General features: G+C 42.4%; 2 protein-coding genes across 2 annotated transcripts; both read right to left on the bottom strand.

Annotated features, from left to right (window-relative positions):
* Nucleotides 1–17,395: 17,395 nt before the first annotated feature.
* LOC126204580 (uncharacterized) lies at nt 17,396–64,093 on the bottom strand. The gene is made up of 5 exons (XM_049938866.1): nt 64,062–64,093; nt 64,002–64,023; nt 45,066–45,416; nt 25,689–25,847; nt 17,396–17,521 (listed from the first exon to the last, which is right to left on the bottom strand). Exons 1-5 carry the CDS (start codon nt 64,091–64,093, stop codon nt 17,396–17,398), a joined length of 690 nt encoding a protein of 229 aa, XP_049794823.1.
* Nucleotides 64,094–83,915: 19,822 nt separating this feature from the next.
* LOC126204440 (dynein axonemal intermediate chain 3-like) lies at nt 83,916–246,757 on the bottom strand (the record flags this gene model as incomplete). Its single annotated transcript, XM_049938862.1, has 7 exons — nt 246,707–246,757; nt 240,806–242,031; nt 177,783–177,885; nt 157,558–157,776; nt 117,144–117,308; nt 96,252–96,516; nt 83,916–84,127 (listed from the first exon to the last, which is right to left on the bottom strand). Coding segments are annotated over exons 1-7 (2,241 nt in total), but the record flags the coding sequence as incomplete, so codon positions are not given.
* Between the last annotated feature and the right edge of the window lie 41,601 nt (nt 246,758–288,358).

Here is a 288,358-nt window from a genome sequence, read left to right as displayed (position 1 = left end):
GTATTATAAAGGTGTCGCAAACGAAGGGTGACATGCAACCAAGTCAGAGTTCATGCAAGTTCTTCACACAGTTTGTGGATTAGCAATACTGAATTCGTTTCACTCTCTCCTAGGTCATGCTATGCTCCACAAATATGTTCCACTAATGTCCGTTAACATCTGTATACAGAGCTGATCGGAGCACTAATGTCCGGCCAAGGTTGGCAGGAGTGGCACTTATATTCACTTCTTGCAAATGTCGCTCCTGTTGAGGCATGGTCTGAATCAGTGTACCAATGGCCAACATCATTGTAGTTACACCAGAGCACTGTTCATGTAGTTCTGTAAGAGATGTTGGCTGATGACTTGCTTGATTCACTTCTCATCCTATCATATCCCACACATTCTTGATGATCAGAACATCTTCTATCCCCCAGGTGGCATATACCATCATCAAATCAAAATCGACTTTGTCTTTCCTGATGTACTAATTTTTCTTTCTGGCCATGTATAAGTTGTGGAGTACCGAGTATTTTTCAGATGATTCTTGTGATACCTTAAAAGTGAATTTCAGTTCATTGTTTAATACACAGTGAATAACAAAGCTGAAATTTCTGAATAAATTGTTATCCAATTTTGTTTCAGGGTGAGCATTCTTTGGTCACTATGCAGTTGATTTTATCCCTCAGATTTACTTGTTGGTTTATAATGAACTTACCTTCTCTTGCATGACTGCACTTTATTATGTTAAATTAATGGTGTAACATATGACTTTAAACACAATGTCTTACAAAACAAGGGTTCCACCATGTTGGGTATGCTTTGCAGTAAGGGGATGCCAGAGAGGCATTCCTGTTCTCTTATTGGTTGCTGTTGGAGGTGGTCAAATATGAAGCTGAAATGTAATGGAGTTGGCTGAATTTTGTTCCACACATCATGATTCAGATTCATTCTAAACATGTTTTGATCCATTCTTGAAAATTGAGAAGATTAATTAAGATTCAAATTAAAAAGTACCACTGAAATCACTTAAAATCTAAATTTGGTAAATGGAGCTCCTCAAGTAAGTAACTAACTGATTAATGTACATACCTTTTCAGAGCTTGGTTTCCAGATTAAGAAGTGCATTAATTTGGTGTCCTGTAACAAATTTTTCAGTTTAAAGTCTGTGTACGAACTGTGGACAGTTATTTTAGCCCACACTCGTATGTGGTAAAAGCGGATGTGGACCTACTACAACACATTTGTGTCTTTTTTTGTCATTGGGTAACACTAACAAGTTGTACAGTAACAATTTGTAGTCATTTCAAAGGCACTATGAATGTCCAGTCCAACATAGAACAGTTTCTGGTATCTTATCCAGATAAATTATAAGTCAACATCTCACACATTCATTTGGCTGATATATAAATAACTGCCACTTGATAAGGAGACAAAACAAGTCCCAGTCCTAAATATGCCATTCAGAACATACAGATATAATTGCTTGTTGCCACTCACCATGTAGCGGAGATACTGAGTTGCAGATAGGCACAACAAAAATACTCTTACAATTAAAGCTTTTGGCCATTAAGGCCTTCGTCAGTCAACAATAGATACACACACACACACACACACACACACACACACACACACACACACACATGCAAACGCAACTCGCACACACAACTCTCAGTGTGAGATGCACTTGCATGAGTGAGTGTGTGTGTGTGTGTGTGTGTGTGTCTATTGTTGACGAAGGCCTTAACAGCCGAAAGCTTTAATTGTAAGAGTCTAAATGATTAATGGAAAATCTCATATAAAGATGTGGAACAAATACTAACAAAGAGATAGAGGGGCTGGCCAGTAGTTACCTCAGCTCAGTACAGCTGATACATGCACAAAACAGAACAGAAAATTTACGTTCCTAGCTTTCGGAACTTTGTTCCTTCGTCAGGGAGGAGAGAAGGGAAAAAAGGGAAGAAGGGAAAGCAGATTCAGTTACTCACAACCCAGGTGAGTAACTGAATCCACTTTTCCTTCTTCCCTTTTTTCCCTTCTCTCCTCCCTGACGAAGGAACAAAGTTCCAAAAGCTAGGAATGTAAATTTTCTGTTCTGTTTTGTGCATGTATCAGCTGTACTGAGCTGAGGTAAGTACTGGCCAGTCCCTCTATCTCTTTGTTAGTAATTGTAAGAGTCTTTTTGTTGTGTCTATTTGCAACTCAGCATCTCTGCTATATGGTGAGTGGCAACTTCCCTTTTCATAATATTGTTACATTCCATCCAGGATTTCCCAATGTTTGAGATATAATTGCTTGCTGTTTGGAGTCACAAGTGTGCCTATCACTTTTAAAGAGCAATTTGTTCAAGATATTCTCCAATGTTCCATCTACCTTGATGGTGATATTATTGTACTACACCATGTGAAAGCAGCATTTGTTCAATGTTATTCAAGTGGTTCCAAAGCAACAGCTTATACTGCATGCTGGTGTAAATGCAAGTTCTGTGAGACAAGTACAAATACCTAGGCCACACACAAACTAAAGAAGGGCTTAGGCCCACATCTGAGAATCTAGAACCAATAGACACTTGGACCCTTCTTCTTCATTGCCGCTATTAACGATTTACCTAAAAATATAGCTCACCCTGTTGTGTGTTATGCTGACGATACAACACTACTTACCACACATCAGAACATTTCAGATCTGAATAACCTAACAAAAGAAACACTAGATAAGGCCCTGGACTGGTTTGCAGCCAATAAGCTCCTATGCAACCCTGACAAAACACAACAACTTTTAATGGGAACATCAAATGAAGTAGGCAATAAGTCAGTAAAACTCTTAGGTATTCACATTGACTCAAAACTATATTGGGAGGAACATGTCAATCATGTATGTGAAAAAATATCTCGGGTGGCATATCTTCTCTTGAAACTAAGGGAGGTAGTGAGCTTGGAGTACCTCAGGGTGACATACTTTGGGCTATTCCAGTCACATATTTCATATGGTCTTATTATATGGGGGCACTCCCCTCACATCAAAAACGTATTGAAATTACAAAAAAAAAGTCATACGTATAATATGTAAAAGAGGTCATAGGGAGCACTGTCGCCCTCTGTTCTCCAGACTCAGAATACTTACAATTATAAATTTATACATCTATGTGTCTTCAGAATTTATTGCCAGAAAGGAAATACACGAACACAACACCAGGGCGAATGGTAATTTAGACATACCGCGCCACAGATTAGCGAGAACAGGAAATTCCCACAAAGTTAACCCACTCAAAATGTTCAATAAACTGCCAATTCATGTTCAGTCTATGGATACAAATTCTTTTAAAATTAAGTGGTACAGCTGGCTGTCAGATCATCCATTCTATGACATCAAAGAATTCTTTGAGATGCCTGAGGAGTATATAAGCATTTAAAAGTTGTCTGTAGTTAAACATATTATTTTGTGCTGTGGTTAATAGTGTGTAATTACAAAGTTTATACTATAAACAATAAAATACCTTATTATATTAGATTATAAGATAGCTTGTTGCGTTAGCTTTTAAAAGCTATCCTTTGTAATTTGGTACACTGCCATGCTTCAAATGTATTTATAGTGTATTGACAGAAGTTTATTTTGTTATTCTGTATGTACCAGTACATCTTGTATGACGAAGCCAATATCATTGTAAAATGATCTATGGTGAATAAAATTCTTGAAATTCTTGAAATTCTTGAAAATACTAGTACCAGGGTTCAAAAACTTAAAATGTAGCTCTTCTTGTCAAGGTTAATTGTTATAGCAAATTTATGAGACATACCTTTTAATTCTTTACGAACAACCACTAGAAGGTGCTACTGGTGACATTACTAATTTCACATATGCTGTTGTTAAAAAGAATGGCACCTCAGGAATTGTGTGAATAATTTGTTTACAGTGATTGTTTAAAGTAACAATGTTATAAAAAAATGGAATACTCATGTGAATGTTTTTTCTGGATGTTTTTTATGATTTTCATATAGGCCTAATATGACAATATGCCTAAAATTGCTTTATTCAACAGTTAGTAATCAATATGTCAGGGAAAGAGTGTTTGCAGCTGGTTTGCAGAGTTTGTCATGGTCGTACTTTCAACAAGGTGAATTTTGTGAATGTCAACCAAAATTGGTAGCTGCTCCAGAAAAAGTTAATTCGAAAGGATTGGAATGTAACTTACCAAGAGACAGAAGTATATTTATGCATACCAAAGAATGCAGCACATTCAATTCTGCATGAACATTTAGCTATTAAAAAGATCTATTTCTGAAGGGTTCCACATAATTTGACGCAGGGTCAGAAATAGGCTTGTCTAAATTGGTGTAAGAAAATGCTCCTAAAATTCAATCAAGGAAGCTCAAAATCCTTTTACAACATGTTAAAAGGAGATTAAAGTTGCATACATTCATTAGAGTGGGAAACTAAGCAGCAACCAACTGTTTGGGTATTCTGAAATGGATAAAAACCACCAGAAGTGGTTTCTTTGCAAAGCACTTCCAAGAAAATTATTACCTGTTTTTTTGGTTACAGAATTCATTACCATTTTTAGAGACCAAAAAACATTTTATTCTGCTATAGAGCAATTTGATTGACACAATCATCAATGAGGTCTGACAAAACCTAAAAATGTTGTATCATTCGTCATCAGGACATGTCATCTGTCATATAGCAATTCAACCAGTTGATTGTTAGACAGAAAAAACAAAAAAGATAATGTTTCCTTGTCCACATTCACCTGATTCATCAGCAAATTACTTGCTTTTCTTTTCTTATGTCAAATAAGAAATTTGTGGACAGTGATTCTCATTACCTCAAGAAGATGTCTAATCCTTCAAAAACTATGTTTCTGATTTACTAACATCAGAGGAGAAAAAAAGAGGTGGTTTCTAGAATTGGTTTGAAAGCATACAATGTGTAAAAATTTAGAAGTCAAATATTTTGGCAAACAGTACAATGGTTCATATGAAAAACCTGTTGTCTTTCATTGTTTCCTAAATATTTAAAAGTAATCCTCACATTACTATGATGAAATGAAATGAAATGATGATGCAGAACAGTCAGTCAGTTAAAGCATCTCAGGAAGACAGGCCTCAGATTTCAATTTCAAATACTAGCCTACCATCCCACATGGCATGGATGCTGATTGGCGATGTAGAAATTCCAATGGCACAGATCAGCCAATCACTGTTACACCAGCAACATTGTCAATGGTCGAATTTAATTACCCCCCAAAAAGGAGGCATTAATGATAATATATGGGGATAAGGTGTTTCAGGTACATCTGTTTGGAACAAGATTTCACCAACTCACAGATCAAAGCCACTTATGTCCCTCTTCAATCCATGGTCTAAAATTTCTGGAAAATCCAGTGTAATGATGGCCATTAAGTTTATGTCCCAAACAATTACCAGTATGACATCTATTTAAACTCTTTGGAAGATTAAAAATGTTCTGGACCAAGGCTCAAACTTGGGACCATAGCCTTTCATGGGCAAGTGCTCTATCAGCTGAGCTACCCAAGAATGACACATGACCATGTCCTCACAGCTTTACTTCCAACAGTACCTCACTTCCCTCTTTCAAACTTTGAAGAAGCTATCCTTGAAAACTTGCAAGACTAGCACTCCTGAAAGGAAGGATATTGTGGAGATACAGCTTAGCCACAACCTAGGGAATGTCTCCAGAATGAGATTTTCACCCTGAAGTGGAATGTGTGCTGATATGAAACTTCCTGGCAGATTAAAACTGTGCACCAGACCAAGACTCAATGTCAGACCTTTGCCTTTTGCGGAAAGTGCTCTACAAGTTGAGCACCCAAGCATGACTCATGACCCATCCTCACAGCTTTACTTTTGCCAGTATCTCTTCTCTTACCTTCCAAACTTCACCGTAGTTCTCCTATGAACTTTTCAATAATGATCCACCTGGAAGAATGAATATTGTAGAGATGTAGCATAGTACAAACCTGAGGGATGTTTTCAGAATAAGATTTTCACTGTGCAGTGGGGTGTGCACTGATATGAAACTTCCTGGCAAATTAAAAGATGGTGCTGGATTGAGTCCCAAACTCAAGGACCCTTGATTTTCGTGGGCAAGTGGTCTACCAACTGAACTATCCAAGCAGAACTTACAACTCATCCTCACAACATTGCTTCTGACAGTACCTCATCTCCTACCCTCCAAAGTTCACAGAAGCTCCCATGTGAACCTCACAAGACTAGCACTTCTGAGAGAAAGGCTATCACAGAGACACGTTTTAGTCACAGTTCATGGGATATTTCTAGAATGAGATTTTCACTCTGCAGTGAAGTGTGCACTGATATGGAACTGCAGAGGGAAAATCTCATTCTGGAAACATTCCCCAGGCTTAGCTATGCTATGTCTCTGCAATGTCCTTTCTTCCAGGAGTACTAGTCTTGTAAGATTCTTGGGAGAGCTTCTGTGAGGTTTTGAAGGTAGGAGATGAGTTGCTGACAGAAATAAAGCTGTGAGAATGGATTGTGAGTCATACTTTGGAGCTCAGCTGGTAGAACATTTTTCCCTGAAAAGCTGAGATTCTGAGTTTGAGTCTCAGTCTGGCAGATGGTTTAATCTGCCAGGAAGTTTCATATCAGTGCACACTCCCCCATGGAGTGAAAATTTCATTCTGTAGAAGTCCCCCAGGCTGTGGTTAAGCCTCGTCTCCACACTACCCTTTCTTGCTGGTGTGCTGAACTTGCAAGGTTCACAGGACTGCTTCTGTGAAGTTTGGAAGGCAGGAGATGAGATACTGGCAGAAGTGAAGTTGTGAGTCATGTTGCATGACATGTATTACATTTCTACCTCTCAATAAGGCAATGCAGATGTCCTCTCCTGCTGCCTATTGGGCCATCAGGAAGTTTGACAGCTAACGAAGCAATCTGCCTTCAGACAACAAGAAATGACGTACTCCAGAATATTTCCATATTAATGCCTGCAAAGTAGCCCAGTTCATGGAACAAGGCCCATTACCTTGCAGAGTACCATTTGTTAAGCACAAAGTTCGGATGATATCTGTGCATTCACACTGAAACAAACTTTTAGGAGCTGTACTCTCTTTTCCAGAAATGTATATATCTGAGAGGTGTCTCTTCTGTTGGACATGTCCTACCTGTCCATTCCCTTTGCTTTCCTTTATTTCATCTTTCCATTATATGTAATGTCATGTTGTGGAACATGTCATATGCCATCAGGTTATGTTTAATGGTTGGTTGGTTGGTTAGTAGGATTGAAGGGGCCAGACTACAAGGGCCATCGGTCCCTCACGTTTAATGCTTATAAATTGTAAGATGTGGGAGTACCAACATGCTTCATCTAAGAGAGTTCACTGCACTGGGGCAACAGGCAAATATGCCAAGATGTTTTGACTTAAATGTGTCTGAAGCTGCCAGATAAGTTGAAAAGCTAGTTTCCCTCTTTTGTATCCCTAATTTTGCCCAGGACATATTTGCCTTCTTTTGTGCTATTGTAGAAGCATTTTGTCATTCTTGTTTCCAACTTTCTCGCATTATTCTGAAAGAACAGACACAATGCAGAATCTGCAATTGAGAAACATTGCATGTACATTGAAGAGGATCACTGGTGCCAGCTGCAGCAGGACACTACACAGAATCAGAGGCAACAAGTGAAAATGTGTACTCCATCATAATTCAAAGCCTGGATCTCCTGCTTACTATTAATTGATACACCTAGCTGGGCAATGGATCCATCTTCTTCAGTGTGGATGCACAAATATGTCTGATCTCCTGTGTGAATCTCAGAGTAGTGAACATGGAGTCAATGGCCAGGGACTGCGAACAGGTGGTGCTTGGTGGGAGTGTGGATCAGTTATGAGATGTGCAGAAATAGTCCACGCAGTTGTGATAATGCTATGTCCTGGATGGTGAAGTGGTTAATGCACTTGCCTAGTAAGTAGGAAATCCCAGGTTTGAATCCCGGTCCAGCACACATTTTCACTCATTATGACTGATTCCATGTAATGCCCCACTGCAGCTGACAGCAGTGCTCGCCTTCAATTTACATGTTTCTGCCATTAGACAGCCCTAGCTTAGCAACCAATGTAGATTTTTATTGACTCGGGTGACAACTGATCTGGTATAGGTTTTTCTGTTGTCTTTTGAATCAAGTTACTTATATTGTGGTAACAGATGTGGCTTTCAGAAAACAACAGAACAACTATTAATTATATTTATTTATCTACCTTCTTACAAAATTGGAACTGTTTCACACAAGTCTGAAACACAGAAGTGACACTCAAAAAACTCATAAAAATGTGTTTTTTACATGTAAACTCAGATGAAACTAGATTTTTGAAAGTGAGTTTTCAATTTCATATTAGTGCATTTTTTTATTTATTTCATTCACTTTTAAACCATTTCTGCATATTCAGTTCATGTAAGAACAAATTTTACATGCTCCACTTGGCTCATCTTTAAACCATAAGACCTCAAAAATGGATAAAGATTATTGGGAAAAAAACATATTGACTTTATCCATTTATCTACCTTCATGCAAAGTTTGAACCTATTTGTACAAATTCAAAATATACAAGTGGAAGGCTTCAAAAACCACATGTAAATAGTGGCACTTGTAAAAAACTCACAAAAACATGTTTTTTGCGTGTAAAAACTGAATGAAGCTAGATTTTTGAAAGTGAGTTTCATATGAGTGAATCTTTTTAAGTGATTCACTTTCAACCATTTCAACACATTGAATTCACATAAGAACAAATATTACATGCTACATTTAGCAAAAACAGATAAAGATTACCAGATAAAAAAATCCATTTGTATAGCTCCGTGCAAAGTTTCAACTGATTTATACATGTTTTAAGTATAGAAGTGGTGCACTTAAAACATATTCTATAAAAACATGTTTTTTGCTAGGTTTTGCATGTAAAATCTAAACATCATGTATACAAGTGGTGCCATTAGCTGAGGGTTAATTTCAGCCAAAATAAAATATTTTGCAAAAGGAATTAATCGATTCGCAAAATTTTCCTGGGCACCAGCAGTGGTTCATCATTCTAACCTTGCTTAATATATTGTAATGTAGCTACAGTAAGACAGATGTTCGAATGACTATACAAATGATCAATTGTCTAGACTAAACAAAAAACTTTTTACCCCTGTGTTCCTAGTTCAAACAGGGACCGAGCACCAAGACCTCCCCAAACCATGAGTCTGCCCGTGACCTTTTCAGTGATATTTGTTACAGTATTTCCATGCTGTAGTGATAATATCTTTATTTAAAAATTGTTTACACAAAAATAAATATATTGCAGTCATGTGACATGCCACACATGAATGACATGCAATCTCTGATGTCACATTCATTTCCATTTCCACATCTTACATACATGGAGAAGGAAGCAGAGATATAAAAGCCTTGGCCAACTTATGCTGAAGTGTTTGCAGTTTCAACGTCAGATGGAAAAAATTATTCTTTTTGTTGGAACTTGTGCACCAGCAGGAAAAGAATACAGACTAGTTAGGACTCACAGATAACTTAAAGAAATGTACAGATATGTCTTTTGCTTGCCATTGTATTTACATAAAGATGTGATTGATTCCATTGTTTTGTTTAAACAGGAAATATTCTACATCTCTAACTACAAACTATAACTGTAAAAGTAATTGTAATTATAGCTGCAACTGATACCATTACTTTTGGTGTATAGTTACTGTACCTGAAAGCAAGTTACTTTTCCTGGTAAGTAACTTTAGCTTAGTTACTTTCAAAAAGTAACTTTCCCAGCTCTGCTGATTTCCTACAGTGCAGACTTAGCCTTCAAGTAATGTTGAACAGATTTACATAACACCATGAAGGTGGTTGAATTTGACAACCCACAGCTGAAACATTATCAGCTTTTCTCACAGAAAGTTTGTATCACAGAAACTTGAAAATGAAGCACAACTCAGGCGTCACCATCTACGTCTACATGCATTGTGGAGATATGCCATGTATTTTATAATGATTTATGTCAGTTAGCTATCACCAATGTACTAGTGCTGCTCCTACAACTTGTGAAATAAAATGACAAACATATGGGTCATGTTACTTGTTAGATGTTATTTCCATCATGCAGAGATTACAATACTTTGGTACGAGTTCTTCACTGATTTTTGACCAGAATAAATTTGTAATTCATAAAATAGGTCCTTTGATATTTCACACAGACCACTTTGGACTTTTTGGGTATCTAATTTCTTCACCAAACATTCATTAAAAGTCATTATTCAGAGGCTCTGTAGAAGTTTTGATTACTCCAGCAGTTACCTTATACTGCACAAAATGCACAACTGCTTTCAAGTTTGTAATAGCTCAGGTATTCCACACAAAAACCAAAACCCACTCTGACACATCATAAGAAATATTTAACTGTATTTTATAAATACAGTTGCTCAACATGGAAAAAAAACCAGCAGACTGAACAAAAATATGCAGATACAAGGTGTATTCATCAGTAATCACAGAAAGATTTTTTTCTTCATCAGTCTTCTGACTAGTTTGATGTGACGTACCAGGAATTCCTCTCCTGTGACAGTCTCTTCATCTCAGAGTAACACTTGCATCCCATTTCCTGAATTTCCTGTTGTTTATATTCCAATCTCTGTCTTCCCCTACAGTTTTTACCCTCTACAGTTCCCTCAAGAACCCTGAAAGTTATTCCTTAATGTCTTAAGATGTGTCCTATTGTCATGTCCCATCTTCTTGTCAGTCATTTTTACATGTTCCTCTCCTCATTGATTCTGCAGAGAACCACCTCATGTCATATTATATCTGATCACATAATTTTTAACATCCTTCTATAGCACCACATCTCAGACACTTTGATTCTCTTCTTTTCTGGTTTACCCATGGCCCATGATTCACTTCCATACAATTCTATGCTCAAGATGTATAAACTTAGCAATTTATTGCTCAAATTAAGGCTGATGCTAGATACTAGTGGATTTGTTTTGATGGGGAATGTCCACTTTCTATTTTTTAAGTCCCCTTGCCTCAATAATCATGTAGTTTTTGCTTGCAAGATAGCAGAATTCGAACTTCATGTTCTTCATGGTCCCCAATTTTGATGTTAAGTTTATCAATAATATTATTTCTAATGGTCCTCATTATTTTCACCTTTCTTTGGTTTATTACCAGTCCATAGTGTGTGCTCTCTGGACATCATTCTGTCCAACAGGTCCTGTAATTCTTCCTCACTTTCACTGAGGATAACAATGTCATCAGTGAATCTTATACTTGATATCATTTGATCCAGTATTTTCATCCCAGTTCTGAACTATCCTTTTATTTCTGTCCTAGCTTCTTTGATGAATAAACTGAACAGTAGGGATGAAAGACTACACCCCTGTCACGTACCCTTTCTAATTTGAGCACTTGCACTTGGTCTTCCATTCTTATTTTTCCTTCTTGGTTCTTGTACATATTGTATGTTATCCATCTTCCCCTAAAGCTAACACCTATTTTCCTGAGAATTTGAATATCCTATACTATTTTTCAGTGTCAGATAGTTTTTCCATGGTAACAAATTCTATGAACTTGCCTTGATTTTTCTTAAGTTTTGCTTATGTTATTCAAGTGCACCCTTAGAACTACCATTCTGGTGCCTTTACTTTTTCTAAAGCTGAACTCATTGTCATCAAACAGATCTTTAATTTTCTTTTTGATTCTTCTGTATATTAGTCGTGCCTGTATCTGGGATGTATGAGATGTTAAGCTGATGGCACTATAATTCTCACACTTACCTTTCCACACAATCTTTGGGATTGTGTGGGTGACATTCATCTGAAAAGCTGATGCATGCCTCCAGTAGGATAGGCTCTACACATCAGCTTGAATAGTTACTTGCTAGACAGTTCCCCAAATGGTTTTAGAAAATCTAAAGAAATGTTAAGTATGCCTTCTGCCATGTTTAATTGTAAGTCTTCTGACTTTAATCCTGGCTCTCTATGTCACCTATACAGACTCCCATTTCTGCTTCTATGACTTCCTCAGTTCCTCCATGTCATAGAGGTGTTAAGCATACTGTTTTCTATGCTGAATCAGTCCTGATAACCATTTCTTCTTCGATTTCTTCACATTTTTCCTGCAGCCTTTTCACATTAGCTTCCCTGCACTTCATATTTTATTTCATTCATTTTTCCCACAGTTTTTTAAGCTCAAGTGCTATATTGTGAAGATCACCTGTGCAATGCGTGCAAATAGATGACCAAGTTCTTTCAAGCAGGGTAGTGGCTAGAGTCAGCATTAAAATACCTTACTGCGTGTGCTGGCTTCCAATGTACTCTGTGCTCTAGTGTGCCATCCAATGTCCTACATACTTGCACTCAGTGCAGAACAATTCAGTAATCCATTTGCTGACCATTTGCATCCAGTTCTTAAGTGAGTTCAAGGCTGTGAACAATATTCTTGGCCAATGGCTACAATCCCAAATTGATAAGCACGGGCATGGCAATGAATACGACAGACAGGACATTGTGCATTTTGTGTCCACCCCATTATCTACAACAACCACAAGATCCAGGATACGTTAGGCTCCACCAAGAGCAAGATAGATTCTCTGCAAGGCATGTACAAGATGGACTGTGGAGAAGTCTACAGCAACAAAACTGGCAGGTAAGAATGAACACACATCTGGGAGCATGAGTGGTACATTCAACTTGGGCACCAAAATGAATTTTCAGTGCTCAAACATCAAAACGACAGTGAGTAGAAAATAAAATTCAATGAAACTTTTATATTTACCAAGTAGCCAGGGATGGTGAAAGGCAGTAGCAGAGAGGTCATGGAAATATTGAAACACTATAACAGTATGAATAGAGAGGGTGGCCTTAGGCTACACCAACTTGGCTACCAGTCATCATAGCCAAACAGGCCATACAATCAACTTGAGATACGAGCATTACTGTCAAGTAACTGCTGCCGTATGACCCACGTCCCACATGAGGAAAACATTACATCTCATTCACCAATGACTACCAGTCATGGCACACACAGAAAAGGAACTAAGCAGTAGCAGACATCCACTGTGACAAGCACAGCAAACCAATTGCAATAATGTTTCTCACTTCTTCCACAACAGGAGACTAACAACATCCAAATTTTTAAAATTACAATATAATTTCATGCTCAGTCATGGTGAAATATAAGGCAAACTGGACAACAAAATACAACAGTAGATCCAGAATGCCATAATAACATTGGCTGAAACATTTGTTTTATCAGCTGACAGTTGTTTTACAGTATAACATGGCACCGTATGCAGAAAACTTTTACATCACTGACCCTGGCTGCTGAAGCCTATGCTATCATATAGATAGTTTATTTCCTAATCATCAAAAACAGTTGTTTGAAAAATACATTCATCTTGTGGTAGACAAAATAGATCAAAAAGAAAATGTAGGTTGAAACTTCATTAGCTCTTCACTTAATTCTACAGCCTACAGAAGTTGTGGCAGCCTTAGAATAAGCAGGCATGTTCTTGCAATTATCATACACTAATTGTTTAATAAACCCAATGTCACTACTTAACTGACAATTTTTTAGTTGGTTGTTTTGGGGGAAGGAGACCAGACAGCGAGGTCATCGGTCTCATCGGATTAGGGAAGGACGGGGAAGGAAGTCGGCCATGCCCTTTGAAAGGAACCATCCCGGCATTTGCCTGTAGAGATTTAGGGAAATCACGGAAAACCTAAATCAGGATGGCCGGACGCGGGATTGAACCGTCGTCGTCCTGAATGTGAGTCCAGTGTCTAACCACTGCGCCACCTCGCTCGGTCGACAATTTTTTAGCTGTTACCTTTAATGACCACCTAAAATCCCTTGCACAGCTAAACTAATTTCCTAGTTTGTGTAATTTTTTAATTTTTTTATTTATTAAATATTCCATTAATCCATATTGTGATAAATCACAAGGATGTGGAATGAGTCATGATTACATAACACAGGTATAATACATGTATATAAAATGACAAAATGCACCATAAAATGATGAGTAAGCTTGACAGTTAAAAACAAATCAAAGGTATAGCTCAAGTAACATAAAACAATCACAGAAAAAGAAAATATAGAACATTGTCCAACTTAAACAGTTAAGATGAGTTATAGCAAAACACATCAAAACAAAGTTTTAAGAGTATAAATACCAATGGAAAATAATAATAATAATAATAATAATAATAATAATAATAATAATAATAATGTGAACTTTAATATGTGCAGGAAGAAAGCTGAAAATTTTTGTGGCAGATTAATGAACACCTTTTAGAACAAGACTTAAATGTTTCAGATTCCCGTGTAAATCATTTTTTGACCTAGTATCATGATGATGACATTCAACACAGACTGGTTATTAGAAATAAAAATCATCAAAGAAAATATGTATTGAGAGGTTACTGTTAATATTTGTAACTTACAGAACAGATTTCTGCAAGAATATCTTGGATGAACACCACTCATGATTCTCACAGCTCTCTTCTGTGCAGTAAATATTTTTTGGCTAAACGCTGGTTACTCCAAAATATTATGCCATAGGACATGATAGAATAAAAATAAGCAAAGGAGGCAGCTTTGACAGAGTCCACGTCACCAGTGGGGGTGATTATATGCAGAGCATAAGTTGCCACACTGAGCGTTCTATGTAGGTCTAGTAATTGCACAGACCAGTTCAACTTGCCATCAATTAGAATACCCAAGAACTTAGATGATTTACAGCATGCTATATTTAGTTTACCACAGTTTAAGTGGTGTACTTCATTTTCTTGCTGAGATGTATGAAATTGCATAAACTGAGATTTTTCAATATTTAGAGTTAGTCCATTGCACTTAAACCGTTATAGGATGTCAACAAGTACAGCATTGTATTTATTTTCTAGGTCATTGTTGGTCCAACTTTCAAGCAGAATAGTGGTATCATCAGCAAAAAGAGTAAATTTACACTCGGTGTCTGTACAAAATGGGAGATCTTAGATGAAGATTAGAAAAAGCACCCTTGAGGAATCCACACTTTAATGTGCCTCAATCAGATGAGACGGGGCTATCATCGGCACCATTAATTATCACCTTCTGTTTTCTGTTTTGTAGATATCATTCAATCCACCTACCAATGCTACCTTTCAAGCCATAAGAATCAACATTCTGTAAGAGAATGTTGTGGTCTACACATATCTCATTGCTTATAGCGAAATCTGGAAAACCACATACCATCACAGAAAAGTTAATCACTGTTGAAGGGGTTTTAAAAACTATTCTGCACAGATCGCCATTTGATGTACTCAAAAGAATTCCTTTAAGTACAACACTGTAGAAAGATGTATTGGTGAAATGAGCTCTGATATTGAAAGTTTCTAGGGGAATTATCTGCAAACCACTCATTTTTGTATTCAACTGGACGAGTCCACTTTACCTGATAATGAAGCATTATTATTGGCATATGTTTGATTTGTTATGGATGAAGAAATCCATGAAGATCTGCTATTCATGAAAACTTTGAAAACAGACACTAAAGGCGAATCAATATTTAATGTGCTGAGTGATTTTTTAAAGAAAAAATTGATTCCATTTACAAACATTATTTCAGTGGCAGTAGATGGAGAGCCTGCCATGTTTGTGCGATATCATGAGTTTATAAGCCATCTTACAAGAATGATACCAGGACTAACTGAAATTCACTGTGTCATCCACCGACAACACCTTGTAGCAAAAAAATTGAGTGATAAATTGCACCAATCACTTCAATTTGTGATTAACGCAGTTAACAAAGTAAGAAGCTATGTGTTGAATACCGGTTTATTTGCACTATTATGCGATGAAAATGATGAAGATTTCTGATTGCTCTTACATACTAAAGTGGGCTGGTTGTCAAAAGGTGCATGTTTATCAAGATTTTTACTCACTTTTCGAATCAGTTATACAATTTCTGGAAACTAAAGATCCAAATTTAAAAGAAAATCTGATCAGACTTAAAGCATACATTGTGTACTTGACAGATTCATTCAACAAATTTAATGATGTTAACTTGCAGTTACAAGGTGACAGCTTAAATTTAATAAAAACAAAGGGTGTAATTTCGGCTTTTCTTGGTAAATTGAAATTTATGAAGCAAAATATTAGTAGGTGCAAATTCGCCCAGTTTCCAAACTTGTCACGGCAGAATGTCTTGATGAGGATATTCAGACATATGCTCAGCATTTAATTACCCTGCATGATGACTTCAGAAACAGATTTGAAGATATTCTGATGATGGAAATACCACCATGGATCATAAATACATTTGATGAAACGGAAGTGACGAATGTGGTATTACAAGAGGAGCTGTTGAGCTTAGCACCAATGAGGAGCTGAAGGTGAAATTTAAAAAAGGCTATCAAACATTTTGGCTGCAGGCAGAAACACTCAAAAAATATCCTGGGATGTGGGAAATTGCGAGAAAATTTTTGATAGTGTTCCCTCATAATATGTAAAAAAGTTTTAGTGTCGCTACCAGCCTATTAACAAAAAAAGGGAGCAGACTGAACATCAGAGAACAGGGAGATTTGAGGTTATTCCTTACAAAACTGAAGCCAAATATTGATAATTTGTTGTCAATTCATCAAATCTCATTAAAATTATAACTATTTTTTTAAAATTGTTTATTTGCATTTTAGAGATGATTGTTGATGTTTTGTCGATTGTTGATTAGTACACTTTCAATGTTTATTTTTAATCATATTAAGTATATAATCATAAGTATTATTTTAATAAATAGGACACAAGAAAATGTGCTATTTTTATTTTTATTTTTTACCACTACAAATTTAGGGTTGCTCACCCCTGACATTTTTTAGGAGAATTGGGAATATGGTTGTCTACCGAAAACAGTAAAACTTTGAAAGTGGTCTAAGAGAGAAAAAAGGTTGGGAACCTCTGATCTACACAATAATTACTTGAATTGAAAAATGATTTTACTGTCTATATAAATTACACCACCACCTTTCTCTTTAATTGTTCTGCAATAATGAGTATCTAGATCATACCCATCAAGCTGCAGCCCATCAATTCCAACTGTCATGTGTTGCTCAGTAAGACATAAAACATGAGGATGATCAATAATGTTCATATCCCCTTGATTTACAGATAAAAAATCTAACTTACCATGTCCATTAACACATTTCATATTATGCACAAACAAGTAAAATAATGAATGTAAACAATATTTTTGCTATAACTATAGCATATTATGTATTTATGAGCATATTATATATTTAGTCTGTTAAGGTCCCAGTTTGTGCCCTGAGTTATCATTAGCATCAACCTTTGCTCAAACCACAATTCCCTATCAGACATCTTAACATCAGCCTTCTTCTGTTATTTTATTGTTTTTATTTTCATCACCTGCTGTTTACTGGTCTGCTTCAGGTAAATCAGGTTCTTCAGATTCTTCAGGTTCTTTTTGTTCTTTACTTGATAATTTTTCTTCTATAGTTTCCATAGCTTCAGGTGGAGCTGTTCTCCTACCAACAAGTACCTGCACATGAAATATTGATGCTGACAAACTGAAAGTTTCTTAATACAACACAAAATTATTGATACAAATAGAATGATAATGAAGTGTGATTAGCAGCTTAATTTTGTATGGTATGGTTCTCAATATCTATCCAAAAAGAAACCAAACATTATTTTATTTAACTTGAGTGCAAACTTATAAAGCAGTTTGTTACACTGCTACGAGATTTACTTGTGTCTCTTCTGTACATGGAGTTCAGGGAAGAGTTGGCAGCAAATCTCCCATAATCTTTTCCGATGTTTCGAAATGATCTTTTGTAATGGTAAATTTCATCTTCAGAAAGAATAAGTCTAAATCATATGAACACTGCAATGAGTTTGTGGTACAGTTTGCAGTCAATTTTTCTTAATCTCTGTAGAAATTTCAATATAGTCTCTTGTAATGGTAATTTTCATTCTCAGAAGGAAAGGCAAAGAGACCCAGGATTCTAAATCATGCATTATTACTTCCACTTCACAACTACATTGCTGTGTACCATCTATTGCTTTAATATGCTTAAAGAATGTCTCATTAAAATTTGAATGAACAGGAAAATGTTAACTGAAACATGTTTTTCTGCTTGCTCTTCTCTCATAACTAACATAGTTATGAGGGATTATTTTGTGTGTTTTGAATTTCCATCTGACAGCATTTCACAAATCCTCTACATTAGTCTTACATCTTATGGTTCTTCATGCATCGTCAATATTTTTCTTTTCCATCCTCTTTGGAGGACATATACTGTTAAGATCAAGAGATACTTAGCCAGTGAAGTCATCTTTTACCTTTGATAGATCCTGTGCTTATTTTGAATTAGATCTTACTTTAGGAAAATTAGCAGCTTTTGCATATTCTTACTTCAAGTTTGTTATATGTAATTCACATGGTCTAAAAATTCTGCCACTGAATAGAAGCAGTGTTCTAATAAGAAAGGCCTTAGGGATTTATAAAATAGTGAAAAATGAGGAAATAACTTTCATGTGGCATATCATTGTACATTTATATAGCACTATTTGTAGTGGAGGTTTCAAAGACTGATATTCTTACTGACTGGACATGGAGTTTATCTTTTTGCCTGGTATCATGTTCATGTATATTTAAATTTTTATTTATATAATAGAGGGAAACATTCCACGTGGGAAAAATATATCTATAAACAAAAATGATGTGACTTACCAAACAAAAGCGCTGGCAGGTTGATAGACACACAAACAAACACAAACATACACACAAAATTCAAGCTTTCACAACCAACGGTTGCTTCATCAGGAAAGAGGGAAGGAGAGAGAAAGACGAAAGGATGTGGGTTTTAAGGGAGAGGGTAAGCAGTCATTCCAATCCCGGGAGCAGAAAGACTTACCTTAGGGGGAAAAAAGGACAGGTATACACTCGCACACACACACATATCTATCCGCACATACACAGACACAAGCAGACAAAATGTCTGTTTGTTTGTGTGTTTATCAACCTGCCAGTGCTTTCGTTTGGTAAGTCACATCATCTAATTTTTTATTTATTTCTTTTAAATTCTTTCTCACATATTTACATGTTTCTAGAATTAAAATGGAGGAGAGTGGAAGGATAAAGACTGTAGAAAGAGGGGTCTGCAGGAATCTGACAGTCGTACATGGTGCGTAGCTCTTACAGCTCTTTTTGTGCCAACAAGTTGAGTGTGCACATAAACATAGGCTGTAGCATACTTTCTTCAGTGTCACAATTGTTTTTGTTATGTGTAGCTGTCATTTAAAATCATGTTGAAGCCATATGCTTAAAATTTTATTTCTGGTGTAATTCCTCTAGAGTTTATGGCCAGAGAGGTGTTGGAAGCTTCCACCTTAAAACAGAAGTTTAAAATAGTTGTTTCAGATGTACATATTTATTATTAGCGTATTTCCTTCAAACTGGTCATTTTGCCAGTCTGTAGTTTTACTTATGTTTGCATGTAGTGTTCTTTGGGTTTTCCCTGTAGAAAGGAATTTAGTGCAATATGAAAAGAAGATACTTATTCATGATTCAGTGCATAGATCTATGTCATTTATGTAAAGAAGGAAATAAATAGGCCCAAGAACAGATCTTTGAGAGACTACACTTTTTATTATTCCAGCAGCTGACAAATATGTTCTAGTGCTATCATTTAGTTCGTACTTCATTACTACTTTCTGTTTACAATTTGTTAAGTATGAGGGGAACCATTTTAATGTAGTGCCTCTTAAGTTGGAGCTTTTCCAACAGGATATTGTGTTCCAAGATTTCAAAAGCTTTGCTTAGATTTGACAAAATACCAGCAGCATTTTCTTTTCTGTCCATTGTTTCTAGTGTGTTTTGTAAAAAATTATGGATGACACTAGTCATAGATTCATTTTTCTGGAAAACATGCTGGGTATCAGTGAGGATTTTGTTCTTGTCCAGGAATTTCAGTGATCTGTTAAAAATGTCCACTGTTATGCCTTTCTTTCTGACAAACATTATACAGCTTCAAAATTTAGTGTTTAGCAAGCATGCAAATTTTTTTTCTTCCTATATTTATATATATTTTATACATATTTTTTATCCAGTTTTGAACTCAGTTAAGTACTCGTAGTTCTAAGCAAAAAGCTATAAAACTGAAATCTTCTGTATTCATGGAATGGTGGTAGTGATGGATCCTTTTTCTAGGAGCCTCCAACACTTGGAATTAGTTGACCTACCACCATCTATGTGTGGAGCTGAAGTGTTTGTTTTTGTAAATGCTGGAGTTGTGCACATGGCAGAACAAGGTGTTACTATCAAAGTTTTGATAAAAATTATCTCTTCCAGACAATCAAACCCTCAAGCTTCTCTTGACCATTAATTAGAATTCAGTAGGTTGTTTTGATAGTTGCTCATTGTCCAATTATAGGACATGATTGAGTCATTTTTATGAGCACTGTTTGATTTTTTCTAGTTGCTGTTGTTGTGGTCTTCAGTCTGAAGGCTGGTTTTATGCAGCTTTGTATGTTACTCTATCTTGTGCAAGCCTCTTCATCTTCAAATAATTACTCCAACCTACATTCTTCTGAATCTGCTTACAGTATCCATCTCTACGTCTCTCTCTCTCTATGATTTTTACACTCCACACCACCCTCCAATACTAAATTGATGATCCCTTGATATCTCAGACTTTGTCCTATTAACTGATCCTTTCTTCTAGTCAGGTTGTGCCACAAATTTCTTTTCTCTCCAATTCTACTCAGTGCCTCCATTATGTGATCATCCCACCTAATCTTCGACATTCTTCTGTAGCATCACATTTCAAAATCTTCTGTTCTCCTCTTGTCTAAACTATTAATCATCCATGTTTCACTTCCACAAATGGCTACACCCCAAATAAACAATTTCAGAAAAGATTTCCTAGTGTGTGTGTTGTGTGTGTTGTCTGCGTGTATTGAACGGGGGAGCTAGAAATGATGGAGAGGCTTCGTCCCCGCTACAGCCCTCAGTGGTTCACAACCCCACAACAGGAGATGAGTGTTACCCCAAATGTTTGCATGGTAGAGTAATTATGGTGTACACATATGTGGAGACAGTGTTTGCACAGCAATTGCTGACACAGTGTAACTGAGGCGGAATAAGGGAACCAGCCCGCATTTGCTGAGGCAGATGGAAAACCACCTTAAAAACCATCCACAGGCTGGCCAGCACACTGGACCTCAACACTAATACGCCGGGCAGATTCATGCCAGGGACCAGCATGCCTTCCTGCTCAGGAAGCAGTGTGTTAGACCACGTGGCTATCCGGGCAGGCTAGACTTCCTACTACTTAAATTTATGTTCAGTGTTAGCATATTTCTCTTCTTCAGAAATGCTTTTCTTGCGAGTGCCAATCTACATTTTATATCCTCTCTGCTTTGGCCATCATCTATTATTCTGCAGCCCAGATAGTGAAACTAATCTATTACTTTAAGCATCTCATTTCCTAATATAATTCTGTCACCATCAACTTATTTAATTCAACTATATTCCATTATCCTTGTTTTGCTTTTGTTGATGTTCATCTTATATCCTTCTTTCAGCACATTGTCCCCTCTGTTCAACTGCTTGTCTATGTCCTTTACTCTGTCTAACAGAATTTCAGTGTCATCAGCAAACCTCAAAGTTTTTGTTTCTTCCTACTCCAAATTTTTCTTTGGTTTCCTTTACTGCTCGCTCAGTGAACGGACTGAATAACGTTGGGAACAGGCTATAATCAGTCCCTTCTCAATCACTGCTTTCCTTTCATGCTCCTCGACTCTTACAATTCCCATGTGGTTTCTGGGCAAGTTGTAAATAGCCTTCTTCTCCCTGTATTTTCCCCTGCTACCTTCAGAACTTCAAAGACCATACTCCAGTCAACATTTTCAAAGGTTTTCTCAAAGTCTACAAATGCTATAAATGTAGGTCTGCCTTTCCTTAGGTTGCCTTAGGTTTGCCTTTCCTTCTAAGATAAGTCATAGGGTCAGTATTGATTCACATGTTCCTATATTTATCTGAAATTCAAACTGATTTCTATGAGGTCAGCTTCTATCAGTTTTTACATTCTTCTGCAAAGAATGTGTGTCAGTATTTTGCAACCATGACTTATTCAGCTGATTGTTCAGTTTTCACATCTGTCAGTTTATAGTTTGGAGAGAAATTCAGTGCTCTTTTGATGTCATAATTAAGGATGTACCTCTGTCTCTTATAACAACTGATCTCCCTCAGAACCTTCATTATTGTGACTTGAATTTGTTTCAGGAAAGTTCAGTCACAGTTACAGAGAAATGTAGGTACATCTGAGGCAATACTGACCCCATGAGTCTATTAGACTGAAGAAAGATAAATCTATGTTTATAGCATTTTTACATTTGGAGAAAGCTTTCAGCAATGGAATACACTCTTTGAAATTCTGAAGTCAGCAGGGATAAGATACAGTGGGCAAGAAGTTACCTACAATATGTACAAAAACCAGACTGTAGTTATAAGAATTGAGGGACCTGAAATGTAGGCAGTAAGTCAGGATTGTAGCCAGTTCCCCAAATTATTTAGTCTGTGCATTGAGAAAGCAATAAAGAAAATCAAGAAGAAATTCTGAAAGGGAGTTCATGTTCATGGAAAAGAATAAAACGTTGATGTCTGCTGATGAGACTATAATACTATCAGGGAGGGAAAATGACTTTGTAGAGCAGTTGAAGGGAATGGGTAGTTTGTTGATGAGAGGTATAAGATGAAAATTGACAAAAATAAAACAATTATAATGGAATATAGTAAATTAAATCTTCTGGCAATGAGGGAATTAAATTAGGAACTGACACAGTAAAAGCAGTATTGCTATTTGGGGAGCGAAATAATTGGCAATGACCAAACTAGAGAGGATAACACCAGATTGGCAGTAGCACTTAAGATACTTTCAAAAAGGAGACATCTTTTAATATCTAATTTATATTTAAGCATTAGGAAGTTTTTTTCTGAAAGTATTTGCCTGACGTGTAGTCCTGAATGCGACTGAAAAGTGTACTATAAACAGTACACACCAGAAGTACACAGAAAGTTCTGAAATGTGATTGTACAGTAGAAGTCATTGGTTGATAGGATACCTCCTGAGGCATCAAAAGATGGTCAATATGAAAATGGAGGGAAGTTGGGAAGGAGGGAAGAATTTTAGAGGGGAACCGAAGCTTGACTGTAGCAAGCAGGTTCAAGTGGATTGTATGTAGTCTGTAGTAGTAATGCAAAAGTAAAGAGTCTTGCACAGCATAGTCTGCTGTGAAAAGCTGCATCAAAGCATCCTGAGACTGAAGACAACAAGAACTATAACATCTATGTCACAACTATGTCAAGGTCATTAGAAATGAATCACAAACTGTTACAGGGGAAGGATGGAGAAGGAAATCGCACATGTCCTTTTCAAAGAAACCATTCCAGCAATATACTGAATAAATTAACAGAAACCACACAAATCCAAATATGGATCACCAGAAAGGAATCTGAACTGTTGTAATCCCAAATGTAAGTCGTGTGTTTATGATTGGAGCACTCCACTCTGTTGGAAAATGTGGAAAACAATCTGCACCTGTAAAAAGAGGACTTAGAAACTGAGGGACCTGTGCAGATCGCAGTTAACCATCTTTTCAAGCAGCCTGCATAATCCTTTGGTCAGGGCAGAATGGATTGAAACTATTAATGAAATTTGGATTTTTCTCTGTTTTAAATGCAGGAGCAATAATGTCTTCTGACCACTGAGACTGGAATTCCCCTTTTTACTACATGTAGTTGAAATTTTGAGAACATATGTCAAACTTACATTACAGAAAAGTTTCAATAGCTCATTGTGGATTCGTTTGGACTATGGAGATATGTTATGGCAGAGCACTACTGCACGTTGAACTTTCAGTAACTAAATTGAGCAGTTTATGGTTTCATGTGGGGCGCTGTAAGTTTTCTTGTGCTTCAAAATGAAGGACATGTGTGCAGACAATGCTAATTGTTTCTGAGGCAAGAATGGATGTTTGTATATGTTGACCACAGATTACTGTTATGTGGTCTCAGTCTGAAGACAGGTCTGATACAGCTCTCCATATTAGCCAATCCTGTGCAAGTCTCTGTCTCTGTGCAACTACTGCAAAGTACTAAAAAACTAAAAACTAAACTCTACCTGAACAGGCCATGAAAGCTCAATGGTACTGACCAGCTGCTGTGTCATCCTCAGAGAGCTTCAAATGAGTAGCCCAGACGCAAAAGCCGCTAAATGCATTTTTTGACGATTTTGAGTTGAGCACACTACTGTATAGATTTTTTCATTGCCGACATGGTGGAACAGGTTTCAGGGTGCGAAACTACTACAAACCATTGTAATTGGTTGTAAAAACTTGTGTTCGATTGCAAAAGCCACTAACTGCATGTTATCTTCAGGTGCAAAGCCCGCTAAATGTCAAATGTTTGCAAAACCCACCAAGCTCAATAGGCATGGCAGTCAACATGTCATGTCCAGATGCAAGGAATGCTAAACGACATCAGACTTACCAATCTAGACATTCAAAACTACCTTTCACTGTGTTTGCAATACAAAGGGATATTTTTCTTATTCAGGACTATGTTGCCGCGCGGGATTAGTCGAGCGGTCTAAGGCGCTGCATTCGTGGACTGTGCAGCTGGTCCCGGCGGAGGTTCAAGTCCTCCCTCAGGCATGGGTGTGTGTGTGTTTGCCCTTAGGATAATTTAGGTTAAGTAGTGTGTAAGCTTAGGGACTGATGACCTTAGCAGTTAAGTCCCATAAGATTTCAAACACATTTGAACATTTTTAGAATTATGTTGGCTGCATTGTCTGTGATGCAGCGTCAAGGGTAACCACAGCCATGGTCTCCGAACTGATAGTCCATGCTGCTGCAAATATTGTCGAACTGTTAGTGCAGATGGTTTTGTCTTGCAAATGTCCCCATCTGTTGACTCAGGGATCGAGACGTGGCTGCACGATCCATTACAGCAATGCGGATAAGATGCGTGTTATCTCGAATGCTAATGATACGAGGCCATTGGGATCCAGCACGGCGTTTCATATTACCCTCCTGAACCCATCGATTCCATATTGTGCTAACAGTCATTGGATTTCTACCAACGCGAGCAGCAATAAACCGCAATCGCGATAACCTACAATCCGACCTTTATCAAAGTTGGAAACGTGATGGTATGCATTTCTCCTCCTTAGACGAGGCATCACAACAACGTTTCACCAGGCAACGCCGGTCAACTGCTGTTTGTGTATGAGAAATTGGTTGTAAACTTTCGTCATGTCAGCACATTGTAGGTGTTGCCACTGGCACCAACCTTGTGTGAATGCTCTGAAAAGCTAATCATTTGCATATCACAGCATCTTCTTCCTGTCGGTTCAGCCATTAATAGCATGTGATTAATTGATTGTTTTACTTATTTTTAGAAAAGAAATGAAATCTTTAACTTTAATATTTTGGATGGGACAAGTTTTTCACAATTATCTGTTTTGCTTAGCGTGCAGTTAGTGGCTTTTGCATCTGGGCTACTCAAATGATACCAGACTGTCACAAAAATAGTAAAATTATGAAATAGTTACAATGTCTGCACATGAAAAAGGTTGAAAATGGAATATACAATCAACAAAGCTCCCTATCATAACCTATCATATACAAATTACCACACTTACATTCATCTCTGAAAACATCATGTTGTCTGTAGTATCAACACCAAATTGTCCACGTAAAATCCTATGCCGCAGTTCACCTTCAGCAAGAAATTTTAACCAGTCGAACTCATATTCAAAGCCATGTTCTGTGATAATATTCAAAGCATCCTCCTCACAGTCCTACGAAAAATATTATATATCAAAAACTTAGTAATGGAATTAGTAGCAAATGTTATAATTACTATTTGGTATGATCATCATTACATCAAGGTAATTGTCAGAATAAAAATTGTTGCATAAATTTGTGCAGCTCTGATGAAAAGGGGTAGTCACATATTGCATACCATAGTTACATTTTTCCATGCTGAATCTGTAACGAAAGCTAACATGGCAATATCAAATTTTCTTCTAATATTAACAGTCACTTTAAACAAGTAAACTTTAATCTATATACACAGTTTGATGCCAATTCCTTGTCTCTCTACTCTACTCTATATGAACGTGTCATGAACACACAAAAATATACACATTTATGCCACAAATTGGAACTGGTATACATAATCATGAGTGCAAACAGAGTAACTTCCTGCCAAAGTGCAAAGTGAACCCTTCAAAGAACTTCTTGTGAACAATACAGCTACATTTATTTCCTTAGTTATTAAACATTGCTATATTCAGTGTTTTTTCATGGAATAGTCAAAATGATGGTTTCTGCAAAAGTTAGAAATAGTAGTAGTGGTAAAATACCTATATGTACAAAAATGTATTGCATGAAATTATTGATTCACATTATACTTTATGTATTTATTCAACTACAATTCACATATTACTGTTTCAAACCAATTCACAGCACAAGTAGTATCATGTTATGCATGAGACTCCCACTTGCAAATCTTGAAATGCATGAAAACATTTTTCTCCAAATAAAAACAGAAGTTAACTTTGTGTTGAAATTGTTCCCTTTGCAAATTCTTTGGGAATGTGGCAGCTTATTAAACCAGATTGAACTATTTATCTATGGGCTTCAATCTGTCAGTTTTAATTTTGTTATTTGTCAAAAATATTATAATTTTGTAGTGATACTATGGTCATATCACATAGAACAGTCATGCTGTTTAATTTGTTAATCAAAAAATGAAGGAATGATAATTTAAAAGGGCATAAAGAATACATTGTTAAATATTTATGCTGTACAGACACCTCATGACAAGATTCCTTATGGTTTGCTCCATGTATAAGTCTCATTGCCATTTTCTGTAACAGTAATATTCTGCACAGCCCTATTACTTAACTCCACAGCGAAGGAAAGGATAAACTGTGCATAGCATACAATTCTGAATGTTTGACTAGAGACTAATTTTGTCATCCGGTTAAGATGAAATGAGCCACAACTTGTTTCATTATATATAAAATTAATATGATTTGCCCACCGAATGTTTTCAACTATGAACATGCCGAGAAATACACAGTTACCAATTTCTCTGACCAGGGCACTTTATTCATTATTTATGTTTATGTGGTTAGGACTGCCTGTTTTAAATGCCAGTGACTGATGTTGTTGTTGCCTGGCATTATTACCTTCCACAAAGTGCTGCACAAGTCTTGACCAAGTACTGAGCACTTCAGTTATGCATTTGGGTGCATTAAACTGTTGTAGAAATGTGCCCCACTTAATCCATTTAATTTATGAGCTATCAGGAGATAATTAAAGAGCAACTGCTCATGGAGGTTCAGTGCGGGCTGTAATTATCATGTGGCAGCAAAACTTGGTAGATATGCTAATGTGTTAATGTGTAACTGATTTAGGCTGGAAAAAAATTATTTCCAGTTTTGGCCAACAGGTGTAAATCTGATGCTCTAGACTATTTGTCTGATGGTACGACATCCACACTGCCATTTCAAATGCCATAACATGAGTGAACAGTGTGGTTATTGAGGAGAGAGATCATGTGCTGTTAGTGATACTGTTTTTATGAACAGCAGAAATTACAGTGCAGCATTGATACGAGTATAAATGAGGAGGTCTGAGGAGAGGCTCACTGCCATTAAATAGTTTAAAGATGATAAAACTCAAAAACACAAGTGAGTTTTCTGTGGCGTCTGGAAGAGGAATGCACTACATACCCTAGTTAGTGCTAGTACTCACGCAGTGTCATGGGAGTAGTCTATCCAATGGTCAAAAGTGTGGGAAGTTTTGTGGTATATTTTACACTGCTACCTGTACAAGATTCAGATGGTGCAGCAACTGAAATGTCATGATCCACAGTAATGTTACGAATTTGTCTTTGGTTTCTGGCATGGATCAGAGTTGATAACATGTGGCCAGGCAATATTTTATGGAGCTGACAAGGCATATTTTACCCTACAGGATGCAGTGAACACACAGAACTATTGAATTTGGGATACTGTTAAACCACACGTTATGCATGAAGAGCCAATGCACTCACTGTATGTGTCTGTGTGGTGTGGATTCACAAGCACAATTACTCTTGGTCTATTATTCTTTGAAGAGAAAACACCCACAGGGCCTATCAAGTGTATCGTGAAACCTGCACATTATTGAGACCTCCTTGTACAACATGTGATTCCTGCTTTGTAACAGTGCAATTGTGTGGGAACCACCATTTTCATGCAAGATGGGGCAACACAACATGTCACCTGCACAGTGAAAGATGTGCTTAACACAACCTTCCATGAACATGTTATCTCCAGAGGTTTTCCATATGTATGACATGTAAGATCACCTGATCTGAATCCATATATAGACTTTTTGCTCTGGCAATATCTAAAAGAACTCATTTACCAGGGACACATTCAGTCTCTACTTGATCTGAGGACCAGTATACAGGAACATTTTGTTTGTTTTACACCAGAACACCTGTAAGCAACTGTTGACCATGTCATTTCATAGATGCAGCATCTCTTCGATGTCTCTGGTGCTCATGTTGAACAAAATATTTGACTGGTGCTTAATAACAAAATCAACATGATAGCATTCTCACTTGTTTGACATTTCCTGCCCACGTCCCATTCTTAATCCATTACATATGGAAACATTTCTATACATCTTTCTTGCACTCACAGTGCCAAATTTGCATCTGGTGGCCAAAATTTGAACTAATTTTTTTTTCACTGTAAATTGGTTTCACATTAACACAGTAGCAATCTGCCAAGTTTTGCTGCCATATGATAATTACAACTCACACTGGACCTCTTGTGGCGTAACAAGACTGCTACGCCACATGAAGTAGCCGAAAGGCACGTGTTACTGACGCAGGCTAGAGATAGGTCTGAAACAGGAGACGTAATGAATGCTATAAAGAAAAGTATGTAGCTGCTATAATACTTAACTTTAATCCATCATTTGTATACAGCATTCTTGATGATACAAGTGAGACTCTATCTTGAAATGGTTAATGGCGCCTTGCTAGGTCATAGCCATGGACTTAGCTGAAGGCTATTCTAACTGTCTCTCGGCAAATGAGAGAAAGGCTTCGTCAGTGTAGTTGCTAGCAATGTCGTCGTACAACTGGGGCGAGTGCTCGTAAGTCTCTCGAGACCTGCCGTGTGGTGGCGCTCGGTCTGCGATCACTGTCAGTGGCGACATGCGGGTCCGACATGTACTAATGGACCGCGGCCGATTTAAAGCTACCACCTAGCACGTGTGGTGTCTGGCGGTGACACCACATTCCTCCCCCGCAAATCGGCGAACGGTCGTGTGATAAGGCTTCCGCCCGCCGTGGGGAGGACCCCATGTTGACGTATGCAATGAGGTGGGGAGCCTAACAACAGGCGAGGCTGTGCCACCCGCACCCGGCCATTCGGTCCGAGGGGAGCTAGGAAACGCCTGAAAACCTAGTCCAGGGTGCACGTCAACATGCGGTGTATGCGCCCGTAATGAGACAGGAGGGGCCGAAGGGTCGACCTCCATTGCGTCGGGGGATCCGACGCGCGATGACGCCATGTGGGCCGAAGCGGGCAAGAGTTCCATGGTGGAGGACAGCTGGTCACGGGAAGCGATCAGCGGTGCTTGACCCAGGGAGGCGCCAGGCGGTTGCAGCGATGCATCCACTGCGGGCGGCGCCGGTGGCAGCGGCGCGTCGCCATGAGGCAAAATGGAAGGCAGCGTCGGTAACACCTGGGGATGAGGCGAGCCAGTAGATGGGTCCCCAGGGTGCTGACTAGACGGCACCGTCGCTGAAAGCAGACGGGGAGCAGCAGAACCCAGGCGACAACAGAGGCGCAGCTGATTGAGATGCCGATGCACCTCACCAGAGGCCCCCAAAACCAAATACATCGCGCGGCCGAGGCAGCGAAGAATGCGCCCTGCGAGCCAACGCCGTGAACCTCGATAGTTGTGATAGAATACAACGTCGCCTGGAGCAAAAACAGGAGTCTGCCGCTGCACAGGAACCTGATGTGGCGGATGCAGCAAAGACATCAAGGTTCGATGAGGACGACCGTGGAGCAACTCAGCCGGCGAGCGACCATCGCGGGGCTGAGAGTGATACGACGACAAAAAGAGCAATAACGCGTCCTCCTGAGAATGCGACTCTTTCAACTTCAACATCTGGGACTTGAAAGTCCAGACCAACCGTTCAGCGGCACTGTTTGACTGAGGCAAAAACGGCTCGGATGTCAGATGTTGAATACCATTGGCCTTGCAGAACGACGGAAATTCTGTGGACATGAATTGTGGGCCATTGTCGGAAACAATAGTCTGCACACGTTCAATAACACCTCGCGATTCTAAATCGTGTAAAGTTCTTGCGACCTCATCACGCAATGCGTGGGGAACATTGCGCGCTCTGAAAAATTTCGGTTGCGCGTTGACTTTCAGTTCCAAATGTGCTTCATAGTTCTTAGCGCAACCAAGGCCCGGTGCAAAAATGTCTGCAAATTCCTCACAAAGATGAGAAACACTGGCGGAAGGCACAGTCTGGTTCACTGATAGGACCTGATTTACTATGGACAAGTTAAACAACTGAAATAAATCTAAACCAAACAAGTTCACTGCAGAAGAAGAACGAAGGATGTAAAATGACACAAGTTTTGTTTGTTCCTTGTACGTTGCAAGAAGAGTGCACTGTCCTAATACAGGGATCTGCTGTCCTGAATAACTAGTGAGCTGAACATTTGCGGCACGCAACGGAGGTTTGCCCAGTTGTTTGTACGTGTCGTGATTGATCAATGAAACTGCAGCTCCGGTATCGAGCTGGAATGGGATCACTTTGCCTTCAAAGTCCAAGTCGACAAAAAGTTTATTGTCCTGCTGATGACAAGAGCGACTTTCACGTGCAATTTGAACTGATACAGGTACAGAAGCACTTGCGACTTTACGGGATTTCCGGCGACGTCGACGCACACTTTGTGTGGGACAAACACAGTCACTGTTTGAGATAGTGGCACTGGACGGGGTGGAATTAACTACATGAATGTCCATGGGCGAAGGTTCACGAGCCTGATTGTCCTTGGTTCGATTCCGGCGCGAAACAAAGGGCCTGGAATGGTTGTGAGTGTCCGGTCGAAGCTTTTTCTGGCAAACACTTTGAACATGTCCTTTCTTATGACAGTAAAAGCAAATAGCTTGGCGTGACGGGCAATTTTCACGCGAATGTCTAGTTGCACACCGCGGGCATGATTTCAGAACTGCATTGGCATGCTTACGCGGCACACGTGTTTGAGAGCTAGGCCGCAGCTGCGCGGACATGCACGAGGGCTGTTTAGCGTTCCGTGCAGCGCGCCCGGCGGGCCGGTTAATGTGACACACGGCTGGCGAAGTTTCAAATGATTCCTGAGCAAAGTCAAGTGTGTCTTGCCTTTCTAATTTGCCTATCACTTGTTGAAGGGAGGGATTAACTAGTTTCAAAATCTGTTCCCTTATACGAACATCTGAAACGTTCTGTGCAATTGCATCACGCACCATTGTATCTGAATAAGGGAGTCCACATTCACACTCAAACGCACAATCCCTTGTAAGGCCTTGCAATGTTGCAACCCACTCCCTATTAGTCTGACCGGCCGTACGTTTTGTACGAAAGAACGTATACCGTTTTGCAACGACATTGACTGTTTCCTTGAAATAGGCATCTAAAGCAGACAAAATTTCTTCATAGGATAGAGTTGCTACGTCGCGTCGGGGAAACAATTTCACTATCACACGGTACGTTTGCACCCCTACACACGCCAATAAATGAGGCTGCGGCTCGTTACCTTGAATTCTGTAGGCGGCGAGATGGAATCCAAATTGGCGTGACCACTCCGTCCAGGTTTCTATGGCTGCATCATACGGTCGAACTGGGGGTGCAACTGCATGTTGTGGCTGCGGTAGCGGTGAAGCGGCGGCGGCCACATCGTGTTGCAGTGCACGTTGACCCTGGACGAGCTGTCCAAGGGCATCCAATAATGCCTGCGTCTGCTGATTCTGCAAGCGATAAAATTCGGACAGTACTTCTGGCGAAGCCATGACACAAGTAAATTAATACAAACTCTATTGTCTCGTCGCCAACTGTTGTGGCGTAACAAGACCGCTACGCCACACGAAGTAGCCGAAAGGCACGTGTTACTGACGCAGGCTAGAGATAGGTCTGAAACAGGAGACGTAATGAATGCTATAAAGAAAAGTACGTAGCTGCTATAATACTTAACTTTAATCCATCATTTGTATACAGCATTCTTGATGATACAAGTGAGACTCTATCTTGAAATGGTTAATGGCGCCTTGCTAGGTCGTAGCCATGGACTTAACTGAAGGCTATTCTAACTGTCTCTCGGCAAATGAGAGAAAGGCTTCATCAGTGTAGTCGCTAGCAACGTCGTCGTACAACTGGGGCGAGTGCTCGTAAGTCTCTCGAGACCTGCCGTGTGGTGGCGCTCGGTCTGCGATCACTGTCAGTGGCGACACGCGGGTCCAACATGTACTAATGGACCGCGGCCGATTTAAAGCTACCACCTAGCACGTGTGGTGTCTGGCGGTGACACCACAGGACCCCTGTCAAGTGCTGCAAATTAATCATAACCACCTGGTGCTTTTTGTGTATGGTCATTTTGTTGACCCTAATAACCTTATCCTCCCACACATCGTGATTAATGTTTCCATTCTTTGCACAAATTTTGAAAACTTCGAGAGGAGTAAAATTACAAAAGAAGAACTTTTTACTTATCTTGATTATCTCATTGTTGTTGTTGTAGGCTCCAAGTCCAGGGGTACATTCTAGCTGCTGAAATTTTTATTTAACAGGTTCCTGCAGGTGAAATAACTTATATGTTCTTTTATTTTATCCCATTCTTCTAAATCACACCAAATTCACAATTTCCACATTCAAAAAACCAATAATTACATTGTTGGTGATACACTTATAAAAACATCTACTTCCCTCAGAGACATGCCCACTAATACTTACATTCTGCAGTACTCACAATTTCCAAAGAGTTTACAAAGCAAAAAGGTTTACAAACCAAAAGATGAATAATCAGTAAAATATATCATTATCTAATAAATTGATCTAGAAATAAATTTAATAATAGTGTTAGATTGTGCAATTAACAATATGAATTTTAAGTATGACACAAATTTTGTAATTTCAATTATTTTTAAAAGAAGAGTAATTTTAACTGTTAGTACATATCAATTGTAAAACATTTATTTCTTTTTTATACATTTTAGCCTGAAATATAATACATTATATACAAAATCATATGAATTCTTTTAGTGAATCATCTGAGATAATTTTAACCTATGTCAGAATTGATAGTATACATGGTATCAGTTATTTCTGTAAAAAAAGGTAATGTTAGAGGAGGGTGATTCATTATAATATCCCTCTCACAATATTTTGTGACAGACTATAAGGTTTGCCAAGCGGCGTTCAAAATGATGCCAAGGATAGCTGATAGATGTATAGCAGTATCTGATACGTAACATATTACAGAGAACATAAGAAAAATATGTACTGTACAAATCATAAACTATACATTTATCAGGATATGGCATTCAGATTTTCATATCTGTGGAACATACCATCACGAGGCAAACAATAGAAGGTCAAAACTACAACATTACACCACTAAACTACAGAAATAATTACAGAGACAATGTAAATTACAAGAAATTATAAATTTGAAGTTAAGATCTATACAATCAAACCTTCAAAATCTTCAAAAAAGAAGATAAAAAATTTCAGAGACTATGTGTACAACGAGTGAGCCAACTCGAAAAACTCTCAATGATGGGTACAGACCAGAAGAATATACTCGATCATGAGTAGCAATTAATCAGCAATATAAACCATAGCATTTACAGACATGTTGACTCATGAAAGAACAAAATAATGGAAAAATATTAGGGCCTAAGTTTACAATGTGGGGATGGACCCATGATTCCAAACGCCACTGGGTACAAACCAGCAAAAATATTTCCACACAACAAAATGAATGAAGGCCATAATCATATCAATGAGTTCAATTATGTGTGTTGTACATTCTCCTTGGGTGCACACACTCTCTCTCTCCCTCCCCCCTCCCCTCTCTCTCTCTCACACACACACAAAAAAACAGTCACGATGACCACACAAAGACGTAGAAAATTCATTTACAATTGATAAAAAAAAGTACACCGTAGCAGTCGCGCGGTTCTGGACTGCGCGCCTAGAACTGCTAGACCACCACGGCCGGCTACTATGGTTATATTTATACTTATAAAATACACTATATTCTGTAGCTGTTGCTTCTTATGTCTATTTAAAGTAACATAATGATTGGAGAGTCAGTCACCCAATAAAACAAAAAACATGCATTTATTCTGAGTAACACTGTCTTTAGCAGCCTTGGTTAACAATTCACAAATATCAGAGACAACACGCATTCTAGCTGACAGATGCTTGAGTACATTATCCGTCATCTATGATTGTTATTTATTTATTTACATTTTCTTTGCGTGGAGCCATCATAATGATGGCTTTTGCAAACATCAGAATTAATACTATGGTTATGGCTCTGAGCACTATGGGACTTAACATCTATGATCATCAGTCCCCTAGAACTTAGAACTACTTAAACCTAACTAACCTAAGGACATCACACACATCCATGCCCGAGGCAGGATTCGAACCTGCGACCGTAGCAGTCGTGCGATTCTGGACTGCGCGCCTAGAACCGCTAGACCACCACGGCCGGCTACTATGGTTATATTTATACTTATAAAATACACTATATTCTGTAGCTGTTGCTTCTTATGTCTATTTTTTACATTTATCACATTACAACTGTAATGCTAATGCCTCATGTTACATTCACTATCTTAAAATTCATTGAAAGAATATAAACATTTTTCTATTAGAAAAGATTTTAATTTTGTTTTAAAAACATTTGCCGTGTACGTTCTTAGAGAGTTTGGTAGCTTGTTATACGAAATCAAACCACTGATATATGGACTTTTATCAGTCTCTTGCAAGATGACTGGTCCAGCAGTGTACAGCCATACAGCAGTGTGGGGAATGGACCCACCAACATCCTCTAGCTTCTTCTTTAGAGTTCTCATCACATACTTCAGCGGATAGGTAACTTCCTGTCTAGCATTCACATAAAATCTTGAAACATTGTTTTGTGTACTAAATATGTTGTTCAATACTTCCTTCACATCACATGAGATATGCTCTCCATCTTCATTTTACATAGTCAGTTATATGGGATTTATGTCAGGTAAAATTAAAAAGTGTTCACATAAGAAACATGAATAAACAAAGTTCAATGCAATGAAAAGAATGGACTAATAAGGTAATACACACAGATATTCTCAGATACTATTTCTAATGTTTACAGTACAAATTATGATTATTGTCCCATTTCAAAACTGTAAAAAGCTCTACTCATTTAGTCTCATGGTATTTATATATTAAATTCTAAAGCATAAATCTATTACAGAACATAATCATAAAGTGTATCATAGATTTTAATCCAGTCAATAGATAAGACAAAACTTTAAAAATCACATCATCTTACATACTAAATTCCAGACAAACAAAACACAGTTATGTAGTCATATGAATCTAAAGGTAGATTTAAACTCAGTCAATGGATAAAATAGAACTCTAGAAATCATATCATCTTATACACTAAATTCATGACAATGGGGAAAAAAAAAAAACGAAGAAAAATGAGATATTTATGGATAATTTCTATCAACACTTTAGATTTCTCTTGGGCTGTCACCAACGTAAGACCTCCTACTTCAAACATAGAAAACCTACCTTTACCATCATGTGTCTGCTTTCTCCTGTACCCTTGATTAGATTAGATTAGATTTACTTTCATTCCAATTGATCCGTAGTGAGGAGGTCCTCCAGGATGTGGAACATGTCAGAAAAACAACAATACATGACAAATATTTACAATTAAAACAAATAAGCTAATGTACCATTCCACAGGTCCCAAGTGGAATGATCGTCATTTTTTAATGAACACTAAGAGTAATTTTACAAATACTAATGCACTGAATTTAAAATAAAAAAGTTTTTTATTTATTTATAAGGTAATACAACTACTGTAATACTTATTTACAATGAACACATTACTGCACTGAAATGGTGCAGAAGTTAGATTATACTAACACACACACACACACACACACACACACACACAAATTTTCAACGAACACATTACTGCACTGAAATTGTGCAGAAGTTATGTTGTACTTATATACAAATCAGTTGGTTTTACTAAGAAATTCATCAATGGAGTAGAAGGAGTTGGCCACCAATAAATCCTTTAGGCTTCTCTTAAACTGAATTTCATTGGTTGTTAAGCTTTTTATGGCTGCTGGCAAGTTATTGAAAATGTGTGTTCCTGAATAATGCACACCTTTTTGTACAAGACTAAGTGACTTTAAATCCTTGTGAAGATTATTCTTATTTCTAGTATTGATTCCATGAATTGAGCTGTTGGTTCGAAAAAGTGATATATTTTTAATGACAAATTTCATTAAGGAATAAATATATTGGGAAGCAGTAGTTAGTATCCCTAGTTCCCTAAACAGGCTTCTGCAGGATGTTCTTGAGTTCACACCACATATAACTCTCACTGCACGTTTTTGTGCCCGAAAAACTTTAGCTTGGCTTGATGAATTACCCCAAAAAATAATCCCATATGACATTATGGAATGAAAGTAAGCATAGTATGCCAGCTTTTTCATTTTTATATCCCCTATGTCTGACAAAATTCGCATTGCAAACAGAGATTTGTTAAGACGCTTCAGCAGTTCTGTGGTGTGCTCCTCCCAGTTGAATTTATTATCAAGCTGTAATCCCAAGAATTTAACACTGTCCACTTCTTCTATCTTCTTGTCATCGTATGTTAGACATATACTCTTGGGACACCCCTTACAAGTTCTGAACTGCATGTAGTGTGTTTTTTCCAAGTTTAGTGACAAAGAATTGGCTAGGAACCAGTGATTAATGTCCACAAATATTTTATTGGCTGATCTTTCTAAGACTACATTTGACTTGCTATTTATTGCAATGTTTGTATCATCGGCAAACAAAACAAACTTGGCATCTGGTAATGTTACTGATGAAAGGTCATTGATATACACAAGAAAAAGTAAGGGCCCCAAAATGGAACCTTGTGGGACCCCACATGTAATTAGTTCCCAGTTGGATGATGCCTGATAGCTTGATACATGCCTCTTTCCTAATAACACCCTTTGTTTCCTGCCAGAGATATAAGATTTGAACCATTTTGCAGCATTTCCTGTTATACTATAATATTCTAGTTTACTTAAAAGGATATTGTGATTTACACAGTCAAATGCCTTTGACAGATCACAAAATATACCAGTTGCCTGCAATTTTTTGTCTAATGAATTAAGCACATTTTCACTGTAAGTGTAGATAGCCTTCTCAATATCAGAACCTTTTAGAAATCCAAACTGTGACTTTGACAGTATGTTATTTGAGATAAGATGGTTATAAAGACGACTGTACATTACTTTTTCGAAAATTTTTGAGAATGCTGGCAACAGTGAAATTGGACGGAAATTTGATGCTATTTCTTTATCTCCCTTCTTAAACAGTGGCTTAACTTCAGCATATTTCAGCCATTCAGGAAATATTCCACTAATAAACGACTGGTTACACAGATAGCTTAATATGTTACTTAGCTCAGAATCACATTCTTTAATTAACTTTGTTGATATTTCATCATACCCACTAGATGTTTTTGATTTTAAAGATTTTATGATGGACATTATTTCTGTTGGGGTAGTGAGGGTCAAATTCATATTAAGGAAGTTACTTGAAATGTCTGGTCTAAGGTAACCCATAGCAGCATCTACCGAACCTGACAACCCCATCTTGTCAGTAACAGTTATAAAATGTTTGTTAAAAAGTTCTGCAACACTATACACATCTGTCACCAATGTATCATTTACTCTTAATGCTATTTGTTCCTCTTCATGCCTGGTTCTACCGGTCTCCTCCTTCACTATATCCCATATTGTCTTTATTTTGTTATCCGATATGACTATCTTTTCCTTGTAATATATTTGCTTTGACATCCGTATTACAGTCTTTAATATTTTGCAGTATTTCTTATAATGTGCTATAGCATCAACATTGGAAATGTTTCGGAGTGACAGATACAGTTTTCTTTTTGTTTTACAAGATACCCCTATTCCTCGAGTAATCCATGGCTTCTTTGTAGACTTTGCTCTAACCTTGGTAAGTTTTGGGGGAAAGCAGTGTTCGAATAAGGTAAGCACTTTATTAGCAAAAATGTTATATTTTTCATTCATGCCATGAACGCTGTAAACATCAGTCCAGTGAATGTCTCTGAGGAGTGTCCTAAAATAATCAATTTTTGGCTTACTGATTACCCTTTTGAGCTCAGATTTAACAGATTTTATATCCTGTTCAGTATTAACATTTAACAGAAGGAACTGCATGTCATGGTCTGAGAGGCCATTGACTATTGGTTTTGTAATATAATTTTGTTCATTGGACTTTTCTATAAAGATATTATCAATGGCTGTTTGTGAGCAAGTGGCTATCCTAGTGGGGAACTTTACTGTGGGAATTAAGTTGAATGATAGTGTTACTAACTCAAACAAGTTCTTATTGGGAAAGTCTTTAAGGAAATCTACATTGAAATCACCAGCAACCACTATTTCTTTGTTTTTGGTTGTTAAATGGGCCAGTACAGCTTCAAGGTGGTTGACAAACAGATTAAAGTTACCTGCAGGTGCTCGATATACACTTAATATTATGAAGGATTTTTTGTGAAATTCTAATTCTGTTGCACATGCTTCCATATGCTGTTCTAGGCAAAATTTATGAATGTCTATGTTCTTAAATTTATGACAGTTCCTGATGAATGTGGCAACTCCTCCTTTCTCCATTTCTGATCTACAAAAGTGAGATGCTAACCTAAACCCTGTAACACTTAAAAGTTCTATACCAGTGGTCACATGATGTTCAGAGAGGCAGATTATGTCAGCTGGGTTTGAAGACTCTAATTCATCTATGCAGATAGTTAATTCATTAATTTTATTTCTCAGTCCTCGAATATTTTGATGCAATAAAGATAGCTGACATTTCTCATTGACTGAGTTAAGATTGGGTGGAGTTAAAATATCTGCTGACAGTTGAAAATTCTTAACCAATGGCTGTTTATGCTGATGTAATAAGCTGGAATTATGTTTTTTGATTTCTTTTTCAAACTGAAGATTTGTCTCAGTTCTAACCTCTCTTAAAATTTGCTTTCTTTCTGTCCTCCCTACCCTAAAAAAGGGTCTTTTCTGAATCCTATAACCACTGGTATTTTACCACTCATGATAGTGCCTCCCCCCTTTAACTTTCCTGCTATTTCCCCAGCCAATTTACCCTTCCCCTTCCTGTTGAGGTGAAGGCCATGCCTAGTATAATCCCACCTACTGAGAGAATCAACAGGAACCACACCAATGTGTGACCCCGCACCCGACATGAGCAGCCGTTCCAGCTCCAAATTAACTCTCTTGACAGAAGAGTTCAAATGAGGTCGGTCATGGCGCCCAAGAACAGATACAAACTCAACACTAGTATGCTTCGATGCTGACACAATCTTCGCCAGGTCACACTCTATACTGTACCCAGGATCTCTGTCAATACTGTTACCTGCCCCACCCACTATAACCACGGTGTCTTCCTTAGTGAAATCTTTGCAAAGTGATCCTAAATCCTCTGTCACCTGCTCCAGACCAGCACTAGGTTTAAAAAAATTGGTGACCTGGTATTCTGATCCTAGTTCATCCTGCAAAAGTTGGCCAACACCTCTTCCATGGGAACTACCTAACAACAACACTTTCTTTCTCTTTACTGATTTCCCTACATTCTTACTTTTCAATTTGCTGCTGAAAGTTTGTTGTGCCCTGTCTACACCTGCAACTGCTTGAGGCTCACCAGCTTCTAACTGAAGCAACAGGTCAAATCTATTTTCCACATTCACCATAAAGCTGTCAGACAAAGTTCTAGGCCTGTTCCTCCTGTTGCCTGTTGCCACTTCCCACCTCTCTTTACCCTTCTCCCTCCTTAACCTGTCAAGATCTCCCCTGGCCTTGTCTAACTCAGCCTGAAGGGCGGCAATTTTCCCCTCCTGTTCTAGTATCTTCCTATCTCTACTACAAATCCCTCCTGTTCTAGTATCTTCCTATCTCTACTACAAATCCTACAAAACCACTGATGAGTCTCATTTACTTCCCCTATTCCCACGCCACTACAGTCACCCACATGGAAAAAACTACAGCACCCATCACACCAAAGCCCCGACCTAACAATTCTACGGCAAGTCAAGCACTTTTCACTCATGATAAACGTAATAGTTTATTAAGAATAAGTCAGTTAAATTACAGATAAACACGAAAATATGGTTACACAAATTTGGCCTATACGCAACTGTTTACGCAACTGTGTGTAAACAAAAACAAAAGTGCAAAGTTTCTGAAACAACAACTTAAACTTTACGCTACTTTCCGGAAATGCTTGTTAAATAATGAAGAGGTACGCTAAGTTAAATTGCTGGAGAGAGCAAGGAACAACTAAACGAAATTCTATAGATTTGCTTCAGCAGAACGTAAACAGAAAATACAACTGTACGGTCTTTTCGTGTTTTCTGCTATATTACGTAAAGAAAAATGAAACCTTTAATGGTAGACTTAAACGGCACACTAATACACTTATTTACCACGTATTCAGTACTAATCTATATGTTTTATAATCTAAAATGACTTATCTTTACGAGAACACCAAAACTCGCGCTAGTCGCCTGGCTGCTGGGCTGTTTTTTCATCATCTTCCTTAGTCAATAGATAAGACACAACTTTAAAAACTACATGATCTTACATACTACATTCAAGGCAAGGAAAACACAATTATATAGTGTTATAAATCTACAGACATAGTGAATATTTTCTTCTAGACTAGTTATCACTATGCATCCATGGTCATATCTCTTGTCCTCTATACTAAACGTTAACAGTACTTGACATTTTACATACTTGCTTTGCTTACCAGTAGCTCCTCTTATCTGTACAAGTGCAATGGACATTTCCACAAAATTATTACTATATTTAATCTTTTCTCTAAATTGTTCAGATATGTAACAAATTGGACTACCTGTATCAGTCAAACAGTTCCCTTCCCACTGATAAATCTTAATCTTAATGTAAGGACATCCAAAATCTGAATTATCATCTTTGTTATTAGAAACTTCATGTAAAAGATCACTTTCAGTTTCATCAAATGCTACATCTACACTGCTTTTGGAGGGTTTTTCAACTTTATTGGTATCATAACATTACTTTGGTTACACATGTTGACAGGTAAACATTAAACAAACTGAATAGGTTTCACAGCACAATTAACATTACTTATTACAGAAGGAACACAAAATACATTATTGTCAAAATTACATTCCCTACTTAGATCTTCTTTCTCTTCATTCCACCAATATGGATATAAGTTTTGACTAACCACAGCTAACTTAATCCAGAATGTAAATTTATCTACATTATCATCAATTTTGTCCCAAACAAATTAAAAAAAAATTCACCTTTATTCTCTAGGCTTACAGATAACTCACCTTCACTGTTTGGATCATTACTTTGCATGACATTAATGAAAAACTGCTTTGACTGGACTGGTATTCCATGACTCTCACTTACATTATGACAAACATCAGTCATGTCAGCTGTATTCGCGAATAACTATGGAACTTCACTATTCTTAAACTCCACAAAACTGATACTCATCATCATCACCATGATTATCATCATACTTCATACTTCTTCAACCGATGAAAATCCCCAACATAGCGTTTGTCCCAAAGAAGAAGACAGTTGGTGTAAATATAACAAAGGATTGCTAACTGGTGAAGTGTACACTCATAAGCATAGTCTGCCTCATGCAATAATGGAGGTGATAAAACCTATTTTCAGAGACTTAGCAGCACCTGAACTGTTGAAAAAGTGTATTCACGGAAAAACTCAGAACCCCAATGAAAGTGTAAATAGTGTTATATGGTCGAGAATCCCCAAGACTGTATTTGTTGGAATAGAAACACTTCACTTTGGTGTGTATGATGCTGTTGCGACTTTCAATGATGGCAACATTGTAAGGTGCAAGGTATTTAGAAATATGGGAGTGAAGATAGGTTCTAACATGGTACGAGCGATGCTTGCTTTAGACAAGGAACGCCTTCGGGCTGCAGACAGGGCTGTAAAGAGTCTAGAAATACAAGCAAGAGTAAACAGGAGGAGGAACAAGAGGAAGCTGGAGGAGGAGTTTGCAGAGGATGAAGATAATCCATCCTATGGACCTGGAATGCACTAAAAAGTTAATCCAATCTTTGTCGCTCGATTCTCAAAACTTTTATTTTCTCATACAAATTACATGTTTTGTAAGGATCTTCCAAACATATTTGTTTCAAACTTTCAGTAAATGTTACACAGTACCTTCTGCATAATTTAACACAGCCTTTTTCCAAAAAAACTGTATATTTTTGAATATATAAATAAAAAATTGCAAAAAATGTTGTGAATTTTCATTACAATTGAAAAAAAATCATCTTTAATAACTGAACTAAAATTTTGTAAAATCCCAGTGTTAAGTTGTAGCCCATATTCCAATAAATAATCTGTAAAAAGTTCAACTTCCTACCTCAAATACTTTGTGAGGAAAGATGTAATTTATAAGCGTTATTTTAACATTGCAAGTATAGGGCGTTCCGGAGCCCCTTAACTCTGAAACTGAAATCTTCTTCAGGAACTTTAACTTGTATGGTGTTCAAGTTTAAAGAACTTTAACTTTAGAGTGTCCCATCAGCATTTGACTTGGCTGTTATTATGCATTATGTATTTACTATTTAGCTTTTTTTCCCCCCCAGAAGCAGTGACTGTCTCATCCAAGCCTTCAGCCATTCTTTCACAATGGAAGATCAGACTGGCATTTCAATATTGTTTCTTCCTTATTGAAGAAGTAATTGTCTTAGCCAAGTGACTAATTCTTATATTGTACTAAACCACAATTCAGAGTAGATGTGTTATCTTTTGTTAAATGAACTTTGTTCTACCAAATCTAAGTGAACAATTTCTTGTCTGCCAAACTAAGCAGACACTACAGGAAACTCACAGTTAATCATGACTGTCAACTGACCAAAGACAAATACCCCTGTGCCTCAACACCTGAATTATCCCTGCTGTGGTTGTTACAGTCAGCTGCAGTAGGGATATTTCAGGTTCTCTGGCCACTGTATCTGGCAGTTAATTGTCCTGAATTCAAATATGCTCTGGTATCCAACACAGTGATTAATTTTGGACATAATTTGCATGCTTTTTTATTTAATTGTGAAATTACAAGCAGACTTAACAGCTGGTCATTGCTTATCTGCAGGGGGATAAATTACAAAAAATGTTAATAGACACATATGAAAGTAGAAAATAATAATATTTAAAATAAAAAGCTTTTCTTTGTCTACCATTATCCTCAGAACAGATAGGTCCCTCTGAACCTATGTTGTGAGCAGTCCACCTCTTCTACTCTAGCTTTTTCCAAACTACACATCTCTCTCTTCTTGGAAAAAGAAACTAACTGCTCCAAAAGATATATGCAGTTTTAAAAAAAAATCTCTTAAATGTGTCTAATGTGTCTATTGGCAGTACTTAAAAATTTCCCTTGTGAAGGTTCTTGTCATAATATTACATTTCTGTCAAGCAAGTTTCGTTTTTGATACAATAAACATTTTGACAACTTTTCTTAAAGGAAAGCAACAATATTTATTAAAGGAAAACAGTATTCATACAGTTCCATACTGTAGTTGCCCTTAAGAAATTAAATTACGTTACAGAGGATGCTGGGTGTAATCAACATTCAGGGATGAAATGATTAGCATAGGATAAATGTAATGTAAAATGATATCAAACTAGTTGAAAGCTTGATTATTTATTTATAAAATGAAAGAGAGAGAGATAATGAAAGCGAAGGTCAACATGTGAATTTTTTCGAATGTCTTGGGACTAGAGGTCACTGACCTGATGGTTTTTTGTCAGTTTGGCAATGCAATACCATTTCTTCAAGTGTGTCATCAAAGAGCTTGGTATTGGTTCCTGCCATATCTGGGGAGAGATTTATAGAATGTCTTTTGACTGAAAAGTACATGCCTGTTAGCTTTTCACAAAGAATGGCTTGAGTTCATCCAACTAAATCTCTTTGTAAGTGGCTTTTTGGACCTTGAATTCAGCTGCCACCATCCTTGGGTACAGATTTTCAGAATGCCTTCAGAATGGAGCTACTGACCTGGTAGTTTCCTTCAAAGAGTTTGTTTAGTTGGTCTGATGATTCAACTGCTTTAGCATGAGGGGTGACTTCTTGATCTCACAGTCAGCCCTGGTCATCTAGGGAAGGAGTCTTATTGGACCGCCTTTGAGGATACTAACCTGGTAGTCTTCAATGAAGACCACATTGTATTCTGCTATTGAATTCAGCTTTTGGCAGACTGACTGCACCTATCTGAGCACTACTTCCCCTTCCTCAGACTCTACTCTGGTTTGATGTTGGTCATTATCATGTTTTGGAAGAGATTGATCAGAATGTCTTATATCTGAAAATTACTCACTGGGTGATCTTCCACAAAGAGCATCTTGAATTCATTCAACAGCCCCTATTTCTGGAAGGCTTGCTGCACCTTGGTCACAATCATAACCACCCTCAGAAGGGAGGACTATTGACCTTGTAGTTTCCTCCAAAGAGCCCATTCATCTGATCTGCAATTCAGCTGTTTTTGCTTTGGGGTGGGTAGGGGGTTTCTGGACCTCATAAGTTGTCCCTGGTACACTTTGGGAGGAGATTTGTTAGAATGCTTCTGAAGGCTACTAACCTGGTAGTCTTCAATGAAGAGCATCTTGAGTTCTTCAATCTGGCGCTCTGACTGCACCTCTTCGAGTACGGCTTCCTCCACCTGGGTCTCCGCCCTGACCATATCTGGGAAGGCAAGTGCGAGTGTGTTGGCCAGTATGTTGGACCTGTCACGTTGCCTGGCCTTCAATCGCTGCCTCTTGAGGCGCTCCTGTTCCCTGAGCTGCTGCAGAGGCTTCTGTGCTTCTGATAGCCCACCACCCTCTCGTGCTGCCCCGCCGCCTACACGGGACAGGTACCTCCGTCTAAACCTGTCTGCACCATGTTGCTCCACCTCTGTGTCACCCACAGCAAAACGTGCAGGTTTTTTGGCCTGAAAAACATACAGTTTTTAAAATGAAATCATGCTTGATCTACAAGTAGTGACCAAAATTTTTGATTAATCATGTAATTTGAAAAAGGACAAAAGAAAAGACTACATTTGTAGTCTGAAAGCCATAGTACAGTGTTGGGAATACTTTGAGTAGCATTTGTTCAGTTCAGGAAAGGTGCATGGGAAGAATGATTATGAGGCGTAGTCACAAGGCTTTGTCACTTATAAAAAAGTGGAGACCTTCAAGTTTGCTGAGTGTATTACTCCTTCTGTACATATTCATCACATTCACCCTTCAATTAACACATTTTTCCCAATGATGGGTGACTTGACAGTGATGTTGGTTGTAATAATCTGTGTTTTCTGTGTTCAGGAAAAATGCCATTTTGAAATTAATCTTGTTGTCATTCTGTAGCTATCTGACATACAATGGAGCCACAGAGTGGAAATGCTTCTTTGGATAGGTTCGTGCAATGTTTCATCTTGACAGGTTCCTGTGACCTCATCAGGTGATTTTGGTAGTACGCTCCTGTGTCAGTTTGCTCCTTGTCAGCACGATCCATTGGCACTACACTTGGAATATGGGAATGATGAACGAGAAAGATAAACTAGAAAATGTGAAGAAGGAAATGAAAAGATATAGTGTCAGTATTTTAGGACTTTGTGATGTGTCATGAGAGAGTACCATGGAATGGAGCAATACTGACTAGTGGGGCAATAGTGATTATTTGGCCTGTAGTTGAACTCTCGTGTAAAACTGCAACAATAATGGAGCCAACGTGCAATGTATTAACAAAGGTAACATTTTTGTTTACTTAGTTGAGTGCCGAGGATTCGCTCAGGTGTCACCTACAATTGGCCAGTAAATGTTGTGAAAAACAGTCTATTGCATGTAGAAAAGTTAACAGTGAAAACTACAGATGAAAAGTTTTACAGGCAGGGAGGAGGATGAGAGTAGTGTTTAATGTCCCACTGACATTGAGGTCATTAGAGATGGAGCACAATCATGGATCAGGGAAGATGGGGAAGGAAGTTGGCCATGTCCTTTCAAAGGAACCATCCCAACATTTGCCTGAAGTGATTTAGGTAAATCACAGAAAACCTAAATCAGGGTGGCCAGAAGTGGGTTTGGAGCATCATCCTCCCAAATGCGAGTCCAGTGTGCTAAGCCACTGTGTCACCTTGCTCGGTTCCAAAGGCTGTACAAATAGAGTAAATTAATACTGTTAACTATTCCTTAGTTGGTTGGGTATCATATGAACATTTACATAAATTTTTAAGTAAAACTATTTTGAAGTTATAGTGCTTTATATGGAAAGTTGTCTTGTTATAGGGTAATAACAACCTTGGTGAAAACATATGTCAAAAAGCTTGGGTCCATTGAAAGGTGCAAATACAGTTCCATTTTCCTGGAAAATGCAGTAAAGGCCATGGTCAAGGGAAAATGAGCATGAGGAGAGCATCAAAAGAGTTTGCTGTACTGTACACAACCTTAAACAATAAGTTATGGAGTAGGTATAAACACAAGGTGGGTGCACCAACAGCTTTAAATAGCAAATAGGAGAAAATGCTTGTTGAGGATCTACTGATGTGTGCCAAGAGTGGTTTTCCACTCCGAAATATGGTTGTACATCACGTCATATAGGGTTACCTTAATCAAGCAGGGAAAATCGAAAAGAAATTTAAAAACAGTTGGCTATGAATGGGATGGGTTCATGCATTTCTAGAAGAAGCTCCATACTGATGGTGAACATTGGAAAGAACAAGGAAAGAGTTACAGCAGCTGTTTCAGGGGAGATTGGAATGATATATTATGATAATCTTAGGGAAACGTTGGGTGGAGTTCTTGAGTTAACTAAATGGAACAATTTTTTCTGATGACAGAGGACAGATGAAGATGCTTGTCAAAAGAGGCATGAAGCATCCCAAAAGAATTTTAGACACATCTAAAACTAGTATCAGTGTTATGATGACAGCATATGAGGATGGAACTTGGTTACCGCCATTTTCTATTTACAAAAGTAAGCACCTGTATGATACTTGGACTGAAGGAGGTGTCAATGGGGCTGTTTACAACAGAAATGTGAATGGGTGGTTCTATCTCAACATGTTTGAATCATAGTTCACGAAAATTTTGTTGCCTTATGCTAAGAAGTTGCAAGAACCTACGAATATGATTGGGGATGACTTATACAGTCATCTCTTGATAAGCGTCATCAAACTTTGTGAGGAATATGACATTAGATATCTCCTCCTGCCCCCAAATTCAACCCACTGTTACCAGCCTCTTGACATGGCATTCTTTTGCAATATGTATTAGATGAGTGGAAGAAAACCAATAGAGGACTGATGCAGAAGTCAGCATATCCTAAACTGTTGAAAGAAACTTTGATGAAAATAGGTATGAATTCTGCAACCAACATATTATCAAGGTTTTAAAAAAAACTGATATTGTGCCTTTCTGTTCTGAAGAAGTGTTGTGTTAGATTTCACAAAATGAGAATGATGTTAGCAGCGATAAACCCTCCTGGACTGCATCCTTTGAAAAAAATCTCCAGCGAGCTCGAGTTGGTGACCCAGATATGAGCAGACCTGTCTGTCTTGCAAAGTGCTTGACTGTACCTCCCAGAAAAGGCATTGTGATTAAGGATTTGGTTGCTGGTGATATGGAGAACAACAAGGAAAATATTGAATCACAAGAAGATGAAAATATGCTGGTAACAAGAAACTCAGGCTCCAAATTGCTAGAATCATGTCACTTCTTCCTCAAAGATACTACTTCAACTTTAGTCAAAACAGAAAAGGAACAGCAGCTGTTGAGTGGTGCTCTTGTTCTTGTCACATTACCAGGGAAGAAAAGAATTTGACATTTCATTGGCCAGATAATAATAAAGACATGTTTGGGGCTCTATGAAGTAACTTCACTCGAAAAAGAAACATTGGAGCCACAACCTCTTTCATATTCCCAGATTCTGCAGACACAATGGACATAGCAAAAGAACAAACTGTCACAGAGCTGAATCTGATGTCTTGCAAATGAGGGAAGTTTACTTTCCCTGACACTGATGTTAGCATTGTGGAATAGGACTGATTGTAATGAAACAAGTGTTTAAATATGAGTATCGAATTATGTCTTAATTTTTAAAATTATTCTTGTTCGTATATTTAAATGTGTAGGCCTATTTCATTATTTTGTAACTACAGTAAAATTTTTATCGTTGTAAGCTATTGAAAAGTGTAACCGCAATAGTCAAGCAAAATAAACCCCTGATCAGAATTACCCCACACCATTGGTAACCCCAACCAGCACTTTCCCATACTCGTGATATGTTCACCTGCTTCAATTTTGTATTATTATCAAATGGACTAGAAAGAGCCACTCACTTTAAATATAAAATAACATAAGTTTAGTTTTAATGGCATGGGAAATATCAGTAAAAACAACCAAAATGGTATTACCCCTTTTTATGGTATACGGTGATGTGCAAGGGAGGAGACTACAAAGAAGGAGAAGTTGACTTATTGTACAATAAGAATCTGAATACAAATATAATCAAGATAATGCCTGTCATTGACAGGGTGATAGTAATGAAGATACTGAGTGACCCTGTAGATACCTTATTTGTTCAAGTGCACATGACTGCCTGCATTGGAATCAGATGAGGAAGAGATGGACAAGATATATATGAACAGAGAGAAGATGTGTTTAAAGAAAATGGAAAAGGTTAAATAAGAAAAGTGATGATGGCAGATTGGAACAGCATGATGGCAAGATGTAGGGATGGAAATGGTGTTGGAGATTATGGACTAGGATGACAAAATTGAGGATAAGATAAACTGGTGGGATTTTGAAGGGTCTTAGCTTTTAGATTGCCAACATCTGGTTCAGGAATCATAAATGAAGACTATTTACATGGAAAACACAGATAATTTAAAATTTAACCAATCAAAGATTTAAAAACATCATCAGACTGTCTAAAACTACCCCTGGGGTAGATACCAATCCAGATCAGAACTTATTTGTAACAGACACAAGAACTAGGCTGGTGCAAATTAAAAAGAAACAACCTGTGAGGAAGTCGAATCTGGCTAAACTAAAAAATGGAGATGGCAAGTCCTTTAAAAATAGTATGGAAGGAAACATGGAAGTCTGATACCAAGTTTGGATATATCAGAGAAACAGTTTATCATCACATATGAAATGCTGGAAATTTTGGAGTAAGAAGTTGGAAAACTGGAGGAATGAACAGGAATAAATCATAAAAAATGTATTATATAAAACTGCTAAGTGGAGACAATGGAAAAATGACTCTTCACAAGAAAGAAAATGACAATATAGATAACTGAATAATGAATTGGGGGGGGGGGGGGGGCTACTGAGAAAGTAGGAGAAGACAGGATGAAAAAACAAAGTGAGGAAAGTGTAGAACAATGAAAGAACCATGAAAAATTAGCATGCAAGAAATGCTACACAAACAGGGAAAAGCAACAATGAATGAAAATTAAGATGTATGGAAAGAGTACATTGAAGATCTATGTGATTCTACTGTTGATCATGAAGGATTAGTCTTAGAACATGACCAAAAATGTGACAAAAATCACTGGGGACTAATAATAGAAAAATGGGAGGTGGAGAAAGTGACCCAGGATCTTAAGGAAAGGAAAGTGGTGGGTTGTGATCAAATGCCATTCAAGGCACTGAAGGCCTTAGGGAATGATACTATAAATAGTTACAAATCTGATCAACAGAATATATGACATAGGTATCTGGCTTGAAGGTCTCCCTAGGATCATAATGCTTTCCTTACCAAAGAAATGCAATGCCAATCATTGTAAAGATTGTGTTACAACTTGTTTTATAAGCCAAGTTACTAAGGCCGTGGCCAGAATAGTGCTGAGAAGAATAGAAAGGAAAATAGAGGAGAATACAGAAGAAGATCAGTTTGCATTTAGAAAAGAAAGATGGGCAAGATATGCAGCTGGGTGTCTGAGGATGATGGAAGAAAGATATTTGGATACGAAAAAAGAAACGTACAGTTGTTTTGTCAACAGGGAAAAAGCATTTGACAGAACTGATTGTTGTATGCTGATGAAGATTTTGAAAGATATTGGTATAGGTTCAATGGATAGGATGTTGATAAAGCAACTCCATATGGGACCGAATGTGGTAGTTTGAGAGTTACTGTATGTTAAAAGCATTTTTCAATATACACGCAGAAAAGCTAATTAATAAAGCTTGGAAAAATCAAAAGGATTTGTAGTGGGAGGAGAAAGAATAAAAGCCATCAAGTATGCTGATGATATGATTGTGCTAGCAAAAATCAGGAAAGAGCCTGTGGCTTCACATCCGTATTCAAGAATTTTCCCCACTTTACCCAGATAATTTTCTGTATAATGATGGTGTTAAGTGTAAATAATTGAAATAATACGTAATTTACTGGTGATTTGTCATCTGTGAAATCCAGTGATATGTGAACTTTATAATCATTAACATTATCACTTGTAAAAAACAAAGATATTAGTGTTAATTAATTACATATATGACATGTCAATGCAAAAAGAACCACTTATTTTGTGTTGCTTGATCAGTGCCTGTTGTTACCAAGTTGTATCATTTTATGTGAGTCTTATTTTTCTGTGTAGGTCAAATACATATTAAAAAGTATTTCTTGCATTATGACCGTGTCATTTAAAAAGCTTTTCATGTCAGAATAAAATTTAATTATTTGCAGTGAAAGTTAAATATTTAAATATGGAAGCATTTTGTTTGGTCCACAATATTTTTAAATGTCATTTTGTATGTAATTACTATTTGATTCTCACATTCATTAGAACCTGGAGTAATTTATTAGCACAAAGTCCAATAACATTTCTGAGTACAATTCTTCCAAAAGGAAACTCGATTTCTTTTCACAGTCATTCAAATTACCAAATTAATTGATTCCAAGCTAACAGTGGGCTGCAGCTATATTTTTCAGTTTTAAAATAATTTACACCAGACTTGCCTGCCTCAGTGATACAGATAGCTGTACCGTAGGTGGAAGCATAATGGAGGGGTTTCTGGTGAGAGGCCAGACAAATATGTGGTTCCTGAAGAGGAGCAACAGCCTTCTCAATAGTTACAGGGGCAACAATCTGGATGATTGACTGATCTGGCCTTGTAACATCAACCAAAATGGCCTTGCTGTGCTGGTACTGCAAACGGCTGAAAGCAAGGGGAAACTACAGTCGTTATTTTTCCCAGGGGCATGCAGCTCTACTGTATTGTTATATGATGATAGCAGCCTCTTGGGTAAAACATTCTGGAGGTAAAATAGTCCCCCATTTGGATATCCGGGCGTGGACTAATCAGGAGGACATCGTTACCAGGAGAAACAAAACTGTCAATCTACAGACTGGAACTTGGAATGTCAGATCCCTTAATCAGACTGGTAGGTTAGAAAACTTAAAAAGGGAAATGGATAGGTTAAAGTTACATATAGTGGGAATCAGTGAAGTTTGGTGGAAGGAGGAACAGGACTTCTGGTCAGGTGAATACAGGGTTATAAATACACAGTCAAATAGGGGTAATGCAGGAGCAGGTTTAATAATGAGTAAAAAATAGGAATGCAGATAAGTTACTATGAACAGCATAGTGAATGTATTATTGTAGCTAAGATAGATACAAAGCCCACACCTGCCACAGCAGTACAAGTTTATATGCCTACTAGCTCTGCACATGAGGAGAAGATTGAGGAAATGCATGATGAGATAAAAGAAATTATTCAGATAGTTAAGGGAGCTGAAAATTTAATAGTCATCGGGAACTGGATTTTGGTAGTAGTAAAGGAAGAGAAGGAAAAATAGTAGATGAATATGGAATAAGGGAAAGGAATGAAAGAGGAAGCTACCTGGTAGAATCTTGCAAAGAGCATAATTTAATCATAGCTAATACTTGTATTCAGAATCATGAGAGAAGGTTATACACATGGAAGAGACCTGGAGACACTAGAAGGTTTCAGATTGCTTATACAATGGTAAGACAGAGATTTAGTAACTAGATTTTAAATTGTAAGACATTTGCAGGGGCAGATGTGGACTTTGATCACAATGTATTGGTTACGAACTGCAGATTAAAACTGAAGAAACTGCAAAAAAGTAGAATTTTGACAAAGTACTGAAAGACTTAAGATGAAACAAGACCCTGGGAGCAGACAACATTCCAAATACCATCAGACTTCAACAAGAATGTAATAATCCCAATTTCAAAGAAAGCAGGTGTTGACAGGTGTGAAAATTACCGAACTATCAGTTTAATAAGTCAATGCTGCAAAATATGAACATGAATTCTTTACAGAAGAATTGAAAAAAATTGGTAGAAGCCATTCTCAAGGAAGATCAGTTTGGATTCCATAGAAATGTAGGAACACATGAGGCAATACTGAACCAATGACTTCTCATAGAAGATAGGTTGAGGAAAGGCAAACCTACATTTATAGCATTTGTAGATTTAGAGAAAACTTTTGACAATGTTGATTGGACCACTGTCTTTCAAATTCTAAAGATAAGAGAGGTAAAATACAGGGACTGAAAGACTATCTACAATTTGTGCAGAAACCAGATGGCAGTTATGAGAGACAAGGGTCATGAAAGGGAAACAGTGGTTGAAAAGGGAGTAGGATGGGGTTGTAGCCCATCCCTGTTGTTATTCAATCTGTACACTGAACAAGCAAGTAAAGAAAGCCAAAGAAAGATTTAGAGTAGGAATTAAATTTCAGGGAAAACAAATCCAAAATTTGAGGTATGCCAATGACACTGTAATTCTCTCAGAGACAGCAAAAGGCCTTGAAGAACAACTGAACAGAATGGACAGTGTCTTGAAAGGAAGATATAAGATGAACATCAACAAAAGCAAAATAAGGACAATGGAATGTATTCAAATTAAATGAGGTGATGCTAAGGGAATTAGATCAGAAAATGGGACACTTGAAGTTGTACATGAGTTTTGCTATTTGAGAAACAAAATAACAGGTCATGGTCAAAGTATGGAGGATATAAAATGTAGACTGGCAATGGCAAGAAAAAAGTTTCTGAAGAAGAAATACACATTTAAGTGTCCGGAAGCCCTTTCTGAAAGTATTTGTATGAAGTGTAGCCATGTATGGCTGTGAAACATGGACGATAAACGGTTCAGACAAGAAGAGAGTAGAAGCTTTTGAAATGTAGTGCTACAGAAGAATACTGAAGATTAGAAGAGTTGAAGACATTACTAATGAGGAGGTACTGAAGAGAGTTGGGGAGAAGTGAAATTTGTGGTACAAGCTGACTAAAAGAAGGAATCAGTTGATAGGACACATTGTGAGGCATCAAGGGATCACTAGTTTAGTACTGGAGGAAGTGTTGGGGGTAAAAATTGTGGAGGGTGACCTAGGGATGAAGACAGTTGGCAGATTCAGAGGTATGTAGGTTGCAGTAGTTACTCAGAGATGAAGAGGCTTGCACAGGATAGAGTAGCATGGAGAGCTGCATAAAACTGGTCTTTGGACTGAAAACCACAACAACAACAACAACAAAGTAAATGAAAGTTAACAGCATTATTAATCAATCCAGTCTTTTACAAAAGCAATTAAAATTGAATCAGAGCTATATGTTGCCCCCCCCCCCCCAGTTTTCTTATAATGCTATAATCAAATTACTTTTAAAGGTCCTTATTGATCACACAAATTTTATGTTTCACTATTATTTTTTGGCTACTTCCATCTTCAGATCAGTTAAAAATAGAAAAACAATGATGTAACCATCCAAGAAAAATAAATATTTACATGGTTAATAGCCATGCGTACCAGTGATACATACCATAAAATATTATGATGTAGGCATCAACGTCAAAATCTATACAGCCAGGTACGTAGTAAGTGATGGTGATGGCCAAGATGTGTCTAGTATTTATACAAATAACTGAGGCTAGCATAGGGCACTACAGCTAGGGTACACGTGTAATCAGAATCATAAATTTAATAGCTAAAATGTAGTATGTATAGTCATTAACTGAAATTAATTCATAGTGCAAAATGTGGGTAAAGTGTTTGGAATGAAGCTGAACATTGGCAAGAGCAAAGTAATGAGAATAAGAAAAGATGATGACACAATTTATACATCACTAGATGGAATAGTATTAGAACAGGTTCATCATTCCATTATTTGGGAAGCTTGATAGCTTCCAGCAGAAGTCATACAGACAAAATGATATGCTGAATCTCCATGGGAAAGAGAGATTTTGGGAGAGCAAAAGGTTTGCTGACAGTTAGAAGCCTCCTTATTACATTAATGGAGAGCCTCAACAAATGTTTTGTGTGAACTGTGGTGTTTTATTGTTAAAAAATGTGGACAGTTAGACAGAAGGAGCAAAAACATTTAGAAAGTTTTGAAATATGATTATGGAGAAGAATGGAGAAAATGAAATGGAGTGACTGTATGAGAACTGAGGTGGTCCTGAGCAGGGTAGGAGAGGAGAGGAACATCACAAGGATGGGAATGATACAGAAGAGGAAAACCTCTTGGATGGGACATATTATGTAGGCATTGTCTACTATAGAGAATCATGGAGGGAAAAGTAGAAGTAGGGGAGGGGTGGGGGATTACTTTATCAGCAGTTCAACTTTTTTGGATGTGTTTATGTGGAGAATCCACACAAAGAAGTCATCTGGATTGGCTTAATACAGCTGCAACATTTCTATTGCTGCCTCAATTCAGTAGGATTTTTGAATGGGTGTGAATAGTCCCAGAACCCACTGGACAATGACCTTTGTCACTTTTGAAACATCATGCAAGATGATACAAAAGTGATTTTCACTTTTTCCAGTATTACCTCAATTGCAGTACAGTGTTGGAGAAGTGGGGTCTCCACTTTTCTTGTGATTCCTGGTTCCTCACAGAGAGACTGTGTGCCACTTTGTTCCTTGTCATTCAGGCTTCTGCTTGGCTTAAACATTGAGTCATATGACTGTTCATTGTTTCCATACAATTCCACCAACTAATCATAGATTGTTGTAATATTGTTCCCCTTTGAACACAGAAAATGATTTAGTGCACAATGCACTTTCTACTTTATCAATGGACTGTGTCATTTTGTTTTGGCTCCTCTAGCAGTGTGCTACAATACCGTGGCATGAGGATTTCAATGTACAAAAAGAAAAAACTGAAATTTCTTGGCAGATTAAAACTGTATGCCAGACCGATACTTGAACTCAGGACCTTCGCCTCTACCGACTGAGCTATTCACGAAGCACGACTCATGGCCCATTCTCACAGTTTTACTTCTGCCAGTACCTCATAACGTACCTTACAGACTACTGGTGGAAGTAAAGCTGTGAGGGCAGGTTGTGAGTCATCCTTGTGTAGCTCAGTTGGTAGAGCACTTGCCCTCTAAAGGCAAAAGCCCCAAGTTTGAGTACAGGTCCAGCACATAATTTTAATCTGCCAGGAAGTTTCATATCAGCACACATTCTGCAGCAGAGTGAAAATTTCATTCTGGATAAAAAATACAATTCCTGGTACATAACTTTTCAAGTTAATAATGAGCACTTTATGATTACACTTCACATTGGTAATCCTCATGGGAGAAGTAAGTCGCTTGACTCTTCTCGGAATGTATGCTCTTTAACAAAAGCTTCCCCGTGATACATAATTGCTTTCTACCACTGGAGTTGGATGAACACTTCAGTAAGAACACATGATGAAATGTACAGTTCTTATTCAAGCCTTTTCTATCTCCTCTATGAATCCTACACAGTACAGGTCCAGGCTAATGAAAATAACTCAAGAATGGACAGAAGGGTGTTTTGTAAGGTAATTGCTTGATGAATGAATTACATTTATTTCAGATCCTTCCATACAATCTCAGTCTTGTAACTACCTTTACTACAACTTGTTTAATGAGTCCTTCTACCTTAGATAGCTCCATATAGATACTCCTACATATTTTATAGTTGTAAATGTTTTCAGTGGTTGCTTGCCAGTGGTGTTATCAAACAGCAATGTGGATTTCCTTCCTCTCTAGGCATGATGTAAATATAACATTTCTTTGAGTTGAGGGTCAATTGCCAGTCTATCAATCTTCTAAAGGTCTTTCTACATTTCAAGAGAATTCCCTTGTGTTTCAGCTTTGTAAATATACATCTGTGTGTACATACATACTGTGTAAACCAATATGAAGGGTACTGTACCAAATATTAGGTTTCTTCCCGTTCCACTCACGTATGGAGTGCGGGAAGAATGACTGCTTAAATGCCTCTGTACAAACTGTAATAAGTCTAATTGTCTTTATGCTCACTGTGCACTTAATTTTGAAACAGTGTTTCACTACAGATAAATACACCACGAGCCAAAGTTCTGAGGATACTATTAATATTGTCTGTCAGCTCATTAATACATAACATCAGCAGCAAGGGGCCCAACACAGCTTTGTAAATATACATCTGTGTGTACATACATACTGTGTAAACCAATATGAAGGGTACTGTACCAAATATTAGGTTTCTTCCCGTTCCACTCACGTATGGAGTGCGGGAAGAATGACTGCTTAAATGCCTCTGTACAAACTGTAATAAGTCTAATTGTCTTTATGCTCACTAAGAGCATCACTGTAGAATATTCCTAGATATCTCAATACTGGTTCTTGAGATGATGTAAGTATGCTTTCTGGGTATAGCTGAAGTTTGTCTTCAAGCATCTGTTAAAAGAGTTCTATTTCATGTTAATCAGCATTTCTGTGATTATCTTCCGATATTGCACCATTAGGAAATCTTGTCAAAGTCAGATTGAATATCTGTGCACTTAATTTTGAAACAGTGTTTCACTACAGATAAATACACCACGAGCAAAAGTTCTGAGGATACTATTAATATTGTCTGTCAGCTCATTAATACATAACATCAGCAGCAAGGGGCCCAACACAGTTATCCAGGGCATGTCTAAAGTTCCTTCTACATCTGTCACTGACTTTCCATTCAAGACAACATGCTGTGTTCACACTATCAAAAAATCCTCAATTCAGTCACAAATTTCATCTGATACACAAATTTCATCTGATACCCCATATGATAGTAATTTCATTATTAATGACTGGTGTGTACTGATTTCAGTTTTTCAAAGTCAAGAAATCCTGCATCTGTCTGATTGCCTTAATCCATGACTTTTGTTGTCTAATATAATAATAATAATAATAATAATAATATTTATTCAACATCAAATAATCAAATAGAACCTGAGTAGCAGACATGCACAACAAAAAGACTGCTATACATTTGGGCTTTTGGCCACAAGGCCTTCATTTAAAGTAGAAAAACACACACACACACACACACACACACACACACACACACACACACACACACACATAAACACACCCATGTGACAATTGTCTCTGGCTACTGAGGCCAGACTACGTATAGCAACTGCACCTGATGGGAAAGCAATATGTGGATGATGGCAATAAGGAGGAGGTGGGACCAAGGAGGCGGAATGATAGCCAGGTAGGGGTGAGGGAAGGTGTAGTGCTACTTGTGAGCTTGTGCATAGATGTGGTGGGCACAGAGTTGGGTTGCGGGTTGCAGTTGGGAGGTTTGAGGGGGAGAGGGGGGGATGGAAAAGGAGAGAAATAAAGGAGGGGAAAAACGATTAGTGAGCACATTTGTTAAATAAGAAGGCTGTGCAGGGCTGGAGTGGCGGCAGTAGGGAAAGGGATAGGTAAGTGAAGGATGGGGACTAGCAAAGGTTGAGGCCATGGGGGTAACAGGAATGTAGGCTATATGGAAGGTACAGTTCCCACCTGTGCAGTACAGAAGGATTCAGATGGCGCAGGCTTGTGAGGCACATTGTGTTGGGCAGTGTGTCCAGCAGCTGGGTAGTGCAGTTGTCTCTTGGTCACAGTTTGTCGCAGGCCATTCACATGGATAGATGGCTTGTTCATTGTCATGGCCACATAGAAAGCAGCACCATGGTTGCAGCTCAGTTTGTAAATCACTTGACTACTTTCACACGCTGGACTAAGTAGTGTCGGGAGGATATATGGGATAGACCTTGCATCTAGGGATATAGCAGAGATATGAACCATGAGGCAAGGGGTTGGGAGAAAGGGTGGAGGAGGGATGAACAAGGATACTGTGTATGTTTTTTAGGGGCAGCAGAATATCACTGGGGGAGGGTGGGAAGGATAGTGGGTAGGATATTTCTCATTTCATGGAATGACAAGAGGTAATTGAAATTTTGGTGGAGAATGTGATTCAGTTGCTCCAGTTCTGTGTAGTACTGATTCATGAGGAGTGTTCCCTTGTGCCCAGGCGGTGGGTGTGTGGGAGATGGTAGGTGACTGGAGAGACGAGGCATGGGAACTCTGTTTCTGCACAAGGTTACATGGATAATTTTGGTCTGTGAAGGCCTCAGTGAGATCCTTCGTATATTTGGAGAGGCACTGCTCATCACTACGGATGTGGCAGCCATGAGTGGCTAGTCTGTATGAAAGGGACTTCTCAGTACGGAATGAGTGGCAGCTGTCAAAGAGGAGGTATTGTAACCACCAGCAAAAGATATCCAATGGACGACAAAGACACTCTGCACAACCACCTGAAGGCTGTAAATCTTCATCCAGACATGGTCCACAATAGAACAAAATGGAGACAGCGAATCTACTCAGCTGACCCTGCCCCCAGATGGAACGAACACTGAAGACAAAGAAGAAGAAAATGGAAAGGAACCCGACTGTCTGCTAGTGCTCATAGTGCAATGTCGGCCCAAGGCAGAACATTTCTTGTTGGCTACGTTCTGTTTACGAATCACGATTGCTGACAATATTAGCGATCTAACAATAGTGCCGCTTAAGTAGTGAGGCAAAGTTTTGTGTTGTGTGCGTCAGTTTAGAAATAAATAACAACGAAACATTGTATCCTGTTTTGTGCAGCATGGCTCTTAAATATCTGGAAATGGTAGAATCCTCCATTTCTTCTGAGGACTGTTTCCTAATGTGAGAGACCCAGTAACAGCTTACTGTTCTTCAGTTCAATTTCCGAAAATTTTTTGGGCTCGTAAGCGTATTCACTGCAGTATTTGTATTAAAGACAACGATATCAATTAGCTTTACTAATAACTGTTAAATACATGTGTATTTTTGCAGAAAATAAGAAATGGTAGTTTCACCAAAATTAGCAACATTTCAGGACGAAATTTTCACTCTGCAGCGCTGCGTGCGCTGATATGAAACTTCTTGGCAGATTGAAACTGTGTGCTGGATGAGGCTCGAACTCTGGACCTTTGCCTTTCGCAGGCAAGTGATCTGGCATCTTTTATTAGTTACAAAAAGAGAAATATTAGTGTGATTGCGTCACCTTGATCTTTGTAGAACAAATATTTTTAGTATAAAAGCCTAGAAATATGAGTGACTAAAATTCGGAAGTGTGTCTTGCATTTGGCTGAAGTTGAAAGCAGTTATGTGAAGTCCTTTGCTCGCTACTCTCGATACGCCATATTAGGTTCATCATATTTCTGTCATTTCTGTACTATAACTTGCATGTTCCGGCATTAAGCCATTTTAAGACAAAGGTGCAATGAAGATTTATCACTCTGGGTGAGATTTGTTATAGTTAAATGTCAATAAATGACAAATTGTCTAAGAAAATTTACTATCAACAGTTTTAAGGCATTAACATTTATGCATATGTGGTGGTCATGTATGTGGTTAGAGACGTAGAGTCGATGGAAGTAGGTTCGCGTTTAGACACATGCCAATATTTTTTTCATTTGTGTTTGTAACATATCCTGGGAGCTTCTTATTAGTGTAACAGAAATATAATCTACAATATTCGATGTTATGGATATAAGAGTGTGCCCTCTCGGTAATAGTTCCTCTCATTTTGTGACTTCAGTCTAATTAGCCGCGCGGGATTAGCCGAGCGGTCTTAGGGCGCTGTAGTCATGTAGTGTGCGGCTGGTCCCGGCGGAGGTTCCAGTACTCACTCGGGCATGGGTGTGAGTGATTGTCCTTAGGATAATTTAGGTTAAGTAGTGTGTAAGCTTAGGGACTGATGACCTTAGCAGTTAAGTCCCAGAAGATTTCACACACATTTGTACATTTTTGAACTTCAGTCTAATTAAAAAATGGAAGATGAAATTGCTGCTAGTAGATACAACCATCAATGACATTTATATTCCTTCTTATCACAAATGTTTGTCCGTTTTTTCCGAATATAACGCGATTTCCAAGAGTACGATTAGGCAGGAATCTATTAAATAGCTACAGCTTAAACTGTTGCGAGTGAACCGAGCAGTGATACATGTTTTCTTGAATGTCACAAATATTTGGCTGTTTATTTTCCAATATTTCGCGACTTCCGATAATGTGGTTGGGTAGTACTCTGAGAGTACAGTTTAAATTACTGCGAGTAAAACGACAGACAATGATTTTTATAGTCTCGCCTGTCACCAGTGGTTTGCTGTTTATTCGGAATACTGTATGTCGCGATTTTCGAGGATGTGCTTGGTAGAAACCTAAGAGCACTACTTAAATACACTCCTGGAAATTGAAATAAGAACACCGTGAATTCATTGTCCCAGGAAGGGGAAACTTTATTGACACATTCCAAGGGTCAGATACATCACATGATCACACTGACAGAACCACAGGCACATAGACACAGGCAACAGAGCATGCACAATGTCGGCACTAGTACAGTGTATATCCACCTTTCGCAGCAATGCAGGCTGCTATTCTCCCATGGAGACGATCGTAGAGATGCTGGATGTAGTCCTGTGGAACGGCTTGCCATGCCATTTCCACCTGGCGCCTCAGTTGGACCAGCGTTCGTGCTGGACGTGTAGACCGCGTGAGACGACGCTTCATCCAGTCCCAAACATGCTCAATGGGGGACAGATCCGGAGATCTTGCTGGCCAGGGTAGTTGACTTACACCTTCTAGAGCACGTTGGATGGCACGGGATACATGCGGACGTGCATTGTCCTGTTGGAACAGCAAGTTCCCTTGCCGGTCTAGGAATGGTAGAACGATGGGTTCGATGACGGTTTGGATGTACTGTGCACTATTCAGTGTCCCCTCGACGATCACCAGTGGTGTACGGCCAGTGTAGGAGATCGCTCCCCACACCATGATGCCGGGTGTTGGCCCTGCGTGCCTCGGTCGTATGCAGTCCTGATTGTGGCGCTCACCTGCACGGCGCCAAACACGCATACGACCATCATTGGCACCAAGGCAGAAGCGACTCTCATCGCTGAAGACGACACGTCTCCATTCGTCCCTCCATTCACGCCTGTCGCGACACCACTGGAGGCGGGCTGCACGATGTTGGGGCGTGAGCGGAAGACGGCCTAACGGTGTGCGGGACCGTAGCCCAGCTTCATGGAGACGGTTGCGAATGGTCCTCGCCGATACCCCAGGAGCAACAGTGTCCCTAATTTGCTGGGAAGTGGCGGTGCGGTCCCCTACGGCACTGCGTAGGATCCTACGGTCTTGGCGTGCATCCGTGCGTCGCTGCGGTCCGGTCCCAGGTCGACGGGCACGTGCACCTTCCGCCGACCACTGGCGACAACATCGATGTACTGTGGAGACCTCACGCCCCACGTGTTGAGCAATTCGGCGGTACGTCCACCCGGCCTCCCGCATGCCCACTATACGCCCTCGCTCAAAGTCCGTCAGCTGCACATACGGTTCACGTCCACGCTGTCGCGGCATGCTACCAGTGTTAAAGACTGCAATGGAGCTCCGTATGCCACGGCAAACTGGCTGACACTGACGGCGGCGGTGCACAAATGCTGCGCAGCTAGCGCCATTCGACGGCCAACACCGCGGTTCCTGGTGTGTCCGCTGTGCCGTGCGTGTGATCATTGCTTGTACAGCCCTCTCGCAGTGTCCGGAGCAAGTATGGTGGGTCTGACACACCGGTGTCAATGTGTTCTTTTTTCCATTTCCAGGAGTGTATTTATAGTCTTGCTTGACACAAATATTTTGCAGCAATCGAATCCTTACCAACGCTTTCGTAAATTTGTCGGTGAAGACAAATATCACACAACATGAACGAGGGACGTCAGTGACCACTGCCAGATTTCACCCGAATGCCAGATGCGCTTCCGATTTTTATGCACTGGTCTAAAAATAAAGAAGCAAGATAATAATCGACTAATCGATAATTAGGATGTAATCATTCGGTTGATTTATCCTTTACTTGTATACTGTCGCGTGACCGGTAGCGTTCGAACATTGTTGAACGTAATAACAAGGCAGGACAAAGGCGCGCTCAGATTCGATAGTTGCAGAGAAGCAACTATGCACAAGATGTACGATTTCCTACGTCATCCTACGTCTGGAAACCCAGAATCTACTCTGTAGGAATCAACATGGATTCCGGAAACAGCCATCGTGTGAGACCCAACTCGCTTTATTTGTTCATGAGACCCAGAAAATATTAGATACAGGCTCCCAGGTAGATGCTATTTACCTTGACTTCCGGAAGGCGTTCGATACAGTTCCGCACTGTCTCCTGATAAACTAAGTAAGAGCCTACGGAATATCAGACCAGCTGTGTGGCTGGATTGAAGAGTTTTTAGCAAACAGAACACAGCATGTTGTTCTCAATGGAGAGACGTCTACAGACAAAGTAACCTCTGGCGTGCCACAGGGGAATGTTATGGGACTATTGCTTTTCACAATATATGTAAATGACCTAGTAGATAGTGTCGGAAGTTCCATGCGGCTTATCGCGGATGATGCTGTAGTATACAGAGAAGTTGCAGCATTAGAAAATTGTAGCGAAATGCAGGAAGATCTGCAGCGGATAGGCACTTGGTGCAGGGAGTGGCAACTGACCCTTAACATAGGCAAATGTAATGTATTGCGAATACATAAAAAGAAGGATCCTTTATTGTATGATTATATGATAGCGGAACAAACACTGGTAGCAGTTACTTCTGTAAAATATCTGGGAGTATGCGTACGGAACGATTTGAAGTGGAATGATCATATAAAATTAATTGTTGGTAAGGAGGGTACCAGGTTGAGATTCATTGGGAGAGTCCTTAGAAAATATAGTCCATCAACAAAGGAGGTGGCTTACAAAACACTCGTTCGACCTACACTTGAGTATTGCCCATCAGTGTGGGATCCGTACCAGATCGGGTTGACGGAGGAGATAGAGAAGAGCCAAAGAAGAGCGACGCGTTTCGTCACAGGGTTAGTTGGTAAGCGTGATAGCGTTACGGAGATGTTTAGCAAACTCAAGTGGCAGACTCTGCGAGAGAGGCGCTCTGCATCGCGGTGTAGCTTGCTGTCCAGGTTTCGAGAGGGTGCGTTTCTGGATGAGGTATCGAATATATTGCTTCCCCCTACTTATACCTCCCGACGACATCACGAATGTAAAATTAGAGAGATTCGAGGGCGCACGGAGGCTTTCCGGCAGTCGTTCTCCCCGCGAACCATACGCGACTGGAACAGGAAAGGGAGGTAATGACAGTGGCATGTAAAGTGCCCTCCGCCACACACCGTTGGGTGGCTTGCGGGGTATAGATGTAGATGTAGATCCTACTATCCTCAGCAGTACCACTTACCAGTCTGCTGCGCACGTGCACCCTACCTTGAGGAGGCGCTGGTACTCCATGTCGAGCCACTTGGCGCGGTCGACACGGCGTGGCATCGCCATCTCCTCCTGGGCGGCCTCTATTTCCCGCCTCTCCTCCTCCTCGCGCTGCGCGCGCTGCGCCGCCTCCAGCAGCGCTTGCGCCGCCACGTACCCCTCCAGCCACTCCGTCACCCACTCCCGCTGCGCTTGCCGCCGGTACTGCTCCCTCTGCAAAGTACGCCACCGTCGAGTAGCCCAGTGACGAAACACACCAGCCGCGACAAGCGAAATTTACACAAGACACACAGGTCCAGTCAAACACACCGGGCCACCAAAAATTAGTCACACTACTCCTCCCCCTTTACACCCCCCCAACCCCCGGCGTCCCCCACAAAAGATCACAGACCCATCTCTAGCCTCAAGTACATCCTTCACACACACTGTAGCTTGAAAGCCTCATTGGATCCTCTATCATTTGAAAAGTGGGGAAGCGCGGGATTAGCCGAGCGGCCTCAGGCGCTGCAGTCATGGACTGTGCGGCTGGTCCCGGCGGAGGTTCGGGTCCTCCCTCGGGCATGGGTGCGTGTGTGTTTGTCCTTAGGACAATTTAGGTTAAGTAGTGCGTAAGCTTAGGGACTGATGACCTTATCAGTTAAGTCCCATAAGATTTCACTCACATTTTAACATTTTTGAAATCAAGAGACACTGTATCTATCTGACTGACTTGAGCTACGACTTTCTGGATGTTATGCGAGAAAGGTGCGAGTTCGGTTTCACACGATCGATATTTTAAAGCATGGAGGAGGTCATTCTTTTCGAGATATCTCAGCATGTTTGAGCTCAGAGCATGTTCTAAAATTGTACAACAAGTGGATGTCAAGGATATCGGAAGGTAATTTTGTCGATCACTACTGCTAGTCTCCCCCCCCCCCCCCCCCCCATGAACCATGGATATTGCCGTTGGTGGGGAGGCTTGCGTGCCTCAACGATACAGATAGCCGTACCGTAGGTGCAACCACAACGGAGGGGCATCTGTTGAGAGGCCAGACAAACGTGTGGTTCCTCAATAGGGGCAGCAGCCTTTTCAGTAGTTGCAGGGGCAACAATGTGGATGATTGACTGATCTGGCCTTGTAACACTAACCATAACGGCCTTGCTGTTGTGGTACTGCGAACGGCTGAAACCAAGGGGAAACTACAGCCGTAATTTTTCCCGTGGGCATGCAGCTTTACTGTATGGTTAAATGATGATGGGGCCCTCTTGGGTAAAATATTCCGGAGGTAAAATAGTCCCCCATTCGGATCTCCGGGCGGGGACTACTCAAGAGGACGTCGTTATCAGGAGAAAGAAAACTGGCATTCTACGGATCGGAGCGTGGAATGTCAGATCCCTTAATCGGGCAGGTAGGTTAGAAAATTTAAAAAGGGAAATGGATAGTTTAAAGCTAGATATAGTGGGAATTAGTGAAGTTCGGTGGCAGGAGGAACAAGACTTTTGGTCAGGTGATTACAGGGTTATAAATACAAAATCAAACAGGGGTAATGCAGGAGTAGGTTTAATAATGAATAAAAAAAATAGGAGTGCGGGTAAGCTACTACAAACAGCATAGTGAACGTATTATAGTGGCCAAGATAGACACGAAGCCCATGCCTACTACAGTAGTACAAGTTTATATGCCAATTAGCTTTGCAGATGACGAAGAAATTGAAGAAATGTATGATGAGATAAAAGAAATTATTCAGGTAGTGAAGGGAGACGAAAATTTAATAGTCATGGGTGACTGGAATTCGACAGTAGGAAAAGGGAGAGAAGGAAACATAGTAGGTGAATATGGATTGGGGCTAAGAAATGAAAGAGGAAGCCGTCTGGTAGAATTTTGCACAGAGCATAACTTAATCATAGCTAACACTTGGGTCAAGAATCATAAAAGAAGGTTGTATACATGGAAGAATCCTGGCGATACTAAAAGGTATCAGATAGATTACATAATGGTAAAACAGAGATTTAGGAACCAGGTTTTAAATTGTAGGACATTTCCAGGGGCAGATGTGGACTCTGACCACAATCTATTGGTTATGAACTGTAGATTAAAACTGAAGAAATTGCAAAAAAGGTGGGAATTTAGGGAGATGGGACCTGGATAAACTGACTAAGCCAGAGGTTTTACAGAGTTTCAGGGACAGCATAAGGGAACAATTGACAGGAATGGGGGAAAGAAATACAGTAGAAGACGAATGGGTAGCTCTGAGGGATGAAGTAGTGAAGGCAGCAGAGGATCAAGTAGGTAAAAGGCGAGGGCTAGTGGAAATCCTTGGGTAACAGAAGAAAAATTGAATTTAATTGATGAAAGGAGAAAATATAAAAATGCAATAAATGAAGCAGGCAAAATGGAATACAAACGTCTCAAAAATGAGATCGACAGGAAGTGCAAAATGGCTAAGCAGGGATGGCTAGAGGACAAATGTAAGGATGTAGAGGCTTATCTCACTAGGGGTAAGATAGATACTGCCTACAGGAAAATTAAGGAGACCTTTGGAGAAAAGAGAGCCACTTGTATGAATATCAAGAGCTCAGATGGAAACCCAGTTCTAAGCAAAGAGGGGAAAGCAGAAAGGTGGAAGGAGTATATAGAGGGTCTATACAAAGGTGATGTACTTGAGGACAATATTATGGAAATGGAAGAGGATGTAGATGAAGATGAAATGGGAGATATGATACTGCGTGAAGAGTTTGACAGAGCACTGAAAGGCCTGAGTCGAAACAAGGCTCCGGGAGTAGACAAAATTCCATTAGAACTACTGACGGCCTTGGGAGAGCCAGTCCTGACAAAACTCTACCATCTGGTGAGCAAGATGTACGAGACAGGCGAAATACCCTCAGACTTCAAGAAGAATATAATAATTCCAATCCCAAAGAAAGCAGGTGTTGACAGATGTGAAAATTACCGAACTATCAGTTTAATAAGTCACAGCTGCAAAATACTAACGCGAATATTTACAGACGAATGGAAAAATTGGTAGAAGCCGACCTCGGGGAAGATCAGTTTGGATTCCGTAGAAATGTTGGAACACGTGAGGCAATACTGACCCTACGACTTACCTTAGAAGCTAGATTAAGGAAGGGCAAACCTACGTTTCTAGCATTTGCAGACTTAGAGAAAGCTTTTGACAATGTTGACTGGAATACTCTCTTTCAAATTCTGAAGGTGGCAGGGGTAAAATACAGGGAGCGAAAGGCTATTTACAATTTGTACAGAAACCAGATGGCAGTTATAAGAGTCGAGGGGCATGAAAGGGAAGCAGTGGTTGGGAAGGGAGTGAGACAGGGTTGTAGCCTCTCCCCGATGTTAGTCAATCTGTATATCGAGCAAGCAGTAAAGGAAACAATAGAAAAATTTGGAGTAGGTATTAAAATCCATGGAGAAGAAATAAAAACTTTTAGGTTCGCTGATAACATTGTAATTCTGTCAGAGAGAGCAAAGGATTTGGAAGAGCAGTTGAACGGAATGGACAGTGTCTTGAAAGGAGGGTATAAGACGAACATCAACAAAAGGAAAACGAGGATAATGGAATGTAGTTGAATTAAGTCGGGTGATGCTGAGGGAATTAGATTAGGAAATGAGACACTTAAAGTAGTAAAGGAGTTTTGCTATTTGGGGAGAAAAATAACTGATGATGGTCGCAGTAGAGAGGATATAAAATGTAGACTGGCAATGGCAAGGAAAGCGTTTCTGAGGAAGAGAAATTTGTTAACATCGAGTATAGATTTAAGTGTCACGAAGTCGTTTCTGAAAGTATTTGTATGGAGTGTAGCCATGTATGGAAGTGAAACATGGACAATAAATAGTTTGGACAAGAAGAAAATAGAAGCTTTCGAAATGTGGTGTTACAGAAGAATGTTGAAGATTAGGTGGGTAGATCACGTAACTAATGAGGAGGTATTGAATAGGATTGGGGAGAAGAGAAGTTTGTGGCACAACTTGACTAGAAGAAGGGATCGGTTGGTAGGACATGTCCTGAGGCATCAAGGGATCACAAATTTAGCATTGGAGGGCAGCGTGGAGGGTAAAAATCGTAGAGGGAGACCAAGAGATGAATACACTAAGCAGATTCAGAAGGATGTAGGTTGCAGTAGGTACTGGGAGATGAAGGAGCTTGCACAGGATAGATTAGCATGGAGAGCTGCATCAAACCAGTCTCAGGACTGAAGACCACAACAACAACAACTATCTTTAAAATTGGGGATAACTTAGCTGGGAGTTCATCGTAGAACCTGGAGTTTCAACCGATTTTAGCGACTTGGGTTGTTTCTCAACACAATTGACAGTAATATCTGTTTCATTCATTTTTGTAATGGTGCAAACAAACAAAAAATTACGTAACTTTGTTATTTAAAGGTGACAAAATCTTATGACAACTGGTCGTTCCCTTACCACATTATTGGACAGAGTCCTGTTGGCGACGGGCACAATCCCACATAGTTTTCGAAGTACTTAGATTTCCCCCATTCTTCGAGCGCTCAGTGCTGCGTTTGTAGAAATATACGTATATTTTACGCCCACGCATTAAGACATTCTTTGTAAACGAAGATTCTTTATGAAAATCACAATAGATTCTTCAATACTGCGAAACTCTTCTCGTTCTGTTGCAGAACATTAGGAAGTTTTATACTCATGGTGAAAGCTTTTGTGTAGCCTGTAAACGACATTATTATTTTTTATTTTTATGTCCTCTGTGCTGAGCCTGATTCATACACATACGAGGACGTGCTGGAAACCAGTTAAAATTACATCATCCGCAAAAAATTCTGTGCGGCGTTAAAAATACACGACCGTTGATGACGAGCGTGTAGATAGATACCGGCAGGGAAGAATTAAAATGAAAAAAAACAAGCAACCAGTTCCTTGTCTATAAATACAAATAACATCCGTTTATCAACATGGCAAGTTCAAATGGTTCAAATGGCTCTGAGCACTATGGGACTCAACTGCTGTGGTCATTAGTCCCCTAGAACTTAGAACTACTTAAACCTAACTAACCTAAGGACATCACAAACATCCATGCCAGAGGCAGGATTCGAACCTGCGACCGTAGCAGTCGCACGGTTCCGGACTGCGCGCCTAGAACCGCGAGGCCATCGCGGCCGGCAACATGGCAAGTGTATCCTACTTAATACTGTTATGTTCTTCCAAGCAGCGACGGAAAGTTCACTTAATATTGATCCTAGTATAATTTGAATTCGTATGACGGATGATCAAACAGGCACTCCATTCATACAATTTTAGTTGGTGTCGACTTCAATCTACACTCGATATCCTGGTGAAAACACATGTTTGTAGTCGATGGTAGGCGTAAAACGTCATCCGAAATCGTACTGAATGACCTCTCAGAAAATTATTTTGATCAACTAGCTCGGGAGCTCACTCAAAGTGTAAATGGTTACGAAAACATTCTTGACCTCTTAGTAACAAATAACCCTGACCAAATAGGAAGCATCGTAACGAATACAGGGATTAGTGACCACATGGTGGTTGTAGCTAGACTGAAAATCGTAACATCCAAACCCACCAAAAATAAACACAAGATATATCTATTTAAAAAAAGCAGATAACATTCGCTTGTCACCTTTCTAAGAGACTGTCTCCAGTCCTTCCAGTATGACTGTGTAATCGTAAACGAGATGTGGTTTAAATTCAAAGAAATAATATTGACGGCAGTTGAGAGATATATACCAAATAAATTAATAGTAGTTGGTACTGATCCACCATGGTATACAAAACAATATCGCAGAAGCAACGAGAAAAGAACGCTAAATTCTAAAGATCTGCAAATTTTTACAGAAGCTCGAAATTTCGCACGAACTTCAATGCGAGGTGCTTTTAACAGTTTCCACAATAAAACTCTGCCTCGAAATATGGCAAAAAACCCAAAGAGATTCCGGTCGTATATAAGGTACACAAGCGGCAAGAGGCAATCAATACCCTCCCTGCGCCATTAACAATGGTCATACTATTGACGACAGTGCCACTACAGCAGAGTTACTAAAAACGGTTTTCCGAAATTCCTTCACAAACGAAGACGAAGTAAATATTCTGGCGTTTTAATCAAGAACAACTAGTAACGTGAGTAACTTAGAAGTAGGTACCCTTGGTGTAGCGAAGCAGCTTAAAAAATTGAGAAAACAGGGGTTCCTGTCCAGTTTGTATACCAGTCACGTTCCTCTCAGAGTATGCTGATAAAATATCTCCATACCTGGTAATCGTATACAACCGCTCGCTCGTAGAAAGATCCGTACACAAGGACTAGAAAGTTGTTAAGTCACGCTAATACCCAAGAAAGAAAATAGTAGTAATCCACTGAATTACAGATCCACATCTCTAACGTCGGTTTGCAGTAGGTTTATGGAACATATACTGTGCTCGAACATTGTGAATCACCTCGATGAAAACGATTTATTGGCAAATAGCCAACACGGATTCAGAACATATCGGTCTTGAAGCACAAGTAGTTCTTTATGCTCAAGAAGTCATTAGTGCTATCGACAGCGGACGTCAGATTGATTCAATATTTTTAGATTTCCAGAAAGCTTTTGACATCGTTTCTCACAAGCGTGCCTATGGAGTATCGTCTCAGTTGTATGACTGGGTTCATGATTTCCTGCCAGAAAGGTCACCGTTGGGAATCATTGACGGAAAGTGATTGAGTAAAACAAAAGTAATATCTGACATTACAGAAGAAAGTGTTACGGGCCCTCAGCTGTTCCTGATCTGCATAAACGATTTAGGAGACAATATGAGCATCAATCGTAGATTATTTGCAGATGATGCTTTCATTTACCGTCATGTAAAATCATGAGACGATCGTCTGACCCCGGTAGCTCAGTGGCCAGCGCGACAGAATGTCAATCCTAAGGGCCCGGGTTCGATTCCCGGGTGGGTAGGAGATTTTCTCCGCTCAGGGACTGTGTGTTATGTTGTCCTAATCATGATCATTTCATCCCCATCGACGCGCAAGTCGCCGAAGTGGCGTCAGATCGAAATAGTTGCACCTGGCGAACGGTCTACCCGACGGGAGGCTCTAGTCACACGACATCTCTCATCTCATCAGACGATCAAAACGAATCACTTGTATAGTGATAAATATGGTAATTGACTTTAAATCATGAAAAGTGTGAAGTCACTGAAAATAATCCACTAAATTCCAGTTAGACGATAAATCACACAAATCTAAATGCTGTAAACTGAATGAAATACCTAGGAATTACAGTTACAAATCAAATGGCTCAAAGCACTATGGGACTTAACATCTGAGGTTAGCAGTCCCCTAGACTTAGAACTTCTTAAACCTAACTAACCTAAGGACATCACACATATCCATGCCCGAGGCAGGATTCGAACCTGCGACCGTAGCAGCAGCGCAGTTACAATTACGAACAACTTAAACTGGAACAGTCACATAGATAACGTTATACGTTTGACGGCTTTTGGAGCAATACTGTGTTGTGTTGGATCTGCATCAGACAGGACTGACGGAGGATATCGAAAAAGTTCAAAGAAGTGCAGCTCCTTTTGTATTTTCGCGGTACAGGGGAGAGAGTGCCACGGATATGATACACGAATAGGGAGTGGCAGTCATAAAAACAAAGGCATGTTTCGCTGCGGTAGGACCTTCTCACGAAATTTCAATCGTCAACTTTCTCCTCGGAGTGTGCAAATATTTTGTTGGCGCTCGCACATAGGCAGAAATAATGATCATAATAAAATAAGAAAAATCAGAGCTCGCACGGAAAGGTTTAAGTGTTCGTTTTTCCCTCGCGCTTATCGAGAGTGGAACGATAGAGAAGTAGCTCAAAGGTAGTTCGAAGAACCCTCTGTCAGGCACTTAATTGTGAATTGCAGAGTAACCACGTAGATGCAGATGCAGATCAAAGTACATTTAAATCGAAGCAGGAGATTGGGGTGTGGGTGGGGGGAGGGGCGTACTAGGCAGGCGGTCACAGCTTTTAACTGTCGTTTGTTTATTTGTGCTGTATGTGACAGATCAAGCGACATGTAGCCTCGCTCCGCTACCGATGAGCATGGCTCGCAATCAGAAGTGTGGCGCTGGCAGACATCGGTGCCACTAGCGGGACGTGCCCCGAGCATCGGCCAATAAACTGCAAGCAGCTGCTGAATGTCAATAAGTGCCCGCTACCTATCTGACATCGACCTGCTCCAGCCTGCGGAGTACGGACTCACATTTGGGAAGTATTATTCTGCTTCACAATGTCGCGTTCCTACCTTTTATTTTCTGTGTGGGCTCGTATTGTGAATTATCTCAATTCCCCCCTGTTGACGACTAATTACGTCTAATGCATGGGTTCTACTCTGTGAGGATTTCTCGCACACAGTACTTGTCGTGCTTGAGAGTTACACACAAGCTCGACGTGAGAGGGCGGGGGAGGGGAGGGCTAAATCCTTGGAGTCCAAGACTGTTGGGGGCCCAAGTCCCTCAAAGGCGCTCAATTGGTAGACATCAGGCTGCTACTGTAAAATAAATTATGTATCGTATAACAAACAAAAGAACATTATACCAGCTGCTGAAACTCACAGTAAGTTAAATTTGCCAGCTGAAACACTTCCTATGGCCCGGCCTGTTTTGCATTATGTGAGATTTTCAACTGCTTAATCATGACAAACGTTTGGCTAAAGTTGTTGGTACTACTGACTACAGAAACAAATTATTAAAAGCTCACAATACTACCATAGACGCTGACGTAAACATTTTGAGACTTTATTATGTGATTTAAAATATCTTCGCGAAAATTGGGACACTATTTTCCCTGAATGTAAGTTGTTGCCAGTGCAATTAATATCGATTCTGAATTTCCTGAGGTGTGCACTAAGAAGCGGAAATCATTGAGGTGTGCACTAAGAAGCGGAAATCATTTCATGTTGACACCAGGAAAGATGCGACAGACTGAATTCAGAAGATTTATTCAAAGTAAATATTTTTATGTCGTTGTTGACAATTTACTGACTAACTTGAATAACCAATATAAAACAGCAAAGATTTCAGTTGAAACATCCGAATTTTTATGGAAATACACAAAGATATATTGAAAGGTTTCAGATAGATTATATAAAGGTAAGAGAGAGATTTAGGAACCAGGTTTTAAATTGTAAGACTTTTCCAGGGGCAGATGTGGACTCAGACCACAATCTTTTGGTTATGAACTGTAGATTAAAACTAAAGAAACTGCAAAAAGGTGGGAATTTAAGGAGATGGGACCTGGATAAACTGACAGAAACAGAGGTTGTAGAGAGTTTCAGGGAGAGCATTAAGGAATGATTGACAGGAATGGGGGAAAGAAATACAGTAGAAGAAGAATGGGTAGCTTTGAGAGATGAAATAGTGAAGGCAGGAGAGGATCAAGTAGGTAAAAAGACGAGGGATAATAGAAATCCTTGGGTAACAGAAGAGATATTGAATTTAATTGATGAAAGGAGAAAATACAAAAATGCAGTAAATGAAGCAGGCAAAAAGGAATACAAACGTCTCAAAAATGAGATCGACAGGAAGTGCAAAATGGCTAAGCAGGAATGGCTAGGGGACAAATGTAAGGATGTAGAGGCGTATATCACTAGGGGTGAGATAGATACTGCCTACAGGAAAGTTAAAGAGACCTTTGGAGAAAAGGGAACCACTTGCATGAATATCAAGAGCTCAGATGGAAACTCAGTGCTAAGCAAAGAAGGGAAAGCAGAAAGGTGGAAGGAGTCTATAGAGGGTCTATACAAGGGCGATGCTCTTGAGGGCAATATTATGAAAACGGAAGAGGATGTAGATGAAGATGAAATGGGATATATGATACTGCGTGAAGAGATTGACAGAGCACTGAAAGCCTTAAGTCAAAACAGTGCCCCGGGAGTAAACAACAATCCATTAGAACTACTGATAGCCTTGGGAGAGCCAGCCCTGACAAAATTCGAGTGATGCTGAGGGAATTAGATTAGGAAATGAGACTCTTAAAGTAGTAAATGAGTATTGCTATTTGGGGAGCAAAATAACTGATGATGGTGGAAACAGAGAAGATATGAAATGTAGACTGGCAATGGCAAGTAAAGCGTTTCTGAAGAAGAGAAATTTGTTAACATCGAGTATAGAAAATTATCTCAGATAACTGTGCAGTAACAGCGCGTCACAGATCTGAGGACCTCGGCAACTGAATGTAATTCGGCAACGCAACAACACTTTGATACTGTGATTCAAACATCTGCTGAATGAAAGGGTCGCAAAGCGCCATTGATAGTGTTAGGACAAATAGGTTATATGTTACCCGTTGCACGATTCGTTGCGGTTTGCATGCAATGGTACTGATGTCAGTTTACTGACATTTGTGGGCACTGGCACCATACGTTTCTTCAATGTACAAATCAGTATAATATTTAGCGTTTTTTAGAAAGTGAAGTGAAAATAAATGCACCAGTTTAAAAAATAAAAGTAAATTACACTTACTTATATTTTACACTAATGAATTATTGAGTAGCATCCGAAGTCGAACTTGTAACTTCATTAGTCTTATCAGTTTGCTCTCTTGCCGTATGAGCCCTGTCGAACTATCATCCAGTTCCATAGCTGTGGTGGTCTTGCGTCCATAACTATTATCTTCATCATTACTTATCAAACTAATATTTACTGCTCTACTTTCAGTCTCCTTCTCCACGAAAGCGTTATGGTACTGGTAGTCTTTCTCGGTGTGTGAGGCTCGGCCAGTAAGTAGTTTACCTAGTTTACTTTCCCGGAAAATAAACTGTGCTCGTGACATGCGAGGGCTGGCCAGCTCGACTGGTTATGTGTTGACAACGCTGACACTGGCTTACGATGCATACCGGAGCATCTTGCCAGTGTGCTGCCAGTAACCATGGAGTTACCACTACAAAGTGTGTCCGCTTGTGAGCTGCGCTCTGTCATTCATTTTTTCACAAAACAAATATCCGCTGTCGATATGCATAGAGTGTTAATCTCTTCCTATGGGGAAGGCTGTATGATCATTTAACTGATTCGACGTTGACGCGTACCGTATGTGGAAGGTCGGGGAGATGAGCAAGACGAACAGCGCAGAGGGAGCTCCACTACAACGACACGTAATGACGTCATTATTGCAATTCGCAGTATTGTGAAGGAATATCGTTGTGTTACCACTGACATCCTAATGCGGCTACCTCCTGGGGCTGCAATTGGACACTCATCCATCGCAAAGATCCTGGCAGACCATCTTCACTACCGAAAAGTCTGTGCATGACGGATGCCATGTTTGCTGAGTGATGTCCACAAGTAGCAACGGTTGGACTCAAGAGGGGGTTGTCACTGGGGATGAGACCTGGGTCCATCACTCGAATTCCGAGACAAAACGTAGTAAAATGGAACACCTACCGCCGTTCTTGCGAAGTTATTTATTAGATGGGTACCAGTTTCGGTGCTTCAGTGCATCACCTTCAGACCTTAACTGATGCTGAGGAGTTTAAGTCCATCTGTATAACGGTTCATCATTGGCTAACATCTATGAACTGGTTTTCGCAGACTACCTGTAAAAACGACGTTGTGTCTCCAACCGTGGAGTTAACATCCTCAGCGTCAGTTAAGGCCTGAAGATGGTGCACTGAAACACCGAAACTGGAAGCTGTATAATAATAACACCGTGAGGACGCCTATAGTTTTTCCATTTTATTACATAAGTGAACGGCCAAAGTCCCTCAAACCTCCAGTCACAAGGTCGGACATACAAAACCTGCTGCTAAACGTCAGCGCATTGTGTGGAAGAAACCTGGGAAAAGTGCCCCAAATTGGCAAAGCTCACACATTCGGCAGGGAAACTTATGGCATCCGAATTTTGAAACAGTCAGGGGATTTTGCTCGTTTACTATCTATCGCGCAACATCACAATGAGCGCAGAGAGGTACTATATTTTCTTAAGTATCTCCATGTTGCCATCAAAAGAAAGCGTCCTGGACTTTCGTCTCGCCAAGTTCTCTTCCTTCATGTGAATGCTCGGTTTTAAACAGCTCTAAAGACCCCACATGGAGCTCGGAATATTCAATAGGGAAGTGTTCCCGCATCTTCCATATTGATCAGCTCTTGCCCCAAGTGATTTTCATGTGTTCACCCAACTCAAAGGTCAACTAGGACCTAAGCATTCCAATACCGACGACAAAGTCACATCAACAGTGAGCAGCTGGTTAGGAGCACAGCATTCGATCTGGTACAACACTGTCCGCAGCTCGTGGTCGTGCGGTAGCGTTCTCGCTTCCCACGCCCGGGTTCCCGGGTTCGATTCCCGGCGGGGTCAGGGATTTTCTCTGCCTCGTGATGACTGGGTGTTGTGTGATGTCCTTAGGTTAGTTAGGTTTAAGTAGTTCTAAGTTCTAGGGGACTGATGACCATAGATGTTAAGTCCCATAGTGCTCAGAGCCATTTGAACCATTTGGTACAACACTGGTTTGGAAAACTTGTGTCATGTTACCAACACAGCTTGGAAAAACATGGCGACTATATAGAAAAGTGGCAGAAGCATTGCAGAATGTCAGTGAAATTATTTCAACATGATAATTCGTGTGTAATTTTTTTAATATACAAAACATGGAAACTTACTTATTGGACGCCCCTTATATTTAACCTTTGAACATTCATTCATGATTCATCCAACAGTGTGTTAGTTCTTTCAGAACCACAATGGGGAAACTAGAGATATGGTTTAGGGCTATTTTTTGTTTTACTACATTCCAAATTATGTTGATTGTGATAGAACATTTTACAAGGTGTATCATAGATATTTCTATTTTTCTGAACTAACAGAGGGCATTGGATTTAACTTTGTTCTTAATAAAGCAATGTCCGGTAATACGTCGTTTTGAAATAGTACAGGGATGAAGGAAACTGCATATTGTAATAAAAGTGCTGGAAGGACTTCATTGAAAAGCGAGTGCGAAATTTAGAACACGATCTTAGCTATCGTGCATCACACACTACAAACTCTTTTCTTTCAATGAAATTATTTCAATTTAATGTTATCAAAATTGCAGATATATTTAGAAATGGTATTTAAATCTGTAATTACCGCATTTTGCTCCAATTTTGCTATAAAATTTGCGCGGAAAAGTGAAATGTGAATGCAGATCAAAATGCCCTGAAAAAAAATTACTTACTGGAGACAGGGTATTTAACTTTAGGTGTCAGTTCTGTAATTAGGAAGCCTGTCTTTCCGCACTTACGTGGGAAAACAATGTCACGTGTTTTAATACCGGAAACTAAGTAAACAAATTTCAAGAAGGTATTCTGTGACTTATAATAAGAAACTAACTTCAGTAGTTCGTTGTTTCCACTGTAAGAACAAGAGCTGAAACAACAGCACCTAAACTCTGAGAGATGAGCATTCAATTTTGTATAGAAAATGAAGCATTTGCAGACATTGTATTATTGATAAGTAATGTTTATGTTCGTCTTCTGCGGCAGGAACAGCTACTCTGATACAACTGTATACAGGGTGAGTCATAAATGAGGAAAAATATGCCGAGGACCGCATGCTGCTATGCGTAACACGTGACGCACCGTTGTTAATTTCGTTCACCTAGGTGTACTGTGTACGTAAAACAAAAACACTTGTTAACCATTGAACGAGATACCGACGAGCCTCATGATCACGACATGTCATTCACCAACAGATACAAAACATGACACTCCAATGAGCTGATGAGTATCTGCCAGCGTTTGAAAGATCCGAGAAAGAACAAATCCCATGATAATGTATGTGAAATTGTATCCGAACTTGTGAATCACACGTTGCCGGCGGTAACGGAGTGTACAGTGCCATATTAGGGAATGTGTGTCCTGTAAGCGGAAAGAGTGGTCAACGGCAGAAGTAAAACCGCGGCGTGCATGACGTGTTTACAACGCCTCTGCGCTGCTCACTCTGCCCGATACTCGCCGTGTCGACAGCTGCTAACGGCCGCGTCGCACTGTTTCTACAGTACCATGGCAAGTTTCACAAACGAGGAATACGCCGACATCCACCTCATCTACGGGCTTGCAGATGTAAGAGTTGACGATGCAAGGCAACTGTATCACGAGAGGTTTCGTAGCCGGCACCTTCGATCTGCAAAAACGTTTTACTCTCTGGACAGGCGCTTGAGGGAGTATGGTGCATGTGTAGCACCTCCAGGATTTAGTGGTCGTGGCTGACCGTCGACATACAGTGCGGATGACGAAGAAAAAGTGTTACAAACTGTTGCGGAGCACCGAACAACAAGCACCAGGTCTCTTGCCACTGCGGTCGGAATGTCACAATCTACTGTTATGCGAGTACTCCATAGAAACCATTACCATCCCTTTCGCATGCAGAAGGTACAGGCATTATTGCCGGAAGACTACCAGAGGAGGCTGGACTTCTGCAACTTTATCCTACGGCGTCAGACACAAGACCAGCATTTTTCACGAACAATACTGTTCACCGACGAAGCCTATTTCACGAAGGAGTGTATAGTGAATTCGCATAATTGGCACCAGTGGGTCGAAGAAAACCCCCACAGCACAGTGATACGAGGGTACCAACAACGATGCGGTGTCAATGTCTGGTGTGGTATTATTGATCACCATCTCATAGTGCCACATGTGCTACCACAAAGGCTTACAGGAGAGCGGTATCTGCGTTTCCTGGATGCTACTTTACCGGAATTGTTCGAAGACGTTAGTTTGGCTTCTCGTATGAACCTGTGGTACATGCATGATGGTACCCCCGCTCACTTCAGCGGCACAGTGCGACGCCACCTGGACAATGCCTTCCCTTCGAAATGGATCGGTCGTGGAGGCCCTGTAGCATGGCCAGCAAGATCGCCACACCTGAATCCACTGGATTTCTCTTTGTGGGGCCATCTGAAATCTGTGATTTATGAAAGAGAGGTTGTTGATGTGAACACCCTTCAACGCAGAATACAATATGTCTATGATATTACGCAAAGAGATATAGACATTGTAAGTAGGCTGTATGTAAGTAGGCTGTTTAGGTTTTTATATTGGTAACGCCACGTAGCGCTCTGTCTGAAAATCACTGGCTGTGCTGTGTGCAGTCTGTGGCTGGTTTGCATTGTTGTAATACTCGCCATTGTAGCGTTGGGCAGTTGGCTGTTAAAAGCGCGTAGCGTTGCGCAGTTGGAGGTGAGCCGCCAGCAGTGGTGGATGTGGGGAGAGAGATGGCGGAGTTTTGAAATTTGTAATACTGGATATCATGAACTGCTATGTACACTCCTGGAAATTGAAATAAGAACACCGTGAATTCATTGTCCCAGGAAGGGGAAACTTTATTGACACATTCCTGGGGTCAGATACATCACATGATCACACTGACAGAACCACAGGCACATAGACACAGGCAACAGAGCATGCACAATGTCGGCACTAGTACAGTGTATATCCACCTTTCGCAGCAATGCAGGCTGCTATTCTCCCATGGAGACGATCGTAGAGATGCTGGATGTAGTCCTGTGGAACGGCTTGCCATGCCATTTCCACCTGGCGCCTCAGTTGGACCAACGTTCGTGCCGGACGTGCAGACCGCGTGAGACGACGCTTCATCCAGTCCCAAACATGCTCAATGGGGGACAGATCCGGAGATCTTGCTGGCCAGGGTAGTTTACTTACACCTTCTAGAGCACGTTGGGTGGCACGGGATACATGCGGACGTGCATTGTCCTGTTGGAACAGCAAGTTCCCTTGCCGGTCTAGGAATGGTAGAACGATGGGTTCGATGACGGTTTGGATGTACCGTGCACTATTCAGTGTCCCCTCGACGATCACCAGTGGTGTACGGCCAGTGTAGGAGATCGCTCCCCACACCATGATGCCGGGTGTTGGCCCTGTGTGCCTCGGTCGTATGCAGTCCTGATTGTGGCGCTCACCTGCACGGCGCCAAACACGCATACGACCATCATTGGCACCAAGGCAGAAGCGACTCTCATCGCTGAAGACGACACGTCTGCATTCGTCCCTCCATTCACGCCTGTCGCGACACCACTGGAGGCGGGCTGCACGATGTTGGGGCGTGAGCGGAAGACGGCCTAACGGTGTGCGGGACCGTAGCCCAGCTTCATGGAGACGGTTGCGAATGGTCCTCGCCGATACCCCAGGAGCAACAGTGTCCCTAATTTGCTGGGAAGTGGCGGTGCGGTCCCCTACGGCACTGCGTAGGATCCTACGGTCTTGGCGTGCATCCGTGCGTCGCTGCGGTCCGGTCCCAGGTCGACGGGCACGTGCACCTTCCGCCGACCACTGGCGACAACATCGATGTACTGTGGAGACCTCACGCCCCACGTGTTGAGCAATTCGGCGGTACGTCCACCCGGCCTCCCGCATGCCCACTATACGCCCTCGCTCAAAGTCCGTCAACTGCACATACGGTTCACGTCCACGCTGTCGCGACATGCTACCAGTGTTAAAGACTGCGATGGAGCTCCGTATGCCACGGCAAACTGGCTGACACTGACGGCGGCGGTGCACAAATGCTGCGCAGCTAGCGCCATTCGACGGCCAACACCGCGGTTCCTGGTGTGTCCGCTGTGCCGTGCGTGTGATCATTGCTTATACAGCCCTCTCGCAGTGTCCGGAGCAAGTATGGTGGGTCTGACACACCGGTGTCAATGTGTTCTTTTTTCCATTTCCAGGAGTGTATATTATGATTTTTCAACACTATTAAGGTAAATACATTGTTTGTTCCCTATCAAAATCTTTCATTTGCTAACTATGCCTCTCAGTAGTTAGTGCCTTCAGTAGTTTGAATCTTTTATTTAGCTGGCAGTAGTGGCGCTCGCTGTATTGCAGTAGTTCGAGTAACGAAGATTTTTGTGAGGTAAGTGATATATGAAAAGTATAGGTTATTGTTAGTCAGGGCCATTCTTTTGTAGGGATTTTTCAAAGTTGCGCTAAAAATATTGTGTGTCAGTTTAAGCACAGTCATGTATAATTTTTCTAAGGGGACGTTACAACATGTTGGATCGTGTTCAGCAATCCTTCCTGTGAAGAGTTCATCTTTGCCACACACATCGTGGCCGTCATTTCGAACAGTATTTATAAGCCGCCACTGCAGCTTCTGGTCATTGTTTCTATGTTAGTTTCGATTTGTACAGCTGTAGTGTGTTCGTCTGTATTAACTGCCACATACCTGTGTAGTTGTATTTTCTACTCTGCATCTATGTACTCGTTTCTTAAAACTAAGTCTGGGACACAAAAACCAAATTATAAAACATGCATGTACAGTAGTGCAGCCGCTCCTCACGTTCCTTTCCCTATGCCAACCAGCCACGATACACAATACCGGCCAGCGTAACCGGTACGATATGGATGTGGGCGCTGTCACTGCCTACAGTGTCACGCAGACCGCCGCTTGACGTCACATCCCTCGCCTTCTCGTGAGCGGGTAGACTACATACAACACCCGCATGTTGTGCCCTGTTGCCGATCTGTCCCCTTGGCCAACGTCGGTGCACAGTAACACCCAGAAGTCCATATTTCCAGATTTTTACCATTCAATTGCATTGTCATTTATTGACATAGGAACATGCGGAAAACGAATTTGTGTTTGTAGCTCAGTGTGTGACAATTTGCACGACATATTTTTCCTCATTTATGGCTCACCCTGTATAAATCTTCTGCTCTGCACCATTTCTTCAGGGGCATCTGCGTCCTAAATAAAGTGCAATAACGCGCCCCAGTCCGAATAATTTCCTCGAACGTTCGCTGGCTGTACATTACAGGTTAACTCTGCATCCAACATGCACCCAAGCTTAACGCTGTTCATAGAGGCTCGCTGCAACACGATTCAACTTTTTGCACCATGAACAACAGTTAATTCGCTCGAATTCCGCTGGCAGTATCTCGTGCAACGTATTATACCTTAGTGCAAATTGCATTTGTGAATATCTATTTATTATTTAATAAGAAATTATAATTATTCTATATTTCATCCCAGTGAGTATTACGAGTATTATTCTGAAAGTAAGGAACGATCGATCGCGAAATGGAAACCACAGTGAAAATCAAAACTGTTTTATTTGAAACAGTTAGGTACATCATCCAGCTACTTCACTACTTAGTCACTGCTCCGACTTCGACATCTGTCGTAGCGTTGTACCAACATTCCAATACCCTCGTAATAGAAGGCAGCCTCCTGTGTTTTTCGACGACTTTCTATGCTGCTCTTTGTCAGTGCCAAAATGCTGTCTCCGTAGACAGCGGTTCACCTCAGCAGAGATTACAATCAGAGGGAGCCGAGTCCAGGCAGTATAACGGGTGATCCCTTCCCAGCGAAATGGTGCAGTAGCGCCTTCATTGCCAATGCAGTGTGCAGGCGAGAACTGTCATGAAGAAGGAAGTGCATGACAGTTACGTTATGTGGGGTTGCATGAAATCAGGCGGAGTCTCTCGGCAGGCACACATACTTGGCGGGACACACTATTTATGTAGGCTTCTTTACGTGTTCACTGTGCGCTCAAAACAGAATAGCGACCTGCCGCTATCTACGGACATACTAGAAACACCACCCAACGTATCTGTGGAAAACTTCATCGGATTTTCGCTGTGGTTTTCATTTCGTGACTTAGCGTTCCTTACTTTCCAAATAGCTGTCGTATTTTTATGTCTCCAGTTTTTCGGTTGTTTGCAGATGACGCTGTCGTTTATCGACTAATAAAGTCATCAGAAGATCAAAACAAACTGCAAAATGATTTAGAAAAAATATCTGAATGGTAGGAAAAGTGGCAGTTGACCCTAAATAACGAAAAGTGAAAGGTCATCCATATGAGTGCTAAAAAGAACTCGTTAAACTACAGTTACACGATAAATCAGTCTAATCTAAAAGCCGTAAATTGAACTAAATACCTAGGTATTACAATTACGAACAACTTATACTGGAAAGAACAGATAGAAAATGTTGTGGAGAAGGCTAACCAAAGGCTGCAGGACACTTAGAAAATGTAACAGACCTACTAAGGAGACTGCCTAGACTACACTTGTCTGTCCTCTTTTAGAATACTGCAGCGCCGTGTGGGATCCTTTCCAGAGAGGACTCACGGAGTACATCGAAAAAGTTCAAAGAAAGGCAGCACGTTTTGTATTATCGCGAAATATGGGAGAGAGTGTCACAGAAATGATACAGGATTTGGGCTGGAAATCATTAAAAGAAAGGCGTTTTTCTTTGCGACGAAATCTTCTCACGAAATTCCAATCACCCACTTTCTCCTCCGAATGCGAAAATATTTTGTTGACACCGACCTACATAGGGAGGAACGATCACCACGATAAAATAAGGGAAATCCGAGCTCGTACGGAAAGATATAGGTCTTCATTCTTTCCGCGCGGTATTCAAGATTGGAATAATAGAGAATTCTGAAGGTGGTTCGATGAACCCTCTGCCAGGCACTTGAATGTGATTTGCAGAGTATCCATGTAGATGTAAATGTAGATGTTTAAGTCACGTCAAACCTTCTGCAAAATAACAATAACACAGGGTTGCTGTGTTTGTACACGGGGCTCAATCACACATTCTGTCTCCAGGCCCAGTCCTGGCTCTCAGCAGCTTTGGTTATACACTAAATGAAGTGTAGTTTTTGATAACCACAACACTCTGCATGTGAGCCGCACCCTTCAAGTAAATGAATTACGGTTGCCTCATCTAAATTTGTGACCGACAGCCTCTTTGAAATACACGACGAGAAAGTGGTGGAAGTTCAGAACTGTGGAGCGCTCACTGTGACAAATTCTCGCAGCTTGAGGCGCTCCTTCTCGACATTGCCGTGCGAGACGTCGGAGGCGAAGCCGGGTGGCAGGATGAAGACGCGCAGCGAACCGTTGTAGTCCGCGACGGCGACCACGTCCCTGGCCAGGGGCAGGTGGTGCGGGCAGACCGTGTTGAGCACGCGGCCGGAGATGTTCTGCGCCAGCGCCGGCGCGCTCGTGCTGTCGCGCAGGTGCCAGGCCTGCAGCGAGCCGTCCGCCAGCGCCACCAGCAGCAGCGACGGCCGGTGCACGGACCACGCGCACCACGACACCGGCGCCGTGTTGCACCGCCACAGCAGCGGCTGCCCGCCCGGCTCTGCGCAGCCCATCGTACAGCCGTACTACACAAGGTATTACCCATCAGACCACTGTCGTGTTTATGAACGTGAAACAGGGGGGAAGAGGTATTCATTGGACAAATATGTTATATTAGAACTGACATTACATTTTCATGCAATTTGGGTGCATAGATCCTGAGAAATCAGTACCCAGAACAACCACCTCTGGCCGTAATAACGGCCCTGATACGCCTGGGCATTGAGTCAAACAGAGCTTGGATGGCGTGTACAGGTACAGCTCTGCAACATGCGGTCGTGCATTATCCTGCTGAAATGTAGGGTTTCGCAGGGATCGAATGAAGGGTAGAGCCATGGGTCGTAACACATCTGAAATGTAACGTCCACTGTTCAAAGCGCCGTCAATGCGAACAAGAGGTGACCGCGACGTGTAACCCATGGCACCCCATACCATCACGCTGGGTGATACGCCAGTATGGCGATGACGAATACACATTTCCAATGTGCGTTCACCGCGATGTCGCCAAACACGGATGCGACCATCATGATGCTGTAAAAAGAACCTGGATTCAGCCGAAAAAATGACGTTTTGCCATTCGTGCACCCAGGTTCGTCGTTGAGTACACCATCGCAGGCGCTCCTGTCTGTGATGCAGCGTCAAGGGTAACCGCAGCCATGGTCTCCGAGCTGATAGTCCATGCTGCTGCAAACGTCGTCGAACTGTTCGTGCAGATGGTTGTTGTCTTGCAAACTTCCCCATCTGTTGACTCAGGGATCGAGACGTGGCTGCACGGACCGTTACAACCATGCGGATAAGATGCCTGTCATCTCGACTGCTAGTGATACGAGGCCGTTGGGATCCAGAACGGCGTTCCGTATTACCCTCCTGAACTCACCGATTCCATATTCTGCTAACACTCATTGGATCTCGACCAACTGCGAGCAGCAATGTCGATACACGATAAACCGCAATCCGACCTTTATCAAAGTCGGATACGTGATGGTACGCATATTTCCTCCTTACACGAGGCATCAGAACAACGTTTCACCAGGCAACGCCGGTCAACTGCCGTTTGTGAATGAGAAATCGGTTGGAAACTTTCCTCATGTCAGCACGTTGTAGGAGTTGCCATCGGCACCAACCTTGTGTGACTGCTCTGAAAAGCTAATCATTTGCACATCACAGCATCTTCTTCCTGTCTGTTAAACTTCACGTCTGTAGCACGTCATCTGCGTGGTGTAGCAATTTTAATGGCCAGTAGTTTAATAAAGACACCACAGGCGATCCGATTTGGCGGGACGGGTATAAGCTTGTCGTTCGACAGACTGATTGTCGGGTGTTGTGGCCGCCCATTCGGCGGCCCAGTCTGCTGACCAGATCTGGCCGTCTGTGGCGCTGTCGTGCTGTGAGTTTTCAAGCGTGAACGTCGTGAGCAGGCGCTGAACAATCGTGTCATTGTAGAGGACGTGACTGTGGAGTTCTTGGAACTCTAGAAAGATGTTTCATATTTGTTGGACAGCCCAGACAAGCAGAATACTGTAAGGATACAAGGAATCAAGCACTTGACAAACTAGCTTAAGAAATGAAGGCTACTAAACCTGATAGTAATGCAGCAACAGTAGAAATTAGAAAACACGAGCGCTGCATACGAGAGGTTTTTTTTTTTGCCCCGTCGGGCAAGTCATTCGACGTGTGCCGGTCTTTCAATTTGACGCCACTACGGCGACCTGCAGTCGATGAGGATGATATGATGATGATGAGCGCCCCAGCCGGGAATCGAACCCGGGCCCAGAGGATTGACAATCCGTCATGTTGACCATTCAGCTACCGGAGGCGGACTACGAGAGAGAGAGAGAGAGAGAGAGAGAGAATAAACATATATGAAGGTATACAAAATCAGCATTCGGTAACGTTTGTGTTTATTAGCGGAAATAATATTTACAAGAGTCAGGACTCATTTCTGAAAGTATCTGCGGAGAAATTGCAATGCTACATTTAAGAAATGCCCAGTGGGGGATGGTGGCAAGGAGGGATACTTGCCTTGTCCCCCTTTTTCCCTCCTTTCCATGAAATCAGGAAACCTGCTTTATTTCCTAACTCACTGGAGACTGTCGGATACATGCCAGATATAGACTAATTTGTAATTTAATGTAATTTCAGATCACACCTAGAATGATTTTAATAATACTAAAATGTGTGCTTTGAAGATAACTGTGGTGTCGTGCACAGAATGAAGTCACATGCAAAAGTTGGTACCTCACGACGGTACCACAGGTAAAGACAATAGCTGTAAAACACAGCAACGAATCGGAGACAACGGCTCAGACATGCTCCAAAGCGTTTCCTTCCGCTGCCGCAGGCAGGAAGTTATTTATGTCCGAGTGCACTGCTGTTCAGCGTCTAGTCCCTACGTTAACGCCCAGTCTCTATGTAATCAGCGACCACTTGTAATCGTAGCTAACGACGACAGTATCGTCTTAGCACAGATCCGGCTGCGTGCGAATAGAACTTTATATCACGTTACTCAATTCAATGATCAAGTGATAAATGTTATACGTGTCAGCGATCGTATTAGATACATGTCATCTGTGTGGACACTAACTGCTTCCAAAGTTCAGTATTTACCATGTTCAAGTTTTAATAAATTCCTAATAATTAGCGTGTCTGGTGTAGTATCTGTTCGACCTCCTCTTGAAGTGATCTACTTGCTACAATACACCACAATAACCACGTAATCGTGCTTACCTTTTAAGTATCAAAGTAATGTACCGATAACAAATACTGAGTGGATAACCATCAATTATTTGCGTATAATAAGCTTTTAGTGTCACTTACAGAATTCAGTTCGTGTGACATGACACGATTCGCAACTGTCCAGCTCACTTATCTCAAAAATGGCAATTTTAGTCTTGTCATCCCTCTCCCCTGGGCAAACTTCCGCGGGCACCCATTGTTTTGCATTAGCCTTTGCAGTAGCCAAGAGCCATAAAGAAACAACCTGACTTTCATCGGCAGTAACGGGTTCTTTTGTAAACGGTTCTGCTTCACAATCAGTGGAGTCACGAAAAACGGCAATCTAATGAAACTTTAGTAGTCTGCTATCAGATAATGCAAATATCTTCATCATTCTGTTGTTTCAATAACGTCAGATAACTAAACAGGTTTCGTTTCAATAAGCATTTTCTTATCCAAAATCTTTCCGTTTTTACTTAGGGCGCGTCTAACTGCGTTATCAGTGCATCGCTGATACTCTTTTCTTTTGGGCCCGAGCCGCGACTGTTATCCACAGCAAGCAGGAGCACACAGAAAATCAGGTGCTACATCTGCCGACTGGGTGTCGTGTCAGCTTCACTGGGCCGACCATGTCAGACTGTTTTACAGGGCAACAAAGTATATTCACAGTGTAATCAGTAATACCTACGTTTTATCTGAAGAAACCACTCCTTCTAAAAATCAGACAGAATAATTGTTCTCAGTTTACTTGCTAGAATTACTGTCCAGTTCCGTGCAACAAAAGCTATGAAGTTTTCGCAAACCTGCTGTTTCTTTATATTTTTCGTAATATCATAGAAAATTCTACAGAATAAATTATTTTCCACATATTCAATGGTGTGTTTCCCTTGTGCACTTTGCTTTCAGATACAAGAATCCCACTCCGCTGGGCACCGTTCCCTCGTGCTGTAATCTGGGCCGTTTAACTTAATCTATTATGCTTCTACGAATCTCCTTTTCTCATCATCTACAAATTTAATGACGCTAAAAGCAAGCCGTCGCAGCTGCCTTCGAAGGCATTTTCCACTAACACTCTCCATGCTTGTACTGAGAAGTAAGAAAACGCACTGCTTTGAATTAAGAAAAGGCAAAATCATATGGTATGGTTCACTGGGAGACCCTCACGCGCAGTCTTTACATGTTCTTCGCCCACACTGACACCTTTCTTTTGAGAAGTGTGTCAGTTGTATGTTTAGTGCATCCGATTCGCGCAGGTGACTGTAATAAGTGTGTGTGTGTGTGTGTGTGTGTGTGTGTGTGTGTGTGTATGTGTGTGTGTGTGTGTGTGTGTGTGTGTGTAGTGTGGTGTCGTGTTTACGTTGTTTGATGAGCAGAGATGAGAGAGTGAAACCTGGTGCCGGTACATAGCCCATTCCTCTCGAATATCAGCGAGGGGGCGGAAATATCATCATCAAAACACTCCTTGAGACAGGGCACAGAGATCTGGAGTTTAATCTAGGACAGTGGCGCAAAATCTGGGGATCAGGAACTTTGCGCCACCACCCTCCTCTCCTTTGGCCGAAAGGCAAAGGGAAAACTGCCAACAGCACGTAGTGTACCAAGGCTGTTACCCATCCAGGTATCGGCCACGCCCGACGTTCCTTAACTTGGATGGTCTGACTGGAAACGGTGTATTCAACGAGGCAAGGCGGTTGGCTCATCTGAACTAAAACGTTGCTATACCTAGCAAAGTGAACAGGCTAGTTTCAGCTACAGCTAGGTTCGCGGTTCGCTTTGTCGGGTAACACGAGGGCTGTTTGGAAAGTAAGGTCCGATCGGGTGCGAAACTGAAACCACAATGAAAATCCGATGAAGCTTTACACAGATGTGTTGGGCAGCGTCTCTAGTACGCCCGTCGATCGCGTCACGTCAGTTTTTTTAGTTCTGAGCGCACAGTGAGCACGTAAATATGGCTTGAAAATAGCCTCTCCCGCCAAGTACGAGGGCCTGGTGAGAGATCTCGCCTGATGTCATGCAGCCCACAAAAAATAACTGTCTTGGGGATCCTTCTTCATGACAATTCTCGGTCGCACTCTGCAGGGCAATGAAGATGCTCCTGCAGCGTTTTAGATGGGACGTGCTTGATTACCCAGAACACAGTCCGTAATTGGCTCCCCTTGCGTTTCATCTCTGCTCACATGAACCACTGGTTATGAGGACCAACATTTTGGCACAAACAATGAGCTGTAGACCAGCGTAGAAAACTGGTGGAAAGCACAGTCGGCTGCGTTCTATGATGAGTTATTGGAAAATGTCTAAGTTGCAGCGGCGATTATGTACAGAAGTAGCCGGAAACTGTAGCTAACAGTTGCAAATGAAACATTGTTGATTTTCACAGTGGTTTCCTTTTCGCTACCGAACGGACCTTACTTTCCAAATAGCCCTCGTATTAAGCTATGTGGCTTTTCGTATTTGTCACCTGTCACTTTACGCAGCCCACGTTGACGTAGATGTTACATAACCAGAGCAAGGCTGAGAATGACGAAATTCCAACGAGTAACTGGAATAGGTACGAAATGGCACTTCGACGAGGTACGGTGTTTGAATAGCCATTCCTCATTTTTAGTTTCCAAACAGTGGAGTTAAAAATTTTTTTAAAAAAGAGTAGATTAAATTACATGGTACGACCATAAGTGATATGTTCCTTAAAGAGCTAGCAGAAGAAGAAGAACTTAAGTTACTTCTAATGACTGAGAAATAGGACTAGATGATGCAAGGTTTTATATTTTGTCAGCTGCAATTTTGTTGGAGAAATTCACACGTTCCTGATAGTAACTTAACAGATACTTACTGATCTTAAAACATTTCATGTGCACAACCAGAGCCCACAATCTAAACGCACAACGGAACCAACATCATCGAAGTGCCAGAGAGAGGCCAAATCATCGTCGATAATCCGTCCATAAGCATTGTTGTCCTGGCATCCATGGAATAAGCTCAGGCCCCGGAGGCACGGCAGTTTATATGTGGCAGAGAAACTCTAACGCTTCCTCCTGGTGCTACCCGTGGTAGAAGAACAGTGAGGTGCCCTTGGTGGAGCACTTGACTGACCATTAAATATGTTGCGAGTCGTGATATAACACATGTAAAAATTACACACTACTACATTTGAACCCAAACTACGGGCAAGAGCGCTATATCGCTACAGTAGACCCAGGAGAGCAGTCTTTGGTTCAAATGGCTCTGAGCACTATGGGACTTAACATCTATGGTCATCAGTCCCCTAGAACTTAGAACTACTTAAACCTAACTAACCTAAGGACATCACACAACACCCAGCCATCACGAGGCAGAGAAAATCCCTGACCCCGCCGGGAATCGAACCCGGGAACCCGGGCGTGGGAAGCGAGAACGCTACCGCACGACCACGAGATGCGAGCAGTCTTTGCTCTCTGGTTGAGCACTTGGGATTGCGACCAGGTTAACTGCCTCATTTCGTCATAAGACAGGAGAGGAACAAACTGGCGTATTCGAGTATGCAGGAGATCATTCCTTTAGAAAATGTGGATACAGAAGTAAGGGGAAGATTGAGAAACGAATGTGGAGGTTGTGGAGAGGAGGGGGGGGGGGCGCAGCGGTACAATGTACAAAGCATTATTGCAACTTACTTTTGCTGAATGCTATTTGGATCAATCAGAACAATGGAAAGTATTACTACGTTCCCACAGTAAGTCCAGAAGAAAGCTCTTTGGGGTGAAGTCTCCAATGTTTAGTGAACTGTGTGTGCATATCTCGAAGCGTATGTAGCGGGAAGAGCTAATAAATAGTGGTTGGTGGAGCTGTTCACTTAGATTTTCTTGAAAAAACTTCCATCAAGTATTTTATGCAGTTAGTAATATTATCATTCAACTTACTTCCTCACGTGAAATTTCCAACTAGGGTAGCTAACCAATTGAAACCGGATATTGCTGACATCTTAACAGACAGTTTTATCGAACAAAAACATATTGCAAAACTAATAATCAAAAGGTTCTCAGACCACAGTATGCAGTTTCTTATGCTAAACGTTAACGATGATCAGGATATAAAATCTATTAAACCGATGTCAAGCGGACCAAAAAATTGGTTACCGGTATTTTAGGAAAAGTTGTAGAGAAGGAGTGACACAAAAACACCAGGCTCAGGAGTCCACGGAAACGAATATGATTTACTAACTTCAACGAAAACCTCGTCAAGTCCGCTTCATTCACCATACGCCAGCCTCCAGCTACCTACTTGCCTCCACAACCTAATTTGGAGTCTGTACACTCGCTAAATACAGGGTGTCCAGCGAAAGAGTTCCTGATTTCACAATTAAATATATCGAAAACTAAGATCGATAGACGAATGCAACAAAAGGTATGTTTATTGTGAAAGCTGTAAGAATTTTACACATAAGTTTCGAAATAGTTCTACTAACAAATGACGCTGTATTCCAATACTAGTGCCTATAAATAGCGCGCTGCGGATCAGAGCTATCAATACCGCCGTTGAAAAGTAAAAGTAGGTTAGCGCAGTGAAGGAAGAGGTTGAAATCGCGTGTTCCATTGCACAACGTGTTTTTCTGGTACTGGAATACCGCAACAAGGTGCAGTTTTCAAACACCATTTAATGTTGCAAAAGAACCCGATGCGAAAACCATTCGCAAGCTCTTCGCCAAACTCCAACATCTAAAAATGTCGCCAGGGTTTCTGGAATTATTCAGCAACAGGCAAGGAAACCCGTCAGAAGAACTGCAACAGAGACTGATTCGAAGCGTTCCAGCACACAGAAAGTACTGAGACAGGGCCCTCACACCTTTCCATACAAAATCCAAAAGCCACGAGGCCATACGTGTACGAGCTGCGCTACAGAGGGCTGATATTGGGAACCAGATTTTCACAGTGATTTATAATGAAGGATTCGATGCTGGATGCATTTGGTTCAGGAGAGGCACACTTGCACCTGAACGGAGTCAAGTGAAACCACTGTATCTCCTAGGTATGCAGCTGAGGCATTATCGACCCTTTTTTCATGCGAGAAGCGATCGTTAATGTACATTACGTTGGAACAGTTTGTCGCCGCAATGGAGGAAGGACCAAGCACCGATTGGTTCGTGAAAAATGGGGGCAAACCACATTGTGTTGCATTATTACAAATTACCTGGCGCAGGGATGGACTGGCTTCCATATTCGTTCGATCTGACTCCTTGTGACCACTTTTTGTGGGGCACATTGAAAGATAGTGTCTGTCGGAACCATTCCACCTCTCTGAGCGAGCTTGAATCGGCGATCTGTGTGCCGTCGGAATCAATTGCAGTTGAGGCACAACAGGATGCAATGGAAAATTTTGTTGTTCGTTTGTGCCATGTCTCTACTTCGAGTGATGAATATTTTGAAAAGGTTCTGATGCGATTGCAAAGACCTACTTGCAGAGGACGAATTTAATTATGCACGCTAACACTGTATGTGCTCCACAGCGTACTGTGTCATCTATTAGCAAGTTTTCGAACTATTTCGAAACTTCTGTATAAAATTCTTATAACTTTTACAGTGAATATGTTTTTTGTTGTAATTGTCTATCGATCTTAGTTTTTGAGATCAGGGCTGTTTCGCTGGACACCGTGGAGCAAAATTCGCCTAGAAAAAACTGGAATCTTTCAGCCCGAAATCCACGCGTCCGCACGAGCACACGAGAGCTGTTGGTCAAATCCTCAGTTCTGTGAGCTCCTAAACTGCTCCACGAAATTATTTAACATATAAGCCTTTCAGCCAACGAGAGCGGACTGTACGCCTTCTCATTGGCCATTTCCTGCTGCTCCTAATAGAGGCACTGCTTCATGGCAGGGCTTATGTTTCACTGCCGCAGATGGCAAACCAGTCAGCTACGACCACCAACTATTTAGGAGGATTACAGAAAAAGTAGCTCATCATCTACTGTACGAAAACCTCCTTCCTCTTGCAGCTGGAAACTGGTACAAGATCGGACAGGGCTAGCACGTACGGTTGGCTAGGAAACCATGGACCACGTTATACAGCCCCAAATTTTCGACAGCTGATGGAATCATTCTTCAACGATAATCAGACTACTTAAATCGAAACGTTTACGTGTTAGGTTGGTGCATAAGTTCACAGCGTTTTTCCATAAGTTTAATAAACACAATACGTACACATAACAAAGACTTTAGTCATCAATAATATATTCCCTATCACTATGTGCAACAGTCTACCAACGCTGGGGTAATGGATGTGATGGATGGAGAGGATTTTAAGGGCGCACGACGGCAAGGTCTTCAGCGCCCGCTCAGTAACAGATCGAGAACGGTGTCAAGAAAAGACTCAGAACAATAGTATAAAACAGAACGTAAGACACAGGAAACCGCCGGGGTAACATTCCGCGACTGTAGAAATCAGTGGTTTTGAGATGAAGAACTCGTCGAGTCACGTTCTGAGCGCATTTTCATCTGGAAAGGATGTCTCTTGAAACTTGTTGGATAGAGAGCGTAAAAGGTGAAAGTCTGAGGGCGCAATATCAGGTGAATAAGATGGATGCGGCCAGACTTTCCAACGCAACTCCTAGTGTTCTTAGTCAGGTGGTATGATGCGGGCGGGTGTTATTGTGGAGTAGCACCACTCCACACAGTCTTTTCCGCAGTTATTCGTGGATTGCCTCTGCAAGGCGTCTCAGTAGTTGACAATAAATGTTAGCAGTGCTAAATCTCTGGGAAACAATTCATAATACACTGCACCGTCGCTGTTTTGTGGATACATTCAGTCCTTTTTATGGGGAGTTGCTGCTTTGTTTGCGCTCAATCATTCCTTTCTTTTCTTTATTTTAGCATAATGACAACATTTCTCATCATCAGTAACGATGTAGGATAAGAATGGTCGGTGCATTCACGGGGCAATTGATGATGAGCAATCGCAAATGCACATATGACCACCCGAAGATTTTTATGATTTTGGCTTAAAGCATGTGGTACCCATACACCCGATTTGGGACTCTTCCCCGTTGCGTGAAAATGTCGCACGATGGTGGAATGATCACCATTCATCACATCTGACATTTCTCAAGCACACTGACGTGGATCATTGTGGACAAATCCCTTTCAACGATTTCCATCTAACCATGAAGGTCTTCCTGAACTTCGAGAGTCACTAATGTCAAAACGATCCTCCTCGAAACGAGAAAATCATTTTCTTGCTGTACTCTGTGCGATGAAACTATTACCAAACACAACGGAAATGTTTCTGGTAGCCTCCGCTGCTATCACCCCACTATTGATCTCAAACAGAAGAATATGTCGGATATGTTCCCATTTCTCCACTAGGGACTCCATTTTCTATGGTCCACAGCTCCACTCGCTATCTCCAAATGACAATATGTAAACTGAAATAGCAACAGTGAACTACACATAAAAATGCACTCGATAAATAAACTCACAGCAATTGTAATACCAAAATGCAAATAAAAACGCTACAGAATTATGCATCAACCTATTAATATGATGGAGCAATGGCAAGCTGATTACTCTTTCGACTATTATTTGAAAACAAAAACTTGTCACACATTCCTGATTTACATTACTGAGCCATTCAAATTCGATAACTTCATTATATAATTTATAGGCACAAAAAATTAACAGTCAATCAGTGCAAGGTAGAGCAGTGCTACTACGTTATTGCTCCTTTCATCGAAAACATAATTAACGAGTTAATTAAAATGAAAAAGTATTTATATGGCTACATGTCAGATCTATTTGCGGTTTTTTTCTCTATAAATGACTAATTATTTTTATTCGAGAATTCTTGTATGGTATAAGAGGAGTTGTTAAGGGGAAGCAGCTTTAATCTACTTTTAAAGCACTATTGGTATCTTTCAAGTGATGAAAACCGCAACAGTTGCGTCAGAATGATTTATTAATCACGTCTAGTTTCATGATTTCATAGTCACATATTCAAGTAACAAATTGTTGACCTAAAGAAGATTCAATAACCTTAAGTAGAATTACCTTAAAATAAAACAGCAAAGTGATAAAATTTACCTTTGTGGAGTCTTCCTAGGATGCAGATGCTCATTATTTAGATGTGACACTAGTAAAGACACACTGCTTGAGAAGACGTGCCGCGTATGTCCGGTAGGCTTGTTTTGGGTTAAGGATTGCTTCCGCGTTTCGGATGCCTGTTCTTATTCAAAAATCCTTGTTTCTGGGCTGTGTGTTGCTCCGGTTACTTTATTTATTACGGCTGCGTACTCTCTGACGACAATTTCGTGTGGAAGGTAGAGAACTATTATTTACCGATATGGAGTTTTAAGGACATTATTTTTTGAAAGGTCCATATATCTCACATGTCCCTCAGAATTTTATCAATTAGACATTTTATTAGGATTACAGTCACTGCAGCTTCTTTAGGTCAAAGTTTTGTTGCCTGAGGATGTGATTGCAACGTCGCGAAGCTGTTGTTGTTGTTGTTGTTGTGGTCTTCAGTCCTGAGACTGGTTTGATGCAGCTCTCCATGCTACTCTAATCTGTGGAAGCTTGTTCATCTCCCAGTACTTACTGCAACCTACATCCTTCTGAATCTGCTTAGTGTATTCATCTCTTGGTCTCCGTCTACGATTTTTACCCTCCACGCTGCCCTCCAATGCTAAATTTGTGATCCCATGATGCCTCAGAACATGTCCTACCAACTGGTCCCTTCTTCTTGTCAAGGCCTCTTCTCCCCAATCCTATTCAATACTTCCTCATTAGTTATGTGATCTACCCATCTAATCTTCAGCAGTATTCTGTAACACCACTTTTGGAAAGCATCTATTCTCTTCTTGTCCAAACTATTTATCGTCCACGTTTCACTTCCGTACATGGCTACACTCCATACAAATACTTTCAGAAACGACTTCCTGACACTTAAATCAATACTCGATGTTAACAAATTTCCCTTCTTCAGTAACGTTTTCCTTGGCATTGCCAGTCTACATTTTATATCCTCTCTACTTCGACCACCATCAGTTTTTTGCTCCACAAATAGCAAAACTCCATTACTACTTTAAGTGTCACATTTCTTAATCTAATTCCCTCAGCATCACCCGACTTAATTCGACTGTCACTAGTCTTAATTAATAAATCATTTTGACGCAGCTATTGCGGTTTACATCAATTGAAACTTATCCTCACAGCTGTGGTTGTCCCTCATGCCAAGTGATTTGTAACTTGTAGTCTCTCTGAGACATTACATTTCCACGAATAGATTGTCGAAGAGTTTTATAGTAGCATATTACCCCCCTTTCTGTTTCGCGTTAGACTCTTCCCCCTTCTCGTGTTGTAATTGCGAGTGCCTCTGTCGCTCTCGGCAGAGACGGATTGTGTTTTCAGCGACACGCTGCCTACCGCCGAGTGCCGGCAGCGCCCTCACCGTACGTGTCGCTCCAGAGCGCCCAGACGTGGCCGCCGGCGCTGGCGAGCACCTCGTTGCAGAAGGGGTTGCGCGCGATGCAGGAGACGGGCCCGTCGTGCAGCGTGGCGTGCCACAGGTAGGTGCCCGCCTGCGAGTCGACGGGCGCGCCCGAGCGCGTCTCGATGCCGTCCCAGGCGAGGCGCAGCACGGCGCCCGTGGCGGTGCCCATCCCCAGCTGCTGGCGCGGCTCTGCGCCCTCGCCCTCCGGCAGCTCGCACCGGCCCTGGTAGCGGTCGCGCCGCGCCGCGTCCGTCGCCACGCCGCCGCCCGCCGCCAGCGCCACCGACGGGTCGCAGTCTGCGCGTGCCTGCAGCTCGTACCTGCCGCCGGCACGGCTACTCTCAACCTTTTTTTTTCTTTATTGAATTCGATTCTCCCCGAAGGGGGCGGGCTAGCAGCAGCGTAGTATGCCGCTCTTCAGCCTACAGACTTTGTTAAAAAGACGAAGAGAATAAATAATAAAATCAGGCGTTAAAATCGGAGACTTAAATGGGAACATGGCGAAAAAAAATCGTGGAACTTAAAACATAGAACAAAGGGATGATGATGCTAATAAAATACAAACGAAGCAGACAGGTAAAATAATAGACAGACAATTCAAAAACAGGGTGACAGTCTGGTGTCTGTTCGCAAAAGACATAAAATTCACACCCAGCAACAGCACGGTTTCTGTTCGCAACACTAGAAGGACGAACAACACTGAACAATCACTGGAATATTTCACTAGAAAGTTGGCAAATGTGACATACCACAGCCGAGAGCAGGTGGGGGGAAACTGGACAGATGATGGGAAAATAAAAAAAGGGGGGAAGGAAAGGAAAAGTGAAGGGGGGAGGGGGGAAAGGAGCCGATGGCGGATGAGGACCCATAAGAGGGGTGGCGGGTGCTGGGCAGACGCGACAGCGAGTGGGGAAGGCAGAGGAGGGGAATACAAAAGGACTCGGGGGGGGGGGGAGAAGGGAGGTAGGGAGAAGTTTGGTGGGGAGAAAACAGTATGGAAAGGGGGCAAGAGGGAGCCCAGGTAAAGGACGGAGGAAAGGAGGGGGGGTGGGGATCAGAGTTGATAGGAGGGATAGATGGAGGGAAAGAGGACGTCATCCAGGAGGGGGAGTTGATGGAAGCAGCCTTGGGAAAGGAGATGCAGGGTGTAGAGATGGAAGGTAGGGGAGACACAACAGTGAAGGCGTGGCAGAGGGTAGCGATGGGAGAGGAGAGGAGCAACCAGTGGGTGAGGGGGATCAAGGCGGCGGGAGGTGTAGAGTATGCGGGTATGTTCGAGGAATGAGGTCATCGAGGATCCGCGTGGGAGACGGGAGGCGTATACGGAAGGCAAGGCGGAGTGCATGACGCTCAAGGATCTGGAGGGACTTATAGAATTTGGGGGGGGGGGGCAGATATCCAGGCGGGACTGGCATAACAGAGGATGGAGCGGATTAAGGATTTGTAGATGTGGAGGATGGAAGAGGGGTGCAACCCCCATGTCCAGCCAGAGAGGAGTTTGAGGAGTCAGAGGCGGTTGTGGGCTTTGGATTGGATGGAGCGGAGATGAGGGATCCAGGTGAGATGACGGTCAATGGTGACGCCAAGGTAGGTGAGGGTGGGGGTCTCTTAACCTTTCGAGCCAGTAGCTTTTATTAATTTTGTTTCCAAGTCCCGGAGCCATTAGCAGCAAACCACTGCTGTCGTTGCAAGACAGAGATATCTAGTGGTACACTTAGGTACTTCTACGAATGTAGTGCATAGTAGCCGTCACTTAGGCCGTGTCCTACGTGAGTGACAGAAGCGAGCTACAGCTTCAAGGGACAAAACACAACCGCATGTGTAGTTACGAAAGTGTCCTACGTGAGCGACATCTCTGTCGCTGCCTGTCTCCCGCTGCAACTGGCGACGTCTGAATTCAAACGTGTTTCAATCTTTTTGCTGCAGCACGCGCTACACAGACTGACAGTTACGTGTCTTCTCGGCAAAGCAGTGGAGCGGACGCGACGGCAGCTATGAATTACTTAACTTCCGATTTTAAAAAACTATTCGATCAAAAAATTTGATTCTTTCGCAACGTATAGCTTGATATCCCTAAACCATAAAGGTCAGAATTTATTTTCGTTATTCGTCATAGTTACTGTGCTCCACGAAATTGAGTACATGGCTGCACGAAATTTTTAAGAATTTGCAGAGGTAAAATCACATTGTGTAGACTTTCCGTACAGTTCATTTGAGGCCATACATTATTGCGTATGAAATGTAACCAATATATCTAAATTCTATTTAAAATTGAGACCGGAATGATCTCTCTTTTAGCCGGCCGTTGTGGCCGAGCGGTTCTAGGCGCTACAGTCTGGAACCGCGCGACCGCTACGGTCGCAGGTTCTAATCCTGCCTCGGGCATGGATGTGTGTGATGTGCTTAGGTTAGTTAGGTTTAAGTAGTTCTAAGTTCTAGGGGACTGATGACCTCAGATGTTAAGTCTCGCCGGCCGCGGTGGTCTCGCGGTTCTAGGCGCGCAGTCCGGAACCGTGGGACTGCTACGGTCGCAGGTTCGAATCCTGCCTCGGGCATGGATGTGTGTGATGTCCTTAGGTTAGTTAGGTTTAAGTAGTTCTAAGTTCTAGGGGACTGATAACCACAGCAGTTGAGTCCCATAGTGCTCAGAGCCATTTGAACCATTTGTTAAGTCTCATAGTGCTCAGACCCATTTGAACTATTTTTTTTATCTCTCTTTTCATTCTTGATATATTGGTTGTTACATCCGCGGACGAGTCGCTCGCGGTGCGTCCCAAACTTTCCTGCGCTTCGGGAGTCAAGTGGTCGTAAAAATCGTCGTATCTCATAAAGGTTCAAGATATCGAAACGACGAATTTTGGAAATGACAGCACGCAGGAAGGACTATTTTATCATATGATTAACACTCGATACGCTTTTGTAAACGCGTGAGCAGAGCGAAAACAAGACTCCCATGAGGTTTTGTCCAAATTTTCATATCCAAACAAAGGGAGAGAAACAGGTAAACGGGGTATCAAAGTGACCAGCATGAGATCTAGTTTGGCATGAAAATATTTAACTGCTTGAAAGTAATCAGGGTAATCTATGAAAACTTAATTCATAAGCTGAGGAAAAATTGAAATATTTCACGAAACGCTGCTGTAAATGTCAAAAAGGCTTCCTTCGAATCAAGTACGTCAGGAGGGCAAACAAGGTGTCAGTAAGATAATGCTTTCTGAATAAAACTTGAAATTCAAAAATGGAAGAAATCAGTCAAATATTTTATGAAATGATTTGTGTAAAAGAAATAAGTAGATCAGAGAAACGTTCTACATACCTTTGAATGATGCTCGAAATCATAAACAAAAAATGAGGTTCACCAAAAGTTTCCCTAATATTTTTTATTTCATACTTTTAGACAAATCATTACACAAAACGTTGGCCTTAACACTGACTGCTGATGAATTACGTTCGCAAAATCAAATATCTATAAAATTTCATGGTTCATTGTAATTTATTAGGTATTAAATGTGCGTGATATACTGGGATAGGTGCGAAGATCAAGTTCTTTGGCAAGACCTTAAAAATATACTTAGCGATACTGCGTAAACAGTATACATAAAACTTAGTATACAGAATCGTAACTGAGCCAGTAGAAATATAAGGACGGAGGGGAACTGAACCCAGGACATTTTGCTATCACACATTTTTGAACTGTATTCGCTACCGCTACACCACACCTACATATTCTTCTCTGTTGTAAAACTGTGTTCTTACGGAGACGTTTAGCGTAGTTAGTCATGTCACAGTCATTCCTCCGCATTTATTGGCTGGTAAAAGTTCTTGATCATGTAAAAAAAACATCGTATTTAATTTATTGATGAGATAATCGAATGCTCCTCTGCTTATTCACGTATATTCGACGAACTTGTCTGGTGATCTTCGTAGTTGACGATATTTATGAAGTTCTCCATCGAGATTCCTCCCTTTGTAAATTTCATGCACGGCATTCCTTTTCGCTTTATTTTCTTAAGTAAACCTAATTCTGTAGCCTTGCTCTTCAGCTACAGTATCCTACAGGTCAAGGACGCCGTTTTATAGAAACAGCTGGTTGGCTCTAAGCAGCCATCTTGTAGCGCGACATGGTCGCTCGCACGCAAAACACCGGAGCTTTTCGCCCGATGCTGCTGCTTGTCGCTGGAGTGTCACGTATCCAGAAGTCGCTCGCTGTCGCTCGCTTCTGCCGCTCAAGTAGGATACGGCCTTACAGTGTTCAAAGCAACAGTCGGCGCGGAGTTGTGCGATCATTGACAGTGAAAGTTAAGTACAGACAGACCCTGTTATACACTGCCGTCTGTTAATAGTACGCAGTAGCAGTAATGCGTTAGCGCATCTCAAAGTAAATCATCAGTAAACCTATGGCATTCCACCTTACAGAGTCTGTATTTGCACTGAAGCGCCAAAGAAACTGGAATAGGCAAGCGTATTCAAATACAGAGATACGTAAACAGGCAGAATACGCCGCTGCGGTCGGCAACGCCTATGTAAGACAACAAGGGTCTAGCACAGTTGTCATATCGCTTACTGCTACTGCAATGGTAGGTTATCAAGGTTTAAGTGAGCCTGAACGTAGTGTTTAGTCGGCACACGAGCGAAGGGACACAGCACCTCTGAGGTAGCGATGAAGCGGGGATTTTCCCTGTAACGTGAATATCAGGAATCTGGTAAAACATCAAATCTCCGATCTCGCTGCCGCCAGAAGAAGATCCTGCAAGAACGGGACCAACGACGACTGAAGAGAAACGTTCAACATGACAGAAGTGCAGCCCTTCCGCAAATTGCTGCACATTTCAGTGCTGGGCCACCAATAAGTGTCAGCGTGCGAACCATTCAACGAAACGTGATAGATATGGCGTTTCGGAGCCGAAGGCCCACTCGTTTACCCTTGATGACTGCACCACACAAAGCTTTACGCCTCGGCCAGCCGGAGTGGCCGAGTGGTCCTGGGCGCTACAGTATGGAACCGTGCGACCGCTACGGTCGAAGGCTCGAATCCTGCCTCGGGCATGGATGTGTGTGATGTCCTAAGGTTAGTTAGGTTTAAGTAGTTATAAGTTCTAGGGGACTGATGACCTCAGAAGTTATGACCCATAGTGCTCAGAGCCATTTGAACCATTTTTACGCCTCGCCTGGGTCCGTCAACACCGACATTGGACTGTTGATGACTGGACACATGTTGCCTGGTCAGAAGACTCTCGTTTCAAATTGTATCGAGCGGATGGACGTTTACAGAACTGGAGACAACCTCATGAACACATGGACCCTGCATGTCATCAGGGGACTGTTCAAGCTTGTGGAGGCTCTGTAATGGTGTTGGGCGTGTGCAGTTGGAGTGATATGGGCCCCCCGATGCATCTACATACGACTGTGACAGGTGATACGTACGTAAGCATCCTGTCTGATCACCTGCCTCCATTCATGTTCATTGTGCATTCTGATGGAACTGGGGCAATTCCAGCAGGACAGTGCGACGCCCCACGCGTCCAGAATTGCTGCAGAGTGGGTTCAGGATCATTCTTCTGAGGTTAAACACTTCCGTTGGCCACCAAACTCCCCAGACATGAACATTATTGAGCATATCTGGGATGCCTTGCAACGTGCTATTCAGAAGACATCTCCACCGCTCGTACTGTTACGGATTTATGGACAGCCCTACAGGATTCATAGTGTCAGTTCCCTCCAGTACTACTTCAGACATTAGTGGAGCCTATACCACACCGTGTCGCGGCACTTCTGTGTGGTCGCGGAGGCCCTACACGATATTAGGCAGGTGTACAGTTTCCTTGGCTCTTCAGTGTAAAAGGTCTGGTAAGAGGTAAGAAAACGGGTCTGTCGAGGAAAAGAAGCGTGTACAAATTGAGAGGTTTTGGATCGCTATGAAGAAAGTCGGCGTATCGTTGATATTCAGCATGCTTTGGGACTTAGTTAATCAGTGATATCAGTGTTGCAGTGAGAGAAATTGCAGACATGACACGGAGAGTTGGATTCACTGATTTCGACGAAGAGAATGTGTGTGACGTCCTAAACTCTCACTCCGAATATATGAGCTACGAAAATTTGATAGTTTCCAGTGAAAACAGTAATAAACAAGAAACAAAAACTGAAGAAGTTCAGCCTGCTAGAAAAATGACAGTGAGGGAAATGGCTGAGGCCTTCAGAATGATCGACGCTGCAGTGTCAGTTTCTGAAGAACATGATACGGAAGAAGTAAGGAGTGCAATAATGAAGAGAGAAGTTGAACAGTCTCTTAAACGTGACATTATTTATTTATTTATCATATGGTTTCATAAGTACACAAAAGTATCTGCAGTCAAATGGAAATGTCCAAATGTGACAACCAGTCGACAGCACTTTGAGTCATTTGATGTCAATTCCTCAGGTCACCGTCAAATGCTCGAAGCTGGCACTCGTTAACTGTGTGATGTATTGTTTGCTCCTCCGCTCCACAGTCGCATTAGGCAGATGGACGGAAACCCCACTTCATCATGATGTAACCACATCTTCCTTGGCCAGTCCTAATGCGGTTCATCCTCGACCAGTTTTGGTATGTAATTCGAATCCTTCTACCTTCTTTGTTGGATCTTGAATCAGTGTGCGTTGTTGGGTGGATCTTCGTTCCAGCATTGTCGCCATTTAGAGGTCACATCAAATAGAACTGATAGTTTCTAATTAACCCAGGGTGGTTTCCGTCATTTCAGACGAGATGTTGGTGTTACAAAGAGTTGTATAATCAACTGGCAAAGAAGGCTACACAACCAACAATTGTACATTTCTTTGGAAAACAGTCTAGCACTTCAAATGAATGTCAGGCGCCTAGCGAGAACACTTCAGCTGCAGAGGATTTGCATTTAAGAAAATCCGTCACGGGAACTGAACCATCAAATTCTTCCGATGTTGATGATTGACGATAATGGTTGATTTTGGTAAAATTCTAAGAAACTCTCCTATTTTAAACTTATTATATGAGTAAGGAAAACATAACCCATATTTTACATTTAAAGTGACTGTCGATTTACACTAATTCGGTAGGAGCGGCGATGCCGCGGAACGTTAATTATGGCGTATAACGAGATATAACTGAATATATAAAGTTATTGTAACATACATTCGATTTTCACTACTGCTTTTATGAGCTGTTTCGAAATGAAACCATTGGGGCAGTATGTAGTATGCCTCGTGATGACTGGGTGTTGTGTGCTGTCGTTAGGTTAGTTAGGTTTAAGTAGTTCTAAGTTCTAGGGGACTGATGACCATAGCTGTTAAGCCCCATAGTGCTCAGAGCCATTTTGCAGTATGTAATAGTAATTTATTAAGATTTATGGCATCTTCCTTGTTATTTAGGACTATAATTTGTTTTACGTATTATGAGTAGATGGAAGTTTCGGGATAGGGGATTTTGTCTAGGAAATATGCGAATTTTCTTTCAGATGTTGAAACGCGTATGTACTCGGTAGCAGCGATGGCGAGGCATTGCAGAGTCTCTGACCAGAGAGCTATTTGTCGTTCCTAGTCTGCGCTTGACTGCGTGAGAGTTCAGTGCAGTCGCGGTGCAGTTGCGGTCGAGTCGCAGTAGTGGCAGTTGCGGTCTAGTTGTGAGAGAGTTCAGTTGCATGTAGGGAATCGGCAGTTGTGTGTGAGGAGTCGGCGGGCGTCGACATGGCACTCTGGTCAAGATTCAGGACGAGGTATATTTTTTAATAAGGTAATGAAGCAGCATTGCGCACATCTGATAATGTAATGTAAATTAACTGTAACTAATTTATTCAAGAATCGCCCCAATAATAATTTTTGTTTTCAAACCAAGCACTTTAACAAAACAAACATTTTATTGAAAGAATATTTGCCTTCCATTTCCTTTAAAGAAAAATTTACTTAAGTTCAAACAACGTTTGCGATGCATTTCCTCTAAGCTATGGCGAAAAATAAGAGCAGATGCAGTTTTACGGAGGTAAGAATTTGAGTTTAATTATTGCACAGGGCTTAAGATCGACATTTTGGTCTATTTGCGTTTTCATTATCATTGAATTGTGTTACATTTTTTGTGGGCAGCTTACATTTGGGTCAGATTGCTATTCATTTAATTGTCATTGTCTTTAAATTTAATTGCTGGGAGGTTACACTTAGCGCTATGTCTATTCACATTTAAAAGATTATCATAAATTTTTGTGGGGAGGTTACAATGTATCACATGAAATGCTGGGTGGTTGAAAACAGTATGTCCTAGTGGCTACAAAGTAAAACTACTACCTTAAAGCAATTGATTGCTTTCTTTTTGCCAGTTTCTTCTTGTTTCGTTGCTTACCATAGTGATAAAGATTAATTTTGTGAAAACTTTTAAAATTATATTGTGTTTAATATTTTCGGGGCTCAAAGGGTAAGCCGTCGTCACACGGGAGGATGCAGCAGATGGACAGATGGAATATCCAACCTCACGAAACAGCATTTCCGGCACACGGGACGAGCTAAATCCGGCGAACAGGGGTCATGCGTCGAGGTAGGTCATCTTCGCGATGCTAAAAACTGGTGAACATTGAGAGAAGTGCGCGCAGGAGCATTTTTATAATTCAGGACATCTCATTGCAATGCCACAAAGCCGGACGTTTTCACGCTAAACGTATGCACACCCTTTTCATAACAGCCAAATAAATTTGTTGGTTTACTTTCTGCTTTTGCAGGACGAATTCTGAAGTAAGTACGGTTTCACCTGACGAGTTTTTTCTCGATAAGGCGATCATGTTGACCTCAAATTTCTTGAATATTTTCTGTTTTATAGGTTGTAGCCATAGCACCATGGCTCATAGTCTGTGATGAATTTATTGAAAATTTAGAATTGTCTTGGAACACGTTCTTGATTTCTCAATGGCTTAACCGTACTTATATCTTTGACCCCCAGTAAGAAGTCAGGGTACAAACTTTGCTCCCACTCTTTGCATACGCAAATCAATGTACAGACTTATGATTTGTGCTCCAGGACAACCAAAATAAGTCTTTGATTTTTTCGACTGTTCCACGTCGATTTTCACTGATGAGATTACATATTTTACTGATGTCTTCCTCGGTTGAAGCAGCTGTAGACCCGAGGTAAGCTTCACTTGACATTTCCACCCTTTCAAAACGAGAAAACCATTAGTAACCTTCAGTTTTACTAGGAGCATGTTCTTTGACGCTGTTTGCCTGATCATAACAGTTTCCGCCGAGCTGTTGCCTTGTAAAAAAATAAAACTTCACAGCCGCTCGTATTTCGTGAGACTCAGCCACTTTTTCGTGTCACGACTGCACTACAGGCGCACGTAAAGATCTGTCTCTGAAACCACACTCGTAGTTGTCATATGACGCCGCTTGGCAAACTGATTCAAAGGAGGTCCCACAACAGCTGCCTAGCTGTGCAACCTCGTAGTACAGGTAAATGATGCAGAGCATTATGATTGCAGTTACTTTTTAGTCCTCCTCCTATATAACATGTAAGTGCGACAAATCAGAAGGGAAGAAATAAACGAATGCGTCTGTAGATAAGCAAGAACATTACTTTTTACTTACCTCGTGTACTCTGTGGCTCGAGTAGTGTGCATGGTGCTATTGTAGAACGACATTAACGTACCAAGTATCTGTTCTGTGACATCAGTCCTTGCAGGTAGAAGTACAGTAGATCTTTGTGCATTTGTGCATGTTCTTTGTCTGCTCATTTTGCTTAATTTAATATGGAAAAATAATAATGTAAGTCAGATTTGTGGCGATAATTTTTGCGTTAGATTTTGTAAGCTCTCTACTAGTAAACAGTTATCATAATTTAATTAATTTTCTGCAGTTGTACTGTTTATTTAGTAGTAGAGCTTGCATATGGTGACTGGAATCATTTTAAACCATGGCCATGTGCCCTAACCAGTAAAATTACAACTAATGATTTTGTTACAAATATGTACTGTTAAAAACTGGGAAACTACTTAATGATAACAGTTCAAGTTTCATGACACTTTTGGAATTCGTTATCAAGTATTAGTTAGTATGATTCCTAGCTTTTACAATCATATTGTTGAAATCACATTTCTAACTTTTGTACATTAAGGCTGTTACCAGCAGCAGTTCTTCCAGTTGTATGTATTCTAGTGAAGGTCGAACCGCTGCTGAAATGATTCAAAGAGCTACACCATTCTACAGATAAGTAATCAGTGACTCAGAGAAAGAGAAACGACATCTCTTCAGTGACGCCAGTGAGCGAAACTAACGATGTAGGGGAGGCTGCTATAGCAAGAGTGTACCACAGATGATGCTGCGTTAGTCACTATGGCATACGCTATAGATGATGTGTATGTCTCTGTTTACATGCATTGTTCCTGTGAACAGCTTTTGCCAGCCCTGAAAAGAACAGGACGCAAGGAAAGATCAGTTCTTAGAACACTGTATCAGTGCAGAAACCACTTTCTTGCCTCTTATTTCCACTCTTGATTAGAAAATACTGCCTGTAAGGTGCTGTTGTGTGGCCTCCTCAACACTTCACTGCAAGAGATGTTGCTCCACAAAGCCAAAGCGCTGGGAAAGTCACTTGGAAGTGAGTGACCTGTAAGGAACTGACTCACCACTCCTGACTCAGGAGTCACTATGCTTTGTGCTCTTGTTTCACTCACTCATTCAGTTCCCAGCAGCTGCTCACCACTCTCTGCTCTCCAACTGTTCACAGTTCACCACTCTGTTACCCATTCAGTGCTCCCCTGCCACTCACTGTTCAGCACTCCACTAGCCACTTACCCGCGTATCGTCCCTTCCTTAAGTGGTTCCAACATACAGTTGTTCGCAACTACATGGGCTTTTATATACTCCAAGTGTTGGTAAGGGGTGCAGTGCCTCTTTTGCCGTTCTTAAATATTTCATCATCTTCTCGGTGGGTCTAAAGATCGTTTCGACCCCATTCTTGGCCAAAACTTTTCCGATGCGATCCGTAATTTTATTAATGAATGGGAGAAAATCTTTTGCAGATGGCAGCTGTTCTTGCTCAGTACCTCAGACTTCTTCTCGTCTTTCATGAAGTGCTCGATCAATCTCCTTACTATCATAAGCATTTTTCTTGAAGGCCGATTGTAAGTGATTTAATACATCCTGCAAATACACCGGCTTGCAGATTTTGTTGGCTATGTTCATCAAGATTATAATGACATCTCTGTTTTGTCTAGGATGGTTTGATTCCTTGTGGAGGTATTGATTAGTGTGTGTGTATCCTTCCCTTACGTATATCTTAAGACGAAAAAAAAAAGAAATGATCATATGGCATTGTTGACGGGGAGGCACCATTCAGGTTCGGCCGACCGCCCGGGTTGGCCAGGCGGTTCTAGGCGCTTCAGTCTGGAACCGCGCGACCGCTACGGTCGCAGGTTCGATTCCTGCCGCGGGCATGGATGTGTGTGATGTCCTTAGGTTAGTTAGGTTTAAGTAGTTGTAAGTTCTAGGGGACTGATGACTTCAGAAGTTAAGTCCCATAGCGTTCAGAGCCATTTGAATCATTTTTTTAAGCTCAGAATCCGAAAATAAGCTGCACTCATCCTTGTGAAATATGCTATAATGGCGCCCTAAACCAAACATCCGCTGACCAGCAGGTATGCGACCACATATTAAGATTCTGAATTTTCATTATTCTGCACAAAGAAAACCTGATACTTCCATTCCTATTTAAACGACGCCAAGTCTCCACTTCTCCGCTTCTTTGACTGGCAAAGCATTTCTGTTGCTCGTGATGTAACAAACACTGTCTAGTGATCGCTTTTCATCAACTTCTGCAGCTAAGGCCGGGTACCACAACCATAGATACCGACGTGCCTCGAGGCCAGCCCCAGTGCAGCGGCGTACGCTCACGAGCTGTGCCCAACGTTTGCCTGCCCCTGTCTAGAGATATTCCCCAGCCACTCAACGTATCACTGCTACAGAGCCCGTGAAGTCAAAATTGGAATAATTACAGCACTCGCACAAGCGATGAAGCAGTCATCCTTGCTACTATCCATATTCGATTGAAACAGGGAGAAACCCTGAGATGCGGTACAATGCTAAGCACCCTCTGTCATGCATTCACAGTAGTTGCAGAGTACAGATGTAGATGTAGACAGCTCGTACCTTGGACAAAAGCCTCTATATTCGGAACGTGTTAAGGCCGGTGAGTGTGCCATACCTTCGAGATCTCCATGGCGTTATCTTTCGACAAGATAACGGGAGCCTGCGTGTTATCTGTGCTGTCCAGACCTTCCTCAACATAAGAGAGTGGTCTACTGTTGCTCCTGGCAGCAAGTTCCCCGGATCTCTCATCCACTGAAAAAACCTGGCATGGATTACTGATAAGACTGTCACGTGACCTCTCATTACCCGCTATGGGCAATGAACTCTGGCAGTCAATTGAAGCAACATGGACTGTGTACCCGTATCTATCATCCAAGCTCGGATCAGCTCGATGCCCAGTCAGCTTAGAGCCAGTATTGTTACCAGAGATGGCAGCTCTAGATACTAATTTCCATACCATGTTTCCCCTAAAATTAGCTACAAATTTAATCATATGTTGTTCCTAGCACACTGTATACGCCCAGTGTCCCATTAGTATTCGTCGAGATTCATGTCACGGGATCTGGGTGGCCAAATAATTCGCTCGAACTGTCCAGAATAGTCTTCAAACCAGTCGCGAACAACTGTGCCCGGTGACATGGCGCTCTGTCATCCATAAGAATTGCAGCATTGTTTGGGAACATGAAGTCTATGAATGGCTGCAGATGGTCTTCAGGTGGCCGAATATAACCATTTCCTATCAATTATCGCTTCAGTTGGACCAGAGGGCCCAGTTCATTCCATGCAAACACAGCGCACACCATTATGGAGCTACCACAGGCTTCGTGGGGTCTGCGCCACATTCGAACCTTACCATCAGTTCTTACCGACTGAAATCGAGACTCATCTGGCCAGGCCAAGGTTTTCCAGTCGTCCAGCGTCTCACCGATACGGTGACAAGCCCAGGAGAGGCGCTGCAGGCGATGTCGTGCTGCTGGCAAAGGCACTCGCGTCGGTCGTCTGATACCATGACCCGTTAACGCCAGATTTCGTCGCGCAGCTCTAACGGATACGTTCGTCCTAAATCCCACACTGATTTCTGTGGTTACTTCACGCAACGTTGCTCGTGTGTTCGCACTGACAACTCTACGCAAACGCTCCTGCTCTCGGCCGTCATGTGAAGACTGTCAGGCACTGCGTTGTTAGGGATGGGAGTTAACATCTGAAATTTTATATTCTCGGCACGCTCTTGGCACTCTGGATCTCCGAATGAAACTTCCTAGCAGATTAAAACTGTGTACCGCACCGAGACTCGAACTCGGGACCTTTGCCTTTCGTGGGCAAGTGCTCTAACCAACCGAGCTACCCAAGCACGACTCACGACCCGTCCCCACAGCTTTACTTCTGCCAGTACCTCGTCTCCTGCCTCCCCGACTTTACAGAAACTCTCCTGCGAAAAGCAAACGTACTGTGTTCGAGTCTCGGTCCGGCACACAGTTTTAATCTGTCAGGAAATTTCATATCAGCGGACACTCCGCCGCAGAGTGAAAATCCCATTCTTGGATCTCGGAATATGGAATTCCCTAATGATCTCCGAAATGCGAGGCCCCATGCGTCTATCTCCTCTGCGCTCGAAGTCTGTTAATTCACGTCGTGCGGCCATAACCACGTCGGAAAACTTCTCATATGAATCAGCTGAGTACAAAATAATAACAGCTCCGCTAATGAACTGCCCTTTTATACCATCTGTGCCCGACACCACCGCCATTTTTATATGTGCACCTCGCTATCAAATGACGTTTTTCACTTCAACATAATGCCGATGCTGTAATAACGAGTGGCGCAGATATAAGTACCCCATGTAAGTATAAAGGAAATGCTGCGAAATTACAAAACGAAGAGGTTAAATGCGCTTAACCTTTATTGACAATTAGAAGTCAAAAGCACATTTATAGAAGATGTTGAAAGCGATGCCATGCAACATCAGTACAAAGCAGTGCATGTCCAAGCATATTTAGATACACCCGTCGTACAGTTCGGACATGGATGGCGGCAACTTCACTGCTGACGTTCTCTTTCAGTTCCAGTACTGTGTGTCGACTTGTTCCATAAACTTTGCTCTTCAATTGTCCCCACAGGAAGAAATCAGGTGTAAGATCCGGCGAATGTGTTAGCCATAAATGTTTGCTGACTGTTCGTTCCACAGGGAATACATCATGGACTCTTTCCAAGGATATCTTAGCCGTGTGGTGTAACGGAAAGGGCCTAACAAACCATCGTTGATGTTATTCAAAAACCACGTACAGTAATCTGTTTCTCATTGTCATCCTCCCGTAACTGCTGCAGAACCATCACTCCATATGGCTTCAAATTAATGCTTTTCAATATCCTCTGGCAACTCCTCCTACTTATATCGGCCTGTTGGGCTAATCTACGTGCTGGCTCGATAGCTGAGTGGTGCCGGCACGGTAGCTCAGCGTGTTCGGTCAGAGGGTTAGCTGCCCTTTGCAATAAACTGAGTGAACGGATCAACGATGAACTTGAATCGATGTCATGTGATGTCCACCCCGAACAAATGCAACGAGCCATAATGAACAAAGTAAGTGGTCAGCGCGACGGAATGCCATGCAAAGGAGCCCGGTTCGATTCTCGGCTGGGTCGGAGATTTTCTCCGCCCAGGGACTGGGTGTTGTGTTGTCTTGATCATCCCCATAGACACGCAAGTAGCCGATGTGGTGAGGTGTAGCGCCGTATAACGATCCTGCCTTGGAGGCGGTTAAGTGGAAGATGTGTCTCAGAGCTGGATAGTGACAGATGGTGACGCGAGACTGGACGCGCACGTAGTTTGTTTCAGCCGATAGAGGACAATATTGCATAGAGGGACTGTGATTTTAGTTTCGATGATGCCCACTAGAGTGCACTAAAGTAATAGAATGTTTTTCATAAACAGTTCTAGTATTTTCATAAAGTGTTATTATTTATTTTTGTGTATGTAAAATGTTATAAATGTGTTTTAGCAGTATGAATGATGCGTGAGTGTGGTTTAAGGTTAATATGAAGATAATTGTTTAACGAGTTATGTAGTAGGATCTAGTGTGGGAACATTTCGACCAAGTATGGATATGGACAAAGGGGATTTTTGTAGAACAGATTTGTAAAGTAAGTTTATGGTAAAGGGAAAGTTAATTCAGGTATATGGACAAAGGGGATTTTTGTAGAATAGATTTGTAAAGTAAGTTTATGGTAAAGGGAAAGTTAATTCAGGTATAAATAACAATAGTAAATAACTTTATGCATAAGCAAAACTTCAGCATATTAATTACGTCAGTAAAAAGTGCAGTCGTTAGGTTTACTATTTTGCGATTGGTTATTGATGAAAACCGCGGATTGACGCGGGTGAACGTTGTTTTGCTATTGGCTGTTGAGTAAACTGACCGATGGTAAAGCAATATTCTTCGCGCGCACCTTTCTCTGCTGGTAGAGAAGACTTAGAGTATTCTAGAGAAGAGTCGGAGCCTAGCCATGAAACAGTTCGGAAGTGTGTAGTAGTAGTTCCGATGGAAACGATAAGTTGCCCTATCTAGCAGTGTTTCATACATCAAAAGTCTGGCAAAGTGACGGCATACTTATTCCAATGGGCGTGTAGAAATTGCGGAATTTTTAAGTGAATTTTGTGACGAGAAAAGACATAAATTCCGCGTGGCGTATTGAGCAGGTCCGTGGCTAAAAACTGTGACTGCATTTGGTACCGACAGACTTAATATTTGGCGAGCATTCTCAATAAAAAACAATCAGTATTTTTGTAGCTATTACGTTTTCGGGAAATGCAACACCATAAACTTGCTAACGTGACTCAAAGAGATTGTGAGTGACTGTGTTAAGACTAGCACGGGCTTGGCAGAGATACTTGTTCACCCAAGTTTCAGAATATATTAATTGAGGACAAAATTTCCTATCTTTCCATTTGTGTGAAAACTTTCTCCCGAAACGTAGATTAGTGACTTCAATTGCAGCCTGGGTCACGTCGAAGTACAGTAGGTTTCACTCGGCTTTCCTACTGATGATCTGCTAAGACAATGTTTACAGATAGGTGCAGGTACGTCGTAAAGGGACGGAAAGAACCGCGCCGCCGCAGTGGCGTCAACTCAAAAGACTTGCACTGGGCGACCGGTCTACACGACGGGAGGCCCTAGCCACACGACATTTCATTTTTTTTTACGTGCAGGCTTCTTTGGGCTCAGAATAATTCTTTGGCGAATGTCTGCAATAACTTCTGGGGTGCGAACTGAAGGAATTCTTTATCGTTTCACATTTTGCACAAATTCGTAGGTGAGCCAATTTTTATATAGACTTCGTATTGCTCTCTTTGCTGGCTGTCACCTATCCGGGTACTTGACACCGAAAATTTCGTGAGTTTCCTTAATCGAACCTGATTTCACATATTCTTCCACAATTTCAATTCTTTCTTGAATCGATCAAATCATGTTGCGGACCGCTAAGAGAAAGGTCTAACATTACTGCTGAACAAACTGAAATGCTGACAGAAGAATGCTAACGATCGATTATTACATAAAGCTGTCCATTGTTGTAGCTGTTTACTGTATATAAAAATCTGAAACACTGCATTCGCATTCAGAAGGGAGATGGGCTACTTTTAACTGCGGCACCCTTTATTTATAGTAGCAGAGTGCACCCCTCCACCTGGCTAGGGGCGAGCGTGCGCTGCCTGGCCGGCGGGCGGCCGGAGAATAAGGCCGCAGCGGTGGGGTATCGGGCGCGCCGTTCGCATCTCTGTGTGGGCATTCTGGCATCTCTGGGTGGGCATTCTGGCCAAGGTGCTGGCGGCGCTCTCGTCGTGCTGCCGCTGATGCGGGTTTCATGCCGCACTTGGCTGGTACCCTCCGTCTCTGTTGGCCAGCCTCTCGTGAATCTTTATTCCACTGGATTCCCTTATGACACCGAGCGAGCTGGCGCAGTGGTTAGCACACTGGACTCGCATTCGGGAGGACGACGGTTCAATCTTGCGTCCGGCCACCCTGATTTAGGTTTTCCGTGATTTCCCTAAATTGCTCCACGAAAATGCCGGGATGGCTCGATTAAAGAGTTTTTAGCAAACAGAACACAGCATGTTGTTATCAATGGAGAGACGTCTGCAGACGTTAAAGTAACCTCTGGCGTGCCACAGGGGAATGTTATGGGACCATTGCTTTTCACAATATACATAAATGACCTAGTAGATAGAGTCGGAAGTTCCATGCGGCTTTTCGCGGATGATGCTGTAGTATACAGAGAAGTTGCAGCATTAGAAAATTGTAGCGAAATGCAGGAAGATCTGCAGCGGATAGGCACTTGGTGCAGGGAGTGGCAACTGACCCTTAACATAGACAGATGTAATGTATTGCGAATGCATAGAAAGAAGGATCCTTTATTGTATGATTATATGATAGCGGAACAAACACTGGTAGCAGTTACTTCTGTAAAATATCTGAGAGTATGCGTGCGGAACGATTTGAAGTGGAATGATAATATAAAATTAATTGTTGGTAAGGCGGGTACCAGGTTGAGATTCATTGGGAGAGTCCTTAGAAAATGTAGTCCATCAACAAAGAAGGTGGATTACAAAACACTCGTTCGACCTATACTTGAGTATTGCTCAACAGTGTGGGATCCGTACCAGATCGGGTTGACGGAGGAGACAGAGAAGATCCAAAGAAGAGCGGCGCGTTTCGTCACAGGGTTATTTGGTAACCGTGATAGCGTTACGGAGTTGTTTAGCAAACTCAAGTGGCAGACTCTGCAAGAGAGGCGCTCTGCATCGCGGTGTAGCTTGCTGTCCAGGTTTCGATAGGGTGCGTTTCTGGATGAGGTATCGAATATATTGCTTCCCCCTACTTATACCTCCCGAGGAGATCACGAATGTAAAATTAGAGAGATTCGAGCGAGCACGGAGGCTTTCAGACAGTCGTTCTTCCCGCGAACCATACGCGACTGGAACAGAAAAGGGAGGTAATGACAGTGGCACGTAAAGTGCCCTCCGCCACACACCGTTCGGTGGCTTGCGGAGTATAAATGTAGATGTAGATGTAGATGTAGATGGTTCCTTTGAGAGGGCACGGCCGACTTCCTTCCATAATCCGATGAGACCGATGACCTCGCTATTTGGTCTCCTCCCCCAAACAACACTCCAACGCCCAACCGTTATGACGCTGTCCCATAGCCGGTTGCTCGTCAAAGGACTTTCGTTTTCTGAAAGTCAATGATGTGGTCTTCCTTGATGCTATGCTCTGTTATCGGTGATTTCTCTGTCTGTCACAGTCGGACATGCCTGAGTTGTTCCTCGCAGCGTTTCGAAATACTGTGTTGCGTTTACCCAATGTGCTGTTGGCCACATTCGCAAGCAGTGCTCTATGTTCTAGGTACGTATGTTTTTATTGGATTTTTCGCAGAGCCAAGCCACTCTTCCGCCTTCAGCGGTAGTCGGAAGACGGTTTCTGCGTCGCATTTTTTAAGTTGTCTCGCAAGTTTGGCTAAGAGTGGTCCGAAGTACAAAAGTGCTGTATTTCGAAATGCTGAAAGGCGCACATCAGGCATGTTCGGCTGGGATAGACAGAGAAATCAGCGATGACAGAGCATAGCATCAAAGAAGACCACACCTTGGCGCTTCGCCTAGCAAGAGGCTATTGGGACACCGTCTTGAAGGAATCCTTTGGAATATAAGTTCACGAGAATCTGGTCAACAGAGACGAAGGATACCAACTACACTACTGGCCATTAAAACTGCTACACCAAGAAGAAATGCAGATGATAAACGGGTATTCATTGGACAAATATATTATACTGGAACTGACATGTGATTACATTTTACGCAAATGGGTGCATAGATCCTGAGAAATCAGTACCCAGAACAACCACCTCTGGCCGTAATAACGGCCTTGATACGCCTGGGCATTGAGTCAAACGAAGCTTGGGTGGCGTGTACAAGCACAGCTGCCCATGCAGCTTCAACACGACACCACAGTTCATCAAGAGTAGTGACTGGCGTATTGTGACGAGTAAGTTGCTCGGCCACCATTGACCAGACTTTTCAGTTGCTGAGAGATCTGGAGAATGTGCTGGCCACGGCAGCAGTCGAATATTTTTTGTATCCAGAAAGGCCCGTACAGGACCTGCAACAAGAGGTCGTACATTATCCTGCTGAAATGTTGGGTTTCGCAGGGATCGAACGAAGGGTAGAGCCACCGGTCGTAATACATCTGAAAAGGAACGTCCACTGTTCAAAGAGCCGTCAATGCGAACAAGAGGTGACCGAGACGTGTAACGAATGGCACCTCATACCATCACGCCGGGTGATACTCCAGTATGGCGATGACGAATACACGCTTCCAATGTGCGTTCAACGCGATGTCGCCAAACACGGATGCGACCATCATGATGCTGTAAACAGAACCTGGATTCATCCGAAAGAATGACGTTCTGCCATTCGTGTACCCAGGTTCGTCGTTGAGTACACCATCGCAGGCGCTCCTATCTGTGATGCAGCGTCAAAGGTAACCGCAGCCATGATCTCCGAGCTGATAGTCCATGGTGCTGCAAACGTTGTCGAACTGTTCGTGCAGATGGTTGTTGTCTTGCAAACTTCCCCATCTGTTGACTAAGGGATCGAGACGTGGCTGCACGATCCGTTACAGCCACGCGGATAAGATGCCTTTCATCTCGACTGTTAGTGATACGAGGCCGTTGGGATGCAGAACGGCGTTCCGTATTACCCTCCTGAACCCACCAATTCCATATTCTGCTAACAGTCATTATCTCGATCAACGCGAGCAGAAATGTCGCGATTAGATAAACCGCAATCGGGATAGGCTAAAATGCGACCTTTATCAAAGTCGGAAACGTGATGGTACGCATTTCTCCTCCTTACACGAGGCATCACAACAACTTTTCACCTGGCAACGCCGGTCAACTGCTGTTTGTGTATGAGAAATCGGTTGGAAACTTTCCTCATGTCAGCACGTTGTAGGTGTCGCCACCGGCGCCAACCTTGTGTGAATGCTCTGAAAAGCTAATCATTTGCATATCACAGGATCTTCTTCCTGTCGGTTAAATTTCGCGTCTGTAGCACGTGGCCTTCGTGGTGTAGCAATTTTAATGGCCAGTAGTGCAAGTGCGGCATGTAATATGGCGTCAGCGGCAGTGTGACGGGAGCGCGGTCGGCACCGTTCAACTTGCCAGATGCTGTCTGAATGCCCACACGGAGACGAGAATGGCGCACCCGCTACCCCTACTACCGCAGCGTCACCACTCTCCCGGCCGCCAGCCCAACAGTACACGACTGCCCGTAGCCAGGTTGAGAGGGGCACTCTGCTAGTACACTTATTACAGCATCTGCATATCTCGACACTTCACCAGATGATTATGACTATCGTCGAAACGTCTCGGTATATTAACACTGCCGCCCGGCTGGAAGCCCGAGAGATTTCACAAACAGTTGTCGCGCGGGAGGGCCTACACATACATAAAATTTTATTATCTGCTGTTCATCCTGGTGTTACTGTTTTAAAGATCAGCAGTATAATTGCAGTGTATTTTCATTGGCAGGCTTCGACACTATTTCGAGGTAGTTTTGTGCAGTGGGAGTAACCTGACGAACGGCGGGTCGAACGCTATGCAGGAGACGGGCGTCGGGCTGGCGTCGTCCGGCGCCTGGTTGATGACGCTGAACTGCGGCCTGAGCACGAGGTGCAGCGGCCGGTAGCGCGGGGCGCCCGCGTCCAGCGCGGCGGGGCGCATGCGCGCCTTGCGGCCGCCGCGCGCCTTGGGCTGCACCAGCGCCGTCTCGACGGTCGGCTGGCGGGCCTCCAGGTCCCACAGCGCCACCGTGCCGTCCTCGCAGCCCGTCAGCAGCGCCAGGGACGGCGAAGCGTCCTCAACCACAGACGCCAGCTTGCCGCGGTTCGTCACCTGTGGTACGATGCCAGCTTTAAATGATCGCGCTGGCAGTACTGTAGCACCTTCTATGTACGGGGTCTGAACACTGCTTGACGGCTGCTAACGAACAGAGACGTTGTTGGACAGGAATAATCACAGGCAATGATGAACGACGTGAAACACAGTACGTGTGTAATAGAGGTGGAGTGGTGTATTTATAACGAAAAAGCCTACAGATTTCACAACATGGGAAAGCAGGATAACAGGCATAAATGACGTTCGTGTCAAATTCCCAACATAGAAGTCGATATCGGACTCTCAGTAATGAATACGCCCTCCTTGAACACTAATGCACGTTTCGTGCCTTTATTCGTGCTGGCTACCAAAGTATCGAGGAGTCCTTGGGGAATATTTTCCACACCTCTTTCAAGGGGGTTTTCAGTTCTTACAAGGCTCTGGCAGAGCATGTTCGTTGAAAAACACGTCTGCCAAGAGCATCTCAGGCACACGCTACGAGGTTGAGGTCCGCGGAGTACTCTGGTCATTCTATACGTTCAATATCTTCACTTGCAGTGTGTCCGGCATCGCAGCGGTCCTGTGTGTGTGTGTGGGGGGGGGGGGGGGGGCATCGTCGTCCACAAACAGGAAATCGGGATTTACCGCATCCCCAAACAGATAGACGTGATCCAGAACAAGCTTCTTGTAACATCTTCGTGGTGCAATGGCACCTCGCTCAAAGGTACGCTGCTGTGTTTGACCATTTTGCACAATGCCTGCCCACACCATACAGCCTAGGCGATACCGATGACATGAAATGTACACGCAGTTGCGAGTATGAACCACTTCTAGCTATGCAATCGAATGAAGACAATGAAAATTTGTGTCGAACCGCGACTCGAACCTGAATTTCCCGCTTTACGCTAGTTGTAGCCTTAATCGTATCAGCTATCCGAGCGCGACATATGGTCAGACTCAGACTTCCATATGTCGTAGTCCATGTGTCATACCTGTACTCGTACATCCATTTAATGTCATTCCCGTAAAGAGGAGAAATTTTATTTATATTCCCAGGGACTTAACTGCTAAGGTCATCAGCGCCTAAGCTTACACACTACTTAGCCTAAATTATCCTAAGGACAAACACACACACCCATGCCCGAGGGAGGACTCGAACCTCCGCCGGGACCAGCCGCACAGTCCATGACTGCAGCGCCCCAGACCGCTCGGCTAATCCCGCGCGGCACTTTCGCTGACCCCATTCAACATACTCCTACACCGACGAACTCTTTCCCGAAGATGGCGTAATTGAAATGGGATGCACAGGCTTCGGAGCATACAAAACAGCCCGATTAATCGCCGCGAAATTATTCTTGCAGTGACACGCCTACCAGTAGCGGTTGTAAGGTCTGCATGGGTCTGTCTAGGAATGAGATGTCTGTTCCTTTTAGTCACAAGAGCTACGTATGAATCCTTTTGGCTTGTAGTTGCCGCGCGGGATTAGCCGAGCGGGCTAAGGCGCTGCAGTCATAGACTGTGCGGCTGGTTCCGGCGGAGGTTCGAGTCCTCCCTCGTGCATGGGTGTGTGTGTTTGTCCTTAGGATAATTTAGGTTAAGTAGTGTGTATGCTTAGGGACTGATGACCTTAGCAGTTAAGTCCAATAAGATTTCACACACACATGCAAGGTTTGTAGTGATCCGTCTACGACCACGGGATGCTTTCGCATAGCTTTTCCGCCTTCAGCGGCCTCTTTTTAATCGCGAGATGACGTTTTTGGACACATCCATTACTGTGTCCACAGTAGTGACAATAGGACCGGCTTCCCGTCCAAGTGCTCGTCCCCGATCATTAGCACTCAAATGATGTCTGGTAGATATGTTGCCGTACCACACGGAATGTTTCACTAATTGGTTCCATAATATCCTTCGTCAAACATCGTACTGCATGAACAGTCGAATGCATACAAAGCGTCAGTGCGCAGGCTTCACTGCCACTGAAACGTCCTGTCCCTCACTCCTGTCAGTTGTTCGGTGTCCCAAAGTAATTTTCGATTGTTTCGTAGCAATCGTAATTTTATTTTGTGTAATTTCGCCTTTGTTATTCTAATTGGCAGGAAAAAGAAGTCTTAACAGACGAGCAGACAAACAGTCGTATAACAAACGACAAAAAAATTTTTTTTATATGTTATAATTACAAATTCACTATTTTTGGTTTTTTTTCCTTACTTATATTGTGAAACTTTTTTTTTCTCCCCAAATTTCTTGATTTTATGTCAACGGGAAGTAACCTATAGGTTGTACTGAATGAGTTTGCGAGTATCAAAATATGAGACATAAATGGCCTTATTTTTCGGTTGCATTGACTAAGAAGCTTATATTTTTTACACAACCAAGAGACAATAGACCTTAACATGTGACATAAATATCAACTTGGTACGTCAACCCGTTCCTGAGAGAAAGGGTTCTTAACAGTCAGTCAGACAGACAACAAATTCTATAAGGGTTCTATATTCACCGATTGAGGTACAGAACCCTAAAAATCTTTATTTTGAAAGTAATTTCAGAAAAGGAAGCCTTCAAATATTTTAAACAAAAACAGAATATATGTAACAAATATAAAATGTGCTCCAAGGTTTGTGAACACAGTTTAAGAAAAAGAACTGTGTGTATGTGGTACAGTAAAGGTGAAACCTTGCTCCATTATTGAAGAAGTGTTATGAACTGTATTTTGAGTGTACAGTGGAGGGCAAAACAATGACGCAGGCCCCATGTATCTGTTGTTTATGATGTTATACGCTTTGCTTATGGTGTTCTATGCATTTCATTTCATGGAAGAAGTAGTAGGGTAGTGGCAGCATGAGGACACTTTTGATATCAAATTGACATGCAAACTAATTAAATTGATCAATTAATTCCCCCTGACCACGACCACGCCCACCCCTGATCACACCCACCTCCAATTCCGGATGACATCACATGTCTTTCTCAGCCTACACATGGGCCTCAGCCCCCTCACACTCTCCACCCTCGCTCTCCCCTCCCCCACGTATCCTGTTGGCCATAATTTCGAATTTTGGCGGGAATTTCGAATTTTGGTGGGAATTTAGATGGCGGGAATTTAGAAAATTGTTATGAGTTTCTTTGTCCCCGGGCTGTGCTGACATTCCTTCCAGGAATTGTCGAGAAATTAAAATTGGCAGTTCCCTTTCCGAGACTCGAACCCTGGCCCTTCTGGACAGAAAACTCAAGTGCACCCCCCAACATATGGAAACTATCCACATGCAGGAGAGAAAGGTAATTAATTGTAGAGATCAGGCCTAATCACAAAACTATATGCATAGCGCTACACAAAGATGGCCTAAGATCGCAATACAACTCAAAAACTGACGTTACGATGCAACTGATGTTACCCTGCTGGCAAAAAATTTCTCAATACGACTCAAAACTAGTGAGAGACACACTCAAACTTTACCTTTCACCTACAAGCTGCCAAGAAAAAGGCAGAGGTATAAGGTACTATCTTTACTCTTTTTGGCTAGAAATATGTTCAACTGAAAAGATGCTGTTGCTGGACAGAGAGGAGTTTAAAAAGTAAAGTATACAGCTGCGGACAGTATCTATCGTTGTTTGCCACCAGAAGTCCCTACAGACAGCTGCTGAAAAACCACCCTGCAGCCCCGGTAACGTAAGCCAATACATGCTGTCACAAATGATGGAAAAATGCATCCCATTTCTAATTACACTTCAAAATTGTCATGAAAAAGCCAGCACTCATAATTAACAGGTCATAATGCAACACATGTACTGCGGAAAATCGTCGTCCCAAAAGACTGCAAAGAGGGCAATAGTTTAAAACGCGTTTTCCTCGAGAAGCGTCCACAAACTGCTATAAATCTGAGGCCCTCTTACCTTCCCTCCCTCCCACCAACCATACACCTATGGGGAGGACACAGACTTTTTCAAACAGCCAGTGCTCCACTGTTCTTTGTGTTCTACCACCCTTCTGTCTTCACCAACCCCGCTAACTGCCTTCAGGCTAAGCTCCTTTGCCAACACAATAGCATGTATAGTCAATTAAACAATAGGAGATAAAAGGATAGCCACCCAAGTGTAACTTGTTCATCTAAAATATAGTGATGCAGCCCCCACACACCGTCTCCCTGGTCAGGAGGCAACCACCCACAGACTAAGCATGATCCAAATGCACTTTGCTGTTTTTCTGTGGCCCCACTGCCACTGGTCTCACCAGGCCTCCCACTATCCTCCGCAGTCCCTTGTGGTACGCGGCCTGCCTTGAGGCGACAGCTTTTTGCCATCACAAAAGGGAAATTTAGTAGCAGCACCCTGCTCCTAGTCAGAGCGCGCAAGTGTCCAGCAACCGCCACAGTAAACTCGCCACCTGCGCCCGTCATTCTGCGATTGAGAACAATAGTATTTGATGTTGACGCATCTCCAATAATCAATTATTTATTAAAAAAGCAAAACGCAATTGTCACAATAATAAATAACCCCTTTCCACGAAAATAGGCACAGTCCATTTTCTTTTAGTTTTATGAGCAAAATCGGTATAGTTTTTACGTTCAATTGCAGGATACAATTCACATCTCATTATTTTGCGACATCCAGTGAAGTGTACCATGGCCTATTACAGATGATCAGCAAAGACATGTCCACCCTGCGTAAAATCAGGAAAAAAACCTCGACTATTTTTCTGCGAAAACCACAGAATGTCCTCGTTATTTCGAAACCGTCATCAAAGTAAAGAAAAAGCGAGAATCTAAACTCCAAAGAAAAAACATCTATATTAAGCAATTTCTTTTAGCTTGATGGACAAATTACACGACCAGAGAGCGTTTCTTGCATACAGTGGCTGTAAATAAACTGTTATGCACGTGTGTATTACAAATATTTCAGGCACGTGAAATAACGATAGAGAATACTATCTTTCATGCCACTGGCTCACATGTTAGATAAAACACAATCAGTTTACATTAGACAACAAGGAGCTATAATTCAAGAGGACGTAGCTGTTCTGTAGAGTATGGCAGGTCCCCTTTTACCAAAGCGATGTTATATCATACTAGCATTTAAGAAACAAATCAAGAGAGCTTATCTCGCCCTGTGTAGGTGGGAGACTCAAATTTCGTTAAAAGACATCTGTCAAGAATCTCTTCCACCCACCAAGCGGCATGTCATTGTTACCAAACTGATAGGCTAATTAACGAAATTGATCGTGAGAGTTACGTTGTATGGCGATGAATTTCTTTTCAGCAGTCCAATCAGTGTAGACCGCCATACACTTTGTTTTTTCTACCATGACTTAGAGATCCATGTCAGCTGCTGCTAAACTGACATTAACACGTTTCGATCCGTTGGCTCTCACAGAATGGTCAACATCGCATGGTGTAAACTATACAGAAACCACAACACACAGGTTGATAGAAATAATACACAGAGGCAATATATCTCAAGGACAAAAATGCGGAAGACATCACAACATATGGAAACTGGAGGAGTTTGTGGGACTGTAGAGCGCTTCCAACAGCTATTCTCATCTTCCACAGAGACAGGGTAGTGGATAACTCGGTGTTCCATTTCAAAGAGCATTGCTCTCTCATTTTGCAATCATGTACAGTCGTGCTCAAAAGTATCCGAACGACCTGAATTGAATTTCGCCTGATTCGCAAGCACCCCACATAACGCAGCTGTCTAGAAGGTGCTCTAATCGCTCCTCGGTACAGTCGTTTGACTATTGAAAATGGCTCCAACAAGTCACCACTAGAAAACACTGCTCTGTATCGCAATAACTCAGGATGATAATACCACGATACTAAAAATATCAAGGAACACCTTATACAGATAAGACTGTCCTTAAGGCTTGAAAGCTCACACTTATTACAATAAATGACATACCTGAAATGTTACCACTCTCATTATTACGTCAGACAGGTAATGCACATAGTAAGTTCGTCGTATTCATCATTTCCTCTTCAAAGTAACATACCGTACTTGTTATTTAACACAAAATGACACTAAAAATTTAAGTTATTCATGAGCAGCTGGTTGAGAATACGTATGAACTTCAAATGACACGACGAACCGTCTCGTTCTGCATATGGATTCAAAGCCAGGTCATACAGACTAAGCAAAGATTTCGTGACTGACGGAAAATAATAGTCATTCCTGACCAGGCATACAGAGAGTGATACACCTCGATTTTAGACTGTATCAGTTAGCAAATATCAACTTTAGATTACATAACGTAAACATTTTTAAAGGACACAAATTCCTACCCAGCATCTATTGTCGCTGTTAACGAACTACGAGAGATGTTAAATATTACTTCTTCACAAGTAACTTACTTGAAATGGCGTGAGTAAAGCTTTGTGTTGGACAGGGATTCGAACCCACAACCTAATCGGATTGTTATCGAAGCACAATCAACTGTGACATATCGGATTTTGTCGGCAGTAGGTAGAATTTTCAACTGAAATGACGAGACGAAACATTAATGTTTTCCTTCCCAGGACTCCAACCGGCACCTATCGCTGTTATATTCTAGAGAAAACGAACGTTAAATATGGGTTTGTTACACCAGCACCGACATGTTAGCATGTTTGAACTAGAAATAATACGACAAAGATTTCAGTGCTGACTGAGAATCGAACCCCACACATATCGTTGTTGACTACAAACAAAGAGACGTCAGCTACCGAATTTATCTCCACCAACAGCTCAGAATAACATCCTTGTACTTACAGTGATCTCGCAAATAGTCCTGTGTCTCTCTGGGAGTCAAAAACGTCAGATATCGTTAGTGTTGACAACGAATGAAAATACATTGAAAATCAACATTATTATCCACCAGCAAATAGGTGTTCTCATGCTAGAGCTTGATAATACATAATGAAAACTTTAGTGCCGGGCCAGGGTTCGAACCCATTCACGCACAATATGTGGAGATGTTGAGGAATCTGCAGTTTTGAACAAACATCAAGTTGTCGTCGAGCTGTATTGTCACGAAGGGATCAAATTCCGCGTTAATGGCGGTCTGAGTTGCATTCCCAGTTCAGAACCAATTTTATCGACATACAGAAGCTCAAATAAAAGATGGAATAAGTGTCCTGTGACCCTACACAGGGTTTGTTTCGTCACTAGAAATAAATAACTAGTATAAGAAAGGTTACTGGTGATAGAGTTTCTACATGTCGCCACTCCTTACTTTATTGTGGTTCCACCTAACGTCTACTTGGAAGAGAAGGAATATCATGTTTAATGTGATTTTCAGACCACAATGCCATTATACGTTCTTCACTTGGCGTAGCCAGAAGAGAATAGAATCTGCCTCTCCCTATCAAAAAGCATTGGCAGAAGTTGGAATCGAACACAGTCCATCATCATATGAAACTATCATCAGTCCAACAGACTACCAAACCCTCTTCTCTACCACTCATTTCTCTGTCGTAACACCGTTGCGGCACACAAGATGAGAATTCTGACACACAGGCTCCCTGTAGTGGTTTGCAGGATGTTCAGTACATTCATTTACTTGATTGACCAAATCGCCATGAACCAGCTGCCTTGGCTACCCAGTGCATACATTCGACTCTATTTTGTAATTACCGAAATAAAATAACGTAACTGCCACCTACACTGAGCTGCCAACTGTGTAGGATGCATAAATTTAAATAGGAAGTGTTCCTTTCCACTTGAGCTACTCTATTGCGTTATCTGTTTGTTGAAAACGTCGTTCAGTGCAAAAGAAAAGCTGTAACTGTCTGTCTCTCAGAAGTCTAGATCCGGCCATATGCACTATCTCACAGCACTGTGGAATGCGGAAGCTCTGGAGGAACTGTTGTTGACTTCTGGAGCTGCTGTAGCTACGTGTTAGCTAGTAGCGTAACGGTAAGTGTCGCGAGTTCGAGTACGTTTACTGCTACTTTTTTTTAACGTAATTCTCCTGTCTGCTGAAGTTATCGATCTAATGGAACTTTGAACATAATTCCCTTCACTTCTCAACCCAATACAGTCACATGTGGGAAAAGGGCTAACTTCTGCGATATTTTGTTCTTTTCAGGTTTAATAGATGGCCAGGCAGCAGGTGCATCTCGAAACTTTTCTATTACGTTTGGGGAGAGCGCATCGTGCCAAAATACGCCAGAAAAGTATTTTCGACATTAGCTGTCGTGTGTTGGTGGCATTTTATTCTTCTTCAAACCTTGATTGACAGCTTTAACTCAGAACAAGTTTTCTACATGCATGTAATCAATAAACTGCATATGCATTGTCAGACTGTTATAGATAACATGAGAGAATTCGCATATATCGTTGATGATTAATTTCTCTCTCATGTTTACTATTGTTTTAACAACACTAAAAGACACCTTACGAAAATTGTGCACTGTATTATAAGAAATGAAATAAAACTACCCACGATAACCTTACAACGAAAGTCTGTTTTAATAAAACTGAGTATCTATACACAAGCGTGCCTTTATCGGCACGAATTAGTAAATACTACCCAGATTTCGATTGGGTCTGTGTTTAATTGGTATGCTGTGTCATACTCAAGAGGTATGCAAATGTGGCATTTCATAAATAAAGTTATGTATTCGTAGAAACGCAAAATTTGTTTGTAAGCAGTGGGAAGAGGCGTTACCTGTTGTGCAGCATTGTAAGTTTTTCACCATTGCACTATGAGCGGAAAGTATTTTCTTGAGATTTCCTTGTCGATGTTTGATCTGACTGCTTGTAGCTCTTTCACAGAAGGGATAAGAACGTTACAGTCAGCGAGACTGGAACCACGAAACGTAACAGACGCTTTTTCACAGGTCAGCTGGTTACCACAGAGGTATGTGTCTTCGCTTCCTCTTACGAGGCCAATAGTGGCTAGAACTCGTAAACCGCTGTTTAAAGGACGAGATGAGATACGATTTCCACGTGCAACGACTTTCCTGGGCTGAAAACCGTGAATTTACAATCTCTTGTTACACGTCAAGCGATAACAACTCAGATTATTCAGTGGAAACGACAGGAAAAATCAAGTGAACTTTTCGTCGATCACAGAGTTGCCAAACATACCTTGCCTTGTTGCCAAATCTCAGTTACAGTACCAGCAGGAAGAACACGAACCAATGTGTTCCTACAGAGGGCTGGGAAGTGACCATAGCTGGCATCTCAAAGACACAGCTGGCACGGCCTGTAATACGTAATGCGTCTGATTCATATTTCTGTAAGTAGGGTTAGGGACTGGACCGTAGTTACTAATAATACTCAGAACTGACTGCAAACTAAGCATCATAAATCAGTAACACTCATCGTTGTTTTTATATTTCTTTCGTGAGTGTACTCAAAACTAAGAAACTCATTCAGAGACGTTTTCGTGCCTTGCCGATAGTCGAGCACAAAAAACAAAAATAAAAAAAGAATGTGTGTGTGTGTGTGTGTGTGTGTGTGAGAGAGAGAGAGAGTGAGAGAGAGAGAGAGAGAGAGAAATAAAAATAAAAAAGAATGAGAGAGAGAGAGTGAAAAATTGTTGTAAAGAAACTGAATCATGGTATGTAAAGAAATCTTTCATTAAAATGACACATTCCACATCATTACAAAATGTCATATCCATGATCTATGGAGCAAGTATTAATCTATTCAAATCTAATCATATCATATTGCTGACAAACCATCAAGAGTCATGAATTACCGAATTTTCGCCAATATCGGTAACCAAATCTAAACTTGAAAATAAAAGACGACAGTTTTTGTAGTAAACCGGGACTCACATCAAGACCCTTTTGTCCCTGTTAACTAACTACGAAAGATGTCTGACATACCTCCATTCAGAAGTACAAAGTGTGCATGCATTTAAAGATGAAGTGCATGATGTGAAGTTCTGTGACAGAGATACGAACCCAACGCGTAATCGGATTGTTAACTAAGTAAAATCAAATGTTATGTATCGGTTATTCTTACCAGCTGTTAGGTGTTTGAATCTAATATAAGGATACAAAGTTTTGTGCCTGAACGACAATCGAACCGCACACCTACCGTCCTCCTTTATCATCCACGAATATAGCTTAAGTATCAATTGCTTGCTCACCAACAGTAAGAAGTGTGCGTGTTTGACCAGAAATAATGACACCTGTTTCGATTGTTGGCAACACATGAACAGACATTAAAAATGCATGTTAATTTTCACTAGCAGGCCAGTGTGGACGTGATAGGGCTTGAAATGAAATTATAAATAATTTTGTACTGGATCAGGATTTGGACCCACATACTTACCTTTGGAGGAGACATAGAGAAGATTGCAGTCTTGGGAAAAGGAACGAAATGATTGAACTATACTGTTCTGAAGATTCAGATCCTCGAAAGAGGAAATACGAATTCGAATCACAGTCCAGCACCAAATTTTTCAACGTCTCTATTTCAATCAAGTACAAGTAAAATAAGAGCCCTGTTCCTTTAAATGGCTATCGGTTCATCAAATAAAATAAAATTTTCTAATGTAAGTCAGTTTACTGGCGACAGTATTTCTTTTTATCATAACTTCCGCCTATGTCATTTCTCAACGTAAACCGGCTTACACAGTTGGTAATGAAGGAACGTGATGTTCAATGCGGATTCTGGATTATGAAGACTTTCTGTTGAGGTTACCAGAGTAAAATAAATCTTTTTGTGCCTCTTAAAAAGTAAATGCCTGAACCCACGCATTGCACCTGTGATGGTTCGTTCCACCAGACCTTTGTGGCCACATTTCCCAGCCCCTGGAGTGTGCTGTAACGGATGATGTGCTTAGATTACAAAATTAGTCACGGTGGAAAAAATGCGAGTCTAATAAATGGTTAAGTAGAAGCAAACTTCTGACATGGAGATTATGCTACTCTCATGTCAGCAGGATCTAAAGACTCTTCTAGGCATCATAGCCTCGATGTGAAGCAATTTTGAAAGTTTCACTAATTAAGGAAATTTCTTAGTTCGAGAAAATCCACTGTGAAGTGTGAAGTTACCGGATAATTCGATTATTACCGTCATTATTACTATCACTTTCTTCATACCGTTGCTGGAACACATATGCTTGAAGATCATTTAATGCCTTTTGGTCATTATAGAAGTATTTTCCCAAGAACAGGTTCTTTCCCTGTCTACAAAATCCTCTTCATGTTAATATCGAACATCAGCAATTACTCGTAGATTACAATAAAGCTAGAGTAATTGATGAAGACCTTACTTGATAACAAAAACGCGCTGCCTTTCTTCACTTACTTGCGCCTAGAAATGGCTGCCGAATACTGCCAAACCAAAAGCCAAGGGACCTTACTGCCTTCCGATATATGTCGCTGTCAGTTCTTCCATATGATTAGGTCGACGTGACCTGTTTCAAGTTGTGTATGACAGAGAATGTTTTAGAAAATCAATTGTTGTCCTTTGCAATAAACAGGAAGGTTTTCATTCTAAGCTATCCAAGTTCAAAATTATTCGCAATATTAGTTCAAATTTAATATTCGCTTCTATAATGTTGGAAAGTATTTCACAGTAGCAAAACCCGCATCCGACTCACTGTCCTTACACTTAGTCGCTGGCCATAAATTGTAGCTCTGAGTGACATCAGTTTTAAGTAACCTAATGTAGCGAAGACTGTTTGCCAGTGCTCTTACTCACCGGAAAAAAAGCATTCACTCACTGAGCTCCATAAGTACACTGTAACAGTAATCTGAAACTTCCTGGCAGATTAAAACTGTGTGCCGGACTGAGACTCGAACGCGGGACCTTTGCCTTTCGCGGGCAAGTGCTCGACCAACTGAGCTACCCAAGCACGACTCACGCCCCGTCCTCACAGCTTTACTTCTGCCAGTACCTCGCCTCCTACCTTCCAAATTTTACAGAAGCTCTCCTGCGAAACCGTGCAGAACTAGCACTCCTGAAAGAAAGGAGACTGTGTGTATGCAATGCATACGAATTGTAGAACTTAGTGGTGTTCTCTCTTCCACTTCTGTGTACAATACGCCTGACCTAAACGGGCCCTTTATCACTACAGGCCCTGGGCAGTGCAACATCATACTGACAACAGTAATGTGCTTATACTAACAACCTCACTGTTCGTTTTACCTGATGTTATAATCATTTAAATAAAACAACATGACCTTCCAGTGGGAGACATTGCGTGCCCCTTTTCCTTCTGTGAAATTTGTCAGTAAGATTTTTACCTTCCAACCAGCGAAATGAAGCACAGTACAAGTTGCAGCATTGAGAAATGTTTCCAAACAACTGTAAGAATATGATGACCTCTACATTTAACCCCCTGCTTCACGGCGACACGCAGCAGATATCCAGAATTCCGCCAAGGCTCCCACTCAACCGAGTGGTGTCAGTCAATCATTATGCGTTAATCAACAACGTATCCAGTGGATGGATGGGATGGGAAAGACACCACTGATATAGGACGATGTACTGCAATACAAACCACAGTTGATAGCGAGATCAATTTTAGCAATATTATCTGTTCTGTAATTTCAGTGCCATTCAGTGACACGGCGGAACGCTTCCCAATTTCTGCATCATCGCTAAATACCCCTCCACTACTTTACAAGTACCATATACCAGACTGCGAAAGTATATCCATTCGACCATGTACACCAAAACGAATCAGACAACGTCCTATACTGATGCAAACAGATTAGCTACATATTTACAGCGCGTCGATCATAGTGCAGAATTTACGATTACGACTGGCCATCTTTCCCTGTGTGGATGGGCACCACAGAGTATTGTCGCGTTGATAGTATAGAGTCGAAGATTGACAGATTCCTCCTACATTGTCCTTGATCAAACCTTCCTGCAACACTAATCTTATTCACTGCACCCATCCAAAAGCACAAGATGTCCCCAGATGCGTGCACGTCGAGGAGGATTGCACCTCTTATCGATATATAGTAGAAAAGAAAGTGTTGCATTGCTATAGCAGACGGTTGAGATGAAACTTGTGGTTTACACGTGGTGGAGGTCCAGATGTATGGAGTTTGAAACATTTCACGTAAATCATCCGTGCAATCAATTCTGAAGCATTATTCCACTGTCTGGAGTCAGAACGAAGAAGGTACCGACATGAGAGAAATGATCATAGAGCATAAACACACACTCCAATAATTACATGGTTCTGCACCTAAAAATGCTGTACTGTTATAGCCATATGGTTTCCGAAGTATTAGTCGTACGGAAAGCACCGTTCTTAATTAATGGAGGATATACGAGGTATGTCCACAAAGTAAGTTCCGTTTGGTTAAATAAAACAAACGTGTACAGATACAGAACAAATATTTATTATACAAAAATCTGCAACTCTTAAACTACTTTTCTACATAGCTTCCGAAATTTTGTAGGTACTCGTCATAGCGTGGCACAAGTTTTGGTATGCCTTCTTCATAAAAGGTTGCCGCCTTTGTATTCAACCATGTGGAAACATGTTCTTTCAGCTCGTCATCGTCGCTGAAGTGTTGACCACCATGGACAGATTTTAGGTGTAAGAAGAGATGAAAGTCGCAAGGAGCGAGGTCCGGGCTGTACGGAGGGTGATCAAACGCGTCCCAGTGAAATTCCCATAAGAGTTGTTTGGTCGGGCATTAATGTGGAAAAAAACACCTTTTGGCAGTAATGCTCGGCGCTTGTTCTTGTATTGCGTGGCGCAATTTCTTAATGGTCTCCCAGTAACCTTGTGCATTGATTGTTTGGCCTCGTGGTAAGAAATCAATCAGCAAAATGCCTTTTCTGTCCCAAAAAACGGTGAACATTACTTTTCGAGGTGTCAAGATTTGCTTAGGCTTAACCTTCGTTGGGGTTGTACGATACTCAAGTTTCATCCCCCGTGACTATCCGAGAAGGAAAAGCATCGCCTTCTTCATTGTTGCGTGTCAAAAACTGAAGTGCACTGTCCATCCGTTGTTTTTTGTGTTGTTCAGTAAGAACAATGGCGTACATGTCCTCTCCTTGAGTCAGAGTAACTGCCGCGCATGCTCGGAACTGCGATCGTAGCGCTGCCGCGAATAGAAATAGAAATGTAAGTTACTTTGCGGACGAGCCTCGTATTTGTCCAACGTCGGACTACAACCACCTCGCAAGTATGTTACCGCGTTCACTATAGTGACAAATTTTGAAATGATAAAACTACTTCCTTCTACACTACTCCGGTACCCTAGGAAAACTTAGTCACTGTGTATCCACAATCTGAGCTGCTTATAAACCAACTTGAACGACGTCTGGAAACTGTTGTTATGTCTCTTAGGAAATTTATGGATTTTATACATATTTTTAATTCGGAAACGTACGTACCCTCAATCACACTTCAGTCGTTCATAGCATCAGTAATAGCAGTAGTATCGGTTTTGATGGATGCCGCTGTCTCACACTAGGAAATAGAGTGAAGAAAGATCGACTTGAATATTCTTGATAGCTGATACATACTGCTGCAGGAAAATGCACACGAAGAAGCAGCAACTTCTGATGAGGGAGTAAGCACCACGATCAGTAAGTAGACAAAGGGGGATGTAACAGTCTTACTGCTGTTCACAGTAGCATCACCACAACTCTGGTAGCATTCCTCATGCACAGTGAAGTCCTGGTCTCATGTTAGATAGTTTTGACCATGTATAAGGATAATATAGCAATTTCATCCTAAAATTATTACCAGATGGGTCTCAACAGAACTAACGTACTGTTTATTCTTTTCTTGTCTGCCGAAGGACAAACACCTCTACCGATGTGGGGACGTGCGTTATCATGAAGCAGCAGACATGCTGCCCTTTACATATTCGTCATTCTTCTGTGGATGTCTCCCGGCGTTTGTCCTTCGGCATCCAAGAAAAGAATAACAGTAAGTTGGTCCTATTTAGAAGCATTTGGTAATAATGTCGCCATAGATCATGCTTCCGCATTTACCGCACCTACGTCTTAAAGACAGGAATGCCACACTAATCCCTTTCCTTCGTGTCGGCGCTTACGTACCCGCATCGGAGTCGCGCCACGTTGCATATACGCTGCAGCTACGTCCTCAGTTGGAAACTTTTTGGTCACCCCTTATGCAACACAGGGAAGTAAAAGAAAAATGTCGTGCATAATACATTTAAAGGTAAATATAACTAATTTTATTAATCAGTTAATCATCTGGTCACACAGTCAACACAACACCACTTCGTCAGATCTTTGGGGTCACTGAGGGTAGCAACAATCTGAAACAGAGAGCAGTCGACATTAAGTGTTCTTACTGGTGCCGAATTTTAACGATCTGTAGTTGACAGCTGGCGGCTGACTTATCGCGCCCTTACTGTAGCTAGTATTTCGGGGCTCATAACACACTAATTTATGTAAGTTATCAATAATTAATAAGATCTGTACTTATGCGGCGCTAGGCGCTGTCCCACGACGTCAGTGTTGGCTCTTGTGCAAAGAAGTTTGACGCCCACTGCTCTAGCATAACACTATCTAACCGCAGTAATTTAAAAAAAAATGATAACTATAGCAAGGTAACATTTAAGCTTAATCAAACACATTCCGTGTAGAGGAGACAGTCATAAATGCGCGTGCAGAATATAATTGCGACAGGTTTTTTCAATGTGATTACGGGATATAATTAAGAATAAACCGCTTCTACGTGTGAAAGTAGTTAATTCAGCTCGTGTACTGTGATTGATGACCATAATTCCTTTTAGTTTTTTATATCCTCTTGAGCTATAAACTTGACTATGACATCATAAGTACTCTGGTTGTATCTTCAAGAACTGTGATAGTACAGAGTGGTGGGCAGTGACCAAGTCTCGAGAGCTCCTCAAAAATTTGACTCTGCCAACCCCACAAGGCTTGCACTGAAATATAATGTGACCGATATCACAAATTTTGACGTCATCACATTGACTGCGGGGTGTCTCCGATACGCCCATCCTGTGTAAATAGGTGGGGCCATAATTGAGACGCATTTCCTTGCAGGTTTGGACTTTACAAACCATGACTTCCTTGATATTACTGGCTGCATACCTGCGTAGCTGTTACCGGTTGTTGTTGATGTTTTTTTTTTTTTCAATTGATCCATTCTTCCTGCCACAAAAGAACTGCTTGTCGTTTATGTACAAAAGGCCGTCTGTGTACGGAAGTCTTATGACCGTAGGTCCTTCGCTGCTAATCGCATCTCTTGCTAGTAGTTGACCTGCTTTATCATTATATTCAATCCCACAACGCGATTTAATTCAAACCAATTCTACAATGTGACCAGTCTTGTTGTTGATCTAGTAGGTCACTGACCTACTAGATAAAGAGACTATTCACATGTTTTTTTTTGTTCCAGTTCTGGTAGATAATAGATTTAAGAATGCTTTGCGAGTCAGTGATTATTGCTGCTTTGTGGATTTGGAGAGAGCTTGCGTATTGTACTATCTGCAGAAAACCGAATCTTTCACAGAGGAATATGGAACCATCGCCTAGTAGTTGAAACTTGGGCAATTTGTCGGCAGAAGAAAGCGAATACCGTATAGGGTTCTACATCAATATTTGAGCCATCGGTATAAGTTTGAACATAGCCTGCCAACTTCTCCGCCAGGTACGACGTATCTGAAAACTACCTATATCCTTTTCTGTTGACGGTACAGTCAACATATCTTGCAGGAATAAATTGAGACGAGCAGTGATAAAAAAATAGGAACACTGCAAGGAATTCAGTTCTGTGAATTTTAGTTTTCACTTATTTCCAGTGTTCGTGTTGTTCATGGAGAAGAAACTATTTTCCTCGGATGCTTATTGTTGTCCCCTGTGTGACAGTGTGTTTCACGCTTTGTGATCAGAGGATAGAAAGCTGCCATTCATAAAACATAACGATCACACAGCACTGTACTGTGAAGATTCAAAGGCATTTCTATAGCTTCTAAAAGAAGGGCATTAGCAGCGAAGGAAAGCATAGCTCCGAGGCAGATGTGCCGACTTTTTGACTGTAGTTTGTCCAGCAACGGGACGTACTACTTTGCAGCATTGCGATAAACCACGCATTCGTAATCGTTACGGGAACGTATACACACGCGGTATAAAATAAGCAGAATGTTGGTGTGAGCTCCCCACCATACTCCCGTCACCGATCTGTTAAGGTCCAACGCAGTTTCTCGTGTACTAAAGACGGTTTGAATACGAGACCTTCAACTCATTCTAGAATCAAAAAGAACGCTAAGAACTCTAGCCTGAGATTTTATTGGCAGTTTATGTGCGGAGAGTAGAACACATTGCAAACAACCTGGTACAGCGTGTTTCGTGAAAAGCAAAATTACCGTTTTTCTTTTTTTTTCGGAGATATCTGGGACCCACGACTGTGGAATGTTTGATCCAGTACGCCTATCGTCTTTGACAGCTCACACACTGCCTGGTCCAGACTGCTGATCGGCACATAAAATACAAACACTGTCTGCATACTGGATACGGGATAATTCTCTCCAGCTCGGTCGTATAGCTTGCGAAGAGCACGGGGCCGAGGGTTGCTCATTGTGTGAAATCTGTTGTCAGAAAACATGGTGCAGTTAATTTACTGTAGAAGCGAACCCATATGCGTCTTTCAGCGGCAGAAGTGCTAATTCTATACATCAAGTGTGACGGGATTCCAGCGGTTTCCAGCTTCCGGAGCAACACAGGTGTGTGAATATTACCATACGCACCAACAACATCAAGGGAGACAGCTGTAACATTCTCTTTCCTAGTGGCTGGGTCATAGATGACATAGGTTTCAATATTTAAATTATCAGTTGCTCCCTTGCCTTGTCTGGTCCGATTCCAACCACTATTCCAAGCTATTTCTAACAAGGTGCTCTAATGTTTTGCCGATCTCTTCATCTTTATGTGACTTCAGTATCGGTATCACAACCTGAGTTGCCTACTCTTCTATTAGTGCGTCGTTAATACAGATTTGGCAAAAAAAAAAAAATTGTAACAGTTTTATGAATGCTACCTCAGGGAGATTTGCTGTCATCTGGAAGTGGGTAATGCCCTTACCGGATGAGGAATTTGTTGCCGTTTTTAATCCTCATCATTAGTTCTTCATACGATGGCTGACGATCAGTCGAGTTCCGTTTTTAAAAGAACTTTAGGTTTTTCCATACATCGGCGAGACTAGCATTATTAATTGCGGATTCACAAGAAATTTTTCAGCTGTTGTTATTAAAGTCTTTTAACTCCGATAGTTCGAAGACACTCTCGAAGACATTTTCTGATATGCAGTAAAGTTTTCTACGGTTCATTGTTTCCGGAAATTACTGTAAGGAAGTTTTCGCTGTGCTATAACTTATTAAAAATGGTTCAAATGGTTCTGAGCCCTATGGGACTTAACATCTGCGGTCATCAGTCCCCTAGAACTTAGAACTACTTAAACCTAACTAACCTAAGGACATCACACACATCCATGCCCGAGGCAGGATTCGAACCTGCGACCGTAGCAGTCGCGCGGTTCCGGACTGCGCGCCTAGAACCGCTAGACCACCGCGGCCGGCTGTGCTATAACTCTAGAGCACTCTAGCGTCCACCAGACAGAAGCCGCTGCTTCAAAACGATGATTTACTTTTTTATTGGAATGGATATCGTTGCAGCATCTTCAATGATTGATATGTTGACGGGCAGTTTTCGGACTTAACAAGATGTTAAAAGATTGAAACATCTCCTGGACTGTAGCAGTGAACTTTGGTCAATCAGCCTTCGTGATACGCCAGCTGCTATTTGAATATATAATATTAACAGCATTTCTCGAGGAATCAATCCAGATTTACAGGCGAGAAAATCCGTGACAAGAGAGTCACGTTTGACTGTTCACTCTATTACACGATGAAAGTCAGCACGGCACAACGTCAGATCAATAACCGACAGTCTTCTGTATAGATTTTGTAGTGGATAGTTATAATTAAAAGTGTCCGCCCCGGTAGCTGAGTGGTCAGCGCGATGGAATGTCATGCCAAGGGGCGGGGGTTCGACTCCCCGGCTGGGTCGGAGATTTTCTCCGTTCAGGGACTGGCTGTTGCGTTGTCATCATCATCACCACCTCATCCCCATCGACACACGAGTCACCGAAATGGCGTCAACCCAAAAGACTTGCAACAGGCGAACGGTCTACGTGACAGGAGGCCCTAGCCACGAGACATTTCAATTTTTATGATTACAAGTGCAGCTACTAACACAGATCCAGTGTTGAATGTAAGTATCGTATGGAAGTGTAACTTGGTAGATATTCTAATCTGTCAATACGGAACCGTTATACGCTGCAAAAAGCTAGTTCCAGTTTTGGCCATCAGGTGCAAATCTGGCGCTGTGAACGCAAGAAAGATGTGTAGAAATGTTTCCGTATGTAATGGATTAAGAACGAGATGTGGGAAGAAAGGTCAAACAAGTGAGAAAGATATAATGTCGATATTATTATTAACCACTGCTTTCACAATTTGTTCAACATGAGCACCGGAGACATCGCCACATTTGCACTTGGTGACCAAAATTAGAACCATTTCTTTCCAGCGTAAATTAGTTCCACATTAACGCATTAGGATATCTACCAAGTTTCGCTGCAACGTGCTAGCTACAGCCCACACTGGACCTCCGTGAATAGTTGCACTTTAATTACGATCACCCAGTATCAGAGGAGGAGAGCCAACGTTTAGACGTACTAAACTGAAATTTTCGTTATGTGTAAGAAAATCTCTGCCATCCACGTCCTCTGTTTCACAACCCCATACAGAGTGCTTCACGTTGAAGGCTGACTTCGGTCATGCAGCTTGAGGCTGTTGCCAGTGGGCACCACTCTGGAGGGCAGGATGTGTGGCTCCGAGGGACGTCCAGCACATCACGTGTGTGCCCTGATCGGTTCACTACTGTGGCCGCCCCGGTTAGTGCCCGCACTGAGGTTGATCCCTCACCCGTGGTCGAGTGGAAGGTCATTCCAAAGTGTAGAAGATAGCGTAAGACTCTCCGAGGGGCCAATCAGAGAGCCTCCCCAATTCATCTGACGAATAGCTTTGGAGTGTCATCTATGGCCGACGAAGTCCCTGAGCTCGCCTTTTCCAGAGGAATCCTCTCGGCCTGAAAAGTCTGGGCATTCACAGAGGGTAGTATTACTGGAAGCTGGGTGCTCCAACGATAGGCGCGTAATGGAGCCCCTTAGGAATATGGCTGCGAAGGAGGGGAAGGAATCCAGTGTGCAGTCTGTGTGCATACCGAGAGGAGTTATTCCAGTCGTGGAGCGGGTGCATCCGGATGCCATGAAGAACATAAGATGCAGCTAACTGCAGGTGGTGGCTCATGTTGGTACTAACGATGTGTGTCGCTTTGGACTGGAAGAGATTCTCTCTGGTTTCGGGTGGCTAGGTGAAGTACTAAAAACTGTCGGCCTTGATTGCGAGATGAAGGCAGAGCTCTGTAGCATCATCGACATTACTGGCTGTGGTGTTTTGGTACAGAGCCGAGTGGAGGGTCTGAATCAGAGGCTCAGACGGTTCTGCGACTGCATAGGTTGCAGATTCCTCGACTTTGCCATAGGATGGTGAGTTTCCGCGTTGCGCTAAATAGGTCTTTTCGACTCTTTAAGTGCAGAACAGGGAATCAGTGATCATAAGGCCGTTGCAGCATCCCTGAATATGGAAGTTAATAGGAATATAAAAAAAGGGAGGAAGGCTTATCTGTTTAGCAAGAGTAATAGAAGGCAGATTTCACACTACCTAACAGATCAAAACGAAAATTTCTGTTCCGACACTGACAATGTTGAGTGTTTATGGAAAAAGTTCAAGGCAATCGTAAAATGCGTTTTAGACAGGTACGTGCCGAGTAAAACTGTGAAGGACGGGAAAAACCCACCGTAGTTCAACAACAAAGTTAGGAAACTACTGCGAAAGCAAAGAGAGCTTCACTCCAAGTTTAAACGCAGCCAAAACCTCTCAGACAAACAGAAGCTACACGATGTCAAAGTTAGCGTAAGGAGGGCTATGCGTGAAGCGTTCAGTGAATTCGAAAGTAAAATTCTATGTACCGACTTGACAGAAAATCCTAGGAAGTTCTGGTCTTACGTTAAATCAGTAAGTGGCTCGAAACAGCATATCCAGACACTCCGGGATGGCGATGGCATTGAAACAGAAGATGACACGCGTAAAGCTGAAATACTAAACACCTTTTTCCAAAGCTGTTTCACAGAGGAAGACCGCACTGCAGTTCCTTCTCTAAATCCTCGCACAAACGAAAAAATGGCTGACATCGAAATAAGTGTCCAAGGAATAGAAAAGCAACTGGAATCACTCAACAGAGGAAAGTACACTGGACCTGACGGGATACCAATTCGATTCTACACAGAGTACGCGAAAGAACTTGCTCCCCTTCTAACAGCCGTGTACCGCAAGTCTCTAGGGGAACGGAAGGTTCCAAATGACTGGAAAAGAGCACAGGTAGTCCCAGTCTTCAAGAAGGGTCATCGAGCAGGTGCGCAAAACTATAGACCTATATCTCTGATGTCGATCTGTTGTAGAATTTTAGAACATGTTTTTTGCTCGAGTATCATGTCGTTTTTGGAAACCCAGAATCTACTCTGTAGGAAACAACATGGATTCCGGAAACAGCCATCGTGTGAGACCCAACTCGCTTTATTTGTTCATGAGACCCAGAAAATATTAGATACAGGCTCCCAGGTAGATGCTATTTTCCTTGACTTCCGGAAGGCGTTCGAATCAGTTCCTCACTGTAGCCTGATAAACAAAGTAAGAGCCTACGGAATATCAGACCAGCTGTGTGCATGGATTGAAGAGTTTTTAGCAAAAACAGAACACAGAATGTTGTTATCAATGGAGAGACGCTACAGACGTTAAAGTAGCCTCTGGCGTGCCACAGGAGAGTGTTATGGGACCATTGCTTTTCACAATATATATAAATGACCTAGTAGATAGAGTCGGAAGTTCCATGCGGCTTTTCGCGGATGATGCTGTAGTATACAGAGAAGTTGCAGCATTAGAAAATTGCAGCGAAATGCGGGAAGATCTGCAGCGGATAGGCACTTGGTGCAGGGAGTGGCAACTGACCCTTAACATATACAAAAGTAATGTATTGCGAATACATAGAAAGAAGGATCCTTTATTGTATGATTATATGACAGCGGAACAAACACTGGTAGCAGTTACTTCTGTAAACTATCTGGGAGTATGCGTGCGGAACGATTTGAAGATGAATGATCATATAAAATTAATTGTTGGTAAGGCGGGTACCAGGTTGAGATACATTGGGAGAGTCCTTATAAAACGTAGTCCATCAACAAAGGAGGTGGCTTACAAAACACTCGTTCGACCTATACTTGAGTATTGCTCATCAGTGTGGGATCCGTACCAGATCGGGTTGACGGAGGAGATAGAGAAGATCCAAAGAAGAGCGGCGCGTTTCGTCAGTGTTATTTGGTAACTGTGGTAGCGTTACGGAGATGTTTAGCAAACTCAAGTGGCAGACTCTGCAAGAGAGGCGCTCTGCATCGCGGTGTAGCTTGCTCGCCAGGTTTCGAGAGGGTGCATTTCTGGATGAGGTATCGAATATATTGCTTCCCCCTACTTATACCTCCCGAGGAGATCACGAATGTAAAATTAGAGAGATTCGAGCGCGCACGGAGGCTTTCAGACAGTCGTTCTTCCCACGAACCATACGCGACTGGAACAGAAAAGGGAGGTAATGACAGTGGCACGTAAAGTGCCCTCCGCCACACACCGTTGGGTGGCTTGCGGAGTATAAATGTAGATGTAGATGTAGATGTAGATGTAGGTCTGGAGTCCACTAGAAACAGGATGTGGCTACACGGCTAGCGGTGTGTGTGTGGAGGGGATTCGGCGGTTTTTAGGTTAGAGGGTCTCGGGAAAATGCTGAAAGGGCTTCAGTTTCAAAGAGTGCAGGTCAAACACACTAAGATAGTAGATATGGTAACAATCAATATTGTAGTTGCAAATTGTCGTAGCTGTGTTGGGAAAGAAACAGATCTTCAAGCGCTAATAGAAAACTCCTAATCTCAAATCTTGATAGGTATGGAAAGCTGGCTGAAGTCGGAAATAAGTACAGCCAAACGTTTTACAAAGGACCTCCTCATGTTCAGAAAGAGTATATTAAATGCAATGCAAAACAAGTAGCTTACCTCGTAGTGAAATTGAAGCAGATAATTCCTGTGAGTTAGTATGGGTAGAAGTTATACTTGGCAACCGGAATGAAATGATAATTCGTTCATCTTACCGACCCCCAACTCAGATGATACGTTTCTGAGGAATTAAGAGAAAACTTGAGTCTCATTTGGGATAGGTACACCACTCATACAATTATAGTTAACGATGACATCAATCTACCCTTGATATGTTGGCGAAAATACATGTTTAAAGTCGGTGGTAGGCACAAAACGTTGTCCGAAATCGTACTGAATGCCTTCTCAGAAAATTATTTTGAACAGTTAGTCCAGAAGCCTACAGGAAGTGTAAATGGTTGCGAAGACGTACTTGATCTCTCAGCAACAAATAATCCTGATCCAAGAGGAAGCATCACGATAGATACAAGGATTAGTGACCACAAGGTTGTTGTAACTAGACTGAATAATCAAACTCACCAAAAATAAAAGCAGAATACATCTATTTAAAAAATCAGATAAAAATTCGCTTGACGTCTTCGTAAGAGACAGTCTCCAGTCCTTCCAATATGACTATGTAAACGTAGATCACATGTGGTTTTAATTCAGAGAATTAGTATAGGTGGAAATTGAGAGGCATACGCCAAATAGATTAATAAGAGATGGTACTGATCCCCCATGGTACATAAACAGGTCAGAATACTATAATAGAAGCAACGAAAAAAGCATGCCAAATTTAAAAGAACACCAAATCCCCAAGATTAGCGAAGTTTTACAGAACCTCGAAATTTAGCACGAGGTTCAATGTGAGACGGTTCCAATAGTTTCCACAACGAAATTATGTCTCGAAATCTAGCAGAAAACCCAAAGAGATTGTAATCGCAATCAATACATTCAATCCGCGATAACAATGACGATGTTACTGATAACAGTGCCACTAAAGCAGAACTGCTAAACACGGTTTTCTGAAATTCCTTCACAAAAGAGGACTAAGTAAATATTCCAGAATTCGAATCAAGAAGAATTGCCACCATGAGTAATTAGAAGCAGGTATCCTCACTAGAGCGATGCTGCGTAAGACACTGAAGAAAGGCAAGGGACTGTATACCAGTCAGGTCCCTTTCGGAGTATGCTGATACAAGAGCTCCATACTAAGCAATCATATACAACCGCTAGCTTGTAGAAAGATCCGTGCCCGAAGACTGGAAAGTTGCACAAGTCATGCTAATACCCAAGAAGTGAAATAGTAGTAATTCGCTGAATTACGGACTCCCATCACTAACGTAGATATGCAGTAGTATTTTGAAACATATACTGTGCCCAAGAATTATGAATCACCTCTACGGAAACGATTTATTGACAAACAGCTAACACGGATTCAGAAAATACGTTCTTGTGAAACACAACTAATTCTTTATTCTCACGAAGTAATGACTGCTATCGACAGGGACGTCAAACTGATCCCATATTTTTAGATTTCTAAGGCTTTGACACCGTTCGTCACAAGCGACATCAAATTATAAATTGCGTGCCTATCAGTATCGCCTCGGATGTGTGACTAATTTGTGATTTCCTGTCATAAAGGTCAGAGTTCGTAATAACTGACGGAACGTCATCGAGTAAAACAGTAGTTAAATCTGGCGTCGTCCAAGAAAGGTTTATAGGCCCTCTGTTGTTCCTGATCTAAATAAAAGATGTAGGGACAATCTGAGCAGCCCTCTTAGATTGTTTGCAGGTGATGCTATCATTTACAGTCATGTACATCTACATCTATACTCCGCGAGCCACCTTACGGTGTATGGCGGAGGGTACTTATTGTACCACTATCTGATCCCCCCTTCCCTGTTCCATTCACGAATTGTGCGTGGGAAGAACGACTGCTTGTAAGTCTCCGTATTTGCTCTAATTTCTCGGATCTTTTCGTTGTGATCATTACGCGAGATATATGTGGGCGGTAGTAATATGTTGCCCATCTCTTCCCGGAATGTGCTCTCTCATCAGATGAGTAAAACTAATTGCAAAATGATTTATACAAGATATATATATGGTTTCCAGAATGAGATTTTCACCCTGCAGCGGAGTGTGCGCTGATATGAAACTTCCTGGCAGAGTGAAAATCTCATTCTGGAAACATCCCCAAGGCTGTGGCTAAGCCATGTCTCCGCAATATCCTTTCTTTCAGGAGTGCTAGTTCTGCAAGGTTCGCAGGAGAGCTTCTGTAAAGTTTGGAAGGTAGGAGACGAGGTACTGGCAGAAGTGAAGCTGTGAGGACGAAGCGTGAGTCGTGCTTGGGTAGCTCAGATGGTAGAGCACTTGCCCGCGTAAGGCAAAGGTCACGAGTTCGAGTCTCGGTCCGGCACACAGTTTTAATCTGCCAGGAAGTTTCATATATATATGGTGCAAAAAGCAGCAGTTGACTCTAGATCATGAAAAGTGTGAAGTCAACCACATGAGCACTAAAAAGAATCCCTAAATTTCAGCTATACGATAAATTACACAAATCTAAAGACTGTAAACTCAACTGCAAACTTAGGGATTACAAATACGAGTGACTTAAATTGGAACGATCATGCAGATAATATTGTGAGGAAAGCAAACCAAAGATTGCGATTTGTTGCCGAACACTCAGAAAACGTAACAGGTCTACTAAACAGACTGTTTGCTCTACGCTTGTCCGCGCTCTTCTGACGTATTGCTGTGGGGTGTGAGATCCGCATCAGACGGGATTGATGGAGGACATCGAAAAATTTCAAAGTAGAGCAGATCGTTTTGTATTACAGAGAAATAGATGAGAGAATGCCACGGATATGATACACGAATTGGGGTGGCAGTCGTTAAAATAAAGGCGTTTTTCGCTGAGGCAAGACCCTGTCATAAAATTTCAATCACCACCTTTCTCCTCAGAGTGTGAAAATATTTTGTTGGTGCTAACCTACAAAGGGGGAAATAATCCTGATAATAAAATAAAATAAATCAGAGCTCTCGCGGAAAAATTTAAGTGTTCGTTTTTCCCGCTCGTTGTTCGAGAGTGGAACGGTAGAGAAGTAGCTTCAAGGGGTTCGATGAAACTTCTGCCAGGTACTTTATTGGGTATTGCACAATAATAAAGTAGACGTAGATGTAATTGTAGATAGAAGAAGTGGCGTTTGAAGCTGGCCAATAATTTGACCCAGAACAAAGTTTAGTAATTTACACTTAGGTGGTTTGTAAATGGTGACAATGGCAAATGCACCATTAAAATAATAAATCACAGCGGCCCCTGCATGCATTCTGTCGACCTAAGTTTGACGTCAGTCTTTCTAAACTGAACTGTATCCCTAAGTAAAATGACAACGCCTAATTTTCCTGCGTAGACTTTGTATTGAATTCGGTGGTATGGCTGAAACCCAGTTTCGCAAATACAGGCCACCTATATTTGGTTGCTGCTAAGTTCCCTATAAAAACCTTCTCTCATCGAAATAGCCGATCGTGCATTCCACGTGAGCTCTCCGCTGTTTAAGCAATGCGAAGGCTCATGGACTCCCGTGTATTTGGTTCAACGAGCAGTTCTACGACACTGTGTACTTAAATTAATACTTCTAGCATAATTATGACAAAGCAAAACTGACTGCATGTACGGTTCAGCTGGGCATCGCACAGTGTACAAATATACATACTGAGAAAGTTGTTGAGATTTAAATGTTACGATGCATTTAGGTGTAGGAAGGAATTTCACCTCTCCATCTTCAACTACTTTCTTTGGGAGCCTTCTCACGTCGGAGACTAAAAATGCAGACTTCTGCAAGGATATCTTCGAAGGTTAAGCCAGTATCAATATCTTGAATAACGCCCCACCTCTTTGTGAGAAAATTAGGGATGTAAGCGTCCATAACTTTCTGCCAGAAGACATCAAGCAACATTAACTTGTTTGCTGACTGCTCTGTTTTGGTTTCAATTTTATGCTTGTTTCTGCCAATAGCTGAAATATTAAGAATTTCACATGTTAAATTGTTACATTCTTTAAACAACATTCTTCCCAGGACCATCAGATGTAACTTTCCCACATTGTCATTTTCGCTTTCTACAAAGATAACACATGGAGCCATGTCTGTTGTTTCATTCTGTCTGGATCCCAAATTAATGTGCTACCTCAGATCAATTTTCTGCAGATCGGTGACATATAGAGACCTCCACCCACGCCTAAAGAAATATTCGACATGTTAGCTAAATTTCATATGCAGCAACATATTATATAATGCACACCAAACGCAAAATGACAGCGAGGACTGTTTTTCATTGCAAACTTTTCCGAATTTTGCGTACCATGTTACTTCCATGCAAATATCACAATAACTATGACCGTTAACGTAATGATGGGTACGTCATCATGAAGCTGACACAAAAGGCTATAATAATAACAAAAACTACTTTTTTGCCAAATAATTTCTGTAAGATAGTCTGAGAAAGATTGCAGGGCGTGCGCCTGGATTCTGTCATCGCCAACCGGCCGAAAGGTGGCAGACAGTATCGGCCCCCCTTCCGAACAAACGAATGAACTAGCCTCAGCACTTTAGACGAAAATTGGTCAACGCGCATCGACTACGGTATCCTTTGCGGACCCTACCTAACTGACGCTGGTCTGTAATTTGCACCGCTTCACGAAGACTGCGCCACGACTAGCTCGATGGTATGCCACAGACGATCCCTGGTCGGTATCAGCTGAGGTCACGTCATTAGTTTCAATTTTAATTATAGCAATCTCCCAGCATCTTACGGCAAACACTTGTTATGGATGATTTGTTAGCTACAAGAATGAACACGTAACCAATACACGTAACGACTACTGATGCACCAGGAGAAGTATACTGCCGTGCACTAAGCTCAATGCGGTGTTGAAACTTCCAGACCTCAGTGATAAATGTTCAGTTTTTTCCTTGTCGATTACTTACGAACAACTTTTGCTCTATCTTCGAACCCACAGATCGACTTTCGTTATGGTGTCTGCTACGGTAGTCTATCTGCTGAAGTTCTTTGGCACTTGAGTGACCTAGCCAATTAGATGCCTAGGCACGAGTGTCCTATTGACTTGGCTGCATTGCTGTGTGTATGCGTGTGTGTGTGTGTGTGTGTGTGTGTGTGTGTGTGTGTGTGTGTGTATGAAAGCAGCAATGGTTTGTATGTGAGAGGTATTTTATTAAAATAAAGATCCTGTCACACGACGACTGTGGACATTTCTGCATTACTAACTGCTAGACAAGTCATTTTAGCTCGTCGAGATTTATGTAGCTCAAATACCGAATGTTGTAGCAAGATGGCGCTTGTGAATACAGTTTAGTGAGGTAGTTTCCATGCTGTTTATGAATTCCATTTATCTTGCAATCAGGTTTAGTAACTCGGTATTTCATTCATCAAAACAGGATGTATGCCTTACATGATTTTCCAATGTACAATGGCGAGCTTGTCTTTGTATGGGTGTGTTGTGTGTGTGTGTGTGTGTGTGTGTGTGTGTGTGTGTGTGTGTGGTTTGAGGTTTTCGGGCGCTAAACAGCGTGGTCATCAGCGCCCAAACGCATAGAAACAGGAACACATGCGGTGAAGGGACGAAGACGGATAGCGAACAAGGAGAACGGCTAAAAGACACAGGCCTGACGCAGTTCCAAATCCTCACATACAGAGGCAAAACAAGAGGAAAAGAAACGCACTAAAAAAGGAAAGGAAACACAAGGAAAAGAGATCAGAAATCGAAGTGAAACAAGTAGGTAATCGTGACTGGCGGACCTCTTACCTAAAACCTGGGTGAGCCAGTCACTCACCCAGCAGCACATTAAAATCCTCTCCCTAAAATCCGAGACAACAAATTGGACAGGACACAAAACCGTAAGACCTTAACCACAGTCGTTGCGTCGTCTTGCAAAATAGAGGGCAAATCCGGTGGCAAGGAAACCATCGCCCTCTGGTCAGAGAATAATGGACAGTCAAGTAAAATGTGGCGGACAGTAATCTGGACGCCACAAGCACTGCAGATTGGGGAGTCCTCCCGCCGGAGTAAAAAACCATGCGTTAAGGGACTGTGCCCGATGCGGAGGCGAGTGAGGAGAACCTCATCCCGCCTGCATGACTGGTAGGACGTACGCCATGGCCGCGTGGTGGCCTTGACCAAACGCAGCTTATTTTCACCGACTGCCAGCCACTCCTCTTCCCATTGACGCATAACACGAAAACGCAAAGAGGAGGTAACAGCATGGAGGGGGACGGCACATTCAACAACGTGAGGGAGGGAACATGCATCTTTGGCAGCCACATCCGCCAGTTCGTTTCCCCTAATACCCACGTGCCCCGGCACCCAGCAGAAAGAAATCTCCTTCCCCTGCCGTTGCAGGTGGAGTAGGGCATCATGGATGTTCTGGACGACCGTATCCGCTGGGTACAAGTGTTGCATGGTCTGAAGGGCACTCAGGGAGTCAGAACAGACGAGAAACTTAAGACTGGGAACACATCTCATCTGCTCCAATGCCCGCAAGATCGCAAACAATTCGGCATCAAAGATGGTAAACGCCGCAGGAAGCCGTAACTTGACGACTCGATCAGGGAAAACAACAGCACAACCAACAGAGTCCCCCTGTTTAGAGCCATCCGTAAATACTGGTACATGGTCGGGATGCTGGTTTAAAATATCGTAAAATAAGGAGGTAAAAACAAACGCAGGAGTGCAGCTCCTCCGGTACTACGACAAGTGTAAAAGGACGCTGGGCCTCTGGAGCAACCAGGGAGGCAGGCGGGTAAAACCTTGGAGTTGGGGGCCACACGCTCCACACCAAGGGACTCAAGCAAATGCTTGGCACGAATCCCAAATGGTCTCGTTGCCCTGGGACGACTGGAAAAGAGACGTTCCACAGGCGGTCGGGCAACGGTAGGGTACGTAGGGGAGGTAGGAGAGGCAAGGAATTGACACACCCGTCGCACCATGAGGAGTTTCCGCCGGATGGCGAGCGGCGGTTCCCCTGCCTCAGCACACAGGCTGGGGATGGGACTGGTACGGAAGGCACCAGTGGCCAGCCTGATACCCTCATGGTGTACTGCGTCAAGAATCTTCAGATACGTAGGCCTCGCTGACCCATACACGGTGCATCCATAGTCAAGACGCGACCGGACGAAAGCCCTATAAAACTGCAGCAGACGCGCCCGATCTGCTCCCCAGGACCGATGGCTCAGACACTTCAAAATATTCAGTGCCTTCAGGGCCCGCACCTTAAGGTCTTTAAGGTGCGGCAACCACGACAACTTGGAATCAAAAGTGAGGCCCAGGAACCTCACAATGTCTCTAAAAGGAAGAACGGTGTCCCTCAGGCGCAATTCAGGGGAGGTAAAAGCTCGTCGAGGACGATTGAAATGAACACACACACATTTGTCTGCAGAAAAGGTAAAACCCGTCTCCGCAGTCCATGCCTCTAATCGCTTTATCGTAAGCTGCAGCTGCCGACTAGCAGTGACAAGACTGGAGGAAGAACAGAAAACAGAAAAATCGTCCACAAACAAGGAGCACTGGGTCGGACTCCTGATAGTGGACGTGATACTGTTGATGGCGATGACAAAGAGAGTGACACTTAAAACGCTTCCCTGAGGAACACCATTCTCCTGCACGTACAAATCAGATAGCACATTACCAACACGATATCGAAAGAGGCGTCGGGAAAGAAAGGACCGAATGAAGATGGGGAGACGGCCACGAAAGCCCCACTGATGGAGTTGATTGAGGATAAGGCGGCTCCAAGTAGTGTCATACGCCTTATTAATGTCAAAGAATACACCTAGACAATGCTGGTTACGTAAATCATATTAAAACAATTCAGGAGAACTTCCTTGGATGGCAACAACAAGTGCTGCAGCATGCTGTACAGGATTTGATCATCGCCTGGCGTAGTATCATGAGCCACAGACAGCGCCGAATCAGTTCCCACATTGTGAAGGGGCAGTTGTAGGGTTCAGAATTTGGAGACCGGAAGTCCAAGTGATCCCTCTCGATGGCAGTGCGGTAACGGCAGAAATCTGGATCACAGTTAACAGTGGCAGTAGATTCCGCAAAATGCATGGCCAATGTCTGGGCAATGTCTCTCGGCCGCGTGAGGAGACATCCCTGATGCAGCAATGCCGTGACAGGTAGTTGGCTGCGTTTCCCGGAAATCCTCCTGATGGCTTCCCATAATTTCGTAGAACTAGTGGAGCGGGAGGCGGGAGATGGAGTTCAAGAACGAATGCCATGACCGTCGTTTGCTCTCTTTAATCACTCGCCGCGCCTTGGCCCTTGCCACCCGAAAGGCCGCAAGATTGTCAGCTGAGGGACGGCACTTGAAGCGGCGTAGAGCTGCACGGCGGGCTCGGATGGCTGAGTGGCACTCAGTGGTCCACCAAGGGACAGGACGCCTCTTGGGATGACTTGAGGACCGTGGGATCGACAATTCAGCGCCGGCCGCGGTGGTCTAGCGGTTCTAGGCGCTCAGTCAGGAACCGCGCGACTGCTACGGTCGCAGGTTCGAATCCTGCCTCGGGCATGGATGTGTGTGACGTCGTTAGGTTAGTTAGGTTTAAGTAGTTCTAAGTTCTAGGGGACTTATGACCACAGATGTTGAGTCCCATAGCGCTCACAGCCATTTGAACCATTTGACAATTCAGCAGCATGGGAGATCACGGCTGTAACATGGTCGACCCATTCGTGGACGCTGGCACGGTGTTCCAAAACAGCCAGATGGCTGAAAAGTGTCCAGTCAGCTCTGCAGAGATGCCACCTGGGCGGCACTGGTAATGCCACATCCTCATCCAGGAGGCGAATCCAAATGGGGAAGTGGTCACTAGAATGGAGGTCAGTGGCAAGCTCCCACAGAGCAGAATCCGCGAGTGCTGGAGAGCAAAAGGAAAGGTCAATAGCTGACGACGACCCAGAAGCAGTACAGAAATGAGTGGGAGCACCAGAGTTGAGGATGCACAGTTCTTTGGACGCCATGAGGCTTTCCAGAATGCGACCCCTGGGGCAAGTAGTCGTAGAGCCCCATAAGACATTATGAGCATTGAAGTCCCCTAGAAGGAGAAAGGGGCGGGGGAGTTGGCTAATAAGGTCTGTGAGAGCCTCAGAGTCTATTGCATCCTGAGGCGGTAAGTAAACGGAACAGATTGTGAGCCTCCGCCCCACAAGAAGGTCAACTGCAACTGCTTGCAAGTCCGTAACGAGAGGGAGCTCAGATGAGTGGTGCACGTCACGGACAAAAACCGCAACACCACCCTTTGCCCTTTCCCCCATTAGATCATCTTTTCGATACACGGTATAGCCCCGTAAAGAAGGAGCATCAGTGGCCCGAAAATGTGTCTCTTGGAGACATAAGTACAAGGGGCGCTCTCGTACAAGGTGTTGTAATTCGGCCACATGCGTCCTGAACCCATTCAGGTTCCACTGTAATATGGGAGCCAGTGATCAGGGTGTCTGAATTTTCACCCTGCCTCTGTGCTTTGGAGGAGAGCCCGTACTGACCGGAGATTTATCCCTGGGGCGAGAATATTGCCCCCGGTCGACATCAATGTCCATCAGCTCCGATGGCGACCCAAGGGAGATGTCAGACAGTACGACGGCATCGTCATCGGACTGACCCTGACTAGTCTCCTCAGGTGAAAAAACCTTCACCTTTGGCGTCTTCGTCTTGGGGGGCTTAGAATGCAGAACCTTGTCAACAGTTGGAGCTTTAATCGCCTGGGCAGAAGGCGCCATATGGGGAGAGGCAGGAAGTACCCCAGTGTCAGCAACCACGGCCTTGTCCGACGTTGTGGGGAGAGATGCAGGTTGCAAAACAACCGCAGCAGCACAAGTGCACTGGCAAACGCAGGTATTAGTGCTGGCACTAGCAACCTCCGTTTGTGTAGCAACAGTGGCCAACTGTACCGGTTTCTGCAGAGCGGAAGCGAAAGATGTTGTAAACACAGGAGGCTGCATGGCCTTAAAGAGCTTCTTGGCCTCACCATAGGGGATGCGCTTACATGTTTTGATCTCCTGTATCTTCCGTTCCTCGAGATAGATGGGGCAGACCCGGCTCCAGACAGGGTGACTCCCAGAGCAATTCACGCACTTCACAGGCGATGAACAATCGGCTCCTTCATGGGCAGGCTGACCACATTTACCACAAGTGGCTATCCCATTGCACCCCAACGTAGTATGCCCAAAGCGCTGACATTTAAAACAGCGCATTGGGTTGGGGAAATATGGCCGTACTGGCAAACGTAAGAAACCCGCTTTAACATGCTCTGGGAGTCTCGAGCAATTGAACGTGAGAATAAACGAGTCGGATTTGACTAGGTCCCCGTCGACTCGTTTCATAATATGCTGCACGTCGACAATACCTTCGTCAGCCCACTCAGATTTCAACTCGTCCTTGGGGATATCCACCAAGTCCCTACATGTCACAACACCCTTACTATAGTTCAAAGTGGAGTGGAGCTCGGTCTCGATAGCGTACTCTGCGAGACAGGTTGCTTTCCGAAGAGGTGACCTGACGGGAACTAGAAGTCTCAATTAACAGAGTCCCATTGCGCAGTCGCTTCACAGATTTCAGTGTTCCTGCAATTCCCTCAAGACCCTTGCAGATGTAAAAGGGAGAAACCCTCTCAAAGCTACCCTCCTTCCGTTTAATAATCAAAAACACATTCTGATTATCAGCATGTGCTCTGTTACGACAGTCTGTTTAATCTCTAGCAACACCAGGCGCTGGAGGACTCGCAGCACGAAGTCGCTTTTTCGATGGGGTGTGTTTTCCTACCAGTGGCCCACCCAATCCACTGGTAGGGGGAAATGTAGAGGTCGAATGGTCCATTGCGGTCCCACGAGCAGCTAGGGAACTAAAGGTCCGCTCAGACAGAGCCCCGCGTGCCTGAGTAAGCCGTATACAACTGGGGTGCGGCAGGTGCCCCAGAGGTTGCCCGCTTGCGACTGTTCCACCCCAACAGCCATGCATCTCATAGGCGCGGAGCACACCGTAAGATTGAGGGTTTTTTTTATAGAGATTTACCTTCCTCGCAATCCAGGCGGTTAAGCCAAGATTACCATTCCCCGCAGCACACAACATTCCACCGCCGCGCCATGCGGTGGTCGCTGAAGCATGTCCGGGGTTTACGGTGACAGGAGACTAGCGGCGCTGACCAGTCCCCAGCTCAGGACCCCGGGGTCGCCAAGCCCGTACTCAGCAAATGAATGCTGAGCCCCTGGGGGATGGGTGTGTTAAGGATAGCACGTGTTTCATGTAACTTTAATCACTGTGGACTATGTAAACTTCTGTATGTTTAAGGCACAATAACAATCCAGAATTAAGGCGAATCTTACACCTTTGTTTCAAATCCTCACCTTCTTGTATTTAGTTAGGTAACAGATGTGAGCAACTGCTGTAATACCCTGCATAATACTTATGTGGAAGTAATTAAATTAAACATTTTTGTAACTAACCCAATCAGTCTTTCGCTCAGCATCACTTTTGCTTGTAATGAAAGTTCAGAAATAGGCCACTACTTCCCTTCATTAAGGTGCTTCACGGTCACGGAAGGTAAGTGTGAGTACGGCCGCAAGAAGACTGGGCTCTGGCCGTTACAGAAAGGGAAAACTATCGTGTGTGGCGTATGGCTCTGGCGTATCGTACTGCATCTGCAGTAGCTATTTGAACACCACAGTGACGCAGCGAACTGTTACAAGTCGGTTACTTCAAGGGCAGCCGTGTAGCGTGCATTCCACTGAGCACAAACCACTGACATTTGCGATTTCAGTGGTGTCAAGCGAGAGCTCATTGAAGGGCGGAGTGGAGATTTGTTGTATTTTCTAATGAAAGCTACTTCTGCCCCGGTGCCAGTGAGGGCCTGCAACAAACCCATCTACAAAATGGTTCAAATGGCTCCGAGCACTATGGGACTTAACCCAGCAAGCTCTACAGAGTGTAAACATATTGCTTGGCCTGCTCGATCATTAGATCTGTCTCCAATCGAGCACATATGGGACATCATCGGACGGCAAGTCCAGTGTCATCAACAAACAGCCGACCAAGCGAAACAAGCATGGAACTGCATCCCACAAACTGAAATCCGGCACATGTGCAACACTATGGGTGCATGTTTGCATCCTTGCATTCAACATTCTGGCGGTTTTACCAGTTGTTAATGTACCAGCATTTCACATTTGCAATGACTTATCTCACACTTACATTAACCTGCGAGCTTGTAATGTTAATCACATAATTATGTTATATAGACATACGTATTCCCGAAATTTCATTACTCTACGTAATTATTTGTAGTTGTTGCGATTTTTCCCCTTAGTGAATTAAAACATTTCAGGAGCTATATAAAATGTTCTCTCGTGCTATTTAAGTATCAGTGTCTGAAGAACCATAACTGAAACTAGTCAGACTGCATCACATTAATTGGGACTTATCCATTTTTGAAGGAAGGGCAGCCTATATGTCGGACTTCATCATCACCAAGTGTTGCACTTTAAAATGCAAGTAAAACCACTCAGACACCATACATATGTCACCTCTTCATTGGATGTATTTGCCATGATTTTTTATGGTCACAAAGCGACTTGTAAATTGGTATTAGCATGTTTCCTTCTCAAATGTGGTGGATCCATGGTGGATGCATATAAGATTAATATATTTTTGGTGAAACTGAGCCTCAGATATGAACATGGCCAGATTGTTTGACAACTGCCACTTCTCCCGAGCATTAATTTCTTAACAGCCAATTCCAAAAACGTTGTACCTGAATGTTCCATAGAACAAATTCTCCCAGAGAACAACAGTGCTTAAGTTTTTTTAATTACCTATCTGTACAATTGAAATAACAGTGTGCTATCGGAGGTAAATGTGAGCCCAAAATGTGAGCCCACTGGTCATTTTAAATTTAGGGCACTTTCGAAATCTCCACTATTTTTCAGTGTGACCTAAAGCATAATTGTGCTTCTTGCATTTTCGAATTTCCTTGTTATTTTAACTTAGCACACGTAGATTCTGATGTCAGAGGGGTGGTTGGGTGACTTAAGCGCCATCACAAATAACATAATACTGGAAGAAATCAGAACTATTATCTTGCATTTTTTAATTTCTCACAGTTTACAGCTTAGGTCAGTTACGTTCTGTGATGATATGGGCACTTCCACCACGCAGTTAATCCGGCAGCCCAGCCAGCAGAGTGCATCGGTCACTTCTTTATTTGCATCCTGATCGTCTACGAGATTACGTCATCTGCTTACTCGTCATTCGCTGTAGACCTACATATATGCGGCGACACAGTTTAACTATTTAATAATTTTCGAAACATTTTTATGACTGTTGATACCTCATAATTATTTTACTTCAGTTTACTTCTAAATCACGTATACAAACCAAACTGTAATGATGGAAGCAGAAGAAATGAATTAAAATGTGTGCCGCTGCCGGGACTCGAACCCGGATTTTCTTCGCTTACGTGGCAAAAATGCTAACCTTTACACCACCGCAACTATTGTCAACATTGTTGCACGAACTACTTAAGTGGAGTGCTCTCCCCAAGACAAACTGCAATTTATATCTTCAGCTTATTTTCCCCCTTACACATGAGACTTAAATGTCTCAGGGCAAATTTAATTGTAAAATCTGTGAGATCACCCATGGTACAGAACTTCCCCATTACGTCCAACACTCGGGTGCTATTCCAATGCTGGAGAGCACTGGCAATAGTACAATATAAGGGGGAAAATAAGCTGAAGATATGAATTGAAGTATGTGGTGGGGAGGGCACTCGACTTAAGTAGTTCGTGCAGTTCACCACAGTGCTGCGGTGGTATAATGGTTAACATTTCTGCCAAGAAAGCAAGGAGTCCCGGCGTCAGCACAAATTTTAATTCATTTCTTCTGCTTCCATCATTATCATTGATAAAGACGAGACTTAAATGTCTTGGGGTAAATCAAATTACAATAACTTCGAAAAAGATATATAGTTATATAAGAAATATCATTGATTACTCCACCACACTTTTAAAGCTAGGAAGTGTAATTAGTTGTTTATTTAATTTGTTTATATACGACATATGTGTTTGTGTACACTGTTTTTTATTTTATACGGCTGTTAATAATGACTGAATAGTCGGAAACGGTACACCTAATTAATAAAATTTGTGTAAACATTGACTGTTATAAACTTTATAGCCAAAATTAATTAAATCATGGGTGCCATCCACGAATAACCTGGCAAATATAAACATTTCTTAAAATTAAAAAAATAATTTTTATGACTGTCGAGATCGTTTATAGCATAAAATATTAAAATGCGACGAGTAGTTTCAGGTGACTAAGCAACAATCTTCAGACCTGAGAAAAGCAAAGAACAGAAAATTGCCTTAAGTTACATTTTACGAACTACATCTATGACTTAAAGAAGTCTGAAAGAGGGGAAATAAATAAAAATAATAACGTACCTCTCATGGGAAAATATATGACAGCATATACACACACAAAAGAAATAAATGGTTCAAATGGCTCTGAGCACTATGGGACTCAACTGCTGAGGTCATTAGTCCCCTAGAACTTAGAACTAGTTAAACCTAACTAACCTAAGGACATCACAAACATCCATGCCCGAGGCAGGATTCGAACCTGCGACCGTAGCGGTCTTGCGGTTCCAGACTGCAGCGCCTTTAACCGCACGGCCACTTCGGCCGGCACACCAAAGAAAGTTTTGCGTCACCTCGACAGTACAGTAAATTGGAATAGAGATCAACATAAACATCATTTCCGCCCTTTTTATTGCTCATGAAAACCACACATTGCATGTTGTACCACCATAAAGCAAGACCTTCAGAGGTGGTGGCCCAGATTGCTGTATGCACTGGTACCTCTAATACCGAGTATCAAGTCCTCTTGCATTGATGCATGCCTGTATTTGTTGTGGCATACTATCCACAAGTTCAGCAAGGCACTGTTGGTCCAGATTATCACACTCCTCAACGGCGATTCGGTGTAGATTCCTCAGATTGGTTGGTTGGTCACGTCATCCATAAACAGCCCTTTTTCAATCCATCCCAAGCATGTTCAATAGGTTTCATGTCTGGAGAACATGTTGGCCACTCTAATCGAGCGATGTCGTTATCCTGAAGGAAGTCATTCACAAGATGTGCACGATGGGGGCGCGAATTGTTGGCCATGAAGACGAATGCCTCGCCAATATGCTGCCGATATGGTTGCACTATCGGTCGGAGGATGGCATTCACGTATCGTACAGCCGTTACGGCGCCTTCCATGACCACCAGCGGCGTACGTCGGCCCCACATAATGCCACCCCAAAATAGCAGGGAACTTCCAAATTGCTGCACTCGCTGGACAGTGTGTCTAGGGCGTTTAGCCCGACCGGGTTGCCTCCCAACACGTCTCCGACGATTGTCTGGTTGAAGGCACATGCGACACTCATCGGTGCAGATAACGTGATGCCAATCCTGAGCGGTTCATTCGGCATGTTGTTGGGCCCATCTGTACCGTGCTGCATGCTACCGTGGTTGCGAAGATGGACCTCCCCATCGGGAGTGAAGTTACTCATCATGCACCCTATTGCACACAGTTTGAGTCGTAACACTTCGTCCTGTGGCTGCACGAAAAGCGTTATTCAACATGGTGGCGTTGCTGTCTGGGTTCCTCCGAGCCACAATACGTAGGTAGCGGTCATTCACTGCACTAGTAGCTGTTGATCGGCCTGAGCGAGGCATGTCATCGACAGTTCCTGTCTCTCTGTACCTCCTCCATGCCCGAACAACATCCCTTTGGTTCACTCTGAGACGCCTGGACACTTTCCTTGTTGAGAGCTTTTTCTGGCACAAAATAACAATGCGGACGCGATCTAACCGCGGTATTGACCGTCTAGGCATGGTTGGACTGCAGTCAACACGAGCCGTGTACCTCCTTCTTGGTGGAATGAGTGGAACTGATCGGCTGTCGGAACTCCTCCGTCTAATAGGTGCTGCTCATGCATGGTTGTTTACATCTTTGGGCGGGTTTAGTGACATCTCTGAACAGTCAACGTCTATCTTCAGGAGTTCTGGGAACCGGAGTGATGCAAAACTTTTTTTGATGTGTGAAGCTTATAGCAAACTCTGCCACGTGTACATAGCTGGGAGCTATTTAAGAGAACGGAAATGACCGTCGGATAGACATGGACTATAAATAAATTAGCAAAATTACATCAAAGAGGTAATGTGTAAAACATAGTATGTCTGAATTAGGAACACTTGCAGTAATAAAAAATAAAAAACTGGATACATCAGCAAGGTAAAACGAACTAGTTGAAAACCTTTGGCGGTCTCTTCTGTTCTCTTAAATAACTCCCAGCTACATAGTCGATGCATGGTTTTCAATACACCATACACTGACACATATTTTACCATGAGTGGTACATTATTACTTTCATTTATTTCCTCATTTTCAAACTTTCGTAAGTTCCAGGCTTGGTTGATAAAAGTTAATTCAAGGGAATTTCCTGTCCTTTGCTTATTCTCAGATCTGAAGATGATTGCTTCGTCACCTGAAACCGGTCACCACATTTTAATGTTTTATACTGTAGTTGTTTGGTTCGTAGATTTGCGGGAGGTGGCATGGGATTAGGGAAGGTTGGGGTAGGATGTCGGCTGTGCCCTTTCAAAGGAACCATCCCGGCATTTGTCTAAAGTGATTTAGGGAAATCACAGAAAGCCAAAATCGGGATGAATGGACGCAGGTTTGAACCGTCGTCCTCCCGAATGCGAGTCCAGTGTGCTAACCACTGCACCACTACATTTGGTTTTCATACTGCATGCGATCTGGACAATTACAATTTTTTTTTTTAATTTCAAGAAATTTGTATCTCAAGTTTACATTTTCTGACAGTGCCAGATAAATCAAATATGAACACAGTCAAGTCCTAGTCCTTTCAATTGCCACACAATTAGTCTAACAATTTATGTGACTTCTGAAGTAAAATAATTTTCAAAATTTTGATACATGTCATCTGTTCCGAATCCATTCGCACTTATTCTTTACGACCATTATTTTCCTTTCCTACTTCGTTCTCCACATTTCTCAAAGAAACAAGGCTTGACAGGCTGTTTGGTTTCCAGGTACATTAAGGACAGATGGAGGCTCTGTGACAGTCTGATTAAAATGAACGTACCGTCCAGCGCGGGCAGATCCACTGGATGTGCGTGATGGAGGAATCCTGGGAGAACTCAATGGAAGAGACGAAGGCGGGCGCCACGATGTGCGCAGGCGCGAGCGGCCGCATGAACGCCAGGTGGGCCATCATGGCGGTGCGGTGCGCCTGCTGTTTCTCCGTCAGCTGCTCGCGCTGCTCCACGCGCTCCAGCCGACCCGCCAGGTCCCACACCACAATCTGACGTCACACAAGAGCGCATCAACTGCAGCCGACGCAATACGGCAGCATTAAGAACATTATTTTACTGTCACTCTTAGAGCATAAGAACACCAGCATGTGATGAGCTGTCAAATTTATATCACTTCGAAAAAATAAAGTTAGGTAGTTAAATGTTTGTTTGTATGCTGGTACACATTCAGTACCGTAGAACGGTGCTAAAGCGGCTTAAGCAAAATATCACAGCTCACTGGTCAAGCGGAGCATCGAAGTCGTTTTCTGCATTTGAAGGGGAACAACACTGATAAAATCCACACGAGTTGGTCGAATTGTTCTGAAATAACGCAACATCGTATGACAAAGTCGTTAGGTGGCGCAGACATTGCCAGTGTGGTCGAACAAGTTTGGACGAAGTGGCAGACTAGTTCTCTGTAAAGTACCTGAAGAAGTAGGGGCCCTGGTCCTCGTAGAGCGGTGTCTCACAATAGAGGCGATAGTCGAACAAAGTGAAAATCAGTCATGGGTCAGTTTTCTACATTTTGAATATGACAAAAGTCGCCGCCCGCTGGTTTCAGGACTGTTCACAACCATTCAAAAAGCCCATCGAACGAAGGCAGCAGAGGAATTTTTGAAGCTGTGTCAGGCCAACCAGGTATGTCTTCCTAAGCAGCTTAGGTATTATGTGTGAGTGATGTACGTATTCCTACGACGCTGAGACAAAGGAGCTAAGCAAATAGTGAACACTTGTGGTTTCGCCATTGCTGAAAAAGACGGAGACCTGACTGTTTTTGGGCAACGTGATGCTGAACGTCCTTTGGGACTGTCGTGGTACATGATCAGAGATTATGGGGGTAAACCATCACAGGAGCGTACTACCGAAATCTACAGATGAAAATACTGGAGTCTGTCAAGACGCCGGCCGCTGTGGCCGAGCGGTTCTAGGCGCTGCAGTCCGGAACCACGAGGCTGCTACGGTCGCAGGTTCGAATCTTGCCTCGGGCATGGATGTGTGTGATGTCCTTAGGTTAGTTAGGTTTAAGTAGTTCTAAGTCTAGGGGGCTGATAACCTCAAGTGTTAAGTCCTATAGTACTTAGAGCCATTTGAACCATTTTTTTTTTGCGAAGAGGAAGCCTCGCAGGAACTTCTCCAATAGGCTTTCCTTGATCCAGAACAATGCCCCAGCTCATTCTGCACAAAACACAGTCACATAAAGTTTGTGTCTTTGTGCTATCAAATTTTGCTTCACTCTCTATAATCACCCCAGATCATCACTCCTGGTCCTTGGAACGTACTGCGGGCTACAGTCTTGCAGGTATCCCTCTGCTGTCTGGAGATACACGTCTTCACTGGTCATCAGGCCTCATTTAGAAGCGGGACTCATCACTGAACACAATTCTATTCCAATCAATGAGATTCCAGGCCAAAGACGAGCCTGGAGATGTCCTGGACAGAGGTGGGGTACCAACCTGTCCCCCACCATACGGCCAAACAACCAGAAGTGACGGTCTGGGGTGCCGTTTCTTTTCATATTCGGATTCCTTTGGTTGTCATCCGCAGCAGTATTACAGCACAGCGGTATGTCGACGATATTCTACGCCCCTTTTTGTTGCCCGCTGTGGGAAGTTATCCTGGACTTACATTTCAGCTGGATTGTGACTGGTCGCACACGACGAGAGTTTCTACTGCTTGTCTTCGTGCTTGCCAAACCCTATCTTGGCGAGCAAGGTTGCCGGATCTCTTCCCAATTGAGAGCGTTTGGAGCATTATGGGCGAGGCCCTTCAACCAGCTCAGGATTTTGACGATCTGACGCCGCAATTGGGCAGAATTTGGCACGATATCCCTCAGGATGACATCCAATAACTCACTCAGTCAATGCCAAACCGAATAACCGCTTGCATAAGTGCCAGATGTAGACTAACACGTTATTGTCTTGCTAAGTTTGGGAAGTTTTTTCTCTTGAATAGATTTTTCAGTTTTTGTGAAATTGTAATCATTTGTTTGTCTTTATATGTACATCACGTCTACTGATCTCCGTCCCATTCTGATAATTCCCTCTTGGAGGAACTTTCTTTTCAAAAAAATGTTCAAATGTGTGTGAATTCCTAAGGGACCAAACTGATGAGGTCATCGGTCCCTAGACTTATACACTACTTCAGCTAACTTACGCTAAGAACAACACACACACGCATGCCGAGGGAGGACTCGAGCGCCTCAAACCGCGCGGAGTGGCACTTGCTTTTTTTTTTCCTTAAGAGTGTATTAGTTTATAAGGCCTCGTAAAGACCATATTGTTAGGCATCTGCCTTTTAACTTGGTATCTGTTACATGTGGCTGCTGTCTGATTCAAGAAGCTACAGACAGGAAGAGCTGACGACCACAACACCAACAATCTACATGTATCATTTGTTTAATTAATGATGGCTTATTCATACCTTCAGTTGCGGGCCTGCTCAGGGAATTTCAAATAGTAACATATTCGTTTTGTCATGTAGAGAATCATGTCATAAACGTCGTGCATAAGGCAAAGGCACGGTTCCCTCTGTAGTAATACGATGCGGTATGACCTGTTGCTTATCCGTGCGACACTCGTGTTCCATTGGAGCAATGTGACAAGCAACAAGACCGCAAACTTTGTAAATCACACACCAATCCGTAAATTAATAAAGTTATTTTCCGTACACCAATCACAATGAAATTTTATGTAGCCTTTCAAAATAACAATATTTAACTCCAGCATGTTTTAATTTTATACCTTGAATAATTTTGGAGGGATTCAAAATTACCTAAAATCTAAATCTTATAATTTCCTAGAAAAAGAAACATCAGCCTTCCGGGCGGGGTAGCCGCACAGTCTTAGGCGCCTTGTCACGGTTCGCGCGGCTCCTCCCCCCCGTCGGAGGTTCGAGTCAGCAATTTGGTCCCATAGGAATTTACCACAAATTTCCAAAAACCTTTTTCCAAAATAAACACCCATATATATTAATTTGTTACACCAGAGGATGAATTAAACTAAACACTTTGTTGCTAAATAGTTAGTTAAACGGTATCTTGTTCAGAACAGTATAAGCTACGCGATGTTTTCAGTTTTCTGCATTCACCCTCTCATTAATTCTGATAACAGAATAAATGAAAATGATAATGTCGAACAACTTTCAGTTATCTGCATTCATCCCCCTCAGTCACCACGACAACAGAATAAATGAAAATAGTAATGTCAAACAACTGAAAATAATAGCTGCTGTTGAAAAATGCAGCACGCCTATTATACACTGAAGAGCCAAGGAAAATGGTACACCTGCCTAATATTGTGTAGGGTCCCTGCGAGCACGCAAAACTGCCGTAACACGACATGGCATGGACTCGATTAATGTCTAAAGTAGTGCTGTAGGTAATTGACATCATGAATCCTGCCGGGCTGTCCATAAATCCGTAAGAGTACTAGAGGGTGGAGATCTCTTCTGAAGAACACGTTGCAAGGCATCCCAGATATGCTCATCAATGTTCATGTCTGGGGAGTTTGGTGGGCAGCGGTAGTGTTTAAGCTCAGAAGAGTGTTTCTGAAGCTATTCTGTAGCAATTCTGGACGTGGTGGGCGTCGCATTGTCCTGCCGCAATTGCCCAAGTCCATCGGAATGCACAATGGACATGAATGGATGCAGGTGGCCAGACAGGATGCTTACGTACGTTTCACCTGTCGGAGACGTATCTAGACGTATCAGGGGTCCCACATCACCTCAACTGCACACGCCCCACACCATTATAGAACCTCCACCAGCTTTAATAGCCCCTGCTGACATTCAGGGTCCATGGATTTATGAGGTTGTCTCCAAAACTGTACAATTCCATCCGCTCAATACAATCTGACACGAGACTCGTCCGACCAGGCAACATGTTTCCAGTCTCAGCAATCCAATGTTGGTGTCGATGGGCCCCAGCGAGGCATAAACCTCTGAAAGTCCATACCGATGATGTTTCGTTGAATGGTTCGCAAGCTGACACTTGTTGATTGCCCAGCATTGAAATCTGGAGCAATTTGCGGAAGGGTTGCACTTCCATCATGTTAAGCGATTCTCTTCAGTCATCGTTGGTCCCGTTCTTGCAGGATATTTTTGGTCACGCGGTTCCAGACTCAAGCGCCTAGAATCGCACGGCTACAGCGGCCGGCCGCGCCGATTATAACACCACGTTCAAACTTACTTAAGGGGGGTATTAAACGACGATCCACCGCAAACGGTACTGGTCTAAGCGCGATAGCCATTTAACGGTAGAACAGGTGAAACTGCGAAAATTGGCAGACACATTATCCGCGCGCCAGAATAGAGAGCAGTTCTAAACTGCCGCCAATCCGCGCATGCACACTAGGTATCAATAACTCGCGCATGCGCAGAAGGCGATACAACAGTGCTATCTCTTTGTTATTTTGCGTATTGTTCAAACAAAATGTGTGTGAAATCTTATGGGACTTAACTGCTAAGGTCATCAGTCCCTAAGCTTACACACTACTTAACCTAAATTATCCTAAGGACAAACACACACGCCTATGCCCGACGGAGGACTCGAACCTCCGCCGGGACCAGCGCCTATTGTTCCGTGGCTATAATCGTTCATAAAGGCCGGTATTACACTATCAAATTTCTTTGTCAAAGATTTGATCAAAGATGTGATCAAATATTCCGTCAAATATACACTCCTGGAAATGGAAAAAAGAACACATTGACACCGGTGTGTCAGACCCACCATACTTGCTCCGGACACTGCGAGAGGGCTGTACAAGGAATGATCACACGCACGGCACAGCGGACACACCAGGAACCGCGGTGTTGGCCGTCGAATGGCACTAGCTGCGCAGCATTTGTGCACCGCCGCCGTCAGTGTCAGCCAGTTTGCCGTGGCATACGGAGCTCCATCGCAGTCTTTAACACTGGTAGCATGCCGCGACAGTGTGGACGTGAACCGTATGTGCAGTTGACGGACTTTGAGCGAGGGCGTATAGTGGGTATGCGGGAGGCCGGGTGGACGTACCGCCGAATTGCTCAAGACGTGGGGCGTGAGGTCTCCACAGTACATCGATGTTGTCGCCAGTGGTCGGCGGAAGGTGCACGTGCCCATCGACCTGGGACCGGACCGCAGCGACGCACGGATGCACGCCAAGACCGTAGGATCCTACGCAGTGCCGTAGGGGACCGCACCGCCACTTCCCAGCAAATTAGGGACACTGTTGCTCCTGGGGTATCGGCGAGGACCATTCGCAACCATCTCCATGGAGCTGGCTACGGTCCCGCACACCGTTAGGCCGTCTTCCGCTCACGCCCCAACATCGTGCAGCCCACCTCCAGTGGTGTCGCGACAGGTGTGAATGGAGGGACGAATGGAGACGTGTCGTCTTCAGCGATGAGAGTCGCTTCTGCCTTGGTGCCAATGATGGTCGTATGCGTGTTTGGCGCCGTGCAGGTGAGCGCCACAATCAGGACTGCATACGACCGAGGCCACACAGGGCCAACACCCGGCATCATGGTGTGGGGAGCGATCTCCTACACTGGCCGTACACCACTGGTGATCGTCGAGGGGACACTGAATAGTGCACGGTACATCCAAACCGTCATCGAACCCATCGTTCTACCATTCCTAGACCGGCATGGGAACTTGCTGTTCCAACAGGACAATGCACGTCCGCATGTATCCCGTGCCACCCAACGTGCTCTAGAAGGTGTAAGTCAACTACCCTTTCCAGCAAGATCTCCGGATCTGTCCCCCATTGAGCATGTTTGGGACTGGATGAAGCGTCGTCTCACGCGGTCTGCACGTCCAGCACGAACGCTGGTCCAACTGAGGCGCCAGGTGGAAATGGCATGGCAAGCCGTTCCACAGGACTACATCCAGCATCTCTACGATCGTCTCCATGGGAGAATAGCAGCCTGCATTGCTGCGAAAGGTGGATATACACTGTACTAGTGCCGACATTGTGCATGCTCTGTTGCCTGTGTCTATGTGCCTGTGGTTCTGTCAGTGTGATCATGTGATGTATCTGACCCCAGGAATGTGTCAATAAAGTTTCCCCTTCCTGGGACAATGAATTCACGGTGTTCTTATTTCAATTTCCAGGAGTGTATAAAAGTTCTCAAAGAGGTTGGAGCGAAATTCGATGTGCTCTTGTTCCACACAGAAGTTTGTGATGGCTGTCACATAGCAAGGTGTTGCATAGAGTACTTGAGCTCCGACCACAAATTCCCTTGTTTGTACAAAGGGCGAGGACGGAAAAGGAGAAAGTCTTACTTGCCAAAATAACAGACAGTATATTTATTTCCAAAATCGCCTATCTTGCGGGTTTCTTTGCGTAACCTCGGGATGCAAGGAAATGTGGTGAATATTTTGACGGCACAAGCTGAAGCTGCAGTTTTCTCCGGAAGTTGGAGCTTTACCAGTGCAAGGCTGAAGTCGACATTTTCATGTTCCCAGAATTGACAGTAATGCTCGATGCCAATAGTGAAAAATTCTCACTCACAAATGAAATAAGCACTAACCATTAGTAATAAATTCTATCAGTAACTATATTTCTGGACTGGAGAATCGACAAGTAAATTCCTGGGTTTTAAGGCCGTTTTATGTGAACGGAGGAATATTTTCCAACAGTGAAATTCAAGCCATAGCAAAATTTCTTGGACTACTAGAAGACAACACACTGAAAATAGATGTCTCCAAAACAGAACTGGCAGCATTAATAGTATTGATTCCGTTCACTACAACTTATAGGGGTGAAAGTGGATTTGGGACTGTGGTGAGAACGAAAATATTACAAAAATGTCAGTTTTATTTGTTGAGCGTAAATAAAATGTTGTGTATTTTCCAGTAATTTTAAAAATTGAAACATTCAAATCGTTTTCTTCTCAATATTAATGAATTAAGGATGGGTCCACCTTTTTGCAAGCATGCTATTGTTTTGTTTTACTACCTAGGCATGTCTCACCACAGTTGCGGCATCCTCAGTGAGTTTTTCCTTTTATTTTTTCATGCAGTTGACACTGTGTGAGTCCCGTGGCTACCAGTGGAAATCGTCCACTGGTCCAGATTAGTAAAATATGTCATCCTTGCTGAATCTGGATTGTCCTGAGCTTTGGCTGGATTTCATTTTGTACCAAACACGTCTTTGTTGTTTTTGCGTGTTTGAAATAACGTTTTCTCCTGCTCGTTTGTGAATAACTTGTGTCTTGTTATCCTTTCCACTCTCAACTTTAGTTAGACTCTAAACTCTGTTAGGGGTATTGGTTTCTACACAATCTCGTTCAGGGACAATTGTCTCAAAAAGGTTGTGAACCACTGCTTTAAGAGATGTTACTAACTACTGTCGCAATATTTACTTGCGGACATTGTGTATCAAACAGCGTTACCGTTTTTGCAAAATACTGTTACAAGCTTGGCTCAAGCTCAGCTTGGCTTGTCTGTTAGCGCAACATATAAATGCAGCCTCCGCTAATTTTATTTATGTCAACAAGTTTATGTTGATCTTCCCCTCTGTCAGTCTCTTCATCGGTGTAGGAGGCGGGTAATATCGATAGGTAAACACTCACGGCTTCTGTACCGACGAAGCAAGGCACCTGTGATGTGCCTTAAGGGCGTATGTCAGGATACTTCCAGTGGCATATGGCCATTCACTGCATCCCCTGCCTCTTGCCAGTCGTATCGGCCCTACGATCCACTGCCAACCAGAGGCGGAGGACGAGAGAGTGGATCTGCATCTGCGCAACTGCTTGTCCACTTTAAATACCTTCACGCGCAGATGACTCCGGCAAAGTTTCAATGGACTATGAGCTTTGAAAGTCCTGCGGCGATGGAGTACTGATGGTGAGGCAAGGGTTTGGTGTACCTGAACCTTAGTTGGTGCTCTGCACGTTAGGCGGTCAGACGGTGATGGTCGTTCTGGTACTCGTGAGAGACGGGAGGACTGGTTCGGCAGCTCGTCAGACGACAAAGCAGCCCTATTTAGGATCGCTCTGCTTTCCCTAATCCAGGGAGGGGCCTAGAAAAGGTGACCCAAACATAGCCCGTCTCAACCCAGCACAAGTGGCAAACTGCGGTCACTTGTTCACTAACATATGCGGTCAAAAAAATAATAAAATAAATAGTTACCTTAAATATCTAATTATTGGAGTCTGGAACGTCCGTACTTTACAGTATAACGACCATAATCAGTGCCCAGAGAGAAAGACAGGACTTATCGCAAGGGAATTGGCTAGATATAACATCGACATTACCGCCATAAGTGAAACACATCTTAGTGACTCTGGACAGTTATGTGAACCGCTCGGAGGTTATACCTACTACTGGAGTGGAAAATCATCCACTGAAAGGGCGGAAAGTGGGGTAGGCTTTGCCATACGCAATAAATTGGCATGTTCACTAACAGAACTCCCAAAAGGTATCAGTGACAGAATAATAACACTCAGACTTCACCTGGCATCCAAGAAATATCTTCACTTGGTCAATGTATACGCACCTACATTGCCATCTCCGGATGAAGAGAAGAACAAGTTCTACCAAGACCTCCGACATGTCCTTAGGGATATTCCTTCTGCAGATAAACTTCTGTTACTTGGTGATTTTAATGCTCGTGTTGGGAATGATTTCAGTGCTTGGAATGGAGTCCTCGGTCGCCATGGGATTGGAAAATGCAACTCGAATGGCTTGGATCTTCTAACTCTATGTGCCGAGTTTGAACTCTGTCTGACAAATACATATTTTCGTCTGCCTGAAAAATATAAAACGACATGGATGCATCCGCGATCTAAACACTGGCACCTTCTGGATTATGTGATTGTACGGAAAAAAGATCTTGGTGACGTACTGATCACACGTGCAATGAGAGGCGCTCAGGGATGGACAGACCATCGACTCGTGAGGTCCAAATTAAAGATAACTTTGAAGGCACCACGCCGAGCTTCACACAAAAACCAACAAAATTGTCCTGCAAAATCTTGGCCAATGATCAGACTATGAGAGCAAAACTGGATGAAAAATTTGGTGTCGATGGCCTTTTGATATCTGAATCTGCCCCTGTAGATGAACAGTGGAGTGCATACGCTAGCAGACTGCGTGGCTGTGCTTCAGAAGTCTTGGGAAAGCCTCAGAAGAAGCACCAGGACTGGTTTGACGACTCAGATTCAGAGATCAGAAAGCTAATTAATGATTTCAGAACCTCTCTTCGCACCCCTGATGATAACAAGCGTAGAGCAGCGCATTACAATCTGAAAGTGAAGCTACGTGCTCTCAAAGACAGTTGGTGGGCAAATAAAGCAAATGAAATACAGTTATATGCCGACTCACACCAAACGGGCAGATTCTTTGAGTCCCTGAAAACTATCTTTGGTCCAAGAGTTGGGAAGATAGCACCAGTCTATAACAAAGATAAAAGTTGTCGGCTGACGCAACAGAGTGACATCCTGTCTCGGTGGGCGGAACATTTTAATGATGTTCTTAATCCCGACCATCAGACAACCGATATTCCATACATAGAAGCACTTGAAGACCTCCCAGTTGAGGAACAACTTGCGGATGCCCCTTCCTACGATGAATTCATTTCAGCACTGGCTAAGCTGAAAAATGACAAAACAGCAGGATTAGATAACTTGCCATCAGAGCTATATAAATATGGGGGGCCAAACATCAAGAAACCATTGTTTGCTCTGATCTTAAGGATTTGGGAGTATGAAATGATTCCACAAGACTGGAAAGATGCTTGCATTTCCAAGATCTATAAAGGCAAGGGTTACATATCAGACTGCAGCTCCCACAGGGGCATTTCTCTTCTCTCAGCAGCGGGAAAAGTCCTTGCCCACATAATTAACACCCGGTTAACACATTTTGCAGAAAAACTGCTACCAGAGACCCAGTGTGGCTTTCGCCCAAACAGAGGCACAGTGGATGCCATATTTGTTGTCAAACAAATGCAAGAGAAAAGCTTAGAGCAACATCGGCCTTTGTTCATGTGCTTTGTAGACCTGGATCATACTAAAGAAAACTGGGTGCCCTGACAAAATTGTCAGTTTGATTCGGCAGTTTCATGAAAACATGATGGCAAAAATCCGCCATGAGGACAAGGTCTCAGAACAGTTTCCCGTGACATGTGGTGTAAAACAAGGCTGTGTTCTGGCTCCCACACTCTTCTCACTTTACTTCGCAGTTGTTATGAGAGACGCGACCAAAGCCTGTAGTAATCAAATTAGTCTCGACACAAGGACAGACAAACGTGTCTTCAACATCTCTCGCCTCAGAACAAAAAGTCGCGTAACCAAACTATCAGTCTTAGAGATTCTCTACGCGGATGATGTATGCATGATGGCTAATTCTTGCGAAACTCTTCAGACTTACATAAATCTGCTAAATGCCTCCTGCAGAAGATTTGGCTTAGCCATTAGCATCACTAAGACGCAAGTTCTCAAACAGCCACTTAGAGGTCTTAATGCAGATGACTCCAGTATTGAGATAAATAACAAACCCTTGCAAAATGTGTCAAATTTCAAATACCTGGGAAGCCAAATTAGAAGTGACAACAGCCTGACAACGGAAATCGCAGCGCGTATAGCCAGCGCAGCCTCAGCCTTCGGTAAGCTTAATGACCGAGTATGGAAATCACATGATCTCAAACTACAAACAAAAATTGCAGTCTACAAAGCAGTAGTATTATCCACCTTACTCTATGCCTCGGAAACCTGGTGCTGTTACAAAGCTGACAATAAGAAGCTAGATAAATTTCATCTTCGATGTCTGAGATCAATTCTGCGCATCAAATGGGAAGACCGTGTCCCAAACACGGAGATTTTGCGCCGCGTGAAACTGGCTGGTATTGAAGCTTTAATAATGAAGCATCAACTGAGATGGAGTGGTCACGTAGTACGCATGGATGACAGTAGGCTACCTAAAGCGGTGTTCTACTCGCAGCTCTCGTGGGGGAAGAGGAGGAAAGGTGGTCAACACCTGCGATATAAAGACACCATTAAACGCCACCTTGCAGCCTGTGGCATTCCAAACAACCGTTGGGAGGAGCTAGCATTGCGCCGATCGGAGTGGCGATCAACTGTACATAAGAGCATCGAACAATTAGAGCAAAAGCGTCTAATGAACCTGGATGCTAAAAGAGAGCTCCGAAAATCTCAGCTCAAACCTGTCTACACGTATACTTACAACTCTGCTGGTCAACTTCACTGTGCTTCATGCAACAGGATATTCAAAGCGAAATTCGGATTCGCGAGCCACATCCGAGCCTACCACAACAAGGACAGAGAAGACTGACGGAGTCGCTGTCGCCGGACACGGCGAGGAGGACATCATCATCATGTTGATCAAGTCGTCACACAGATGGCTTGCACGTTGCCCATCCTGTATCGACGATGCAAGCATCTTCTAGATCTAGCGCCAAAGTTCGAGAAAATACCAGACTCCTTCAGTAGTACGGGGGTTGGACTATTTAAGCAGTGCCACGTGGAAGAATCGGGCAGTTCCCATTTGAACAGCGATCTGATAAGAGGACTCTTTATAACCGTAATACGAACAACGAGTGCAAGTTAGTAACGTTTGAAGTGTATATTGACGTGTACTTTGATGACTAAAGTGCTTTTGTTGACTGTTTACCGCCTAATAAACATATCATATCAAGGCTTACGAAAACGTCCAAAGATGGAAAGAGAAAGTGTCACGTTCCGGATGATTACACAAAAGAATGGTCTTCTGTCAAGAAAGGACGTACGCATCAGGAAGAGTTGTGTGAGATTTGTAGCTGTTTCATCTCAGTAACTCGCGGAGGCAAGGCAGATGTCAAGCGTCACATTTCTACGAAAAATCGTACAAGCAGATTCGCGGTAGCATCGACATTAAAGCCAATGTCTATATTCACCATTAAAGAAGATACCTAGGAAGAACTGCTCATTGCTGCTGCAGAACTATCAACAGCTTATAAAGCTGCCAAGCACCATCAGTCTTTCATTTCACTTGAGTCTTCCGTAAAACTGAATGCCGCATTGTACCTGACTACAAAGTCGCAGCAAATTAGTCAACAGCCACTATCAAAGCTACAGCGACCGTTAAAAATATTTTCGCACCCCACTCCGTGTCCGATTGCACAAAACAATTGCATGAAATTTCATTTACGGCATAGGCACTGAAGCATCCAAACAAAAGGCTGAAAAGATGTTTCATTTAGTTGTCAATCCTACACTGAAATTGACGGAATCCAGCTGAAGGTGTTGAAGTTTGATTCGCTGAATAACGAAATACGAAGACAACTGCAATGTTTTGTCTCGACACTTTAAGACAACTGCAACCTCCATTAGGTAAATAAATCGCTTTTTGTGGTGACAATACCCATACCAACTTCAGAGGGCCTAATTGGTGCAACCAACGGAATGTGTTTCACCAAATTAAAGAACAACTAGGAAAAAAAATGTAGAAGGAATTGGATACCCTATGTATATTCTCTATAATACTACGTATATCAAGCGCTGCTGGAGTCTTAAAACTGTCGACATTGAAATAATCGCAATGAAAATATTTAATGGTTTTTCAATATACGTGGTAAGGACAAATAAGATGAAAGTATTCTGCTTATATGTTGATGTCAGTCATCAGACTCTAGTGTCTCATTCAAAAACAAGATGGCTGTCGTTAATGCACTCAGTTAAGAGAAATCTTGAGCTTTGGGTTCCACTAAAACAATTTCTTCACGCCAAAGATAGGCGACCGAAAATAATTACACTTTTTTTCTGTAGTCCGATCAATGAAATTAATTTCATGTTTGTGCAGCCAAACGTGGCTCTGTTTGAAAAAAAAAAGTATATAAGAAGCGTGGAGAAGAATAAAGTCTCGATAGTTGAAATACGAAAAATATTAATCGACACTCAAAGATGTCTGAATGAAAGAAAGACAGCAAATTTTATTTGCTTGATGAATTTCAAAAAATTAAAGAACTTGAACAAATTAACGAATGAGAACCTTAACAAAGAAATAATTAATTTGATTTCAAAATGTGAGGAAGACTCAGTGGCTTTCTATATCATAGTATCTGAATATTTAGAGACATGGACTGTTTGTTTTAATAAATATGAAGTATTTGGTTGGATGACGCTATCTGAAACCTCAGATTGTGTGATAAATGGAAACACCATTATGTACTTGACTAAAAATCGTGTGAAGATTTTAGGCGACAGTTTTTTTCAGGAATACATGCATCTGAAGAGCTTATTAGAAACTAAGAGTATGTATGTATGTATGAGTGTATTAAACCAGGGACCTAGAAACGATAGAGAGGCTTCATCCTGCCATAGCCCTCAGTGGTCTACAACCCCACAACAGGCCACAGCAGTCCACCCACCCCACCGCCACCCCACATCGAACCAGGGTTATTGTGCGGTTCGGCCCCCAGTGGACCGCCACCCCCTCCCCTCTCACTTGTATGTCTAGAGAGAAGTATTGCAAGCGAAAGCGAAATTGGTGATGATTCTTGTGATTCTGGAAAAGTCCTTAAACGTCAAAGAACATTCCGCTATAAGAAAATCCCGATTCAAGAAGAGCTTACATCAAACTGAGAAGAAAAAGTGTAAAAGGGAACCTATCATTAAAAGCAACCATGAACTTGAGGTTTCACCTTCAAAAGCTAAAGGAATTAAAGAATGCAAAGCTCCTGAACTCTGCTATGAAGGTTCAAAAATGGTTCAAATTGGCTCTGAGCACTATGGGACTTAACATCTGAGGTCATCAGTCCCCTAGAACTTAGAAATACTTAAACCTAACGAACCTAAGGACATCATACACATCCATGCCCGAGGCAGGATTCGAACCTGCGACAGTACGGGTCGCGCGGTTCCAGACTGAAGCGCCTAGAACCGCTCGGCCACACCAGCCGGCGCTATGAAGATATTTCCCACTTTCATCGTCATTGATCAAGATAAATTTTTGTGAAAATTCCTTAATATTTCTTCACCTCAGCGCAAAGTAGTGGACACCCAGAATGCAAAAAGAAGGAAAACAGTGACAGTGAAATATACAATTAGAAAGAGGGATGGTAAAGTAATGCCTGTTTGTGCTGATACTTTCCAAGAAGTATCTGGCATGTCAGAGGGTAGGTTATCCTATCGAGCAAGCAGGTTCCGTGAAGGAGGAAGGTTACCAAAGGAAATGAGAGGAGGAAACAGAACAGGAAATGATCATGAGGTAACTATTGCCATTAAGAATGGTATAAAAAATGTAAATGAAGAGAGAGCCACCATGGAAGGGCGAAGTCTACGCAAGGTTATTTGCCTTCAGATCTTACAGTCAATAAAATGTTCAATAGATTCTTTGAAGAACGAAAAAAATTAAACTGAGACAATGCTCCTTATCAACATACAAGCATATATTTTACAAACATTTCAGTCTCTAGTTCAGGGCGTCTCTTACCCATATCTGCTTCACGTAGAAGGTTTTTTTAAATGGAAATAAAAGCAGAAACATGTCTACAAAAGAAGAATGAATCACGAACTAGACACAGACTACATAAAATTTGTGCAAAGCGGTTTTATGATATAATGAAGGAAAATAATCCAACTGTCATTAAGGTATGCATTTGCGTTGACATGCAGCAAAACTAGCCTATTCCAAAACCATCAGTCAGTGAGTGTGGTTATACAATTTGTAAACCGTGATCCATACTAAGGAGCAAAAAGAGAAAAACATCATTTTCTACACCTGGTTGGAAACAGACTCTTCAAGAGGATGCAAGCAAATTGCTTTGGTTTTGCTGAACTTCCTTCCTGACTTAGATATAAATTAGCCAAATGATGACACGAATAATATACATTTACTTCAGATTCTTGCAGCAGCCAAACTAAAAACAATTGTATGATGACGATGATTACAGCGTTCTTAGAAAAGAGCACAAAATTCAATAATATCCGTTACGTCTTCCCTGTTCGTGCCTCCAGACTGGGTGTTTGGTAGAACTGAGAAGCTGTACAGAAAAAAGAAAAGATCTTGTCTCTTAAAGAATATTATGATATTTTAGAAGATTATGGTATTTTCAAAGTTCTAAACGCAAATTGGACTGTTAAGAATCTAAAGGTAATGCACAGAAAGTACTAAAATTCAAGCTACCATTTAAAGTGAACAGCCCACATGTCATGTCATACAAGAAAGCAAAGAAAATTGTTAATACCTCAGTAAGTGATACACACTCTGGAGACACAGTACAAGTTGACATTCTGAGACGAAAGAAACCAAGCCACCCTTTTACTAAAACAAACTGTTGTAAACAAAGAAAAGAAGAAAGATATGCCTGCCTTTTAAAGTATTTTGAAATTCCAGATGATGCAAAGGAATTTCAAAAAGATGTCTTAGACGAATAATGTGTAGATGTAAGGGGGAGAACCTGACAATGTCAATGGGTTTGTATAGTGCAATACTTTTTGTTTTATTCATTTTGTACTTCATGTAGTATTGATAATAATGATATAAGCTAAACAATTATGTTAAAATAGTTATCATTGCTATTATTGTATCATATCACTGTAAGGTGGGTAGATCACGTAACTAATGAGGAGGTATTGAATAGGATTGGGGAGAAGAGAAGTTTGTGGCACAACTTGACTAGAAGAAGGGATCGGTTGGTAGGACATGTTTTGAGGCATCAAGGGATCACAAATTTAGCATTGGAGGGCAGCGTGGAGGGTAAAAATCGTAGAGAGAGACCAAGAGATGAATACACTAAGCAGATTCAGAAGGATGTAGGTTGCAGTAAGTACTGGGAGATGAAGAAGCTTGCACAGGATAGAGTAGCATGGAGAGCTGCATCAAACCAGTCTCAGGACTGAAGACCACAACAACAACAACAACATCACTGTATTTCTATTGTTGTTTGTATTCTCAATAAAATCAAAAACTGTAAATTAAAAAGTTCTGTAAGTAATAAATATGCATTTTACAACAATGCACACATATAATAAACACTACAGCACGTGTTGCCGGTTGTTTCCTCCTCCGGAAATTTGTATTTCGCGCTGTTGCGGTTCCACCACAGTTCCTCTGTATTCCACGGAGAGTCGGTTGTGCCTAGGAGGGCGAGTGACGGTGTGATGGCGCTAGCGGCGTCGAAGGTATTGCAAGCTCGGTCAGGGGGCTCAGTTCTTCACTGCTGGTGTCCACGGCCGCAGTGTTGGATAGAGGCCCTGCAGCGACGAGCCAGAGTCGTGTTGGCCAGGGTCGTAGCTGCCGATAGTGTCCGTTGGCGTGAAGCTCTGAGAAAGTGTTGAAATACGTCTGTGGTGGTTTAGTTCCACGTTACTGTTGTTTTGGTTATTAGTTGGACTCAGTCAGGATACTGGACAGAGTGACTTGTAGCCAAGATTGTGGTTAGACCTTGCTGATCGTTCGCGTTGTCTTTCCTCGACATTGCCGGCCGGATTCGATTAAGTGATGAATAGCGTCGTTGAAACGTTTATTTCTACCAACACAACACCGATAGACCATGCAGTCGATAACAAAGTGTGGTGCTGCCAAGGTGGTTGACTAAGAGAACTGGCTAGGACAGCTGCGTTGATTTCTTGGCTTCTTGGTGGTGTTTTCTATCGTATTAAAGGGCCAATAACGACTAAGAATTGTTAGCGTTATTCTGCAATTGTGTGCGACGTGATGATTTCCTTGTCTAGTTTTGTGGTGCGGCCGTTGTGAGTTATTGCAAGGACTGGCACCGGGAACAGCTGTGCTTGATAACCACTTTGTTGCTAGGGAAAACTACAAAAAACATGTCCACCACCGCAGTAAAGTGATGGAAACGACCATTACGGAGTGGCTGATACCATTCTAGAGATGCTGCGTTTGATTCTCCTTGTGTTGTGGCATGGTGAGGCCCCTAATGAAATGTTGTAAGGACTACCGGCTGCAAAGTTGGCGGCGAAAGTTTCATCAGTTGCAACGGAGTGGTAGCACATGGACCCGGCGTAGTTGGTTGCCAGAAGGGATCGTCATTCAGCAGTGATACTATTCTTGGCTATGGCAATTCTGGATCGTCTATATCTGGTTGTTGCTACTGATGTAACACAAAAGGGGTAAGTACTGGTGGTCTGTCTGGTGGGTACGTTTTTAGAAAATTGGAGCTTGAGCTGTGGAAAGTTGAGTCGCTCCTGTGCTGTTGTGTGGTCACAATATCCTGGCATTGCAGGGCGTTGTATAGTTAGGGCTTTTATCGTATTGTTCCTCTGCACTGGCTCATGCACTGGCTCTAAGGTTTTATTATAAAGTGTACAGGTTAACCTTCGAGGTGGTTGTATTGCGGAGTGTGCTCTTTGCAGTACCGCACTTTGGTTCCGTAGAATGAGAAAGTGGTGCACCACCGCAGTTAGTAAATCTTATGTACAGTGCTTGCGGCAACTGATGAGCTGGATAAGGTCGCACGGGCTTAATTAATATTGTTTTGTGCAGTGCCTTAGTGTCCGCACGGTTACAACTTGGCCAGTGTTCGGCCTCGCTTGCGTGGCTGCTCCCCGTTAAGGTTAAGCTATGCATTGCGGTTGTGGCCCTGTGAGCGTATAGCGCGTCTGGGTAACAGTAGCTTATCGTTTGAATGTGGTGGTGACTGATCTTGGCCAATATTTAGTATAGTAAGTTTTAAAAGCCTTGTTACTAAGCCCTGTTAGCCTATTGTTTGAATGTAGTAATCATGCGCTTGGCCAGTATAAAGTTTTTTTTATTTTATTTTATCTTTTTTTTTTAATAGTACGATTTCAAAGACTTGTTGCTACAGCCGGGCCATGTTAGCTTAATTTAGTTATCATGCGCTTGCCCACAAAGTTCAAGTTGTAAGAACCTTGTTGCCAAAACTTGACTGTTTCGCATGCCCTTTGTGTTTGATGGTTAAAAGCCTTCCCTAGTACTGAAGCTGCCTACCGCCTTTACTTCTGTGTTATTTATAGTCATCGCGGGGTTAAGTAGTTGGGTTTCGGGCATGGGCCACGCCCATTAGAACTAAACAGGGCCGATAAAAAAATTTAACTATTCATTGGAAGCCTAAGCTTTTAAGACCGCTGCTAAGTTTGCGCAAAGTTACTTCCACGACGAAGGTAGTGACTGTGGTCTGCTTCAGGGATTCTGCCGTAGCGTGTTGCACGTTTGGCCTGGCTCACCACAGGTCTTCCTGGGACGTCGACCAACATCAAGAGATCCATAAGGACCGAGACGGCGTTCGCTTCCTGTCATCACACAGCGGGCGACGGGTGTTGAACATCCAAGAGAGCTGGATTTTTAATTGTCGAAACCCATTTAAACACTTAATTCCATTCCAACCTCGACACTTAATAATCCAGCCCTCCAGTCCTACGATATCGGGAACAACGTAAAATTAGTTGTGGCAAAAATACACTGAATTAAAGGCAACATAACTGGTATCAGCAACAATTATAAGCATTTGTCGACTTCTGAAAAAACTGGAAAATTCGCACCTTAACGAAACTGTTATAAAAATTAAATTTTAATGTATTTCATTACAACAACTTAATAATGTCAGTGAGGTCTAGTACTCATCCAAAAACTGAAATGCCTGAACATACCCATCTAGCTGAAAACTCATTTTTTGAAAAACTGTATCTATTGCACTTATCGATTTTTGAAAAAAACGCTCAATTCATATGCTAAAATAAACAGTTGGAATTCCGTCGTAAGTTGCATTAAGTATTTTTTTATTTATGGTAGTGCCTAATTTGACATTGTTTATTCTCAAACCGTCCGTCTTCATAAGTAATTGAAATACAGTGACGTGTGCATGTGTGGAACAGCCACGGCAGATAGTTTAACTTAGACTAGGCAAGTTACAGCAAACATTAGCTACTCGAAACGTGCATACTTGACTGTATATCAGTTACTTACGAAGATGGCTAGTTTGAGAACAGGCACAATGTCCGAAACTACCCACCATCAATAAATAGAGGATACTTCTCACTGCAACGTATGACGGAATCCAACCATTTATTTTAATAAAGAAAAAGTTGCGGCCCAATTTCACCTACAGCATGTTTGAGGCCCGTCAAAATTTGTTAGCTGCATTTTGTAAATAGCAATATATGGCCTACATTTACAATAACTAGTTTTTTTCCAGACTCGTTGTGTCGTCTCGGTGGGAACCGCACCTAATTGATACAGCAGTTGTCCATCCTCTCCGCTTTGCGCAGTCAGTTCTAACACATCCTGGCGTCTCCTGATACCGCAGACAAGCACGTGGGTGAAAAATTTCTCCAGACATTCTGGCGCGCAACACCTTCGGCGACTTGGTCGCGACATGATTTACAATCCTTCTACAGCGTGCTCCTAACTAAATGAATGAAATAAAAGTAAATAAGACATAAGTTAGCGTCGGTCACACAATATTGCGTGACTGACGCGCCTTAATGTCTAATGTAGTCATATCATAAAGAAGCTATTGATCGTTATCTGTCCACTGAAAGTGAATGTGAATTCTACCAGCCCCACATCAATGTTTTTGAAAACGGATTTTCGCCCTCTCCCAATTCGTGACTACAACAGTACACTCCACAATTCACACGAGACTACACTGAATATATACTTAAGGCACATCACTCTTTATCCGGATACTGGATGTCAACACGAGTCAGACAGCATCTGTTGTTGGTGGCTGATCAGCAGCAAGGGATCTCTCAGCGTCTAGTCTCTTCTAGTCACATTTATTTTTCGCTAAAACAGAAAAAAGTTCCTGTCAACGAGTAGATTATTAGAGACGAGAACAAGCTCAAATTGAAGGAGTGAGTGCAAAGATATGTGTCCTTTTCAAAGAAACCATTCTGGCATTTGCCTTGATCGCTTTGCGAAGGCCAAGGAAAACCTGAATATGAATCGCAGGGCGCGCATTTGAGTCCCACTCCTCCGATTGTGAGTTAAGCGTCTTGATCACGAGTATTGCTGCGTTTCCCGAATAGGAGGTAGTGTTGATAGTGGCAGAGCCTACTTCACCCCACCTGCTTAGTCTTTCCGCGCCAGACCATCGGCTCTGAGTAAACTCACCTGGCCACTGGCGAGTCCTCCCACCAGAAGGTCGCCGTCCGTGGGGCAGAACGCCAGTGAGTGCACTTCATGCGGGCTCTCCAGCCGTAACTTGGGCGTGAACCTGCACACACATACACAACGGGATACTTATTGTACCCCACCTCCTGTGAATTAATACTGAAAATTCTGCCTTACATCGAATTCCAAACTGTTTCCTAGAACATTTTACAGCACTGGAGCAACATTTTTTACATGAAATTTATCACTCTTGCAAACCATAGTTTAGAGCTGTAATTTTACATGTCGTCGAAACACATTTGGTACATCACTAGCCATTAACATTGCAACGCTGTACATAGAAAACACACACACATACACACGGGATGTTTAAAAAAATTTTCTTAAAAAATTTAGGGTCATGTTCCTTACACCAAAGCAAGAAAAAAATTCATATACATATGTCCGTAAATTTTTCGCTTTCGAGTTATTAATGAGAGCTGATGTTCAGCGGATTTCCAGGTATAACACAACTACTTCACTTATCTATGCTCCCGTTTCAGCCACGGCTTCCAGATGGCGTTGTGTTAACAGGGAGACTTGTTCACATTCATCATTAGTCTGTCTTCAACGTGTGCGTTGCGTAGATGTACTACAGGTAGTGAGTTAACTGAAAGTGTTCAGTTCAAACCTGGCGGTATATTCATCCCGTGAGCAGGCAGACATGATTTTTGTGTACGGTTGCGCGAATGGTAATGGACACGAGGCAACACGGCTATATAAGACGGCGTTTGCAGGTCGCACCTTTAGTGCTGTATTTCACCGCGTTACCGAGATACGATCCGTAACAACAGACTATTGATCGAGTAAGTCCTCATGTTGCTCGTACGCTTGGCCGGCCGTTGTGGTCGAGCGGTTCTAGGCGCTTCAGTCTGGAATCGCGCGACCGCTACGGTCGCAGGTTCGAATCCTGCGTCGGGCATGGATGTGTGTGATGTCCTTAGGTTAGTTAGGTTTAAGTAGTTCTAAGTTCTAGGGGACTGATGACCTCAGCAGTTAAGTCCCCGTAGTGCTCAGAGCCATTTGACCCATTTCGTACGCTTGATAAGGAAGAGCACATTCTGCAGGCTATCGAAGAAGGGCCAGTTATCAGCACAAGACAAGTGGCTCTGGCATGTGGTACATCTCCAAGTTCAGCATGGAGGATACTTCATGTGTAAGTCATATATCCGTATCATCTTCAACGTGTGCAGGATCTTACGACTGCCGACCATCTACCACGGGAGAACTTTTGCCGACGGTTTGTTGCACAAACTGCTAATCTGTTGTTCGTCTCTTCGGTTTTGTTTACAAGTGTGGTGACGCGTGGAAGAGAGAGAATAAGAAATTTGCACAACCAGCACATAAGAACCAATCGAAATCCTCATGCTACAGCACTGGCTATATGTCAGCATCAGTTTAACGCTTGAGCTGGAATTGTATGTAGGGCCATTGTTCTCCCAATAAGTATTACGTATTCCATCTTTATTAAGACTTTATTTAGAACACCCCTCCCCCGTAGCCCTACTAGACGATACGCTCTCCCCCCCCCCCCCAATACCTTTCATGACAGATGGATACGTAAAAGAGGACCTGTTCCACGGCTTGCACGTACCCCCGACCTCAGTCCTTTGAATCATTATCTCTGGGGACACCTTAAACAATTGGTCTATGCAGAATACCATCCGGATGCGGAAATTCTTCATAAACGTGTCCGTAAACCTGCGAAACTATTCGAAACGGTCAGGGAGTATTTGGAATTGTGCAACAGACAATGAGTCCACAAGTGCAGTCGTGTTTAGAAGCAAGAGGAAGAGATTTAGAGCATTTATTGCGTATTTGTGTGTTGGTCAATTCCGAATACCTTAAATGTAAACTTCCATTGCTAACTCGAAAACGAAGGATTTTCAGACTGATGTTTATACCAGCTTTTTTTCTTGTTTTGGTGTTAGGAACCTGTCCTAAAAGTTTGTAAAAGTACTTTTGAAACACCTTGTGTGTTGGGGTCATTCAAAATGAATCGAGCCAGAGGCTGTAAAATAAAAACCGCTGAAGGGACCGTAATCCCTTCGCCTGAGGAAGAACATATGGTCCTTACAAGAGCGTCGAGGCCACAAACTCGCCTCTAGAGGGACAAGGGCGCACAGTAGCACACCCACGTGACGACAGAGAGAACACGTGCACACGTCGACGGTCCACTGCACCCGCTCCTGCTGAAAACAGAGAAATGGAGGCTTAAAAAGACATGCAAAGGGTTTTAGTGCGTTTCCTTAAAGCTGAAGGAGTGCAGGGAACGTACATTCATTGAAGTGTGGCACAAGTGTACGAAGAGCACTGAATGTCCGTTGTAATTACGATGCTCAGTGCGACCTGCGGGGCAATGGCTGGCACGGTAACTCGCTGGTCTTCGATAATGTGGTCACCTACATGCCAGACAATGGTATCGGTAATGCAGTGTGGCTTTCCAGATGGAGCGTCATCCGCCAACGATAACCGTCCTTCCTTGAATCGTTTGTGCCACGGCCTGACCCTGCATCGAACATGCAGTGCTCGTTGTACACTAGTGCCATTCTTTGATGAATTTCCATTCTCTGCAACCCTTCCGGTGTCAGAAAATGCACAACATCCCTTTGATCTACCAATTCTCTTTTTTTTAGCATGACTGAGTGCAGTGGACAGTTGACGCGCGCACATGGTCGCTTTGACGTGACATAGATGGGGAACACTGAAGAATAGGATACAACCCGTCGGCTTTGAGAAATGACGTCAGAAGTTACCAAAGATGATGCGTTGCAAGGATTTAAAAGCATAGACGAATGTTGACAAACACACGATGTAGAACAGAGAAAACAGATCGGGGACATGTATCATGTACATCCATATTTCGAACGTAATGTGACTTGTACCGCTTTGTTCACAGTAGAAAACCCTAGTATAAAGCTATATACGTTACACTGGCATGGAGTGCCTAAGTTCATATATATATATATATATATATATATATATATATATATATATATATATATATATATTAATTTTACGTATGTGGTTTTTTTTCGCCATCGCTAGCACTAGTATCGCTGAACAATAGGATACTAGTACTAGCGAAGGCAAAACAGGCGACAAACGCAAATTTGTATCGTATACTTCAGCTGACCTCTATAGGTCAACTGCAACGTCAAGTTTGTATCCATATAGGTCAACTGCAGAATGGGATACTAACACTGGTACTAGCAAAGACGAAAAAAGCGACAAATGTCGAATTTGTATCGTGTACTTCAGTTGACCCTGATGTCCTACCTATCATCCACTAACTGCTTCCCGCGAAGTGCTTCCTTCATTGGCCCAAACAGATGGAAGTTGGAAGGTGCAAAATCCAGGGTGTAGGGTGGATGAGGAAGAAAAGTCCAACGAACTCTTGTGAACGCCTCTCAGGTGCGCAGACTTCGTGAGGCCTTGCATTCTCACGGAGAACGCAGGAGAGTCAGCTGTGTGCAGCTGCAAGCGCTTATGAACATCTGCGATGCTCTGGTTTTCCGCCAAAAGGAACTCAATGGCAGCTCTCTGACTGGAACTCACCTCCGTTACAGATGCTATTTTGAAGGCTGCGCATAACTTATCGAACTTCGTGTAAGTATAGAGGCTGACGCGGGAAAATTCCGCGGTGTCCCACAACAAATTCAGCATTTTTTGAACACAAACTGGCCGAACAAAAACTCTGTTGCATTACTTATTGAACGCCCCCCGTAGTTGACATCTGTTTCCTTCGGTCTATTGATAAGCTTCAAGTTACGGAGCTGTAATTAATATTTTTTAGGATTTAGGTCATAGACATTTTGAGTCACTTATAAAGTTTGAATCAAGGAGGCGCAAGTGGCATTCAGGAAAACAGTTTTGAAGCAAGACCCGATTTACAAGAAATTAAATGTTGTACATTTGCTTGTGGCAATAACGAAGTTGGAAGCTTTATTGAAGAGTCTGAAAATTTTTTATAATCATTCCATGGATCAGTGGAGGTTGCAGCAAGAGATTAGCTGATCAAGCATTATACTGAGTTTATGAAGTTGACCAAAACAAAATTGTGACCCGAATTCGAAAGATGTTCAGCTTGATCTGATGATGGTGATTTATGGCGGAGGGCTTTAAACAGCAAGATTATCAGCGCCATTGCGTTAATGATATACCGATGAACATGGTGAAAATCTATGGTAAAAGTTCAATGAACCCGAAAATCGAGTTTCATTCCCCCACAAAAATAGCAGGGCAACAACAGTATGGTGAGCTTCAGAAAAGCCCATAGTAAAATGCCAACGAGACACAACAGAATAACTACATAAAATCATGGATAAAACACCTGTGAAGTCACGGTTAAAAGAGGGGCAAATAACTGCGGCTGGATGGCTACTTATAAATTATAAGTGACCCAGCCACTCGGTGACAGATTAAGATCTCTCACCCAATATTTTGGAAAGTATTCCGGACACCACACAAAATACCAAAATAAGAACAACACTCGTCTCGTTATCAATTAAAATAAATGACCTGATTCTTGAGTTTCTCCCGGCGTATTTGATAATCAAAATATCCACGGGTGTACTGCCGGTCTACAGTGTCCAACGGGCACAATATTTCGGCGATCATACATGTCGCCATCATCAGGTGAACTGACGGACTGAGCTCCTGTGAACGTGCCGGCACGGAGATCCGTACACTACGGCTGCTCAGGTGGAACTGGGTTCGGTCGCGGCGGCGGCGGATTTAAATACCCTCCGCCCGCGGCGCGCTCACTCCGCCGTCCGCGCCCCGCGCCACGGTCGCGCGGTGGAACAGATTGCGACGGCGTCTGAGATGACGTCGGTGTGATGGCTCCGTCCGCCGTGGTCGTCACAACTATACATTTGCTCGATTTACTCTTGATTAACCCAATCGCTGGTTCCCAAGCCTTGCTAAGATTATAGCCACGGTCACGATTTATGAGGTCGTCATTGGTGCGAATTTCGATGGCCTCTCTAACAACGCTGTCCCAGTATCTCGACGTCTGTACCAGAATCCTCGTGCGTTCATACTCCATAGCGTGATTTTCCGACAAACAATGTTCAGCGACCGCCGACTTGCTCGGATACATCAGTCGAGTGTGCCTCTGGTGTTCACGGCATCGATCCTCGACGGTACGCATCGTCTGACCAATATACGACTTGCCACATTGACACGGAATCTGGTACACGCCGGCCTTCCTCAAACCGAGGTCATCTTTGGCGCTCCCCACCAGTGCACGAGTTTTATTCGGAGGACAAAACACCGTTCCGACCCGGTGTTTCTTCAAAATGCGGGCGATCTTTCCCGAGAGTGCGCCTGTATATGGGATAAACGCAGTGCCTACCTCCTCCCTCGTGATTTCATCCATATCCACAGGTTGTGCTGTAGTGGTTGGGCGGAGAGCACGTTGAATCTGCCACTCTGAGTACCCATTTTTTCGAAATACAGTTCTCAGATGTTCCAATTCCTGGGGTAGACTCTCTGCGTCAGAGATAGTGCGCGCCCTATGTACTAGAGTTTTAAGTACCCCATTCCTCTGTGAAGGGTGGTGACAGCTGTCTGCGTGCAAATACAGATCAGTGTGCGTTGTCTTCCGATACACCCCATGACCTAGGGTGCCGTCAGGTCTTCTCTTGACCAAGACGTCAAGGAAAGGTAGTTTACCCTCCGTTTCAGTCTCCATAGTGAATTTGATGTTGGGGTGTATGGAGTTTAGATGTGTAAGGAAGTCAAGGAGTTTATCCATACCATGTGGCCAGATGACGAAAGTGTCGTCCACGTAACGGAAAAAGCAAGTAGGTTTCCATTCGGATGACGACAGGGCTTCCTCCTCGAAGTTCTCCATGTACAAATTCGCTACCACCGGTGAGAGTGGGCTACCCATGGCGACTCCCTCCGTCTGTTCGTAGTATTCTCCATTAAAAAGAAAATACGTGGAAGTCAAGACATGCCTAAAAAGTTCAGTGGTCTTCTCGTCAAACTTCTGACTAATCAATTCTAGTGACTCTCGCAGGGGTACCCTCGTGAACAAGGAAACGACGTCAAAACTCACCATGATATCTGACTCACCCAACGTGAAGCTATCAAGGCGTTTAACAAAATCCACGGAATTACGGATGTGATGAGGGCATTTACCCACGTAAGGACTTAATATTCCCGTCAGGTATTTGGCCAACAAATATGTAGGTGCCCTGATGTTGCTGACAATGGGGCGTAATGGTACCCCCTCTTTGTGAACCTTCGGGAGTCCATATAGTCTAGGCGGTACCGGACCTTGGGGTAACAATTTCTTAGCGTCACCCTCCGGTAAATCTGCGTCCTTGAGAAGCGACCTCGTCTTGCTGTCCACCTTCTTTGTAGGGTCAACGCTGATCTTCCGGTAGGAATCGTCATTTAGCAGGCTCTGCATCTTATCAGTGTAGTCCTTATGGGAGACAACAACTGTAGCATTGCCTTTGTCGGCCGGTAAGACAACAATTTCAGAGCGCTCCCTCAGATCACGAATGGCCGCCCTCTCTTTACTAGTGATATTTGACTTCATCGGCTTGGATTTCGTCAACGCACGACAAGTTTCACGACGTATTTCCTCAGCTGATTCAGGCAGAAGTCGAGCTGCAACCTGTTCAACAGCACTAACAATTTCTGCGACCGGAGTGAACTTGGGGGTGGGAGCGAAGTTGAGACCTTTCTGCAAAACCGAGACCACATCATCACTCAACACCATGCCACTCAAATTGGCAACTGGGTTGCAGCTGATTCCGCCCATAAGAAGGCAACGGGACGTCAAACAGCTAAGTTCTCACGTCTCCTTGACAAACCATCTCTGCAGGTTCCGGGCAAGACTGTCATCAATTTGAGTGGCATGGTGTTGAGTGATGATGCGGTCTAGGTTTTGCAGAAAGGTCTCAACTTCGCTCCCACCCCCAAGTTCACTCCGGTCGCAGAAATTGTTAGTGCTGTTGAACAGGTTGCAGCTCGACTTCCGCCTGAATCAGCTGAGGAAATACGTCGTGAAACTTGTCGTGCGTTGACGAAATCCAAGCCGATGAAGTCAAATATCACTAGTAAAGAGAGGGCGGCCATTCGTGATCTGAGGGAGCGCTCTGAAATTGTTGTCTTACCGGCCGACAAAGGCAATGCTACAGTTGTTGTCTCCCATAAGGACTACACTGATAAGATGCAGAGCCTGCTAAATGACGATTCCTACCGGAAGATCAGCGTTGACCCTACAAAGAAGGTGGACAGCAAGACGAGGTCGCTTCTCAAGGACGCAGATTTACCGGAGGGTGACGCTAAGAAATTGTTACCCCAAGGTCCGGTACCGCCTAGACTATATGGACTCCCGAAGGTTCACAAAGAGGGGGTACCATTACGCCCCATTGTCAGCAACATCAGGGCACCTACATATTTGTTGGCCAAATACCTGACGGGAATATTAAGTCCTTACGTGGGTAAATGCCCTCATCACATCCGTAATTCCGTGGATTTTGTTAAACGCCTTGATAGCTTCACGTTGGGTGAGTCAGATATCATGGTGAGTTTTGACGTCGTTTCCTTGTTCACGAGGGTACCCCTGCGAGAGTCACTAGAATTGATTAGTCAGAAGTTTGACGAGAAGACCACTGAACTTTTTAGGCATGTCTTGACTTCCACGTATTTTCTTTTTAATGGAGAATACTACGAACAGACGGAGGGAGTCGCCATGGGTAGCCCACTCTCACCGGTGGTAGCGAATTTGTACATGGAGAACTTCGAGGAGGAAGCCCTGTCGTCATCCGAATGGAAACCTACTTGCTTTTTCCGTTACGTGGACGACACTTTCGTCATCTGGCCACATGGTATGGATAAACTCCTTGACTTCCTTACACATCTAAACTCCATACACCCCAACATCAAATTCACTATGGAGACTGAAACGGAGGGTAAACTACCTTTCCTTGACGTCTTGGTCAAGAGAAGGCCTGACGGCACCCTAGGTCATGGGGTGTATCGGAAGACAACGCACACTGATCTGTATTTGCACGCAGACAGCTGTCACCACCCTTCACAGAGGAATGGGGTACTTAAAACTCTAGTACATAGGGCGCGCACTATCTCTGACGCAGAGAGTCTACCCCAGGAATTGGAACATCTGAGAACTGTATTTCGAAAAAATGGGTACTCAGAGTGGCAGATTCAACGTACTCTCCGCCCAACCACTACAGCACAACCTGTGGATATGGATGAAATCACGAGGGAGGAGGTAGGCACTGCGTTTATCCCATATACAGGCGCACTCTCGGGAAAGATCGCCCGCATTTTGAAGAAACACCGGGTCGGAACGGTGTTTTGTCCTCCGAATAAAACTCGTGCACTGGTGGGGAGCGCCAAAGATGACCTCGGTTTGAGGAAGGCCGGCGTGTACCAGATTCCGTGTCAATGTGGCAAGTCGTATATTGGTCAGACGATGCGTACCGTCGAGGATCGATGCCGTGAACACCAGAGGCACACTCGACTGATGTATCCGAGCAAGTCGGCGGTCGCTGAACATTGTTTGTCGGAAAATCACGCTATGGAGTATGAACGCACGAGGATTCTGGTACAGACGTCGAGATACTGGGACAGCGTTGTTAGAGAGGCCATCGAAATTCGCACCAATGACGACCTCATAAATCGTGACCGTGGCTATAATCTTAGCAAGGTTTGGGAACCAGCGATTGGGTTAATCAAGAGTAAATCGAGCAAATGTATAGTTGTGACGACCACGGCGGACGGAGCCATCACACGGACGTCATCTCAGACGCCGTCGCAATCTGTTCCACCGCGCGACCGTGGCGCGGGGCGCGGACGGCGGAGTGAGCGCGCCGCGGGCGGAGGGTATTTAAATCCGCCGCCGCCGCGACCGAACCCAGTTCCACCTGAGCAGCCGTAGTGTACGGATCTCCGTGCCGGCACGTTCACAGGAGCTCAGTCCGTCAGTTCACCTGATGATGGCGACATGTATGATCGCCGAAATACTGTGCCCGTAGGACACTGTAGACCGGCAGTACACCCGTGGATATTTTGAAAATAAATGACCGATCTTGTGGAAGGTCCAGTTCAAACCTCAGGTCGTCATCTAAAACATACTCAGTTAAAATATGTCGTATTGACAGCTGTATCCAGTATCTCTGACATACTGGAGCCTCATCGCGGTGTAAGAGCAAGCCATACGTCAATGGACAATGTCCCAAAAATGGTTCAAATGGCTCTGAGCACTATGGGACTTAACATCTGAGGTCATCAGTCCCCTAGAACTTAGAACTACTTAAACCTAACTAACCTAAGGACAACACACACATCCATGCCCGAGGCAGGATTCGAACCTGCGACCGTAGCAGTCACGCGGTTCCGGACTGAAGCGCCTAGAACCGCTCGGCCACCGCGGCCGGCACAATGTCCCACTCTAAGCCGTGTGATGGCTAGTTCTTCAGACCGTCGAGGGTGGAAGGAGGTAAACCACGTTCAAACTGAAGTTTTTATGGAACATAGTTTATTATACCTCACTTCCAGCCACTGATATTCCCACCAACATACCGCCTTCCTGGTCACAAATGAAGTGACAGCCGGCAGGGGGACTGAACAGCGTGCAGGAGGAGGAAGGGAGCAAGCTTCCTGGGCAGCCGCATCAGCGAGTTTGTTTCCCTGAAGCCTGTGTGCCCTGGAACCCAGGAGAAAATTATTCCCTTGTTTTGCCTTTGCAGTATAAGGAGAGCGTCCTGCACTTGTTGCACCATCCGATGTGCTGGGCACATCTGTCCAATATCGAGAAGGGCATTTAGAGAGTCTGAGCATATTAGGAATTTCTTATCATGATGCCGTCTCATCTGCTCCATTGTCCTTAGGGTTACAAACAATTCCGCGTAATAAATTGAAGACTGTTCTGGGAGTCCTATCTTGGGGAAAATGTCGGGAACAACCGAGAAAATCTCGCTGCTTAGAACCATCCCGGTAGACAGAAATAAAATCTTGGTGGCTATGTAGAATATCTTTAAATTTAATTTTAAAATATAGTCCGGGATACAGTGTTTCCTATAAGCAATTAGTTCTAAAAGCAGTCTGGATCTCGGTAGTAGCCAGGGGGATGCCCTACTTCACCCCTGGCTTTGGACCTTAAGATCTCCCACCTGTAATAACTCAAGGTTTTCCCTTGCACGGACACCAAATGGCCTTATTGCTTGTGGCCGATGACTGAACAGCTGTTCCAGTGGAGGCTGTAGAATGTAGCTGGATGTTGACGATGCAGGGACGGACAGTTCTCTATATGCTTGACATACCACGAGAAGAGGACATCGAATATACAATGGAGGCTCACCAGCCTCTGCACACAAGCTGACAGCGGGGCTCATGCGATAGGGCCTGGCTGACAGCCTAATACTCTCGTGGTGAACCGCATCCAGTATTTTGAGTTGTGAAGGCCTTGCTGACCCATAAATCTGGCATATGTATTCAAGCCGGGATCGCACAAAGGCTTTATAAAGTTGGAGTGACATACCCTGTCGGCTCCCCAAGAGCTATGACTGACACGTTTAAGGATGTTTAAGGCCCTGAAGCATCTCAGAGTCAGTTCTTTAAGGTGTGGCAGCCATGTTAACTTCTCATCAAAAGTAAGGCCCAGATACTTCACCTTTTCCTTAAAAGAGAGGACACGGTGTCCCCCAGTTTTAAAATGGGTAAATTAAGCAGACAGAGGAAACGATTAAAATCGACACAACCTGTTTTCTCCAAAGAGAATTTGAAACCTCTGGTGTAAGACCATTCCTCCAACTGCCTCATCGTCAGTTGCTATTGTCGAGTAGCTGTCGCGAGGCTGGAGGATGCGCAGAAGATATAGAAGTCGTCCAAAAACGAGGAATATAGTAAAGGACGTCGCACTGTGGACGTAATACTGTTTATTACAGTGGAAAATGCTGTGATAATGAAAACACTCCCGTGAGGGACATCATTCACCTAATTAAAACGGTGAGACAGGACATTGCCAAGCTTGTATCGAACATATCTGTCCGAGAGAAAGGACCGTATGAAGGTGGGTAGACATCCACAGAATCCCCTGCTGACAGAGCTGCGACAAAATACTGTATTATGCTTCCAGGTGGTATCGTAAGCTTTTTCCAAATTGAAGAAATCGCCGATAAGGTGTTGCTTGTGAAGGAAATGGTTCAAATGGCTCTGAGCACTTTGCGGCTTAACTTCTGAGGTCATCAGTCGCCTAGAACTTAGAACTAATGAAACCTAAGTAACCTAAGGACATCACACACATCCATGCCCGAGGCAGGATTCGAACCTGCGACCATAGCGGTCGCTCGGTTCCAGACTGTAGCGCCTACAACCGCACGACCACTCCGGCCGGCTGTGAAGGAAAGCTTGTTGAATTGCTATGTTGTGCAAGTCAGCTTATGGAACTTGAAGTTATATCTCCTGAACTCACACTGGAAGTGACTAAGCAAGGACCTGGTTTCGAGGACCCACACTAGGCGCCAATTGACCATTTGCTCCACTGTCTTTCCTACGCAGCTTGTTAGGTTAAAAATACGATAATTACAGGGGTCTGTCGGATCCTTCCCTGGTTTTAAAATTATGATCAAAAGAGATTCTTTCCATGAGTTGAGGAAGTCTCCTGTCATTCAAGTTTCATTAAAGAGCTGAAGGAGGACCTCCTTCGGCCGCCGGTCCAACTGTTTCAACATGCTATAAGTTATCAGGTCGTTTCCAGGGGTCCTATCATAAGCTACTGACAACGCAGAATCTAGCTCCCACAGAGAGAGAGAGAGAGAGAGAGAGAGAGGCTGGTTGTATTCGTCCATGCTGGTGGAACAGAAACCAGAAGCAGCCTTCTCCTGTGTCTCCCGATATCGACAGACAGTAGGATCCTGGCTAGAATCGGCTGTAAGAGACTTATATCATTCAGCCATTGTCTGAGCTATGTCTCTCGGCGATGTCACGAGAGACTCCTGTATTTGTACAGCCGCTATCGGCGGTCGAGAGTTGCACCTTGAGATCCTCCCTCATCCTCATTCTTCGCAAACTTTAATTGCAGATGTGGACCTGTTGATGAGGTTCAGGAACTCTTGCCAAGACCTCAGTTTACTCTTCCGAATTATTCGACTCGCCTTTGCACGCGCCATTCGGAAGTTTGCAGGATTCTTATCTGTAGGTCACCGATTGAATCTGCACTTAGCCGCCCTCCTGCGTCTGATTGCAGACCGACGTTCAACATCCCACCAAGAGACAGGTCGCCTCCTAGTCCTTTCCGTTGACTTTGGGATGGATGCATCGGTGGCATGGTGAGTCACATCTGTAGTGTTATTCACCCAGTTCTGGACGCTGCCACACTGCTCGAAAACAGCTAACTGCCCATAAAGCATCCAGTTACCCTTTTTGAACAACCATCTCGGTGGCTTCCTTTCGGGTTCTGCTTCGTCAGGCAGATGGATCTAGATAGGGTAGTGATCGGTACCATGAAGGCTATATTTCACCCCCCACCCCTCCCCACTGAGCAGTATCTGCTAGGGCAGGCGAGTAGAAGTAGAGGTCTATGGCTGTAGACGAACCTGTAGTGGTTCTAAAATGTGTAGCTTGACCCATGTTCATCAGTATGATGTTGGTAGTGCGTATCAGATCCTTAAGTATCTGACCCTTGGGGCAAGTGGGGTTAGAATCCCTTAGTGCAGTGTCTATACTGAAGTCCCCTAACAAGAGAAAGGGATGGGGTAGTTCATCAAGATCATGAGAGGATTCTACAGCAAAGAGGCTCATAGGACTATACGTACACCTCATCATCAGTCAGACACACCAGAACACTTCTGACGTCACCTGGGACAGCTTTATACCTGAATGCTGAGATCGTTTCCCAGCTCCAAGCTGTATCCATTAGTATCCCATTGGAGTATGGGAGCCATTTCATCAGTGTGGTCTTGACCTACCCCTGTCCTTGCACTTGGGTGGTTAGGTGCTTGTAGATCGAGTTAGGGTGGACATTCTGCCTGGGACTGGTGATGACGCCCCAAAATCTGTGATGTCCTCATCATGAGCCAGACATACCAGAAGATACCTGACGACACCTGGGACAGCTCTCGACCTGGATGCTGAGAGCGTTTCCACGCTCCATTTCCAAGCAAGGATGAAGGGGAAAGGGTGCTGCGAGAGCCATTTTTCTTTTAAGAAAGTGTATTTTGAGAGGCACTCTGGTTTTGGGTTGCCTTTGGGATGCTCGCTGCAAAAGCATTACCGGTCTCTTCTGTCATAGCTACCTAGGTAGCTATGTCTGTAACTTTGCTTTGGCATGTACAGTGCTGGTGGTGGATACTGATTCGCTGGATGTCGCCTGAGTTGAAGTGTCAACCTTACGAACAGGTTTCTACACCAAGGAAGCATAAGAAGTGGCAAAGGGTTTCATAGCCTTATATTCCTTTTTGGCTTCTGTGTAGGGGATATGCTTGGTCACTTTTATTTCCTGAATTTTGTGTTCCTTTGCAAAAACAGGCAGTCTCGGCTCCAGACTGGATGGCTCCTAGAGCAATTAATGCAGACTGCTGGAGATGGACAGTCATTACCAGCATCATGGGCTACCTTCCCACGGGTCACTTTGCGTCTGCACCGCAGCGTTGTATAGCATTTGAAGCAGCGGATAGGGTTAGGTACATAGATCCTAACCCAATGTCGGAGGAAACCCGCCAAGATGTGTTCAGGTAGCGTCGGAGAATTGAAGTTCACAATGAAGGTGGCAGTCTTCTCAATTTCTCCATTATTCTTAAGCGTCCTTTGCTCCACATCTACTATCGCCTATGATGACCATTCTTGTTTGAATTCGGTAATGTGATGTCCATAATGTCACGGCAGGTGATCACACCTTCGCTGGAGTTAAGGAAGTTATGCCACTCATTAATGATGTCATACTGACCCAATTTTTGTGACTTCCTAACTAGTTCATCTATAGATCTTATAATTAAATGTTTCCCTGAGACATTTAAGTCTCTTCGTTATCTACTATAATGATCGAAGCAGAAGAAATGAATTAAAATTTGTGGCATGGCTGGGACTCGCACTCATGTCTTCTTGTTCGCTAGGTAGAAATGTTAACCATTAAACCATCACAACACAATGGTCAACATTGCTGCACGAACTACTCAAGGAGAGTGCCCTCCCCAACACAAACTTCATTTCATATCTTCAGCTTATTCTCCCTTACATTGTCACTACTGCCAGGGCTCTCCGGTATTGGAACAGCACCCCGGCGTTGGACGTAATGGGGAAGTCGTGTACCATAGATGATCTTATCGTAGATAACGGAGAAACTTAAATGTCTCAGGGAAACATTTAATTACAAGATCTGTAAGATCACCTATAGTACAGGACTTTTCCATTACGTCCAACGCTGGGGTGCTATTCCAATACCGGAGAGCCCTGGCAGTAGTGACAATGTAAGGGAGAATTAGCTGAAGATATGAACTGGTATTTGTGTGAGGGAGGGCACTCAACTTCGGTAGTTCGTGCAGCAATGTTAACCATTGTGTTGTGGTGGTGTAATGGTTAGCGTTTCTGCCTAGCAAGCAAGCAAGCAGACCCGTTTTCGAGTCCCAGCCAAGGCGCAAATTATAATTGATTTCTTCTGCTTCGATCATTATCGTAGTTCCACCTAATTTGCCTGTTCAGTCTGTTAGCAAGGAACCACTGGGCAACCGCTTAGTAGACTTTAGAGTACCAGCAAGCCCTTCTAAGCTTTTATGGACGTAGAAGGGGGACACTTTTTCAAATGTCCCCTCCTTCCTCTTGATCATTTCAGAGATTTCTAGGGTTCCATCTTGGCCACACGAGCAGCTAGGGAAATAAGGATCGACACAGACAGAGCCCTGCGTGCCTGAGCAAGCCTTGTACAACTCTGGTACAGCAGGTTCCCCAGAAGCCGCCCCAGAAGTGTTCCACCTCAACAGCCATGCATCTCATCAGCGTGCAGCACATCTTGAGATTGAGGTTTTTTTTGTGGAGGTTCATTCCACGCTCGCGATCCGTGTGGTCAATTTGATCTGATTTTCTCACAAATTTTTTCACATAAGTATGCAACTGTCACTTCTTGTAACGTATACAGGGTATTTTCTTTACGAAGAACTGTTCTGTAAGACAAACACATGAGCCAAAGCGAAGAAAATTTGGAGTAATTGGTGATCTGTACTGTTTGAGACGAAAGTAGAAATAAACATGGAATGGAAATTTGACACCACATATTTTTAATGTTTTGCTGCCTAATTGTGCATGATTAGCGATCCGATAATCCATGAATGCATGCTTGTTTTACGATTCGATGGTGCATGAAAATCAGGGCTCTAGTTATGAGATACAGTGTACAATGTTAATTTCTGTTACAGTTATTGATTAATAAAAATGATATTCGATGTATTTGTATGTCACTTTAACGTCAGTCTATAAGTGTTAATTGTTAAATGCCGACGCTCTAGAGGTCGATTATTACCATCCATCGATGTTTAGACGTCGATAATGGAATTGATATCAGCATGGATGTTTAGATAATATCGCACATACCTAATAGCAAGTGCAATAAAAAATTGTCGGCAGATACGCACAATATGAATGCAAATAATTCTAAGAGGAGTATAGCATTTTGCGAGTCCAACGCCACTGTTTAAGAAAAATCTCATATTCCAATGTAACTGCTGCCCCAAGATACACTAAAAATTCAATATAGGTACATCCAGAGATGATAGCTGCTACCATACCAGTGGTCGCCAAATTTTTTTTTGGTCAAGTGCCAAGACTGACATTGTGGGACGGTACCTCGGAATGCGCTTGTATCGATGTTGGTATTAATTCGTCACCTACATAAATTAGTATGTTATGGGTCCCCCATAGACTAACTACAGCAAGAGCGCGATCAGTTGGCCGCTGGCCCCAAAGTTCTGATCGTTAAAAGACGGTACCATTCGAAACATTTCGTGTGGAATGTTCTCTGCTCCTAATTGCTGTCACCCTCAGCGACTCCAGTGATGTGACACTGTAATTGCCTCATGCAGTGTTGTTGTGTTGTCTGTGTAAGTGGAAGAGTACTTGATTAATAACAGTAATTATACTAATATTGAAATGCATCAAGCAATATGATAAACGATCACACGTGTTTAATAAACGTAATTTTTGTTCTGGTCATTTCGTTGTATTACAACAGCTTTATTAATTTCATATTGCTTGTTACAAATAAGTACCGCATTTGAGATAACTGTTTCTGAAATGTGTATTCACGAATCCATGTTACTTCCATGTTAACATTTATACTATAGCAACTGATTGGTAGGGTCGCGCACGCCCGTAAGTTGTCAGTACTGGAAGACAATCAATAATACATTCCCCTTCCCCCGCACTACCCCTCCGCCCACGAGGTAAACGGCCACCTTTACTTAGCTCACGGCCCAGTTCACAAACGTCAGTTAAAATTAAGCACCTCCTAAAATATTACTGTCTTTGTAAGAGGTTTTATTTGGAACTGAGCAGGAAAAGTACTCTCTTAAAAAGCTCTTAACGTTAATTGACGTTTTTGGATTCGCTTGTTGGTTGCTACATGCATATTATTATAAGGGGCGATCAAAAAGTTTCCGTTTAAAAGCCGTGCAGCCCATAATCGGTATGGGGACATGCGTTATCATGAAACGGCACCCATGAGTATATAGTAAGGGGAGTTGTCATGACATCACAAACTATAATCCGACATCCGCCATGTTAGCAGCACCAAGCATTAGTTCTGGTGAAAGCATTTTGATAAAAAAATACCCCCTTGCATCATTTACAGGTGTACTAGTCGTTCTAATTGCAGTATAAAGTGTAAAGGAATATTATTTCATTCGTAAATGAAGTCGTTCAAGTGATATTTGCTTTTAAATACAAGAATTTCAGTTATGCTGGTTTCTTTTGTTGTGTTGGTTTTATTTCTGTAATCTGACTTTAGATTTTCTATTAGTACAGCTCGAAGAGTGCTCTGGTTGAACACTGAAGGAAGGAAATACTGCATACCGCCCAGACAGCATAAAATACGGCCTTAGAATTTTCGGTAAGGGGACATACTGTAAATGGAACGTCAGTCTCGTCATTCTTTATTGAGGAAATTGGTGGATTAAGAAAGCAGCCCTTTCACGTCACTTACTTTGCTTCTTGGTTATTCGAAACGAGTAACCAAAACAAAGTTACAGTAACGATGCCACGTGCATCATATTACTGGATCAGATATGCCTTTAAGACCAGAAATACGCCTGAAAATGCCTTTCTGAGACTGTGTTACTCACGAAAGCACCGCAATGTTTACTATTTAAAACAAATGTTGCGTGGACACAACAGAAATTAAGGACAAGAAACAGCTCTGAACACTAGTCTGCTAATTTTTAGGAGCTACGAGTACTAACAAGGCGTCGCCGGTTACAAAGCAATGTACACTGATGTGAAAAAAATCGTGTCGAACCTCCTTTTGCCCAGAGTGGCATAGACTCAACAACGAGTTGAAAGTCCCTTGCAGAAATATTGAGCCATGCTGCCTTTATAGCCGTCCTTAATTGCGGAAGTCTCGCCGGCGCAGGATTTTGTGCACGAACTGACTTCCCGATTATTTCCCATAAATGTGGCCAAATCATTCGCTCGAACTGTCCAGAATGTTCTTCAGACCAATTGCAAACAACTGTGCCCCAGTTGTATGCACATTGACACCTATAAAAATTCCATTGTTGTTTGGGAATATCAAGCCAATGAGGAGGCTGTAAACGGTCTCCAATTAGCCACATATAATTATTTCTCGTCAATGATCGGTTCAGTTGGACCAGAGGATCCACACCATTATTAAGCCACCAGCAGCTTGCACAGCGCCTCGTCGACGACTTGGCTCCATGGCTTCGTGGGGTCTGCGTCACACTCGAACCATCCTATCAACTCTTACAATCTGAAATCGGGACTCATCTGACCAGCCCATGGCTCTCCAGTCGCCTAGGGTTCCACCGATATGGTCACGAACCCAGCACAGGTGTTGCAGGGGCTGCCGTGTTGTTAACAAAGGGACCCGCATTCTGCCACACTGTCCTAACAGATACGTTCATCGTAAGCCCCAAGTTGATTTTTGCTGTTATTCCACACAGCGTTGCTTGTCTGCTAGCACTGACAACTCTACGCAAAAGCCGCTGCTTTCGGTCATTAAGTGAAGACCGGAAGACCATCGGCCACTGCGTTGACTGCGTTGAGAGATAACGGCTGAAATCTGGTATTCTCGTCACAAACTTAGCACTGTGGATCTACATCTACATCTACATTTATACTCCGCAAGCCACCCAACGCTGTGTGGCGGAGGGCACTTTACGTGCCACTGTCATTACCTCCCTTTCCTGTTCCAGTCGCGTATGGTTCGCGCTCGAATCTCTCTAATTTTACATTCGTGATCTCCTCGGGAGGTATAAGTAGGGGGAAGCAATATATTCGATACCTCATCCAGAAACGCACCCTCTCGAAACCTGGACAGAAGCTACACCGCGATGCAGAGCGCCTCTCTTGCAGAGTCTGCCACTTGAGTTTGCTAAACATCTCCGTAACGCTATCACGGTTACCAAATAACCCTGTGACGAAACGCGCCGCTCTTCTTTGGATCTTCTCTATCTCCTCCGTCAACCCGATCTGGTACGGATCCCACACTGATGAGCAATACTCAAGTATAGGTCGAACGAGTGTTTTGTAAGCCACCTCCTTTGTTGATGGACTACATTTTCTAAGGACTCTCCCACTGAATCTCAACCTGGTACCCGCCTTACCAACAATTAATTTTATATGATCATTCCACTTCAAATCGTTCCGCACGCATACTCCCAGATATTTTACAGAAGTAACTGCTACCAGTGTTTGTTCCGCTATCATATAATCATACAATAAAGGATCCTTCTTTCTATGTATTCGCAATACATTACATTTGTCTATGTTAAGGGACAGTTGCCAATCCCTGCACCAAGTGCCTATCCGCTGCAGATCTTCCTGCATTTCGCTACAATTTTCTAATGCTGCAACTTCTCTGTATACTACAGCATCATCCGCGAAAAGCCGCATGGAACTTCCGACGCTATCTACTAGGTCATTTATATATATTGTGAAAAGCAATGGTCCCATAACACTCCCCTGTGGCACGCCAGAAGTTACTTTAACGTCTGTAGACGTCTCTCCATTGATAACAACATGCTGTGTTCTGTTTGCTAAAAACTCTTCAATCCAGAATATTGAATTCCCTAACGATTTCCGAAATGAAATGTCCCATGTGTATAGCTCCAACTAACCCTCCGCTTTTAAGGTCTGTTAATTCCCATCGTGTGGCCATAATCACACTTGCACATGAATCACATGAGTACAAATGACAGCTCCGCCAATGTACCACCCTTTTATACCTTGTGTATGCGATACCACCACCATCTGTGTACGTGCATATCGATATCCCATGTCTTTTGTCACATCAATGTAAGTCTGTATCGCCAGCTCCCTTTATTATACCTCCTTGGCAACAGCACACCTTGTCACATCTTCTCACATCTTTCAACAGACAATCTTCATTTTCTGGTGTATAACGCTGCCATAGTACATGTTTCCGCATTTACCGCACACACGTGGGAAATACATGAATGGCATACTAATCCCTTGCCTTCATGAAGGTACTAATATACCAACATCTGAGACGCGATACGGTAGTAGTAGGGCAACAAGGACGCCACACCACGTTGAATTGTTGTCAGATTTATTCAACATGGCGGATCCAAGTTGGCGACAATAGATGTGGAAACGTTGCAGTGACATCATGGTGGGAAATTCAAATTATGCCGCGAAAATAGTCAATTGGGCTACCTCCACTAACATAACCCCCCTCACCTTCTCCCTCCCCTGCCTCATCAGGAAATTGGCGGAAAAAGGACTCAGTCTGTGCTGGGCTGCCAGATAGGATAGATGTAAATCTTTATTTTTCTATACATTGCTCCCCTCCCCTTCTCTCCCTCATCCGAAAATTAGTGGGAAAAGGACTCAGTCTATGCTGGGCTGCCGGACAGGATGGACATAAGTATGCATTGTTTATTCATACAATGTAAGTTGTCATAGGCACTAGCTCCCTCTGGTGTGTTCACCATGAGGTCTGGAGTCCAGCTGACCTAGTTCATAATAGAACTACCAGAGGACACTGTCGTCCCTCCCCCTTGCCACTCCTGTAACTAGCATTCGAGAGAACGACAGTTCAATCCCGCGTCCGGCCATCCTGATTTAGGGTTTCCGTGATTTCCCTAAATCGCTCCAGGCAAATGCCGGGATGGTTCCTTCGAAAGGGCACGGCCGACTTCCTTTCCTAATCCGATGAGACTGATGACTTCGCTGTCTGGTCTCCTCCCCCAAAACAACTCAACCTCCTGTGACTAAATCCAAGATGGCGTTCTAGGCAAAAATGGCGAGAAAAGGACTCAGTCTGCATATAGCTGCCCAACTGGGAGGACGGACATAATTGTTTACTGTGCTCATTGGATGAGATGTCTGTGCTCACAAAGAAGGAGTATATTAGCTGTAACCATGCATCTAAGAACTGTGTTGATAGCAATGATGTTTGGTGAAGACAAATATGTGTCATGAAATAATTAAGATGCAGAAGGATGGGGCTATGTTACACTTCACAACTCATACTGATCAATGCATGTGGTGTAACTGTAGATCATTCGACAAAAGTCATTCTCCCAAAGCGCAAGAGGCAAGACGTTCACTCCAGTGCGCGTGCTCCACTGGAGGAGAGGCCACTCGCTGGCTTACGGCATGGCCACGCGGTACCTGCAGGAGTGGGCACATATTTCCTGTCGCATTAGAAATACTGGCGCCATTCCTCCTTCCCATCCCCGGCTCAATGATACACTTTGTTGTTGAACACAATCTGCTTGGGTTGTTATTCCATCTGGTGTTGAGGAATATTGTCACATAAATAACATGAAGATGTCACAGAAGCCAAATGTATCACTGCACATAGAGAGAGCTTTGCAGATGACGCAAGAATATTTAAAAAATTACACGTTTTATTCCGAGGAATACCACCACCGCTACACTTGAACACAAGACTCTAAAAAGATCGCGGCACACTCGTGAAACCATCCCAGAGACATTTCGCGTGCTTTTGTGACGTGTGCCCCTGTCCTGAGTATGGGCCGCTTCAGAAGTTAGTAAATCCAACTGAATATGGGTCTAAATACACTTTCAAAAAGATCGTTCCACAGTAGTTTGCTTCAATTTTGCGATGTTTAACGCCACAGACTCTTAAGAAAAATACACGACACACTTGTGAAACTACCAGAGACACTCCGCGCTTTTGTGGAAAATACCCTTGTCTTTGAACACGAACTGCTCCAGGAGTTACTAAATCCAATTGAATATGTCTCTAAAATACACTTTCAAAAAGATCGCTGCACAGAATTTACCTCAGTTTTGCAATGTGTACACTACACTTGAACATGTACTCTAAAAAAAGATTGCGGCACACTTGTGAAGCCTCCCTGAGACACTTCACATGCTTTTGTGAGAAACAGATCCAGAAACCGATATCATTTGCAACATCTGATTTTTATACGCCAAAACGACGATATTCGGAAGTCTAAATAAATATCTCTATAACTCTAGGAGCAGTCCATTTTCTTTTAGTTTTATGAGCAAAATCTCTATAGTTTTTATGTTCAACTGCAGGATAATATATGCAGCTCATTATTTTGCGACATTCAACGGAGTGCACCGCCGCCAATTATAGATGATCAGCAGAGACATGTTCACCCCACGTAAAATTGGGGAAAAAAGCTTCCACAATTGTAATGCGAAAATTATCGATCACCACAGAATGTTCTCGTTATTTCTAAACCGTCATCGAGTAAAGAAAAAGCGAAAATTTAAACTGCAAAGAAATACATCAATGTTAAGCAGTTTCTTTCAACTTGATGGACAACTTATACGCCCTGAGACTGTCTATCGCGTTCAAATCAGTGTCTGTAAGCAAACAGTCATGCACTTATGTATTACAAATATTTCAGACATGTGAAGTAACATTAGAGAATACAATCTCTCACGCTGTTGGCTCACATGCCGGAAAAAAATGTGCGATGCTATTACTAGCGTTTACGAAACAAATCGTGAGCGCCTGTCTCGCCCCGTGTAGGTGGGAGATTGAAACATCGTGAAAAGGTATCGCCACAACGAAAAAGGAAAAAAAAACCGCCTGTCAAGAATCATCCCTTGATACCTCAGCCATCTGCAACACACGTACAGACACAGACATCCAGAAAACAGAAGGAACGTACCGCAGCTGTAGAATATGTGGTTGGAGGTGACTGGATGCATTCGAGAACAGCGCTATACTATGCTGTCCGACCAGAAAGATAGTGGATTTGCACTAGGTGTTGACAACTGTCCTACATTTACAAGCAATTTTAGAATATGTGGTAAGAAGTAATATCATGATCCTATGAGCTGAAGTGAAATAAAATCGATAAAATTACGAGAAATGACGAAAAGTACGTATAAACTGAGGGAAAATACGTCAAAATGCCGGGAGGGGGAATGAGAGGAATAAGTGGATACTTGCATGTCTTCTGCTTGGTGTAAAAAAATTCTTGTGCACGGGAACGAGTGAGCAACAGCAAGAGGAATACGAGATGAAGTTGGAATGGAAGCACCTGCAACCAGGAAAACCAATCATTTTTCGTTGACAGCGATAAGACGGCTGGGATAGAATGTTTAACGTGGATGACCACCAACTGTAGAGTAATAAATTTATATGTGTCGTGTCACAATTCCAGGTGTGAACCCAAAGCTATCGCCAACGCCTTATAAATTTTTATAACGTGTCCTTAGCTAAATAGCATTGTATTACCAGCTGGGGTGACTACAATATATAACTACAGAATGGATCACATGTTTGACCCTGTGCAGGACTATTTAGGTGTTTCAAACACTAATGAACTGTATTTACAATATGCTTCTCTGTGCTCTCTTCCAATCACAGCCATGCGGTGTGAGCTAACAAAAACCTTACAAACGGTTGCTGTGTGGCTTTTTTTTCTTTTTAACAACATTTTGCTGTATGTCTATTGAGGTAATAGCAATACATGGAAGTTGAGTACTGTCTTTGATGCTTTCCTGAAAAGAAAAGAACTATGTGCCTCTAAACTGATGTTGATCTTCGTTAAAGGATGGAGTGATTGGTTGATAAGGGTTGTAGCAAGGTATGATTTAATGGTGGACTGATGATGCATTCTAGGGAGAGGGGGATGTTGCTGCAAGCCATTCGTCACGCTGTTAACCATTTTTCTCCGTTGTTCTCTCAGGGTGTATCAGTTGTGTGGCATAACCTGCGATCGACTAATTTACAATTGCGTGTTCTGTATGTGTGACTTAGAGCACTGTCTACCGGCGATGGTTAACAAGAAACGTCTCCATACGACAGTCATTAGAGGGCTTCCAACGCATATGTGATGATGAAACACATCCATCAATGGAAAACCCGTTTTGGCACCCTCATCTAGATGAACGAAGATGTTTGCGGTGTACTCCATTTCTCTGTCACATCTCGGACATAAATTGAGTCTTCAGTTTCATATAGTAGGTATGAAGCAGCTGTTACTATACTTTTCATGTTCGTTCTACCCAAAATGCGTTCAAGTGGATTGTCAGGTTGGGACAGGACTTTTTACTAGATTGGTGTATAAGACTCGCAAAAATTCTCGTAGAAAATCAAACAGAACATGGGTATGTCAGCAATATGACCATTTACATATGAAAAACTGTGGAAAAAATGCGGAAAATGATATAAAATCGGTAAAATTCAAGGAGAACGTGGTATAATCACGAAAAATTGATGTGAGATACGTAAAAATTGAAGAAAGAAGCGTGAAATATGTCAAATCGCGAAAAACTCGTAAAATTATGGAAACTGATTGAGTATACATAAAATCGGAGACAAATACCACGAAAAGAGTACTGAGCAAAATCAATAAAACTGAGTGTTCTGGAGGAGGAGGTAGACTGATGTTACGTACACACCTTAATAGTGGAGAGAGGAGGCGTTCTAGACACGTAGCGTCAAGGCGAAACAGCAATATTATTCTGCACATGAGCAATACAACCTAACTTTGAGCCAAGATTTCTAAGTGCAAGGCGAAGGTTACCAGGGGCAGTGGTAACTGCGGTAAGACTGTTACATCTCATCCGGCTACTGATGTGGTGTTTATTTCTTCGTATACATTTTCGGCTGTCGAAGATAATTTTATAGGGCTGTTGTGAGTGTAATAATTTCCGAACCGTAATCGGGCTAGAACTTCGTAAACGACAGGCGTCACACACATCTGGAAACCTATGTAGTGTTTGTGTTACAAAGAATTGATGTTTTCTTTGTTGTGCAACGTAGCAATTTTATACTTTACAGTTTGTCACCATACTTTATCGTAGAGAAACTTGCAGAGAGAAGTTATGTATCATGCGTTGGGAATATATTTTTTACACTGGAATGTCAGCAGCGAAGCATTCCACGAGACTAATACGCCGGAATCCGCGCCGCTCTAGCATTACAGCGTGATTTAAGTGCAGAACCTTGTAGCCTTAGGAATATATGTGTTTACATTTCACGATCATTGTTCTCTTATCAATACCTTCTTGGTACTTTCCCCAGACACTAGAACAATACTTCTGAATTGATAGCGCAGATGATTTACGTAAAATGCTTCAAACTATGTCCGTCTGGACTCCATTATGCATAAACTACACATTTCTTCTTCATAACCGTCTGTTATATTGTCGCAGAAGAAACTGAGTAGCACAGTCACCGTGGTGTAGTGATTATAATACTAGACTGTTGGATGGAGCGTCGTGAGTTCTAAACTCCTCTGAACTCGAAAATTTTAGTTTCTACATTCGTTTCGAGTACATTCTAGAAGTATCCACAAATATCAAGACTCATTGTACTGGAATGTTCTGTAACTGTACATATACCATACGTGTTCTGGCCGGAGGCAGTTCGCTCCGCGCTCTTGTATGTGCAAGTGCTGAATAAACCTTCGTTAAGTGAAGTTAGTGTTCGTCATTCATCTAATTACAATATCATCACAACACTCTCATAGCTAATATGCACTGATAAGGGGTGCTAACCTCCTCGACAGGACCGTAGCTGGAGAGATCTTGTACACTTGGATGGGCGCTGTAAGATTAGTGTGGAACGGTCTTCGCTGAACGGCAGTTATGGGCTCAGTTCACTCTGATGGAATGTAGTGCATACAACAGCCTTCTACTTCTGGTCAGCTGCAGATTAAATCGGTGAGGGTTGGTCAAAGGCAATGCGGGGAGATCTCTCAATCTCCAACTTTATCTTAAGAACCCGACAATACTTCGTGTCTCCCAACCTCATAGGGAAAGATAGGCAACCGCAATCGTAAATAATGCACTATGTTCGAAGCATTAGAAATGTGTAGATCAGTATAGGACCTGTCTGGTACTCTTTGGTATATATATGTTCGAGAATTAACAGTGATTGGACGTACTGCACAGTCATCTATCTACATTTCTCAATCTTGTATAGATACTGACAAAGTAGTGGAAGGGTGGTTTAGCGATGATACAGAAATTTGGAAGCACACTGTCGCCTCATTAGTTTGTGTTGAAATTACAGAAAAACTTGTAAAATTGCTAAAATTGATCGCGCTATCAACTGCGGTGCTTATTACAGTTAATCGACAGCGTCTTTTCCATCCCATCTATCGACTGGTATGCTGTCGATTACCACATAAAGATTGACTGACATCACTTGTTTGAGATGGAGAGAGAGTCTTAGTGGGAGCAACAGCCTCTGAGAATGGCCTGCATCAAAACGGTGATCGCGAACATGACTGTGATATGATAGACCAATGGATATGGAACACCTAGACATCAGCTACCACATCAATGTGACTGGAAATACCCCACAATTTCGCAAAACTCTACCAGTTTCCGTATGTTGTGATGTCTTCTGCATTTTTTCCTTGATGAGAAACACTACCTCTGTCTTTTATTTTAATCCTCCTGTATCTATTGTGGAAGCAGCAGCGGCATAATTTACACCATGCAATGTCCAGTTTTCTGCAAGAGCCAATGGATCAAGACATGTTAATGTCAGTTTAGCACCTGTCACAAACCTCAAAGTCATGGTGCAAAAAACAAATTGATGGTGGTGGATGTAGCTGTATTCATGCACTGCTTGGATGTGTTACAGCAGAAGAAAACAACGTGTCAAACAACAATACAGGAACCCTCTCTTACGATTGATAGTCTGTGGGACATGGTCCTCCTACAGTACAGGTAACAAAACTTTACACTGGTCTGTGGAAGTGACTTCGATCATGAGCCCCCTTCTCCAAGGGACCAATATCTGTATATTTAATAGAATCGCCACATATGGTTAATGCCGGCAAGCAGACTGTATTTGTTTTCGATATATCAGAAGACAATGGTTCAAATGGTTCTGAGCACTATGGGACTTAACATCTGAGGTCATTAATCCCCTAGAACTTAGTACTACTTAAACCTAACTAACCTAAGGACATCACACACATCCATGCCCGAGGCAGGATTCGAACCTGCGACCGTAGCGGTCGCGCGGTTCCAGACTGTAGCGCCTAGAACCGCTCGGCCACTCCGGCCGGCTATCAGAAGGCAGGGATTTGCTAATATCTTATAGAGTTCTCTAACGGATGACATTAGCACAGTCTTTATAATTCGTATTTCTCTGTTGGATGGTACAAAATAATGAGGTGTCAGGGAATTTTTGGCTAATGGACGTGAATGCACTATGAGAGATGCAGATCTCCTTTGGACTGCAATACCTGTATGTAGTTTGAAGATGTGTCACAATGCACTAGCAAAATCCTCATCCTTCTTCCATGCCCTGTATAATGAGGAGTTTTCCTAATTTTCCCAACAAGAAACACCACTGTAACTGCTCGTACTATCTTTTCTAGTACTTCATGTCGCAGTGGAAGGCTTCATTTGGCACTGGCCTCACACACTTTACACAGTTGGTGGAGCCGGCCGCGGTGGCCGAGCGGTTCTAGGCGCTTCAGTTCGGAATCACGCTGCTGCTACGGTCGCAGGTTCGAATCCTGCCTCGGGCGTGGATGTGTGTGACGTCCTTAGGTTAGTTAGGTTTAAGTAGTTCTAAGTCTAGGGGACTGACGACCTCAGATGTTAAGTCCCATAGTGCTCAGAGCCATTTGAACCATTTGAACAGTTGGTGGAGCTACGACAACATGTTCCCATTTCCACTGAGTAATCAAAACGGGCTCCTGTTTCATTAACTCTTCTCGTTCTGTTTCCCCGTAGGATGCAGGAGGTCTTTGATATAGCGCACTCTGACTTCCATTTAGGTCCAACTTAAATGGGGATGATCACATGGACGAAGCTACAGGGAAGGAGGGGCAGAGACTGAGGAGCTGTTACAAGATGCAGAGGGACTGTCTAAAAAAGAGCGCTGGCGTTTTTGCTATATTGGATCCTTAGCAGACAGGTTCGATAAAGGTGACTCGTTTCGAGATATGAGAGTGGCACGAATATATTAATGTGATTCACCAGTGGCTGTAATCATTAAAAGACGTCTCTACAGGATCCAACGCGGGTATGTGGTTGAATAGATACACCAATAGATTCCCAATTGCAGACAGCATTTCTACCAGAATGTGTAACGCTATCACAGACTCTTGTGTGTACCTGTAGACCTAAGACCACCTTTCATGCAGCGTGATGGTAACATAGTGGTTAAGATCGCGTTTTTAATAGTGCAGTCTTTACGCGAAATGTATGTTGTGGACTGTAGAATCCCTCTGGGGTCAGTTTCAAATGTCAGTTCTCAATAGTGTTCCTAGGAAAAAAACATCGTCTTCCCTAACCCCCCCCCCACGAATTCCTATTTGACTTACCTGGCGATTGTAATTCGCCTGCTGAAAAAATAATTACTCGCCATGCAAAGTGACTCTCATGATCAATTTCAGTAATTAGCCTATCAATTAGCAATTAGATATGAATGACATGCAGCCTGGTGGGTGGAAGAGATGACTAGGGCAAAGTGGAATGTTTCTTGACAGGCATTTTTTTCTATTTTTTCGTTGCCGCAATATCTTTTAACGTTGTTTCAATCTCCCACCTACACAGGGTGACACAGGCTCTCACGGTTTGTTTCATAAACACTAGTATGATATAGCATCGCACTGGTAAAACGGGACCCACCATGATGTACGAAATAGCTCCGTCCTCTTGAATTATAGCTTCTTGTTGTCGAATATAAAATGATTTGATGGCATGAAAGATTATATTCTGTAATATTATTTCACATGTCTGAAATGTTTGTAATACATACAGGCATGACAGTTTATTTACAGACACTGTTTTGAATGCGAGAGATGCTCTCAGGATGGGTAAATTGTCCATCAAACTGAAAGAAATTGCTTAACATACATGTTTTTTCTTTGGAGCATAAATTCTCGCTTTTTCTTTACTCCGATGGTGGTTTCCAACTAACAAGGACATTCTATGGTGCTGGGTAATTTTCGCATCAAAATAGTGGAATCTTTTCCTGATTTTATGCAGGGTGAACATGTCTCTGCTGATCATTTGTAATCAGTTGCAGTGTACTTCGTTGGATGTCGCAAAATAATGAGATGCGAATTGTATCCTGCAGTTGAACGTAAAAACTATACCAGTTTTGCTCATAAAACTAAAATAAAATGGACTGCTCCTATTTTTCTGGAAAGACGACATTTATTATCGTCGCGATTGTATTTTCCTTTTTTAATAGATGCTTGATTATGGGAGATGCGTTGATGTTGAATACAAATGTTACAGTGCAGTGCTTAGAATGGCGTGGTGGATGAGTTCTGTAGGAGGTGGCAGCTGTCCTTTTAGACGAATAACCAGCAATAAGGATAGACCTCATTTATCACAGTTTTGTTCTGAGGAATGCCGGCGTCATGTTCTATTGTATGTGTGGCTTTTGTCGTCGTCGATAACACTGACTGCCCGGCCACGTGCTCATGGGGTCACATTGCACTGAAGACACAGTGATGTGAGGCTGCTCTAGGGTCTGCAGTATCTTTAGGCGAAAGGCTTCCTGTTTTCCAAACAGTCGAGTTTTGAAAAAGCCATCTAGAGCATTCTCCGGAATTTCGTTGTTGTTCCATAGGTGTCCAGTCTTTCCGAGACATATGTTTAACAGAATGCAAGAAAGAATTGCATTGATGTTAAATAAAAGTGTTCTCCATCGCAGAATGACAGGCCTATCGGAGGCATTGTGGCATGCCTAGTCTGTGAGGTCGCCTCCACAGGTGCGCCCCTGCAATCGAGAGGAGAGGGAAGAAGGCAGCAATGATGTGTGGAAGGGGGATAAGTCTGCCTAACAAGTCGGTTAATTTGTGGGCGCCGATTGAGGAAAATGCATATTCAACTACCGGCCCCTCTGCTGTCTTTTGGGATGACAATTTTCCCCAGTGCATGTGTTGCATTATGACCCATTCATTATAAATACTGGTTTTTTTCATGAAAATTTCGAAGTGTAATTAGAACAGTGATGCATTTTTCCCATCAGTTGTGGTAGTGTGTATTGGCTTTGGTACCTGGTCTACAGGATGACTGTCGAGCATGCGTCTGCAGTGTAATCTGTTGTCATTAGATACTATCCTCAGCTATATGCTTACAGGTAAAACACTTATTAAACTCCTCTCTGTCCAACACCAGCATCTCGTCATTTGAACGGATTTTCCGCCAAAAAAAATAAAGATAGAACCTTACATTCCAGCCTTTTTCGCGCCAGCTTGTAGGTGAAGGGTAGAGTTTGAGTGTGTCTGTCACTAGTGCCGAATGATACCGTGAAGTTTCTTTCTAGCACGATAATACCTGTTGTATGGCGTCGTCAATTTTTAGCTGTATTGCGATTTTAGGCATTCCCTGTGTAGCACTATGCATATAGTTGTGTAATTAGCGCCAATCTTTGTGATAAATTTCGTAATTAGGAGCGATGTTTACATCAGTTTTCCAACCAAAATAAATAAAGTACACTAATCCAACCTTCCTCTTCTGCATGTGGGCAGTTTCCATGTGTTGCACTTGGGCTTTCCATTCTGAAGCACTAGAGTTCGAGCCCCGGAATGTGTATCACCATTTTTAATTTCACGCCAGTTCCAAGTGCCTCTCGTAGTATAATGTGTTTCGAGGGTGCATTTGTGCTTTCTGTCCAGGAGGGCCAGGGCTCAAGTCCCAGAAAGGGCGCTACCATTTTTAATTTGCCACCAATTCGCGGGTAGGGGGTGATATGGGACGTCAGCACAGACCTGGGACAAAGAAAGTTTCACCAAAAATTAGAAATTCACGCCAGAATTCGAAATTCCCACCAAAATTAGAAATTTCCGCCAATAGAGTAGGGTGGAGAGGGAGGCATAAAATCGAGTCGTCATATTCATAACTATGGTGATTCTAAGTTAGCAACAGATGTTTCTGAGACGCTGCATTCCCCATGCATACATCTGCTCGACCGACGTCCGGTTTATGGAGTTAGTGGCAGCATCACTGCTGCTATGCGTCTGTCTGTTTCCTTGTAAGAGGCATTGTCCATTACTAGTGATAATTTTTATAGGACTGATTGGATCACAGTATAATTTCTGTACCGTGATCAGGTGTTAACAGTGTGCACTATACACGTCTGGAAAGCTATATTGTGCAGATATCACAAAGAACTGATGTTTCAAGGTAGTAAATTTTCCATTTTGTAGTATGTCACCATAGTTTATCGTAGAGAAACCTGCGAGGAGACTGTATGTCGTGCGCTGGAAATATATTTCTTACACCAGAATATTAACAGTGATGTATTCCAAATGACTAATAGGTCAGAAACCGTACCACTCTATCATTATAGTGTGTTTTAAGTGCAGAACCCTGTAGCTTTAGGAGTGTATGTGTTTATGTCCACTCTTACCAATATCTTCACACCTGACAGACACTAGACCAATACTTTAGAATTGATAGCGCAGTTTGATTTACGTAAACTCCTTCAAACTCCATCCATCTGGAGCTCCATCATGCATAAAAACAGCACGTTTCTTTTTCTTAACCGTCTGTTATATCATCACAACACTTTCATATCTACTATACACCGATAAGGCTTGCTAACCTACTCGACATGTTCGCATCTGGAGAAATCTTGGGCAATTGGATGGGTCCTGTGAATAAAAGTGGTGCAGAACAGCAGTTAGGGACTCAACTCGCTCTGCTCCTTCATGAGACATGGACTGTACCAGTCTACTCCTTGTCAGCTGCAAATTTAATCGGTGACAGTGTTGCAGGGAGCGTTGCTCAAAGAGAATGCGAGGAGATCTTTGAATCTCTGACTTTATGCTAAGAATGTAAGAATGCTCTGTGACTCCCATCCGTATAGGGAAAGGTGAGCAGTTGTAATCGTAAATTACGTACTATGATCGAAGTGCTATAAATAAAGGGTGCGGCAGCGTTCATAGTAGGACATTAAAAACACCATCAAGCAGTAACAGTAATTTATTTATTACCTCTTATGTCAATTGCTAGTTAAACGTATGCCATTTACTAACGTGTAAGTCATTGTCCATCGCATGGATTACTTTTTGAACATGACTCTCTGCACAATACATTCATCTAGGCGGCGTTGGAAGCTTTCCCTGGGACACTGCCGACGGCAGTTCTGATGCAATCCTTCAACTCAGGAATGGTGGCACAATGTGTTCGGAACACTTCTTGCTTCAGGTAGCCCCAAAGGAAAACGTCTGCACATGAAAGGTGAGGTGAGTGAGGCGGCCAGAAAATATCACCAAAACGGGAAATTACTCTACTGGGAAATGTCTGTCGCAAGAAATCCATGCAAATTGTGGCTGTATGCGAGGTCGCTCCGTCTTGTTGAAACCATAATTGTTCCACATCCACATCGACCATACCTAATTGGGGAAGAACGAAGTATTGCAGCATCTTTAGGTAGCATTCACTGGTGACAGTTACAGCCACACCGCTCTCATCCTCAAAGAAGTAAGGGCCAATAATCCTAAAGGAACCAACTCCACACCACACTGTGACACGAGAACAGTGCAAGGGCTAGAGGTGCAGTTCATGCAGGCTAACATCACTCCAATAACGCATATTCTGTTTATTCACTGAACCACATAACTTGAAATGAGCTTCATCTGACATCAGGATAGTGGGCAACATTGGTGGATTTTGGCGAAGGTGATCACATATGGTTAAGCAGAATGTTTCGCATGAAATCCAATCGCGAGGCCTAATTTCCTGAGAAATGTGCAGCTTATATCAGTGAAAATGGAGATCTTCGTGCAGTATTCTCCTGAATGACCGATCGGACATAGGCACAGTTTGCGCATGACGACGAGCAGATCTTTTTGGACTGTGCAATAGTGCAGCACGAACATTTTCCATGATTTCTGGTGTCCGCACAGTTCTTTCACTCCTTCCCGGTTTGCCATTGCAAACAGAACCTGTTGTTCGAAATGCACTTACCCACCTCACAATGGTCCGACCATCTGGATCTTTCTCATGACGTCCCAAGTTGAAATGTTGCCGAAATAGAGTCGTTATTCTTGAAATAACTTTCAACAGCAAAGGCACGATGCTGTGCACTCCACCGCTCCATATCACTGTCACACTCGAAATGGCAGCTCATTAGTACACGAATACGGCACGAGCTGGCCCGCATTCCTGCAGTACTTCATAGTACTACGCAAGTCAAATTACGCCACGAACGCTGACGCACCCTGTATGTCTATCGCTTTCTGGTATGCTTTGGTTCGTATATGTTCAAGAATTAACAATGAATGGTCATACTGCACAGTCATCTATATACATTCACAATGGTATTCGCAAAGTAGTGTAGGGCTATCTTTAGCGACGATACAGAAATCAGGAAGCATGCTGCCATGTCACTGGTAGGCGTTGAAAAAATGGTAAAATAGCTAAAATTGATCACACTGTCAACTGTAATGTTTATTATTACAGTACATCGATGGTGTGTTTTCCATCCTATCCACTGGTACACTACTGATTACCACATAATGATTGACTGGCATCACTTGTTTGAGATGGAGAAAGAGTCTCAATGGAGTTGGCTACACATTCCAGGGATGGCTGGCACTGAAACAGTGATCTTGTGTACGACTGCACTATGAGGAATCAATCGAAATAGAACTGCAAGCTATCTGCTGTCCTATCACTGTGAAGGATGAGACTAAATGTGGAGCTCATCAATCACCTTCAGACAGGTGTTTGGAAACGCTCCAAAATGCCGCATAACTCTTTCAGTTTCCATATGTTGTTACTGTCTTTTGCTTAAAATCACCCTGTGTGCGTGTGTGTGTGTGTGTTTGTGTGTGTGTGTGTGTGTGTGTGTGTGTGTGTGTGTGTGTGTGTGTTGTGGGAGAAGCAGCATAATTTACATCAGGTGATGTACTGCTTTCAGTCAGAGCCAATCGATCAAAATGTGTTAATGGCAGTTTAGAATCTGACACAGACCTCAAAGTCACGGTGGAGCACACAAGGTATATGATGGTGTACAAAGCTGTGTCATACACTGCTTGGAGGTGTTATAGCAGAAAAAACAATGTGTTAAACAACAACACAGGGTCCCTCATTTGCGATTGATAGTCTGTGAGATACGGTCCTCCTACAGTACAGGCAATGAAACTTTACACTGGTCGGTGCAAGCGACTTCCATTTCTGAGTGGATCAATACTTCTATATTTAATAGCGGTCAATGAAAATGCTCGATGCCAGCTCGCATGTGGTATTTGTTAGAAGTCAGGGGCGCGGTAAAATCTTATCGAGTTCTCTACTGGATGATGGTAGCGGAGTTTAAACAGTTCGAAGTTTTTTGTTCTCTGTTGAATGGTACATGATACAGCGAATGTTTGGATGACAGACTCGAATGCACCCTGAGAACGCAGATCTCCTTTGGACTACTGTACCTGTATGTGGTTTAGAGATTCACCGCAATGCAGTAGCAAAATCTTTGTCTTTCTCACAGTTCCCATGCTGAATTTTTTTCTACAACTACTTTGTGTTGGTGGAAAGTTTTGTTTGATGCTGATATACAGCATACACAGTTGGTGGAGCTACGACAACATGTTCCTATTTCTAACGAATGGTCAAAACAGTCCTGTCGCGTTAATTCAGCTCATCCTGTTTCTACATGGGTTGCAGAAGGTGGTAGATATAGTACTCTCTGACTTCTGCTTAGTTCCGACTTAAACTGAAACGATCGCATGCAGAAAGTAGCAGGAATGTCTGGACATATACCAATGAACATTTACAAGATGCATAGGGACTATCTAAAACCACGTTGGAGTATTACTGTAGTAGCTGCTCAGCTGGTTCGAAGAAGGTGATTCGTTTCAAGATATAAGAGTGCTACGAATATGATTCACTAGTAGCTGTAATCATTAATATTCGTCGCTATAGGAGCCAATGTGGATATGTGGTTGAATGAAATGACTTGATTCCAAATCGCAGACAGCATTTCTACAAGAAAGTGTAACACTATAGATGTGAAAAGGCAGTGTACATTTCTTACGACCTCATTGTAGCATTGCGTTTTTTAAAGTGATTCGTTGCATAACACAGCATCTACTGTATGAGACCATTCTCAGTAAACCATAGCCTATAACCTAGTGGATATATTGCAGAACCTGTGACATGGCATCAGGATAGAATGCATTAGAAATACTGGAGAAACATATAGTAGCTGCGTGATGGAGTTGCAAATACCAGCTTCATACCACGTTCCTTAGTCGAATCACTTTCTAAATTTGGTGATTTTATTATGAGCTTAGACCACCGGCGACATGCTCCCGCACTTTTCATCTGTTAATACACATACTGTGAATACCGTCTACATTCAATGTTGCGGTATTTGTGTGGAAAACCACTTCATTCAGAGGCAATGCCATACCTCGATTTATAAAGCTTGCGTAGTTTTTAACATGGATGTCCTTAGCGATACTTGTTGTCGCTGGTAGAACCAAAACCGCTTGTGATAGTAACATAGTTGTTGCAGTTGTGTTTTTTCAGCTTCTGGTGTCTTGTAAGACGATTACGTCTATCTTCCTAAGACACCCTGGTACTACTCGCAAGCAAAAACAAATGAGACATATCTATCCGTAACGGGTTTTCACTCCATATTTTTGATGTCACGAGCATTCATGTTGTGTACATAGTTCCGCGTAGTCAGCGCGTACACAACTTTCCCACTAGAGCGCGCCCCGCGAAGCACAACAGCGCAGGCGCAGCGCTCGTCCGTCTCCGCACTACGAGATGGCGCTGCCATAAAGACGGACCAAATTCTGCTTCCGCCGATTCGCGTATTAATATGTAATGCAGCCAATGAGATTGCTGCTAACGTAGAACCGTTTCTCCTCGCGGATCACACTCGCGCAGTGATACCTGAACGCGAGAGGTATTATAACGAGTGTACAGACCTCCGATTAGTCAGTCTGCCTTAGTCTGCGTTACTCTGTACCAGTCTATAGTCAAGTTTCAGTCTGCACCTAATAAGATTATCATATTCCTGTACATAGCCATGAAGAGAAATGTATAGACACATTGTCAAGTATCAGAGATATCTGAGAATAAGATTAAAGTACCAAGACCAAAGGAACTTCAGATTGTCAGTTGTAAACAGCATCCAGAATCAAGTTACGTAATATCTATGCTTTTTATTATTTTAATAAATGTGTGTGAAAATTAATCAAGCTCTGTTTAAAGTTGGTCACCGTCAATCCGCTACTCTAAGCGTGCAAGTGGCATTTCTATCGTCTGACCTAACGGCAGACGATAAACACGCCACGATAAGAACACGAGACATATTGCTGACACTCGCCTACTTCGTTAGAGCGACAAGTCAAATAATCTGATGGTGTGTGTACCGAAGGTCTTACACTACGCACACCACAATTCAGTTACTGGCGAAGTATTTCATTTAGGAGTAGGGGATGCATGATAGATTCACTGTGATCAACGGGCATATAAAGTATGTACGCGTACCGACTTGTGCAAAGAAAATTACTAAGTCCTGAAGGTATGGATTTGGCGTGAAAATTTGCGATAGCTGTAACTCGAATGAAAGATATCTTTTACGTGGAAAATTACGTCCAGCTATAAGACATTAAAATTTACAGAGCCACTGTCGTCACGAGCGGGTATTTTCGATATTTCGAACATTATCGAATGTTGTCACATTGAGACTGCAATTGTAATCTTTAACTGTAAGTACATGGATAAAATATGTGTCTGGTTTCCTAGGACGACTCTGTCTGGGGTGTGGGAGCGCGCGTTGCGGCGGTAGCCTGTGGCTGGAGCAATTGACATTTCCAACTTCTGTCCGAACTGGAGAAGCCAGCTGGGATACAGAAATGCAGCTGAGCTAATCCTGTCCCCTCTATGTGGGTGAATAGCGAACTAATACTCAGTATGTTGTGGGCAGTCTTCGTGATCGCGTGTGTTCTCCACGGAAATTTGAGAAGATTCAATGTGCGCGTGTGTTTGCGCTGGACTGTTATTTCCTCCCATGTAAACTGTCTGGTTGACTGCTTCTACACATTTTCTGTCTTTATTTGGTTGAGAGAACATCGATTGTAGTATGTATTGTGTGTGTCTAGATGGTGGAAGATAGGAGGAAGAAATGTTTGCTGGTTCTCTAGACGTGAGAAACACCTAGTGAAGTACACTACTGGCCATTAAAATTGCTACACCACGAAGATGACGTGCTACAGACGCGAAATTTAACCGACAGGAAGAAGATGCTGTGACATGCAAATGATTAGCTTTTCAGAGCATTCACACAAGGTTGGCGCCGGTGGCGACACCTACAACGTGCTGACATGAGGAAAGTTTCCAACAGATTTCTCATACACAAACAAAAGTTGACCGGCATTGCCTGGTGAAACGTTGTTGTGATGCTTCGTGTAAGGAGGAGAAATGCGTACCGCCACGTTTCCGACTTTGATAAAGGTCGGATTGTAGCCTGTCGCGATTGCGGTTTATCGTGTCGCGACATTGCTCCTCGCAGTTGGTCGAGATACAATGAGTGTTAGCAGAATATGGAATCGGTGAGTTCAGGAGGGTAATACGGAACGCCGTGCTGGATCCCAACGGCCTCGTATCACTAGCAGTCGAGACGACAGGAATCTTATTCGCATGGCTGTAACGGATCGTGCTGCCACGGCTCGATCCCTGAGTCAACAAATGGGGACGTTTGCAAGACAACAACCATCTGCACGAACAGTTCGACGACGTTTGCAGCAGCATGGACTATCAGCTCGGAGACCATGGCTGCGGTTACCCTTGACGCTGCATCACAGACAGGAGTGCCTGCGATGGTGTACTCAACGACAAACCTGGGTGCACGAATGGCAAAACCTCTTTTTCTCGGATGAATCCAGGTTCTGTTTACAGCATCATGGTGGTCGCATCCGTGTTTGGCGACATCGCGGTGAACGCACATTGGAAGCGTGTATTCGTCATCGCCATACTGGCGTATCACCCGGCGTGATGGTATGAGGTGCCATTCGTTAAACGTCTCGGTCACCTCTTGTTCGCATTGACGGCTCTTTGAACAGTGGACGTTCCTTTTCAGATGTGTTACGACCCGTGGCTCTACCCTTCATTTTAAAGGCGCTGCAGTCTGGAACCGCAAGACCGCTACGGTCGCAGGTTCGAATCCTGCCTCGGGCATGGATGTTTGTGATGTCCTTAGGTTAGTTAGGTTTAACTAGTTCTAAGTTCTAGGGGACTAATGACCTCAGCAGTTGAGTCCCATAGTACTCAGAGCCATTTGAACCATTTTTTTCTACCCTTCATTCGATCCCTGCGAAACCCTACATTTTAGCAGGATAATGCTCGACCGCATGTTGCCGGTCCTGTACGGGCCTTTCTGGATACAGACAATGTTCGACTGCTGCCCTGGCCAGCACATTCTCCAGATCTCTCACCAATTGAAAACATATGGTCAATGGTGGCCGAGCAATTGGCTCGTCACAATACGCCAGTCATTACTCTTAATGAACTGTGGTGTCGTGTTGAAGCTGCATGGGCAGCTGTACCTGTACACGCCATCCAAGCTCTGTTTGACTCAATGCCCAGACATATCAAGGCCGTTATTACGGCCTGAGGTGGTTGTTCTGGGTACTGATTTCTCAGGATCTATGCACCCAAATTGCGTGAAAATGTAATCACATGTCAGTTCTAGTATAATATATTTGTCCAATGAGTACCCGTTTATCATCTGCATTTCTTCTTGGTGTAGCAATTTTAATGGCCAGTAGTGTAGAAGGACAATTTAGAATCTTTAATATCATTGACATTGGTATTCATGTGAGTTTTCATTTAAAGATCTTCGCAGACGCGATAAGTTTTAGTTTCTGAGTGGTTTGCAGTACGTTCCAGCTCGCTGAACCTCGCTAAAGTTTTAGGGTTCGAGAGAAATAATTTCCACTCTTTATTTTCGGAATTATACTATGTGAACGATCGGTAGTGTACTGCTATGTGCTTGATATCGGTAACTATCGCTTAAATGGTACTATATTCTGGCAAATCATTTGAAAATACATGTGTTCTTGTAATCTCAGAGTATGGAGGTGGGTGAAGAAAGCATGGCAGCAAGCAAGCAAGCAGATCGATACCTGAAACAGTTAAGTCTTTATGCCCGGGGGGGGGGGGGGGGGGGGGGGCAGCCCAGCCTTTGTACAACAGTTTGAAGAGTAACCACCGTCAATGGAGGGCGCTCCGATTGCACGTCGGGTCAGCGTGTATGTGGGTTGAGTCATGACCACTGACTGTGGTGGATGACCAACGGACCTCACAGGAAGTGTCTAGTGCTGCAAGAACTACATAAGGTCCATGTGCTGATGTTTTCTTTGGGATCTGTCTGTCTTTGCGTCATATGTTGGTGTGTCTCGTGGCCGATAGCTATATGCAGGATGCAGAAGTGATGATTTTCTATGGTGCAGGATAGAAAGGGTATTTTCTACATCGATATGGTATGTTGTGATATATCCCAGTGGGAGATCGGTTTCTCGCTGAAAGACATTCGAGCTCTCTTCAGCGATCTGTACAAAACAGCTTAGCCACTGAAAGTCTCGTAATTTGTTCGTCTGCAGAAAAAAAATGGCAAACAGTGCTCCCACACCGGCAGTAGTAGCAGTTTGGCGGGTTTCATAACCGAAAAATTCAAGCTTTCCTCAACTGTAGCAGAGCAGTGTAATTGATGAAGCGTCTTTGGCGATGGTTCCCATATTTCGTAATCTGTAGACAACTTCTGCAGGGTTTAACTGTCAGTGCAATATGACTGATGTATATTTTTTACGATCTGTACGAAAATAGTTTTGACACTGGAAGTCTCGTTATTTGTCTGTCCGCAGAAAATGGCGAACAGCGCTCCCACACTGGTGGGAGCAGCAGCAGTTTGGTGGGTAAATTTACTAAGAGCCAATCAGAATGCGCCATCCTCAAGACATCCTTTGTGCAGGGCATAGGAGTCCCTATAGACTGGTTCAAACAAGACGGATGGTGACGGGAGGGGGGGGGGGGGGGGGAATGTCTACGGAAAGTTTTGTGATGTGTGAGACTATGAGACTAACGTAATGTCTACTTTGTTTGAGTGTTCAGAGGCACGTGAAAGCAGGCCATCCACCTCCGGCGGGATTCTGTCACTCATCCGCCATTGTACGACACCGAAAATTCCAGCCATTTATCTCGTCTGCAGGAGAGTGCTTCGAATTTTTCTAATTTTATCGTCAGTGCTTTGACATCAGTGTGTACTTCGAGAAGCTGAGGAAAATAACGTTACTGACAGCAGCAAATGTAAACTAAACCCACTCACTGTTTCAGAAAAGTGATGAACACCACAACAGCTGTAGGATTCGGAAATTTTTCACTCTCTGGCAATGCCTTCAAACAAGCAGCTAAAACTCGAAAAGTGGTGAGCATACTGTTTAGAGTTAGAGATATTTATTTCGACTTCCAAATATCGTCATTTTGGCGTGTAAAATCAGATGCTGCGTCTGATATCGGTTTCAGGATCTGTTTCCCACAAAAGCGTGTGAAGTGTCTGGGGAGAGGGGGGGGGGGTTTCACAAGTGTGAACTGATCTTTTTTTAGGGTACTTGTTCGAGTTCGGGGTGTATATACGGCAAAATTGAAGCAAATTATCGCGCAGCAATCAGTTTTAGAAGTATATTTACAGACATATTCAGTTGGACATGTCCGAAAGAACAGACACCATCTTTATAGAGATAATGCTTACCGGCCAATGATCTTCAGTGTGGATGCACTCACATTGCTCAAGCTCTTACGGGGAATTGGTAGATTGACTGCAGCGAGTGATGAGTATTGTGGGCAGGGGCACTAAAAATGTGGTGTGTGAACAGTAAGTTGGAAGTGTGGGTCTCACGGGGAGCGTGCCAGAGGTAAGTCCCTGCAGTCGCACTGTCCGCTGTGTGCTCGCTAGCTCAGTTGGATAGAGTATTTGCCATGTAAGTAGGAGATCCTATGTTCGAGTCCCAGTCGGGCCACACTTTTTCAACTGTCCCTGTTGTTTTTTATCAATGCCTGTAAGCAGCTAATGGCTTGGATTTGATTGTGATTTCATTATAAGCTCTGTCAAAATTGTGGTAAATTTTGTTCTGTAGCCCTCTGATCTGAAGTAATTTATACAATGCACGCATTTTTGCTTTTGATGAAAACTCTCACTAATGATTACCATTGAGTATTTGGCCATCTATTTATTTTCCGCTATTGCAGAAATCTGGCTTGTCTATTATAACCTGTAGCCCAGCCTGATGTCTAGATGTGTAGACTGGGTTGGAAGGCAATAGTTTGGTTGTGAGTTAGCGAATCCAACGAGTGTCATAGTGGAAAACCTGTCAGTGGTGACAAATTGAACTGTAGCGTAGCCTGAGGTCTAGGGTAAGCTACAATCCAACAGTTTGCTGGTGATTGATCGTGAAAGCCAAAAACAGTACATGCTCTGAGAAACTCACCTGTAGCGTAGCCCGAGGTCTGTGTTAGGTGGAGAGAGAAAATTTCGTTGTGAGTTGTCGAAGGGAACATGAATATACGATCACTCTGGTTCACTTGTATTTCTAATTTTGCCGAATGTTTGGATGAAGTGTTTCAGTTACGCCTTATGAGTGCTAAATTCCAGTTTGATGTTATTTACGAAAGAGTATTGTTATTGGCTTAGGATTACGTACTGACGATTGAACGTATTCAGTGTGTTGGTTGTGACGCTTATTTGGTTATTAATTTCGAATATACAGTATCTCGATTTATGAGGTTTTCTTTGTCATAAATGTTTCGCTACCAGTATTTTCGAATATAATGTAAGCTACATTTACTTGCGGAGAAAATCATGTTTTGGCTCTGAGCACTATGGGACTCAACTGCTGAGGTCATTAGTCCCCTAGAACTTAGAACTAGTTAAACCTAACTAACCTAAGGACATCACAAACATCCATGCCCGAGGCAGGATTCGAACCTGCGACCGTAGCGGTCTTGCGGTTCCAGACTGCAGCGCCTTTAACCGCACGGCCACTTCGGCCGGCCAAAATCATGTTTTCGGGAATCTGATTGGATCTCTGTATATGACTGATTTGTTATGTTGACTTCCCTCATTCAAAGCAGGAGCCACTATTAACAATGGCAGACATTGGAAAAGTTCCCGAGACCGTAGGTGTACTTCTAGTTTACTTCTTTTGTGTGATAGTTTCGGCCTCTTTCGTTTAGTAGCATTTTTTTTTTTTTGTTATATATATTCAGAGAAAATTAATGCATCTTACTTTCATAGGTTCTGTCGTTTTATACAGATACTGATACCGATAGTTGTTAGTTTTGATTCGATTTAGCGACCTACAGTTCATCGACGGTATTTGTAAATTCATACTGAAATCTTCTTCCGATATGCATAACCGAAGTGTATTTTCGAATAGTTTCCATTTTTACTATAAACATTTCTTTGCCCCTCATACTGTGCGTTCTGACGTCTATTACGACTGAGAGTGTATTTAAGATACTCGATAACTTTTTCCTTCTAATAATTATTTCTTTCATAGCTCTATTCGTAATTTGAAGCATTTATTCCACAATGTGGTAAATTTTCTTACTGAAAACTTTGTTTTCGGGCCGCGCCCATTCAGCTATCTCACTAGTTCAATGTCAATTATGGCCGAACGAACGTAAGAACAACATGACATCCGATTTGGATTGGAGTAAAAAACTCGGGTCCGAGTGGGAATCGAACCGAGGCCTCTAGGACGGACAACCCACCGCGTTGATCTCGCAGCTACCAAGGCGAAAGAAATAGGTTATCTTTATTACATTCATGATATCGACACTGGTATGACGTCACATTCGGGATATCATTTACGAGGTTTGTCGCATGTTTCCTACGGTAGCCTCCAAAGCCGACGATGGTATCGAACATTCCTCTTGACATGGTACATTCCTCGTAACATGATACAAAGATATTTCAACAGTGTTGCTTCCCAAAAAGTTTGTATATTGTAAGAGTTGTTTTCATGTAGTGATTTACATTGGAACTTCTGTTCTGTTCTGTTCTGTCACCTAGAACTGCTATCAGTAGCCTGTCTATGTGGCCGAGAGGTTCTAGGCGCTTCAGTTCGGAACCGCGCTGCTGCTACGGTCGCAGGTTCGAGTCCTGCCTCGGGCATGGATGTGTGTGATGTCCTTAGGTTAGTTAGGTTTAAAGTACTTATAAGTCTAGGGGACTGATGACTTCAGATGTTATGTCCTTAGGTTAGTTAGGTTTAAGTAGTAAGTCTAGGTGACTGATGACTTCAGATGTTAAGTCCCATAGTGCTTAGATCCATTTGAACCATTTGTTATCAGTAACAACGATGCCTAAAGTACCTATTATGCTTCACATTCTATTTTTATACTACTACGATGCAAATGCTGAGTGAAACGTATGAAGAATTGATCGTTATGATGGATTTACTAACATACTACAGTCGTTATAAAATGTGTATCTTTTATCTTAGCTACCCTAAGTAACCTTTGTCCAGAAGGTGGGAAAATGTATCGAGCAAATGTTTAGCTACGGGGACATTAACCAGCAGGATTGCCTAAGGAACTTTGTTCGTTATGGTATGAACAGCAGTACGTGTTTTTGAAATAACACTGTATTTCTTTTATTCGGTAATCCACTTCCTCTGCTCAAGACCTGTTCAAAAACGTATCACAATGTACCGTTGATGTAAACATGACGTTATTAAAAACGTAACAGGCTATGTTTACTTTCACTCTCTTGTACTGACACCGTGTAGGTCACTTGCTGGAATTGACAGTAAACAAATGGAAACACAAGGAAAATGCAAACTGGTCATTCATTCGACATTCTTTACCTTAGTAGTTAGAAAGGTAATTTCCAAGAAGTGTGTAAGAGGTCCATGATTAAGAAATTTATTACTAGCGCACACGAGCAGATGTAATTTCGATGGATTGCTCACGCGCTGCCTGCGATATGTAAGCTATAAGAGAATCTCAGACCAGAGAGCAGTGTTGGCTGGAGTAAGAGCAGTGTCAGTGGGAGTAAGTAGTAGCTACCAGTCTGGTGTATGGAGTTCGCGAAGCCTGTCGTGGGGAGCGATGGCGGTGCCTGAACGATGTAGTATAAGGTAAAAAGAGCCGCGCGCATATGTAGTTTGTTACAACAAAGTTTGTTCTATTGTTATATCAAGTCCCATGTAAATGTATTAAAAATCTTTTAATAATAATCTTTTTTATAAAATTAACTTTTATGACAATCATTCATTCGAATTTAAAGAATTTACTAATTTCTGCAATCCATGGTCATCCCAATTATCGTAAAGAAAAATCAGTTGCTTCTTTTTATACATGACATATCTAGCGGCCAGCATTACACTGGGCTGTGCCATAAAAATTTCTTATAGGAGCAGATATATACGCGTTATCCAGCGACTTCATTGAGGTAAGAATTTTTAATTCATTCAGAATGATCTTTCAGGGCCATGAAGCAGCACTGCTAACGTCCAAATTCAGCAGTTTAGATTCACAGTCAGTTAATTATTGAAAGGTTATATGTGAGCCACAATTTTATTGAGAGATTAGTCACGTTATTATTGCGACGTTATGGTACAATAAACTGTTGTGAGGTTACACTGAATGTGAATGCTATACTTATTTTTTACTGTTGGAAGGTTACACTTTATTTTTTTTACTGTTGGGAGGTTACAAGTGTTGCATATCAAGTCACGGCCTGCCTCCAAGCGATGTAATTATATCGAAAGCGCGGCTCTCGAGGATGCAAATATGGATACTATTTACAACGTTGACAAGAGCGACGACAAATGAGGAAAATTATATAGCAAGGTAATTTACGAAGAAAACTAGTAATTATCACTTACTTTACTCGCCGGTTACGTCTTCAGCATGAAAAATTCCAGACCGTTGTGAATCATGGAAGTACAAATACAGGAATATACATAATTCGTCTCGGTATCTCGGTCGGCCTTCTCCCTTACCTGATGATTTTAAAGATTTTCGTATCTACTCAGTATTCTGCGTGAGGACCGATGGATCTTTGGAAGATACAGATTCAACGGAATGGTTCACGAATTCATGATCTATGCCTTCTTTCTTCAAAGTTTTATAAGTCTTTCAGTAATCAGTTGTAACTTTCGTTTCTGGCAAAATGAAGTGCTTTATAGGGGCATTAATGTTTTCTTGCAGTTAGAGCGTACTCGAAGAATAAACCACTTCCTAGACTCCCCTTAAATACCTCCAAAAACCCATATAGGTCAATCCATTTCAAATCACCCAATATAAATAAAATTTGTCTCTCAGAATTTTTTATTTTCCTGATTTTTTATCATGAGGTCCCTATAGGGAGACAGTCACAAACCACTGTTTAAAAAACATTTATAAGCCATAGTTTTTTCTGGCAGCCATTTTTAAAATGGCGACTGGGCAAATTTTAATGGAAAACAGTTTTTGGGAAAGTTTATCTATCAAGTTATTTTCCAAGACATCAGAATAATTCAAAAACCAATGTGTTCAGCATGTAATGAACTTAAGGAATACAATTTTCAAATTTTTCTATCATGCAAGAGAGTCAGTCAATCTCTTCCTGTAAAGACCCGGAAAAATTTATCAATCGTTACTTTTTAAGACCATAAATTTTTATGAAGGAAAGAGACTCACTAATAACATGTTATTTCTGTGTTGAGGACTTACATAACTACCTGCAGTATAAGTTTTAGTCCTGAGAAAGCACTCCTGTTTTTCTAGAGCTTTTTTCAAAATTGACCAAAAGCCTTTTAACATCAATTTTCAGAAGTAAGTATCTAAAAAGGGACTGAATGAAGACAAGTGCAAATTTTACAGAATGTTCTTTATACTTATAGGAATATCTCACAAAAAATATGACTGTATCTTAACTACGGTGAGAGTATAGAACAGTGAATTTCAGTAAGAACGCAATCTTTCCACACGCCCGTTCTATGCCAAGTTAGCAAACAAAGGCTTGAAATTATTGCAGCTGACGTTGGTTGAATGATGTGCAAATCATTCCTTACAATAAATGATCGAATGCTTTTTATGTTTAAATAATAGTGGCAGTTATAGCAACAGGTAAGGTACTAGTTGAACAGGAAGAGTAAAAATGTGGATATTAACCTAATTCCTGGACAAGCTCTATGTCCAATTTGTGAATCACGAATTTTTGTAGAAAAACGGATGAAGAAGCGACAAATAGTGTTGAAAATGACCCTGAATTTCTTCCAGGGCCTTTTGAATTAGTTGAGGATAATCCACTGCATCAAGTAGAATCAATTTGTGAAACTTTGGATTTATCTCCTTTGTGTAAAATAACGAAGCTTAACACAGGACAGCGACTGCCAGATTTACAAAGAAAAACTAGCTCAGTCAATCGAAAATTGCTAGAATCTTTCCATAATGTCTTAGAAGCTCATAATCAAAACAGTATATAAAATGTACAAAAAGAGTTGAGATAGGTGGAACAAAAAAACGAGGAGTTACACGAGCTCCCCTTCAGAGATCTTACACAGAACATTCCCCGACTCCAGAAGATATGTTCAGATATTGTTGACAGAATATTACTGGTACCAAATATATACTTGTTTCTTCACCTGAAATTGAACAAATCAAAACTGACTGGGATATTTGAATGTTCTTTATCAGTTACAGGAAAAAGAAGCTATCACAGATTTGTCCCTTTAAGTGAAAATCAAATAAAATGTATTGTTACTTCCAAAGGCTCAAACTTTGATAATCATTAAACTTCAATACTTTTTACAAACATGTCATCTTTCACAAACAACGATATTATTGTTTCTATGTACGATGAGAAGTGATGGTTTGAAAAAACTGAAGACAAACAATGATGTTTTGGTGCATTTCTTTCAGTCTTCTGCATCAAAAATTGGCTTTCAACTTTCGAAAAATGATACTGTTTAGTGCCTGCAAAAACAATAGTATGGAAAGTGACTCAATTGGAACTCACACCATTGTTTGGTAGAACACACAACAATGAAATGCAATGAATTATCATGTATGTTTAACTCACTAATGAAAACAGCAGCTGGCAAGTGGTTACAACTTATGTTTAAGTCTAAATACATAGAGAAACGTTATTGTATGTATACTGTACGCAAGTGTAGTACAACAAATGTATCGATAAGTTAAGTTTAAGAATTAGAATCCTTAGCTATGGTTATCACTGCCTATTGTTATTTAAAAGTAGAAACATTTTATCATTTATTGTATGTAGTGATTTTAATATCATTCAGCCAATGTCAGTTATAATAATTTCAAGCCTTTGTTTGCTATCTTGGCACAAAACGAGCCTGTGGAAGGGTTGCGTTTTTACTGAAATTCACTGCTCTATTACTCTCAATGTAGATGAGCCTCATTCATAACTTTTTTGTGAGATACTTCTATGAGTATAAAGAACATTCCATAATATTTTAACTTGTTTCCATTCAGTCGCTTTTTAGATACTGATTTCTGATACTGATTTTGCCTATTTTTCAATAGCTGTAGAAAAATGGGAGTGCATTCTCAGGACTAAATCTTATACTGCAGGTAGTTATGTAAGTATTCAACACAGAAATAACATGCTCTTCCTTCATTAACATTTATGGTCTTAAAAAGTAATGATTGATAAATTTTTTTCCGACTCTTTACAGAAAGATGCATGATAGAAATTTTTTAAAAATGTATACCTAAAGTTCATTTCATGCTGATCACACTGGTTTTTGAATTATTCTGATATCTCGGAAAATAATTTGGCAATTAAATTTTCTGTAAACCACGTTCTCTATTAAAATTTGCCCAACGGCCATTTTAAAAATGACTGCCAGAAAAAAAAACTATGGCTCCTAAAATTTTTTAAAACAGTGTTAATTGCCTGTTTACCTATAGTGAACTCAAGATTAAAAAAGTCAGTAAAATTAAAAATGTTGAGGAACATTCGGTGATATGAAAAGGATTGAACCACATATGTTCTACTTCGTTTTTTAGAAGACGTCCTCTCTCGTACTTCCGAGTGGTAACATGTGACTCATCAACTTAGCAACCTTGCTCTTACCACCGATAAGGACACTTCTATTCGTGACAATAACACAGAAAACCTCATGACAAAATCCGGGTCTACTGAAGAACTGGATACAACCCGTCGGCTTTGACCAATGACGTCAGAATTTGCCAGAGAGAATTTATTACACAGATGTAACGGCAGAGAGAGTGTTCATAACCAAAGGAATGCGGGAGAGAAAACAGATGGTAGACATATATCAAGTCTAGTAATGTTTCGACCATAATGTTAAGGGTATCGCTTGTTTGAGTCCTGGTACTACTGTTAAAAATAAAGTAGAAAAAGGGATGGAAGTAGCGGTAGCATAGAATACCTCAGTTGATATATATATATATATATATATATGAGTTGTATCTCGAGTTTTAGTCGATCTGTATAGGTTAACTGCAGTACGGGATACAAATTTAACGTACGTCGATTTCTTCGTTTTCGTTAGCATTAGTATCCTATTCTTCAGTTCAAATGTATAGGTCAACTGAAGTACGGGATACAAATTTTACGTGTGTTGTTTCTTTCGCCTCCGCTACTAATAATAGTCTGTTCTTACGTAGATAGTAGTACTACCAACGGCAAAAGATCCACGCACACAATATTTGTATCCCTTACTTCAGTTGATCTATGTATATATACTGCTAAAGAAAACGAGGAAATCGACGTACGTTACTTTTACCTCACTTGAACTACGCGAAGGCGCAAGAAGACGACACACATAAAATTTGTATCCCGTACTTCAGTATGGGATACAATTATTTTTGCCTTGGATGCTAATAGTATCGACTGAAAATTATAGTCTTGCTAACGACGACAAGAAAATCAACAGCAGTGAAATTTGTATCCCATTCTTTAGTTGAGCTATATAGGTCAAGTGAAGAATAGAAAAGTAGCACTAGCGAATGGGAAATAACGAAATTTATAACATGTGTATTCAGTACTTCAATTGCCTATGTATGTCAATTGAAGACTGGGATACTAGTGCTACGGAAGACGAAAAATAGCGCCATACATAACATTTGTATCCTGCTCTTCAGTTGACCTATATAGGTAAGTCACATAAATGTTACATATATCACTCTTTTCGTCTAGGTAGTACTAGTATCTCGTACTTCAGTTGGCCTTTACACGTCAACTGAAGTACGGGATACAAATTTTACGTGTGTCGGTCTTTCGCCTTTGGTAGTGCTAGTATAGACTCGAAAAAATCGTACTGATACAAGTGCTGGGAAAGGGGAGAAGAGCAACAGCTGCAAAATTTGTATTATGTACTGCAGTTGACGAAAACATACGTAACGGTGTAATACAATAAAATACGTCAAAACAGACAAATGCAGGAAACAAAAAAATAAAGAACTGAACTTACCACACGGAAACTCCTCCGCATTAAAACCGAAGCTCACCTAGAAAAACATCAACAAAAATCACATACCCACACACACAAGAACACAACGTTACGAAAACACACACACACACACACACACACACACACACACACACACACACATGCACACCCCACCCCCACACCCATCCCAATCTGAAATTTTGGACGATACATTTGCCCTACATGTTTAAGATATCATTTAAATGGGCAATATATATCGGGTACACTATGCTTCGATGAATATTCATCTAAGTGACTCTGTAGTGTCGAAATCCTTCGTTCCCATCTCCCTACAACAGATTTTATGGCTGACCAATAACCTTCTATGCTATTTGTACAAGCCCCAGAGGATAAACATCTGAATTCAATATTGTGATTAACAACAAGATGCTGATAACCCCCATTCCCCAAATCCCTATATGAAGAAAAACCATCTGAAATCACTACGGAACCATCTGCAACATGATCTTTAATTAATGTGACCAAAACTCCCTTCGTTCGATTGGGAACTACTTTAAAAACTACATCGTCACATTCTTGTCCTGAAACTGTAGCTACCCAAATCCATAATCCTACCGGAGGTTCCCCCCTGTTGTACTTTCTTTTACCAAAATGCGACTCGTCGATTTCGGCTCTAATACCCGGCCCTCCCAACGGCTCCCTATACTTTAAATATTCCCCACAAACTTCCCTACAAAAGGAGTACCAATCTACAACTGTAGGCTCACTCACACAACATTCATGCACACACAGCCACACATGGTGTGGTTCAAATGGCCTTGAGCACTATGGGACTTAACTGCTGAGGTCGTCAGTCCCCTAGAACTTAGAACTACTTAAACCCAACTAACCTAAGGACAACACACACATCCATGCCCGAGGCAGGATTCGAACCTGCGACCGTAGCGGTCGCGCGGTTCCAGACTGTAGCGCCTAGAACCGCTCGGCCACCCCGGCCGGCCCACACAGGATACCTCAAACACCAACAGTATGTAATTTTTATGATATCCCTCAAGGCGAACTTAGATTTCTCGAACCATGTTCCTCGTCTAATGGACCGCCACAAACGATCTTTGCCGCAGCGTCATACGAATAAGTCGTCAGTAGGGCGAGCGGACACACTAGTCAGGTGTATATGTTCGCCGCACTCACGACATCGAACGTAATCGGCAACAAGACCATACATTTGTAAAAATCGAATCGTGGCTATCATGTTCACGCCCATAGCCTCCTTTAAATCATCCAGATTCACTGGAATAGATAAATCCATACCTACAAACGAAAATGAAAAACTAAAAATTCTCCTAAAATAAAAAGTATTTGTCCAAATTATATCTGACTCACTAAGAATGAAATTAAGTGCCGAATGAACTGCAAACAACCAATTACTTAAATCAATGCACACGAAAAAAAATTTACGCAATATCTAGCGCTCTTTTAAAACCACATTCAATTTTTTTTAATGTGCAATGATGACGCTTATCCGCATCAGACAAACGATTTATTATCTATGGTTGGAAAGTAAAGACATTAATATCTATGAGCAATCTATGACGTCATTGGTCAAAGCGACGGATTGTATCCGTGCTTCAGTAGACCCCAAGTCCGCCCCCGGTAGCTGAGTGGTAGTTCCGTGTCAGCCGCGCTAGCGAGTGGCCACTGTTAAACTGCTGCGCTGCACTTCCGTGTTTACATCTCTGTACTTGGGCTTCGCCGACTGCTGTCCGTCCGTTAATCTCCGGGTTCTTTCATACTCCTTGTGATCTGATCGCTGTTTCTAGTCTTGCTGCTGCTAATTGGAATTTCGGTTGTGTAACCGAAATTGCGTCTCTGGATTAACCATGGCTACAAACCTCAGGAAGAATACTCTGGTATTTGCTTTTGACAAGGAATCCCGTCCTGTTCAGCCCACATCCCTGGAAATAGATGACTGGATTACACAGGTAATTAGTCTCAATTCTGAAACCGTCCATACCTGGCAGCTGGATCAGGAAAAATACTGTGTTTTTGTCAAGTTATTCAGTGCTGCGACTGTTGGTAAAGTGTTACGAAAGTGGGGCTATGAAGTAGATTTTGTGCATAAAAATGGTTATAAAAGTAAGGTTTCCTTCTACAGAGCGAAAATTCATTACAAAACCGTTCGTGTCTTGAATCTTCCCATTGAAATTGAAAATGATGATATTAAGGAAGCTCTTTCAAACTATGGGGACGTTAAATTAATCGCAAATGAAAGATGGTCGCCTCCCTTTAAACTACAGTGTTTCAACGGGGTCCACTGTGTAGAGATGGACGTTAAGACGAATATTCTGTCTCACATAACTGTTTGTGGGTATAAGGCACAAATTGTTTTTACAGGTCAGGAATCTACATGTCATTTATGTAACGAAACTGGCCACTTCAGACGGGAATGTCCGCGGCGAACTGTTGTTCTCAAAAGTAATTTGATACAGCGTCAGAAGCTTACCTTAAATGATCTGTTACCAAAGAATAGCCCGGATCAACTGGTTGAGAATGTTAACGCAGCAGGCCAAGCTGATGTCTTCATCACCGATAACAGTCAATTTACCCCGTTAACAACAAAGGGAAACCCTGCTACCACTACTCGTGAAACTGAAACGCAACCGGAAAAACGACCTCTGGAGACAACTGATAGTTGTTCAGAGGACGAGCTGTCCTGTCCAGCTCCCTCACTTCGTAAGCAAAAACAGTGCGATGAGGAGGCAGAGGAACCGGAAGGCAAAATGCGAATGAAAACTGATGAACAGAAAGGTAATACACATACGGTACCAGAAAATGAAGGGGGTATAATCAGAATTAATTTGCAAGAAACAACAGGTGCAGTAACCGATTGCAAACATCAGCAGCTATCTGTTAATAAACAAATTCAGGGAGAGGTTGCAAAACTGCAGTCTCCATTTGTTTCCCTCTATCAGGGAGTAAGTGATATTAATAAAGAAGGAGGAAGTTTTGGCCCAACTGAAATCACGGTCAACACCTCAGAGCAGGCGCCGGCAACAGAAATTGCGAAAGCGTCTGCTGCTGCTCCAGATAAGCCGCGAAGTAAAATACTTACGCAACCAAATGAGAATGTATCTCGTAACCAAGGGAAGGGAAAATCCGGCAAGGGCGACCCAAGCCCAGAGAATGTTCGGTCCGAAACGGTCCTACACGAATCACTGGAGGAAAAATCAGAAAGTTTACGAGGAAATCAGTCTGTTTGCGGTACAAGAGAACACATCAGAAGTAGAAAAAAACTGGACAGTAACTAATAAACTGATTAAAGTGTTATTACATGTTCAGCCTTCCGAGAAAACTGTTATAGCCAGGAAATTAAATTAGTTCATGAAAACAACTACATAGCTACAGCGCAACGACGCAATCTTATTCTGTCACCACTATCAACATAAATAAAATTACGTCCGGTTTGAAATTATCGGCCCTTAAGGAATTTTTGTACGAATCCGCGACTGATATTTCCATGTTACAAGAAGTTCTAATTTCGGATTTAGTAATTCCCGATTCTGTCAGTTATATAAAATGTGTCTCCCGAAACAAGTGTTGGAACAGCTGTTTTGGCGAGGGAAGGGATTACAGTAAGCGAGGTGGAGCAACTGGAATCTGGAAGGGGAATAGGACTAAATATCTATGATGTGACTATCATCAACTAGTATGCCCCTTGAGGAAGTTCTCACCGAACTGACAGGGCACGTTTCTTCAAAGATAACCTGATATTGTACTTTTCAGACCATTCAAGTGTCTTAGCTTGCATAAGAGAGCCAGTTCGCCGATTCAAGAATCAGTGGAATTTGAACACTTCCTTGTTAGTAAATCATGATTTAGAAGACCTGATTAAAGAAACATGGGCAATATGCCTGCCTGCTCGTAGTAGATATACCACTGCTATCGACTGGTGGGTTAAAATGGAGAAGCCAAAGTTGAGGAAGGTTCTTGCTCAATACAATGCCCAGAGCGCAAGAGAAATGAAATGCACTATAGAATATTACTATTCCGTTTTGAGAGATCTATATGATCAAGTCTCAGCAGGTTCCTCACTTCGGATAGCAGACATCAAAAAAGTCAAAGCCAAGTTACTTAATATCAAGAGAAGTCAAATGGAAGGACTGAAAATAAAATCGAAGGCCAAGTCGGTGTCAGAAGATGAAACTACTTCCCTGTATCATTTAGTGAAGCATACGAAAAACGGGAGAAGGACTTTTATAGATGAAATTCGAACAAAACACGGTACGATTCTCAGAACCCAGCAGGGTATCAAACGAGATTTATCGCTATTATTGCGAGCTATATTCTGTACATCAAAGTAGTGACGCTTCCTTGGAAGAATTCCTTGATATCCTGGCCCCACAGCTGACAGAAGATGACAACGAAAATTTTCTCGAGGTTGTCAGTGAAGAGCACGTGTATGACCGGTTGGTCTGCCAGCAGAGTTTTACATCCAAGACTGGCGAATAGTGGGTGCGAAAATCACTGACATTGTAAATGAGGTTATTCAGTGTAAAATGCTTAGTTTAAGGAGAGTAAAATTGTTCTGGTGACAAAAAATAGTGGCAACAAAGATTTAAATAATTTTCGTCCAATGTCACTGCTGAATTTTGATTATATATTAATGGCTAGAATAGTAAACAACAGAATTTCATGCCTTACAGATAAAATTATTAGTCAACATCAGAAATGCGCGCAAGGCAGAACCATTTTTCAAAATCTAGCAGAATTCAGGGATATCACTGCAATAACTTCTGTAACAAACATAAAGTGTGCTTTATTTTTTTTTTAGATTTTTATAAAGCGGTCGATGTAGTAAATCATGAATATTTTCATTATCAGGAAATAAAACAGTTATAAGAGCCTATGCTGACGATATAGGGGTCATTATAAGGAATAATGACGAGGTAATCACACTAGTAACAGTGACTGATTCGTACTGTAGAGCATCTGAGCCCATGCAAACGAAAAAAAAGTAAGATGCTAAATCTCAGAGGTTTTGATAATATCAGTGTCGAGTTGACAAAATTAGTCCGACAACATAAAACACTTGGGATCACCCTAACAGCATGCCCCGTGAATAACGGCTTTAAATTGGAAAGTTGCAGCAGATAAAGTGCAAGGAGCCATTATAGTAACTCGATATATGAACCAAGTTCAAAGAACAAAGTATATCAACTCATGCATGCTTGCTAAAGCTTATTATACTGCCCAGCTGTTTCCAATACCGAGAATGATAGCAAGGAGAATAATGTCCAAAATCACCAACTTTTTGTAGAGATGTGAAGTGTTCAGAGTACCTGTTCAAGTAGCCACTTAAGATCCTAAAAATGGTGGACTAGGATTAATTGACATAACGGATAAAGCCTCTGCACTTTTTATCAAAGGCAAGTTAATTTAATAAGAGACTCGCGAGAAAGCATAACCAGCCAACTTTTCTAGATCATTAAACCTCGAAGCCTGCTTCCCCCGAGTGACGTGCAGAATATCATCAGCAGTTTAAAGCATGTGAGGATTTGAGTATAGTTATGTAAGTGTCGAAATCAGGCAGCCACGACACTTAACATCAAGAGCCATAATGCGGGAACGAAAGAAAAGCGAAGGAAGGAACAAAATAGAACGACAGTTTCCCAACATTGAGTGGACTGAGATTTGGAAAAACATTAGTTCTAATGTGCTCGCGTCTAATGTAAAAACATTATGGTACAATACATTTAACAACATAGTTAGCACCAATGAAAGACTGTACGCAATTGGACTCTGTGAAACAAATGTATGTCAACAATGCCATCTAGTTGACACAATAATTCATAGATATACTTAAGTGGTCACATGAATAGTTGGAAGTGGATCCGGGAGCAAATGGCTCTGATTACAAGGACATCCCTAAGTATATATCGCTGTCATTGATACACAGGCCTGAAGCACGGTATTTCCCAGAGACAAAAAATAACGCTGTGTACTGGTTCCTGGGTAACTATGTTAATTACGTCCTTAATAAATTAGGATCCGACAGCACCACAGAGTTCAAGATACACATGCTGTGTGAATTCCACAAAATTAGAAGGTATTCGAATTACAAGAAAAAGTTCGGTAATACGTTAAAAATTATATTTGAAAGAATGGGCATTGGTTAATAATAAAAAGAAGACTGTGTTGACAGTGATGTATTGTAGTTACCTTAAGGATATTATTTAAAATTTTACTGTATACTCTTGGTGTGTGCTTTTCTACTTCAGAGAGTAGTTTTTGAAATTTTATAAGCTTATGTACAGAACTTATGTGACAAATGGTTCAAATGGCTCTGAGCACTATGGGACTCAACTGCTGTGGTCATCAGTCCCCTAGAACTTAGAACTACTTAAACCTAACTAACCTAAGGACATCACACACATCCATGCCCGAGGCAGGATTCGAACCTGCGACCGTAGCAGTCGCACGGTTCCGGACTGCGCGCCTAGAACCGCGAGACCACCGCGGCCGGCACTTATGTGACAGTCAGATTGTGTGTCTAATAGTGTCAAAACACAAAACATTAATGCTGCATTATTGGTTTAGATTAGAAACCTGGAAATTGACAGTTTTTTATGGAAATGTCGTTATCGATTGGTTAAAACCATATGATTCTATCTGATATAATGTAATATTCAATGGCTGGCACATTGCCCTGTTCATTTTTGCACTGTGATGTATAAGTCAGTTTTGCAGTGAAAGACTTATTATATAGGTATGATCACTTCAGATACTTAACATTCAGTTAATGTCCAGAAAGTGTAGTTGGAAGGCTAGTCAGCTTTATAATATCTCCTTTCCGCCATTCTCAAGTATTTCAGAAATTGTCTAATATGATTATTAAATTGTTTTATGTGCGATGGGCATAAATCTTCCATATTCTGTATTTGGTGACTTCCATACATTTGTGTGAAATGCTCATAGCTAGTCTGACTAGGCTGAGAAGGGTAAAGATTAGTTTCTACCCTTAACCTCTCTCACACAGAGACGATTTCCTTGTGTACATTAATATATTAAAAATTATCCCACCAGCTTGCTTCTGTGAAGATCGGAGCACATGTAATTCAAAGTGCAAATTTTATTTCTTCGTGTTGAAGTTTGATATCTTTAAAAAAACTTTTCTTGATGTTTAAGTTAATTATTTCTGGTAATTTAGCCAGTTACACAATCTTCTGTTGTATTTTTTTAACATCAGCATAATTGCAATGATCAAACTGTTTTCGTTTAAATCATTTCATGTATAACATGTGTACATGGTTGGTATGTATTTGGAATGTGTAACATTGTTATTTTAATAAATGTTTTTATAAAAAAAAGTGCTCAGCGCGACAGAATGACAATCCTAATGGCCCGAGTTCAGATCCCGGCTGAGTCTGAGATTTTCTCCACTCAGGGACTGGGTGTTGTGTTGTCCTAATCATTATCATTTCATCCCCATCGACGCGCAAGTCGCCGAAGTGGCGTCAAATCGAAAGACTTGCACCCGGCGAACGGTCTACCCGACGGGAGGCCCTAGTTACATATTTTTATTTAGTAGACCCCTACAACCGTTGTAATCGCCAACAGCATTTCCGACGCAGTGGTTTGTAACGTGTATTCTTTGCCCATCACGACATTATACTGACACTCACTCGATGGTCAATTTGGAGATATCAAATCATGGAAGTTCTGTTCTTGCATTTTGTGCAGTGCAACTGAAAAGAGAAGTCAACAGGGGCGGTCCTCTTAGCGTTCGTCGCACACTTCTCCCCATGACAGTCATTGTTACAATACTCTCAAGAAAACTGTAAACAACTGTCTACACTACACAATCGCGGAATTAACTTCCACCCTGTGAGACCATTCGAACTCGACAATATACCGGTTTCAGTCATCACTATTAACAATGTTATACGACGTTCCGTTGTCAACGCAGAAAACAGTATCCGTATTTGCCTCCTCGAGAGTCGCGTGTTCGACATATATCGCTCGGAGGTAAATCGCGACTTCAATGCGCAATGTTTCTTGAAAATTACCGGAAATTAAAAATCAGTTTTGAGATGTTTTTTAGTAACGTCGTGTTACGTGAATGGTACACTGTGATACGTTTCTGAACAGGTCTTTCACCGAATGAAAGGTACAGGGTGCTATTTAAAAAAGACGTATTGCTTTTCATAATGAACAATTTATTTCGCTTCTGGACAAAAAATTGTGACGGTTAAGAGAAATAGGACACATTGTATAAAAGGCAAAACATTTATTGATTACATTCTCTGTAATATGGACACTTAATTCTGTAGGACAACAAAAGAATATGGAAACGAAAAATTTCGAAAGCAAAAATAAATAAGAGATGGGGGTGGGCAAGTGTGGAGGAGGGGGCGGTGAAAAATTTCTGGCCTAGGGCGCTGGCATCAGTAAATCTGTTCCTTAGCTTTGCCAATATCTACGTGCACTTGCGTACAAACAAAGATCCATGATGTCATATTTCGAGTAACGAGGATAGTTTACAAGAGTTATAAAGAAAGCAATGACAGGCCGTTACGTTCTTCAAGATGGCGGTCACAAGATAGGACATTACGGTCGAAAACAAGTATAAAAAACCCGCAAGTATTTCAACAAACTAATAAAATGATATCAACGGGACAAGCGCGTGAATAGGGGGTTTTGTGCTGGGACAAACTAAAAAAAAGTCTAATAAAGCTAAGATCATTCCAAAGCAACCAAAAGACCGAAAAGTCATGCATACTAATTTCTCTAAAATAAACGGAACAAAAATATACAGTACACAATGGAGGTAAAAAAAGAAGGTGGGTGACACCACAAACACACGCTATACGTTGTTTTGAAGCCAGAGTGGGCGGGGACTGCCGCTATTTTAAGTAGTCCTAAACGTTAGCAGACTACTGTTTACAGTTGCTTCTTGTTATTTCTGCCGCGCGCGCGCAACAACTGTTCTGAATATTAAAAATTATAGAGCGTACATAAATAACATAGTGTCAGGAAGGCAGTTTCGAACGTTTTTCTGTTCTCGAATGCGTATTTGCCCTAGTAATACGACACAGAGTGGCGTCGCAAGGCAATGTCGCCAAGGTGAGCTACGAGGGTATGAATGGAGTGGACCTAATATTTTGGGCTAGTTAAGATGGTGGACATTGGCTTCAAGTTTGTGACGTAAAGCCATCTCCCCCTATTTTTATCTCCGTGCAGTACGGTACACAAAAAATTGTAACCAAATGATTCTCTTGACCTATATAGGCCAAACGAAGATCGGTACTATTGAACAACGGGATACAACCCCTCAGCTTTGAGCAATGCCGTCAGAATTTGCCATAGAGTAAATATCTCTGGAGTGAGCATTGCGCCGGCCGCGGTGGTCTCGCGGTTCTAGGCGCGCACTCCCGAACCGTGCGACTGCTACGGTCGCAGGTTCGAATCCTGCCTCGGGCATGGATGTGTGTGATGTCCTTAGGTTAGTTAGGTTTAAGTAGTTCTAAGTTCTAGGGGACTGATGACCACAGCAGTTGAGTCCCATAGTGCTCAGAGCCATTTGAACCATTTTGAGCATTGCGTTCTGCGCATGTTGTCAACATTAAACCAGGATTGTCACGTGATCTCGGGACTTCGCTGTGCCTGTGTGCTTTCTGCAGCGTTTGAAGTTTATAATACCAAGAGTTTTTGTTGTGTTTCACCGTTTGTTGATAGTGTAATAGCGATGGTGAATTACGTTGTTGCTACGGATGGAAAGAAAAATATGTGAAAGGAGGGATAGTAACTTTTCATGGGTACATTCCATATAGCTCTAATTATAGTTTTCATTTTAGTAAGAGACACTGTATACGTTTAAAAATTTCGAGACGCATTATAATTAAGACTTGATTCTGTACACCTATTTTTCTACGATTTTATGACTATATAATAGATATTACGGCTCGTAGAAAAGCTTACAAACAATCGCTTCCTCTCGAAAATTTGCTAGTGGAACAGGAAAGGGAAAGGTTAGTTGTTTCAGTAAATACTATCCTCCATGCATTTATCAGTGACTTGTCAATTATGTATATAGATTACTCCGTCTACTATTTATTTAATGAACTGGGAGCAAGTACTTCAAATGCGTTAAATAAATACCTCAAAGTGCCACCAGTAAGAAAAATTGTGCTTTAGGTCGCAAAAACGAGAAAATAAATACGCAGAAATACAAGAAAAAAGGACGAATTAGCAGGGATATAATCGCTAACGTGTGGTAAATTCGGTGTTTTTCGGACACTTGCAAAAGTACTAACGTACTGTCAAGTCGTTTTACAGGACTATCACTGCAAAAATGTACTTCAGGCTCTGTAATACTATAAAGTACGGTATCATACCAAAACCTACCAAAAATCGAGTGCATCTGAACTATGACACCTATCGCAAAGAAGCTGAACGTAATATCACTTGCCCTTAAAAGTTACGTAGCTGGTTTATTACCGGTATCAAATGGATACTGTTAAAATGTCTTCGCAACATATATAAATAATCCACGACACGTACGAAAAGAATCCGTCTGTACTAGGGATGTAGTGACATTCTAAATATACAGGGCGCTATACAAACAAACACACGGCGTCCCGAGATCACGTGACCAGGCCGGCAATGTATGTTGACAACACAAAATCTGTTCTGCGCATGTGAATGCTCACTCCAGAGATATTTACTCTATGGAATTTGCCAGAGATGATTTATTACACAGATTTAACAGTAAAGACGAGTGTTTATTAACAAAGGAATACAGACGAGAGAAAACAGATGGTAGACATATGTCAAGTACATTATTATTTCGAACGTAACGTTAAGGATATCACTTGTTTGAGTCCTAGTGCTTTTGTAAAAAATAAAGAAAACAGGGATAGAAGTACCGTTAGCATGGAATACCTCAGTTGACATATATATAAGTTATATCTCGAACATCAGTCGATCTGTACAAGTTAGCTGCAGAACGGGATACAAATTAAACGTACGTCGATATCTCCGTTCTCGTTAGCATTAGTATCCTAGTATCCTATTCTTCAGTTGACGTATATAGGTAAATGACAGTAGTGTTACATATGTCGCTTTTTTCGTCTAGATAGTACAACAATATTCCGTACTTCAGTTGACCTGCAAACGTCGACTGAAGTACAGGATACGAATCTTACGTATGTTCGGTTTTTTCGCCTTTAGTAGCGCTAGTATAGATTCCAAAAAATCGTAGTGATACTAATACTACGAAAGGAAAAAAGAACAACAATTGCAAAATTTGTATTCCGTACTGCAGCTGACGAATCCATACTTAACGCAGAACAATATAATACGACAAAAAATACATCAAAATAGACAAATTCAGTAAAACATAAAAATAAAAGACTAAACTTACCATAAGCAAACTCCACAGAAAACCAAAGCTCGCCTTTAAAGACGTCAAGGAAAATCACATACCCACATACATAAGAAACGCAACATCGTAAAAAAACATATACACACTTACATACAAATGTATAAACCCAGAGTCCACATCAACGAAATGAGGTAAAATAATTAAAGAAATATCCACAGAAGAAAATTACCTAACAAAACAAATGAAGAATGATAGATCAACCCCAGAAAATCCAAATCAATATTTTTACCATCGCGACCAAACTCATCCTTTACCTTAATTATCAGTTAACCCCCCACCCCATTCCAACCTGAAATTAACTAACAAATTTTGGAGGACGCATTTTCCCAACACGTTTAAGGAAACACTAAAACGGGCAATATGTATCGGGTACTCTACGCCTCCATGAATATTCATCTTAATGGCTCTGTAGTCTCGAAATGCGTCGTTTCTCTCTCCCTGCAACAGATTTTATGGCTGACCAATAACCTTCTATACTATTGGTACAATCCCCAGTTGATGAAGATCTGAATTCAGTATTATAATTGACGACAGGATTGTGAAAACCCCTATTCCCCAAATCCGTATATGAAACTTCGGAAAAACTGCAGAACCCTCTGCAACATGATCTTCAATTAATTTCATCAACATTTTCCTCGTTCGATTAGGATCCGAAATTACATCCCACTATATCTATAATCCCGCCGCAGTTTCCTCCTTGTTGTACCTAGTTTTGCCAAAATGAGACTCGTCGATTTCGGCTATACCATCTGCCCCCCCCCCCCCGCCCCCTCCAAAGGCCCCCTATATTTTGTATATTCCCCACAAACTTCCCTACGAAATGAAGACCAATCTAAAACGGTACGCTCACTCACATGACATTCATGCACACACAACAACACAGGATACCTCAAACACCAACAGTATGCAATTTTTATTATATCCTTCAAAGCCAGCTCCGATTTCTCAAACCATGTTCCTCGTCTAATTGAGCACCATAGTCGATCCTTGCTACACACTTCCATATGAATAAGTCGTGAGTACGACGAGCAGACAAATTTATCATGAGTACATGTTCGCCGCACTCACGACATCGAATGTAATCAGCAAGAAGACCACACATTTGCAAATATCTAATGGTTGCCATCATGTCTACGCACAAAGCCTGCTTTAAGTCTTCCATATTCATGGGAATAGATAAATTCATTCCTACAAATGAAAATCAAAAGTTAAAAATTCTTATACATGAAAAACTATTCTCCCAAATTATCTCACACTCACTAAGAATGAAATTAAATACCGAATGAATTGGAAACATCCAATTATTTAAATCAACTCAAACGAAAAAACATCTTACGCAATGTCTAGTGCTATCTTTTAAGAATACACTCATTTATTTCAGCTTACAATGATGGCCCTTATCCGCAGCAGACAACCGATTTATTATTTACGGCTCTAAAGTAAAGACATCAATATCTATTAGTAACATATGACCTCATTGATGAAAGCCGACGGGTTGTATCCAGGTCTTCAGTTGACCCGCGATACCTAACACACACACCCCAAAACGACGTCATAATCTAAAAATGATTAACACACACAAATTCCTCCAGAATAAAACAAAATCCAATAAAAAAACACAACTGGATTCGAATTTTCGCTTGATCTAAGTAACTCACACGAAAATAGCGATGCCAGACACACAAGCACAAAACAAACACATAATCGAAAAATAATACAAAAATTCCTCCGAAATAAATCGAAATAAATATATGCAAAAAAAATGAAATTTCACTGCAAACGAAAACCAGGTCAAAAGCGAAAGGATACAAATACCAAAGGCTCGATCCTATCAGCTATACCATTAGTACAAGCAACATCACAAAATCGAACATTCACCAAAAGAGTGAGCCACCAGTCACAATAACACGACCCCTCGATTTCATATACGCAGTGTCTCAACGACGTCACATTCACAAAAAACAGACAAATGTTTGTAAAACTCAAAACTAAAACTAACATTACTATTTCTCTCTAAAACTTGCCACATAATAAAAATAGAAAAATAATTGTAAGAAACACCATGTTAATTATAATAGGTAATCATTTCACTCGTAACAATTTCACTTGTGCTCTTATGTTCCTGCCTAACCTTACCTTCAGAAATAGTGACAAATACAGCAAGAAACAGCCAAATATTTCCGAAAAAAAAGCGTAATCGCTACTAGTTTCTAAATCGATAATTTAATGTCTGCTCTCAGGTTCCACCCAAACTACAGATTAGTTTACAAACATCATTAGTAACTAAGACAAACACAGATAACATTTAATAACAGGCCGCTTAGATCCTTCTCAACGTAAACTCATGACGTCACATAGGACGTCATGGGTCAAAGCAGAAGGATGGAATCGAACCTTGCGCTTGACCCAAAGATATGGACTTTGTGCTACATAAATTACAGAGTAATGCAGAAATCAGATCAACGTACTTGTCTGTGAAGCTCCAGAGCAAAACAAGGTTGTTGCCATAGAACCTATTCTTGACCTCCCTGTACATCTGCTCCAGACCCTTAGACGCAGACCTCTCGTAGAAAGTGAAGCGTGTGTGCTCCGCGTAGGAGACAGCGACTGTGCCAGTAAGTGTCGGGTGCCACGCCACTGACGTCACCACCCTCTCCTTGCAGTGCTGGACATCGATGAAGTTCTCGTACTCCTCGAAAACGACTTTCTCGCGAACCTCGTAGTCTTGAGCCCCAACGCCAATCCTGCCGTAGTCATCACAGTACAAGTCTAGGACGGCGTTGTAAGTGAGTTGACTCTCTACATTTTCCATCACCGAACTCAAGTAGCCTTCAAGCTTTTCTACGACTTCTTCTTGTAACGTCCCCGCTCCTACGTCCACTGTGTACTCATACTGTGACCAGGTGTGTCTCGGAATGGCAGTGTACGTCTGTGCCTCTCGGTTAGTCACAGGAGGACTCGCCTGACAGAAGTTATCGTACCTTTTCCTCGCGATACGGTTTGACTTCAAATGTTCTTTGGGGAAGAACCTAAAACTGAAGTCGTCTTCCCCGTCGCCACCTTCGTCTTCAAAATCGGCGGGTGCCTGTGATTTGTCTACGTCCCGTTCTGTCAACATTTTTGTCTTCAGTTTTGGTCTCGTGTCCCGTATAGCAGCCTCTTCTAAGAATGTTTCCGTTCCGAGTGACTTCCATTCCTTGATACTCTTCAAGACGGCGTTCCCCAAGCGCTCCTCTACAGCTATTCTCTTTTGCTCCAACACTTCAAGAATCTCTTCTCGAGCCTCTTTCGTCAAGCACAGTAGAAATTGGTTTTCTGCTTCTTCTAACACATCCCACCCGATGAACATCCTATCTCCGGGGTAAGTGGTAATTGCAATTCTGCTGTCGTAGAACGGTGACTCCGCCTTAAGGGTTCCAATGTTTTCTTGGATTGCAGCTTTTCGCACTTCCACCCAAGGCGAGTCCAGAGTGCATTGTTCTCCTATAACGCATTCGAGAACGGTTTGAATTTCCAACGGCAGGCAAAGGCGCACGATACCTTCAATAGCCATGGGTGGGCCTTCCTCTTCGTCCTCTTCCATTTCCATTTCCGTCTCGGATTTAAGGGATACATGCTTCTTCTTTTCAGCGGATTCACCTTTCCCATCTTCAGTTACGTCTTTCTTACCTTTCCCCTTTTTTGGCATTTCCCACTGAAACTGTATGAGCTAAAGAAAACTGCTCTTGATAATTGCTCTTCTCTTATGTCTTTCTTTATTCTTTGCGTTATTCTTTAAGTATCTCTTGGAACTTACAACTAGATGTACACGTACTGTACTAATTCGTTTTTGCTCAAAAAATTCCGTGGCTGCCGTATGCTTTTGTGAAATTTTATTCTTCCTTCACTGGTGTGACAGTTAACAATTCGCTGCCAAAACCTTTCCTTTATCTAGCACCTAGAAACAATATGAAGCTGTTTTGTAGAAAGATATACCACTTTCCAACTAACGTCTTTCATACTGCAAGGAGTCCATCATCATCTCTCGAATACTTCAGTTTAAACGAGCCCGTACATTCGAACACACGTGAAACAGACCAGTCAAGCGGCAACACTCGCCATAGGTCAACCGTTTTCTTTTTCTTTTCAACACAAGACTGTTAATGTTGCCGTGCTAACAGTAAACAGGTAGTTTGCATATAAAATCTCTGGAGGCAACTTTGGTTCAGAGAAACACATATTTTCAATAATTGCTAGCAAAAATAAAAAGATTAGCGACCAACAATGTATAGTGTTGTGTAACAGTTGATTTCTTCACTCCTTAATCATAGCAATTCCATCCGTATAAATGTTCCACATCCTGGAGGACCTCCTCACTACGGATCAATTGGAATGAAAGTAAATCTAATCTAATCTAATCTATACGTCGCAGATTATTGATGATCCTTCGTTAGAATAGGTTAGGAAATATATCATTTCCTTTTTTTCGAACGGGGTATGTTTATATGGTTGTAACAATTATTTTTTACCACTTCAATAGAGATCCGGAAAATGAACATTAAATTTGTATTAATAACATATTCAAATACGGTTATGCTTTTCCCTCATGTTCCATCTCCTTACTATGGGTTTATGGAAAGAACAAGGTATCTAATCTGATGTACACTTAGAACTAATATTAACTCAGTTTGCTCATCGCTGATTGACAGCTGCTTACATTGACGGAGACATTGTATGCGTCGGTCGGCTTAGAATGTGACCTGCCATGGTTGACCGTTTAGACAATTACTACTTGCTTCTGTCATCATCAAGTATGGTAAAGTATGGCACCACGAGTCCCAGTGGTGATGGTGTTGTGACGATGATGAGGATGGTGGGTGTGGTCTTGGTCGGTACTCGTGATACCACTTGTGTGGGGCTTGAAGGCAAATGTTGATCTGATAAGTTACTAACGAAACTTTAGAATTCGTACACGGTTTCAGTTTGTTCGCTACGAAGTTAAAATAAATATTAATTTAGGGAAATGAAAAAGATATGCTCGTTTATCGTTATACAGGGTAGGCCAGAGCGTGGCCAAGTTCACACGCGCAGCGTGTATCGGCCGCGGGAGGGCAAGGACCTGGCCTGTCATTTGGCGTTGCTCGGTCCTTCCCGGATGTTTCCGGAACAGCATGACATTCATTTTGCATTTCGAAGCGTCATTTTTCGATCGGCACAACTCTCTTGAGTTCTGTACAATAGTGCCGTCAGCGCAGTTTACTCTTCGCTGTTTGCTCGGTGGTATGAAGGACGTTCACAGGTCCAGTGGTTGTTTGCACAAAAAGAGGCAGTCTGTCGATTTGAATCCTTTAACATGAATGGAAATGACAGAAGAGAGGATGGGAATTGTCAGTTTGCGTAAGCGACGAATACTCCATATTGGCCGTGAATGGCATTACAATACCATGCAGAAAGAATTTAAATGTTTAGTTGACAATTACAGACCAAAAAATTACAACGATCGGCAGATGGGATTCGTTGTTCTGTAAATCAAGAAACACTTTGTGCTAAATTTGCAGGCATGGAGCACGTGAAGAAATTGGAGGTATATTTCTGAAACCGCATGCATTGTTCCATTATCAATTGCAACTGTTTTCAATGGAACTGAACGAGGAGCATGAAGACTTTATATGCTCGTATTGCTGCAAAGTACTTTAGATAAGTGAAGAGGCAAGTCTGGGACGATTTTTCGATTCAAAACCAGCTATTTTTGAATTTATGAAGGATAAAAGAGTGCAGGAATGAAAATTAGAACATCCGAAATAATTACAGACTGCGCATTTTAAGTGTACTTGACTGCATACTGTCCACAGTAGGACATTGCAAGATAACTTCTTTCTTATTTGATGTGGATATGTTTATAAAGAAAATCGCTTTGCAGAAGGGACACATTCTGACAAACACAGTCATGTTCCCCAAGTTCGCTGTCGTTAAAGAAAACGAGATGTTGGAAGAATACATTGTGGTCTTGACAGAATTACAAAGATAGTTTCCTAAACGTTTTGAGGACACTGCCAATCAAACTTACATCTCTTTTCCAGCTGTTTTCGAGGCCCTTTGCCGTTTCAGTTGAAAGCAACCCCTGTAAATGGGTCAGGTGTGCACTACTCATTAGAGACTGCTACTTAGATAGCTGACTATGCCTGAGGTACACACAAGGGTTTTTAAATTAGGCGACTCTCCATCCAATCCAGATAACGATAGCTGTAGGAAACCTGGAAGTATCAACGCAAGATCAGAAGAGATGCCTCCCACAAGTGAGAGTATTAAAATCCTGAGCCAACTGAGGAATGGAATACAACCCGTCGGCCATAGACCACAGATAACACAGACTGCGCATGACGTCATTTTACTGGAACCAACATCTAAGTCATGTGACTCTTGGAACAAACATCTAAGTCATGTGACTCGGGGCACGAAGCTGAGATTGTCATTACGTTACAGATCAAATGTTGTGCTTTTTTACTAGAAGCAGAACTATTGACGTTCACATATGCTCAGATAAGCCTTGTTTTATATCCTGATGATTAGGTAAACTGACGAAAATCTCGGTTGTGAAAGTGAACTACTTTAAAACACTCGCAGAGATATTTCCATAAGCTGAAAGTTGGAATGCATGTTAATCCTTAATTGTAAAACTCGGTGAAAAACTAACGTTTTGAAATGAGAGAACGTTAATATCTTACACACTACAGTAATTCTCTACTATATTTTCTAATAAATTATGTCCACTATTTTGCTTTCTGTACTGTATTAAGCAGAAGTCATAAAATATAACACTTATTATGGGAGAAACGGACATTATAGATATAAACTGATTTCATTTCTTATAAAACCGTAATGAAATATTTCATACGTATTGTTGAGGAACTGTCAGAAAATTAATGCTGTCTGTCAAACATATAGTTCGTCTTATAATCCTGTGAAAGTGGTGAATTAAGACTGACGGTGCAATGAAAACAGGCAATCACCAAATAATTGTAATTCTGTGTTTCGTGAGAAGAATTGTCAATACTTTTCGAATGGTCAAATGTAATAACGATAACCATGCCATTAATATTAGGAATTTCGGAAAAACTAAGTTAACTGTAGTATTACACAGAGAATAGTAGCAATACAAGCCATTTTATTGTTAAAATGTGTGCTTGACTTCCGGTATAAATGACGAAAACTGTGAGCCCCACTTTGTAATGACAGAGATTCAGTTTGCTGCAACGAGTTTAGCTTGCGACTTAGATGTTGGTTTCTAAAGTCAACACGGCAAGAGAATGGTGCGTGCGCGGTCTGCATTATCTATGGACTTTAACGTCGGCTTTGACCAATGATGTCATGGTTTACTCATAGATATTAATGTCTTTATTTTTGAGCCATAGATAATAACCGTTATCTTCTGTGGCTAGGTGTCATCATTATAAATTGAAATAAATGAATGTGTTTTTAAAACACAGGGCTAGATATTTTGTACGATTTTTGCCACCTGTATTAATTTAAATAATTTCTTTGTTCCAGTTCATTCTTAGCGAGTTTGAGATATTTTAGAAGAATTGTTTTTCATTATGGACAATTTTTACTTTTTGATTTTCTTTTTTAGGTATGGATTTATCTATTGCTATGAATATAGCAGACGGGAAACTGGGTTCGTCAACTGCAGTACAGAGCACAGATTTTCCCAGAATACAGATTTTTCAGTTGTCGCTTTTTTTCTCTTTCGCTAACACTGGTATTGAATTACGAAGATAGTAACCTGCTCTTCAGATGACCTACAAGGTCAACTGAAGTACAGGATACAAATTTTACCGTTGCAGGTTTTTTCGCCTCACTAGTACTACTGCGATGATTTACAGTCGATGCTATTAGTATCGAAGGCGAAAAAAAATTTTATCTCATTCTTCAATTAACCTGTATAAGTCAACAGAAGAATGAGACACACATTTCATGTATGTCGTTATTTTTTCACCTAAGGTACAGGATTCCAGTGTTACGTACGTCGATTTTTTCGTCTTCGCTGGCATTAATATGCTATTTTTCAGTTGGCCTATATAGGTCAGCTGAAGTATGGGACACAAATTTCATGTGTTTAGGTCTTTTCGTCTTCACTAGTACTAGTATCAACTGAATAATAGGATGCTAGTGGTAGCAGAGGCGAAAAAAGTAACACCTGTAAAATTGTATCCAATACTTCAGTTGACCTACATAGGTCAACTGAAAAATAGGATACTAGCCATAGCGAAGGCGAAAAAACCGACATACGTTAAATTTGTATCCCGTATTGCAGTTAATCTATATAGATCAGTTGAAGTTCTGGATATAACTCGTATTTGCCAACAGAGGTATTCCATGCTAACGTTACTTCTGTCCTTTTTTTCTTTCTTTTTTGCACCCGTATCCCACTCTCCTTTCATGGACCATGGACCTTGCCGTTGGTGGTGAGGTGCAACCACAACGGAGAGGTATATGTTGAGAGGCCAGAAAAACGTTTGGTTCCTGGAGAGAGGCAGCAGCCTTTCCAGTAGTTGCAGCGGCAGCATTCTAGATCAGTGTTCGTCAAACTTTTTTGCTCAAGGGCCAAAACTAACAATATGATGTGGCACCTCGGCCGCAGGTTCCCAGGTGGCAAACCACGTAAATGGTGTGTTATGAATCTCCAATAGACTAGCTGTAGTAAAGAAGCGAGAGGTTTACCAGTGACTTTCTAGCACTTATTGTTAAAGTCGATACCATTCGGAACACTACGTGTAGAATGTTCTCTGTTTCAGATTGTTGCCACCCTCAATGACCCGTAAACTGTAACACTGTAATTGTCGGACGGAAGTTGTTGCATTGTCTTTGTGAACAGATGATTAATAACAGCAAATGGACTCATACTTAAATGTATTATGTAACATTAGACAATGACAACTGTTTTCTACATGTTTTGAAAGTCATTTTTCTTCAACTCACTTGGCTGAACTACGACACCCTTAATTTTATTTCATACTAGGTGATTTACCTGGCACTGGCTAGATATGTATTTATTCCAATCTTATGTTATTCTGTCTCTTCCTTCCCTCACTCTCTGTCGTCCATCTCGACTTTCCCCTCACTCACCATCTCTTCACCCCTTTATCTGTCCATTTCGCACTCCCCCTGTATGTATGCATGCCCTTCTCCCCCTTCTCCCTCCACATCACCATCCCCCGCCCCAATATGACGTTGCTTTTGCTTACCCCATAATATTTCTTTACAGATTGAAAATAATATGTGTATCAGTGTGGTTGAAATCGATCCGAGGGTTTAGGAGGAGAAGTGGAGGATAAAACACACACACACACACACACACTTTTAAGAGCTAATGATTAATTATTTCTTTTAACAAATATGTACCGCATATGACCGTCTCTATAATGCGTATTCATGAATCTAACGCACTTTCATTTAAGACTGATACAACAGCAGATAATTGGTACAAGGCACATGCACTCATTTTTGTCAGCACTGAGAAACAAACAAGAAAACATTTCCATTATTACGTCCCTTCCCATCGCAACGACAAATCTATCTGCCCCTGTATCAAGTGGCACCTGTAAAGGTGATAGAACAACTTTACGCGCTCCTACTTACAATTCTTGGAATATTTTTCATTTGACGAAGGAGACAGGTACAGCCGACAGCTGCAAACTATTTATTCTGTACCGGATTTGGATATATTTCATTTATCGTTCTTCAGAAACTGTAAACATTAGTACCTGTTAAAATGAAATAGTACTTTCGGAAACAAACCACTCGCAGCTGTTGGATGTATGTGACTCCTTCGCCAAATAACATTGCTGTGCAGTTGCTGACAACAATAAGCCATGTTTATGACACTGAAATTCTGCAATAAAGCGAAAAAAAATTTTAAATGCCTGTCCGCCTGTTTGACAACTATTAGATTATGAGGGATATATTCGTAGGAGACATACGAGTAGTTGTCACGTTGTCAACAATTACATTTTTAGTCAGTCTTCACAGGAGTAAAGTGTTGAAACCTACTGGAATAATCGTTGTGGTAGCATGAGTCAATGATGACATGTGCCATTCACAGACTTTCACAGAATGACTGTCACCATGTTTACGAGTGTTGAAAACTGCATAAAATACTGCTGATCAAATTTCAATAAACTGAAAAAAAGCATACAGTGCATCCGACTAATTCATTCCAGTTTAATTCTCTCTGTGAAAATAAATTCACATGACTTGCATAATCTTACAGTATTCATGTACATAGGCAGGAGCATTTGTTGGGTGAAGGGAAGGAATGGAATTATTAGTAATTTTGAGCCACTACCAAAAACAAATCTGGTATCAGTGTATCTTGTTCGTGAAATTTATTTTAAAGTAGTTTCATGCAAGATGAGATAGATGTATTCTTAAAATATTATATTACATTAACAAGCTTGCAATACCTGCAGAAGTTCTTTAAATTTTCGGTGATTAAGTTCACGGGCAGGAATGAAATTTATAACGCTTATAACCGTTTGCATAACATTCTTCAATTTGATATGTGAAATTTGACATGCCAAACTTTCTTGATACAGTAAGCAGTGAATAGAGAGTATATTTGGCAACTTCCATTGCTTCTTAATCAGTGCTATCAAACTATTGTTGACGCCCGTCATTGACGGACAATCATCTGTACATACCGATATTAATTTGCTCATAGATAAGTCATTTTTTTACAAATTCTTTAATTGCATCCACAAAATCATATCCTTTTGTGTGATCTTTCATGGTTATATTTGCTAAAATACCTTCCTCTTTTACCCCATCATTTGTGCAGTAACGCACAAATAATGAAAACTGAGCCATCGAAGCTAAATCAGTACTGGAATCACATGTAAGTCTGAAGTATTTGTATAGTTTGACATTATTAATTACTGCCTCAAACATATAAATTGAAATATCTTCTATATGATGTCGACAGGTAGATTCTGTAAGTGTAAGCTTACTCCTTTCAGCTGATATTTGTTTACTGTTGGAGAAATTTTAAACAACGTTTCAGAAACAGTCATCATACATTGCTTCACTAATTTAGTATGAGTGAAAGCTTTCATATTTTTTGCCAGAATATTACATACTCGGTATGATGCTCTTGTGACAGCCTCACTTTGCCCAACTGCTGCTAACATAACGTTTTGTTGACGACGAATGGTAGATTTTAGATCAGCAATTTTTTCCTTTCCTTCATTTGAATTCCAAGGAAAAGCTACTGTAAATGAATTGTGCTCACTTGTGTAGTGGCGAAATAAACTGTTTCTCTTCAGTCCCACAATCGTATCCCGGCATATTAAGCAAGTAGCAGTATCTTCTTTTCTCTTCACATATTTTCCTCTTAGTCACTGTTCCTGAGGGTACATCAGACATTATTTATTCCACTAATAATGATATCACCAAATATGAGCACAAATACACTCAATACGCGACGAACGTTCAGGAGCACCGAAACTTAGTTCACGACTGGCACACTGACACTACAAAGCTAACAATGAGGCGGCTGCGGGACAAGCGCTGGAGGGCGTTATAGAACAGGCGAGGGGCGGAGATGCTAAGCTTTTTTTTTTTCTTAGTGAATTTCGATTCCCCCCGAAGGGGGCGGGCTGGCAAGAGCTTAGTATGCCACTCTTCAGCCTACAGACTTTGTTTTAAAAAGGTGAAGATAATATGTAATAAAAACAGCCGATAAATCGGAGACTTAAATGGTAACACACGCGGCGCGTTTTATGCACGGCTCACATTGTTGGCTTGCAAGCCACTCACGCCTTTAGCGCTGCGGAACACCGGCAAGTGGCGCGTTAAATGAAAGTGGTGGATGGCTTTCAGTTACCTAATTACTTCCCCGACTTTAATCACAATTCTACGCAGTTTCCGTAAACAAAACACCGCTACGTCAGACAAGTAGTTACCTAACGCTACCCGTGCGAAGCCGAGGAGAGTCGCGGGCCGCACTAAAACATGATCTGGGCCATATGCGTCCCGCGGGCCGCAGTTTGACGACCACTGGTCTAGATGATTGACTGATCTGGCCTTGTAACATTAACCAAAACCGCCTTGCCGTGCTGGTACTGCGAACGGCTGAAAGTAATTACAGCTGTAATTTCTCCCGAGGGCATGCAGCTTTACTTTATGGTTAAATGATGATGGCCTTCTCTTGGGTAAAATATCCCGGAGGTAAAGTAGTCCGCCTTTCGGATCTCAGGAGGACGTCGTTATCAGGAGAAACAAAACTGGCGTTCTACGGATCGGAGCGTGGAATGTCAGATAATCGGGAAGGTAGGTTAAACAATTTGAAAAGCGAAATGGATAGGTTAAAGCTAGATATAGTGGTAATTAGTGAAGTTCGGTGGCAGGAGGAACAAGACTTAAGGTCAGGTGAATACAGGTTTATAAATCCAAAATCAAATAGGGGTAATGCAGGAGCAGGTTTAATAATGAATAAAAATAGGAGCGCGCATAAGCTACTACGAACAGCATAGTGAACTTATTATTGCAGTAAAGATAAACACGAAGCCCAAGCCTACCACTGTAGTAAAAGATTGTATAGGCTACCAACTAGCTCCGCAGATGACGAAGAGACTGAGAAAATGTATGAGGAGATAAAAGAAATTATTCAGATAATGAAGGGAGACGAAAATTGAATAGTCATGAGTGACTAGAATTCGATAGTAGGAAAAGGAAGAGAAGGAAAAGTAGTAGTTGAATATGTGAATGGGGGTAAGGAATGAAAGAGGAAGCCGCCTGATAGAATTTTGCACAGAGCATAACTTAATCATAACTAACACATGGTTTAAGAACCATGAAAGAAGTATGTATACGTGGAAGAGGCCTGGAGACACTGGAAGGTTTCAGATAGATTATATAATGGTAAGACAGAGATTTAGGAGCCAGGTTTCGAATTGTGAGACATTTCAAGGGGCAGATGTGGATTCTGATCACAATCTCTTGGTTATGAAGTGTAGATTAAAATTGAAGAAATTGCAAAAAGGTAGGAATTTAAGGAGATGGGACCGGGATAAACTGAAAGAACCAGAGATTGTAGAGAGTTTCAGAGAGAGCATTGGGGAACGATTGACAAGAACGGGGGAAAGAAATACAGTAGATGAAGAATGGGTAGCTTTGAGAGATGAAATAGTGAAGCAGCAGAGGATCAAGTAAGTAAACAGACAAGGGCTAGTAGAAATCCTTGGGTAACAGAAGAGATATTGAATTTAGTTGACGAAAGTAGATAATATAAAAATGCAGTAAATGAAGCAGGCAAAAATGAGATCGACAGGAAGTGTAAAATAGCTAGGTATGGATGGCACAGGACAAATGTAAGGATGTAGGGGCATATGTCACTAAGGATAAGATAGGTACTGCCTACAGGAAAATTAAGAAGACTTCTGAAAAAAAAAGAGAACCACTTGTATGAATATCAAGAGCTCAGATGGAAAACCAGTTCAAAGCAAAGAAGGGAAAGCAGAAAGGTGGAAGGAGCATATAGAGGGTCTATGTAAGGGCGATGTACTTGAGGACAATGTTATGAAAATGGAAGAGAACGTAGGCGAATATGAAATGGGAGATACGATACTGCATGAAGAGTTTGACAGAGCACTAAAAGACCTAAGTCGAAACAAGGCCCTGGGAATAGACAACATTCCGTTAGAACTACTGATAGCCTTAGGAGAGCCAGCCCTGACAAAACTCTACCATCCGATAAGCAAGATGTATGAGAAAGCCGAAATAACCACAGACGTCGGGAAGAATATAATAATTCCAACCCCAAACAAAGCAAGTGTTGACAGATGTGAAAATTACCGAACTAACAGTTTAATAAGACACAGCTGCAAAAAAATAACAAAAATTCTTTACAGACGAATGGAAAAAGTGGTAGAAGCCGATCTTGGGGAAGATCAGTTTGGATTCCACAGAAATGTTGGAACACGTGAGGCAATACTGAACCTACGACTTACCTTAGAAGATAGATTAAGGAAAGGCAAGCATACATTTCTAGCATTTGTAGAGTTAGAGAAAGCTTTCGACACTGTTGACTGAAATACTCTCTTTCAAATTCTGAAGGTGGCAGGTGTAAAATACATGGAGTGAATGGCTATTTACAATTTGTACAGAAACCAGAGGTCAATTATAAGAGTTGAGGGGCACGGAAGGGAAGCAGTGGTCTAGAAGGGAGTGAGACAGGGTTGTAGCCTCTCCCCGATGTTATTCAATCTGTATATTGAGCTAGCAGTAAAGGAAACAAAAGAAACATTTGGAGTAGGAAGTAAGTTTTTTTAGTGGTGGTAGTGATAAGACATCCTGTGAAACTTTACTAAATGCCTTCTCTGAAAGCTACGTAGAACAAATAGTAAGGAATACCCACTAATGATGGAAATATATTGGATCTAATGACAAGAAATAGACCTAACCTTTTTGAGGATGTCCTCGTCGCAACTAGTATCAGTGACCATGACACGGTTGTGGCAACAATGATTACCAAAGTACGATGGACAACTAAAAGAAGCAGATAGATATATATGTTCAGTAAACTAGATAAAAAAAAAATTAGTCGTACCATATCTAAGTGAGGAACTTGAAACTTTGAGCACAGGGCACGAGCATGTAGAAGAACTATGGCTCAAGATTAAAAGAATAACTAACTCTGCACTAGATACCTATGTGCCCAGTAGAACAGTTCGTTATGGGAGGGACTGTCCATGGTATACAGTCACTGGAAAGAAACTTCTAAAGAAACAAAGATTACTGCATGATAGATGTAAAATAAAGCGTAGGGCTATACATAGGTGTTGAATGAAACGCGTCTAGCTTTCAAGACAGCAATGCGTGGTGCCTTCAATGACTACCATATCAGAAAATTGTCAAGTGAACCTCCACAGAAACCAAAAAGTTTCTGGTCATACGTAAAGGCTGTTAGTGGCATCAAAGTTAGTGTCCAGTCCCTAGTGAATGAGACAGGAACTGAAATTGAGGGTAGCAGGACAAAGCTGAAATGCTTAACTCCATTTCCATATGTTCCTTTACAAAGGAAAACCCAGGAGAATTCCCCTATTTAATTCTCATACCACTGAAAGGTGCATGAAATAAGTATTAGTGTCTCTAGTGTTGGGAAACAGCTGAAATCATGAAAAGTGAACAATGCTCCAGGGTGCGATGGAATCCGTGTCAGATTCTATACTTAATGTGAGGTGAGATGGCGCCTCTTCTAACTATAATCTATCGTAGATCACTTCACTAAAAAACCGTGGCCAATCCTTGGAAACAGGGACAGGTCACTCCCCTCTACAAGAAGGACGGTAGAAGCGATCCACAAAACTACCATCCGATATCCTTGACATCGATTTGCAAATGGCTCTGAGCACTATGGGACTCAACATCTTAGGTCATAAGTCCCCTAGAACTTAGAACTACTTAAACCTAACTAACCTAAGGACACCACATACACCCATGCCCGAGGCAGGATTCGAACCTGCGACCGTAGCAGTCCCGCGGTTCCGGACTACAGCGCCAGAACCGCTAGACCACCGCGGCCGGCATCGATTTGCAATAGTATCTTAGAACATAGAATATAGTTTAAAAATAATGAGGTATCTTGAACAGAATGACCTCCTGAATGCCAGCCGACATGAATTTCGAAAATATCGCTCATGTGAAACCCAACCCGTACTTTTCTCACATGACATACTGAACGCTTTGGATCAAGGCAGTCAGGTAGATGCTGTATTTCATGATTTCCGAACAGTATTTGACTCAGTGACACACTTATGCTTATTGTCAAAAGTACGATCATATGTCGTATCAAGCAAAATTTGTGACTGGACTGAGGACTTTTTGGTATGGAGGACGCTACATGTTATCTTGGATGAAGAATTAGCGTCAGATGTAGAAGTAACTTCGAGTGTGCCCCAGGGAAGCGTGTTGGGATCCTTCCTGTTCATGCTGTATATCAGTGACCTTGTAGACAATAGTAATATCAGGCTTTTGACGACGCAGTTATCTACACTACTGGCCATTACAATTTCTACACCACTAAGATGACGTGCTACAGACGCGAAATTTAACCGACAGGAAGAAGATGCTGTGATATGCAAATGATTAGCTTTTCAGAGCATTCACACAAGGTTGGCGCCGGTGGAAACACCTACACTGTGCTGCCATGAGAAAAGTTTCCAAGCAATTTCTCATACACAAACAGCAGTTGACCGGCGTTGCTTGGTAAAACGTTTTTGTGATGCCTCGTGTTAGGAGGAGAAATGCGTACCATCACGTTTCCGACATTGATAAAGGTCGGACTGTAGCCTATCGCGATTGCGGTTTATCGTATCGCGACATTACTGCTCGCGTTGGTCGATATCCAATGACTGTTAGCAGAATATGGAATCGGTGGGTTCAGGAGGGTAATACGGAGCGCCGTGCTGGATCCCAACGGCCTCGTATCACTTGCAGTCGAGATGACAGGCATCTTATCCGCATGGCTGTAACGGATCGTGCAGCCACGTCTCGATCCCTGAGCCAACACATGATGACGTTTGCAAGACAATAACCATCTGCACGAGCAATTCGTCGACGTTTGCAGCAGCATGGACTATCAGCTCGGAGACCATGGCTGCAGTTACCCTTGACGGTGCATCACAGACAGGAGCGCCTGCGATGGTGTGCTCAACGACGAACTTGGGTGCACGAATGGCGAAACGTCATTTTTTCGGATGAATCCAGGTTCTGTTTGCAGCATCATGATAGACGCATCCGTGTTTGGCGACAACGCGGTGAACGCACATTGGAAGCGTGTATTCGTCATGGCCATACTGGCGTATCTCCCGGCGTGATGGTATGGGGTGCCATTGGTTACACGTCTCGGTCACCTCTTGTTCGCATTGACGGCACTTTGAACAGTGGACGTTACATTTCAGATGTGTTACGACCCGTGGCTCTACCCATCATTCGATCTCTGAGAAACCCTACATTTCAGCTTGATAATGCACGACCGCATGTTGCAGGTCCTGTACGGGCCTTTCTGGATGCAGAAAATGTTCGACTATTGCCCTGGCCGGCAGATCTCTCACCAATTGAAAACGTCTGGTTAATGGTGGCCGAGCAACTGGCTCATCACAATACGCCAGTCACTACTCTTGATGAATTGTGGTATCGTATTGAAGCTCCATGGGCAGCTGTACCTGTACACGCCATCCAAGCTTCGTTTGACACGATGCCCAGGCGTATCAAGGCCGTTATTACGGCCATAGATGGTTGTTCTGGGTGCTGATTTCTCAGGATCTATGCACCCAAATTGCGTGAAAATGTAATCAGATGTCAGGTCTAGTATAATATATTTGTCCAATGAATACCCGTTTATCATCTGCATTTCTTCTTGGTGTAGCAATGTTAATGGCCAGTAGTGTATAATGAGGTACTATCTGAAAGAAGCTGCGTAAATACTCACTCAGATCTTGATAAGATTTCAAAGTGGTGCAGAGATTGACAACTTGCTTTAAGTGTTCAGAAATGTTCAATTGTACACTTCACAAAAGGAAAAAAAATACGTAGTATCGTATGATTGTAATATCAATGAGTCACTATTTGATTCGGCCAACTCGTACAAATATCTGGCTGTACCGGGATATGAAATGGAATAGTCACATAGGTTCAGTCGCTGGTGGTAGACTCATGGCTTATCGGCAGAATACTGGAGAAGTGCAATCAGTCTACAAGGGAGATTGCTTACGGATCACTCGTGGGATCGGTTCTACAGTATTGTTCAAGTTTGATGGTACCCGGACCAGATAGAACTAACAGGGGATATTGAACATATACAGAGAAGGGAAGACGAACGGTCACAGGTATGTTTAATCCGTGAGAGAGTGTAACAGAGATACTGACGAAACTGAAAGGGAAGGCTCTTGATGACAGACGTAAACTATTCCGCGAAAGTCTGTTAACGAAGTTTCAAGAATGGTCTTTAAATGATTACTCTAGGAATATACTATAACACCCAACGCATCGGTCACAAAGGGATCATGAAGCCAAGACTATAATAATTATAGCACGCACAGAGGCATTCAAATGTTCATTCTTCTCGCGCTCCATAAGTGAATGGAACATGAAGAACCACTAATAACTGGTACAATGCGATGTACCCTCTGCCATACATCGATGGTTTGCGTAGTATAGATGTAGACGTAGATGTGCACGTGCAGATGTAGCTGATTGATCTGCAAGATATTTCCCATTTTAAAGGCAAATTCCTTTCACGCTAAGACTGTTCTGGACGTCTACAATGTTTTCCTCGGGTAGAGTTTGTAAGTTGCAAAAGTGCTGCAATATTTCGAACGACAAATTTGTGTGAAAGAACTTTTTTTCGATTATGAAGCAAACAGTCATGATTACAAAGCAATTTGAGTGCGAGACTGTGTGGAATTGTCTGCGTTTGTCCGTATGACGACAGTGAGTACCAGATAACAATTATGTTAAGTCTACAGCACGCCAAAAATGGTTAAGTAGTACTGAAAATTTGTGCTGTTTGTGATCTGTGTTGCTGACATATGTGAAATATGAAATCAAGTCGTATATAGTGTGGCTGCACTGCCACTTAAATGCAGTGCGTTCGCAGTTTTCCCCCTCCTCGAGGTCAGACATTGTGGCGGTGACGGAAATGTGTAGGGAGCTTTGGCACTCGTGACCGACACGGCTCGCAAACCGAAATCTTGGACGCCTCTGCCGTAACACATTGAGCTTTAGCATGCGAGAAAAGAAGGCACTCGTGAACAACCCGACTCGTATACAACTATGAGTCGGATTAAAAATCCCAGCCAGCATTTTTGGAGTTTCCTCATACTCGTCTATACGAATTTCGTTGTTCCAAACACCATTCAGAAATGCAACATACCAATAACAAAATAACAAAAGCACTTTGGAAGACTCCTAGGGTTAGCCCTACATAATTCAGTGACGGACGGCATGCACTACATTCTCTCCAGTGGCAGGTAAGGCTGTGGTTCACAGAAATAAAACAAAAGAAAATAACCATAGATCCAGAATTTCTGTGTCTATCGTTTACTGACACGAAGAAACTGCACGTATACCGAAACGCCCATGTGTTCAGTTGCTCGTCAAGTTAGTTCAGCAGTAAAGGTACAATAACACTGAAAATTAATGTCCAGCGTTGGTAGCAGAACATTTTAACGTAGCATCACATTTCTATGGTCGAGGTTGAAGACGTGATTTCAGATTGATTTTTTCTTAATATCTGCAAGCATGTCCTGTTCAACATGACAAAGAACTGGAAACCACATTTATTGCTAATTTGTCCTTGGAGTAAGAGAAAGGTTTACAGTCTCCTTTGCCAGTCGCGATTCGTTTTCAGTTTTTTCGTAGTATCCGCATCGGTCCTCTGCTTTGCTACAAATTCGTTCAGTACTGGTGTATTCATTTACGCTGACGTAATATCTGGAACAGGATGTCAAATCACAAAAAAATGGTTCAAATGGTTCTGAGCACTATGGGACTCAACTGCTGAGGTCATTTGTCCCCTAGAACTTAGAACTAGTTAAACCTAACTAACCTAAGGACATCACAAACATCCATGCCCGAGGCAGGATTCGAACCTGCGACCGTAGCGGTCTCGCGGTTCCAGGCTGCAGCGCCTTTAACCGCACGGCCACTTCGGCCGGCTGTCAAATCACACACCTTTCAGCCGTCTAATTTCCAAACGTATTTTGTTTGGCTACCAGTTTCGGCGATTTACTACGACATCTTCAGGCCCCTGATCGACGTAGGAAGATTCCACCTTCGTTCTGGTCAAAATAGGGGCCAGCATTGAAATACTGGTGTCTGTAGATTTCTTCTTGCTATACCGATCACTTCAACTATTATCTGCCGCTACACAGTATCTACATCTTATAGTCAGATATAAAGCATAAATAAATAAGTATAGGCATTAAAAATTAAAATACATTAAATTTAAAGTATGTAAAAATGAATTAACATAGTTTTGTTTTCAGTAAAACAAACCTGGATAATGTGTGCCGTAAGAATTAATATTACAGACATTCTCAGTTACATTCTCTTCAGGCTGCTGTATGGAATCGGGATATTTTAATTTCGAATCTTTTTTAAGCTTCATATTCTCCACTATCTCACGTAACTTTGAGCAAAATTTAAGTTAAGCGCCTGGTCCTTCTCGTTTATTACTGGCTCTGAGCACTATGGGACTTAACGTCTCAGGTCATCGGTCCCCTAGAACTCAGAACTACATTGGACAAATATATTATACTAGAAATGACATCTGATTACATTTTCACGCAATTTGGGTGCATAGATCCTGAGAAATCAGTACCCAGAACAGCCACCTCTGGCCGCAATAACGTCCTTCATACGCCTGGGCATCGAGTCAAACAGAGCTTGGATGGAGTGTACAGGTACAGCTGCCCATGCAGCTTCAACACGATATCACAGTTCATCAAGAGTAGTGACTGGCGTATTGTGACGAGCCAGTTGCTCGGCCACCATTGACCAGACGTTTTCAATTGGTGAGATATCTGGAGAATGTGCTGGCCAGGGCAGCAGTCGAACATTTTCTGTATCCAGAAAGGCCCGTACAGGACCTGCAAAATGCGGTCGTGCATTATCCTGCTGAAATGTAGGGTTTCGCAGGGATCGAATGATGGGTAGAGCCACGGGTCGTAACACATATGAAATGTAACGTCCACTGTTCAAAGTGCCGTCAATGCGAACAAGAGGTGACCGAGACGTGTAACCAATGGCACCCCATACCATCACGCGGGGTGATACGCCAGTATGGCCATGACGAATACACGCTTCCAATGTGCGTTCACCGCGTTGTCGCCAAACACGGATGCGACCATCATGATGCTATAAACAGAACCTGGATGCATTCGAAAAAATGACGTTTCGCCATTCGTGCACCCAGGTTCGTCGTTGAGTACACCATCGCAGGCTCTCCTGTCTGTGATGCAGCGTCAAGAGTACCGGCAGCCATGGTCTCCGAGCTAATAGTCCATGCTGCTGCAAACGTCGTCGAACAGTTCGTGCACATGGAAGTTGTCTTGCAAACGTTCCCATGTGTTGGCTCAGGGATCGAGACGTGGCTGCACGATCCGTTACAGCCATGCGGATAAGATGCCTGTCATCTCGACTGCAAGTGATACGAGGCCGTTGGGATCCAGCACGGCGTTCCGTATTACCCTCCTGAACCCACCGACTCCATATTCTGCTATCAGTCATTGGATCTTGACCAACGCGAGCAGCAATGTCGCGATACGATAAACCGCAATCGCAATAGGCTACAATCCGACCTTTATCAAAGTCGGAAACGTGATGGTACGCATTGCTCCTCCTTACACGAGGCATCACAACAACGTTTCACCAGGCAACGCCGGTCAACTGCTGTTTGTGTATGAGAAATCGGTTGGAAACTTTCCTCATGTCAGCACGTTGTAGGTGTCGCCACCGGCGCCACCCTTGTATGAATGCTCTGAAAAGCTAATCATTTGCATATCACAGCATCTTCTTCCTGTCGGTTAAATTTCGCGTCTGTAGCACCTCATCTTCGTGGTGCAGCAATTTTAATGGCCATTAGTGTATTTGGGTCCATTTGTTCACAGTTCCCCATTTTATCGGATAATGGTGAATTGTAAATTACTGGCATTGTGCATTCATGCCTACTACCAGAAACTGAATGGACACACGTAGTTGTTCTGTATCTGAACAAACTTATACGGACGCTAAATGGCAGAACAAGACGAGGTTTCTTTCGATTAGAGGTACTACTTGTTGAAGTTCTGCGGGGAATTCCTGTTGTGTCTGGCGTAATCCTGTCAAGAATTGTGTTGGAGGTAAGAGTGTGGAGCCCAGATGTCCGTGCATGGCATGGTAAACAGCTTCTAGCAGCTCTGCTGCGGCTCGCCTCAGGTAATCTGAGTTATCTGCTAAGGCACCCAACAGTCTGGCTATGCTCATTCTCCCTTCTCATGCTCTAAATCGAAGCTGAATTCTTCCCAAGTTGTTATTCATTGTCCGCATGACACCTTTTGTTCGTCAATTCTGTTATCAATCTTCTTATCATTCTCGTTTTATTAAGCACATTCTGTTCCATCTATTCACCTGTATAGTACGCCAATTTGCTGTAGTTCTAGGAGTGTCAGCTGCTTTTCGCGTTTGTTGTAGTGTACTATTTAGATTTTGTACATCTTCATTGTCTCAGGTGCCGAATATGGTTTTCAGCAACTTCCCCCTTGCACCCAGCCGTCCTCATTTCTTCCTGATTAACATCTGTTTCTGTCAGTTAGTTTAGTTGCGCTATCAGTTTCTCATATGAAAGTCTGTGCTCATGATTCTCATTTTGTATTTCCTCCAAAACATTCTCTTTCTGCACGTCTTCATGTAATTTCGTGAATATCTCCTGTAACCTGCATGCCTCATTTTGTTTTTCCCATATGTCGAAGGCTAATCTTAACGTCCATCGATGACTAGTTAATAGTACATGTGGTTGTCTGGAGAACTATTCCAAAATTGAACGGTTGGTTCCGATCTGTATTCGGTATTCCTTCCTTGACGAAATGAAGTGTTATCAGGACTACGATAACCTTTCTGTGGGTCCGTAGTGGTACGCCATCTAAGAGAAACGAATGTCTCATCAGTTCCTTCCCTTTCCGGGAATTTGTAAACGTGAAAAGAAAATAAACTTTGTCCTACTCGATACAAAATTTCTGAGCTCTTTTGTGCACGATAGTCAAAAATACGTAGCAACACTCAAAGATAATGAATGTACAGCAAACTGTAAAACAATATAAAAAATCTGATATACAGTAACGTCTCATTGCGCGGTCCGACTGCATAAGGCACATAGTACTATCTCTTGATCGTTAGTAGATACTCGTTTCTTATCGTTTTGGACGCTTTTTCAGAGAATGGTGCAACTAATGGAACTTGTGGAAAAACATGAACAGCTCCTTTGAATGGTTTCACTCTACTAATGTGAACAACAGATGTTTTAGTTGACAATTGCAACTTAACATTACCGGTGACGCCGTTTTAACGACTTGGTACAGTCTGTAGTACTCAGTTAAATTTTTTTTTGTACCACTTTTCTGTGTATATGTGTTGGTGAATAGTACCCGCTGACTAATTCTGCATCGGGGCAGTTTCCCCTAAACTTTGTTTCTGACGTTCTCAAGCTTTTGTGTTGGCTCGTTTTACCCCTTGGCAAACTTCACGTAAACGTTTTGCAAACTCTGTTACTGACTAGCTGTTAGCTTCAAGCTTGGATTTTATCATGTGAAAAGGAGATGGCATTTTTCTGCCATATATCACATCGTATGGTGAAACATTGGTACTGATGTGAACTTTAGAACTGTGCAACGAAGTTGTGAATGCTAGTTACGTGTCCTGGTTATTGTACTGGTTGTTAACATGACAGCAGACATTTTGGAAACCATTCTGTGAACTCTCTCTGTTCGTCAATTTGTTTGTGAATGGAAAGGACTTTTTTGCTTTAGTTGAGAATGTGAAGCAAACGACACAACTGTTTTGTCAACTCTGATATGAAATTTGTACTTTGGTCTGTTCTTATGGTATCTAATACTCCAGACGTGAGGATCTAATTACTTACTAAGGTCTGTGCTACTGTGTTAGCTTGTTGGTCTGGGATTGCTACCTTTTCGATGTACTGGGGAAAGTGATCTACTCTGAGATGACAAATGTCATGGGAAAGCGATATGTACATATACAGATGGTGGTAGAATCACGTACACACGGTATAAAAGGATAGTGTACTGGCGGAGCAGTCAATTGTACTCAGGTGATTCATGTGAAAACGTTTCCAATGTAATTATGGGAATTAACAGACGAGGATACCAAATTTCAGGCTGAGAGCAGTTGCGTTTGCGTAGAGGTGCTAATACCAATAGACAAGCAACACAGCATGAAATAGCCGCAGAAATCAGTGAGGGACGTACGACGAACGTATTTATTAGGACAATGCGGCGAAATATGGCGTTAATGAGCTGTGGCAGCAGACGACGGACGCGAATGCCTTTGCTAACAGCTCGACGTCGCCTGTTCTGGCCTTGTGACCATATCGGTTTGACCCTGGATGACTGGAAAACTGAGGCCTAGTCAGATGAGTCCTGGATGGTAGGATTCGAATTTGGTGCAGACCCCACGAAGACAAGTTATTAACAAGGAATTGTGCAAGCTGGTGGTGGCTACAAGATGGTGTGGGCTATGTTTACATGGAATGGACTGGGTCCTCCGGTACAAGTGAATCGATCATTGATTGGAAATAGTTATGTTCGGCTACCTGGAGACCATGCCATTCATTTTATGGATGACACTACTCCATGGCACCGAGACATAATTGTTCACAACAGGTTTGATGAGCATTATGGACAATTCAAGTGAACGATTTGGCCGCCCAGATCGCCTGGCGTGACTCCCATAGAATATTTATAGGACGTAGATGGCTATAGAAGCAGCTTAGCTCAATATTTCTTCACGGGACTCCCAACGACTTGTTGAGTCCATACCACGTAGAGCTTCTGCACTGCACCAGCCCAAAGGAAGCCGACACGGTATTAGGAGGTATCTCATGACTTTTGTCACCTCAGTGGATTATTGTTAATATGTACTTATTTCCTGCAGGGGAAGTATTAAAACGCCCCAGGACGTCCAATACAAGATTTTCAAACACACTGTTAGCTTATGGCAGTAGCTGCTTGGCGACTAAGATCAGAGTTTTGTGTATAAGGTATATAATATTTTACATACTCTTCCACATCAAATTTCCTAATTTTCCACCTGTATTTTTCGCCACTCCTGCTATCTATAATTCTGCAGCCACCATGACCTGCTAACATGTAGTCATGCGCTTATTGCAAAACTTCGCCCCTGGACGCTGCTAGTCTTCATGGTCTGCACTTTGTCGATCTGCTGAGTAAGTTGTCCAGTGTCATGTACAGGGCTGCAATTTAAATGCCTAGCACTCTATGTCACTTGCTTGTGCCTTCTGCCATTCAGCTATACTTTTGCCTATTGATTGCAGTACTCCGATTTTTCTGCTTAACGTGTCCACAATTGTATGGATTACTTCATAATCGAATTCACTCAGTTTGAGTACCCATCTCATTAATCTACTAGAAGGATCCTTTAATGACAACAACCATTTTAACAATGCATGGTCTGTTAATGCTTCGAACTTTTCGCCATACACGTAACAATGAAAATATGTAATTCCATAAATCATCGCCAACAATTCTTTCTCTGTCATGGATTAATTCAGTTCCGCCTTGTTGAGTTGTCAAGACACATAGGTCACAGATATTTTTTTATCATCTACATTTTGACTGAGAAGGCACCCTAGCACATTATTACTAGTATTACATGAAACGACGAATTGTTTTTCGAAATCTTGGAATATCAGTACTAGATTTGATGTCCATATTGTCTTCAACGCCTAAAATTTTGTTTGCTTAGCTGTTGTCCATTCGACTTTTACACCTTTTTGTGACAATCAGTTCAATGATTCAGCAATTTTTGAAAAATCTTTGGTTCAAATGGCTCTGAACACTATGGGACTTAACTTCTAAGGTCATCAGTCCCCTAGAACTTAGAACTACTTAAACCTAACTAACCTAAGGACATCACACACATCCATGCCCGAGGCAGGATTCGAACCTGCGACCGTAGCGGTTGCGCGGTTCCAGACTGTAGCGCCTTTAACCGCTTGGCCACCCCGGCCGGCGAAAAATCTTTAATGAATTCCCTATAATAGCTGGGAAGTCCTACAAAACAGAAGTTTTTTTGGTTGTTTACGGTGCTACAAAGTCACAGACTGCCAAAATTAATCAGGGGTCAGTTTTTGCACATTCTGCACTAATTGCATAGCCATGGTACTTCACGTTTGTTTGTGCAAAATAGCATTTATTGGCGCTAACTGCTAGACATGTTGTTTGTAGTCTGTTAGACACTTCTTCCAATGCTAGAAGTGTTCTTCCATGTGTCTCGAAAATACGAGAGCTATCCACAAAGTACATTACGTTTTGGAATTAAAAATAAATAAAGTATTGGAAATTTTTTTTATTATATACAGATGAAAGCCACACTTAAATACTACTTTTCTACATAGTTGCCATTTAAATTAAGGCACTTATTGTAGCGACGGACGAACTTGGAAATTCCTTCGTCGTAAAATTCGGCCGCCTGCGCCTTCAACCACGTAATGACTGTCTTTTGGGACAGAAAAGGTGTGATTTTTCTGGATTTCCTGGAAAGAGGCACTACAATAAACTCTCAAAGGTATTGCCAAACTGTGCACAACCTCAGAAGAGCAATACAAAACAAGCGCAGGGGAAAGTTGGGCTCAAAGATCTTGCTGATTCACGACAACGCCCGGGCCCACACGGCAAATGCCACTTGTGAAGTTCTCGAATGTTTTAAGTGGGAGTTGTTTCCTCATCCGCCGTACAGTCCCGTCCTGGCACCGAGCGATTTCCACTTATTCCCAGCAATGAAGAAGTGGTTGGCTATGCAGCGTTTTGATGACGACGCACAGCTTCAAGAAGAGGTAACCACGTGGTTGAAGGCGCAGGCGGCCGAATTTTACGACGAAGGAATTTCCAAGCTCGTCCATCGCTACGATAAGTGCTTTAATTTAAATGGCAACTATGTAGAAAAGTAGTATTTAAATGTGGCTTTCATCAGTATATAATAAAAAAAAATTCCAATACTTTATTTTTAATTCCAAAACGTAATGTACTTTGTGGATAGCCCTCGTACAATGTCATCTACATAAACCACACGGTTTTTACGTTTCAGTCCACGAAGTATGCAATCCAACAGTCTTTGGTGACAGTTTTTGCGTTCATATATCTGTAATCACAACAGAATCTGTGCTTCTTTATACCATCCAGTGACTATTTTGAGATGACAATGACATTTGCACTCCATGGACTGTGACTATATTCTATTATCCCCTCTGCCAATTGCTGGTCAATAAATTTTTCCATGAATAATTTTGAACGCTTGGAAACCTGGTATGGTTTTCTATAGGCTGGAGTGATGTTACCTGTGGGTATATGAAATTGTGTAATTGGCTATACTGGTAAAAGACCGTTCGTGTTAAACAAATCCAAAAAATATAGTAACAAAGCTTCTATCACTTGTCGATCACTTCCTTGCAAGTATTCACTTTCTTCCGTAATGCAGTTCCATTAACTGTTGGCTTGCGGCTCTGGTCATCACATGACATCTCAATTCTTCTTCATTCCTAACATCTAAATTGTCACTCATCGAGTCCTTTGGCAGACGGTCCTCGTCCATGCCACAAATATCTAGGCTAACACGAACTATAAGCTCTCCATTTACGTTGCTAATTCAAGCTATGTTTCTGGGTACAAAACGATGTAGCATTCCATCTCTGCATACGTATGTGCAGTATAACGTTCTACAGGGAATGGCTTCCGACTGGCGACACATTCCCGTTTGTGTTTAATGAACGCATTTTCTCATTATTTTTTCCTATTTCCTTTTTTCTGCAACTCACACCTTACGAACGACTTGACCACACTGATAACAATCTGGTTGGCGACATTGCTTCTGCAGATGGTCCTTATGTCCACATCTGTAGCGCTTAACATTCACAGCATTATCTGTTACCTCCAATTGTGCGGTGATAGTAACAGCTCCTGCTAGGTCAGATGGATTCTCCGTCCTGACTCTGGGTGACATACACTTTACAAAAACATTGAGAGCCCTATTTTCAGCTTCATGTAAGGCGACTGTATCAGCTCTTGCTCTTGATCAGAAGCTCATATGTTTGTGCATTGATCTTAGGATTCTATAAAAAAAAAATCCACAGATTCAATCGTTTTCTGCACTAAACTATTCACTTCCTCACAAAACTTGTCGCGCAGTTTTGCCTCTGGTAGTGCTGTGCAAATCATCAGCTAGCTTCTGGAACGATTGTGCCTAGCTAAGTACCTCATGATACATTACGTATGCTTTAGCTTCACCCATTAACCGTAAGTTAACAATATGCAAACACGTTTGATTCGTTCTATTGCACAACTCAGCGATGGCTAATACATTTCTAATGAACACAGTGACACCCTCCGTTGTTTTTCGGGAAAAAGACGGTTATCAAATTTGCTGCTGACGAACAGAGAGGAGGGCGGGATGCGCTGAACACTGTCTTAGCATCTCCTGATTTTGCTGTGCCGTACCTTGTAACGTTTAAACTTGCTTGCATAGATTTTCATTTTCCTTTTCACACATTTGCACTCGCTCCGTTATAGCAATGACAATTTCACCCACAGCAGCAGAACATGTTTCCACCATTTTGTGGGTTCTGTTACTGCCGTTACCAAAGAAAAATGTGCGGAAGCTATATTTATACTACGAGCAACAGTACTTCAAATTAATTCCCACGTCAGATCATAATCCAACGTGACTCTGAACAGTCCTGCACCATGTGTCCACACCTTCTACAAATATCACATGTAACTGAACTGACCTAGTGCATGGCAACTCATGGCCTGATAAATTACAAAATTTGCAACTCATTGGCGTCGACTACATTTCTCTGGTATTTCCCCTACACAATGATAAGTCTGCAGGCTCCAGTAGTTTCACAAATGACAGTCTCAGAGTGGATGTTCCTGCGCTTTAACATGGCCACAAACAAAAATACTGTCAGAAAGGCCAACCCAAAAAAAATGCTCACTCACCCTACTGCATTGCATCAGGATGAAAACGCTAATGATGACAGCAGTGGTGCTGCAGACGTGGTTCTGTTACAGCGTAGCTCTGCTACCAAAAACAGTTCTGGCGCCAGTCTTGTATAAAACTGAGTTGAGACCTCTACAGGTGTCAGAATGACAGAGCATGGAGTGCAGAGGCGCGAAATAAGAATTTATTTCATTAAAATTTACAATCATATATTCTCCTTTCGTGAGCGCCCAGGCCACCGCCAGTTCAGCGAAAAGACTCGGTACTTGCTAACGCTGTATCAGCAGACTCCAGCGGACGTCGTCCTCGGCCTCCAGCTCACGTAATCATGGTGTCAGGCAGGTCATGGCCGAGTGACATAGCACATACGACAGGCATGACAGTCTGGGACAGAGACTGCGTTTTACTGGAGCACTCTCGTTGAAGTCGATGTGCTCGGGTAATCTCTCAGTAACTCTGCATGTTGTGGAGATGGTCCACAGCATAGCTTTCCACTAAGGGAAATCAGGGATATCGATGACTGTTTACAGGTACCAGCCTGGAGCAGCAGCCGCTAGCGCAGCTCCAAAATACTGTACAGGTGGCCAGAGCAGCAAGCAACATCAGTTCAGCTCAATAACCTGTGAGTAGAAGTCTCCTGGCGATTGCAAAGTCGGCAGGACACATGACCGAGTATGGTAGACCATACAGGTAGCAGTCTCAGAGGCGGAAGTCATCTTGGCCAGTTTTAATTACTAATGGTTCGAGACAGTGACTTTATGTCAGCACTGTGCATATGGGCTTAATCAAAAAGAAAAGACTAACATTAATGAATAAATGCAATAATTTTACTAGCTGTGACCGGTTACGAAGTCTCCTAAGCAGTTGGCCCTGACTATTATTAGCACGCAATCTGACTGCATGAAATAAAAATTAAGAATGACAAGGAATTTCCGTTAACACAACTGATTAATTAAGTCCCCTGCAACTAACAATAAAAGCAACGAAACAACAAAGGCCGGCCGCGGTGGTCTAGCGGTTCTAGGCGCTCAGTCCGGAGCTGCGCGACTGCTACGGTCGCAGGTTCGAATCCTGCCTCGGGCATGGATGTGTGTGATGTCCTTAGGTTTAAGTAGTTCTACGTTCTAGGGGACTGATGACCATAGATGTTAAGTCCCATAGTGCTCAGAGCGATTTGAACCAAACAACAAAGCACAAGTGTAACTGTTCTGTGTGTGGTAGTGTGACTCAACATACATGGATCTGGCTCGGTTCTTTCTCAATACGACAAAATATTTTAAACACCATTTACAATGAACTAATTGAAAAACCAGAAATACTATAACTGCACATAGAAACCAGAATTACAAGTCTAATAAATGAACACGAGGAAGATGCTTTGTTGACTGTACTTGTGAGCAAGAGGCATTGTTATTAAAGAAAACTGTAATACCTTTTTACCTCATTATATGTTGTTGTTGTGGTCTTCAGTCCTGAGACTGGTTTGATGCAGCTCTCCATGCTACTCTATCCTGTGCAAGCTTCTTCATCTCCCAGTACCTACTGCAACCTACATCCTTCTGAATCTGATAAGTGTATACATCTCTTGGTCTCCCTCTACGATTTTTACCCTCCACGCTGCCCTCCAATGCTAAATTTGTGATCCCTTGATGCCTCAAAACATGTCCTACCAACCGATCCCTTCTTCTAGTCAAGTTGTGCCACAAACTTCTCTTCTCCCCAATCCTATTCAATACCTCCTCATTAGTTACGTGATCTACCCACCTTATCTTCAGCATTCTTCTGTAGCACCACATTTCGAAAGCTATTCTCTTCTTGTCCAAACTGGTTATCGTCCATGTTTCACTTCCATACATGGCTACACTCCATACAAATACTTTCAGAAACGACTTCCTGACACTTAAATCTATACTCAATGTTAACAAATTTCTCTTCTTCAGAAACGATTTGCTTGCCATTGCCAGTCTACATTTAATATCCTTTCTACTTCGACCATCATCAGTTGTTTTACTCCCTAAATAGCAAAACTCCTTTACTACTTTGAGTGTCTCACTTCCTAATTTAATTCCCTCAGCATCACCCGATTTAATTTGACTACATTCCATTATCCTCGTTTTGCTTTTGTCGATGTTCATCTTATATCCTCCTTTCAAGACACTGTCCATTCCGTTCAACTGCTCTTCCAAGTCCTTTGCTGTCTCTGACAGAATTACAATGTCATCGGCGAACCTCAAAGTTTTTACTTCTTCTCCATGAATTTTAATACCTACTCCAAATTTTTCTTTTGTTTCCTTTACTGATTGCTCAATATACAGATTGAATAACATCGGGGAGAGGCTACAACCCTGTCTCACTCCTTTCCCAACCACTGCTTCCCTTTCATGCCCCTCGACTCTTATAACTGCCACCTGGTTTCTGTACAAATTGTAAATAGCCTTTCGCTCCCTGTATTTTACCACTGCCACCTTCAGAATTTGAAAGAGAGTATTCCAGTTAACATTGTCAAAAGCTTTCTCTAAGTCTGCAAATGCTAGAAACGTAGGTTTGCCTTTTCTTAATCTTTCTTCTAAGATAAGTCGTAAGGTTAGTATTGCCTCACGTGTTCCAACATTTCTACGGAATCCAAACTGATCTTCCCCGAGGTCCGCTTCTACCAGTTTTTCCATTCGTCTCATTCTCATTATACACTCCTGGAAATTGAAATAAGAACACCGTGAATTCATTGTCCCAGGAAGGGGAAACTTTATTGACACATTCCTGGGGTCAGATACATCACATGATCACACTGACAGCACCACAGGCACATAGACACAGGCAACAGAGCATGCACAATGTCGGCACTAGTACAGTGTATATCCACCTTTCGCAGCAATGCAGGCTGCTATTCTCCCATGGAGACGATCGTAGAGATGCTGGATGTAGTCCTGTGGAACGGCTTGCCATGCCATTTCCACCTGGCGCCTCAGTTGGACCAGCGTTCGTGCTGGACGTGCAGACCACGTGAGACGACGCTTCATCCAGTCCCAAACATGCTCAATGGGGGACAGATCCGGAGATCTTGCTGGCCAGGGTAGTTGACTTACACCTTCTAGAGCACGTTGGGTGGCACGGAATACATGCGGACGTGCATTGTCCTGTTGGAACAGCAAGTTCCCTTGCCGGTCTAGGAATGGTAGAACGATGAGTTCGATGACGGTTTGGATGTACCGTGCACTATTCAGTGTCCCCTCGACGATCACCAGTGGTGTACGGCCAGTGTAGGAGATCGCTCCCCACACCATGATGCCGGGTGTTGGCCCTGTGTGCCTCGGTCGTATGCAGTCCAGATTGTGGCGCTCACCCGCACGGCGCCAAACACGCATACGACCATCATTGGCACCAAGGCAGAAGCGACTCTCATCGCTGAAGACGACACGTCTCCATTCGTCCCTCCATTCACGCCTGTCGCGACACCACTGGAGGCGGGCTGCACGATGTTGGGGCGTGAGCGGAAGACGGCCTAACGGTGTGCGGGACCGTAGCCCAGCTTCATGGAGACGGTTGCGAATGGTCCTCGCCGATACCCCAGGAGCAACAGTGTCCCTAATTTGCTGGGAAGTGGCGGTGCGGTCCCCTACGGCATTGCGTAGGATCCTACGGTCTTGGCGTGCATCCGTGCGTCGCTGCGGTCCGGTCCCAGGTCGACGGGCACGTGCACCTTCCGCCGACCACTGGTGACAACATCGATATACTGTGGAGACCTCACGCCCCACGTGTTGAGCAATTCGGCGGTACGTCCACCCGGCCTCCCGCATGCCCACTATACGCCCTCGCTCAAAGTCCGTCAACTGCACATACGGTTCACGTCCACGCTGTCGCGGCATGCTACCAGTGTTAAAGACTGCGATGGAGCTCCGTATGCCACGGCAAACTGGCTGACACTGACGGCGGCGGTGCACAAATGCTGCGCAGCTAGCGCCATTCGACGGCCAACACCGCGGTTCCTGGTGTGTCCGCTGTGCCGTGCGTGTGATCATTGCTTGTACAGCCCTCTCGCAGTGTCCGGAGCAAGTATGGTGGGTCTGACACACCGGTGTCAATGTGTTCTTTTTTCCATTTCCAGGAAAAAAGAACACATTGACACCGGTGTGTCAGACCCACCATACTTGCTCCGGACACTGCGAGAGGGCTGTACAAGCAATGATCACACGCACGGCACAGCGGACACACCAGGAACCGCGGTGTTGGCCGTCGAATGGCGCTAGCTGCGCAGCATTTGTGCACCGCCGCCGTCAGTGTCAGCCAGTTTGCCGTGGCATACGGAGCTCCATCGCAGTCTTTAACACTGGTAGCATGCCGCGACAGCGTGGACGTGAACCGTATGTGCAGTTGACGGACTTTGAGCGAGGGCGTATAGTGGGCATGCGGGAGGCCGGGTGGACGTACCGCCGAATTGCTCAACACGTGGGGCGTGAGGTCTCCACAGTACATCGATGTTGTCGCCAGTGGTCGGCGGAAGGTGCATGTGCCCGTCGACCTGGGACCGGACCGCAGCGACGCACGGATGCACGCCAAGACCGTAGGATCCTACGCAGTGCCGTAGGGGACCGCACCGCCACTTCCCAGCAAATTAGGGACACTGTTGCTCCTGGGGTATCGGCGAGGACCATTCGCAACCGTCTCCATGAATGGAGGGACGAATGGAGACGTGTCGTCTTCAGCGATGAGAGTCGCTTCTGCCTTGGTGCCAATGATGGTCGTATGCGTGTTTGGCGCCGTGCAGGTGAGCGCCACAATCAGGACTGCATACGACCGAGGCACACAGGGCCAACACCCGGCATCATGGTGTCGGGAGCGATCTCCTACACTGGCCGTACACCACTGGTGATCGTCGAGGGGACACTGAATAGTGCACGGTACATCCAAACCGTCATCGAACCCATCGTTCTACCATTCCTAGACCGGCAAGGGAACTTGCTGTTCCAACAGGCCAATGCACGTCCGCATGTATCCCGTGCCACCCAACGTGCTCTAGAAGGTGTAAGTCAACTACCCTGGCCAGCAAGATCTCCGGATCTGTCCCCCATTGAGCATGTTTGGGACTGGATGAAGCGTCGTCTCACGCGGTCTGCACGTCCAGCACGAACGCTGGTCCAACTGAGGCGCCAGGTGGAAATGGCATGGCAAGCCGTTCCACAGGACTACATCCAGCATCTCTACGATCGTCTCCATGGGAGAATAGCAGCCTGCATTGCTGCAAAGGTGGATATACACTGTACTAGTGCCGACATTGTGCATGCTCTGTTGCCTGTGTCTATGTGCCTGTGGTTCTGTCAGTGTGATCATGTGATGTATCTGACCCCAGGAATGTGTCAATAAAGTTTCCCCTTCCTGGGACAATGAATTCACGGTGTTCTTATTTCAATTTCCAGGAGTGTAGACGAAAATATTCCATTACACCAGCATCATAAATCCAAAGCCCATCTCCTTTCTCAAAAATATTCTGACAATTGCATCTTGTTCCATCTATACATTACACCAACCGAACAGTACAACATTTCAGTCAACACTCAGATCGTCTACTCTCTCACCCAACAGAACAACGACCGCCCTTGGCATCCTCTGAACTACTATTGCGCCAGTGGAGGTGGCGGAATAATAATCTTTGGCGCAATCTCTGGCGCTGTGACTCAGTGTAGCCACCTTTCAACTGCAATGACTGAATGTGGCCTTCTTTCCGGCGGTATCACAACCCCTCTGTTTCGTAAGAGTGGCTTTCAAGGCTTCAGCTTTTTGCTCTCCCACAATATCAGCATCAGCAGGCTGATAGGTGTCATTGTGTACTGTTACTCTCTCTTACGAAATCAAAGTGTGCTGTTACAATGCCGAGACGTCTTCTCCTCGCTGAGGTCATGTTGCTGAGTTTACGATTCAAGCTTCTCGCTCATGCGAAGTCGGGCATCCTCTTCCGGATTTGTTCTGCTTTCGCAAATGTCGGCTTTCTAGCAATTTGTCGTTTTGATTGCGAAGCGGGGCGTTGGCATGGTTTGCACTGCCTTGATGCTGGCCGAAGAAGATTTTCAGAACATTTTATGTTTCTCCTTAATACAATTCTATTGTGTAACAGTATGCTCATGTATCCATAGAATGAGAAAATAATAAATTAAGTCCTTTGCAGCGGACTAGCAGTCTTTTGAATCACTTTTACAGAGTAAGACTCTACACACATCAAAAAAAGTTTTTCATCACCCCGGCTCTTACAACTCCTGAAGATAGACGTTCACTGTGGACATTGTATCACAGACACAGTCCCTTTGACTGTTCAGAGATGTCACTAAACTCGACCAAACAAGTAAACAACCATGCATGAGCAGCGCCTGTTACACGGAGGGGGTCTGACAGCCGATCAGTTCCAGTCATTCCACCAGAAAAGAGGTACACGACTCGTGTTGTCTGAAGTTCAACCTTGCCTAGACGGTCAATACCGCGGTTCGATCGCGTCCGCATTGTTACTTTGTGCCAGGAGGGAAGTGTCTAGGCGTCTCGGAGTGAACCAATGCGTTGTTGTTCGGAAATGGAGGAGATACAGAAAGACAGGAACTGTCGATGGCATGCCTCGCTCAGGCCGCCCAAGGGCTACTACTGCAGTGGATGACCGCTACCTACGGATTATGGCCCGGAGGAACGCAGACAGCAACGCCACCATATTGAATAACGCTTTTCGTGCAGCCACAGGACGAAGCGTTACGACTCAAACTGTGTGCTATAGGCTGCATGATGCGCAACTTTACTCCCGATGGGGAGGTCCATCTTCGCAACCACGATACCATGCAGCACGGTACAGATGGGCCCAACAACATGCCGAACGGACCGCTCAGTATTGGCATCACGTTCTCTTCATATATGAGTGTCGCATATGCCTTCAACCAGATAATCGTTGAAGACGTATTTGGAGGCAACTTGGTCAGGCTGAACGTCTTAGACACGCTGTCCAGCGAGTGCAGCAAGGTGGAGCTTCCCTGCTGTTTGGGGTTGGCGTTATGTGGGGCCGATGCATGCCGCTGGTGGTCATGGAGGGTGCCATAATGGCTGTACGATACGTGAATGCCATCCTCCAACCGACAGTGCAACCATATTGGCAGCGTAATGGCGAGTCATTCGTCTTCATGGACGACAAGTTGCGCCCCCATCGTGCATATCTTGTGAGTGACTTCCTTCAGGATAACGACATCCCTCGACTAGGTGGCCAGCATGTTCTCCGGACATGAACCCTGTCGAACAAGCCTGGGGTAGATTGAAAAGGGCTGTTTATGGACGAGTGACCCACCAACCACTCTGAGGGATCTACGCCGAATCGCAGTTGAGGAGTGGGACAAACTGGACCAACAGTGCCTTCATGAACTTGTGAGTAGTATGCCACGGTGAATACAGGTATGCTTCAATGCAAGAGGACAAGCTACTGCGTATTAGAGGTATTGGTGTGTACAGCAATCTGGACCACCTCCTCTGAAGGTCTCGCTGTATGGTGGTACAACATGCAATGTGTGGTTTTCATGAGCAGTAGAAATGGCGGAAATGATGTTTATATTGAACTCTATTTCATTGATTGCAATGCAGGTGGATGCATGACACCACGAAGTGGTGTCATCTTCATACTGAGCTATGTCTTCATTCCATCTGCAAGGTCTTGAGATGTCCGCTGTATATACACACATCAAAAAAAGTTTTGCATCACCTAGGTTCTGAGAGTTCCGTAACCTGTACAGAAAATTGGATGAGAGATCAACTGCGATTCGGCGTAGATTCCTCAGAGTGGTTGGTGAATCACGTCGTCCATAAACTTTCCCGGCGTACATAGCTGGTGAAGAGTTCTCGGGCTTCCAGCCGGGTGGCGGAGTCTTCAAACGCCACCCGGCTGGAAGACCGAGTTCACGATAATACAAAACGTGCTGCCTTTATTTGAATATTATCCGGCAAGGATTCGACACGGTGTTGTAATATTCTAAAAGAGAACGGACAAGCGTAGTGTAGGCGGTCTCCTTAGTAGATCTGTTACATTTTCTAAGTGTCCTGCCAATAAAACGCAGTCTTTGGTTAGCCTTCCCCACAACATTTTCTATTTGTTCCTTCCAATTTAAGTTGTTCGTAATTGTAATACCTAGGTATTTAGTTGAATTTACGGCCTTTATATTTGACTGATTTATCGTGTAATCGAAGGTTAACGGATTCCTTTTAGCACTCATTTTTGTATCCCGCCAGGGAGGCGCGTGGGTAGGAACGGGAAAAGGTAATACAAATCGGTACTGCAAGAAAATGGTTTACTGGTGCAAAAACAAGGTGATAAACGATTACATAACTTTGTACGTAGGTGCGATGCTGAAGCGAAGTGTCCTGGCTGGCTGCACCTGATGAAATGGCCAGAGGCAGTTGCGGAGCTCGTAGACCTCGACAGCACTAGCTAGAGGGCGCTGTCGTCTGTGTCTCTCGTAGTGCCAACCTGAGAAACTATTCCGTGCCATCGTTGCTATCGATACCACACTCATGTGGATGACCTCACAGTTTTTCATTATTTGGGGTCAATTGCCAATTCTTGCATCATACAGATATCTTTTCTAGATCGTTTTGCAATTTGTTTTGATCTTCTGATGACTTAACGAGTCGATAAACGACAGCATCATCTGCAAAAAACGTAAGACGTCTGCTCATATTGACTTCTAAATCGTTTATATAGATAAGGAGCAGCAAAGGGGCTATAACACTAACTTGGGGAAGGCCAGAAATCTCATCTGTTTTTCTCGATGACTTTTCGTCAGTTGCTACGAAATGTGACCTCTCTGACAGGAAATCGCGAATCCAGTCACATAACTGAGATGATATTTCATAAGCACGCAATTTCACTACAAGCCGCTTGTGTGGTACAGTGTCAAAAGCCTTCTGCAAATCCAGAAATACGGTATCAATCTGAAATCCCTTGTCAATAGTACCCAGCACCTCATACGAATAAAAAGCTCATTTTGTTCCACAAGAACGATGTTTCCTAAACCCATGTTGACTGTGTGTCAGTAGACCGTGATTTAAGTGATTTAAGTTGCTTCGCTACTCCGAGGATATTTACGTTACTCGTGTTAGTAGCTGTTCTTGATTCGAATTCTGGAATATTTACTTCGTCTTCTTTTGTGAAGGAATTCCGGAAGGCTGTGTTTAGTACCTGTGCTTTGGCAGCACTGTCTTCGATAGTATCTCCATTGCTATCGCGCAGAGAAAAGGCATTGATTGTGTCTTGCCGCTAACAAACTTCACATACAACCAGAATCTCTTTGGATTTTCTGGCAGGTTTCGAGACAAAGTTTCGTTGTTTATAAGCATCCCGCATTGAAGTCCGCGCTAAATTTCGAGCTTCTGTAAAAGACGGCCAATCTTGGGGATTTTGCGTCTCTTTAAATTTGTCATATTTTTTTCGTTGTTTGTGCAACAGTGTTCTGACCCGTTTTTGTAGCAAGGAGGATCAGCTCCGTCGTCTGTTAATTTATTTGGTGTAAGTCTCTCAACTAGGCAACGGCCTTGCCACAGTGGATACACCGGTTCCCGTGAGATCACCGAAGTTAAGCGCTGTCGGGCGTGGCCGGCGCTTGGATGGGTCACCATCCCGCCGCCACGTGCTGTTGCCATTTTTCGGGGTGCACTCAGCCTCGTGATGCCAATTGAGGAGCTACTCGACCGACTAGTAGCGGCTCCGGTCAAAGAAAACCGTCATAACGACCGGGAGAGCGGTGTGCTGACCCCATGCCCCTCCTATCCGCATCCTCACCTGAGGATGATACGGCGGTCGGATGGTCCCGATGGGTCGCTTGCGGCCTGTAGACGGAGTTAGTTAGTAAGTCTCTCAACTGCTGCCGATACATTTTTAAAAAAAATTCAAGCCACATCTGGTCTACAGTTACATTTTTAATTTGGAAGGAGTGGAGATTGTCTCTCAGGAAGGCGTCAAGTGAATTTTTATCTGCTTTTTTGAAGAGGTATATTTTTCGTTTGTTTTTGGAGGATTTGGGGGTTACAATATTCAATCTCGCTACGACAACCCTGTGTTCACTAATCCCTGTATCCAATTTGGTACTTGTTATTAGCTCAGGATTAGTTGTTGCCAAGAGTAGAAGTGTGTTTTCACAACCGTTTCTATTCGCATGGGCTCATGAACTAACTGCTCTAAATAATTTTCACAAACTGCATCCAGCACAATTTTGGATGATGTTTTATGCGTATCTCCGGATTTAAACATGTATTTTCGCCAACATATCGAGGATAAATAAAGTAACCACCAGCTATAATTATATGAGTCGAGCATGTGTTTGAAATTAAACTCAAGTTTTCTTTAAACCTTTCAGCAATTGTATCACTGAATTGGGAGGTCGGTAAAAGGATCCAATTATTATTTTATTCCGGTTGCAAAGAATGACCTCTGCCCATACTAACTCACAGGAACTATCTACTTCAAATTCGCGGCAAGATAAGATACTTCTGTCTGCAACAAACTCGCCACCGCCAACTATATTTAGATTTTTTGTAAAAAATTAGGCTGAGCTTATCTCCGGCTTTAGCCAGCTTTCAGTTCCTATGACGATTTGAGTATCAATGCTCTCTATTAGCGCTTGGAGCTCTGGTATTTTCCCAACACAGCTACGACAATTTACAACTGTTATACCGGTGGTTCCTGTATCTACGTTCTTCCTACGTTCGGTCTGCACCCTATGTAGATGATGCCCTTCTTGTTTTTTACCGAGACCCCTTAACCTAAAAAACCGCCCAGTCCACGCCAGACAGCCCATGCTGCCTGTGTAGCCGCCAGCTGCATCTAGTGGACTCCAAACATATTCAGCGGACCCCGAAACCCAACGACCCTATGGCGCAAGATGTACATGTTTTCCCAGGGGTGCGTAATTTCCATATCACGCCAGAGAAACTTTATGGAAGTCGTTTTTAACGTCAGAAATGAGGGATCTGCTATCCGGAAGAATGTTGAGCAGTGCACTGGTGAATGCACACAGAAAATTTCCAGTGCTTGACAATCCTGCGTGGGGTAAGTTGGTTCATCAGTACACTTGATTTTCTCTGTTCTGTTGGCGGAGATGGGTTGCTTTGGCCTTTCTGAGCAATTTAGATCGGTACAACTGTACCACTGCAATTGCTGCTGGTAGGTGTTTCCTTTTTTGAATCAACTTTGCAGTTGAAAATCTGATATAGTACGTTACATTTCCCACATTGGGGTTCGTTGCGGCAGTTTTCGAAGGTGTGCTGAAAACTGTTGCATTTTTTACACTGTGTGGGTTGCGGAGGTAGCGAGTTGGATGGTTCGACTTTATGTAATACGCAGTGCATCGTAAAGTGGTGCGCAAAAAGTTTGTCTATGGTTTCACTGTGATCAGAGATGACACGTAGTTTTTTGATCTATCGAGTACATGGGTGTTAATTTTTTTAATTGGTATTCCTGTATCTTGAGTTCCTCATCGATCTCCTTGTTAGTGTATAACCCTACCACTTCCATTGTCATTTAGTGAACTTTTACCTAAATAATAGAAAACCATGTCTCTATCTTGCCATGTAATACCCTCTTATGAAAATGTACTTCAGTTTCCAAATAAAGTACACTGTGGGAAGAAAGTCCTGTTAATAAGAAAAGCTAATCAATACAGTTACCCTTTTTACCGGATTTGACCTTGTGTTGTGTCTAATGGAGCAGCGAATCAGACTGTTAAATTCTTTTCCTTAGGGCTTACCCAGCGGTTAGAAGGAAACGCAGTATGAATAGTATTATATTGAAGCTACGACAACTCAGTTCCAAGTTCATTTAGTGGTTTAAAACACGTACGTATGAGCGCCAGCCTATACTAGCAATGAAACAGTGAAGTATTGGAAAAGCACAAGTATGAATTTTGCTTACTTTCTTGCTACTGTTTAAGTTGTTTCTTCAAATAAATTTTACTCCCCGTAAACAACATTGCTGCAGACACTGAAATTGTTTTGCCTACCACACCCTTAAACATTACGTTTTGAAAAGAGAAAAAAAATCAGTAGGAACCTAAAAAAATTTGGCCAGGGGGGACATTTAGAAAAGCACTTTCCATAGTCAATAAACTTAAATACTAAAATACTTAGATACTAAGAGACACATTTTTATACTGAATATTTCACTTCAAGAAAACCTCTTTCTCACTGGAATTTAATTTCAATAGCTATTATTCTTTGAACTAACGCTGTATAGTCATTTAACAGATTCTAGTAACTTAGCTTCACTCTGATTGAATTTTATGCAAGGAAAATTTTACTATGACACTTTGCAGTAATTAAGAAAACTTTCTCATTATTTCCACAAAAACAATGTTAAAAAATGGTTCAAATGGCTCTGAGCACTATGGGACTTAACTGCTGTCGTCATCAGTACCCTAGAACTTAGAACTATTTAAACCTAACTAACCTAAGGACGTCACACACATCCATGCCCGAGGCAGAGGATTCGAACCTGCGACCGTAGCGGTCACGCGGTTCCAGACTGTAGCGCCTAGAACCACTCAGCCACTCCGGCCGGCAAAAAAAAAAAAAAGGTTAATGGTGCCTCTTTATATTAACTTGACACTTCATATGTCTATAAAACAGGATACTCGGATTAATCAAACACCTGGAAGGAAACCTATGTAGGTGTACGATTAGGATGAAATAACAGAGTGAACCAGTTTCTTGAAGATCAAGAACGATTATTCACTAAAAAATAAAAACAGTTTAAATTAATGGTTCATGATGTACAGAAGTAAAATACAAAAAAAATCTTATCTGGTGGCTGCAGGCTTGGGTGTGGCGAACAGTTATGATGGCTACACAACCCACAGTACGGCCTGCAAATATATGGGCTGAATTTCTCTTCTTGGCGTCGTTCAATTTTACATATAGTAGCCCACCGCATCTATGCCGTAAGCCGTTTGCAGTCTTCATCCGAGGCATTTTTGTGCAACTTTGCAAGCAAAGCTTCTCCTGCTTCACAAAGGTGTTGCCCCAATCACTACTGCCTACAGACTGTGTGGCTCACTTCCCGCGCTTGCTCTAGCTAGCGCGCCAATTCGCCCTTGCCACATTTTCCAGTCTCAAGAGCCACTTTCGTTTCAAACAAAAGCACTCTGGCTTTCACACAACACCTGTTTCTTACACTGTTCCTAAGCGTGACCATTTCTTACAATTGTCAAATTTACATCAATATGAACAGTTTATATACACAAATATTTTAAATACAAAGTGTCATCATAAAATTATTTAACGTAATAAACAGTTTACATAGTATTTTACATACATTACTCACATATAATTCAAAGAACTTCAACTACAAGTATAGTACACTTTACTTTACATATACAGGAAATATAGTACCAATATGCGAAAATTATAAAGCAAAAATTTATAAAAATTTAGATGAACCAAATACAAATAGTGTTATATGTAACGTCGTGATCGACATTAGTAATGACGGTACTTTGGGAGGGTCCATGTGGTTTCAAATCAGATTGTATTTTATTGTGTGGGTTTATTGTCTTTGTAGTTGCTTCTGGTCTGTAAGTGGTGCCAATTGTTTTTCTGATTTTAGTCTCAGTCAGTTTGGTAAATGGTAAGTTTGACACTATTGCTTCTGAAACTCACATCAGTCACAAATTGTGCAAGAGTGAATTGTTTTAGTGTCGTATGAAACGGTGAAGCGCTTTCAATGGGGGTCAAGATTTTCGATGATAGAAATTTTTGTTTGGATGTTCAAATTAAAATTTGCTGGTTTCTCATCGGATTCAGTGAACGCAGTGGAATTTCGTCTCGAGTTTTACCTACAGCGTAAGTTATGAAAACCTTCGTCGTCATGTAGTTCAAGAGATTCCGTTTCGGGAGAGAAAATCCGTTGGTTTGGCTGTATGTGGGACTGAGATTGGTAAGGTTGCTGAGATTGTTGCGGATCGGTTGGTGATCGTTGGGATTCAGTGTGGTTGTGGCAGATCTATGGGTTTTCTTTTTTTTTTTGGCGTGTAGGCCGTTGATTCTGCATGGTGTAGATGGGTTGGTTCAGCAGCCTTCAAAACCTATTCATTTTTTCTAGTTCTGGCCCTAAATCCTGTGCCTTATCCACAACAAATGTGGGCTGACTGCCCCGAGACAGGCCCTGGCCTGTGGGTTTCCCTAATTATCAATCCCTAAGTCTGGCCGTCCAGTCTCCTAAGCCTAGCTTTAGTACGCCCTAACACTGGGAACAAAAATTTGGCTTTTTCTTAGAGAGCGACAGCAGTGGAGATGTGTTCTGAACGAGAACTATCGCCCGAATGACTATTTTCGCTGGCACAAGAAGAGGTTTTAAACCTGGGCATAATGTGAAGTACTAGCGCTGCTGGGACGCTTCACCTTCAATCTTGGTGGGTTGAGTGGGGAACTTCATCGGGGGGGGGGAGGGGGGGGGGCTGGAGTTTACTTGATGGTGTGCTGGTGTTGTTTTTTTTTTTTTTTTTTTAAGATGAAAGAATAGTTAGAGGGATAGTAGAAGAAGGAGGAAAGCGAACGGCCCAATTGGCTGGCCGGCATATTATTTAGTAATGACAGATGAAAGGACAGTAAAATGGACAGTGAGAGAGTGAGGAAAACGAACGGCCCATTGACTAGCCGGTAGTTTACAGGTAAATGACAGAGTAAAGGAAAGGAGGAGGGACAGTAAGAGATGAATTAAAACGAATGGCCATCGTCCTGGCCTCATCTTCGTGGCGGCGTCGGCGACGCCGATGGCAGACAGTCATGAGGGGATGAAGTGGGGGGGGGGGGGGGGGGGGGAAAGAGAAAGAAGTCAGAGAGTGACAGACGGAGAAGAGAAATGGGAAGGGCCTCTAAGGATTAGGCCGACATTGGGGGAGGGCGTGAGGGTGGCGGGGGTGGTGTGAGGGGTGGTGAGTGGGGTGGAGGATGGATGGCATGACGTGGTAATGAAATGAAGCGATGATAAGGAAAAGATGAAGTGACATGAAAGTGACTAGCGGATAGGGAATCATAGGGGGACGGAAGAGGAGGTCAGGCCAGTGGGTGGTGGCCAGACGGTGGACACGGGTGCCCAGGGAAAGGATTAGGTGATTGGGAGAGTTGCAGGTTTTCTGGTAGAAGGAAGCGGCTGCAGAAAGGCTGGGCACCAACGTTATATACCCCCTCTCCCGTCCGCAGCCAATAGTCATCCAGCTCAAGGCGTGGGCCTGGTGCATTGGTGCAGTGAAGCGCGACGTCAGGGCTCGGTCCAAGAACTGTCTTTATTTAGTAGTTCGCCATGAAGTTGGACCTCTACAACTTCTTTCAGGAGTTGTTGGCTTGCTAAAACAAATTGGTGCCGTCGTAATTCATGACATGGTCGTGGGAAATGCAGTGTTCTGCTGTTCGTTGTCTGTGTAGCGTTTATGATCAATGAGTCTCTTCTGTACAATCCGGCCTGGTATACACCTATTCTCCTGCGTTAGCATGGGTGCAGTAGACTCTTGGTTTCTGGATTCCTAGCTGATCCATTACTGATCCCAACAAAGTTTTCGTCTTGAGTGGTGGGCGGAAACGCTCTTGATGTTATGTTTCCAGAGAATTCGTCTGATTTTTTTTGATGTGTTCCCAGCGTGTGGGATAATCACTGTCATAACAAGTTACTGTTTGTCCTCTGCAGGCTGTGGTCTCGGCTTCTTCAGTGTTAAGATATGTTTGTATCTGGTGATTGCTACAACCATTCTTATTCAACACAGGCTGTAGGTGCTGCAATACGGCTGCTTGATTGTCATGGTTCGAGATTTAGTGTTCTGTGTGATTAGGTTATCTTCTCGTTGTGAACGGCCATACAACTACAAATCTGTATGTGTCGATTTACGGTAGACACCATGTCCTAGTGACCCATGTGGTTTTCGCGTGACGAGCACACCCAGAGAAGGAAGCTGATTATTTTCTTCTAGCTCCATAGTGAATCTCATGCTGTGGTGCAATGAATTCAGGTTTTGTAGGTGATGGCGCCCCTGTGGCCAGATTACGAATTTGTCCTCTACAGAATGAAAAAAACATACGAGGGCTTGTAGACTGTCGACTCAAGGGTTTCTTCATCAAATGACCCCATAAACATACTGACTAACCATCGCTACTCCATCTGTTTGTTGAAAATAATTTCCATCGGTTTCATTAGCACTTGTCCAAACGTTTCTCCTGTAAGACTTAATCAGCTTCCTTCTCTGGGTGTGCTCGTCACGCGAAAACCACATGGGTCACTAGGACATGGTGTCTACCGTAAATCGACACATACAGATTTGTAGTTGAGTCTCTTAGGGGTAGCTTTGTAAAGAGAGATACCACGCCGAAGCTCACCATGAGGTCTTTTTGTCTCAGTTGTAAATTATGGAGCTGCTGGATGAAAAGCTGCTAATTCCATATGTAGTACTGACATTCGCCAACAAAGAGGGAGAGAATCGCTGTCAGGTGTTTCGCTAATTCGTATGATGGTGCGCCAATGTAGCTATCAATTTGGTGGTGTGGCATTCGTTTCTTGTGGACCTTAAGTAGGACGTGAAGTTTATGAACCTGTGGTCTAGGGGTAGCGTCTTTGATTCGTAATCAAAGAGTCTTGGGTCCCGGGTTCGAATCTCGCCGATGCTTAAATTCTGATTAATAATCAGCACTGGCAGCCGAAGACTTCCGGCATAAGAAGTCACCCCTCATTTTGCCAGCGGCCTTATCAAAGAGGGTGGAGGAACGGACAGAGGTTCAGGGCACTCTTTTGTCCTAGGGGTGGGAAACTGCCCCTAAAGGCTGAAGAATCAGCAATGATCAACGGCCTGAGGATGCAGAAGGCAATAGAAACCACTGCATTAAAGACGCGTAATGTGTATCCACAGGACACATGCCTGTAATTGAAAAGTGTCATGATGATCTCTCCATTGGCAAAAGATTCCGGAATAGTCCCCCATTCGGATCTCCGGGAGGGGACTGCCAAGGGGGAAGTTACCATGTGAAAAAGATTGAATAATCAACGAAAGGATAACTTTCTACGAGTCGGGGCGTGGAATGTCAGAAGTTTAAACGTGGTTGGGAAACTGGAAAATCTGAAAAGGGAAATGCAAAGGCTCAATCTAAATATAGTAGGGGTCAGTGAAGTGAAGTGGAAAGAAGACAAGAATTTCTGGTCAGATGAGTATAGGGTAATATCAACAGCAGCAGAAAATGGTATAACAGGTGTAGGATTCGTTATGAACATGGAGGTAGGGCAGAGAGTGTGTTACTGTGAACAGTTCAGTAAGGGGTTGTTCTTATCAGAATCGATAGCAAAGCAACACCGACAACGATAATTCAGGTGTAGCCGGCCGCGGTGAACGAGCGGTTCTAGGTGCTTCAGTCCGAAACCGCGCGACTGCTACGGTCGCAGGCTCGAATCCTGCCTCGAGCATGGATGTGTGTGATGTCCTTAGGTTAGTTAGGTTTAAGTAGTTCTAAGTTCTAGGGGACTGATGACCTCAGATGTTAAGTCCCATAGTGCTCAGAACCATTTGAACCACATTCAGGTGTACATGCCGACGGCGCAAGCTGAAGATGAAGAGATAAAGTGTATGAGGATATTGAAGGGGTAATACAGTATGTAAAGGGATCTGAAAATCTAATAGTCATGGGAGACTGGAATGCAGTTCTAGGGGAAGGAGTAGAAGAAAAGGTTACAGGAGAATATGGGCTTGGGACGAGGAATGAGAGAGGAGAAAGACTAATTGAGTTCTGTTACAAGTTTCAGCAAGTAATAGCGAATACTCTGTTCAGGAATCACAAGAGGAGGAGGTGTACTTGGAAAAGGCCGCGTGATACGGAAAGATTCCAGTTAGATTACATAATGGTCAGACAGAGATTCTGCGATCAGATACTGGATTGTAAGGCGTACCCATGAACAGATATAGACTCAGATCACAATATAGTAATGATGAAGAGTAGGCTGAAGTTAAAGACATTAGTCAGGAAGAATCAATGCGCAAAGAAGTGGGATACAGAAGTACTAAGGAATGACAAGATAGGTTGAAGTTCTCTAAGGCTATAGATACAGTATAAGGAATAGCTCAGTAGGCAGTACAGTTGAAGAGGAATGGACATCTCTAAAAAGAGACATCACAGAAGTTGGGAAGGAAAACATAGGTACAAAGAAGGTAACTGTGAAGAAATCACGTGTAACAGAAGAAATACTTCAATTGATCGATGAAAGGAGAAGTACAAAAATGTTCCTGGAACCTCAGGAACACAGAAATACAAGTCGCAAAAAATAAAATAAATAGTAAGTGCAAGGAAGCTAAGACGAAATGGCTGCAGGAAAATTGTGAAGACATCGAAAAAGAAATGATTGTCCAAAGGACAGACTCAGCATACAGGAAAGTCAAAACAAACTTCGGTGACATTAAAAACAATGGTGAAACATTAACAGTGCAACCTGGAACTCCACTGTTAAATGCAAAGGAGAGAGCGGATAGGTGGAAAGAATACATTTAAAGCCTCTATAAGGGGGAAGATTTGTCTGATGTGATAGAAGAGGAAACAGGAGTCGATTTAGAAGATATGTGGGATCCAGTATTAGAATCAGAATTTAAAAGAGCTTAGGAGGACTTAAGATCAAATAAGGCAGAAGTGATAGATAACATTCCACCAGAATTTCTAAAATCATTGGGGGAAGTGGCAACAAATCGATTATTCACGTTGGTGTGTAGAATGTATGAGTCTGGCGACATAACATCTGATCTTCGGAAAAGCATCATCCACACAATTCCGAAGACGGAAAGAGCTGACAAGTGCAAGAATTATCGCACGATCAGCTTAACAGTTCATGCACCCAAGTTGGTTACAAGAATAATAGACAGAAGAATGGAAAATAAAACTGAGGATGCGCTAGATGACGATCACTTTGGCTTTAGGAAAGGAAAAGGTACGAAAGAGGCAATTCTGACATTGCGGTTAATAATGAAAGCAAGACTAAAGAAAAATCAAGACACGTTCATAGGATTTGTCGACCTGGAAAAAGCGTTCGACAATGTAAAATGATGCAAGATGTTCGAAATTCTGAAAAAAGTAGGGGTAAACTATTGGGAGAGACGGGTCATATACAATATGTACAACAGCCAAGAGAGAATAATAACAGTGGACGACTAATAACGAATTGCGCGTATTAAAAAGGTTGTAAGACAAGGATGTAGCCTTTCGCCCCTACTGTTCAATCTGTACATCGAGGAAGCAATGATGGAAATAAAGAAAGGTTGAGAAGTGGAATAAAAATTCAAGGGGAAAGGATATCAGTGACACGATTCGCTAATGACACTGCTGTTCTCAGTGAAAGTGAAAAAGAATTACATCATCTGCTGAACGGAATGAACAGTCTAATGAGAATAGAGTAAGGACTGAGAGTAAATCGAAGAAAGACGAAGGTAATGAGAAGTAGTAGAAATGAGAACAGTGAGAAAATTAACATCAGGATTGATGGTCACGAAGTAGATGAAGTTACGGAATTCTGTTATCTAGGCAGTAGAATAACGAGTGACGGTCGGAGCAAGGAGGACATCAAAAACAGATTAGCAATGGCAAAAAGGGCATTCCTGGACAAGAGAAGTCAACTAATATCAAACATCGGCCTTAATTTGAGGAAGAAATTTGTGAGAATGTACCTCTGGAGCACGGCATTCTATGATTGTGAAACATGGACTGTGGGAAAACCGGAACAGAAGAGAATCGATACATTTGAAATGTGGTGCTACAGGCGAATGTTGAAAATTAGGTGGACTGATAAGGTAAGGAATGAGGAGATTCTGCGCAAAATCGGAGAGGAAAGGAATATGTGGACAAGGAGAAGGGACAGGATGGTAGGACATCTGTTAAGACTTGAGGGAATGGCTTCCGTGATACTAGAGGGAGCTGTAGAAGGCAAAAACTGTAGCGGAAGACAGAGATTGGAATACGTCAAGCAAATAATTGAGGGCGTAGGTTGCAAGTGCTACTCTGGGATGAAGAGGTTAGCACAGGAGAGGAATTCGTGACGAGGTCTGCTCACCGCCTTCTTATCTGGGAATGTGTGTAAGAGATGCTCCTCTTCACTCAGTTGATAAGACCGTCTTCAGTTGTTCAAAAAATGGTTCAAATGGCTCTGAGCACTATGGGACTCAACTGCTGAGGTCATTAGTCCCCTAGAACTTAGAACTAGTTAAACCTAACTAACCTAAGGACATCACAAACATCCATGCCCGAGGCAGGATTCGAACCTGCGACCGTAGCGGTCTTGCGGTTCCAGACTGCAGCGCCTTTAACCGCACGGCCACTTCGGCCGGCCGTCTTCAGTTGTCATGTAGGGGCTGTTCACTAATAGATGTACATTTTTGTTTGTGTATTTGGTGTGGTATCTTCAAGGAGTTGTTATTAGAGGGGATGCACAGTAAAAAACTTAACAAACCTTAGAACAAGAAGGAGCGCCTTCTGTCCTCCAGTGTTCTTCTGCTGAGACGCCGTGGAGACCGAATCATCAGAATCCCCATCACCAACCGGATCACCAGAAAAACCTGCCTGGCCCCAGTCAGTGAGAGGACTTAATACACTGGACGCAGACTCGACGAGACCTTAAGAAAATTCTTCACGCTCCACCTGCAGCAGGAGTCGAAAGTTTCCCCTGATTTATGAGAGTGGGTACAAGTAGTCAGCTGGTCTGAAGCCAACAGAGCATGGCAGTCGGTCACTTGCAGGCAAAACACCGCGAGAAGGACCTCGGAGAACTGTAATCAATTGTACAGAGAAAAAAATTCACGATGCTACTTCATTTACACTAGAAAAGGAGCCGAATTTCGTACTGACACTGACGATCCTATCAACATCAGAATTCATCAGCACGTGGAACAGGTTGCTCCTGAACTTCCGCAGGTGGCTGCAGAGGTTATACGATGTGAAACAAACAGCACACTTACTATGGCTATTCCACCGAAGGCAATCACCTCCAAGCAAGAGTGAAAGGCACTGAATGGCTCTGAGAGCATTCTATGACAGTGGTTCACCCAGCAGACAAAAGGGAACTGTTCTATATGGTACCCCATCAAGTATACAAACAAAAGATGTGCCACCTATTTGCGGACGACGCCTACAGAAAGATAAAAGACGATCCTACCAAATGAGTGAAGAGCAAGACCATCATGGTTCTGCAGCACACATTCCCAGATAAGACAACGGTGAAGACACTTCATCCCAAAACATTTCCCTTTGTC

This window comes from Schistocerca nitens, chromosome 1 (assembly GCF_023898315.1).
Source record: "Schistocerca nitens isolate TAMUIC-IGC-003100 chromosome 1, iqSchNite1.1, whole genome shotgun sequence".
NCBI lineage: Eukaryota > Metazoa > Arthropoda > Insecta > Orthoptera > Acrididae > Schistocerca > Schistocerca nitens.
Note: the sequence above shows the minus strand (reverse complement) of the source record. Positions and strands in the feature narration are given on the sequence as shown.

Coding starts and splice junctions, on each gene's coding strand:
- LOC126204580 (XM_049938866.1), bottom strand. CDS start 64,093: ATGGCGATGCCACGCCGTGTCGACCGCGCCAA. Junction 25,848..45,065: donor TCTTCATTGAAGACTACCAG/GTTAGTAGCCTT, acceptor TATTTTTCGTAG/GACTGTGAGGAGGATGCTTT. Junction 17,522..25,688: donor TGATGTTTTCAGAGATGAAT/GTAAGTGTGGTA, acceptor TTTCATGTGCAG/GTACTTGTTGGTAGGAGAAC.